This window comes from Diabrotica undecimpunctata, chromosome 5, assembly GCF_040954645.1.
Source record: "Diabrotica undecimpunctata isolate CICGRU chromosome 5, icDiaUnde3, whole genome shotgun sequence".
NCBI classification, from domain to species: Eukaryota; Metazoa; Arthropoda; class Insecta; order Coleoptera; family Chrysomelidae; genus Diabrotica; species Diabrotica undecimpunctata.
The window spans coordinates 65169131-65457488 of NC_092807.1; the positions used below are offsets into that span (position 1 = coordinate 65169131).

The following is a 288358-nucleotide window of genomic DNA, read 5'->3' on the forward strand; positions in this document are numbered from 1 at the left end:
AATCAGCATATTGCAGCCTTACTACTATGGGCTGTTCAAAACATAGACCACTTAAATATTATTTAAACACAAATTTTTAGAGTCTGGACATTCCATATGGAATGTCCAGACTAATGGAGTCTATATGGAAGTTGACTCTATGCATAGTAGTATAGAAACCGCTAAAAAACACAGATCTATCTATGGGATAGATTATTTGTCTGTTTTTCAAAATGCAAGAGGGACTAAAAATATCCAGGTTGATGATAAAAAAGTATGCATAGAACCATACAAATGTAAAGAATTTAAATATTACGACTTTTATGATTTAACACTAGAAGCACCAGAGCGGTCATTTTGACTGCTTTTCATTTTTGACACTCTGTATTACCTATTCATAAATGTTTTAGAAACTTGATAATTCATGACTTTTCCTAGATCTATTTGAAGATTATAATTTCTCTTTTACAGGTACTTAGCGTAATTACTTTATAAGATATGGTAACGTATACCTAGAACTACCATATAGCAGTCATTTTGACTGCTTTCTATTTTCGACCCTCATTAGTCTAGAGTAATACTCATTCATATTTATTTTACAAAATTTATGATTTGGGACTTTAATATTTACTTGAGGATTATAATTTCTCTTTTACAGGTACTTAGTATAATTACATTTTGAATATATTTATGTTAATGTTTACCTAGAAAAATGCGGTCCTAATGACGAGGTAGTCTAATTTTTGTTCTACTTTTCTGGGAAGTTTTTACTTATTTTATGTATAAAATACATCGAAAATATTTGTTATTATGTAGTTTGAGTATACTCTTTGCAATTGCATGTTCAATCTGTATGTTGATTAATTTTACATTGTGATTTTTATTATTTCTGCTGTTATCATGTCTCGCCGATATTTGACTCAGCAGGAGCTATTAGAGTGTCTACAGAATTTGTCAGAAGATGAATCTGTAGCAGAGTTATCTGATGAAGATGTATCCGATAATGAAGTTGACGAGTATGTGCCTAATACAGTTGATCAAGGACATTCATCGGGCAGTGATTCTGAAGGTGAAGTTGAGATTGAGGTGATGTCCAGTACTTCTGCTTCAACTTCGAATGCAGACTTCAATACATCTTCAGAAATGATTACCAACCAGGTAAGAGGAATTCGCAGAAGCAATTTAGAGAATTCTTCCATAGATACCATAGGATGGGAGTTACTTGACAACAATGCTAGTACACCAGGTAAGCAACTATATTATATTAGTAGCTTCTATTTATGTATTCACTTAGGTGTATAATATTTTTGAGCATATTCTTCTTGATGTCACGAATATTGGCGATAATCATGGCAATATTTACCTTATCTCCAGGATGTTCTTCTTCCTGGACCCCGTTTTCCAAATATTTTTCCTTGCAGGATGGCTTGTAGAAGGGCGCATCTAGATTCATTTCGCACAATGTTTTCGAACTATTGTAACTTTCGAGATTTGATAGTGGCCCACGGGATTTGAAGTGTTCTCCGATTTAGCCACAGCTCGAATGCTTCCAATTTTCTGCATATATCTTCGTCAAGGTCAACTGGCCCCCATCTGGTTGAATGTGGATCTAGCTTTTCCGATGTGCGAAAATATAACTATCGACGAACAGCTTTTTTCCACAAAGGCAAGATGCCGCTTTACCCAGTACATGGCGAATAAACCCGATAAGTTTGGAATTAAATTCTGGCTTGCAGCTGATGTCGAGTCCAAATATTTGTTGAACGGATTTCCTTACCTAGGGAAAGATGAACAACGACCAGCCAATCAACTTCTGGGGGAACATGTTGTTAGCCGTCTAATGAAACCATTTATAAATAAAGGAAGAAATGTCACGACGAATAATTTCTTTACGTCCATAAAGTTGGCAAAAGAATTACGAAAGAAGGCTACCAGCATTGTTGGAACAATCAACCGAACAAGAAAGGATATTCCACCGTCAGTAAAAAATGAAAAGATGGAATTGTACAAAACAAAAATTTTCAACAAAGACTTGACGCTTACGGCGTACCAGGGAAAAGTCAACAAAAATCTTCTAGTGCTGAGTTCTTTACACTCGAATGATATTAAAATGGGCACAGATAAAAAGAAAAAACCGGAAACCATCATCTTCTACAACCAGACAAAATACGGAGTAGACGTTGTAGATCAGATGGCTAGACTATATTCAACCAAATCTTCTTCAAGAAGATAGCCGTTGCAAGTACGGGCAGTCAAATATCTAGGCAGGATTTACTACTTCAGTTAGCAGAAGAATTGCGAGAAGATCACATGACTAAGGGCAGGACAACATCAACGGATACAAATTCAAGAGGTACAAAAAAACCACCAAATAATAAACGTAAGCAGTGTCAAACAGGGAATTGCAACAAAAATAAAACATTTGAAATTTGTCATATATGTAAAAAAATTGTGTGTGGGTCATGTACAAGCAAAATTGAAAAATTTTGCTACTGCATAAATTGTACTTAAATATTTAAATAATTTATTTAAATATATTAAATATGTCTTTTATTATTAGTTATTAACTCAATATAGGTTTTTATCAAATAAAAAAGAATACAAAAACGGCTGGCAATAGAAAATTCTAATATCCGTCATTTTGACCGCCGGTGGTGCTTCTAGGTATGCACAAATGCTGGTGCTTCTAGTGTTAAAATATTTATCACACACTTTAATTAAAAACCGGACAAAAGACCAAAACGGCGAAAAAATAATGTGGTTGAAAATAAAAAAGAATGAGATTCCTGAAAGGAGAGACAAACGGAATCTATTTTAATTAGGACATATCAACAAGCTTCAATTATTTCCTTACTGATACTGCACGGCAGTCAACAAGAAAAAAGCACGCCAAGTTATCAACTAATACAAGCAATCTTGAAGAACTTAAGCGACTTTATGATGCGCATTTGCCAATTAGCATAGCAAAATAGAGAGATTTGGTACAGCTATGTGATAAGGGAGTGATACCGGAGGAATATCACGGGTGGTATCTTAATTTGAAAACGGGAAATGATGTAACAGACATCTTGCCAGAGCCTGCGTTCAGTGACGAATCGGACGAAGAAGCATCATAATAATAATATTGTTATTATTATAATATATGATATTGTTATTATTATATTTAAAATAAAATGCCTATCAACTGCCTATCATTCACATAAATAATAACTATAACTACAAACAGCTGTTAATAAAATTTTCAGGGAAAACCAGTTAAATGTCATAAATATCTACTAATACCTTAAAACATTGCTATTACCTAGTAAAAGCCTCATATCTCGATCACAAAACTGAAAAATATTATACTTGGTTTATTATATTTGTGTTAAATATGTTATTTAAAGAATAATTGATTTATTTAGATTTACAGGTAAAACCAGATAAGTGATAGCATTTCCAACTTAAATTTAGTATTAGTCAGATAGGTTTCTCAACTTTTTCAAACTAATGATAGAATATCATTTCATATATATGCATCTTTCACTAGAATACCTAATATCAAAAACAAGCTGACTGCTTAATTCACAATAAAAAACTAAACTTTAAAAACGTTTTTTCTCGATTTCGGTATTCCGACATTTACCTGGTTTTCGCAGTATACCGACGATTTCTTAAGAAACTCCAGATTAAGGGTATGTTCCCTAGTTACTCGTATATAACAGAACATTGATCCTGACTCCAAAATACATATAAATAAACAAAAATGAGTTCCCAGGAAAGCTGATGCTCAAACACAATATTCAATTGTTGAATACAAAAGATATATTCTAATAAGGCTGAGATCTAAGAGGTTATCATTTGTATCAGCACAACTAGACCATAAAGCTAAAAAGGAGTAGACAATAAACAAAAGACAATAAATGTATAATAGAAGTGAGAATACAATTAAGACTATGTTTCAACAGAATAATATTTCTGAAATGGAATACTAGAATGTTTAGTACATCCTTCAATATTGATGATTATTAAACATTCTATCATAAAGATTTGTCCTCCGGAGGCGTGACAGCCGTGCCGGAGGAATCAAGGAATTTGGATATCGGTCAAAATACTTGGGAATTCCAAGGTTGGCCAAATCCAAATTTCTAATTGATTCGATGCAGGGAAATTCCACTTTCGCTACGTAAAACAAAGGATTTGTTTTACATAAAAGCAGGTAGATTTTCTCTCATCGATCAGTCGAGCTTGCCTCTTCTACTGTAGACCTAGTCGGTGCTATTATTGTTCCTACTAAGTTATTGTTTTATTTCTGATTTTTTTTATATACCATTTTATTTTAGCATTATTGTATATTCAGACCTTTTCAGGTTAGAATAATACATTGATCTATATTTGTTCATGTACGGATTGTTTGATGTTTTATTTGATTATTTTGATTGTTTATTTTTCTTGTATTTTGTGTCTAAGTTATTCTTCCGTAAGTTAAGAACACTTAGAAATATTTATCTTGCTTTTTCTATTTTATATTTTGATTTGTACTTTGTCTAAGTAGTTCTTTCCGGTAAGTCAAAGAACTCTTAGAAATATTTCTCTGAATATTTGACTTGTTATTTTAATTGTGCGTCTAAGCCATTCTTTTCCGGTAAGTCAAAAGAACACTTAGAAATATTTTCATAATCATTGTTGCATTATTATTTCCGGTATTTTATTTAATATATTTTCTTCCTTAAGTTAAGAAAATACTTAATACATTTGTCTCTTTCATTTTCTATTTTATGCTAAGTTGTTTCTTCCGTAAGTCAAGAAACACTTAGCAATATTTCCACATCTTTTCTGTATTTGATTTTTCGTATTTGTAAGTCGTTTCTTCCGTAAGTCAAGAAACACTTAGAAATATTTCCATACCTTGTTTCATATTTACATATTTCATTTATCTGTATTTCTGTCCTAAGTTGTTTCTTCCGTCAGACAAGAAACACTTAGGAATATTTCTGCATTTTTCTATTCTTTTATCTTGTGTATTTTACTTTTCATTCTAAGTTGTTTCTTCCGTAAGTCAAGAAACACTTAGAAACATTTTCTTTGCATTGTACTTTTATACCATTTTATTTTTCTTGTTTACTAAGTTATTCCTTCCGTAAGTCAAGGAATACTTAGACTATTTTACCTGTTCTGTTTTCTATTTTTGATCTGTTATTTTGTAACTACTCCTTGGAACTGTTTCCTATAACAGATACTTGTCACGGTAACCGTTATTTTATACCAGTAGAAGTATTAAACCATTTTATCAGTGACAAGCAAAGATAGTTAACACCCGGTCTAATTCCGAGGACAGGAAGAAGTCCGCAGAGCCGGCGATGGGTCCTACAGGCCCAAATGCCCCCTCTCGGCAACAGATTCATCATTTAAATTGATTAAGGTCTGATGATTAAGTATCCACGTATTTGCATAGCCATGCCAGGCAAACCACTTTCCTAAGAAATGTTAAATACAAAAAATAACGAAATGTTACATAGTCATTCATCATAAATTTTATCTCAACTAACTTCATTGAATATTTAACGAATGAAGCATAACTTAGAAATCACACTGTATACTAAAATTGTATTTCCCAAAACAAATTACATGATAACTTCTTTAGACCAAATGAAAACTAATGTATCAAAGAATAATACTAAGTGTTTTAATAATTTTCCCGTAGAAACTATAAAAACAACCTCAGGATCAAATGAACCAAAACTAAACATATACATGTATATACATATGTATACCGATATACAGCAATGACACATATAAACATAATAAGGTACGAAGGGTTGACAGTTTCATACCAGTTTAATTTACCAAAGAAAATTGGCTGTACCTACTTCAATATTATAACTAATAAGAACACAGCTGAATTTAGTATGGGAAGCTAAAACTATTATGTAATAGATAAACCATATTGTCTATCTGGCGACTGAAATCAAATCATTTACCTATTCATTAACAAATCAAGTACTACCAAAATTTAGAAAAAGGAATTAACCTAATCAATCCTGTTAGGTTAACCTTCTTCTGACGATGAAGAGTCTAACTCATTGACAGTATTATTCCTGTGACTTAAGGTATAAAGTTTTTAATTTCTTCCTGATGTCTGCAAATATCGGAGGTAGAGTCTGGAGATCATCTAAACGATGAAGTTTATCTGATATTTGAGGGAGATTTGTGGAATTGCCTGAAACTAAACCAAAATAATCACCAGATAAGGAAACATTTCGACCAAAATTTAAATAAGCTGGGAAACACTGCTTAACTTCATGGACAGAAGTTCTTATGGCTTGAGCTATGGAGTGGATATATTGATCCCAAGCTCTGTGGTCTTGGTATGTATATGATCTTAGGGCTGTAACAATACTGCGGTTTACACGCTCACTATGATTAGCTTGCGGATGGTACGCAGCATTATAAAAGATCTTTTGAACTTTGTAATTAGTTAAAAGGTCTTTAAAAGCCTTAAATACAAATTGAGGACCATTGTCACAAGAGACAATTTGGGGAACACCAAATAACAAAAAGAGTAGCTCCTCCAAATATTTCACAATGGCAGGGACCGTGGCATTACGAAGAGGAAAAACTAATGGAAATTTAGTAAAGTAATCCACGACCACCATACAATAGGTATTGCCATTATAACTACGAGGGTATGGTCCAATCAAATCCATAGATACCATCTGCCATGGGAAGTCAATGTTCCTAAAAGAACCCATTAAACCAGCTTGTGGCTTATTACTTGGCTTGCATGTAGCGCAAACTTTACATCTAGAAATATATTTCTTAATACAGTTGCGCATACCAGGCCAATAATATATGCCCCGCTATCCTACTAAATGTTTTAAAGGAACCAAAGTGACCAGATGTCACGTTATCATGAAAAGTACGAAGAATTTCATCCCTATTTGCGGTTGGGACGACAATTTTCCAATCCGACATATTAGACAAGGGTTCGATTGGACTAACAACATGTTTATAAAGGATATTATGTTCCACTTTAAAATCAGGGTACTGACCAGGTTCTTCAGTAACCTTCTCCAACATTTTCTGGTACCACGCATCTGGAACCAAAGTGGATAAATCAAGAAGATTGACATTAAATGTTCGAGACAAAGCATCAGCTACTACAACACCATTTGCCTTACGGAGGACAATGTTATAGTCAAACGCTGATAACTTACAAATCCAGCGGGACAATCGTTGGGATGGGTTACGCATAGAATGCATCCACAACAACGAACTATGGTCAGTGATCAAAGTGCACTTACGACCTTCTAAATAATACCTGAAAGCATGAATTATAGCAAGGAGTTCCCGCTCAGTAGTGGAGTAATTTTTCTGGGCCTTATTGAGCTTCTTACTAGTGTACGCTATGGGACCATCTTTCATCTGAAAGAGTACACCACCTGAAGCAGTCCACCAGAACCAGAAGAACCACTAGAACAATCTGTCATAAGGTAAAAGTGTTCACTGAAATCAGGAGAGGTCATGACAGAAGCACTGGTAAGAGCTTCTTTAATACGATGAAAAGCCTCATCAGCCTCAGGAGTCCAGAAAATAGTCTGGCCCTTTTTCCTATTCCTAAAAAGGTTAGTAAGAGGTGATTACAAACCGTCGATAGTACCCACACATACCCAAGATCCTACGTAACTGAGTAGTGGTTTTAGGTATGGGGAAGTCCTTGATAGCGGTTACTTTGTCAGGATCTGTCTTCAAACCTTGACTATCAACAACATATCCAAGGAATTTAAGATTAGGACGACAAAAATTACATTTATCTAAGTTAACAGTAAGATTATCCTCTTTAAGGCGTGAAAATAACTTCTCTAATATTTCAATATGCGAAGTAAAATCAGGAGTTACAACTAAAATATCATCTAAATAATAAAATACAAATGGTTCAAGTTGTGGACCAATAACCGAGTCCATTAAACGACACATCGTCTGAGGAGCTGAAACTAGACCGAAAGGCATCGTGACAAATTGAAAAAGTCCTTTACCACTAACAGCGAAAGCAGTATATTTCTTACTCTCTTCACTCAAAGGAATTTGTAAGAAAGCCTTGGATAAGTCGATGGAAGAGATGTAGTTGACATTCTGAAGTTTGCTTAAAATAACATCTATTCGAGGGATAGGATAAGCGTCCCTATTCGACGTAATACTGTTTAATTTACGACCATCAAAACAAACTCTGAATGATCCATCCTTCTTCTTTGTAAGCCACAGAGGACTACAATATGAAGAGGTAGAAGGTTCGATAATGTTTAAGGATAGCATTGAATCGATTTCTTTACCTAAATCTGCTTGCCATGCTTGAGGTATGGGATATTGATACTGTCTGAAAGGAGTTGAAGTTTTCACTTTAATAGTGTGAGACATTAAATGTGTACGGCCTAATTTATTTTTAGACGAAATATATGAAAATTTAGAGATAATATCCTCTAACTGTTTTTGTTCCATTACAGACAAACTAGAAAACTCACGAATATCACTTACGGTTAATAAATTGAAGGAATAAATAGAAAACGAAAAGTCCGAACAATTTAATGTGCTATTAAATGCATTTAAAAAATCCATGCCAAGAATTATAGAATTTTGCACAGAATGTATAATATTAAAGGTAATAGTTTTGCGAATAATCATAATATTCATCATAATCATAATATTCACTCATCATAATATTATTATTAGTGTTTTTTAATACCTGAAATGAATAGGAACCTATTAAAGAAATGTTAGAGCCACTATCTAATAGAGCCAAACAAGAATGTCCTAATATCTCAATTTCAAGATAAGGTCGGTTATAATTATGTTTCCTGACTAATAAAGAATTAACATCAAAATCTAGAATAACAGATTGGTCATCCAAATTATAAAATGGTACTAACTTAGACATATTATCATTACTAACAAATTTACAAACTGGTGTAGAAAATGGAACTGTTTTCCTGTGCTGATCATGTTCATTTCTAAAACTATAACTTAAGACTGGTGGAGATAATCTATGGTCAAGCAAAAAGTCCAAGTTAAGCGCAGTGTGGTTGACAGTTACTTTTTTGCTGGCTTTGGTTTTTGTTTGTTGTGCTTTGGTTGGTGAGTGTTTTTCATTTCTTGAATGAGTGATTTCGAAGTGCTGAGCAGTATTGGACCTGTGGCTTCGTTTACCGTTGTGGTTGTATTCCCTGATGAGTTTGTAGACTGAGGAACGCTCATGGGACGAGCCTCTGTCCGCTCGTTTCCCGAACACTTAAAACAGTTACGTTTGAGTGTGTTGTCTCTACCACAACCGTGACAGAAAACACGTGTACGAGGTGTCATGCACTCATAAAATGCATGGCCAGGCTCACGACAATTCCAACAAGTCAAAGACGAATTCACTACAGATACATTCGGTGTATGAATTTTTAGGTTGCCAAGAACGATTTCTAGAGAAATTTCAGTTAAATGAAGGACCAGAAGTAGGTCGAGATGTCGTTGCAGAAGAAGAAGACCAAGATAGAGTTTCCTCTAAACGTTTACATATCGAGGATATCACTATCCTCGATACTTTGAATGTCCATTAAATCTAATTGCTGATGGTAAAAAGGCAACAGACATTTGAGAATGATCTTTATTTTGGCAAAGTCGGATAGAGGGGTCTCAAGTCGACTACACATGCCCAAAATGGTGTTAATAAACACAGTGACAGGTTCGTTTGGGTTTTGTTTACGGTTTTTAATTTCATCTAAGAGATCATCTTGGAACGAATAAGGCAGAAAATCATATTTTAATTTCTGAGCCAACTCAGACCAAGTGGAAAAGCTATGACGGTTGTTCATAAACCAAGTAAACGCAAGACTTGTAAATAATTTAGCAGAAGCTGCAAAAAGATCGTCCTCACTGACACCTCCTGAAATACGAAGACATTCCACTCTCTCCAAAAAGGTAATGACTTCATCATGATGACCTTGACCAGAAAATAAAATTCCCCACTTATGTATCTGAATTGGATTGGGGTGTGAAAACGAATTAGCTGTATGAACAGAAGAAATATGAGTGAAAGTGGCTGCCGGATTTACTCGAGAATCGAGTTCACCTTCTAAACTAAGAATTCTAATGGAAATAGAGCGCTTGAACATTTGTTGCTCCTCATCTGAGCAAGATAGTAAATGGGCGCGACCAGAGATATGAGCAAAACGTAAAATTAACCTGGAATACATGCTATCATGGATAGTCCCTCTAAAATCGGATATCCCCTGAGCCAGGTCCTCCATCGTCTGGTTTATCTCCTGTTGGTGTTCCAGAAAAGAAATATATACAGAAGAAATTTGTCGAAAGCTCCTATTTCCTTGTTTCAGAGTACCGCGCAATAATTGGTGTTTTTTCTCAAAGTTGGTAGATTCTTCAAAAGGAATTCCCCTTATCCTCAGCTCATAATCCACTTCCTTGACTAATAAATGCTCAGCCTTAAAGGTACACATGATGAAAGAGAGGAAGAAAAAAAAATCATCAACAATGTGCTAAACCAAATGTACCTTAATAAAGGTATACCTACACCTTCTTCTTCTTCTTTTGGCATCATAACCCTGGATGGGTCTTTGCCTGTCTGGCTATGTCCTTCCATTCAGATTTCTCTTGTGCCCTTCTTCTCCATTGTCTTATATTCATTGTTTTCAGGTCGTCTTCCACGTCATCTAACCATCTCGTTCTGGGCCTTCCTTTTTTTCGCCTTCCTATGGGCTTCCATTGTAACATTTTCTTTGTTGTTTTTGCATCGTTTTGTCTCTGCATATGTCCCAGCCATGACAGTCTTTGACTTTTCACAAATCTTACAATGTCATAACCTTCATTTAACTTATTAGCCTCGTCGTTTCTCCTGATTCTCCATGTGCCATCTTCCTCTTGTACCGGGCCATATACTTTCCTCAGTATTTTTCTCTCGAATGTCCTGAGTTGGGCTTCACATCTTTTTTCGTCATTACCCAAGTTTCACATCCATAGGTTACTACGGGTCTAATCAGTGTTCTATAGATAGTCATTTTGGTTCTTTTGTCTCATAATTTCGATGTCATCAATCTTCTATTAGCATAGTATGTACGATTCCCGCTGGAAATACGTGCATTAATTTCGCTATTTATGGAGTTCTTCTGATTGATTTCTGTGCCGAGATATGTAAAGGCATCCACTCGTTCGATAGTATAGTTGTCTATTGTGATATTATTTTTATTGTCAGTTATTCTTTTGACTGTCATATACTTCGTTTTTGCTTCGTTTATTTTGAGACCTCTTTTTCTTGCTTCAGGATCAATTTGTTTGAACACTTCCATTAGTGGCTTATTCCTACTAATGATGGCTACATCGTCTGCATATGCAGTAATTTGTACTGATTTGGTGTTTATATGGCCGGTTATATTGGTTTTTCTGATGACTGCCTCAAGAACTAGGTTGAATAGCATGGTATCTCCCTGTCTTACTCCCATGTTGATGTTAAACAGGGAAGTCAGTTCTCCATATACTCTGACTGCGGCTTTTGAACCCTGCAACGTCATTTTTATGAGGCTGATATATTTCTTAGGTATACCTAGATTACAAAGGTCCTCCAGCATTCTGTCTCTTTTCACACTATCAAAAGCTTGTTTAAAGTCTATATACATATTATATAGGTCTATGTCGTATTCATAAGCTTTTTCTTGTATCGTTCTTAGTATGAATATGTTATCTGTAGTGGCTCTATTTGGTCTGAATCCATTTTGATAATCACCAATAATATTTTCGGAGTATTCTAATAATCTATTGTAGATTATACCAGAAAGAATTTTGTATATTACATTTAGCAATGTAATTGGCCTATAATTTTGGCATTCCCTCTTATCTCCTTTTTTATATATTGGCTGTATGAGGAAAACTGTCCATTCCTCTGGCATTTGCTCCTTCGTCCATATTAATGTTATTAGGTAATGGATTCTTTCCCAGAGTTCGGATCCTCCATGCTTTAATAATTCTGCCGAAATTCCGTCCGTTCCTGGTGCTTAATTGTTTTTTAGTTTATTTATTATCTGAACTACTTCTTCATAACTCGGATTTTTGATATGCAGCTCCGCCGTATAATATATTGTCTCGTTCTGATCATTTTCGTTGTCTGCATTTAGATTTTCTTCGAAATATTGTTTCCATCTCATTATAATTTTTTGCTTTTCTGTTAGTAGTTCTCCGTCCTTGTCTTTGCATATCGTTAGTGTTGGTCTAAATGACTGTGTGCTTTCTTTTATGCATTTATAGAATTTTCTGCTTTCGCGTCTGTTGTTATGCTTTACGATTTCTTGTACTTGTTTTTTCATACCTACACCTTTAAATATAAATATATTTAAAATAATTTAAAGTTGGTTTTAGAGATCAAATGACAAATTGAACTTATTTTTAAATATAGTATGCAATAATTGAGCAAAATAAATATATATATATATATATATATATATATATATATATATATATATATATATATATATATATATACAAACAACACAGTTTATTAGGGTTGCAGTCAGAAAATTGGCCGGGATGTTAATGAAACACTCTTATGACTTTTTGTCTAGCTTTCGGAATGGTTTTATTTCTTTTTCAAGACACTGTAATAAGAAAAAAAAGTAAATATTTATAAAATATCACAAATCTTCAGTGCAACTTACTAGTCGTTGAGATTATTTATAAAAGCATAGACACTCAACATTATTAACACATATATAAAATATAAAATAGTGGACAAAATACATTTTAAAATTCTTTAAAATCTAGGTACAGATTGTAAAAATTTTTTTGTCATCTTTTACTGGTGTGTTTTAACTCTGACACATAGAGAACAAAAAGAAAAAATCCTATGATTAAAAAGTAATTAGGTGTACTTAATATTATATTTCTTTTTAAGAAATACTAGAGGCCCATCTTAGGTGAATTTAATTTTTAAACCTGTCTTAATGGTATGCAACATGTTATGCATATAAGTGTAATTTGTGTGGGTACAGATAGATATTAATTTTATTTTGGATGTTTTTCCAGTAAGTAACAATAAATGTTGCTCAGTTTATCTATGTCTGACTTTCTATTGATGCAAGATGTACTAGATTTTATGGAACACATTTCCAAGAAAACACGTTTTGAATGGTTCTTTTCTTTTGCCAAAATACAGAAATCCTCGAAATTAAATTCATGTTTCAACGTTAATGCATGTTCTGTCAATGCACATGCATTTATTTTTTTGGTTTTTATATCGCTACGATGTAAGATCACCCTACTGTGAAAATTACGAGATGATTCTCCTATATATATTTTGTTACAATTATTACATGGTATAGAATAAACAACATTCGATGACTCCTGTATTGTGAAAGAATCTTTTGTTTTTGTGCATAACTTCGATATTGTTTTCACATTTTTGGTTGTAATTTTTAAACCAATAACATTTTTGAAGATGTTCATTAGCTTCGGTGTCAAAACTGGAATGTAGGGTAGGCAACCATAAGTTATTTTAGATGGTATCACTGATGTGTTCTGTGTCGATGTCAATTATCGGACCTCATTGTTATGAAAATTTTGGTTGTCAGAAAAATGCGAAGGAAAAAGAGAACCGAAAATGAGTTTATTTAACAGCCCTATAGGATAGGAGTTCTCTTGTAATATAGATCTCAGCTTTTTTAGTCCCTTGTCTCTGAACTCGATGTTTGACAAGTTGATTACCCTAGTTTTTAGGGCCAAAACCAAATTTGTTTTCATCTTAGATGGATGTTGAGAATGAAAGTTTATAAAACGGTTACTAAAACAAGGTTTACGATACCACTCCGTTCTTAGCATGCCATCATTGCCACGATGGATTAGCATGTCTAAAAAAGGAATCATATTATCAGCCTCTCTCTCAACCGTAAACTTTAGGTGTTCACATTGGGCGTTAAAGGTGTTTAACACATCAGTTACTTTGTTTTCAGGGACCGATAAAATCACGTTTAGTAACTTCATTAACAATGTTAAAGTTCCGAATAATTATATACTGATTAGTTTAGATGTTGTGTCACTGTTTACAAACTTACCACTGGATGCTATTCTTAACAGCATCAAAAATAACTGTAACAGCATCTCTCCGCATACCAAGATTAGTTTAGATGATTTCATAAGAGTTTTAACATTTATATTTGACTCTAACATCTTTTTATTCAATGGTAATTTCTTTAAACAAATCTTTGGCACGCCAATGGGCAGCAAAATATCCCCCATACTATGTAACTTTGTTTTGGATGAACTTATAACAACGTGTAAAGAAAAGATACCTTTTCACATACCTTTTATTAAACGATATGTTGATGATTTGATTTTATCGGTCCCTGAAAACAAAGTAACTGATGTGTTAAACACCTTTAACTTTATATATATATATATATATATATATATATATATATATATATATATATATATATATATATATATATATATATATATATATATATATATATTGTTATGTTTCTTCTTTTCCAACCAAAGAAAAATAAATAAAAAAATCCATCGAAATAAAATTTCAAGATATCAATATAATCAAATTGTATATAGTAATTTAAGATAAGATTTAGTGTAGATAAGAATAGAAATTTGTTTGGCAAACGACCTTTTTCCGTTTCAAACAAAATTATCAAGAAACCTTTGTTTAGAATTAGAAGACATTTTACCTGTAAGTTAATCTTTTCATTGTTTGTATAGTCGAGTATTAAATGACCATATTCTAATCTTTTGAAATATGTATAAATTATGTATTGACAAAACCAATTTTAAAATAAGCTATTTAGTTTTTCTCTGAAACCGAAATTAGGCTTTTCCAAAATCATGGTAAACACAATTTGAGCTTTTGATTGGACGGTCGTTTTTAAATGGGAATTTGTGAGCCGATCATGAGACGGGAGGAGTTAGTTATAATTTGGTCATCGAAAGGAAACAGTCGTTTGTCTCAAGATAGGGTGTGATTCGTGAGTTGGATACCGGCGTTGTGAAAAGAAGTGAATAGTTTGCAGAAGGAGATAACAAGTAGATTAAAAGAGGTCCTTGTATCTACCGTGGGCATTTTGTAAAGTATATGTGAAAGTATTCTTACGGCATCAAGTTGACAAAAGGAGGTCCTTGTGTCATAAATAAGTAGCTGAGTTTGGAGAAGTAAATCAGGTGCTTTTGTGTAGTCTGCAGGAGGTTTGCAGAGACGTTAGGAAGGAGCCGGGGTGCCAAAGAGGAGAGATCACATCGTTGAGGAGACTGGACTTTTCTGGGTATGTTCCAACATACAACTCAACAAGAAAATAAGCTGTAAGTGTTTGTACAATTGAATTTTATATCTGTGAAGGATCGTTTTGACATCATGGTCATTAGCATTCAATTTTAAGAACTAAGGTTTTGGTAGGCTAATCAAAAGTTTAAAGTTTTGTTGTTTCTTTTTTTTCAAGTAAAGAAAAATTTAAGTAAAATTGGTTTTCACGTAATATAAATGTATGTAGATTTAAAATCTTATTATTATAAAAATTTGAGTTATTTTCTTGTATGCTGATTGATAAGATAACGACAGAATTTGATAATTGTTTATTCTTTCATATAAAATAAAGAAACGTAAATATTTGTAATATAATATTTTTTTTATTCTTATCCTTTCTTCTCTATCCCGCTAAAAGACAACTAGAAAATCTTTGAATCCATCGAACACAGGTAATATAAGGAGTTTATTTTACTTTTGATAACAAATAAGTTATATGTTTTTATTGGCTCAATAAACTAAGATTAAAGTCAAAATAAACAATCATAACAAATGGCCCCCAACGTGTAAGGCGTAGAAAGTATTTCTAGTTAAAATTTAAACGGATGGAGAAAGAAAGCAGATTGATTGAAAATTTATTTGCCGATGGTTAAAGTTTATAATATTTGCTTTTATGACATTACATTTCAAATTTCTCTAGGTACAAATTTTTACAGGATATAATTTATGATATTTGATTGATTTTTACAACTGACAAAAGTTTTAAAATTTTATTGCATTTATTTGAATTTATTGCATTTGGGATAAGAGGAAAAGTTTTCGTCTTTGCAACATTACTCGAATTTCATATTTGGCGGGGATATTATTGCACAAATTTCAAAGCTTCATATTTGGCGGGGATAAATATTCTAACAAACATGTCGACCACAAGGAGTCAAAGTAAAACGCAAGAAAGGAAAGAGGATAAGATAGAAGAGGAAACAATTATTAATGAAGGATCGGATAATGAAGGAAATGCTACAATAATGGAGGAAAGAAAAGAAACAGGGATGCTGGAAAAATTATTAGCAATGATGCAAATACAGACACAAACAATAGAGAAAAACCAAATTGAAACATCAAAGAAAATGGATAGAAATAACAGAAATATAGAGCAGCGTCTGGAAAACTATGAACAGGAAATTAAAGGATGTGTTGAGGGGGTAAAGAAAGAACTGATACAACAGATAGAAGAAATAACCCTAACGAATGCAAAACAAGAGACAGAGATTAAAGATATCCAAAACACAATGAAGGAGATACGAAATTGTCAGAAAAAGGAATTAGAACAGTTAGAAGAAAAATTTGAAATGGCGCTACAAGAAGACAGGAAAGAAGTAGAAAGGAGATTAAAGCAAAATGAAAAACAAATGGCAGAAATTGAACTAAGAGGAGTAGAGAGAAAAAAAGTTATCATCCATGGAACAAGTGAAGCGAAATTACAGTTTGGCGGGGATGTAAGAAAACTGCACCCCGTACCGTTCATGAATAATCTAAAGAAGAAGATACAATACATGGGAAACTTTGAGACAGCTAAGGAAATGATCAGAAATCATCTCAAAGATGAGGGGTGTCTATGGTTCGACAGCAAAGTGGAGAAATTTGAAAATTGGCAAGAATTTGAAAATAAATTTCTGAATTTTTTCTGGGGAAAGACAGAGCAATTACAGATAAACAAGGAATTGCAAAATGGGAAATACCATGAGAGGATGGGTATATCAGAAAAAACATACGCATTGCAAATGTACAATAACGCAAAACATCTGCAATACAATTATTCATCCGAGCAATTAGTAGAGTTGATTGCAAGACACTTTGATGACACAATTGAAGATCAAATCAATCTACAAAACTACAAAGACATCGATAGTTTATGCCAATTCCTACAAATAAGGGCATTACGGATACAGGAAAAAAGAGCAAGAAGGTCACAAGAAAATTACAGACACCGAGAAACTCAGGAATACAGAGAGAGAGGACAAAATTTTAGGAGGGATTACACTAGACGAGAATTTATTCCCAGGAGGGAAAACGAAAATAGGGAAAACAGAAGAGGAAATGATGATTTCAGAAATCGGCTATGGAATGAGGACAGATATCGAGAAAACCACAACAGAAATAACACACGCGCATATCCCGAAAACAGAAATTACAATAGACGAAATGAACAGGAATATCGTGGAAACCGGAACGGATATGACAGACCAAAAGAAAACAGAAGAGAGGTAAATAATACACAAATAGAGGAAAATGAGAATGAAAGACACAGCGATGAAAGAAGAAATACGGAAGAACAACAGACGGTTTTTCACGAAAGCACCCACTAAAACCAAAAAACCAGGCAGGAATTTTTTGTCACCCGAAGGAATTCATTAAATTAGCAGGAAATAATGAAGAAAGAAGAGGAGTTAATTTAAAATTTGTAGATGGTTTCATAAAAAATAGACCAATTAAAATTTTGATAGACACCGGTTCAGAAATAACATTGGTAAACAGAAAATTAATAGAAGAAGTGAGTTTGACAAATTTAATTTACAAAATACCAAGGGTAAATTTGGTGGGTGCAAATAAACGGACATTGGCAACGATAAATGAAGGAATACGAGTGAGGGTACGATTGGATGAGAAAATGTATGCACTACAATGTGTAATAATGCCAAACATGTCGCATGACATGATTGTAGGAGTGGACGAACTGGCAGAAAAACATGTAGTCATAGATTTCAAAAATAATACGATGAAACTAACAGAAGAAAAAAGAAGGAGAACAGGAAAATGAACATGGGAAAAAGAAAATTGATAATTCGGAAAAAGAACAAACAGTGGAAATGAATTTGGCAACGAAGCGAGGACAAAGAAGAAAAGGAAGAAAACTTAAGAAAAGGAAGTCAATACCGGAGATTCCTCAAAAGAAGGGATGAACCCCGAAGAAGAAGAAGAAATAGTGCCAACAAAGGAAAATGAAAAGGATATGATTGAAACAGTGGTATTTGAGGAAGAGATTGATGAAAAAGAGGAGTAAAAATGTGCGATAAATATGTGTCAAGAATCTGAGGAAAAAGAAAGAAAATTGATGTGGAGAAGAAAAAGAAAATGAGGTGCGTCTGATGTTAAAAGAACACGAAACTTTAATAAATGGGGAAAACAGAGTGGCAAAAAAGTACCAACATTCTTTTGAGGTTAAAAACTTGGGAAACTTTCAATCGAAGACGTACACGATCCCATATAAATATCGACAACAGGTGAAAGAAGAAATTAATAAAATGTTGAAAGACTATTCTTTATTGTTTTTGCATAGAGAAAAATCCCTAAATAATTCAGTAATTTGTATCGTATGCAAAGGCGGGGATTTGTTATGTTTCTTCTTTCCCAACCAAAGAAAAATAAATAAAAAAATCCATCGAAATAAAATTTCAAGATATCAATATAATCAAATTGTATATAGTAATTTAAGATAAGATTTAGTGTAGATAACAATAGAAATTTGTTTGGCAAACGACCTTTTTCCGTTTCAAACAAAATTATCAAAAAACCTTTGTTTAGAATTAGTAGACATTTTACCTGTAAGTTAATCTTTTCATTGTTTGTATAGTCGAGTATTAAATGACCATATTCTAATCTTTTGAAATATGTATAAATTATGTATTGACAAAACCAATTTTAAAGTAAGCTATTTAGTTTTTCTCTGAAACCGAAATTAGGCTTTTCCAAAATCATGGTAAACACAATTTGAGCTTTTGATTGGACGGTCGTTTTTAAATGGGAATTTGTGAGCCGATCATGAGACGGGAGGAGTTAGTTATAATTTGGTCATCGAAAGGAAACAGTCGTTTGTCTCAAGATAGGGTGTGATTCGTGAGTTGGATACCGGCGTTGTGAAAAGAAGTGAATAGTTTGCAGAAGGAGATAACAAGTAGATTAAAAGAGGTCCTTGTATCTACCGTGGGCATTTTGTAAAGTATATGTGAAAGTATTCTTACGGCATCAAGTTGACAAAAGGAGGTCCTTGTGTCATAAATAAGTAGCTGAGTTTGGAGAAGTGAATCAGGTGTTTTTGTGTAGTCTGCAGGAGGTTTGCAGAGACGTTAGGAAGGAGCCGGGGTGCCAAAGAGGAGAGATCACATCGTTGAGGAGACTGGACTTTTCTGGATATGTTCCAACATACAACTCAACAAGAAAATAAGCTGTAAGTGTTTGTACAATTGAATTTTATATCTGTAAAGAAACAACATGTCGACCACAAGGAGTCAAAGCAAAATGCACGAAAGGAAGGAAGATAACAGAGAAGAGGAAACAATTGTTGAAGAAGGATCGGATAATGAAGGAAATGTTACAATAGTTGAGGAGAAAAAAGAATTATCAGGAATAGAGAAAATATTACAACTAATGCAAATACAGACACAAACAATAGAGAAAAACCAAATGAAACATCAAAGAAAATGGATAAAATGGATAGAAATCAACAAGAAACATCACTAAAAATGGAAAAAAATAACAGGAATATAGAGCAGCGTTTGGAAAACTATGAACAAGAAATTAAAGGATGTGTTGAGGGGATAAAGAAAGAACTGATACAACAGATAGAAGAAATAACCATAAAGAATGCAAAACAAGAGACAGAGATAAAAGATATCCAAAATACGATGAAGGAAATAAAGATTGTCCAGAAAAAGGAATTAGGACAGTTAGAAGAAAAATTTGAAATGGCGCTACAAGAAGACAGGAAGGAAGTAGAAAGAAGATTAAAGCAAAATGAAAAACAAATGGCAGAAATTGAACTAAGAGGGGTAGAGAGAAAAGAAGTTATCACCCATGGAACAAGCGAGGCGAAAATACAATTTGGCGGGGATATTCGGAAAACACACCCAGTACCGTTTGTTAAAAATTTGAAAACCAAATTACAACATATTAGATATTTTGACGATTGCAAAGAAACAATTAGAAACCATTTGAAAGAAGGAGCAGCGTTATGGTATGAAAGCAAGGAAGATGAGTTTGAAAATTGGACAGATTTTGAAAATAAATTTCTCAACTATTTCTGGGGGAAAAATAAACAGAGAGAAATCCACCAAGAGCTACAGAATGGAAAATATCACGAAAAAATGGGAATATCTGAAGAAAGATATGCTTTGCAGATATATAACAATTCAAAATATCTAGAATACAAATATTCTACCGAACAGCTGGTAGAAATGATCAGCAGACATTTTGAGGAAACGTTGGAAGATCACGTGATTTTGAGAAGCTATCAAGATATTGATAGTTTGTGCCAATTCCTTCAATTAAAAGAAGCAAAAAGAAAAGAAATGAGAAATAGAAGACAACATGACCAATATAATGAACCGGAAAGAAGGTATTCATCAAATTATGACCAGAGAAACCGACATCCCAGATCAACAAACGAATATAGGCCGAGAAATTACAATAATTACAATAGACAACAAAATTACGATAACCGGAATGATACACAAAATAGAACAAATGAAAATCACAACAGGAATAGAGATGCACAAGATCCTCCGAATAGGAATACGAACGAACAAAGGGACGATAGAAATAATCAGAGATTCCAACGACAAAACAGAAGAGAGATGAATCATGTGGCAATAGAAAAGGAGGAAGAAGAAGTATTCAATGAATCCAGACAGGATTTTCAATAAGGCATCCACTAAACAAAAGTAAAAAACTCTCCGGTATATTTTGTCACCCGAGAGAGTTTATACAGTTGGCGGGAAACGAAAAACAAAATTCTAATTCCAGTCTAATTTTTTTAGATGCATTTATAAAACATAAAGCGATTATGATTGATTCTGGATCGGAAATTTCGTTAATCAATAAAAAACTAGTAAAAGAATTAAATATGGACAGATTTGTGTATAAGATTCCGAGGGTTGCTTTAGTGGGTGCAAATAATAAAAAATTGACGACAGTAAACGAAGGTTTAGGAGTACGGATCAGAGTGGGAGACCAATTCTATATTATGCAATGTGTGGTGATCGAAGATCTAAATCATGATATGATAGCGGGAATTGATGAATTGAGTGAAAAACATATCACCATCAATTTTTCGGAAAATCAACTGGAAATCAGAGCAGAACCAGACAACATAGAAGAAGAAAAGGAAACAGATAGGAGAAAATTTTCTGAAAGGATAAATGGACAAGAAAAACATAAAGAAATCAATATGACGGTAGAGGATAAATCGAAAGCTCAAGAAAAAAATCAATATGAAGAGGAAAAGAGAATAAAAAAAAAGAAGAAGAGTTCGAAAAGAAAGCAGGAAAAAAAGGAAGTTATAAGCAGAAAAATGGAAGGAGCCGAAACATGGTGCTCGGAATACCAGATAGAAATTAAAGATAAAGAAAAAATAGAAGAAGAAATAACGGAAGAGGACAGAGAAGAAATGGCAATTATGGACGAGAATCCAGAATTTTGTGAAGAAGTAATACGGACAGTGAACACATGTGAACAAACTGAGGATGAAAGAAAAATAATATGTGGAGAAAACATGGAGAAGGAAATAGAGAAGATTTTAGAAAATTATGGAGATCTTATTAATGAAGAAAGCCGAGTGGCTAAAAATTATGAACATTCTTTTAAAGTTAAAAACTTAGAAAATTTTAAATCGAAAACATATCCAATCCCGTATAAATACAGGCAAAGCGTCGGACAGGAAATTGAAAATATGATCAAAGACAAGGTGATCGAAAGATGTGACTCTCCATATATCAACCCGATAGTATGCGTAAAAAAATCAAATGGTGATTTGCGATTATGTTTAGATGCAAGAAACATTAATTCGCACACAATCGCGCAATACGAAGCGCCTTTGAACATAGAAGCCATTTTTGGACGAATCACAGGATCACACATTTTCTCCAAAATCGATTTGAAACACAGTTTTTGGTTAATACCTTTGGCAGAAAAGTGTCGAAATTATACCGCTTTTTCTATCGACGGAGTGGTGTACCGATTTAGGGTAGTACCATTTGGACTACAAAGTGCATGCGCTGCTTTGGTTCGCGCATTACACACAATTTTAAATAGGCATGGAGAATTTGTTGTACATTACATAGATGATTTATTAATTTTCTCACCGGATATAACAAGCCATCTACGACATATTCATACTGTTCTCGAAGAACTTGATCAAGCCGGATTAAAATTAAATATTCAAAAGTGTCAGTTTTTCCAAAAAGAGGTATTGTATTTAGGATTCAAATTAGACACAAAAGGGATTAGTCTTGCAGAAGATAGAATCGAAGTCATAAACAACTACCCTAGGCCAACCAATTTAAAAACTTTGCGGGGATTTTTAGGAATGGTAAACTATTTCAAAAAGCTGATACCAGACCTCAGTACAAAAGAAATACCGCTAATAGCATTACTTAAGAAAAATGTCAGATGGAAATGGGGAACTGAACAAGAAATCGCTTTCAAAAATTTAAAAGGAGCGTTTTCCACAGCTGTAAGAGTGCACCACCCAAGATATGAGCAACCTTTCATTCTCAGGACCGATGCTTCCATAAAAAAATTTGCAGGGGTGTTATCACAGATACAAGACGATATAGAGGTGCCAATATGTTTTGTTTCCCGTGTAACCAAAACGTATGAGAGAAAATACAGCGTTACTGAATTAGAGTTTGCCAGTGTGTTATTTTGTGTAAACAAATAACGTTTTTACCTACTTGGGGCAAGATTCACCATTGAAACGGACCATGCAGCGTTGGTACACATAATGAAAAATAGGTTGGTAAATAATAGAATTCATAGGGGCATTCTTTTACTCCAAGAATATGATTTTGAATTTAAATATATCAAAGGAACGGACAATATTTTGGCTGATGCGTTGACGAGAGATGAACAATTCCGCAAAGAGGATCACAAAACTCTCCACGTAGGCATGAACATAATGAGAGAAGAAGCAGGATTATTTTCTTTGGCCAAAATCAGGGAAAATCAGGAAGAATTGAATGAAAGAGAAAAGCAAAGGGCTGAACAAGAAAATAACCTATATTTTAAGAGGGTCGATGGTAAAGAACTCTATGTAATCACGGAGCAAATGGCAAAAGAAGTTTTTTTAAAGTTACACTGTGACAACGGACATATTGGAAGTAGAAAGGTGTGGCTTATGTTCAGGGAGAACTACATTTGTCGACAGGACTATACAATAGCCAAAGAGGTGACTCGAAATTGTGTGACATGCCAAAAGTGTAAAAGTAGGAACTTTAAAAATGAAAACGTCACAAAAAACGTCGTAGCTCGGAAGAAACTGGATATTGTTGCTATTGATATGTTGAGCGATTTGATACCAACAACTCAAAGGAATAAACACATATTAGTTATGGTGGATCTTTTCTCAAAATATGTTAAATTGTACGCATGCAGAACCACAAAAGGAATTGAAATACTTAGGAAGATAGACAATTTTATAGAAACGGTGGGAAGACCAGACAATGTTTTATTGGACAATGCGACATATTTTAGGAACGAACGTTTTAAAAGGGAATTAAGAGAGAGGGGCATCGATACAAAATTTATAAGCATCCGTCATCCACAGAGCAACCCATCGGAGCGTTTTATACAAGAAGTCACAAAATTTCTACGAATTGCCGCGGAAGAACATCATCGACATTGGGACAGAAAAGTGTTTGAGATCGAGACCTATTTGAATTGCGCTCCAAATACGGTTACCAAAGAGACGCCTTTATATATAATGAAAGGAACAATGCCTACAAGACCGTGGGAAGACACCGCCTCCAGACAATACGAAGAAGTGATCGAGTTGGTTCAAAGAAGATTGAGACGAAGTGGAGAGAAATATCTCCAAAGACAAGAGAGAACCCGAAGAAGAAGGCCGATCAAATTCCAGAAAGGAGATAAAGTCTTAGTGAAGGCACTGAGGGTGTCGAATTTACAAAATGGTATTTGTGCTAAATTGATGCCGATATTTGAAGGTCCATATAGGGTCAATACGGAAAATGGGGTAAATAGTTATGAATTAGCGCACATAGAGACAGGAAATATACGGGGTATTTTTAACATTCACGACATCTATCAATATCATGAATAGATTTTAATAACATAGTGAAATAATTTGATCCTAGAAAACTTTTGTCATTTTTAAAATTTAACAAAGAGTTTTCGGCAGATCAAATGGCGGGGATTTGTTATGATATGTAAAATCGAGAAAAATATTGGTTTGTTTAAAAATATTTCAAAGTTCAAAAACATTAAAATAATTCAGATAAGTAGGATAATAACCAACAAACATTTCGAAGAAGGAAAGTTATTAAATTCTTGGATTACCTGTACTAAACAAAATGTAAGCTTTGCATAAATTATTTCTTTTTTATACTTGAGTGACCCGCATAAGTTTAAGTGAAATCCAAAGACAATTGAACCGGGTTTTCCGAATACATTAATGCAGTGATTAAAGACAATAGAAGAGATTTTAGAAAGAGGTTTTTGTTAGTTTTTAAGAATTATAGAAAAATAATATTTGTAAATAAGTTTTAGGAAATTTTATAATTATAGGTAAAAATTTGTTTGTTATCGAAATGAAAAAATGGGGGAATTGTGACGAGTTTTGATTGGCGGAGATTGAAAAAGGTGGGATAGGTATGTAGGAATGAAAGTTTAGCTAGATTTAGGAGAGAGAAAAAATAATCAGTTGGTTTCCAAGTCTGTAAGACGAACAGTGATTGTTCTCTGGCGGTTCCCGAGATGTAGCAAGCAGTAGTGTTGAATGTTAGTGAGTTTTTTGTGGAGTTAGTGTATCTGACAGAAGCTGAAGCAGCAAAATATTGTAAGTCATATTTTTCTACTTATATTCCAAGAGTCACTGTTCAGGCCAACGAGAGATTCAGTTTATCGTAAAGAGAAGATATTCCAAGAGTCATTTTTCACTCGGGCCAACGAGAGATTCAGTTTATCGAGAGGAGAAAGGCTATCATAATTTGAATGATTTGTGCTTTTGAAGGAGATCATTAAGGACGATATACTTGCAACAATCTGTTGTAAGATTGCTGATTACATAGGGAGCGGTTGAGAGGAGATAATATAGTCTACAAGGAACAAGGATTTGGACCACTCATCATCAGAGAGAGATGTTTTTGTTTTCTGCAGTTTTTTCTTTTATTGATAACACAATTTTTACACTTAATTTAGAAAGGATATAAATATTTTGATTAGGAGAGTTAGAATAGTTTGGGATTTTGAGATTTCAATTAATATTGTTTGTACCATTAATTTTGATTGTTCACGTACGGAGAACAAAATTTTGAGAATCATTATATGAGATTTGTTTATTGAAAACTTTTGAGTGTGAATTATTTCATTATTTTTATTTCAATATATAGTGTTAGATCATATGTGTTTTTTATTATTCCGGTATTCTCTGGACCTTACCTTTCACATGTAATAGCATAGATATTGAAGCACGAATTTAACCCTGAGATAAAAGAATTAAAAATTGTGATAGAGTCATAATCATATCATTTAAATAATTTTAATTAATCAAAAAAAATTAATTAGCTAATTATTGCTTGGCGCACCAAGACTTTAAATATCACAATAATATATATATATTTATATATATATATATATATATATATATATATATATATATATATGTAAAAGTAAACCTATGTTTATTTTAAGTGAAACAGCAGGGCTTAGTTATTTTTAGTTATTTAAAGTTTTAGGTTGTATGACTGTTTTAGTTTTATTGACATTGACATATTGTAAATTGTATGGTACAATTGTCAAATTACTTAATGGCGTAAGAAATAGCATTGTTCTTGATTCTCTTTTTAGGTTTGTATATTTGTTAAGTTATTTTAGTTATGTTATTATTGTTAATAATTTATATTGTAGAATTTTAACGATAATAAACTCTTTTTAGACGAATTCAAACTGCTATCTCTTCACATGAATAAGGGTATGATATTACACTTATAAATCAAGAACTTAAGCTGATAAAAAAAAATATAGTGATAACTATAAATTTCCAAGTCGTTATTTGGATAAAACGATATTTAAGAATGAATTTTACATCAATGAGAATTTGCATGGCTATAGAAGCAAACAGTAGTGATAGTAAGAAAAATGTATATAAATTTAAGTGGCTGCAGCCAACAGTCCCGTTTTTATTATGAAATCCCCTTTGAAAAACAACTTCAAATTGATCATTCTGAACTATTTCATCTGAAAAAAGTGAAGAATATGTTAGCATCTATGAAAACAAGAGGATCCTTTAGAACATGTACTATAGCATTAGAAGACAATTTGAAGGAGATTTATTTTGATTCAGATGGTGATGTGGTTTATCAAAGTGAGTACTTACAACAGACCTTATTACCAGTGTATGAGAAGATAGAAACAGCTGAACAATTTCCATCATTTGCTGAGTTGCTCCAGAAATTTAATGACACAAATTTACCTAAAGTTGAAAAGAAAAATTTTAAAAAAATAAAAGATGATTTTGTACTTCGAAATTTTGATGGAAATAATGTTCCAATGAATTCATGGCTCAAGACCTTCGAATCAGAATGTTTGCGATGTGAGGTGGTTGCTGATGAAGACAAGATTTTGATTCTACGTTTGTTTCTTAATGGAATAGCAAAAGAATGGTTTGAATCAAAAATAATAACATTAGGCTTAGATAACAGTTTTGAGGTATGGAAAATTAATTTTTTAGATAGTTTTTGTGAAACAGGTTGGCATAATCATAGGCAAGCTTATTCTTTTAGGTATATAGGTGGTAGTATTGTTGATTATGCGTTTCGTAAAGAAAATTTATTGCTAAATATAAAGAATGATTTTCCGATTGATATACTAATTGATTTAATTGTAACAAATTTGCCAATTTATATACAAGATAATATTAATAGAGCTGACGTTACAACAATGGAAAAATTGGTAGGTGAATTACGAAAATTGGAAAGTTTAGTTATAAAAAAGAAGAATAAATTGGAGACAAAACCAAATTTTTATCAAAAATCTACTATAATACCAGAAGAACAGAAAACTACTTGTCAATATTGTGATAAAAAAGGATTCCCTGGGAGGTTTCATCCAGAGGCAATATGCCGTTTAAAGCAAAAAGATAAAAAGGTAACAAAAGAAAACAAATCAAATGATATTAAATATATTAATAATATTGCTATACAGGAGACATTAAATGAAACAGTAACTGAACAAAAAAACTAGATTTGCTGCCATTGATCAAATTAAAAGTATTCCTAAATAATAAAGAATTATGTGGAGTTTATGACCCAGGCTCAAATGTTACTCTTCTGAATTCGAAGGTGGCAAGAAAGTTAGGATTAGATATTCAAGAAGATAGGAATATGTTTAAAACGATAAATGGCAGAACAAATTTTACAGGAAAACTAATTGCAAAACTGAAAATTAATAAAATTGAGAAAAATATTAATCTTTTTGTAATTAATGATGAATATTTTGAGTACGATATTCTACTCGGATTAGATTCTATTTTAAATTTTCAAATGTAACAAGATTTTGATTTAGAGATTTATCAAAGATTATACGGAAAAATTGAAGAAAAAATCGAAAAATTTAATTATAATATTAATATTACAGAATACTCCATAAACTTTAATGAGGGAATTCCCACAAAACTTTTTGAAGCAAAATTACAACATTTATTGCCATATCAGAAAAATAAAATAGAAATATTACTAAATAAATATGACAATATTTTTGCAAAACATAAATTTGACATTGGGCAGGTTCAAAATAATGAAGCTCAAATTAAACTTTTAGAACATAAATTTGTTGCAAAAAGACCCTATAGATGCTCGATAGAAGACCAAAAAGAGATAGAATTTCAAATAGGACAATTATTAAAAGCAAATTTAATAGAAGAATCATCTTCACCTTTTGCAGCACCTGTTACATTGGCTTTTAAAAAAGATGAAGGATCTAAAACAAGATTGTGCATTGACTTTCGTGAGTTAAACAAATTAATTATTCCTGAACCCCAACCTTTAATTGACGAGATTTTGACCAAAACAAGGAATGCTAGGTTCTTTACTACTTTAGATATAAATTCTGCTTTTTGGTGTATTCCAGTTCGGATAAAAGATAAATACAAGACAGCCTTCGTTACCCAAAGTGGTCATTGGCAATGGAAATGCTTACCTTTTGGGCTTAAAACATCTCCCGCAATATTTCAAAGAATTTTAAGTAATATTATCAGGAAGCATAATTTAAATTCATTTTGTATAAACTACATAGATGACATTTTAATATTCTCATTATCATTTGAAGAACACTTAGACCATATAGAAAGACTTATGAAAGCAATTATTGAAGAGGGATTTAGGCTCAAACTTCTAAAATGTAATTTTGCAAGAGAAGAGGTTAAATATTTGGGACACATTGTGGGACACAATTCAGTTCGTCCGTTACATGATAATTTAATATCGATCAGAGATTTTCCAGCACCAGACACGAGAAAAAAAGTACGACAGTTTTTGGGAAAAGTAAATTTTTACCACAAATATATAAAAGATTCAGCTAGGTTATTAGAGCCACTACATAATTTACTTAGAAAAGATATCAAATTCCACTGGTCTTTAAGCTGCCAAACAGCTTTTGATAGGGCAAAGAATATCCTCTGTTCTGAACCTATACTAGCCATTTTTAACCCAAATGCTCCTGCAACTATATATACAGATGCTAGTGTTCTAGGAATTGGTGCGGTTCTGAAACAAAAACAAAGAGATGGAGAAATGAAACCCGTAGCATACTTTTCAAAAAAATTGAACAAATATCAAAAAAATAAAAAGGCTATTTTTTTAGAATGCCTGGCAATTAAAGAAGCAATAAAATTTTGGCAATACTGGCTAATGGGAAGAAAATTTCTCGTTATTACTGATCATAAACCCCTTGAGGGAAGAGAACTTCGTACAAGACCAGATGAAGAATTAGGAGATATGACACATTTTCTTTCACAATTTGACTTCGACATTAAATATGAACCTGGAAAAGAAAATGTAGAAGCAGACTGCCTTTCTAGAAACCCAGTGTTGGAAAATATGAAAAATGCAGAAACATTCATAAGAACAGTAAACCTAGTCACATTAACTGAGATAAAACAAGACCAAAATAATAATCGACAAGTTATAGATACAATGAGAGGAACAATTTTGAACCAAGATATATTTTATAAATTAAGGAAGAATGAAAAAAGAATAATTTTATCCAAAGATTTTGGAAAAGAGTTAATAACAAAAGTTCACAAATTTTATGGTCATATTTGTGCTGGTAAAGTAACAAACAAAATTAGAAATTTTTACTACATTAAGAATATAGATTCACTAGCAAAGGATATCTGTCAAAAATGCGAGATCTGCTGTAAAAATAAAACAAGAATCGGTCCAAAATATGGTCTTCTGTCACAATTGGGTCCAGCAAAAGAACCTTTTCAGATAATGTCCTTAGATACAATAGGAGGATTTGGTGGCAATCGTTCGACAAAAAAATACCTCCACTTACTTGTAGATCACTTCACCAGATATGCGTTTGCAGTTACTTCTAAAAATCAGACCACAGATGATTTCATAAAATTAATCGCCAAAATTCAAGATAAACACCACATAAAAACATTATTAACAGATCAGTATCCAGGAATTAATTCCAAAATATTTAGAAATCATATGAAACATTTAAATATTCAATTAATTTTTACAGCAGTAGACTGTCCATTCTCGAATGGATTAAATGAAAGACTTAATCAGACATTAGTTAACAGAATAAGATGCAAACAAAATGAAACTAGAATTCGAGCATGGACAAAAATAGCTGAAGAATGTATAGAGGAATACAATAAAACAGATCATTCTGTAACCGGATATAGCCCAGAATATTTGCTTTTTGGAAAAGCAGATCCGATTGTTCCCGAAGAACTGTGTGAGACAACAAATGTATCAAAAGATAAAGAAATAGCCTATAAAAATTCGGTACGACATCATGAATATAATAAAAACCTGTATGAAAAAAATAGAAAATCCTATGAATTCAAAGAGGGAGATTGGGCATATGTAGAAAATAAATCAAAACTAAATAGAAAAAAACTTGACGAAGTAAGAGTAGGTCCATTTCAAATAAAAAAAAAACAAATTTCAAATACATTATATGAAGTAGATATTGGATACAAAAGTTCGACTCGAGCAGCCGAACAGTACGGACGTGAGAGAGAAGCGTGCTTAGGTGGGGGCGACTGACCTATTGTCAACGGAGCTTTTCAGCTCCCGGTGGGTAAGACACCGAGTGTGGCATAGGCACTTGTCCTACATATTAGCGAAAAGCGGATGCGAGGTTGTTACTAGTTAAACCGTCGAGAAGCTGTTTTTATAGGCTCCTCGCGGAGGCTATAATAGCTTCGCGTTTGCGAAGAATTCGGGATCACCTCAGTGTGTCGTCAGGGATGACACTGTAAGGCCTTGACATTTGACAAGGTCGGACAGAAACGGCCCCTGCTCCTGAGGTGTGAGAAACAGGAAGAGGATCCCTCACTGTGAATACAGGGAGTGAACTACCGCGAGGTACCTGGGACGGCACCCAGTAAGCCGTACTGACAGCGGTCAGTCGGTGGAAAAAAAAACAGAGTCGTCTAAGTAGAATTTTCTTATATCTTATGAACTATTTGTTCACTGCCTTACGGCAATATGAGTGATATTCCCCCCCCCCCCAGAAAGTGTTGTCACGCAGGTGACAACACAAGAAGAAGAAGAGAATGATTTAGCCGAATCATCAAACCCCTCTGTTGACAGCTCGATCGAGCTATATAATAAATTTATTAAATCGACTAATCCCGCGATCGACGACATAGAAATCGTAATATCTGACGATGACTCCTATCTGCCGGAGTCGGAGGAAGAAAAAAGCGAAATCGACACCGATGACGATATCAATACGATGGACGCCATCGACGAAGAGCCGAGCCCAGCTGCAGAATCGCGCGAAGCCCCACCCCCAACTGTAGTAGAGACACAACCCGCCGTGGACAACGTCTCCAAAAATGAAGCCGAGCCCGAAATCGGCAAGAAAATGAAAAGGCTAAGGCCCAAAGAAGACTCTTCGGAAGACGAAGAAGTAAAGAAAAAGGCCAGAGAAATGGCGGAAAGGGAAAAGGCCAATGAGCTTTTAAGGTCGGTCAATGTACTGACGGAACAGATCAAATCCCTTAAAGAAGAAAGCCGTATCCGCGAGGAAAAGGCAAATAAACAAATCCAAGACCTTCTCGCTCAGATGACTGAGCTGAGAAACGAAAACAAAGAAAAGGACAAGGAGATACAAAAACTTGTACAACATATAATGGCATTAACAGCAGCCAAGGAGAAAGAAGAGTCAATAATGGAAATCGACCCGTGGAAAGCCTCCCTCGATAATGACGTTGTAAAGCTAGTGGAACTAGGAATCGGTTCACCTCCCCCCGTAAAGCCATCCGGTAGCAAAGACAAGCCTAAAGAGCCGGAAAGAATCATAACAACAAAAGAACCTGCAGGTTGGACACAAGTCCAAAACAAAAAAGGAAAAAAGACAGGCACCACTACTGAGAAATCAGACAGTAGTGTGAAAACAAAAATAAGCGTCGCCGAAAAGCAGACGCAGATAATAAATCAGCGGAAAGAAATCGAATTTAACAAGGCTGCGAAAGAGGCTCATGAAAGAAGCCAGAAAAAGAAAACTGCCCAAAATAACTTGAGCAAAAATAGCCAAGTTGAAAAAGAAAACGACGTACCAAAAGACTCACCGCAAACAAGCGAGGAGCCTATAGTAAAAGAGCCGAAACCACCGGCGATAATCCTAAAAACTGTAGGAGAACACCAAAAAATCCTGCAGAGAGCAGCCAACCAAGGCATAATATCAGTCAATAAGTTTGCACGATCAGGCAGATCGATTGTTATTAACACAAAAACCAGAAAAGATTACCTAGGAATGGTACACATCCTAGAAGAACACAGTCCAAAAGTAGAATTCATCGCATATCCCATAGATAGCGATAAACTAAAAAGAGTCATTATAAAAGGGCTATCTGCTACTACTAGCACAGTAGCAATTAAAGACGAACTATACAATAAAGGAATAGAAGCAACAAGGGTGATCAATATGATCTCCAAAAAAGCTGATAAAAAAGTACTGCCACATTTCATCGTCACCCTCAAAGAGGAAGACGTTGCAAAAATTAAAAAAATATCTGATATATGCTACATGCGCATCTATGTGGAGGATGAATTCAAAATCACAAAAGACACCCTACAGTGTTATAACTGTCAAGGGTTCTATCACAGCTCAAAGGCTTGCCATTGCGGATCCAGATGTGTAAAATGCGGAGAAAACCACATCAGTAACGACTGTGAGAAAAGCCGGGAAACCGACCCCAAATGTGCAAACTGTGGTGAAGCGCACACAGCAAATTATAGAGGATGCTCTAAGGCCCCCAAAAAGAAAACACCTGCCCCAACAAGAACGGTAGGAAGACCCATAAGCAGCGCTCCAATCAACAAAGGAGTCAGCTACGCACAGGCAGCGAAAAAATCCGCTGAAACCACCTCAGAATCTCCAGCACAACCACAAGAAGTGTCGGTACAGGACGCAGCTACCCTCATCGCAAACTTCCATACAGAGTATAATAACAAAATGATGGAAATGATGTTTATGATGGACAAAGCAACAAAAATGATGACTGCATTTGGAGAAGCCGTCCGAAAATGTTAGCAAACCAAAACGAAGATCTACGCATTGAGTCATGGAATTCCGGCGGAATATTCAAAAAGATCAACCTTCTGGATGAAATAATAAACAGATTAGAGCTCGATATCGTAGCCCTTCAAGAAACCAAACTAGTGGAAAGGAAAAAAACAAAATTTCTAGGCTACGATATCTATAGAACGGATCATAGAGCATTATCAGGAGGAACAGCTATATTAGTCAAAAGGGGACTCGAACACGAGCACATCCCAACACCAGACGGACTGGTGACAATGGAAGCCACAATTATTCGACTTAAGGCCAACAACGAAACACTAAAAATAGTGTCAGCTTACGTTAGACCACATGATCCGATTTTCAACGAAGATTTGAGCCTAATACTGAACTCAGAAGAGTCAACTATAATTATTGGAGACCTAAATGCTAGATCTCCCAATTGGTTTGACAGGACGACCAACCGAAACGGAAGATATCTCTGCAACCATCTCGAGAACAGACCGAACACATATGTCATCGGACCAACAGAACCGACATGTTTCCACGGAGAACTCCCTACGTATCTCGACATTGCAATCCTACACAACGTGGGTCAACAATACGAGATACACTCTCTAAATGAAGGCGATTCGACACATAACCTAATCGTCCTGACCCTGGGCGCAACAGAATTGAACTATTTGCAGCCCCACAACAGAAAGAAAACAAGTTGGCCAAACTTTAGAAGAATTGTGAGCGAGAACATCGGTAACATCCCAACAATTAATAATATTACAGAACTAGAAGACAGTGTAATAAAACTAGAACAAGCAGTAAACAATGCTATCGATGCCAGCTCCAAAACCGAAACAATCACAAGACAAAAAGGAAGATTCAGGGATATAAGTATAGAACTTCAAAACCTAATCAAAGAGAAAAACCGGAAAAGAAGAAGAGCCTACCGCACAAGAATGGTAGAAGACAAAAGGATTGCAAATGAGCTAGACAGGGAAGTGAAAAAACAACTTCAAAATCATAGAAATGAAAGCTGGGACTCCTATATCGATGAGCTAAATCCTAACAAATCCGCCTTCTGGAAGTTATCTAAAATCCTTCGAAAGGACAAGAAACCCATACCTCCCCTACACGGAGTAAACGGGATTGTCCATACGGAAATCGACAAAGCCGAAGTCATGAAGGACGAACTAGAAAGGGCGTGTAGAAACAACGAAGACCCCGACGATGACATAGACTTTGAAGAAGAGGTAGAAAGAACAGCGAGAAGACTTAGAAGGAAAAAGGGCAGAATAGGTATTACACATACATCTCCCGAAGAAATAAAGGAACTTATAAAAATGACAAATGCCAAAAAAGCCCCAGGACCCGACAACATCACAAATAGGGCGCTGAAAAATCTACCAACAAAAGCTATTGTTTATATCACTAACATAATAAACAACATGCTAAAACTACGATATTTCCCAGATAGGTGGAAAGAGGCACACGTAATAATGATTGCAAAACCTGGTAAAAACGGCACATTTCTGCAAAATTACAGACCTATCAGCTTATTATCATCTATAAGCAAGATAGCGGAAAGAGTTATACTAAAAAGACTCAATGAAGAATCACAAATGCTAGGAACCATACCAGAGGCTCAATTCGGGTTCAGAAGCGAACACTCCTGTGAATTACAGGTACTACGACTTACAGAATTCATCACCAAAGGATTTAATGAAAAAATGTACACAGCTACAGCTTTTCTGGACGTCAGCAAAGCCTTCGACAGAGTCTGGCACCATGGACTCATCTATAAAATGAATGAATTTGGTTACAGTGAGGCGATGACATGCCTCCTTGCGTCATATCTTGCCAACAGAAGGTTCAGAGTTCGAATAGGGGCAACCCTATCCGAAGTCGGGACCCTGGAGGCGGGTGTGCCTCAGGGAGCGGTGCTGTCGCCGTACCTGTACACCATCTATACGGCCGACACGCCAAAAGAGCCAGGCTCTCTGTTGAGTCTTTACGCTGACGACACAGCAATAGCTGTTAGCTGGAGAAACCCGGATCATGCAGCTAATCATCTGCAAAGAGCACTAAACAGATTCCAAAGATGGTGCATAAAATGGAAAATAGCCCTAAATCCAGATAAAACACAGGCTGTAATGTTTAGTCACAGAAGAAGTGTACCAAATCGCGAAATTACAATCGAAAACACCCCAGTAGACTGGACCAACCAGGCTAAATACCTAGGGGTACATCTAGATAAGAAGCTAACGTTCACTGAGCACATCAATCAGCAAATACGCAAAGCCAAAGCGTTGAAAAGTCAGCTCTCAACACTTATTGGAAGGAAAAGTAAACTACGATTTAAAACCAAAATCAGGGTTGCGAATAGTATTATCCTGCCAGTCCTAACATATGCATCCGCTGCGTGGGGACACACCTGTAAAACAAACAGGAAAAAGATACAGACTACTCAAAATCAAATAGTCAGAGATGCCCTTAAGATACCAAGGTACGTACCCTTGAGATATGTATATAGAGACTCAGGACAAACAAGAATCCTACGCACGCTAGACGAGAGAGCATATGAAATTTTTAACGGACTAAGAAACCACCCCAGCAGAATGTTAAGAGAGCTGACTAACTACAATGAAAACACAAGGACGGTACACAGAAGACCAAAACAACAGATAGCTCGATATAGGGAGAACCCGAACGAATAAATAAAGAATGAGATGGTTGCAAGAAGAACGAACAAAGAAATGCAGTCAATCAGAAAACACACCAAAAAAAAAACTCTGGCGAACGGGTACGCTTTTCTTTTTTAGGTTTTTAGGTTTTTAGGTAATTATAAGTCCAATATACACCGGGGTGTGTGAGAGCATTATACACTTGGGAATGCACACCCCAATACACGCACACAAATAGAATTAAGGAAAAAAGGAAAGAATTGTTGCCCAGGCATTTTATAGTCCCGACGCCACAAGGAAGTCCACAAAAAAAAAACAAAAAAAAAACAAAAAAAAAACAAAAAAAAAAACAAAAAAAAAAGTGTTTTCTGATTAAATAACGTAAATTCATATTGATACATTCATACTTTTCATTAAACCGTTTAACGTAAATTTACCTTATAAAGCAAATATAGAAGGGGCCCGCCAGGCCTTCTATATACCGCTCCGCGGACTAGGCCCTTAAGGCAGATCGAAATGAAAGATCTACTCGCGAAATCCGAGCACTGAGGTCATGTGCGGCATGCATGGGCTTGGTGGCCGGACCCCTCTCGGGTGCTCAGCCGGCGAGGAGAACAAAATTTATTTTGCCAAATCGGCGGCTGAGTGACCGAGCACACACTCTTTTCCGGACATAGAGTCATCAGCTCAGGCTGATGGCTCTATGGTCGGAACACACGCTCTTTTTTCTTTTTTTAGGGACTCAAGTCCCGACGTAAAGCTAGAGTAAAATCAATTGAGTCAGTAAAGTAAATAGGGAGAAAAGCCTAGATGTGGCTACCCCTACAGTTAGGTGGCATAACCACATTCACTAAAAACCGAGGATGTCCTATTACCCAGGGCATCTTAAGTAAATTTCAGATCATAAGCCTCCTCACGTAAGTCACACGATGAGGAGGGGTGGTGGAAAAGCCTGGGGGTCAGATAGGTACCACTTCGACTAGCGAGGTGTGACCGGTTTGATCCTCGGACATGTGGATCTCATTCTTACATTGGTATACACATGTTCCTAGGGGCAGGGTTGATCACTGCGTGTGTGTGTGTGTGTGTATTGGATACAAAAAGAATGATATGAATATATATATATATATATATATATATATATATATATATATATATATATATATATATATATATATATACATATATATATATATATAAATATATATATATATATATATATATGAATATATATATATATATATATATATATTCATATATATATATATATATATATATATATTTATATATATATACATATATATATATATATATATATATATATATATATATATATATATATATATATATATATATATACATGTCGAAAAGTTTGGAATACGTACAAATAATATATCTACGCCTATGGTGGTTTTAAACCTGTTGTTGATATTCATTCTAGAGCGTTTTTAAATGAAAATGATAAAACATTTTAATCGTTTTTGTATGATTTTGGTCACACTCAACTGATTAGCGTATTTACACATTATTTCAGTCTTTGTTTAAATTTGAATTGAGCCGTTTAAAAATGCCTAGAAACGTGATATCTCATTTTGACAGATCTAGAGTAATTGCTTTGTTACATCAGGGCTTTAGTCAAAGTTATATCGCGAATATTGTTGATGTTACTCAGAGTGCTGTATCAAAAATTAAAAAAAAATTCCAAGATACAAATGACGTCAAGGATCGACCCAGAAGTGGTAGAAGTCGATGTACAACAGCAGCACAAGACCGGCAAATATCATTGATAGCTAGTAGAAATCGTCTGGAATCTACAAGTGGTATATCCAGAGAAATTTCTAGGCTTCAAGGACTGAATATTTCACGTCAAACAATAACACGTAGACTAAATGCGGTAAATTTGTATCGTAGAAGACCGCTACGTGTTTCTAAACTAACCTACCAACACAAAATGGTAAGGTTGCAATGGGCTAGAGAAATGGTACATCATGGTCCTAACTGGAAAAACGTGATGTTCTCTGATGAGTCAAAAATTGGCTTGGTATCTGATTCGCGAAGAACACTGGTTTGGAGGGCCCCAGGACGACAAGCCCGACTAGAAACAGCACAACTGCGTATCCCATTTGAAGGTGGCAGTATTATGGTTTGGGGTGGTATTATGAGTGGTACATGGACGCCATTGCTGGTTCTGGAGAGAAGAGTCACTGGTGCTGTGTACATCGAGAAAGTTTTAAATCCTGTCGTACGTCTATTCCGAGGAGCAGTAGGTGATGAATTTGTGTTTATGCATGACAACGCACCTCCTTATCGAACAGCAGCAGTACAAAATTTTCTGGAAGAAGAAGGAATATCTACATTACAGTGGCCTTCGAATTTCCCCGACATGAACGTTATTGAACATGCTTGGGACATTCTCAAAACACGCATCAAGAAGCGAAACAATCCTCCTATTACACTTCGAGAACTAAAAGATGCTGCTCGTGAAGAATTTGAGAGAATTCCGCAAGCCCAGCTCGACCAGTTAATGGGCAGCATGCCAAATCACCTACAGGCATGCATACAGGCCAATGGAGGAAATACTAATTATTAGTTTTATTAAAAATTATTTTTTTCTATACTAATTTATTTTTAAATGTAAGTTGTACATTGTAAGTTTTTCACTCCAATAGAATAAAGAATTTTTTTGCATATCGTTTATCTGGTTTTGAGATTTATTTAGTATTGTTGAGTATTAAAACAAAATAATGTTTAACTATTCAGAAGATTTTATATATAAAAATCAATAAAAAGCTGAAATATTCCAATATTTCAAACTTTTGGACATATGTGTATATTTATATATATATATATATATATATATATATATATTGATATATATATATATATATATATATATATATATATTTATATATATAATACATATATATATATATATATATATATATATATATATATATATATATATATATATATATATATATATATATATATATATAGTAAACTCTTAAATATTGGGGAAATCTGCAAGAAAGACTCTAATGAGTATCAATTGTTTCGCCGAACGTTTTCGCCAAAGAGAATTAATTTGGCTTCTTCAGGGCTGAAAGAGAATAAATTATAATTAGCTACCATATATTATCTATTAAAACATTATTGATCTTACCGTAACTTAGAATTGTAGAGTTAGAATATTAAAAAACTTTGCTAGTAACATAGTGGTGTTTTTTGTTACTATGTGCAAAAAAAGTTTTTTTTAAGGTTTGAAATGTATGGTAGCTTTGAACTTAACACGCAAAGGTTTACCCAAGGTTAATCGAAAAACCCAATGTAACTACATTTAAAAGGAGGTAATTCTTTGAATTGTCGGCAATAACTAAATTTTTGATTTTTAGAAAGTTTAAAAGTGAGGTTCTGTTTTAGCTAGAACGCAAGCGCTGACAAATTCAGTAGTTCTTATGAATCTTTATGTCGTTAAGGTTCATTGGTAAAAACGAATGAAATTAAATCCCAGTATAGGGAAATAATATTTTGATGTTCTTTATTTAATTACATTCTATTGTTCATGTATTATTATATCTTATTGAGATGTATCTAAGAAAAGCAAGGGAATGTTATTTTTTTTAGTTAATGAAAATTAATTATAAAGGTAGGTTGGTTGTTAATGGATATATCAACAAAAACAAAAGAATACCAAAAGAATACCAACAGCTACCTTTGCACTTTTAAAAGTGATAAGCATAGTGTATTCTTTATTTCTGATCATTTATGGAATTTGTTTTCGGATAAGCGCTTAATTTTATTCGAAATTACTTAAAATAGTTTGTTTCATTTGTATTTACATTATTATAATAATAAAAGGTTACAGAGAATTAAAATTTTAAGTTTTTATTTTTAAAAATGCAAGTGTTCCGTTTTTCGTGCCGGTGAGTGTAGAAGAAAATGTATATAAAAACTTAATCAACTTTTTAATCCATTGAACTGTTGTTATTTTTAGATCATGAAATCAACGTATTCCTATCCAACACTTATGAATAACACAACCTAGACCAGTTGAATTGGTAGACATAAGGAGAACTAGACACGAAAACTAGCTTAGACTACAAAAAACACAATAAATATCATATTCACTGTAGTACTAGTTGTTTATTTATCTAATATTATTACATTGATTTTTTAAACCAATGTATAAGTATAATTATTATTTAATATTTCTCTAATAAACGATGTTTTGTGAGAGTATTTCCTTGTGTTATTTAACTCTTACCCCGAAATACATCAATTGCATGTATGTATATCAAATAATGTACGGAAAATGCAACAGAGAGCATAAAAATAAAAATAAAAATGAGACATAAAGTTATGGAATTTAAACTCATCAGTGAAAGAATATCATACATAAGAGTAAACAGCAAACGGAACAAGTTGTTCATAATAAAAATGTCTATGCACCCAAAGAAAACAGTGATGACTTGAAAACAGAGTTCTATAAAACACTTGAAGAAAACGCCGAGAAATTCCCGGTAGAATATATATTAATCCTTATAGGAGATTTCAACTACCAAATAGGCACAGAAAATTGATTCAGAGAGTTTGCAGGTGAAAACTCAATACATGACGACAAAAAATAATGGAGAAAAACTATGTAATTTAACAGCGGCATTTAATATGGACATAAGTTGCACGAGATATAAACACAAAGTCTGAAGGGAACTCAAATATACCATGTACTAATTAAAAAGACACCCAAACAACCAAGATAAATGACATTAGACCTCACACAGGGACCAACATCGATTTGGACCATATGCTAGTGATTACAAAATATAAAATAAAAACAACGAAGCATGAACGAAGAAAGAAAAATTAAAAAATTGAAATTGAAATTGAAACAAGATAAAGAAGTTGTAATAAGCTTTGTGCAAGAAGTAAATAGAGATATGCAGAAAGACTAACAAATGGAGGAACAGTAAAAAAATCAAACAAGGAATAAACAATGCAGTAATGACAGTGGTTGGCAAAATGCAAAATAAAAGAAGAAATAATTAGTTTCACGATGAATGCAAACTAGCAGTGGAAGAAAATAATTAAACAAATGGTTAAGCACAAGCAAAGAAGAGGAATGAGAAAAATACAAAAACTAATCAAAGGCAAAGAAATTATTTAAATTAAAAGAAAAATCAAAAAGTAGAAGAAATTATGAACGAGATAGAAATAGAAAATAAAAGACACAACTTTAAACTATTGTACTAATACTTAAAACTAGGTAACCGAAAACGGTCAGCTAATATAGCTATAGTAGCAGAAAAATGGCAGAAGTATTTCGAAAAAATATATCAAAAAACGAATAGAGAAGAAGAGACACAATAACAAACACGGAACAAGATGATGAATAAGAAGAATTGACCTATACAGAAGTGAAAGAGAAAATATGCAAACTTAAAAACGGGAAAACAGCTGGAGAAGACCGACTATGTGCAGAACTTATAAAATACGGTGGGTAGGCACTATACAGAAAGATTTATAAACTATCACAGAATATATGGAGTAAATTCAATGAAAGAAGGGAATTATAGTGACAATCCCAAAACAAGGAGACAGAGAGAAAATATTTTATCACTCAGGACCGTACCTTCCATATATATTCTGGTTAAAAAAATGTTTCTCACTAGAAATCCTTAGGGTAAAAGCTCAATTCGGCACATTATAGATTTTAAAGGTGATAAATACTACCTAAAACTAAATAAAAAAAAAATAGACACGTGGGGTCACAAAATTTTACTGAAAACATGTTTATGACTAGACTAATAACGTTTTTTTTAAATGTGACATAACAAAAAATTTTAAAATTTGTAAATGTTTCTCATGGATGAAAATGTCAGCATTGAAGGGTTATAGAAGTTATGCTTTTTGTAGATTGTAAATTCTAGATTTCAAAAGTGTCATTTGGGTTCATAGATCTTCCTAAACTACGACTTATATCTATCGTGCATACCTACAGTACGTCTATGTTTAAACCCTAAAATATTCGAAAACAAACCCTGAAATTCCTCATAAAAATATAAACAGACATCGTATAAGCTAGTCGAGTATTAACAGCATACCGTATTATTTAGTAGTCATTGTACGCGGAAGAATTGACTATAACTATGTTGGCCCACTGTTGTATTGGTGATAATGTTTTAGCGAGGGCGTGCGTCAGGAAATGGTATTACTTGAATTTATTCATTTATATTTTATGATCAGAAGAATAACAAAAAATTAAATCAAATTAATAAATATTAGAATGAGGTTTTCCAACAACATAATAATGTAGATTCGTTATTATACTTAATAAAATTAAATTAAATGTGTAAAAATGTTTTAAAACTAAATGTAATATCTAAGAGCTTCCTGTTTAAATGGGGTTGCCAGTCGTGAACTGAGCACTGAGTCTCTATCTCACCATTCGTTTTTTGAGGAAAACGAAGTTTCAAACAAAACCTATGGAAAGATTAGTAAAAAAATCATTAGTCAAAAATAAAATTATTCTAATATGTGACTAATAATTAAAACAAAAAAAGTGTAAAATAACGATTTTTTTTTTAGCCATTTCATCTACAATATACTAAGTTTATTCTTTTTTACATTTAGTTATAATAGCTATTCAATGGACCGATATCACTATAAGACAAATTTTGATTTATTGAGTTGAAGAAGACGTCTGGCTCAGTATAACATAAACAACTAATTGAATTCTAACATGCAACATAGCAAATGAAAGGGGAGGATATAACGAATATATTATTAAGATAGAAAAAACAAACAAGGCGACTACTAAAAGGGCACTACACAGTATCTTTGTTATTAATTAATGTATACTTACATAAGAGATATAATACGGCACTATGGATGAAAATAGATTTACTATAAGATAAAATAGATAAAACAAATAAGGCGACTACCAAAAGAGCACTAGTTTATTCAAAATAAAGATGCACTTGGTATAAAAAATCATAGTGTCCTATAATATCTCGTATGTAACTACGTTCATTAATAACGAAGATACTGTGTAGTGCCCTTTTAGTAGTCGCCTTGTTTGTTTTTTCTATCTTAATATACTCGTTATATCCTCCTATTATACAGCTACTCGATAATAACAAAGTAAAACAGAACGCCTATGTTAGTTACTAGTTAGTCATTTTGTTTTGTCAAGATTTTATGTTTGCTACAATACAAGTTTGTATTTGTTTTAGCAAGATGTGGTTTCAGTTTGTTGCGTGTCAAAATTAGTGAATTTTGCTTGTTAATCGTTTTATTTACTTTTTACTTTTAATTACTAAATTGGTTCTTAGTTTTTAAATAACTATTGGGTTAGTATTAATATTTGTATTTTAATTTTGTTTTGTTCTGTCAAGTAAGCATGGTTTTTTATGGATAAATGTTTATATAATTATTTTTAAATATCGGCAGGTTCAATTAATAATTAGTATACCAAACAAAACAAATATGTCCAGCACACATACAGCTGACGAGGTTACCGAAATAACCCTCAGTCGTCTAAGAAAACGAACAAAAAAATGCCATTTCGATATCAAAACCGAAAGAAATCAGACGTATGCAGGTGAGTTGCAAATAAATCAGACGTATGCAGGCGAAGTATTTATAATATACTCAGAGAACATAAAAATACACACACATTTTCAGATCCCAAAGTTAATCGGATTCGCAACAAAATAATCGATTGAGTAGACAGAGCTGATCGTAATGCCATAAGAAAAAAGGTGCATGCATTTTATTTTAAAAACGAGATGCCTACTGTAGACAAAGTTTTATAAGACGTTAATGCGGATAATGATCTGCGCAATTTTAAAAGGCCCCGCTTATTTTAAATCTAACTGATGAAATATCACCTACTGTATTGAATTTTCTTGAAAATAATACTAACATTGCATATTTTATCTTCGTTATCCATAGTAAACAAATTTGTAATTGTACATATTGTTTTAATAATTTAATAGGAAAGCAAAACCGCACGCCTATGGCTGCTTACGTGTCTTTGCGTTTCTTTGTTTATTGCCAGTGCATCTGTAATTTGAATTTAGTATAGTATATGTTTCGGAACTACGTCTATTACCTGATCAGGATCAAAAACGACCTGTTTCAGGTGTTTATGATATTGTCAGAAAATTACCGTTTTGAATTTTCATGACGCTTTTGCCAATTGGCAATTTTACAGATATGATATCTGGGTTAACAGTGTCCAGTGAGATGATTTAACATTTCTTTATACCCATAAAAGTATGGCTATTCTGACGAGAAGGAAATAAAAAAATCTTTCTTGATTGTCTTTAATCGTGAATATTTCTGTGTGGGTAGCCTTAAGTTTCTTTTTCTTCCTTTGGTGCATCGTCACCGCTGAAGTTTTAGTGGGGTACGATATTATGATTGTGATACAGTAAAAGTACTAGCTCCTTTTTTAGCAAGACTCTCAGCAATCTCGTAACCAACACTTTTATGTTCTGGCACACATAACAAAGTTATTTTGTTATGCTTCGCCAGTTGTTTCAGGGACCGTTCGATATTTTAAGCTAGTACGGATAGTTAAGTGGTAAACTTCAGAAATTTTAATCCAGCTTAGCTGTAAAGTCAATAAATATTTTTGCAGAATTAGGACCTCTTTCTCTACAACTTAATACAACATAAAAGAGATATAAAGATATTGTGGAAATAAGTTTGTTTTTTAAATCCTTCTTCTATATTTTTTTCAGGGGATCAACTATGGTACATTTATATTTTGTGAAAATATGTAATAAAGTACAGCAAGTAAATATTATTAATTATTTTGGTTATATTATTTGATCATTTTTATAAGTAGGCCTTTTTTTAATATTTATATATACACACATTGGAAAAGTCTAGGGATATTTTGAGAAAGGCACATAACTACTTGCTTGTCCATTTTCCTATTAGACGCTGGCGGAAACGAAACGGCTTGTATATTTTACCCATAATGTGGAGTGATTCTTCGCTGAAGTATGTCGCATACATGCTCGATAGAGTTCAGGTTGGAGAATTGTAATGACCAAGGCAACACATCAATACCTTCGTTTACAAGCCAGTCTGTCACTAGGCATGAGACATGTGACATGAGTTGGAAGTTTTGACCAATACCACCAGCAAAAGGACGAATGATAAGTCGAAGAATGGTGTCGAGGTACTACTAAGCTGTAAGGAAGCGGTCTGGAAAAATGAGGACTGTTCTCCCAACGAATATTATTCCACCCTTACTGTATAAAATGTACTGTAATAAATATATAGCCCAATAATTTTTTTTCCAGTTTTGATATTCTTGTCCCCACTCTAAATTTAAAGCATGATTGCCTCTGGAGATAGGTGGACGTCCCAATAACCTTTGACTGTGGAAATTGGCTTTATGAAGATGATTTCTTACAGTATCACGGCCTATGACTACCTGGTGTGCCCACTGTAAGTCGCTAACCAATTCAGGTGCTGTACTTGTCGGTTGTCTTCTAGCAGTTAATACTAAAAATCGATTTTGAGCTGTAGTTGTAGCGCGCTTACGTATTGGATGACGTGTGGCTGGACAGCCACAATCGAGTTATAATATTTTGGGAGACTCCTATGCGCTCAGCTGTAGTAGTTTGCCGCTTGCTACCTTGAAATAGGCCTACCGTCCTACTCATCTCATGCAAAGTTAAATGACGTCGTTGCATGATAAAAACAATATTTTCATTGCCTTTACTAAACAAGAGCTTTATAGCACAAACAAAATCAAAACTAGCAGAATATTTACAGCAGTATAAAAACTATAGTTTTTCCTCTTCTACTAAATTGTTTTTCAAATATTTGTTATCACGTATACCTTTTTGTTTTATTCACAAAAACTACAGGATAAGCAGCTGTACAAAATTAACCGAAATTAAACGTTCACAGGAATTTATTTTTATTAATTTTATTATGTTATAAAAATGTTATATTTTAATAAAATTACCAGTAAATAATTAAAGAGATCAATAATAGTATATTACTATACAGTAAGATTAACAATCGTTTTCTGTTTCTTTCATAGTTATTATCTTTTGCTGATTCTTCATAGTGTAAAGGCTTCGGGCACATTTCTCCGTAACCATAAAACAAACTGGGTAGAATTTGGGGAACACTTAGATGCACAAATTAATTTGGAAATTAAAATAAAAACGCCACAAGTAATAAAAGATGCAGCAAAAGAATTCACAATAGCTATACAGAAAGCAGCGTGGACAGCAACCCTGACTATTGACTACACTAAACTCGGAAAAAATCTTGCACCTACAGTTAAACAAAAAATACTAGAGAAAAGGCAGCTATGAAAAAAATGGCAGATATCGAGATGCGCAAGCAGTAGAGGAAAACTAAAAAGATTTAATGAAGTTACTAAATACTATCAAAAAGAAAGGTAACGAGGATGACCTAAATTATCTTGCAGCCTTTGAAGGTACAGACTATTCACTTCGGAAGGAAACAAAAAAAGCTAAAACAACCACAACAATATTGTCATTCAATAAGAGACATGCAGGGTAAATGGGCCAGAGATAACTAAGAAAAATCGCAGCCTTTGCTGAACACCTAGGAAAAGTATTTGAACAAAACGAATCAGCAGCCTTTCTAGACGTCAGTTAAGCCTTTGATAAGGTTTGGCGTGAATGTCTAATTTATAAGATAAAGTGAAAATTGCCATATCATTTTTTTCTACTCCTAAAATTCTACCTATCAGATAGACATTTCCTGCTAAAGCAGCACGATGAGTACACCGAGCATTGATTCCTTATGTTTACTGCAGATCTCCCAATCACCAGTAACAAAGTAGCTGCTACTTTTGCAGACGACACCGCAATACTGGCCATGGACAAATTCCACAAAAGCATCAGAAAATTAACAAAAAAACCTAAACAAAATAGAAAATTGGCTAATAAAGTGGCAAATTAGAGTAAATTAGATTAAGTCAGCAGGTGTAACGTGCACGAGTAAATTAGATTAAGTCAACAGTCAACACGTGTAACCTACACAATGAAATAGGGTGAATGCCATCCAGTCACACTCAATGGCAAGCAATTAAGTAAGGCAAGCGACACAAACTACTTAGGTATCTATCTTGACAAACGACTAATCTGGCAGAAACACATCTTTACCAAAAGAAAATAACTGAGCATTAAATTTGAGCATATGTACTGGTTGATTGGTCGAGACTCTAAAGTTATATTGAATAACAAACTGCTTATATACAAGGCGATCCTCAAGCCCATATAGATATATGGTATTCAGCTATAAGGCAGCGCTAGCAATTCCTATTTTTTTCAATTATTTAGAAGTGTTAGGGTCTATAGTAAATGCACCATGATATGCTTCATTCTCATCTTCAAAAAAAGATCTCAAAGTACCTTCGGTAAAAGCAATTGTAACAAGTTACAGTGTCAAATATAATGAACAGGTAAAAGTGCATCCCAATCCCAATGTACTCGCGAAACGGTTATTCAATGACAATAATGAAGTGCATAGGCTGAAATGTTTTAAACCAAATGATCTACCCAACATATTTAATGTTTAAGCAAAATTAACTGTATTTTAAATGCTACCTTAATTATGTGATATGTAGTTGTGATTGTATTTTATTATTTTATTTATACATACTTTGTCATATCTGTAAATATCATTAAAATTTAATACGGATTTAGTTGGGTTGTACATTTTTGTACAACCTTGTATGTTGGGTTTCTGATTCATTAGTAGCTATTTTTTCTTGATTTCAGAAATTGAACAACCCTTACAGTACTGTAATATATTTTGAAAAGTATCAGTTGGTACTTTCCTGACGCATATACATTCATTAGAGCAACTTCCTGACTACATTATTCATATTTTTATCAATTTATACATTTTTATCTATTTTACACATTTATTCTTGTTTAACTATCTCTGAAGGGCATGCTAATTAGCCGAATCCTTGCTTGAGTGTCAAGTGGTCATTCTTCGACATAGCTTGGTATCCAACCTTTAATTTGTTACATTTCTGTATTACTATTTTGTTAAATTTACACAATTCAATTACATCGCTCTATTCCATTACCTTCATAGTTTCCATTTCTTGTTACATTGGTACACGTTCAGAGTGCTACACATCCCCATTTTTTGCTACATTACACCTTTTATATTACAATATGATGACATGTGTTAGAATATCGTCTGGTAAATAATTGTTTGGGTTTTGAGCTCGTAAGCTCCTAAATTTTTTAATGAGAGTAGAATGAAAAGGTTCTGCTGGGAAGTTCAAACAAAAAATTTTAACTGTCGTAAAATGAATTTTGATTTTATCTAAAGTCAGAAATTCTTTATTTACTACTAAATTGAATTTAGAAGCGTTATCACATAATAAAAATCTTTTCTGGATACTTATGATCTGAAAAATAATTCCCTAATTTACTTAGTATCGAAATAGAAATTTTATCAAGTAGCTTATAGCATTGACCATATTAAAAAAAATTAAGATTGTTACGTAGATATACATTTTTATTACTGTACAAATAAAACGAGCGGTTCTTATTTATATAAATATATTTATTTATAAGTCTACAGCACGAAAATATCTTATCAACTAACTTAACTTATAACAGCGTTACATAAATATACCAAAAGTATTATTCTAGAATCATCTAGAGTAGTCCAACTCTACACTTCCCGTTGAAAGCGCCTCGAAAGCAGGCGCTATTGAGAATGCCATCGATTGTATATTCGAGATTCATCCTTCTAAGAATTGTGACACGTACCCCGCATCGGAGATGGGCTATTTCGTTACACTGCTCCCTTCTTAGATCCAAACGCCCCGATCAGCAACTTTACATAAAGGCCCAGTATGGCGGAATCTACAGGACTCTTCAGCTCTGCATGAATCCCTCAGAAAGAAATAAAAGTCTACTGTCTTTGAAGACTACTGACACGATCTCTTTGGATTAATGCAACACACAGTAATTCGTACGCCGGTTTCTCGGAAGATCACTTCAAACATGCTTCGGACAATCTACCAATCTAGATTTTCTACTGCATGGCTTATCTTGGGTAAGGCCAAATTCTTAATGTTATAATTGCACACGATTTTCTTCAAATTAGTTAGAGCGCGTCATATATCCTCGTAGCTTGCCCTGTCTGTATACAACTTCCTGGTCACCATATACAGCAAAGATCGAAGATCATCTTCTAATCTCAGTACTCTTCGAACTTTAGGCTGCTGGAACTTGTCCAAACGACCGAACAACTTATAAAATACGGATGAGATTCCTTTAGTCGTCTCAAGATCTTGGGCAACACAGTGGGCTAGAGAGACGTTATGTGGAACACTAAAAAGATCCTGCTAAACTTCTGTGGTCACGCCGAATCTAGCACTCTTTCTCGCTGCGTAATTTGACATAAATTCAATAAAGCTTGGTAGCCGGTCATCTTTGATCTCATGTTGAAGGGTTCGTGCTTCTTCTGTTTTATTTGAGCCAGCATAAGGTGCAAGACGATTTATGTGAACTACTTTTGGTATACCTTTCGGCAACTTCTTAATTCGGTATATTACGTCATTTATTCTCTTTTTAATTTCATACGGACCTTTCCATTGTCTTTGCAGTTTAGGAGACAAGCCTCGACGTCGTTGTGGATTATAAACCCAAACAAGATCACCTACTTCATAGCTTTCATTCTTGCATCGAGAATCATATTGATCCTTCATTCTGTCACGGGCTAACTGGATGTGTTGTCGTGCAAGTTCATGAATGTTGTCATTCTCAACTTTAGGCGGTCGATATAGCATACATCATAATCATAATCTTCGCTTGCAACACGTTCTTCGGAAGGTCTGCAGCCAAACTATAGGTTGCAGGGCAAACGAACTTCACGACATAACATCAAGCAGCTTGGAGTCTGGCCTGTAGTTTCATTCACGGCCGAACGGTAGGCCATTAAGAATAAATGAATGTGCTGGTCCCAATCTCTTTGATGTTCTGATACAACTTGGACAGGTGTTTACCCATCGTTTGGGTCGTCCTCTCGACCATTCTATCTGATTGAGGATGCAGGGGTGTCATTCTGGTATTGACACCAATAAATTAACAAACGTTTTGGAAAAGGGTTGACTCGAAGTTTCGCCCTTGGTCGGAGTGGATCTCCAAGAGAACACCAAATTGGCTAAAGAATTCTCTAACAAGTACCTTTGCAACAGTAGCAGCTTCTTGATTTGGTATCGCATAGGCCTTAGTCCATTTAGTAAAACAATCCATTGCTACCAGGATATATTTATTTCCATTATTCGTCTCTGAAAGTGGACCTGCAATGTCGATTGCTACTCTTTCCATAGGACTACTAACATTGTACTGTTTCATGGGTACTTTCTTTTTACCAACTGGACCATTACTGGTTGCATACAGTTCCCATTTTCGGCACCATCTTCTTACATCATCTTTACAGTTCACCCAATAGAACCGTCCTTTTGCAGAGTCTTCGTAATACCAAAGTGTCCACCTGATACACCGTCATGCAACTGACGCAATACTTCTGACACTTTACTTTTAGGTACAATCAACTGAAGCTTAGATTATGTACCATCATCGTCTTCAAAGGTTCTATACAGAAGATCATTTTTTAGTATTAGGCAATTCCATTGGCTCCAGTAACACTTGACTTCTGGACTACATGCGCAAAGGTCTTGCCAAGAAGGTCTTTTACTTCGACGCATCCAATCCAATACTCTTTTTATACATGGATCATCTGCTTGAGCGTCTCGTAGCTGTTAACGCTGCCATTGATCATTAATGACGGTGGTTCGTCTCACGGGGTAAAGTCGATATTCTAATTTAAGACAGTGATTACAATTTGCACTGCACGGTCGTCTCGAAAGAGCATCATCATTTAAGTGAACTCTTCCAGCCATGTGTTCGATCTCGTAATTATATTCTTATAATCGTTATAACCATCTTGCCATCTGGCCCTCTGGATTACGGAATTGTAGAAGCCATTTTAGGGAGACGTGATCCGTATGAAGAAGAAACTTTCTGCCATAAAAGTATTTATGGAAATGCTCGCAAGCCTTCACTACGCCTAGCAATTCTCTCCTGGTAACGCAATAGTTTCTTTCTGGTTTCGACAAGACTTTGCTAAAGTAAGCGATGACTTTCTCCTGTCCATCTTGGATTTGGAAGGAGAGAACAGCTCCTATTGTACTGTTGCTAGCATCGGTGTTCAACACAAATTTTCCTGCCTGTCTAGGGTAGCTTAAAATCGGTGCACTGCTCAGAGCCATTTGTAAGTGTTTGAAAGCTCTGTGACACTCTTCGCCCCATGTATATTCTCTGCCTTCTTCTGTCAACTTTGTTAATGGCTTGGAGAATTTGGCAAATCCTTTGACAAAACGTCGGTAATATGTGCATAGACTTCTATTCTATTCTAGTAAGTTCGCCGCTCAGCTGAAAAACCTGTTTGCCTTCCATCCTTTTCGAGAGGGTACCGTCTGAATTCAAAGGGACTCTCGATTAACGGTTTTTTATATTTAAAGAGGGAATTTTGTTAAAAACAGTTAGTTCTAGTTCTAGTTTTGAATATCGAGTTTAAATTATAAGCCGGAAATAAATATAAATAAATATTGTGAAATAAATTAGTGAATATTGTAATAAAGACTTTAATAAACTTGTAATTGTTATAAATGTAGAACCTTTGATAATAAATTAAGACAATAAATTAAATTAATAAAAATACTACAGTGTTCTTCCTAACTACGTCAAGGCTCTTTCTTTCCAGGATGTGGAATCAGTTGCAGACCTTACAAAGTATTGTAAGGGCTTTGAAGCTGCTCTTATTATTTCGTCTCGCAGCAAATTTTCTATTGAGTGTCTTTCTTCTTCTGCTACATGTTTGTAACTGCAACATGACAGGCCATACTTTTCAAGTGTGTAATAAAACTAAGAGAAAGTTGTGTCATCGTTGAGGATTTAAAAATATCATCACAGATGAATGTAGGAGATGTTCAAAACACGGTTTGCGAGGTCAAGCTTCGGCAGACAACATGCATCAAAGCAGCCAAACGTCTGTCCCAGAAACATCGAGCAAAGGCAAGAACATCACAGGAAAAACTTTTCGAAAACTTTCAAAAAACCAACGTCAGTAAGTGTTTCTAAACAACTTATACCTAAAATTGCTTCTTCTTTTATATCTAATGATAATTTATGCACTTTTTCTTCAGTACAATCTGAAACTTTATCTTCTTCTAGTACTTCTGTTTCTTCTGGTAATTTTTTAAATTCTAAGGTACATTTCAATTCTGATCCATTACTAAATGTTCATACTAATGATAATAGACCATATATTTCTATTTCTGCAGGTAATGAAAAAATCTCTACACTTCTTGATAGTGGCAGTAATGTTAGTATTATTGATATTTCAGTTTAACTCACTACACTGATGAAAACATTTAGAGTACTTTAGGATATGTTTGATTACCTGCTATACTTTATTAAGTATAACTCAATCACTTAAAGTGTTAATAGTTCCTTCTATTTCAGATAAAACGATATTAGTTATGGATTTTATTCATTTATTTCAACTTTCTTTGGATTTCCCAAATTTTTAATTTAAGGCTACAGATTTATCTGCTTGTGTAGTAAATACTATTCAACTCTGTTATTAAGTTGTTTAAAGAAAAATGTCCTATAGATTCCATTGGTAGAACTCATCTATATACACATCATATAGATACTGCCAATGCTAAACCTATTAAAGAGAGACATTATCCATTACCTCCTGCTATGCAAAAGGTTTTAAATGGTGGAGTGGATAAAATGCTTAAACTTAAAGTTATAGAACCCTTAACCACCAGTACACCGTGGTCTTCTCCTTTATGGCTTGTGCCAAAGAAAGATGGTTCAAACCGAGTTTGTTTTCGATGGTAAGAAACTTAATTCTGTTACAGTTCCTAATAGTTATTATATGCCTTTATTTGATACAATTATTTCTAAAGTGAGAGATGCTAAGTTCACATCTTCTATTGATCTTAAACAGGCTTTTTATCAAATTCCTTTAGATAACGAATCTAAATTAAAAACTGCTTTTTTTATTTTTCTGGCTTCTTCGTTTTGCTACATTTTTCTGATGTTTAAGGCCTTAAAGATAGATATCTTGTTCATCCTTGTTTTGCATTTTGTAGAAATTCTCAAATACTATTTGCTTTCGCTAATCATTTAGCTTAGTAAAACAGTGCATTTTACATCTTAAAAATAACACATCTATACACCTAGGCTATTAAATATATAACTTTATTTAACTTACTTGCAAGCACCTCGATTTGCTGGCAGCAACCATCTTGCCTTTATAATCTGTATACGCAGTAGCACTGACTTTAGCTTTTTTTGATTCAATTTCTAATTTATGATTTCTCACACCTTGCCGTCTTTTTCTAAGATTATCTGATTCAGGTGGCTCCCCTTTATTTTCAGTGCTTCTATTTTCTTCTGAACTAGACATATTGCCAAAAAAATGTGATTATATTAAAAAAGGTAAAAGAAATAATAAATTAAACTTACTCACTATCAATTTAATTTAACTATCCAGACAACCGGTTTCGCTTTCTACAATATGCAAAGCATCTTCAGGTCTCGATACAAAGTTAAATAAATTCTGAAATAATAAACCCATATTAGGGTGCTGTCTAATAAAGATAAACAAAGATAGATGAAATAAATTACAGTAATTATGCCAATATTACACGTCTGTGGTTTTTTAAAGTGAATAAAATGTTTAAGCAGACAAGGTAAGACCCACAAATTGGTAAAATAGTCTATTAAACTGTAATAAATTAATAAATGAACAAATAAATAAAACATTACTTACATGCCGGTACTCTATTAATTGATGGTTGAAAGAACATGGTTCAAACTATCCTGTATTGTTGATTGGAGAACTTAAGTCTGCTATTGTAATTATTTGACAGTAAACGGGGAAGTTCTTGAGGAGACAGATTTTATCCAATGAAGTAGAGATAGGTGTAATGTGATTGTTTGTTTGATGAAAGTAATGTTCTATACCATGGAGTTATTTAAGTTATTTATATTTATTCTAGAGATATATTTATGAAATGTGTGTTATTTATTGAGATTTTATTTTATAAAGGTGATAGTTTTAAGACAATGAATGAGATTAGATGTGTTACATCTTCGAACCACGTTCTTTCAACCATCAGTTAATAGAGTACCGGCATGTAAGTAATGTTTTATTTAATTGTTCATTTATTAATTTATTACAGTTTAATAGACTAGTTTACCAATTTGTGGGTCTTACCTTGTCTGCTTAAACATTTTATTCATTTTGAAAAACCACAGACATGTAATATTGGCATAATTACTGTAATTTATTTCATCTATCTTTGTTTATCTTTATTAGACAACAATATGGGTTTATTATTTTAGCATTTATTTAACTTTGTATCGACAGCTGAAGATGCTTTGCATATTGTAGAAAGCGAAACCGGTCGTCTGGATAGTTAAATTAAATTGATTGTGAGTAAGTCTAATTTATTATTTCTTTTACCTTTTGGAATGGACTCACATAAGCAACACATTCATGATTATATTACTCTTAACTTCACACAGAATCGAAGCCGGTAAATCACTGAAAATACTTCGTGACACGAGGCTTGCATTTTAAACCAAAACAGAGCGCAAGGTCAAATACAGCATGACACAAATTTAAATATTTATTTCTTAAAGGGACTAAGTTAGTTTACTTAGGTCCTTTCTGCACGAAACCATTATTTCCTCGCACAGAAATGCACGTAAGGAATAATCGAATTTAGTTCATTTCTGTAATAAACGGTACGTTTTGGGTCAATAATTAATTTCACATATTAAAAGAAAAAATGGCCGAAATACCACTTAAGCTTTTTCAGGAATAATTGATTAAATTATAAATTATTTCGGTACTGTACGATAGGACCTGATTTTAAGGAAAACCTATAATTTTTTTTTAAATAAAATAAAAGATTATTGATAATAAATGCTTGTTCTTCAATCCTTTATTTTGATTTAAGAGATGTTTTGTATTGTTTAATAGAGTAATGAGTTCTCTGACTTTTTACTACTTTCACATACATATATATTAGAACGTCAATAAATAAATGCTATTCCGGATAACCACAATATTTTTATTAAAGAAGTGCCATTTATTCTGATATCCCAAATCAAAACCAATGTATCCTTATTTTTTGTCCTATATTTTCTGTTCTCTAGTTATACTTATATACACATATTTGTCTAATATTTTAGAATCAACCGCTTGGTGCAATGATGCATCTTATTGGATGTATTTGTTCCCTTATTAATATTTAACCATGTAAAATATATTCAATGAAGTGACCAAAGATTAAACGTGAATTACTCTTGCAATTCTCTTGTGCTATTTTAAATTTTAATTAACATACAGTCATTTAAGCTTACGCAGAATAAACTTACGCTACGGTAGTAATGAATATTCAAGACTACAAAGCAATAATAAACGACATCCTAAATGATACAACATATGAAAGAATCTCGTCGGACCCTATAACATATTTAGAAAAAGTAACAAAATCCAAGATCAAAGCCTCAGACATCTAGAAAGAACATCAGTTACATCTCATACCTATAGTGAAGTCATCAAGAGGTTCAAAACTTTACGGTATACCAAAGGTACATAAGGCAGGGTAATATTGCGGCCAATAGTTAGTTCTAATGGATTTCCTTTACAACCACTGGCAAAATTTCTGGCAAAACAGCTACAGCCATACACAGAAGAAGCAGATTCTTACGTCAAGAACGCAAGCCACTTTATCGAGCGTATAAAAGATGTGACTTTGAAGTCGTGATATTTATTAGTCAGCTTTGATGTGGTCTCACTTTTCACGAATATTCCTATAGATAAATTATTAGCAATTATAAGCAAAATGTATCCAATATACAGTATACTCTAAATCCAACAAAACACTGCTTAAATAGCACATATTTTATCTATAAAGAGGAAAGATATAAACCAGTTGAAGGAGCACCGATAAGTTCACCACTGTTTCTGGTAATAGCAAACCTGTTTATGCAAAAAATAAAACAGCGAGCAATAGGAACAGCCAAAAAAACTTAAACTTTGGCTTAGGTACGTGCATAATACTTTTATCATCTGGACACATGTAGAAGAAAAACTAAGAGTATTTTTAGAACACATTAATAATACTAACCATAAAATTCAGTTTACTATGGAACTGGAAGAAAACAAACAACTACAATTTTTAGAAGTAATTATAATAAAGAAGAAAGTCGTTAACATGGGACATATATAGTATACCGAACCCACACATATTAACAGATATCTGCACGCATTCTACACAATTACATTCAGTCATTAAAACTCTGATGACAAGATCCGAAAGAATAACAAACAAAGAACATTAAAACAAAGAAATGCATAATATGAAAACGGCGTTAAGAAAAAAACGGCATCTCAACATATACCATTAAAAAGGCTCAGAATGCTTAAGAACGAATTAAGAACACAACAGAAGACGCAAAACCTATAGCAAAAGCCATTCTACCATATGCAAACGGTACAACAAAGAAAATAGAGTGGTAAGAAAACACAAAACAGGAACGATATATTTAACACCGATAGAAAAATCTCAACTATTTTACCATCAGTCGAAACAAAAATATCGTTAGAGAATAAAGGAGTAGACGAGATGTGGGGACTGTGACAAATCGTACATCGGATAGACCAACCATCAAAGAATCAGTGCTAGAGAGAAAAAACGTCACTTTCACGATATGTCTTAAGTACAGGACGTACAATAATCCTGAACCTAACATTCCAAAAGGAAAAAATCCAAATAGTCTAAATCAATTAATATTTAAATGGGAATAAGCTACAATTTAAGGTTAAAGTTCTTAATCGTTCTTAAAATTCAAATCTAAATACAAGTCTAAATCAATGGGATGATGCTAAAATGCTTCCAACAACATGAAAAACAATATTAAAGAAGAAGTCGAAAATAAATCAGATAGGCACGCAAATCTATTACCGTAATTTCCGGTGACTTTTTTTTTGACTACAAAAATTACACTAAAACGCAAAGAGGCGCTTACTTATTATAAAAAAAACAATATGTGGTGTGCAAAGACACCTGCTAGTGTCAAGTGACTTTGTCTCAAGGTACATTTTACATTTATTCTCTGTGATTATTATTGTTTCAGCTAAAGTCACCCTACAAGATGAATCAGAAATAAACATTTTGTTAGGTATAAAAAATATTTATTTAAATTTCAAACAAAAAAAACTAAAACTTAAATGAAACTCTACATAGTGACCTAAGTTCACAAAAAACATAATTTCTTAATAAAAAATAAACAATAAAACGAATTACAATCTTTTTTTTTTAATCTGAAAAGAAATATCGGTTATCTATAAGTTCCAGTGTCTCTGTGAAATCAACATTACCCAAGTGGTAGGATTTTCTTACGGCGACTTCGGGCCATTGCCATAAACTTCTTTCACCCAGTACCATTACTTGCACCCAACCGTAACAGTTATTACTACCTCTTACAAATCCATCGAATTTTCCTGAAAAGCTGTCCAAATAGTCGGATACAATTACGAAGTCTCTAACTCGAATGGAAAACTCTTGTAGATCTGCAATATTCCTATAGCTCTAATTAGATGCAGAATTAGACGTAGTATCTGCAGTGTTTCCAAAATCTTGTATTTTATTGAACGTTTTTTTTTTTACCATCTTATGTTTGGGCAATTCACTAGAGCCAGCTGCAGTAATGGTCGCCTGTTCAGAGATTTCTTGATCTAGCTAGGACCTCACTTTGTAGATTTGCTTTCTCTGTTTCGCAAATCTGATTATTGGCTTGATTGCTCGCCTGTTCAGTTTTTCTTCCAATGTTACGTTTTGTTGCCATTGCAGTTTTCGTTTTTGATTGTCTTGTAGTGCCATTTTCTTTTACTGGCTTCTTCTTAGCCGCTTTTTTTGCAACTGCAGCATCTTGTTGGCTTTTAACATCTTCAGCATAGATACTTTTTCCTGCTGCAATTTATATTTTTTTTTCTCCTAACAACTCCATCAGCTGTGGACTATAATCTCCCTTTTTCTGCAAGAAAATTTAGAACAGCGTCACTTACTCTCGAAAGTACTTGCGCAGCATCAGTTTTATAGTTTGGAATTCTGGTTAGTACTTGCTCTGCGTTTAGGGGAAAAATGCCACAATTTCTAAATTTTTTTTACCATTTACACTAATTATTTCAACCAGTTTTTCAAAAGGGTGGTAAAGGTGCTTTTTAGGATTAAGTTGGTGTTAACGTTCAGTATTTTGTATTCTACCAAAATATTTCGCCAAGCTATTTTCATCGGTCGAAAGTAGGCGACATCTAATGGCTGTGTTAGGTGCGTAGAATTTGCAGGAAAACACACGATTTTAATGTTTTCTGCTTTACAAAGCTGTAAAACTTTTAATGATATATGGGACGATGAATCGTCATCAATTAACAATTTAACGTCAGAAATGTGTTTTAACGTTGTTAATAAAAGAGAAGAGAACCAGTCTTCAAAACAAGCTGTGTCGAACCATTCGCTTTTCGATCTGTTGTACCGTGCCCATTTGGGCTATTTTCTACCCAAGTCGACCACAGTTTATTGGATTTATATACGACGTATGGAGGTAGCATTTCTCCATCCTCATTTTCACAAAACATTATTGATGTTGGCGATTTACTAAAATTCATCATTGTTTCAAGATATTTAGTTCCACGTTTTGTTAAAATGTTCTTTTTGCCGAGGTCGCAACTTAAATTTGTTTTATCGTAGTTCCAAATGTTACTAGCTGGGACATCGACGAGTTCATTCTGAAATTTGTTAAACTACTCTCTTGTATTGGTTTCACTGATTTCTGCTCTCGATCGTTTGATGTTGCTTGTAAAACGTTGAGTTAACAACGGATTTTGTTTAAAGAAAGCATTTAACCAGTCTTTCCTGGTAAGTTATTTTTAAATTGCTTAATAATTCGACCATCTCGATCTAAATAAACTTCGTAAATCTGTCTGATCCAATGGAAATCCGTGTAAAGATAAGCTACAAATATGAGACGTGAAGGCGTCCTCTTCAGCTTTCGTAAAAATTGTCTCACCACTATATTGTTTTATATGCCTATTTTTTAATCTATTTTCTAAAGTACTTACTGGCACTCAAAATTTTATTGCAGCTTTTCTCTGAGATAGAACTCCATTTCTGATAGCTTTTAGAGCTCTTTCGACTGTGTCGAATAACGATGTCAAGATTAAGTGTAATATAAATAAAGTAAGAACTACGTATGAATAAATCTTAAATTTCTCATGCCAGTGAGAGTTGTCTACATGACATACAGGGTATGTCGTGTAGAGTTATTAAAGGATTTTTCAAAGAGGAGGAAATACAGAAGAATGTGTATATAAAAACTTAATAAACTTTTCAATGCACTCACCTACTTTTATTTTTAGATCTGAAAAACATCGTATTCCTATCACTAACACTTTTGAATAACACGACCTAGACCAGTCAAATAGATAAATATAAGGAGAACTAGACACGAAAACTTGCTTAGGCTACAACAAACACAACAAGTACCTTATTACTAACTCTTTAATTATCGAATATTATTGCTAATATTGCTATTTCAAATATGTAATTATATTTAATTTTATCTAATAAAGATTGTTTTTGAGAATATTTTCTTTTGTTATTTAACCTTTATTCCGAAATATATTAATTTAAACAATTACTAGAAGTATGTGACTGTCACGCCTAAAATGTATGGAAAATGCAACAAGTGGCATAAAAGTAAACGGTGAGTTAACAAAGAAAATAAAAATGCCGAGGGAGCGGTGGTTATTTCTCGTAAATAGAAACGAAATAGATATCGTAGTAATACAGGAAACTAAACTAACAAACACTATGAAACTTAAGTATTTTAGCTATGATACCTACAGGAACGACAAAACAGAAAGAGAAAAGAAATAATCCATACTTGAATCTTAACCCCACAACTAACTATAGTTACACAAGTGTAAGTATGTCGTGGACAGGACTAGGACACTTCTACGTTTTTTCAGAACGTAGTATAAACAAGTAGTGCAAACGGTTTTTGTGTGGTAAACATTCCTAAAAAACAAACCTCTTATTTTTTCACTGTGCCTACCAAAGTATATATTCTTTATTGCCACATCATAAAAACAAAAATAAAAAATTTTATATAAAAAACAATAATTGCGATAAACTACTCTTACCCCTTAGGAGTATAAAAAATAGATTAAAATAGATTACAATTTATTCTTAGACTTACCGAATATAAATGTAAAATTTCATAAAAATCGGTCCAGAGACTTCGTAGAAGTATGTGACAGAATATGTATAGCTTAAGAACCATACTTCGTAGGAGTATGGCAACTAACTCTGTGAGACCAATATGGGTATTCAAAATTAGTTAGTAATAGAGGGGTAAAAATTTGTTAAAAAAATTTAAAAAATGTTTGAACCACTCTTATCCGTCATGGGTATGAAAAATAGATAACAGTCTAACAGAAAAATAAAAACTTCTAGTTTATACTGGTGTATTATTTAAAAATTTTCCAACAGAATTACAATTTTTCCAAAAAGTTTTCGGTCCAGTCGCACCATCTGTAACAAAAACAAATGTGGATGGACTTTTAGGTTTAGGTCGCCAATGTAATAAAAGTGTGTAATAAAACACAAGTATTTGGGGTAATGTATAAAATAACGTATACTTTAAAGCTGGCTAGCAGAAGGTACCGGAGAGTGACTACTTGACACTCAAAGGAGGATTCAGCCAATTTGCATGCCCTACAGAGACCGTAGAATAAGAAAATGAATGACAAGGTAATAAACAATCCATAGGTATATAACTAAGGTAAATAAAAGTGATTATAGAAGTTGCTCCAAAATGTGAGTGGGCGCCAGGAAAGTATTAACATAAACTTTCCAAGGTATCTTGTAAAGCTATTTGCTGAAATACAAAAAGAGGATACAGGTATGAATTGAAATATTTAGTTTTCACCAAAAATTTAATCCATATCCAATTATACAATCTAAATTTAACCTAAAACACCCACCACCAATTATGTACAGTCAACTTAGTTAATTATATACAAAAAAATAAATGCCCTGGTTATACGCAACTGATTCTTGATGATCTAAATTTACCAATAATAAGATATAGGAAAAATTGTAATGATTCACCTAAAAAGGTAATTTACTTGCCTCAGAGATGCAACTCTGTACTTTGGCTTTCAATTGAAGGTTGTAATAAAGTAATGAGGACAATATCCTGAAGGGATAATTGTCCAAAAGTTTGAAAATATAATAATAATAAAATCTTAATAAATAACTCTCTGATTAGATGTGTACACATAAAATCATACAAACTGAGTTAAATGGGAGGATTTAAAACCTCGACCTGAACGTGACAATTTTAATGCTTATGTATTTTATAATTATTTAGAAAAAATGACGGGTCTTTATTATTAAATGAAATAGTATGATTTAAGATTGGAAAAAAAATATTATAAACAAAATTATTAACAATTAATGAATAAAAAAAATATATAAAAAATGAACAATGTTCCACATTCTAAATAAGGGAGGTCTTTCGGACTGGTATCCTGAAGTGGTCCGAGAGTAGTCTGAGAGAGCTCTGGACCTCTGATGGAACAGACGGGCAAATGGGCAAATTCAAAAACGTAAATTCTTTTCCTCCTTGTAAAAAAAAAATCCCCAAAAATAAATGAAAAAAAAAAATCCTCGATCCTGGATTTAACTTCTTGGGGTAGGCTAAAAAGAACAATTGTGTTACAGTTCGTCCTTACGCTTAATAAAAAGAAGGGAAAATTACAAGGTTTATTAACAAATGAAATAACTTGAAAAATATTACAAAAAGTTGCTGGGAAGCTTGTATCAAAGAAAAAAGCTGTAATGATTTTGTAGATAATGTGACCTTTGCATGGTCTTACAATATTTGATGTAAAATAAATTGATCAAATAGATAATTTTTAACGAAAAGCTTGCTACGGTTATATTTTTGAATGTAAAAGAACGATATGAGGCAGAATATTTTTACAGATAGTCTTAGTAGATAATAGCATTGTTTAAATAGGACTAGTTAGACAATCCTTATGGAACAAGCGTTTGATTTTTATTCTGCCCGCACGTGGCGGCCTCTAGTCATAAATTTAAAAAACTATTAACAGAAACTTAATTCTCTGCAGGATTCTATTCGAGTATATTTTTACCTGTCTAATAATTAATGCAAACCTGTACACGGGTGCCTGATTGTGAAGAAAATATAAGACTTTATAATAAAATGCTTATTGCTATTATCGTTGTATGCGTCTTGTGAAAGATAACTTGACTATTTCGAGCGAATATTTCAAATTGTTTTTATACTTTGAGACTTGCTAAATCTAAATCGGTTAGTAATCTATTTAAATGAAGTAGGTAATTGCTCCTTTTTTTTAATTTTTATTAGTTTACCACATATTTAATTTGGTTACTTATATGATTTGTTAGAAAAGGATTAAATATTTAATTGAAATAGACTCGATTGCTATCGTCTTAGAACACTCATGCGGAGGTTTATTTTTTAGTCAAGACTTAAGTTAAAAAAAATTCTTTTTAAACAATGGTTTTATGTATGTTTTGAGAAAATTAAATTTTTAATCTTTTAATCTTTAAAATGACGTTTGAAAATATAGTAAATTTATGGGTATGGTTTTTTGATAATGGTCTTGAAACAAATAAACAGATCGATATGCCACAACAAGAGGCAACACATATTTAGGGACAAATTAATCTATGTGTTGGGATAAAAGGAATAATAATTAACAAAACTTTAATAAATAGTACCCTTTATTTTATTTATTTATGTACTTTATAATATACACACCATTTTTGTATTTCTGTTTACATAAATGAGAATATTTTTTTTTAATCAATTCGCCCGATCTGAACTGTTTATTAATGAAATAATTTTAAATTACAAAGTGATATATATTGCAAAAATTAAATTCGCATTATTTTAATAGTTATATAACACTTATCAAAATTATAATATCTACACCATAGACAATATTAACAAAATAATAATTCAAGGTAAAAAAAAAACAAAACAAAATTGTTTACATTAATAGTTATAGAAATTGATTGTAACATTGTTTTCATGAACTAAAATAAGCAATGTATGAGTTGGATATATGTATGAACCAGCAATACTAGTTTAAAAATATTAGATCGACTACAATGGTATCAAGTCCAACAAACGTTATGCTAGCAAAGTGTTCAAGAAAAACTGCAGCAGAAAACTGAGTTTGTGGCTTTGGTGCAGTTTGTACAGATTTTGTCCTAATCTTAACCAGTCTCTTTTTTAGTGCTGTTATGCGAGTTTTCATAAGATTAATCCGTATTCGAGATGCATGTAATCTCCTTTAAAGTGTGTGATAATTATGAAATCTTTTTTTCTTGACCAATGGTGATAACGGCATATCTATAAGCTCATCAACAAAATCGTCAAGTTCAGAATTATCACTGTGCGAAACAGTATTGGAATAATGGTATTGGCACTGGTTGATGGTTGTTTTGCTATCGAATACGTATGAAAAACGCGTGGTGTCGTTAAAGAACCTTCCTCTTCTAACTCACTATATTTTTTTGGTATAGCAGTACTGGGTAAATATTTAGCATTTAGATATTTTTGTTCAAAATGCTTACTGCATAGAAATTTTTTTTTAAATCGGGTAGTTCCAGACTTTCCAATGCAGCATTACCTACAACAATATTATTATTATTAACACAACTGAAAAAAACAGCAACTTTCTGCACAATAAAGTAAAAAAACAATTTAAGTTCTGTATTTAAAATATAGATAACTTTGCAGTTATGCCAATATATGTATATATATATATATATATATATATATATATATATATATATATATATATATATATATATATATGTGTATTATATAAGAGTAAGAAAAAAGAATGGGAAACAAATTTTGCACTTTTTTCATTCGTTTTATTAAAAGATATGTAGATGATTTAGTTTTGGCACTTCCTAAACACAAAATTAATGAAATAGTCAACATTTTCAACAATCATAATCAACATATACAATTTACAGTTGAGGAAGAGGTAGATAATTTTCTAGTTCCTTAGAGTAGGTTTAAAGTCCAGTGCTTTATACAGGTTGGTGAATTGTTTGCAGTCGGTAAGTTTGGTATGGTTGATTCGTAGTCTTCTAATAGTCGATGCTTCTCTTCTAGTTATGAAGTCTAGGGAGAGATGACCAATAAAAGATTGAAGTTTATGAAAAGTTGTTTTGCTCTTTTGCTATAAGTTTTGTCAAGTATCCTCTACTGACTTTTTAAAAACGAATTTCGAGATTCGTTAGCTAGTTGAATTGGGGTGACTTCAGTCACCCCATGGTTGGTAGCTTCTTTGGCAAAATTATCTGCTGTTTTATTCCTAGTAATTCCGGTGTGAGAAGGCAGCCATATGAGAGAGACTTACATCGTAAGCAGAGAGATTTTGGTATATGTCATGAATGTTTTGAACTAATATGTGGTCAGTGAAAATTGTATTGACTAAATGGATATATGAAAGTTAATCTGAATAAATGGCAATATGTTTGTTTTGATAGGAGATGCATTTAAAAGCCAACAGAATACTATATAGTTCATCTGTGCAAACGTTGCATATTAAGGGTAACCGAGATGATCTTACAAGTTCATGTTTAGTGGTTACTGCACAACCAATACCAGTGGTAGTTTTAGAAGCATCTGTATAAAGAATTAAATTCTAAAAATGCTTTCTTTATAAGAAGGTTAGAAGATTTAAGTTTGTTAAAAATGGTGAGTGAGGTATATATTGAAGGGAGATCTTTAGCCCAGAGGGGAAGTAAAGTTAGAGGAAATGAACTATTCAGAAAAAGGTCAATATTTTTAAGTAGTGGACAAATTAATTGAGGTATAGGTTTTATGATAAGGTGTTGGTTATTGTTAGTGAAAGAAGACGCCATTGTGGCAATTAGGGAATGAACGGGATTAATTGTGGATGTTGATGCAGCATACGAAAGTAGAAGTGATTATCGTCTTAGGGTAGGAGAAAGTTCATTAGATTCACGGTATACACTCTCAATAGGACTAATGCGAAAAGGGTTTTAAAAATGTTCAACCTTTTAAAACAATTGATTTTAAGTTCAGAGATTTGATTCTTTCAATTTAATCTGGAGTCAAACATAAAACCGAGAATTTTACATTAATTAACAACAGAAAGTAGAGAATTGTTAAACAAAATTTGGGGTAAGGGAGTGGAAATCCTTCTGGAAAATTTTACTAATTTGGTTTTGCTCTCAGTGAGTGATAATCCTAGTTCGTTAGATCTCTCTTGAAGTAGATTTATTACACTTTGTATAAGTTTATATGATGTTGGGACAGATTTAACATGGCAGTAAATGATTAGGTCATCAGCGTATTAAACATATTTGATGGGAGGCAAATTTCGTTGATTGCAAGAATGAATAGAGTTAAACTTAATGCAGATTCTAAAGGGACACCTTAATTTTGAGGAAGAGATTGAAAAAGTTTACCCTTGGCAAGGACTTTAAAGATTCTTACAATTAGATAGTTGAAGTTAAATGTGTCGATAGCAATTAAAGTAAATTGTATACTCACGCTTAATCAAGCCATTAAGAGCGATGCTGGGAATATTTATATTCCACTAAGCATCAACAATTTACCCATGTAAATTACTATCTTTCTTGTACTCATTGCGTCGAGTAAGGACGATAAATATGCGAAAATGGTTGCGTTTCGATTTAATTTGAGCTTCTTACCACTCCCTGACACGTGTTTCTGGGTCTTCCCGTCATCAGAGAGAGCTTGTAAGAAAACTCAAACTAAACCAAAACGCACCGGGAGTGGTAAGAAGCTCAAATTAAATCGAAACGCAACCATTTTCGCAATTAGATAGTTTTTTACAAATGAGAAAATATTACCATTTAAATTAAAGTGGGAGATTTTGTCAATGATTGCTTTTCTGGAGATTGAATAAAATGCCTCTTCAACGTTAAATATAGTTGCTATGACATCTTGTTGATTATAAATTGCTCAAGAAATGTGTGTTTGAAAAATAAAAAGGTTATCAATAGTAGACCGATTACGTCGGAAACCGGATTGAGCGTCGGGAATAATATTATACTGTTTAACAAACTAAGTGAGTATTTTATTGATCATTGTTTCAAGAAGTTTGCACGTAATACAAGTAAGAGAAATCAGTCGAAAGATATTGGAGTTATAGAGGGTTGGTCAGGTTTTTTAATTGAAATGATTATAGAATTGCGCCAAGCATCTGGGAATTTTTATGTGTTCCAGATAAGGTTATAAATTTTGAGAAGTTTGGAGAGAGATGTATTAGAGAGATTTTTAAAAAATATATAAGGGATATCATCGGGATCATCAGCAGATTTTGTACATGAAAACAAGGTAAATTTTAGTTTATTTAGGGTAAACGAGGCGTTCATAAACGTGACATCGTGTGGAGTTGACGAGATGGTAGAGAAAGATTGAGCGCGTAAAGAACTGGGAGTAAAGGCGATATTACTTTTATTGAATCTGTCTTCAACCCAATTAGCGAGTGTGTCGAAAATGAATTGAATGTCAGAGATAACTGTGTTGTTGAAGATAATAAGAGAAATAGTTAGGACATAGGAATGAAGGATGAATAAATTCATAGGATGAAGGTTAGTTTTATTGCCTGGGATTTGTGAAACAGTTTTTTTTAAAATGAGTGGAGTTTGCATTGTGTGTTAGGGTGGAAGTGTAATTTTGCCAAGAGGATGTTTTGCTTTGCTTAATCAGGAATTTGGCTTTAGCTTTAAGTTGTTTATGTATTAGAAGATTTTCCTGGGTTTTGTTTTACCGATATTTATTTAAAGCAATCTTGGATAAACGGATGGCATTATTTCAATCATAGTTCCACCATAGTACCATTTTGTGAGTAGCAGAGATGGTTTTTTTTACCGATAAGTGATTTGGCAGCAGTAAGTAAGCATTCGTATAACAAATTTAGAATAATGTTAATATCCTCTGAAATAGCTAAGGAAGATAATAATATTTCAATTTTAGAATTAAATTTTAACCAATCAGTGTTTTTAAAGTTCCAGAAACTTCTAGTAGTGGTTTGCTTATTGGAGGAGCTGGATATGATGATAGAAAAGTGGTTGCTATCATGTAGGCCATCAAAAACTTCTTAGGAGAGGGAAGGTGAAATTTTGGAGTTAGAAAGGCTAAGATCAATGGCTGAAAATTATCCTGAGGAGACGTTAAAATGGTTATAAGTCCAGTAGTTAACAGAAATGTGTCTGAACAATTTAAGATGTTTTTAATAACTTTTCCTTTACCAAAGATACGGAATGAGTCCCAAATTCTGTTATGGGCATTAAAGTCACCAACAAGAATATACGGGACGGGAAGTTGAAATATTAAATTGACTATCTCTTCTACATAGAGGGTATGGTTATGAGGGATCTATATGGTGTCTTAACAAATGGTAAGTTTGTTAGGACACCAAGCAGTAACCACTAATGTATCGCAGTACTGTATAGCAGTAACCGTATCCTCTGAAGTTTTTAAGTTTCGCTTAATGGTTGATTTTAAAATTTGTTTCCTAAAGACAAAAGATATCGGAATTATGAGAGGAAATAATCTTTTGAATTCTTTCTAGGCGATGATAAATTCCATCGCAATTCGATTGTATCAAACTGAAAGTTATTAAATTTTAAAGAAGATATGGGAGAAAGGAGAGAAAAACTATTGAGAAGGAACAGAGGCGTCACTTGTGTAACCATCGTTAGTGAGCAGTTGTTCTGTGAGATCTTTTTGATCGGGATAAAGAATTTTATTTACTAGACGTGTTATATGATTTTGTAATGATCCACAAGGAAACTAAGTTCCTGTAGCTGGCTGTATACCATATATCACAAAAAATTTTTGTTAAAATCCTTTATAAAAGGTATATAAATTAAAAAATAGGGGCCTGCGTAGCGCAAGCGGTAGGATGCTTGCCTCGCAAGCCGGTGGTTCGGGGTTCGAATCCCACCGCCGGCAAGAACATCTAGACATTTTAAAAATGTCTATAGGCCCCAGGTCGACTCAGCCTGAATAAAAATGAGTACCTTGGGTAAAACCAGGGGTAATAATAGACGGTTGAAGCGTAGCACTGGCCATGTTACCTTCCCTGTATACCGTAGGCCCTAGATATAGCAGACTACCCTGCTATACTCCCAAAGCCGCGACAGCGGTATAAAACGGGAGACTATTATATTATATAAATTAAAAAACCCAAACGGGCTATGTCATAAAGACAAAACGTGTTCGGAATCCATATTCCATTATCAGTGTCTAGGTGTACATGTTTTCAGCCACTAAATATCTGGGTAAAAACCCGTTAAAAGTTATATGTTACAATTTTGTTTACATTATTTAGTCTTATATATTAGGATGTTAAAGTTACCAGTGGATATGATATGATAGAATTGCCATGTTATCATATCCACTGGTAACTTTAACATCCTAATATATAAGACTAAATAATGTAAACTAAATTGTAACATATAACTTTTAACGGGTTTTTACCCAGATATATAGTGGCTCAAAATATGTTCACCTAGACACTGATAATGGAATATGGATTCCGAAAACCTTTTGTCTTCATGACATAGCCCGTTTGGGTTTTTTAATTTATATACCTTTTATAAAGGATTTTAACAAAAATTTTTTTTGTAATGATCTTTCTTTTATCTTAGTATAGATTAGGGCAAGATCTTTCATTAACGATTGTCAGCGGTATCTCAGTGGTAAATTTACTGGCTTCATTTAGAGGGTCGTTGGTGCCTAAGGAATTTTCGAAAAAATTTTCAAGATAATTCTAGAAAACCCTAATTTTTGTGTTTTTATAGGATTTGAGTGCAGCTTTTAGTCCGAAATAGTTTATAGGAGAGTTTGGATAATTGATATCTTGTGAAACTGAGGATAAATAAGGAAAGGGTGAAGGAAGAAAAGAGTATATATGGTTAGGTCCGGATTTGTTGCAAAACTTTTATTTTATCAAGTATACCCTTTTGATTAAAAAAGGGATTGGATATTTTAAGGTTATTTTTTATTAACAATTTTTTTTTTCAAACTAGACTTGGGCTAGTATTTGAAGTACATAAAGTTTTCTTACTTAATTAAATATCGTGTCTAAATTTGGCAAAAGATGAAGTAAAAATATACATAGAGCAGAAAAAATGAATAAATGCGAGAGAAAGAGAGAAATTCTATTCATCATGTATGCTGTGATTAGATTTGACATCAGAAGATTTATCAGAGCATGCACTTATATATACTCTTGGTAGGAGGTAGGGCTGTTCTTTTAACTTTTTTAAGATTCTAGTGATACGGTTTTTTAGTGATCTTTTCCTTGTACCTATGTAGAGCTGCAATAAGTTCTTTTGAATACCATCTATGTTGGAGGATTTTTAAGCTTCTTGTAGTGGGGTGATACATACAAAAGAGTTCTCAAGAAATGCAATAAGTTGCATGGAATTGAGTGTAAAATTAGTCGGATTATCTTTGTAAATCGTTTCTATAGCGGAAATATAATTAGGTTTCATCGAGTAATCCAATCAAAGATTAGATTTGGACATTTTTTGGCTGGTTTGGGTGGCATTGAGAATGTCGAAGGAGAAAAAGAACTTAATAGAGCAAGAATACCGGATGAAGATAGAATGGCAGGAGTATCAGGAGGACTGTCATTGAAGTGTCCTTTTTTTTGTCCTACTGCCAACATGAGCTTTGAATTAGTACGACGAGGGATGGATAAATCCATAGTGGCAGCCAGGATTGGTGTGTAGTTAACGGAGATGGACTCAATTTCCGAAGATAGAAGTTCTTTTGATGAAGTAAAGGATTCAGGATTAAGGACTCCTTAGAGTCAGCTAAAAATAAAGAAGAGGGAGGAGCATTAGCTGCAATGAGTGTGTGATCTGTTCAACTGGAGACTTTGCGATCAAACTCCACGGTACGACCCGTAAGCTTACAAAGAAAACACTATAGTCTGTCAGAGAATAAAAATATGTTAAAGGATGTATTTTCATGGTTAATTAACAGAGAAGATTGCACTTCGAAGTCCTCCTTGTCAGGGATTACAAATGTTACCCTAGAAAAACTCATGATACTTATATGCCTATTGATCATCTGATGTTCCGTATTTTTTAGGGACTGTTCGATTAGTGAATGCGGGATGGAAGGAGATACATTTGAAATAAGGATTCTTTTGGTCGCAGAAAGAAATCGGCAGATAAAGATGACTGTGGAATTAATTATGACGTTCGGTGTATTAGTTGATCAACGATGTCGGTAGAAGTAAGGAAAATGCAGATTCGATTATTCGAAATGCGAGATGTAAAAGTAATATTTTTTGGATAAACTATTTCACCAATTTCTTTAATATATTCAAATAAAACAGTATTCAAAATGGAGTGCATGACAATAACTTGTTCCCTTTCAGAAAACGAACGGGAAAGAGGTCTAGAGACTGCGGCAACGACATATGATTTTGGGTTGGAACTGGAGTTGTTTTGTGTAAATGTAAATATTTAATTGCTATTCATGATGTGTAGTCCTGGTTACCCAGACCGTAATACAATACCTAAACGTGAGTACCTAATGGATTCTCTTCCAAACTGGACAGAAAGAAAAAAGGAATCTCACCTATTTCTTGGGATTTTCACTGGTTTTATTTAATTACACCAATATAGCCACAATTAAATTCGACTATTGAAATAGTTATAAAACCAAATTTGATACTCGTTTTCTTATCACATTGTGATTAAAGAACTTCGCTTCGTATTGTTAACTCGTCGATGAATTAATTTATCTGTTTAACACTGTTTAAATCTTTAAAATCCATGAGGAACTTTAAAAAGGGTGTTTAACTTTTGACAGTTATTTGATGTTTTTTGAATCGATTATTTGAAGCTTTATTTATAAACTTCAATATTTTATTAAACTTATTATTAAAAAAAAAACAGTTTGCAAAAGTGCTTTTTAGCTTCTAAACATTTATACTACTTTTGATATTTTTCATGTCATACGGCTGTACGTAGGCTCAATGAAAAGCTGGTGTAAAAGCACAATTAAAAAAAAACAGAACTTTCCATAACCAATAACAAGAGATATTGCAGCGGACAGATCTCCCTTGCATTTTTCTGTGGCCATATTTTACGAGTACCATTATTTTAATGTTTCAAAACTAATTTACTTCTTCACTGTGTATGCCATTTATAAATCGAATTATAAAGTTTAGATATTCTTTTACAATGTGTTCAATTTTCAGCTCTTAATGTTAATAAACAATGAAAATATTTGCAATTTCTTAAACAAAAAAAAAATGCTATTTGATTTCCTCTGGGCCATAGAAGGTTTTGGTTTTTTTTTTAAATCCAAAGTTATTAGAAATTTTTATATGCTAAAAATTTGTTATTCTTCTAACTGATTTTTAAAAACAAATTTAATATAATCTTGATGTTTTTTTTAATAATTTAAAACGAAGCCATAAAAAATCGATTGCTATTTACAAAATATCTCTAGAGTGACTGTTTGGACAAGTACAGTTGTTTAAATAATCGGTCTCCTGGATAAACAAATTGAATAACTCATAAACTGTATGGTCGTTCTGTATGACATTTAGTACACTTTAAAAACTCATTAACTGCCATAATTTTAAATAGTTGTATTACATATCGTTATGCAAAAAGAAAGTTATTTTTATAAACATTTATAAATTATACTTTGAAAATAAGGGTTTTTAAATTATCTCGGTCAATTCTTTATGTATTTTAATTATAAAAATCTCAATATAAGAGAACATTTTATGATCTGTAACTTTTATTTTAACCATATATCTCTAAAATGTATAAGAAACGTTTTATGCGCATAAACTTTTTTCACTTTTTACGATTGTTTAATAAAAATGCAAAGCAAAATTAGCTGAAGTCTTCAGATAATTGTCATCACTACCCCTCATATACCTTTTAGAGACTTTAAATATCTGTTTAAGATTTTTTCAGCTTTTTTATAATTGTAAATCATAAAAAGTTATGTAACTTTTGAGAGTATCCAAATTAAAATACATGAAACTATTAATCGAAATAGTTGCAAAAAAACCTTATTTTTGCAGTTATTTATAAATTAAAATAACTCTTTTTTGCGCAAAGACATGTAAAATAGCTCCTTGAAATTATGGAAATTAATAAGTTATTAAAGTGCGCTAAATATCAATCAGAGCAAATAGTTTATAGGTTATTTAATCTGTTTATAAACATTTATATTAACTTTGATATCGTTTATGCCACAAACTTATATAGAGGCTTAATGAAAAACTGATGAAAAACACACTTTCTAAAAAAAAATCTTTCATCTTCTATGACCATTACGAGCCAAGAGAGCATTTTATATTTAAAACCAAAGCATTTTATTCTTAAAATCATACTTCCATTGTGTATTAACAGTAGGAGCTGAAAATTGAAGGGATTCTAAATGAAGATCTGAGTTGTACGATCCAACTTACACATGGCATATGCGGTAAAGAAATAAAAATTGATAACCCGTTAAAATGATGGTATTCGTAAAATACCGCTTCGGAAAAGTAGAATGGAGAACCATCTGAGCTCCGTTTTTTTTTACATTTGAACTTTTTTAAAATGAATCGCGCTTGCAAAATTTGCAATATCTTGCAACAAAACATAAATTTTTTTTAACTGGGGTAGCTCAACAAAAAGTTGTTTAAATAATCGCTTTCCATGATAAACAAATCATCACTATTTTTATTAGTTACATTACATACCATTATGCAAAAACAAAGTTATTAAAATTTATAAAGTTCTGCAAAATCAAGGGTTTTTTGCAACTATTTTGGTGAATTCTTTATATATTTTAATTTAGAAACTCACAAATGGAAGAATTTTTGGAGATATACAATTTTTATTTTAACTATTTTTCTCTAAACTGGATAAAAAAACGTTTTATAGGCAAAAGAATGACCTCTCACTTTTTAAAATTGTTTAAACAAAAACAAACCAAAATCATCTGTATATCTTCACAGATTTATTATTAACTAACCCTCATATATCTTTTAGGACCTTCAAATATCTTTATAAGATTTTTACATGAAATCAATGATTTTTTCCCAGATGGACTGGTGTATAAACTAGTTCTCCGATAAAGATGAACTTATTTCTACTTTTCAATACAATAACTAAAAATAGCTAAAGAAATACATATTCAAATATCTAATACTTTGTTTATGTTTATTAACTTGATATTTATTCACTAATTTGTTTTTTCCGAAATTTATTATATCGTAATTATAGTACCAACGAAAAGGTAAAATTCGAATTAATGCATCTCGAATATGACTCATGCACCCTGGCGATAATAAAAAATGATGAATGAAAAAAAAAACATTTTTTTTAAGTTATTTACGTAACCGAAACGGTGTAAAATAAAAGAATATAAAAAAAGTTTCTATTTACTTACCAAAGTGTAATATCCATGTTTGACAAGCCGAAGGATTTTTTGTCGGAAATCTGAACATTCTAATCCATGAATTTTGTATGGTGATAAACCACATTTGTAATAACAACAAATATTTCCAGCCATCTGTAAAAAACCATTTATTTATTATGGAAGTAACATTACTTTAATTTAAAATCACTTTTTTCAAATATTATCGAATGTATGTATTATCCGGTAAAATTTATTTCTAAATACCTAATTTGTTCATTTCTCATACAAATGTTTTTTGTTTTAAACACATAGAATTAAAATGTTTTACTTACCTCGGACCAAATTTTTGTAATACACTTCCAAATAAAATAAAATATTTAAATTCTTTAAACTTATTTAGATATAGGAAAATTTAGAAGCCACAGCACGTTTATGTAGGTACAATTTTAGTTGACACGATATTTACTAGTTGATAGTAATAACTCTATTTTAAATAAATACCTGTGATTCATGGTCTGTTTTTTGTAACATTTTTATTTGTAAGCAAATCTGTTGCTACTATGTCAGTGAAATATTGCAACGCTGGTGAATTTAAGTCAGGGGATCAAAAATGGACGTTTAGTTTAGTCTTTAACTTTTTCACATAGCACCATCTAGTATAACGTATATCAAACAAACAATGGTATATTAAAATCTATTGAGACAGAAAGAGTGGTGACATCTAGTGACTGTCTCAATTAGAATCAAACAAATTTATACATTGCGTTGGCTAACTATTCCTATTTAAACAATGATAATAGATAGTTTTAAAAATGGATAATTATATGTTTTTAAGGCCGGGAAGTAAAATAGAAAATTGATATGATTTTATAACATTACTATATCTAAATCCAGAATGTTTCTTAATGAAATAATGTGATAAATGACAGATAGATATATCACTAACGAAGGGAAAAATGACGATATTATAGAAGTTAAAATGGCTGATGGTTTTTACACTTTTATTTATAATTGAATTAACTTACCGACTAGAAGTGGCTTATAAATCAACGGGTATACACTACGAAACAACTAAAAACTGTATATATTCTTCCTTCCCAACGAAATTAATATTCTTTAAAACAAATTTAGCCTTCTTCTGTCGCTTACCCTTTTTTTTAAACGATGTTGTCTACCAAAAGGTTAAAACCAGAATGAGCGCTAATTGCTAGCCGGATGATCATGTTGCCCTACATCATCGTAGGTGTCGCTGTTTAAGCCAACTTAGAAATTCAAAATTCAGAAAAGCATTAAGAGGATTGGGATTTTAAAATTGTATTTAAATAGGTTTACGGATTATTAAAGTAACGGACTCGTTACAATCCCCTCTTACTCAGAGAAAAGAAAAATTTTTTAAACGAAAAATTTTTTTTTTATTGCATACCTAACAAAAATCATAGGATAGGTATGAACCGTGCGTCATGGCAATAGCTCAAACAGACGCTTAGCTATTGGTTAGCCAAGGTTTCCGTCATTGTAGTACAAGCAAAGGATACAAGCCAATCTAAAATTTAAATTTTTAGCCATGACACTTGTTTGCCAAATGTAGATAAAATACACTAACTTAAAATTAACTTCCGAACAATCTTCATCGATTCGCAAGATTACAAGTAACCACAGATTATGAATAATGTAGAAAGAATGAGACATCTTAAGATATCCAAATATTACTAAGTGACTTACAAGTCATATCCTATCAATAGTACATAAACTACATTAAGCTTCCATGTAGCCTAAAATAGTCGTAAAGACAAGTACTCATATATCTCAAAATAATGTGAAATCGGACACTGATTCCAAAATTGACTATTCGGTGGACAACAGATTTATAGAAGAATATCCAAAGATAATCAATCAGGCAGAGGTGTGGACCGATTCACAATTTATAAGTAACAATAAAAAAAATCACAACATGTATACTAATTATTTAAGTATTGAATTGGGCACTAAATCCGAAATTGATCAACCAGTGGACAACAGATTTATAGAATGGCATATCCAAAGATATAATCAACCAGGCAAATGAGTCACCAATCTCTTACTCTAACCAAATAATCCAAAAAGTAACAATAAGAAAAATGCCAAATATATATGGACCAGTTTAAGTGTTGAATTGGGAACTAAATCCAAAATTGATCAACCAGTGGAGAACAGATTTATAGAATAGCATATCCAAAGGTATAATCGACCAGGTAAATAAGTAACCAATTCACACTATAATCAAATAATCTAAATAAATTAGGTCAACATACACCCACATCCGGTAATATGTGCCTAGACCACAATATTCATAGACTAAATCATTGAATCTAAATCAACATCAAACAAATTAACTCATGCTGATATTCACTAACTAAAGCAGGTAGCTACCACAGATTTATAAGAATATCAGACATAAGTGAGTTACAAGGCATTTAGTAAGCCAATAATAACTACTCAACATATCCAAAAAGTAATAGTTAAAGAAGTAAGTAATCAAGTAAATAATAAGTAAGTAATCAACAAACAAAATATCAAGAACGAACAGGCCAATTTCTGTAGAAACTGCAAATTACTGATTCGTTCTGACATTACTAAGAAAGAACAAGATATGTTTTAATTCTAAATCCAAAATCAATAAGTGAATGCCTAAGGAAAGAAGTAAATGTAACTGTAAACGGTCATTTGTTGACTAAAATATAAATTACTAATTTCAGAAAGCAATCTAACTATGCTAGCCATAAAGGTAGCAATGTCAAGAATATTTTAACATAAGTGAGACTAAGAAATCAGCTAAAAGAAATCTTTTGTAATTACAATTGAACATAGTCTGGAAAGACTCAAGATTAAAACTAAAATCATCAAATTAGAATTCAAATTGAAGATGGTTAACTAATTATGAACGAAACATCTTACTGCCCAGTTATATACAAAACCTGTCATGAAAATGGTGAATTCCGAAACTCATCGAACAACTGAGGCCTCTAATTGAACAACAACTTCGAACCAACGTATTCAATCAAGCATGCATAGGCAGAATAGTCCATATGATATAAGAGTATACAAAAACCTACAAATTAAGTATATAAATAATTCCTAGTAACTTATTTTAGAATCCTTTCATATAGTACATGAAGATATTAATTAAAATAAAGCATGACTATGACCAATAAAGTGACTAAATCTATACACAAAAAAAATCACAACATTCTTTCCAATATGGCAAACCAAATAACAAAAGATGATAATCAAATTAACAAACAAAATATATAATAGTAGTATTTAATATAGTTCCATACCAGTATAAAGTAAACAAAGAAAAGTGTACCTAATAATAAGAATGAAAAGGGTTAATAATTTAACTTATATAACCAAATAATAAGCAAGGAATAAGCTGTACATATACAATGTCTGGTGATTGGTAATAAAGTTCCAAGCAAATACCAAATCGTAATCAAAACCGAGCCAAAACAATAATAGTCACAATGGTAGATTAACTTTATTAGACAAACTTAAGTTAATTTTCATCTGAGGAAGAGGATGCTATGTCATCCACTGTATTATCTGGAAGTAAATCCTTTATATGAAATTGACCAATTCGTCTATTTGTCGAATTGTCTTTTAATTCATATACTAAAGGAGAAATTACTCGAACGACAGTACAGGGAATATATTTCTGGCAGAACTTAGCAGAAATGGCATCACCCTTACTTGATTTTACAAAATTTCGCTTCAATACTCGATCGCCAATAAAGAATCGCATGTCTCGTTTGCTCAAATTATACTGACTCTGATTTCTAAGGTATGAAGCTTTCAACTTCTTCCTAATGTCAGCGAAGATTGGAGGTAAATTTTGGAGATCATCCATACGATGAAGTTTCTCCGAAACTTAAGGAAGGGTTGCTGAATTCTCAGAAATTAATCCAAAATAATCACCTGACAAAGGAACATGCCTACCAAAATTAACATAAGCTGGAGAACATTGAGTAACTTCATGAACAGAAGTTCGAATGGCTTGAGCGACTGAATGAATATACTGATCCCAAGCTCTATGATCAGTGTAGGTATAAGATCGAAGAGCAGTAACAATGCTGCGATTTACCCCTTCAGTATGATTAGCTTGCGGATGATAAGATGCATTATAGAAAATCTTTTGGACCTTATATTTATTCAAAAGATCTTTAAAGGCCTTTGAAATGAATTGTGGATCATTGTCACACGAAACTATTTGCGGAGTACCAAAAAGCAAGAAAACTTGTTCCTCTAAGAATTTCAAAATGGCTGGAGTTGTAGCTTTTCGAAGAGGACAAACTAAAGGAAATTTGGTGAAGTAATCTACAACAACCAAACAATACGTATTACCTGAATAACTACGTGGATACGGTCCAATACGATCTAAAGATATCATTTGCCAAGGAAAATTAATGTTCCTAAATGAACCCATTAATCCAGCTTGAGGTAGGTTACTCGGCTTGCATGTTGCACAAACTCTACATCTCGAAATGTATTTCTTAACTGAGTTGCGCAAACCAGGCCAGTAATATAGCTCAGCTATCTTACTAAAAGTTTTGTAGAAACTAAAGTGACCTGATGTCACATCATCGTGAAAGGTTTTCAACACTTCATCCCTATTAGCTGTTGGGACTACTATTTTCCAATCAGACATATTTGATAAAGATTCGACAGGACTGATAACGTGTTTATAAAGGATATTATTTTCCACCTTGAAATCAGGATATCTACTAGGTTCTTGGGTGACATTATGAATCATCTTTCGATACCAATTATCTGGAAATAAAGTGGACAGATCTAAAAGATTGATATCGAACGTTCGTGACAACGCGTCTGCAACCACAACACCATTGGCTTTGCGATGCACAATTCTATAATCAAAAACAGAAAGCCTACAAATCCAACGGGACAAACGCTGTGACGGATTTTTCATAGAATGTAACCATAATAAAGAATTATGATCTGTAATGATAGTAAACTTACGACCTTCAAGATAGTAGCGAAAGGCATCAAGACCATGAATAATTGCAAGAAGTTCTCTTTCTGTAGTGAAATAATTTTTCTGTGCTTTATTAAGCTTTTTGCTGGTATAAGCTATTGGGTGTTCCGAACCATCCTTTATCTGAAATAGTACACCACCTGAAGCAGTGTTGGAACAATCTGTCATTAGGTAAAAATGCTCTTTAAAATTCGGAGACGTCATGACAGGAGCACTAGTAAGAGCTTCTTTTATACGCCGGAAAGCATCATCGGCTTCTTAAGTCCATGTAATGGTTTGGCCTTTTTTCCTATTTTTAAGCAAATCTGTAAGGGGGGACAACAAAGTAGAATAAGACGGAACAAACCGACGATAATATCCACACATTCCCAATATCCTACGGACTTGGGTGGTAGTCTTAGGTATAGGAAAATCCTTAATGGCTGTAACTTTATCAGGATCTGTCCTTAAACCTTTACTATCGACTACATATCCTAAAAATTTAAGACTAGGACGACAAAACTGACACTTATCTAAATTAATAGTCAAGTTAGCCTCATTAAGACGTAAAAACAACTTATCTGAAATTTCCATATGAAGTAAAAAATCAGGAGTGACAACCAAAATGTCATCCAAATAATAAAAAACATAGGGCTTTAATTGAGGACCAATGACTAAATCCATCAAACGACACATTGTCTGAGGAGCTGAAACAAGACCGAAAGGCATAGTGACAAACTGGAATAATCCTTTCCCACTGACTGCAAAAGCTGTATACTTTTTACTTTCTTCACTTAAAGGTATTTGAAGAAAAGCTTTAGATAGGTCGATAGAAGAAATGTACTTAGAATTCTGAAGTTTACTTAAAATGACATCTATTCGGGGAATAGGATAAGCATCCCGATTTGAAGTAATACTATTCAACTTTCGACCATCGAAGCAGACCCTAAAAGATCCATCTTTTTTTTTTGTTAACCACAATGGACTACAGTAAGAAGACGTGGAGGGTTCAATGATTTTCAACTCTAACATGGAATCGATTTCCTTCTCCAAGTCAACTTGCCATGCCTGAGGAATAGGATACTGATATTGTCTAAAAGGTGTGGTATCTCCCACCTTAATAGTATAAGATATTAAGGAGGTACGACCTAACTTGTCTTTTGATGAAAGAGATACAAATTTAGAGATCATATTCTCTAATTGTCTTTGTTCGAGACTAGATAAACTCGAAAAGTCCTGAATAATACTAAGTACAGACAGATTAAATTGAGAAACAGAAAAAGAAAAATTAGAACAATTTAGTGTGCTATTAAATGCATTTAAGAAATCCATACCTAAAATTATAGAATTCTGGACTGAGGGAATAATATAGAACGTAATTTGCTTACATAAATCTACTACTGTGATTTCAGTTTCAAATTTGCCTGTAATAGACTGAACTGTACCATCTGCAGTAGATACTTGCAGAGAAGAAATGGGCATAATAGAAATTTCAGCATTTTTCAGTAAAGCTAATGAATGTGAACCTATCACAGAAATGTTTGAGCCACTATCTAAAAGAGCTAAATAAGATTGTCCTAAAATCTTAATAGGAAGATAAGGTCTATTATCATTATGTTTCTTCACTAATAATGAATTCAAATCAAAACAACCATTATCTGATTGGTCAAAAATTTTAAATGGTACCAAACTAAATTTATTATCTCTACCAACACAATCAGAGGATGCAATAGGCAAACAAGAAGAATCAGAAATATAAGAATCCTCCTGGCCTATTGTAGACTCTGGTATACATACTGGAACTACTACACTACTACTATCATATTTAACACTAAAATTTGGGGAAGATAATCTATGCGAATCAAATGCTTTAGATTGGGAAGTTACTTTTTTGAGTGATCTTGTGTGGTGTGTGTTGGTTTTTTCGTGTAAACCCCTTTTCCTTTTCGACTGGAAGATGGGTTTGAATGATTGGACGTGGTTGGAATAGTTGCTTTGTCTGATGGATTGGTTTGGCTCCCTAATGGGGGTGTGGATGGAGAAACGCTCAGGCGACGGACCTCCGATTGTTCGTTTCCCGAACACTTAACGCAATTACGTTTAAGAGTATTTTCTTCACCACAACCATGGCAGAAGATACGGGTACGAGAGATACCGCAATCATAAAAAGTATGACCAGACTCACGACAATTCCAACAAACTACAGAACTCAATGCGGAAATATTACGTTAATGGCTTTTGGATTTCCAAGAACGGTGTTTGGAAGTATCTAGGTGACGTGAAGAGTTAAAAGAAGAGGGTCGAGAAGTAGAAGGAAGGTGAGAAGACCAAGATAAAGTTTCTTCTAAACGTTTACACTTCTCCGTAATATCAGCTATACTATTGATCTCTACAAGGGCCAACTGCTGATGATAGAATGGCAATAGACATTTCAGGATGATCTTAATCTTTGCAGAATCTGTCAGAGGTGTTTCAAGGCGACTACACATACCTAAAATAGTATTAATGAACATCGTAACAGACTCGCCTGGCTTCTGTTTACGATTTTTAATTTGATCTAAAAGGTCGTCTTGAAAAGAATAAGGTAGAAAATCAGACTTAAGTTTCTGAGCTAAATCAGACCAATTTGAAAAATTATTGCGGTTATTCATAAACCACGTAAAAGCTGCACCTGAAAACAATTCTGCAGACGCTGCGAAGAGATCATCTTCACTCACTCCTCTCGATACACGAAGACATTCCACTCGATCCAAAAAGGAAATAACCTGGTCATAATGACCTTCACCAGAAAATGTAATGCCCCATTTATGAACCTGAACAGGTTTGGGTTGTAGAAATGCATTTGCTGCCTGGACAGAAGAGATTGGAGTTGATGTTGCTATTAGACTCACTCGAGAATCAAATTCGCCCTCTAGACTTAAGATTCGGACAGAAACAGAGCGTTGGAAGATTTGTTGTGCATCATCTGAGCAAGATAATAAATGCACACGACCTGAGATGTGAGCTAGGCGTGATATTAGCCTGGAATATAGGCTATCTTGGACAGTCCCTCTAAAATCGGCTATCCTTTTCGCCAAATCATCCACAGTCTCTTCAATCTCCTGTTGTTGGACCTCAAAAGGAATATTTGAGGCGGAAATATGTCGGAAACTCCTGTTTCCTTCTTCCTGCCTTAAAGCTCCACGCAATATTTGGCGTTTCAGATCAACATTGGAAGACTCATCAATATTGATGTCCCTAATCCTTAACTCGTAATCCAATTCCTTCACTAACAAATGTTCTACCTTAAATGCAACATGCATTATAAAAACAAAAAAAAAATTAATGACTAGATAGGATAGACAAAAGAAATAATATACTAACGCACCACAAAGTCAATCAAAGAATAATCTAAAGTTTTGAAAAAAAAAAATATGAATATATATGTACCAACACACCACAAAATCAATCAAAGAATTAAAGTTATTCAAAAAAATATATATGTATAATTAAGTATTTAAAAAAAATTAAGTAAAGTTAAACAAAATATTTAAAGTTGGATCCAGAAAGTAACATACAATGATTTCAACAAATATATGGTCAACCAGCAATTAAATACAAAGAATACACCAAGATTGGCTAATATATATCAAAATAGCATTGTCTAAATTATAAAATTTTTTTATCACACAAAAATATTAAATAACTCGTTAACTGTACACAATGATATCAAAATAGGTGAGGGTTTAAATATAAATGTAACTACAGCAATACAAGTACCTTAAAATAGTAAATCAAATAAAGAAAGAAAAATTAATAAATAAGTTACAAAGAGCAACAAGACAGAATCAAAAATAGTAAGGAATGTTATGCAATGACAAGAAAATAACTATATAAGTTACGGTCTTATCTGAGAATAGGCACCACGTTGGGACCGCCAATGTAACAAAAACAAATGTGGATGGACTTTTAGGTTTAGGTCGCCAATGTAATAAAAGTGTGTAATGAAACACAAGTATTTGGGGTAATGTATAAAATAACGTATACTTTAAAGCTGGCTAGCAGAAGGTGCCGGAGAGTGACTACTTGACACTCGAAGGAGGATTCAGAAAAATTTGCATGCCCTACAGAGACCGTAGAATAAGAAAATGAATGACAAGGTAATAAACAATCTATAGGTATATAACTAAGGTAAATAAAAGTGATTATAGAAGTTGCTCCAAAATGTGAGTGGGCGCCAGGAAAGTATTAACATAAACTTTCCAAGGTATCTTGTAAAGCTATTTGCTGAAATACAAAAAGAGGATACAGGTATGAATTGAAATATTTAGTTTTCACCAAAAATTTAATCCCTATCCAATTATACAATCTAAATTTAACCTAAAACACCCACCACCAATTATGTACAGTCAACTTAGTTAATTATATACAAAAAAATAAATGCCCTGGTTATACGCAACTGATTCTTGATGATCTAAATTTACCAATAATAAGATATAGGAAAAATTGTAATGATTCACCTAAAAAGGTAATTTACTTGCCTCAGAGATGCAACTCTGTACTTTGGCTTTCAATTGAAGGTTGTAATAAAGTAATGAGGACAATATCCTGAAGGGATAATTGTCCAAAAGTTTGAAAATAAATTAATAATAAAATCTTAATAAATAACTCTCTGATTAGATGTGTACACATAAAATCATACAAACTGAGTTAAATGTGAGGATTTAAAACCTCGACCTGAACGTGACAATTTTAATGCTTATGTATTTTATAATTATTTAGAAAAAATGACGGGTCTTTATTATTAAATGAAATAGTATGATTTAAGATTGGAAAAAAAATATTATAAACAAAATTATTAACAATTAATGAATAAAAAAAAACATATATAAAAAATGAACAATGTTCCACACTCTAAATAAGGGAGGTCTTTCGGACTGGTATCCTGAAGTGGTTCGAGAGTAGTCTGAGAGAGCTCTGGACCTCTGATGGAATAGACGGGCAAATGGGCAAATTCAAAAACGTAAATTCTTTTCCTCCTTGTAAAAAAAAAACCCCAAAAATAAATGAAAAAAAAAATCCTCGATCCTGGATTTAACTTCTTGGGGTAGGCTAAAAAGAACAATTGTGTTACAGTTCCTCCTTACGCTTAATAAAAAGAAGGGAAAAATACAAGGTTTATTAACAAATGAAATAACTTGAAAAATATTACAAAAAGTTGCTGGGAAGCTTGTATCAAAGAAAAAAGCTGTAATGATTTTGTAGATAATGTGACCTTCGCATGGTCTGACAATATTTGATGTAAAATAAATTGATCAAATAGATAATTTTTAACGAAAAGCTTGCTACGGATATATTTTTGAATATAAAAGAATTATATGAGGCAGAATATTTTTACAGATAGTCTTAGTAGATAATAGATAGTTTTAAAAATGGATAATTATATGTTTTTAAGGCCGGGAAGTAAAATAGAAAATTGATATGATTTTATAACATTACTATATCTAAATCCAGAATGTTTCTTAATGAAATAATGTGATAAATGACAGATAGATATATCACTAACGAAGGGAAAAATGACGATATTATAGAAGTTAAAATGGCTGATGGTTTTTACACTTTTATTTATAATTGAATCAACTTACCGACTAGAAGTGGCTTATAAATCAACGGGTATACACTACGAAACAACTAAAAACTGTATATATTCTTCCTTCCCAACGAAATTAATATTCTTTAAAACAAATTTAGCCTTCTTCTGTCGCCTACCCTTTTTTTTTAAGTAGTTTTTAATAAGTAGTTAAAACTAGCTACTGAAATAGGTTTAAAAACCTTTAAATAAGATGACAATCATGGTTAAATTTAGTAAAGTAATGACAAGTGGTCGATGTTATACGATTTCACTTCAAGGGAACATTATTTTTCCCTGTTCGAAAAAGGAGAACTACTTTATATACCGGATAGTGCAGGCCAATTGACTTAGGTGGCTTAAAAACATTAAAAAATCAACGGAAAATTCGAAAAGAATTTTTACCGTTAAAATATCGAGAAGAAATATCTGCATTTTATGAATTTACGACAGATATACTTCTACTTAGTTACATACCCAAGTAAAACAAAGCTGTATTATTTATGTCAAGTATGCATCCCGCTAAAAGTACTGACGAAAAAAATTAATAAACCAGAAATAATATGCTTTTATATTAAAAAAAATTGAGATGTAGATACTATGGATAAAAGTGCAAACTTTTCAATTAGCAGAAGAAGTAAACGTGTACCGTCATCAGTATTTTAGAAGACGCTAAAGAATTTTTCTTCTAGCAGACATATTTAATATCTCTGATTCCAACGTGTACCACCCAATATCAAAAGATTTTAAGAATCTCATCTCAATCAAAGTCTTTTGACTCCTAGTAAAGGACAGGACCTAAAAAATCATAGAGGCAGTAATAAATAAAGGTAAAACCTCAAACGCAAAAACAAGTACACAAGTTGACAAAACTAATAAATTAGAAAAAACGTGAATGTAGCACTTGCCCTTATACGAACTCGGCATACCAATGTATACAACGTGAAAAACCTTTGAATTGAAAAAATTTTTAAATTCATTTTGTATCAAGATACTGATGTTGGTTTGGTTCCTCGGGACTTTCTTGTTGTTCTTAGACTTCTTCTACAAAGTCTATATCTTCGTCCGGGTGATAATTTAGTGTGCACTTTCTCTCGAGAGTTATCCTCATGTATTGTTCAATTTTTTGTAGTATTTAATATTTATAATTTTGTACTTTTGACTTGCTATAAACCTTGTTCTAACTTATAGTGAAATTAACTATCTATCTATCTATCTATCATTACCTCGGCTTTTCCTCAATGGAGTAGACAATTCCATTCTCGCCGTGTATTGGAGAGATAAGTTTTCTATTATTTTGTAATATTTTTTGTAGCTTCCAAATATTTTGCATATTTGGGCCTTGTTCCTTCATATCTTGGACTTGGTTGTTCTAGTTTCGGCTACGGTGTTCTTGTAGTACCGTATTAACTTCTTTGTTTAGTGTGTTTGCCCTATTTTTGTCTACCTGGTTCGTTCTCCTTGTGGCTCTTTGTTTGTCTTTGTTATTTTCTTTTATTTTGTCCTTAATCGATGAATATTTATGTCACTTAACCTTCCCATATGTAGTGCTGTATAATGTTATCAAACTCTAAGACCCTTTTCTATATTTCCTATGGGTTGTTTAACACTGGAACGTTATGTATTCCAGTGCTCACAAGTCTTTTGTAGTCATTTCACTTTGTTTTTTTTTTTCTTGTCCGTTTTTCAGTGGTACTTTAATCCCATTTTCCTAACTTTAGTAGTATAAGATTGTGACCTGCTGTTCCTTCATTTAGTGTTTGAATTTGTGTTTGCAGTCCTAGATTGCTAGCCAATATAATGTTGATATCGGTGGAAAGTTCGTTTCCTGGGAAGTGTGTTAGTTCGATGGGTCCCATTGCCTTGATTTCGTCGTTGTTATCTATGTAATTTTTTAGTAGTCTTTCGTTTCTGTTCGTAGCTCTATACTTATAATTTGGGGATCTTGCATTTAGTTTTTATATATTTATTGATGATTCGGCTATATTTAGAAACGCGTTCAGGTCATCGTCTATCAATGGATCCGATAGTCTTACGTAGGTATCCATAAAGTTTCCTTGCCTCATTTGCACTGTAATTGTTGTTGCTCAGATAGTATTGTGTATTAGATCAGATAGTGTTAATAAACTAGACCAAATGGTTATTAAGGATGTGTGAAAAAGACGGATGTAGCATCATTTAGTACTTAGGGAAGACTTATTACAGAAGAACACACTGAATATTCCTCCTCCTTCTGATGTCGAACAGAGAAAAAATCTGCCAAACGTATTTGTAGCGTGCCTTTGCTTTAAGATCCGACATGTTAAAACTATTTGCGTAAAGTAATCTAAACAGCATAGAGAAGAACATTTATAATTACAGATTAAGTAGAGCTCGTCGTATTATTGAAAATACATTTGGGATTCTAGCAGCCCGTTTTCGTAATTTTCACACAGCCATCAATTTGGAGGTAAAAATATTGAGTCAGTGGTGATGCCAAGTTGTTAATTACATAACTTTTTATTGTCAAGATTATCAATGAAATGTCAAAATCGAGATTTTGATCTCGAAAGGACAGAAATCGACTACAGTCGCCAGTGGATTTACAACGTAAAATTTAAATTTACAAGCTTTACAATGAACTCATCCTTGTAATGTGCCAGTATCAGCCAAAGATATACGAAACGAATTTATGTAATACTTTGCAAGTGAGATGTCTTGGCAGACCGATTTTATTATCTAAATGAACACGTACGGAAAAATATTTTAATTTTTTCAAATACGAAATAACACCCTTTGTTAATAATATACAAAATATACAAATATTTTATACTTACACCTTTTTTTTTCAAGTTTGAGGACGAATGCCTGGAAATATCTTGGTCTCCCAAAAATTCGAACAAACCAAAGTGCCATAAACTGGGCCGTGCCATATTTCGTCGGTGCCGGCTCCAGACTTTATTGAAGTGTCTACTTTTTTTCTCCTTATTGTAATTTGTTCGGAAGGAGTTAATTTTCTTAAACAACTGCATCACAATCTGCTTTTGGGTCGATTTCCTTCAATTTTTGTATCAGTTTTGTATATGCCGTCTCTCTTTTTCCCCTATCGTGGTACTCTTTGTGTTTACGGACCACAGACGTGGCTCCTGTTCGTAAATCAAAGTAAATTCTTCAAAACATCCTCGATATTCATTTTTCATGTTACTCGTTATAACCAAATTCGTATTGCACCAGTCTAGCGGAAACAACAATATCGTCCATCTACACGAATGTTCAAAACTCAACTGTTTCAAACTTGTACAAGTTCTTTTGTCAAACGCTCAATAATACTTCCGCAAGTCTGACATGCACAAGCAAAAATTCCAAATTTCCGCAAGTCTCATGTCGCTTGTACAGTTAACATACTTGTGCAATTATTGACAAAGACACGTTCCAGTACACTTGTGCAATAAACTTGTGCATGTATACTGTTCAAGTATGCATAAATGGGTATAGGAGTCTTAACAACGAGTACAAAACAACTAGTGTTGCCTTAAATTTGAGAAGAAAATCAAGGGGACTAAATCGGGATACAAAACATTGTATTGAAAAATACATACTTACAGAAAGTTGATCCACAATAAAAAGCCAAAAATAGAAAAACCTCCAGTTTTAACGAAGAAAATGTGTCAGATGTGCCAAAAAAAAGGACAGAAATCAGAAACAAATTTGCTAAATATGCAGTAGAAATTTGTGTAACGATCGCTGTATAATTAAAAATGTTTGTGAATATTGTAATAAAAAAAATAATTGATTTATGTATTGTTTTTTTTTAATTTAGATAACTAACCTCAATAAAAAATCAAAAAGAATATTAGACATACAGTGTGTCCGTAAAGTATGGAATAAATTCGATATTTAATAAATAAAAAGTCTTTTAAAAAAAAACTAAAACACGTCGATTTTTAAGTTTAATGTTCTACATTCTGCAACAAAATTTTATTATAAAAGGTGATACACATTAAGCTGATGCCGTCATCGGCTCTTTTTTAAATGTAACACCCTGTATTTTTATGACATTTTTAGATCGATAAAAATGAGCTAATTCCATAAAAGTATAATACTCGGGGTCTAATGAATATAATTTAAAAGATATACGCTTAGAAAATAAATTATTTATGATCAATTGCAAAAAAGTAGCCTACTACTAGTTTTTAGTGAAATGTAATTATTTTTATTAACGTTTAATAACAATTAAGTAGTACAATAATTGTGTATTAATTGGTGAATGTTCTATATTATTGCTTAGAAATAATATAGATATCTTCATGGGAGGGAGAGAAGGGAAAAAGGAAGACTTAAATTGTGAGGTCTGTAAGTGGTAAAGGCTATAGTTTTAAAAAGGGTGGACAAATTTGAATACCTGGGTGTAGTTTTCGATGAAAATGGAAAAGAGAAATGGGAGCTCGAAGCCAGAATAGCAAAAGGGAATAAAAAATTAGGTAGTTTAAGAGGCCTACTGAACTCAAAATACGTTTTTAGACAAGGTAAACTCAGAATTTTTTATATAAAACAGTTATTCGACCCACAGTAACATATGCCGGTGCGACATGGACATTAAATAAGAAGGAAGAGGATACTCTGAAAAGATGGGAAAGGAAAAATATTGAGACGCATATTCGGAGGGCGGAAGGCAGAAGATGGTTGGGAGAGAAAAACCAACAATGAATTAATGGCTTTATACAAAAGAACCTACCATTACCAAGTTCGTCAAAGCACAAAGAATCAGATGGTTAGGACATGTGGAAAGAATGGCAACAAACAGAATGCCTAAACTAGTAATAACCAGAAAATTCGGCCCCAAAAGAAGAGGTAGACCAGAACGAGGTGGATTAGTTAAGTGGAGGAAGACCTTAAACACGTGAAGGTGAGGGACTGAAAAAGAAAAGCACAAAATAGAAGCGAATGCAGAAATATTGTACACCACGTCCTTCAGATTAGTTAAGAATATTGTGTATACATATTTAAGTTAAAGTTTTGTTTAAAATAATTATAATTAGTTAATATTAGGCTCGTGTTTAAAAAAAAATGCACTAGGTCTTAACGGCCTGTTGTGCGTAAAAATTAAAATAGCGCAGTCAGCAATAAGTGAGATTGAAAAGAAATTTCGAGAAACTGGTACTGTTGAGAATGCACGCTAATCAGGTTGTCCCTTTGTAAATTATAATACATCAGATGTTCTACTTGCTTTTGAAGATGCGCACACTTCTGTTACGTGTTAACGAACAGCTGTTAGAAGAAATTAAAATAAGATGTGGAGTGAAACAGGGATGCGTATTGTCGCCATTTATTTTTAATGCCTACTTCGAAGAGATCCTGAAAAACGCTCTTGAGGGTTAAACAGCTGAATAAAGGTAAATGGAGTTCCCATTAACAACATTAGATATGCGGACGACACTGTGATCTTAGCCGAAAATATTGAAGATCTTCAGAGACTGGTGACCAGAATACCGAGGCATGGAAAAGAGTATGGTCTAACAATGCAAGTCAAGAAGACGAAATTTATGAGAATATCGAAAACTCAAAGAAATAACGAGAATCTTCTAATAAACGGAACCAACGTCGAACAAGTGGACAAATATGCATATCTGAATATGCTTGATATCAAAATCAGAATAGAAAAGGCTAGAGCCAATTTCAACAAAATGAGAAAAGTGCTATGTACAAGGGATTTAAAATTGGAACTAAAAGTTAGGTTGGCGAGGTGCTATGTTTTTTAAACTTTATTTTATGGAATGGAATCTTGGACCTTGAATGAGACATTAATGAAAAAACTGGAATCATTCGAGCTGTGGATGTATAGAAGAATTCTAAAAATTACGTGGACAGAACACATCACAAACAAAGAGGTCAAAGAAAATTGAAATATCTCGGACATATTACACGTGGAGAGAAATACACCTTGCTCCAACTGATTATGCAGGGAAAGATCCAAGGAAAGAGAAGCATAGGGAGGCGTAGAATGTCATGGCTGCGCAACCTGAGAGAGTGGTACGGATGTACATCAAATGAACTTTTCAGAGCAGCCATCTCAAAAGTCCGAATAGCTATGATGATTGCCGACCTCCGCCGCTGAGATGGCACTTGAAGAAGACACTTTTGTTCGTAAGGTTAGTTGTGATCTCGATGTTTGCAAAACAACGGTACACAAAGTAATAAAACTTCTCTTTTGGTTCAAAATATTATTTTTTCTGATGAGGCTACATTCACATTAAATGGCGAGGTTAACCATCAGAATTGTAGGTACTGGGCAAAAAAAACCTCACCTGGTTGGGGGAACATCACACAATACCCGCAAAAGGTAAACGTATGGGCTGGCATTAAAAGAAATATAATCATCGGATCCTACTTTTTCGAAGGTAATTTAAACGGGCCAGCATACCTTCAGTTTTTTAGGGGGTATCTCGTACCTACTTTAGTTAATTTATTTCCCAGAAGACATTAATCCTGGACGTTTTGATGAAAGTTTATGGTTTCGATAGGATGGTGTGCCTCCGCATTATGCTGTAGATGTTCTAAGGTGCCTAAACGAAATTTTTCCGAACAAATGGATTGGAAGACGTGGACATATTGAATGGCCAGCGAGGTCGCCAGACCTAAATCCTTCGGATTATTTTATGTAGGGTCATTTAAAAAATATGGTTTATAAAACGAAATCTGCAAATATTGAAGACTTAAAAACAAGAATTCGTAAAGAAATAAACAATATTTCTCAAGAAACCATAAACAAGGTTCTACAATAATTTGTACAACGAACGATTCTATTAAAGCCTCGTATTTGTTTGGATATACGTCTATTACCTGATCAGGATCCACAACGATCTGTTTCAGGTGTTATAGCATTGCCAGACAATTACCGTGTTGAATTTTCGTATTGCTTTCTGAAGTTCACCAATATTGCAGATATCATACCTGGGTTAGTAGTATTCAGTGGGAAAATTTGAATTACTTATACCCATAATAGTCCTTTAACCATGCAAGCAGAAAGTAAAAATAACTTTCTTGCTTGCCTTTAATCATGAATATTTATCTGTAGGCAGCATTAAGTTTCTTTTCCTATTTTCTTACGTCGTCCCCGCTTAAGCTTTACGGGATACCGCATAATGATTGTGGGTACGAGAAGATCACTAGGTTATTTTTTAGCAAGACTCTCAGCAATCTAGTTACCAACAAATTCTTTATGCTCTGGCACACCTAATAAAGTTACTTTGTTGTGCTTCGCCAATTATTTAAGAGATAGTTTATTATTTTAAGCTGTTACGGATGTATAACTGGTAAACTTAAGTATTTTTATTCCAGCGTGGCTGTCAGAGTTAATAAATATTTTCGGAGAGTTAGGATCTCTTTTTAGACAAGCAACAAAAACTATTGCTGCTAATTGAGCATAATTTCAGTACCAAACAATTTTCTTTTTAAATTGAAAGAAACATAAAGATAACTCTATGCTTCATTTCATTTAAATTTTATGAATCATCCATGTTGTGTTAAGTTCAATTATGCAATATGAGAAATTTTGCAATCCTCGCTGAGTCATAAATTTTAAAATGTTTGTCTTTGGCACTTACATATTACAACATTAAAAATGAACTAATTTTTGTATTTTTAGTAGAAAAGATTTCGTTACCATTTTATTATCACCATATCCTTTATTTTCAGTAAGAGTTGCTCAACAATATGTTTAGAAATAAGCTGCATCAAGCATTTGGTGTAAACTTTCAAGTATTAAAGCTTTTCATGTTTTATATTCCACAAGACACGGAAGTAGAAAAAAAAAGATATAAATATATTTTGGCAACAAGCTTGTTTTTAAAATTATTTTTTTTTCTTTCTACCGGGGGATCTACTATGGTACATTTATATTTTGTGAAAAGAGGTAATAAAATACAGTAACTAAATATCATTAATTATTCTCGTTAAATTTATATTTTTAAATTCTGGATATAGAAGTTTTAGCATGCTTAATTTTAAAAAAATTTTAATATTTTTTATAGGTAAGCTATTTCTTTAATCTTCACTGTTATCTGATAATAAGTTCCACTCTAAAAACTAAATAGTAGGGGCTTGTCTCACTGAACTCACTCCCAACTAAATATTAAATTTAGTATAATCGCACGTTCTTGTGAATAATATTAATTATCATCCACACATAACCACGATTGGCCAGTTTGAGGTTGTGAGCTCATATTTATATTTGGGATCATTAATCACAAACACAGGGTCACTACAGAAGAAATAAAACGTAGATGTGATCTAGCAAAAGTCGCCCTAGGTAAGTTGGCCAGAATATGGAAGGACTCAAATTTCACAAAGTCTTAAAATAAGATTGATCAACTGCTTAATATTCCTAATAACATACGGATGTGAATCTCGGACACTACGACAAGCGACAAGAAAGAAGATAGACGCCACTGAGAAATGTTATGTTGGAGAAATTTGTTATGAATTCCGTGGACCGACCACAGGACAAATATTTTATTTTTTTTTTTTTACTGAAATTAACGCGTTTCGACATCTAAGGCCATTGACACGGGTACAAGAACGTCTGGCGTATTACATTATACATATAAGATTATTACATTATATAAGATAAATACAGTAAGTTACAAATAGTTATACATTGTTACATGTAGTGTTAAAAAACAAACTTTGTTATTTTTAAAAAACAATGTTGCAATATTTGTTATATACGATAATATATTCTGCAATCTTTTAAAAAGTCAATTAGAGCACTGTACACATTTGGCGAACTAAGTATCTGTTTCAGGTTATCGGTTATATTATGCGCTAGTCTATATAGTCTATAATAACTGCACTCAACGAGTAAGTGTTATACTGTAAGGCGGTGAGAATCACAATGTTCACAAGCAGGTGGGTTTTCGGAAGTCATCAGGTATCAGTGGGATTGATTATGTATAGTTTTGTGTTTTGTCCATTCCAATGATTTTCCATGTTTTATGAGTGTTTTGTTTTATGGTTGCTGCTAGATCTTGATGAAGTTGAATTTTTTCTAGGCTTAGGTCAGAATAAATTGCTTTTCTTGCTGCGATATCTGCAGACTCATTTACAGTGATCCCTACATGAGATGGGGTCCAAAGAATGGTTATTGATGTTCCTCTGTTGTGGTTTTGATGACAGATGTGTTGGATTTTTTGGGACTATCGGATTTAACGAGTATATGTTGGCAATGGACTGAATTGAAGAAAGAGAATCAGTGCATATAGCTAGAGATTTCATATTGGAAGAAGTTATTTCAAGAGCTTTAAGGATACCATATAATTCTGCAGTGTGAATACTACAAGTGATTGGTAGTCGGTGTAGAGCTAAGGTTATGTTTTCGGTACAGACAGCACGGCCAGTATTCTTTTCAACTTTAGATGCGTCGTATAAAGAACTTGATTGTACTGTTTTGCATTTATTGCTTCTTGAAATAATTGTCTAAGGAGGTGGTTAGGAGTGTCTTCTTTTTTATATCGAGTTAGACTAGTATTGAAAGCAGGTAGCTTGTTGGTCCATGGAGGATTATCGGAGTACTGATAGGGGTAGTTATATTCAGGTCTATACCTGCTAGCAAAGAATTTACTAATTGTGGTAGGGGGTAAACAGACCTGTCTATATTTTCAGGAGCGTGGTGGATGTTAATGAGCTTAAGTACTGGGTTTTTTGGGTTGGCTGAAAGTCTAGTGAAATAGGAACAGAGTAAAAGCTGACGTCGTATGAAAAGAGGAGGTTCCAAAGCTTTAACGCACATACTTTTGGCCGGACTAGATCGAAATACACCTAGACATATACGTAAGGAGGTCGTTTGTATTGAATTTAGGGATTTAAGATGAGTATTACAGGCGGTCATGTAGGGCATGCATCCATAATCTAATCTAGAGCGAATAAGAGCTGTATAGATTCTCAATAACATATTTTCTTCAGCTCCCCATTGATGATGTGCAAGTGTTTTCAATATATTTAGTTTACCAGCACAGTTGTCCTTTAGATTTTTTAAGTGTATTTTCCAGTTTAACTTCTGTTCAAATATTAGCCCCAAGATTTTATGATTATTTACTGTAGGTAAAGAAACACCGTTTAGATATATTTCCGGGTTTGGAACGCTTTGCTTTATGGTAAATCTAAGTATCATAGATTTTGAGCTGGAAAGTTTGATGCCGTGTTTTGTGGACCAAGAATATACGTTGTTTACAGCATTTTGAACAAGATTTGATGTACTGGATATATATATATATATATATATATATATATATATATATATATATATATATACATATATATATATATATATATATATATATATATATATATATATATATATATTTATATATATATATATATAAGTAAAACATTACATTTCATTTCAATTTGAATTTCACCATTGTTCTACACGTGTTTCTAGTTATTCAACTCCTCATTAGGAACACTTAGAAGTTCAAATTGAAATGAAATGCAGTCTAGTATTTGGCTATTATAATTAAAATAACAGCCTCGTACGTTAGCAGCGGCATCTATATGAAGTAACAAGAAGTCAGAGGACCTCTCATTGATAGCAAATTAGGTGAACCGCAAATTCAAAGCCTCTTACTAGAGGCTGTTAAACAACGCTAGGAAAATCTTTTATTCCGACATGCATCTACGGTCCACCCTTGAACACTTCCACAAATGTTTCTAATAAGGAGTTGACTAACTCGAAACACGTGTAGACCAATGGTGGAATTCGAATTGAAATGAAATGGATTCTTTTACTTTCATTTTAACGTCTTTTCTGTACGTAAAAAGCGAAACGATAGTGTTTTTTTTTAATTTTTTTTTGACCAGTCAAACTTAACGATCTTATAAACAATACATAAATAAAGTAAATTTTAGAGCAGTAACTATTAAAAGACTCCACTGCTTTATGTGTTGGCTACCGAATAGTTGGCGACTACCAAAAGGTATGTTTCTCTGTTTTGTGCTGCATGTATTGGTGGCAGCTTCTGGTATTTGGAACCATTCCTTTAAGTTTTTCCAGGACTTTTTTTTCTGTCCCAACTGTGGACAAATACTTATCATTTACTGTGTATCCCAGATATTTAAATAAATATATTTCAATATATTCTGTTTTACTAGGTAGGTCGATGTTATGAATGTTCTTTTTATCAGCCAATCCAAGTTAATGCCATCGAATAACTTTTTCGGATTCGAGTTAATTATATAAACGACAAATACAAATGCCTTAGGTGACGATCTAGCGACAGCTAACCTCCACACAGTTACTAAAGACAGCTCAAACAGTTCTGATAGGAATCGTTTTTGACGGATGCGTATTGGAATTTTTCTGTACGTTCCTGTATTTTTCAACATCCTGCGTTGCTAGGCGTATGATAGTTATCCTTTTATACGACAATTTTAATAATGCAGGACAGTTATATAGAATAACTGTCCTGCATTTTATATCTGTGTCCACGCACGAATGTTTTTAACCAAGAAACCTTCTATCTTCTTACACCTCTAAGGCCTTTTATTGTGCCTGTAAAGATTAGTTGTAATAATCTATAGTAATTGTAATTTTTCGTATTATTTCTATGTCAAGATCTAGTTGTTTCCGTTATGACAGTTCCCAAAAATGTAAAATAAAATGTTTAAAAGACTAAAGACTTAAAATTTGTTTTTGTTTAAGTTTAGTTTAATGATCATTTTCTCTCCTATTTGTAAATACGATTAAGTACAATTTGGAAACCTTCAATATTTTCTCTCAAGTGCTTTTTCAAATAACTAGCCCGAGTAAACATTAAACAATGTTGATAACAAAATACAACCTTGTCTAACTCCTCGTTGTATAGAGATTTTGTCAGTTTAATTGTCTCCAATTTTTACAATAACAGTTTAATTCCAGTATAGTATTTTAATGACACGAATATCTTTTTCATCTATTCCTATAATTTTAAGTTAATTTTATTAATTTTACATGCTGTATTTTATCGAATTTCTTTTCAAAGTCAACGAAGCGTGCAAATTAATCTTTAATTTAATCACATCATCACCACAAATTGGTGCCTCCCTAGTTCCCATTTCTTGTATTTCTCTAAATTGTGTATCTTCGAGATCATCGCATTTTAGTCCAATTCTGTTGTAGAGTATTCTTAGAAAAATCTTGAGAGTGTGGCTCATTAGTCTAATTAATCAATATTCTGAGCATTTCTTAGCATTGTGTGTTTTAGATATTGTAACGAAGACGGATTTGAGTCAGTCTGCGGGAATCATTTCAGTATTATATATTGCATTAAAAAGTTTTACTACTATTTTTATGTTATCTGTATCTCTTAGCTTCAGCAACTCAGTTGGTGTATCATTTGGACCGCAAGCTTTCCTAATTTTAGCATCTTTTAAAGCGTGTTCTACCTCTTATTTTATAATTTCTGGGGCGTCAGTACAATAAGTTTTGTTAGGATTCGGTAATATTATTTCTGTCATTTTCAAACAACTGTGATATATACAGTGGCCACTCTTTTCTCATTTCGTTCTCATTTACAATCATTTTGTTACTATTGTCAACTAGTAAAGAGGGAATTTGTGTTTTATTTGTGTTGCTTATTTCTTTAACTGTACATTAAAAAAGTCGTGCTTAGATATCACATCCTAAATTTCCTCTTACCTTTCTCATATTCCTTTTTCTTTGGCACATTTTATCTCCCTTTTATCCATTGATTTTTTTTTATTAAGTTATTTCTTAATTATTGTTTGTAGTTATTTTATTAATTTGGTTTTTAAAACCCATTTCATAGTTCCTCTGGATCTTCTAGTTGTTCTCCGTTGTTTTTTATTCTATTGATAAATTCTTTTTTAATGTTATCTTTTATGTTTATATCGTCAAAATTAATTATATTGGTTTTTCGTTTTTGTCGTTCGATTCGTTTTAACCTTAGTTTAATATCTGCCACAAGGGGTTGGTGAACCGATGTTATATCTGCTCCTGAAAATGTAGTGACTTTTTTGACGGCATTTCTTAAGTACTCACTTACAAGTATGTAATCTATTTGATTTTTTTAAGACCCGGGGCTGCTGCCATCATCAAGTGGAGCTTTCCAAATATATATTCGTCACTTGGGTAGTAATATATACTATAGGGGAGTAATATATACGTAATAGTAAAATATACGATAGTTTCAGTTGATGCTATGATCATCTTTTTTAAATTTGTATCTAAAGTATCACGTGTAAATTACACAAACGAAAACAAACATTTCTCGGTCGCGAAATTTTAAAATCTTAACGCAACGTAATTAAATAATAATAAAACTAGTGGATGGATTGCAATAAAAACTCTTTTACCTATTTTTAAAATGGGTTTTACCAAAATTTGTGGAATTAAATAAATTTTCTCAAAGCGGTAAAATAATTATCGCAAATTTGGAAAGCTAAATTATATTGTATAAAGATATATTGCTTACTTACATGGACCCACAATATGTAAGACAAGCTAATGTTGAAACAATTGATCCTCAAGATACTACACAATTTGTTAACATTAATAACTTTAATCTAGGAATTGGAGTGACGCAAAATAATAATGATTTGGATGATAAATTGATACACGATTTTCAAGAAAGTTTGAGGCGTTGCTTGATTACAGCTTGTATAGAAGTACAAAAGAAATGATTGTGCAGATCCACATTTGATGACGAATGATAACATTAAAAAAGAATTTATCAATAGAATAAAAAACAACGGAGAACAAGTAGAAGATCCAGAGGAACTATGAAATGGGTTTTAAAAACCAAATTAATAAAATAACTACAAAAAATAATTAAGAAATAACTTAATAAAAAAAAATCAATGGATAAAAGAGAGATAAAATGTGCCAAAGAAAAAGGAATATGAGAAAGGTAAGAGGAAATTTAGGATGTGATATCTAAGCACGACTTTTTTAATGTACAGTTAAAGAAATAAGCAACACAAATAAAACACAAATTCCCTCTTTACTAGTTGACAATAGTAACAAAATGATTGTAATTGAGAACGAAATAAGAAAAGAGTGGCCACTGTATATATCACAGTTGTTTGAAAATGACAGAAATAATATTACCGAATCCTAACAAAACTTATTGTACTGACGCCCCAGAAATTATAAAATAAGAGGTAGAACACGCTTTAAAAGATGCTAAAATTAGGAAAGCTTGCGGTCCAAATGATACACCAACTGAGTTGCTGAAGCTAAGAGATACAGATAACATAAAAATAGTAGTAAAACTTTTTAATGCAATATATAACACTGAAATGATTCCCGCAGACTGACTCAAATCCGTCTTCGTTACAATATCTAAAACACACAATGCTAAGAAATGCTCAGAATATTGATTAATTAGACTAATGAGCCACACTCTCAAGATTTTTCTAAGAATACTCTACAACAGAATTGGACTAAAATGCGATGATCTCGAAGATACACAATTTAGAGAAATACAAGAAATGGGAACTAGGGAGGCACCAATTTGTGGTGATGATGTGATTAAATTAAAGATTAATTTGCACGCTTCGTTGACTTTGAAAAGAAATTCGATAAAATACAGCATGTAAAATTAATAAAATTAACTTAAAATTATAGGAATAGATGAAAAAGATATTCGTGTCATTAAAATACTGTACTGGAATTAAACTGTTATTGTAAAAATTGGAGACAATTAAACTGACAAAATCTCTATACAACGAGGAGTTAGACAAGGTTGTATTTTGTTATCAACATTGTTTAATGTTTACTCGGGCTAGTTATTTGAAAGAGCACTTGAGAGAAAATATTGAAGGTTTCCAAATTGTGCTTAATCGTATTTACAAATAGGAGAGAAAATGATCATTAAACTAAACTTAAACAAAAACAAATTTTAAGTCTTTAGTCTTTTAAACATTTTATTTTACATTTTTGGGAACTGTCATAACGGAAACAACTAGATCTTGACATAGAAATAATACGAAAAATTACAATTACTATAGATTATTACAACTAATCCTTACAGGCAAAATAAAAGGCCTTAGAGGTGTAAGAAGATAGAAGGTTTCTTTGTTAAAAACATTCGTGAGTGGACACAGATATAAAATGCAGGACAGTTATTCTATATAACTGTCCTGCATTATTAAAATTGTCGTATAAAAGGATAACTATCATACGCCTAGCAACGCAGGATGTTGAAAAATACAGGAACGTACAGAAAAATTCCAATACGCATCCGTCAAAAACGATTCCTATCAGAACTGTTTGAGCTGTCTTTAGTAACTGTGTGGAGGTTAGCTGTCGCTAGATCGTCACCTAAGGCATTTGTATCTGTCGTTTATATAATTAACTCGAATCCGAAAGGGTTATTCGATGGCATTAACTTGGATTGGCTGATAAAAAGAACATTCACAACATCGACCTACCTAGTAAAACAGAATATATTGAAATATATTTATTTAAATATCTGGGATACACAGTAAATGATAAGTATTTGTCCACAGTTGGGACAGAAAAAAAAGTCCTGGAAAAACTTAAAGGAATGGTTCCAAATACCAGAAGCTGCCACCAATACATGCAGCACAAAACAGAGAAACATACCTTTTGGTAGTCGCCAACTATTCGGTAGCCAACATATAAAGCAGTGGAGTCTTTTAATAGTTACTGCTCTAAAATTTACTTTATTTATGTATTGTTTATAAGATCGTTAAGTTTGACTGGTCAAAAAAAATTTAAAAAAAAAAACACTATCGTTTCGCTTTTTACGTACAGAAAAGACGTTAAAATTAAAGTAAAAGAATCCATTTCCAAAATAATTGGTATTATTTATTTCGTAAACCTCCGAATTCACTAGTTGAATATATATATATTGAAATGATTTCAATATGTTAAAAAGGATACAACTTAAATGGATTTTTATATGAGTTTGTTGTTCATGAATTTCATGAAGCCATCACAATGTGGGTTCGACTCTGAAATAAAAGAGAGAAAAAGATTAGTAAATTGTTAAATAAATTAATTTTGACTTACCTGGTATAGTGTTAATAATTTCTGAATAGTATAGTTGCCTAGTGTATAGGTGAATCGTCTAAACCTTAAAAAGAACAAAAAAAAAGAAAAATTCTTAAAAAATATTTAAACATAGAAATTTTAAAAAACGTCCGAAAATAAACTGTCAAGCAAGTCTGTGGGAGCTAAATTAATAGGGGTTTTGTTAAATAAGAAATTACAATGATGTGGAGATGAAAAGAATAAATTGTATTAGCATTGTAATAGAATAAGTTTTATATCTGAACATTTTTTTTTTATAAATTCCCAAATTAGATGTGATTAAAGTGATTATGAGAAATTAATGTGGATTGACAAATGTGTCAGAACAGGACAGTTTTATGGTTTAAAAAAAATAGAAGACGAAAAGAAAAAAAGAACGTTGGTTGCTGTTAGCAACGGATAAGAGGTTTTTTTGGGGAGGCCGACGAGGATTTTTCGACGAAGGGGAGCCCTGAAACTGTGGAATAGGTCGGGAGTGTTTTTTAACTCGTCTTATTAGAATTTTAGTTTTCCCACAGTTTCCACAGCAGAGATATCCAGAATTTGTTCCAGAGAGTAAGAGAAACAATTTGACTTATAAATTATTATTGGAGTACAGAAATGTCATTTAAATTGAGAAAATTAAAATTCATGAATTAACACAATTGCGATAGGCCTTAAAAAATGGAAAATATTCATGATCATTAAATTAAAAATAGAATAGTACGTACCTTAACTTCCGAAGAGAGGATTGATATTCCAGTTTCACCGATCATTTTGCGAGTAGTTAGTTTTCTTTAAATAAATCAGAACTGTTTTAAAGTGAGGTTGGATAATAATTTTGGGGATCATTTGAAATTTTGATTATATTTGAATGCAAGTTAAAAGTCAGCGGAATAAAGTGTTCATTTTCTTTTTCTTTATAGTTCATTTAAACACTTTATAAAGTTGTAATATTTATTTAGTTTTTAGGTACTTGTAGAGAGTCTCCACATTTTGTAATAAATTTTTATTGTCACGACACTAAACCACATTAAGATTTATACGATTCCTATTTTTGTAAATTTTTAAAGGCAACCCAAGTTGCAGACGAATTTTATTGTTTATATTAAATTTGTTCAATATTAATAAATAACGTGCTTCATTTGGGTTAATTTATCAAAAGTCTAAAGTAAATTTTGGTTTAATTTCTTTTGAACTCTACCAGGAGACTACAGAGTCGACGTCACACAGTGACAGATTGCTTAGAACACATAATTGAGCTAGCTGAGGTATATATTAAATTAAACAACGAACCACATATTTTAAAAATTACAACATTTATTATAAATAAAAATAAAATTAATAAAATACAACTTTTTCAATATATATATATATATATATATATATATATATATATATATATATATATATATATATATATATATATATATATATATATGGGCGATTCCTGGTGAAATGTAACTTTTACGTACCTAGGCAAATAAAGGATATTTCTTAATTCTATGATTTAAAGTTTTACAAAAATAAACTTTCTAACATTATTTATCTAAATAAGTGATAAAGTATATGAATAGTTTAGTAAATAGTGCACAAAAATATTTTTAATCTCTTAATATTTCAAGACCGTCCCTGTCCCGATCGTCTATTTTTGACTTTGTACTGTTGAAAAACTAACAACATGTACCCGGAACAATAAATTATTATTTTTTTTTAATCTTTATTAGTACTTAATATGTCCATTACTTTATTATAATTTTAATTTTAAAAGAAAGTTAAATATTTTCTATAATATCTTGTCCCGACGTTCTAATTCAAGACCGTCACACAGATATATTTTACACAATACGACTGCATATTTTCCACCAATCTGAAAGTTACTATCACGTGATATACGTCGGATCTAGACCGCATTCGATAAGACGTGTCTCGAAGTGAGTTTGTTTAGGGTTTTTTTACTGCAACGTTTTAATTACATTGATAACTTAGCGTGGTTTTTCTAGTATCAAGACCGTCCACATATCTTCATAAAATACGGTAAGTTATAAAAATAAGTTTTTGCGTTTTTATAAATTATAGTTATTGATTCTGGGTTAAAATATAACATCAACCCATTGGCCACGCATTTTAAGGTTATGATGCATACATTTTGTAAAAATTTCCAGACCGTCACGTTCAAGACCGTCGCATAGTGTCACGATATTTCTTTGTGACGGTCTTGAACTCTACGGGACGATCTTGAATAATAAGTGTATTAACAACTTGTTTTGTTTTAGTAGATATAAATATTATTTCCAAATAATGCATGAAAAGCTAACAATTCTTAAGGCAAAATTAAAAGAAGACAGAGAGAGGGCATACGAAAAAAACTTACAGAAAAAAAATAGAAAAAAGAAATGCATGCGTACTGAAAAAACACAAATAAACATAAATAAGGGTATAATACACGACAATAATTTAGCACCACCTGAGAAACAGGTGAAATCGTTAACACAGACCTCAAAAGCATGTCCGAAAACGTTTTGCAACACGTTGTGGTTGAACCTCAAATGAAATTAGTTCCTAATTGTGCTAGTTCTACCTGTTATGATACTTTAAATGAGCAAAGTCATTCTACTCTTAAGATACCAAATACAATTAAAACTATATTAAAGACTAATACAGGGTGTATGGATGCTAAATTAAAAAGTCATTTTAAGGATTCAAAATCAAAAACACCTGAAAAACAAAAGGTGGAAACAGTGACTAATCGGGTGACAGAAGGTGTAACATCCAAACGTTCTTTCAAGGGTAAGTCTGCAATTAGCGAAAAAAATTTAAAAGAAATTAGAAAACAGGCCGCAGAAAGAAAGAGAAAACAAAGACAGAAAATTAAAGAAGATCCTGAACGATTGGCAAAGGAAAGAGAAAAGGAGCGACTTAGAAGTGTCCAAAGACGGGCAACGGGAAAAATTAAATCAATTGGGGTAATGAAACCTAGAGAAGCCAAGTACCAAAGAAAAAAGTGGAGGGAAGCGAAAGATCGTAAAAAAAGAACCGAAGCAAGGAGGTGAAGGCACAGAAATTTTTAGCCGAAAATACACCACCAAGTTCACCTATTTCGCCGAAGAAATACCAAGACCACTTGAAATCAGTAAAAGAGCTAAAGGACGCAAAAAGGTGAAACTAAATAGATCTAAGATGTCCAGAGAACTGAAAAAGATTAAAATGGAAAACCTACGATTAAAACGATTGGCTGAGAAGTGGAAGAAGAAATTTAACAGAATTAATAAGAAACCACCTGTTGGTGTTCCTTCCCCAACAAAGCTTGCGGAAGAATACCTGAAACATAATGTAACTACAAAAAAAAAAAGATTGGTTTTCGGAGAAATCGAAATGAAGGAAATAAAAACTCAATCGGCATCCCCCAACATCGACATTAGAAGAAGTGCAAAGAGATGTCTAAATGTGGAAAAACTAAAACGGTATAGATGTTTGAAACAAGCAAAAGAAATTGTCGGAGTTCGTAATTTAATTTCAAGAGATACCAACCCAAGGAGCCGGAGGAATCTTAAGCAATACACCCACGATGTGAAGAGAGTAAAAAAATTTCTTGAAGATGATAGTAACTCTTGCATTTTACCAGGAAAGAAAGATACAATTACTCGTGGAAAAATTAAAAAACAAAAACGTTATCTACTTGACACTTTGTATAACCTCTATAAAAAATTTAAGGCTTCAACGAACATAAGTACTAAAACCTTTTCATACTCATATTTCTGTAGTATTAAACCGTTTTGGTTTGTTAAGCAAAATGTGAACAAACGAGATACGTGTCAGTGCAAAAAATGTGCCAACTTCCGATTTCTTTTACACAAACTGCATCTTTATAAGTTAATCCCTTCCTATCATCCTTCCGAAATAATAAAAATATTAAGATGTCACGAAAATACCTATGATTGTATGTATGGATTATGTACAGGTTGCAATTTTAAATGTTTTTCTAAAAGTGGCCTTAACACTGATAACTTATCACAAACCTTCTACTGGCAATGTTTTTAAAACATGCTTTTAATATACAACACCAAAATGCCACATTTAAAGAACATCAGTTAAATCTTCTACCAAATGAAATAATCCTTGTAGTTGACTTTGCCGAGAATTATGTGACTAAGTACAGCAGTGAAATTCAGAGTGCACACTACGGTGCATCAAAACAACAGCTTAGTCTTCACACATCTGTCCTCTACTTTATCAATAAAGATACAATGTCAGCCGATATGCAATCATTTTGCACGGTTTCAAGCTTCTTAGACCATTCGCCTTGTGCAATATGGGCACATATAGATCCAATTTTAAAATTTTTAAAAAGAGAATTACCCTTAGTTGATACGTTACACTTCAGATAGGATGGCCCTATTACACAGTATAGAAACAAGAAAAATTTTATTCTACTTTCCAAAGTTGTTTATGACTATGGATTCAAAACTGTTTCTTGGTCGTTTTCGGAAGCAGGACAAGGAAAAAGTCAGGCTGACGGTGTGGGCAGTACCGTAAAACGTACAGCAGATCACTTTGTCAGTTATGGAAATGATGTTATAGACTGTGAAACAATCTTAGAGGCCACAAAGAATCTAAAAGTACTTATGTTCGAAATTAAAGAAAGTGATGTTCGAGTTAAAGAAGGTATGCTACCGATAAATGAAATAATTAAACCAATGAAGAACACAATGTCAATACACGAAATAATTTGGAATAGAGAAAAACCAGATGAATTCGGCATTAGAAGCTTAAAATGCATGATTTGCAAATGTTCTAAATACATTTGCCCACATTTTGATAATGCAAGTTCGGTTTGGAAAGTTCCTTTTGAAAAAGTTAGAGAACCATTACAACAGCCAGCGGTCAATGATGAGTACATTCAAATCCTAACCTACGATGACTTAGAAAAAGAAAAAGTGCCATTGCATTCAACAGTAGAAGACGAAAACCAAGCAGAGCAGCTTCAAATTGACGATTATGTAGCAGTTGCGTTCGAAGACAACTGGTATCCTGGCAAGTATTTGTCAACATTGCCAGCAATATTAGTAAAATAGATTGTTTAATATTTCAGGTCGTATTACACGCATCGACAGTAAACTTTTAGACATCACTTTTATGTCGAGAAAAGGACAAAACCGTTTTGCTTGGCCTACAAAACTTGACCATGTAAATATTGAAACAGATAATATATTGTGTCCAGTACAGTTTCCTCCAAAAGCTATATCTAGCAGAGTCTACACACTTAATGTCGATGAATATGATAGAATAAATTAATTATTCAATGAAAATTCATATTATTATCATAAGTTATTTTTTTTTTTATTAGAATAGCATTTAGTTTTTAATTTTTTAATTGAAATGTACAATTTTTTTATATTTTTCAATAATATGTTTACCAGTTGGTATCTCATAATAAACAATAAAGATAATTTCGTTTTAATATAAATACATTTTTTATTTATGTCATTTGTCCAATACTAAGATAAACTGAATTCATAAACTCCTCATTATATCCTGACAATCGTGGAATCGTGCTGACTGTCGCACTAATTTCAAAACCGTCACATTAATTTCAAGACCGTCACATATCTTTTATGGTGTTTATATAATAGTCACAAGTAAATCTAAGTTTTAAAAAGTCCAAACTATTACAAGAGTGTATACCCTCTCAAAAGAAAGTGTTTAGTGACACAATATCATGTACTAGGAAGTAATAAACCTAAAAAAATTGGAAGAAAAGATGAAATTTTTGCTTTTTGCATTTTAATACGTGCAAATTGGTAAAAATTTAATCCACATCTTGGATTTTCCTTACAAATAATAAATAAGTACAACAAAAATAGATATATTTAGCCCCAAGAAATCCAAAACCTATGTAAATATACTATTAACTGTGTATTGTTGTAATGTGACGGTCTTGAAAGTAGAAGAGTACTTAAGGCATTCATTCTCAAATATTTTTAATAATTTATAAAGTTGTGCTCGCCCAATTCAAAACTAGTGTCTATATGATATGTAGAAACAAAAAAATGCTTTTTAAGATGTATAAATAAATATAATTTTTATTTTTATTTTACTTCTAATTTACCACTTTACTGAGGAATGGCCCATATATATAAAATATATATATATATATATATATATATATATATATATATATATATATATATATATATATATATATATTAAAAAAATTAAAATTCAAATTATAGTGCTGATTTTACATCACTTTACGTACTTTACAATAAAATCTAATTTCAAATTTAATATTACTTATTGAACCTATATATGTATATATATATATATATATATATATATATATATATATATATAGGTTCAATAAGTAATATTAAATTTGAAACTAGATTTTATTGTAAAGTACGTAAAGTGATGTAAAATCAGTACTGTAATTTGAATTTTAATTTTTTTTAATAACTTGGGACAGACAGCTTTACCTCTTAACACTAATAAAACTAATAAAAATAACTTCAGCTTAAAACAATATTTTATTAGCAACTCCTGGTAGGAAGGGTGGTATGAACTGGATTAGATCCGCCTTTTCTTTTTTTTTTTCTATTGGCACTCATTTTAAGTGAGGCAGAGTACAGCAGTGTAAGTTCTATATTTTTCATTAATTTAGGGGCACCTTTTTTATTATTTTGTGGAAAAATTGTGACTGTTTCAAGACTGCAGTCTTTATTCAAAGTGCTATTATAAAATATTTTGTACGGTTGATCTTTCTCAAAATGCAGCCACTGAATGTTCAACCAAGATACTGTACAATCATCTTCATTTTTCTTGCGGCGAGTTACGGAGTTTTCCACCACTGCTATTGAGAGAATATTCATAGCAGTGGTGGAAAACTTTTTTTATTGTTGAATATCAGTTTTCAGGCGTATATTTTAAGCGATTTTTAGTTAAATACTGTTTTGATACTGTTTAATTTGACTGAAATCTCGATCATTTGGTAAAAATAAATGGCCCGACACCATAAACTTATGATCTATTACTTTAATATCTGTATCTGTCATTAATTTTAACCAGAACAAACAACAAACAAACCAGAACAAACACATTTGAAGTTGCGGTTTTGACCGACACAAGGATCACTGTAAGCAATAGTATGCTTTGCTGCATTTGTATTTGTCATAATATGCTTCATATGTGATTTCATCCCAAAAATACATAAAAGACTTTTCTTTTTCGACCAACTCGTATATCCCTAAATTGCGTACGTACATGTTTCTTTTATAATATGCAATCGAACATATTATTCTCGGAAAAGGCAAAGCTTTTTCTAGCTCGAACGTAAAACAATTCCTTGTCATTAGCTTGACTCGTTCTTGCTTTTTCTGCCTTTAACAGATGCAACGCATGCTGTCTTTTTAGATCAGTCTTTTCCTGTTCCTGTTTATTGGTGATATACGCTATTTTGCCTTAAATGGATCACACTTCACACATGTGTCTTTAAATAGACTATCACAGTGTAGATTAAAATCACGATAGAATATATTTCGGTACATTGCTTCCGATTCTGGACTTATATTTGAGCCGTCTAGTTTCAAAACCAGGTAAGTCACTTTTTACAAATTGTTCAGGAAGAAGAAAAAACATAACAAGCTAAAAATTATATTTATTTATTTTTTAAATATTTTATATAAATTGGTCATAGATGATTACATCCGTGACTGTGTTTTCACTTTTGACCAATAAATAATTAGTTTTTGAAAAAAAAATAAAATTTTGGATCTAACTGGTTTTGAAACCAACTTTAGTAATGTATCTGGTTATGCAAACAATGTTGTGGATCTATCTTGTTTTGAAATAAAGTGTAACTGATTTATATGAATTTGAAACTAAGTATTAACAAAAGAAGTTTTTTGCATAAGTTTGAGCTATTTATAATATTAAATTATTATATTATTAAATTATTAATTTATAAAAAAAAAATAAAATAAAAAATAAAAGTGCGATTTTTATATTTTTCATTTTGTTTATTCAAATGCAACAAAATCGACTGGTTAGATTAGTAAGCCGTCTTCTTCAGTGACGTGCTGGCAAATGTCATCGTTTTGGTTGTCTTCAGCTGTCAACTGATCACCTTCTACGATCCTTTTGTAATATTCAAAAGTATTTAAAGACCTCTAATCTTCCCCGAAATGTTTTTCCAGTAACCTTCTCACATCTGTGGCTTTTAGCTCAGAAACTGTCCCTGTTTTTGTAGCAATGAGCTAAGAATCATTTATACCTTGAAAATTACTTTCTCTCTTACAAAATTACTTGTATTGGCAAAAATTTGATCTGTAGTTAACCTCTCCTTTGATAAGAACATCCTTGCCCTTGGAACTTTGTTTGAAATGGAACCTTTTCGAAGGATTGAAGTGGAAGTGCCACTGTGCAGGAAGTCGCATCACGTCGAAGTTTGATTTCCAATTATAGTTTAAGCCATACAGTGGAATTACAGTTTCATAGGGAGAAAAAACTTCAACGTATTCAGCTGGTTTAGTGATCACTAGTTTTCTTCTGGTCTCCTTCTCGATTCTACCAAATACCCAATCGGACGGAAGAAAAGAATGGCCCACTATGAAATACACAAAACTCGGCTCTTTCCACAGTTGCAGGAGCTTTTTCAACAGCCAAAACGCTACCATACTCATCATAAAATAATTTTTATTTTACCTTTCATTTCCGTCGGAGGCAAGGCGGATAGTGTTCACAGTTTCAGGAATGTTCAATCACATTAGGCAATCAAAAACAATCACATTAGGCAATCATTTTTTTCCGTATTGGTCTTCTGTCCAGTAGTATATGAATAAATTTTCTTTGGTTCGGTTGCATTTTGGTCACCATGGTTAAATTTGAGATGTAGAATTGTCTTGAGTAATAAGCGCTTTGGTCTCGAACTTTGGGTAGAACTAGATTTTTTTGACAATCGAACGATACCGTCAATAAATCCTCCCGTTTTTCTTTTAGAAGCTGGTAGAAAGCCTTTGTTTTTAACTTGTGCACTCTCTTTTGCTTCATCAAGTTTGTTTTTATTTGTACGTCATCACAATGCTTAATTCTTTCATCCAAGGAAAGGCATGTGGAGCGTTTATCAGTTCTTAAGCTACCAACTCCCAAGTTAAAATTTGTATTAAAAACATATCTAAAATACGATTCTTTTACCCGGTCTTCCTCTTGGCTCTCAGCGTTGTAAAGGCGCCACATTTTCTTAATGTTCAGATCTGAAGTCAGATACTGGCGAGAAGTAGTTTTGGATCTACAATAGTGGCTTTCAAGTACATTAAACTTTTTAACAAAAGTGGTAACTGATTTTCTTTTTTTCTAAAAATAAAATGTGCTTCCGATTCCCGCCCCTTTTTTCTTGTGGTAGATCACCGGTGTTAAAGTTTCTGGTTAGAACACCCAGCAAACGATTGGGCTTGATTCTCAATGTATCTAAAAACGCCTTTTTACACACATTGACTCGTTTGATTTTTTTACTGGTTTATAAAATTGGCTACGAAAATATGTTTGGTCAGTGTATGTAAGTTCTTGGCAGTGATATGCATTTCCTTTGTTTCCGTGATTTCAAGTAATTTTCTTCGGCAATCCATCTGAACAATGTAAAAAATACCTTGTAGTAGTCATACACAAAAAAAAATTATAAACCCTAAAAATCAATGAAGCCTCTTGTTTTCGCATTGACTTCAGACCACGACATTAATCCGCCACTGCATATGTAAAAACACAAAGTTTTCAAATAAAATAAATAGTTCAGTCTTCAATACCCTTACCTTTTCCTCTTTTCTCGTGTACTTTTCCAACTTTCAGGTTCTTTTCTCTTCTTCCTAGCCAAGTCAGGACACTCTACAGGTTGAGTTTCCATCAAAGAATCGAACAAAATAAAACAAAAACTACAAAACAAATCAATATAATACGAAAACGCGTCTTGTCTCAATAACAGCAATAAAGCAACAATAACCACACAACGGAAAGCTACGCGACGTTCGCACACGATCTCTACGCTGCGGCTGAAAGCCCTCCCCTGAGCGGATCTATCTGGTTTTGTTGCAAATTTTGAAACTTACCTGGTTTTGAAACCAACCTTGACTTAAGCTTATTAATTCGAATAGGATGTACATTGTTTTGAACATTCTTACTTTTCACATATTTTAACTCAATAAAAATAACAAAAAAATAAAATCTAAAAAAATGGATGCACCTCGTTTTGAAACTAGACGGCTCATTTTATTTATTTTTTTTTAACATCCAATTTATTTACAATCTGTAATAAGGATTACAATAAGTAAATTGTTTAATTAGATTACAAGAGACATGCAGGAGACTGTCCAGTGACAATAACCTATTAAATCATAATTTTAGTAACAAAATTATTTGTGACTCTAATATTCATGTGCTCATTTTCTGTTGAGAATTTTCCCCTATAAAGATTGTACATAATTCTTATGTTCAGACTGGCATCGAGGTATTTTCTATTCGGATTAGGACATCGAGTATATGGGGAACTGCCAATAGGTTCACGTACATATTGAACATGTTCTTTAGGAGTTTTATTTCTTGGTTTATGCCTACCTCGCAAATCTTCTCCAGGCGATGAAACACGTAAACGTTAAATTGGTCTTTTAAGTCGAGCATTCGAAATTTGAAACGTTTGCAAAAAGTAGTAATACAAACATTGTGTGAAATACTTAAATTATTAATAAAATACATACTTGTGGTACTTCTAATATTATGGTCTGACTAACTAACATGACTTTGGTCATGAGTACGTCGATGTTTAATGGCACTTTGTTTAACTAAACCAGAAACAAATGCATTTTTTCCATAAAACTTGCCCATTTTCCAAAAGTTTTCAAATACTGTTTTTCTGTCCTGCTCATTAATTCGGTTAAAACATTTTTTTCTGCAATTACAATTTGTATTGAAAAATGCTTTTTGTGGCACCTTTGTGCCAGATGTACTGTAATATTCACGTCCTGTATTCCTCATTCTCTTGTGATTTACCTTGATATATGGTTCGGGTTCTCTAAAGCGCTTTTTTCCATTTTACTACCAGTTTCATGCTGACTTTGCGAAACTAAAGCCTTATTAGATAAAATATTTTGCTCCTCATCTAAAATAATTTAGAAGTTATGTATTTTGTTAAATGTAAACAATAACAATTTGTACGTGAAGATAATGATAATTTCGAATTATCCAATCTGTTCCGTTCATATTCACTCTCACTATCAGGGAAAGGTTATATTTCAGATTTACTTGAACTCATGTTTAAGATCTTGTCGCTCTCAAAATAAACCGATTTCAAACACGCTACTAAAGTCTGTTAAATGCCACAGTAGTATATGTCACGCGTCTGCTGACTTGTACCAAAACATAAAACGGGACACTGACATTAATGAATTAACTGAAATAAAATTGATATCTGATATATCATGGTTGTCATTAGTAAATATTTATTTTTATGTGGACGTATCGTTGGTGTTTTCGAAAAAGGTAAGGTGGAGATATGTTATGGTAAAAGGTAAAACTCTTAAAGTCAAAACATATCTCCACTTTATCTTTTGCGAAAACACCAACGATACGCCCATATAAAAATAATTAGTTACTAATGACAGTCAACCATGAGATATCAGATATCAATTTTGTTTCAGTCAATTTATTAATGTCAGTGTCCCGTTTTACGTTTTTAAGTTTTTTTTTATATATTTTACAATAACTTTTTTTTATAATCTTGTACATTTTATAATCTTGAGAAAGGCAAGGGTTTCCTACCGAAACGTTGATTGCAATGGCCACTAAAATCTAGTTCCAAATTTAATATTACTTATTGAACCTAAACCCAAGAAATACTTATTTTATATTAAATATAGTACGGTTCAAGAAACTCATAAAACTATATATATATATATATATATATATATATATATATATATATATATATATATATATATATATATATATGTATATATATATATATATACATATATATATATATATATATATATATATATATATACATATATATATATATATATATATATTGTGATGATAATAAATATAGGAGAAACAAAGGTAGTGTTTAAAGAAATAATTTATAAGTTATATACTAGAGAATATTATAAAAAGTATTTATATGACGGCATTCTTAAGAAATTAAGAATTATGTATTTGGTTATTTTAATAAATATGATATTGTAAATATGTTTGAGTGAGCCATCTTTATAGGCAACCAAATATACACTCAAGTAAATTTAGTCGTAGGAAATTTTATAAATAACTATATGATGTGATTTGGATTCAAAATAGTCAGTAAGTTCAGTATAGGGGTCTGTATGTTCAGTATGGTCAGTTAAGATAGTAATCAGTGATTGGGAAGTATAGAATTAAAAGAGTATTAATTAAAGATTAAAAATTATATTATGTATATGGTGATTGGAGATTGGAAGAGAAAAAAGATTATTAGAAAGGAGAATAAACAAAAAAGCAATATATAGAAGGAAGAATATTTATCGATTTATAAATACTATTAAGAAGAAAATATTTTAAAATGGTGGAAGCTGATAATTAAAACATTGTGGTGTATTTGACAATGCAAGTTTACAAAAAGAAGGATAACTGAGGCTGACAACGAAGACATTGAGTGGTGATTAAAATCTTTATTTTGGAAAACAGTTTCATTTAGGCATTCAGTGACAGAAAGGTACCAAATTTTGTTTATATAATTTAATTAATTAGTGTCATAAGAATTTCAATTTAAAGATAGATTATTTAAAAATTTTCATTGTCTATATTAGATATATATATATATATATATATATATATATATATATATATATATATATATATATATATATATATATATATATATTATTTAAAAACATTCATTGCTCATAAAACTATACACAAACAAAACATCATAACAATATAGGTATATATATATATATATATATATATATATAACTATACATCCTGCTATGATTTTGGCATCGATATACATTATGCTTTTACCATCAATTTAGCATCGTCTTGCAAAGTAGCATCTGTATATCGACGCTACTTTACAAGACCTTAATAACTTTTTTCCTGTATTTGTTACAAGAAGTTTAAGTATCCCAAAAGCTAGAGATTTGATGCCGTGTTGGGACTTTAAAATATCCGCTTTCTTTTTTTATCCCTTACTGAGTTATAGTTATTTCAGATTATTACAGTTATTATAGTTTATTCCAGAAAATGTTTGAGTCTAAAATGATGGTGCCGTGAAAATATTATATATATTATTTAGTTCAGTGTTTTACCGTTTACTTGCTGCCGCAAAATACATGAAAATGTATATATCACTTTCATTATCAATCATTTCAGCATCAGAAATTTGGCATCGCTGTTGAATATAATATTACCCATAACGGAAAAATCAATGTGAGAATATATATATATATATATATATATATATATATATATATATATATATATACATATATATATATATGTATATATACATCTAGCGGTTAATGTAAGCTCCGTTCTAAAACGATATTATACTAACTTCAGTAGAATATACACCATGTATATTATTATCTGCGTAGCGCTTTATGTAGACTCCGACCAACACGTAGACCACCAATAAGTGGACTCTGTAATAGGTTAAAACAATTTTGGGGTCCGTATATATTTTTTCGCGTACACAACTAAACTCTTGCGATGTTGCCAATAATTTGATTTGTCGTAGACTTTTAAATTTTACAGCAAGTACGTTTTAGAACTTGAAATTTATTTAAATATCAATCAATTTAGTCATCAAGAAATTTCACAAATACTTAGTTAATGTAGTTAAATATTTTACGGTGGCAATTTATATTACTTGCTTTAACTATTTTTAAACTTAAGTTAGTGTCTATTATAAACTTGGAAAAGGCAAGAGTCCATTTTTATTTATTAGTATTTTTTTTTAAATGCGTTGGCACTGAAATATTTATTATATAAATGTACGTTTCGATGTTTTGATTGCTACAGTTTATGACGTATAATATTTGTTTCATAAAGTAGTAAAATTTAATTTATAATAATTTATAAATCAATCTTAAAATTATAATTTTTTACTGTCTAATTTCAATATTTCGATTTTTAAATGTAGGGAATTCAATATCCTACTATATTCACATACACATGGATACATTTATGGCAGATACTAAAAGAAGAAATATTTCGGTAACATATGGTAACTAGATTTTCGCCAACATATCTATTACAATTACATATAATATGTTCGGTCTTATTGTTTTAAATACTTTGTCGCTTGTACAAGCTATCATTATTTTCAACTTTAAACATTTGTGTATTTGTACCTATCTTTCGTTGTCAGGCATATCAAAATTTAATTTTTAATTTAGAAGTAAATGTGTATATAATATTCTTTTTTCTGTCACTTGGTTTAAATATAGTTCACTTATATTCTTCTTGCTTATTTATTTTTATTCCTAATACTTATTAACGCACGTAATAACGTACCCGTTGTTGCAAAAAGCAACAACGGGTACGGAATATATCGGGTATCAGGGGTGGTATAATCTAAATGCCACTTACGACATATTAAATTAGAGGACATTGCTCCAAAAACTGTATGACATCCCTGTTTATTGTTGTAGTGGACTGTATTCATTGAAATTAATTAATAGTCTAAAATACTGCATTTATTTATGAATTTGCACAAAAATATGAAAACAATAACAAATAGTTCTATGCTTCTCAACGGCTGGTGATGGAATGAATTCTGTCATCTGTCGTCTGTACCGACTAGCTGGCTGGCTGGGCTGCAGTGGCGGACCGTTCAAATACAAAATGGGTTGTCGTCGACATACTCCCGGCCTTGAAAGATCCTGAATCTTTCAATTTAATGGAAGGAGAGGACATATTTTGGAGAATGACCTCGTGATGATACCTTCTTGAGTCTTTATTTTTGCAACTCTAGCGGTATTCTGCGATCCGTCATGTATGTGAGTTATTCTGCCTAGTTTCCACTTTGCTGGTGGCAGACAGTCATCTTTGATAAGGACTAAAGTTCCTTCTACTAATTCTCCCTTGGATATTTGCCACGTAGAACGTCTCTGTAGCTCGACGACGTATTCGGAAGACCATCTCTTCCAGAAACTTTGAAAAAATTTGTTGGATGCGTTGAAATCTATTGAGTCGTTGTGGAATCTCTTGGAGTAGATCTGGTTCTGGAGCTAGCGTTGGCATTCTACCGATGAGGAAATGAGCGGGACAGGTTGGTGTTAAATCATTAGGATCAGGACTAATAGGACACAAAGGTCTGGAGTTGAGTACTGCTTCTATTTGTGATAGTATTGTTGCAAACTCCTCAAATGTAAGATTTGTATTTTTAAGTGAACGTTTTAAGTGAAATTTACAAGATTTTACTCCGGATTCCCAGAGTCCCCCGAAATGTGGAGAATATGGCGGAATTAAATGCCATTCAATACCCTCATGTGTACATGAATCTTGTATGTGTGCATTGTTAATTTTTAAAAATCTTTTAAGTTCAGACATGGCACCTACGAAGTTTCTACCATTATCTGAGTACAATTTGGCTGGCTTTCCTCTACGAGCGATAAAGCGGCGCAAGGCAAGCATGAATGTTTGAGTGCTCAAATCGGTTACGAGCTCAAGATGAATCGCCTTTGTAGCAAAACATATGAATAATGAAATATAGCATTTATTTAATTTGGCACCTCTGCCCTTATTTTTATACAAAAACGGACCGGCGTAGTCAATACCAGTGATGGCAAAGGGAAATGTGTACAGTAATCGGTCACGTGGTAAATCACCCATGATTGGTTGTATAGGTTTAGGATTAAATCGTAAACAAGTAGTACATTGTTTAACAGTCAACCTAGATAGGTTTCTGCCTGATATAGGCCAATATGTCCCCCGAATAGTAGATAGAAGCAGCTGAGGGCCTGCATGATATAGACGCAGGTGTTCATGACGGAAAAATAATATCGTGAAATGATGTTTTGAATCCAAGACAATGGGATGTTTTTTGTCATATAGAAAATCCGAGTTAGCCAATCGACCACCAACACGTATTAAACCATCCTGGTCAATAAATGGGTTTAAAGAGAAGAGCTTGCTGTTGGAACTAACGCTTTTTTGTTTTGACAGCTGATCATACTCTTCGCGAAAAGAGTGTAGTTGTATGATCTTCAATAAATAACGACGAGCGTCATTAATATTGGTTAATGTTAGAGAGCCACACTCTCTAAGAATTTTGGGTGTTAATAAATTATTTTTAAATCTAAGGATGTATGCAAATGCGCGCAGTAAACGCGAATATTGTGAAAAGGCCTTGAATGGAAACCATTGTTCTTGCTGAGAATAGGAAACAAAATTGAGAATAGTTTGAGATTTTATTTCGGGTAGAATGTCTACCTTTGGATTTAAAAGGGGCCAAAATTCTTCCCTTAAAGACAACCATGACGGACCGTCCCACCATAGTGAAGAATTTAGTATTTGAGAAGGAGATAATCCCCTTGATAGATGGTCTGCAGGATTATCTTGTGTGGGTACATACTTCCATGTATAGGACTTTGTTAAGACCTGAATTTCGGAGACTCTGTTAGCTACGAAGGTTTGAAGATTGTTAGGAGAAGTATTGATCCAAGCAAGGGTTATTGTGGAATCTGACCATAAATAACATTTATTGAGGTCTATATTAATGGATTCAATTACCTTAGTTAAAATACGTGAAAGTAATACAGCTGCGCAAAGCTCTAGGCGTGGAATGCTTAGAGTTTTGATAGGGGCAACCTTTGATTTAGCACATAGAATTTTAACCGAGATATTTCCCTTGTCATCAGTACTTCTTAAATAGATACAAGCACCGTAGGCTTGTTGTGATGCGTCCGAAAAACCGTGTATTTCTATATCTTTAGCATTATTGCACACTGCATGACGTGGTATACTTAATTGTTTCAGATTGGCAAGATCATTTTTCAATCTATTCCAAGTATTTAGTGATGAACCGCTTAATTTTTCATCCCAATTCAGTTTTTCAGTTCATAGCCTTTGCATTAGAATCTTCGCAAGTATGATACAAGGACCTACTAAGCCTAGTGGATCGTATATTCTTGCAATTAAAGAAAGAACATCTCTTTTGGTACAAGTTTCCTTGTAATTGTTATATTGTACATTGTATAATAGTGAATCACGTTGGGATGACCAAATAAGTCCTAAAGTTTTTGTGACTCCATCTTTAGAGAGGTTTAGAATTCCAAAGGAATCATCTTGATTATTTACCCTTTCTAAAACTCTTGGGTCATTTGAAATCCATTTTCTGAGTGGAAAGCAACCTGTAAGTAAAATACGTGAGACTTCACGGCAAATGTTCGAAGCTTCAGTAATAGTATCCGCACCGGTTAACAAGTCATCTACGTAGAAATCCTGACGTAATATCTTCGCGATTTCTGGTTGCGACAATTGGCATTCGTTAGCTAACTCGAAAAGGCATCGGATAGCAAGAAAACTAGCTGATGCTTGGCCATAAGTAACCGTATTTAAAGCAAAATGTTGTAATGGATCTGAAGGACTTTCCCTCCAGACTATTTTTTGAAGACTGCGTTGGCTGGGATGAATTAACACCTGCCTGTACATTTTGGTTACGTCTGAGCTTATGATGAATTTGTGTTTTCTGAATCGGATGAGAATTGAGAATAGATCTTGTTGTATACTGGGTCCGACGCATTGAATATTGTTTAATGATAACCCGTTGCTTGTTGGTGAAGATGCGTCAAACACGACACGAAGTTTTGTTGTAAGACTGTCCTCCTTTAGGACACCATGATGTGGCATGTAGTAGTCGACAGTAGAGTTTTCAGAGATATCTGCTAACGACATGTGGTTTAGCTCCTGATATTCGCGCATGAATTGTATATATTGTTCGCGAAGAGGATTGTTTTGTGCTAATCTTTTTTCTAGATGATGAAATCTTCTTTCAGCTTGTATCCTTGAATCACCCAACACATGCGGATATTGTTTTAATGGCATCATAACTATGAATCTACCATTTGGATCACGTGTAGTAGTTTTTTGAAAATTGTCCTCGCACAATTGCTCTTCTTCAGATAGATGAGGAATATTTGGCAATTCCTCTACTTCCCAAAATTGCTGAAGAAGTTTAGGTAGTTCCAGATTTGTGCTAAGATTGCAAGATATTATATTGTGGGGAACCGATCCCAGCGGGCCAGAAATTATCCAACCAAATATTGTTTCTGTTAAAATAGGACCTTGATCTAAAGATATGCGACCTTTACAAATCAAATGCCAAAAAATATCTGCGCCGATAAGAATGTCAATAGATCCAGCATTGCCAAAATTAGGATCTGCTAACCGAATTGTATTAGGAATGTTTATAGCGCTTACATCAATGTTTGTATGAGGAAGAATATTTGTTATTTTTGGCAATACAAAACAGTTGATTATTTTTACAAATTTATTATTAGATGTGCAAATCTCTAACTGACATTGACCTGTAATAGTTGATAGTTTGTTGCCTATGCCCAAAAGATTTAAGCTGACATCTTGTGGTTTGATTCCTAGTTTGTTACACATGTTTGTTGTGATAAATGAAGATTGAGACCCGCAATCCAATAGTGCACGAGCCCTTTGCATTTTACCATTCATATCTTTAACACTTAAGATTGCTGTTGAGAGAAAAACATAGCCTGTATCAGAACAAGAAAGCATGCTGTTACCACAAAATGTATTGTTACTTGTTCCTGGATTTATTGGCTCACTTGTACTTTGTGATGGATTTGTATTAATACTGCTATTGGATATATTCGAATTTCTATTGAACGTGCCCGAATTATTTTGGCTTATAATGATGCTCCTATCATTTGTATTATTGTGTAAAAGTGAGTTGTGACGTGCTTTGCACTTGCGACATGGCCCGAGTTTGCACTGTTTATTGGAGTGATCCGATCGCAAGCAGTTTGTACACAATGATTTTGATCTAATAAAATTCCACCTTTCGTTTATTGGATAATTTAAAAATGTTTCGCAAGTGTAAATGCTATGGTCGCCTTGACAAGAGACGCATGTATAGTTTGTTTTTGTTGCTAAGAATCCCCTAGTCGTCCTGTTCTCCTTACTTTTATTTTTTGTTTCAATGTTCATTTCAATTGCCTCTAGAAAATCTGCTCTTGATTTTAAAAATCCTTTTAGATCGGATAAAGTTGGTAGTTCCGTTTGAGTAGCAATATGCTTTTCCCATTCCCTAATAGTAGTTTCGTCTAGTTTTGATGTTATAATGAATATAAGTAAGGCATCCCATTGTTCACACGGCTGATTTAATTGTTGAAGTGACTTTAAATGTTTTGAAAAATCATCTACTAATTTACGAAATTTTACAAAAGATTCTTTGTGAATAGATTCCAATGAAAATAAAGCTTTAATATGATTGTGTATTAAGAGTTTTTTATTATTGTATCGATCACATACAGAGTCCCATGCCAAATTGTACCCGTTTGCGGAAAATTCGATAGGTTTTATGACTGCGGCGGCATTTCCTTGTAATGATGCCCGAAGATAATGATACTTCTGAATATTTGTAATACTATCATTTGTATGAATGAGTGACTCAAAAGTGTCTCGAAATTCTAGCCAAAATTCGTATGTGCCGTCGAACTTTGGAATTTGTATTGTTGGCAGTTTTACACCTTGTAAACGATAAGCCCCGTCAGAAATAGAAGTGTTATTGTTTGTATGCTCGCTTGTCACCGACTTTTTATCATCAATATCTGAAATGAATTTATTTAACAATGCTTTGGCATTAGCCGATAGTGAATAAAAATTGTTTTCAAGTTCTTCCCTTATCACAAAGTGTGGTTCGGGATCGTCTGCCAATTCTTCTATTTCTGATTGGATAATTTTAATTTCTAAAAATGTATTTTCTAGTTTATTTATTCTGTCGCTTAGTTCGATTTTTTCAACATCATGTAATTCTAATTTGCATTTAATAGACTCTAGAAATTTGGAGAAAATTGTAAATGAAGCTTTATGACCAGCACGTTTTCTAATTAATCTTTTTAAGTGTTCGTCCGACATTGTTTATTAATCAAATAGATTCGAATTGAATTTAAATAGATATATAGATTGTAAATAGTTTTATGCAACTTACACAAACAAAAACAGTATAAATAGGTATAGGAATCAGATGGGAACTCACCGGTATTTTTGGCTGTATATTGTTCGGCAATCCCACGTGTTCTTTCACTTGACCGTTAACTGTGAATCACTTTTAGCACTGATTTTATCACAAATATCGGATCGAATCGAAATTCTGTCATCTGTCGTCTGTACCGACTAGCTGGCTGGCTGGGCTGCAGTGGCGGACCGTTCAAATACAAAATGGGTTGTCGTCGACAATCCCCTTAGATAAAAACATCACTTGTTTTATCCGCATATATCTACAGAACAGAAGATTTTTTCGTATTATTCAATGGTAAGATGGAGAACGCAGACGAAGGGACTCGCTTGGGGTAGCGTAATGGCACCTACACTGTATTACATTTACATAAATAATCAACCGATACCAGTAGATACTAGGACTTTCATGTAGACGATACATCGCATAACTAAAACATTTGTTGCTGAAGTGAAAAAAAATCTAAATGATGCCCTAAATATAATAAAAATAAACTACGAATTAATTTTAAGCGAAACCCCAAAAAATCTTGGGAGTGCTTCTTCAATTTGCCTAAGGCAGGCGCTTTCACAAAACTGAACATCCAATAGTGTAATAAAATCCTTGAACTTTAAATTTTCTATAAATAGAATTGAAGAAACCACGGGTAATATCAAAACGTTTTTGGTTAGCGCTAAGTGCAAGGTTGCTCCATTAAAGACTCAGTCTATTGCTCGTTTGGAGCTTCTGGCAGCAGTTCTTCTGGCTAACTTAATTAATTTTGTTCAAAAGAGTTATGAAGGCTTAATAATGTTTGACGCTGTATAAGCATGGTCAGATTACATGATAACTTTGGCTTGATTGTCTTCATCACCAAGTCGATGGAAAACTTTTATAGCTAACAGGGTGAGTCACATACAAGAAACTGTCCCTAGTCCCTAGTTGGCATCATGTGGTGTCTTCACAGAATCCTGCCTATTATGCAAGTCGCGGTCAAAGTCCGCTTCAGCTTCTAAATACTTCTATGTGGTGGTCAGACCCACCTTTTCTTTTTCTGCCTAGAACCACTTGGCCTTATCAACCTACAATTGAATCTTATTCTGATTTATCAATGGAGGTCCAAAAAGAGGAAAAACAAGTTGTTCTTACAATTACAGTCACTAATGACAATTTTCTATCGAATTTACTCCACCGATGGTCTTCTTTGACTCAAATTCAAAGAATTTTAGCTTATGTGTTAAGGTTTATAAAAAACTCTAGGTCTAAACAAAGACTTAACGAAAACAGAATCCTTACTTCACAAGAAATAAATTCTTTACTTATACAGATTATTCGATATGTTTAGCTGGATGTTTTTCTGGTATTTTCCTTAAGATTGATCAAAATCAGTTACTGCCAAAACCTTTTCGTAAATTAGCACCATTTGTGGATCCAGATCATTTACTTAGAGTTGGGGGTCGCCTTAAAAGATCTTCTTTTAGTTATGATATTAAACATCCTCTCCTTTTACCGAAAAACCACAGACTTACAGAATTGATAATAGAATCAGTTCACAGCTCACATTTTCATCCTGGTTAAAAACCTTACAATATTTGGTACTTCAACAATATTGGATATTATCCCCTAAAGCTGCAATTTATAAATGCTTGTCAAGATGTGTTACATGTTTTTGTTCTTAACCCAAGCCTATAATCCGTATATGGTCGATTTACCCTCGTTCCGCGTTTCTCAGTTAAAAGCATTCTCATCAGTTTGCATTTATTTTGCTGGTCCATTTTCGCTTTTGATGAGCAAACATAGAGGGGCGAAAACCTTTAAGGGTTATGTCTGTTTATTCGTTTGTACCGCTACTAAGGCTATTCTTCTGGAGTCCACATCTGATCTTAGTTCAGAGTCCTTCTTAGCAGCTTTTAGGCGCTTCATTGCTCGAAGGGGCATGTGCAATCATATTGTTAGTGATCAGGGCATTAATTTTAAGGGTGCTTATAACCAATTAATAGAACTTGCTCAAAATACAGCACAAAAATTAGACATTTTTTGGAATTTTAATGCTCCCGCTTCTCCTTATTTGAATGGATAGGCCGAGGCTGGAGTCAAGTCATTTAAATCATATTTTTACCGAGTTATGGGAAATCAAATCCCAACATTTAAAGAATTCTATACAGTTTTAACACAATTTGAGGCTATCCTTAATTCTCGTCCCTTGTGTCCCATTAGCACAGATCCGAATGATCTGCAGGCACTTACGCCTGGACATTTTTTGGTTTTCGAGTCGTTAAATAATCCGATTCCTGAACCCAATTTAGATTATTTATGACATAACAAATTAAGTCGTTGGCAGCTACTGCAATGTATCCAAAGCGATTTCTGGAAACGTTGGTCTTTAGAGTATATTAACACTCTTCAACAAAGACACAAGTGGACAAAACAGTCTCCTCCAGTTTCTAAAGGGGATCTGGTAATTATTAAGAATGATCAGCAAGCTCTTTTGCAATGGAAATTTGGTCGTATTGTTAACGTCTTTCCGGGACCAGATGATGTAATTCGCGTTGTTGTTGTAAGTCAAAACTTCTCGCGGCACGATGAAAAGACCGGTGGTCAAGATTTGCCCTCTTCTCGGCAATTAGGGTAACTACCTTTTTTTAATTAGGTTTAAATTTTGTTTGTTTTATTTTTTTTTTCTTTTTCTTTTACTTTGAAAACATTCGTTTTGGCGGGGTGAATGGTCGGGAATCCTTATTTCTTTATTTTATATTGAATATTATTATAATACTTAATTTATTTCGGGTAGAATAAGTTTTAGATCTTTAATAATTATATTTCCTTGAAATGATGCAGAATAACCTTATGTGCTTATTGGTCGCATTTCATTCACAAGCGCGATATAATATGATTTTACTTCGACGCACACACTCGCTCATATATCCAAATGGGCATGCTCCAATGAGTTGATTTTAACCGACAAGGTACGACTTCGCTTCCAACCTTCAACGAAAACGGTAAGAATTCAGAATCTTACGTATCTGGCGGTACCGTCTGGCGTCCAACAGGAATTTCATGGAAGGAATCCATTGAAGTGATTGAGCAGTGGGTCTGCATAATTAACCAAATCCTAAAGAACACCAATTTAAGGTAAGCGATTTTGTGCATAACTTGTAGAACCATATTATTTGAAATTCAATCTTAAATTTACCAATTCGTTTTCCTATTTTCTACAATTACTATTCAATGATGTGGGACATTATATTCAATGATATGGGATATTCAACGGCATTCTGTGGGACCAAACAATATCTAAAGCGAACAAACAACTCATATACAACACCATACTTAAAAGTGTAATCACATATGGCAGTGAAGTTTGACCAATGAAACAAAGAACAGAGAAACTGTTACTAGCAACAGAAATGAACTTCTGGAGAAGAGCAGCAGGCAAATCAAGAAGAGATCGGATACCAAATGAGAGAATAAGAGAAATGATGGGAGTCAAGCATACAATAGTTGATGACATAAAAACAAAACAGTTAATATGTTACGGCCATGTACAGAGAATGCCAGATAACAGGATTCCGAAACAGATTTTGACGTGGACACCACAAGTAAGAAGAAAAAGAGGAAGACCGAGAAGAAACTGGAGAGAGGAAATTGAAAAAGAACTAGAGGAAAGAGAAATCCCTCCAGGCCTATGGTTAAATAGAGAAGAATGGCGGTAAGAAGTCGGAAGGCGTCGGAGAACGCTGTAAACCGATAGTAGTAGTACTATTCTAATTATGTCTATAAATATTAAGGGCATATCTAGAGGTAAAGACACTTTACTTTACTTAACCTTATCAGACATATGCTCTTAGAATAATCTAGTTAAAATATTCTATATGTCATATTTCATCAGTTAATTTCCTATAGTAGTGTCAGTTGTACCTTTGGTCAATGCTTAGTTACATAGAATTTTGAAATGCGCAGATCACATCTACATGATTGTGACTGCTCATCCAAGTTGTCATATGTCACATGTCACCTTAACATTTCCGATAATACCAGTAGCCATTCTCTCTCCTGTTACCGACCAGAATGTAGCTTCGACTGTAGCTTCGACTTTTTTAAATAATTTTAAACTGTTTGTCCTTGTCTAGTGTAGTGTTATGTTCAACTTTATGTTTAATTTTATGTTTATGACTTTCTGCAATTATTGTTGGATAGCCCAAAATTGACGAAGTAAGTCTAAAACGTTAAGCACAAAAAACTTTTATCATCCATTAACTCACTTCGAGTTTTTATCGAGGTTAATCAATTTCTTCATAAAAAAAACGTTTCTTGGCTTATTTCAGATGCCTCTGAAGATGCTCTAGGGAGCGAAAGTACTTGAGCAAGATTTAATTAATAAAACTGTGCTCGATATCTGCCTTTATTTTATCAAAGTACAATAAAAATACACTATGAATCAATTTTAAGCCAAACTCCGGAAAGAGTCAGGTGTGCTCCTTCAATGTCCCTAACAAATACGATTTAACAAATCTGAACATCTAATTATGTCATTAAATTCTTAAACTCTGGACTTGCTATTAATACCAATGTGTATCACACTTTGTTATTCACAGAACTTTGTTTAAAACTAAATGGCAAACAACAACCAAAAAAATAATATTCTTCGCAAACTTTTTAGCTAAAAATGGGAAGCACATCCTTCCACCCTTAAAACGTAGACGCTTGCACTCTACGCTTTTGCTGCCGAATATACCTTGCCAGTATGGATGACATCAACACATACTTAACACGTAGATTTAGCTATAAATTAGTCAGCCAAATTCAGCGGATGTTAAGACTCACATCCATACATAAGCTCTACAATATCGTAGCTATCAATCCACCTAATATCCAAAGATAAGTAGCTAGAGAACGAAAGAAACAAAGTCTAGATTCGCAACATCAACACATATACACCCTGCAAGATATACCAAAAAAAAAGAATAAGCTGCTCCTTGCCATCTGAACCCTCGAGAGGAATTTCCTTATGGTAGTTATCTTCCTAAAATCTTCCAGGAGGACTCTTATATGCAAACACCGCTTAACCTGTGCGAATGTGGGGTGGTACAATATTCATCACACCTTATTAGATGACTTTGCCCTTCAAATCGCTCTTTTCTGAAGTGACAATGTTTAATTATTTGAACTGAACATATAAAGTACAGTCAGTAAGCTATTGCTTATAAAAATCATTACAAATTTGACACTAACTCTACTTATATTGATTACATATTATTCCTAAATAGAAGATAAATCATTTAAAAGTATGTGATATTGGTGAAGTGGTATATTCTTGTTAGATAAATTATGCATTCTTCCCTTTTTTTGTTCCCTACTACCAATTTTTACACAAAAATATCTATTTTAGCACTTAAATATTTATTTTAAGATAATCTATCTAGAATTATATGTAGTACACAGATAAAACCAGAAATAAAATAAAGAAGCTGTATACAAGATATTGTAAAACAATGGATGAAATAAAAGAAGTTCTTATTAATCGGATTCTTAAATAAAACGTATAAAGACATACTGACCTTACCAAAATACATTAGGAAATTTCCGTATATGAAAAAACACATCCAATTTGGTAATGAAATCCTTTCGTATCTGTAAAGCTATTTTTAATAAAGCACGTACCTACCAAAAACAGGTATTTGGTAGTACATATCTATTACATACTGTAATGAGTATGAATGATAAGAAAAATAAGGAGTCCGTATGAACCGTTTAGAACATAAGCTGGAAATATACGACTTAATCGCATAGTTGTCAAACAATCAGAGCTTACTTAAACCGATATACTTATGGTTCCAATATACAGTGAAAAAGATCTGAACGACCCCTATAATATATACACGTGAACTAAGCGATATACATTTATGATACAGGGCTACTTATGGGCTCCACAAAATTTTTAAAAATTATGAAACTATACATGTTAACGAATCGACAGAGCCAATATTATGGAATGGTCAAGTGAGCTCCGTATATGGGTGTCCACGGAGCTCTCTTGAACCTGAATTTTAACATGGGCGGAGTTCACTTTATGCCGTAGATATATATATATATATATATATATATATATATATATATATATATATATATATATATATATATGTATATATATATAAATATACATATATATATATATATATATATATATATATATATATATATATATATATATATATATATAAATATACATATATATATATATATATATATATATATATATATATATATATATATGTATATATATATAAATATACATATATATATATATATATATATATATATATATATATATATATATATATATATATATATATATATATATAGATCTAGCGGTTAATGGGGGCTCCGTACTAAAACGGTATTATACTAACTCCAGGCGAATATACATCGTGTATATTATTATCTGGGTAGCGCTTTATGTGGACTCCGACCAACACGTCGGATTAAGTGGACTCCGTAATAGGTTAAAACACTTTTGGGATCCGTATACATTTCTTTTCGTACACAACTAAACTCCTCCGATGTTGCCAATAATTTGATTAGTCGTAGATTTTTAAATTTTACAGCAGGTACGTTTTGGAACTTCAAATTTATTTAAATATCAATCAATTTAGTCATCGAGAAATTTGACAAATAGGTACTCGGTTAATGTAGTTAAATATTTTATGGTGGTTATTTATATTACTTGCTTTAATTATTTTCAAACTTAAAAAAGTATTTATTATAAGCTTGGAAATGGCTAGTTTTCGTTTTATTTATTATTATTTTTTGTTAAAATGAATATGCACTTAAACATTTAGTCTCTAAATGTACTAACATCGAGTAGAGTAGTCGTGTAACAGTTTAAGAAAGTAGAAGCCCTTCGGTAGGATTATAATAAACTACATAAAATTAAAAGAAACTCTGTAAACAGGAGATCTTTGTAATTTTTCAATTCCTGCAATTTATGACGTGCAATATTTGTTTCATAAAGTAGTTAAATTTAAACTATAATAATTTATGGGGAGCGTTTAAAGAAGTAATCGCTAACCTTAATTAGAATACGGCACAATAAGAAGATGAAACTTACTGTATTTTTACTTATTATATTCACAAAAAGAATATCCAAAGTAAAATTTAACACGTTTTAATGGAGTTGCAGTGAAATTTGACTTCTTATTACGATACCGGATCCTGTAAAATTTTAAATACATTAAATCTCCCGTAAATTATTAAACTTATTCTTAGAATAAAATAACAAACTTCTTAGTAATTAGGTACAATATACCGTTCACAATTATGTGATAATGTGTAGGTGTCAAGATTGCACGGTCATGTGCCATAAGGTTTCATCTTTCATATAAACATCGATAGTTTTTAACTTTGGGTGTATTTGATTCCACCGTGGTGTAACCGATCCAACTTGAAAAGTGTTATTTTATATAAAATTAGCACGTTGGCTTTAATAATGACCTATAAATATACATTGTTAAAAATTGTATACATTTATCAATTTAAAACATTTTTTGTCGTCTTCTGATCTTCATCTCCATTTGGTCCTAATTAAGCACATGTTATCCACAGGATACCTCTCTCATTTTTAAATCATTACTCTTTTTGCCTTTTGCCATGGATTTCTTTATTTTGTTTATTCATATCGTTTTTACTCATAACAAATATTGGGTAGATTATTGTATCATTAAACTTTCTCCTTATATGTCCGTATCATATAAGTTGTCTAGTTATTTTAGCGTATATAATGTCGTATGTTAATTCCATTTTGTTTAACAATAAAACAGCAAAACTTCTACAAAATTATTTCTATCTTATCACTACAGCTGTTTCGGAGAGTACCTTTCTCAAGTCTCAAGTTTCTCGAATCCATCAATCATCCATTGTGTTTCTTATACTTTCATTTAAATCCTCTCCAATCAAAGATTTTGAAGCAGCTTTGCTCCATAGTCCATTTTTGTTGCTTTTTGTCACTGTTTCTCCTTTCTCTTTATCATTATCAATACGTAGCGCTACAACACTGGGTAGGTCTTCGCTGACTACAACTTATCTCCAAGTTGATCGATTTTCCACGAATCTGCAATCAAATGAAATGTTCATTTTTTGAGATATGATTGGATGTTTTCTCTCCATTGTATACTGACATGCCCAAGTGGCATTCTTCTGTGCTAACTTCATTCCACACCAGTTCTACAAGTTTGACATCTTGGCGTCTATGCACGTGTCCGATATACCTTAAGGGATTTATTTTCCTGAACAATATCGTTATGCGAGCTTTCTTTATTCAGTATGTTTTCTTATTCTATACGGATTTGTAGCGATATGATAATGAGTTCTGAAGCTATTTTCTTGTGGCATTTTAAAGTAATTACTATTTAAATGGGAATAAGCCACAATTAAAGCTTGAAGTTAGTTTATTGAAGTTTCAATTTCCACTTCGGAAATCGTTCTCAAAATACAAACATTAGTGAGAAATTGAAACGTCAATAAACTAACTTTAACCTCTAATTGTGGCTTATTCCCATTTAAATAGTAGTTATGATAATGGGGTTAAATAAAAATTTCTGATTATTTTCCTTTCAAATATTCGGAGTGCTTCCTTATTTGTTTTAGTCATTCTCCATGACTCACATCCATGTATTAAAATAGGTCTGAAGTTTGAATTATGCTCTGTATTTCTTTAGTGGCATTATTACTAACCGTGATTAGTGATGTAAGATATTTAAAGTGTTCCATACTTTCGAAATTGTAGTTGTTGACTTTAATGTTTTTTCTAAATTTATTGAATTGGTTGATTGGTTTTCTGTTGATTCGCTTGTATTTGGTTTTCATTTCGTTGATTTTAAGTCAAACATTTTTTGTGCTCTCTTCACTTTATTGAAGTTTGTGGACGAAAGAGTTTCTCATTAGAGTTATGAGTTCTATATCATTAGCATATGCTAGGAGTGCTTTGTCCCTTGGGCCGTTAATGGATTACATCTTAAATAGGCGTTATTTCTATTTTATTAAGCTGTTCATTAATTTTTTGATTATTGGAATCGAGAATCTGTATTTTATTCGACTGTTTTATAACACAGAGTTTCTTGGAGCATATTTTCATCTTTGGTTTCCAGTATCATTATTACAAGGATTTTGCTAGATATGGACATAGTGAACCCGGTGGTATGTACATGATGTTTTCATAACCAACGTTCAAAAATTTTTCTTACTGTAAATTTATGATTATTTTACTAGGAAATATAGTGTTGTTTAATAATAATAAAGTTCAAGCAATAATTCCTATATGCATTAACTCGGTAATGATAATTCTGCTCCCCGATACCAGGTAGCAGTCCCGAAAGCATTAAAACTGCTACACTCATGCTTCTCATTATCCCACAATTAGCCAGTCCAGAACTATACGCCTTATTATGGTACTGATATTGCTGCTGCTCCTCATAAGTGAATAGAATATGCAAGGAAGGTTTTGACAATTTAATAGGATTTTGTGTGTTAGAATATTATTTCTCCGAGAAAGTGAAGAATATCTATTTGCTATCCGGATTTAATCCATAAATTAAATAATAGAATGCTCTAAAATAATGCTAGTAGCAGCAAAAAAAGCGGTCTAATAGTCATCATCATCATCATCAATCAGCCCTGAGTTGTCCATTTTTGAACATAGGCCTCCTCTAGACTTTTCCATCTGCTTCTGTTCTGCGCCTCTGGTATCCAATTGGTCACGATTCTTTTGAGGTCGTTGGTCCATCGCTTTGGGGGTCTTCCTCGGCTTCGCTTGTCAGCCCGTGGTCTCCACTCAAGCAATTTTTTGTCCAACTGTTTTCTTTCATTCTTGCAACATGTCCTGCCCATCTTCATTTTTTTTTGTAATATGTTCGATATGTTTTGGTTGTAATATGTTCGAGTATGTCCGGTCCGATGACCGGAATATGACTCCGGTTCGTCTACGAACTTCCTCGTTTCTTATTTTATTGCTTAAGTTTATTCCAAGCATTGATCTCTCCATCTTTCGTTGTGTCCTTCTCAATTTTTCGGCTGATGTTTTTGTGAGAGTTAAGGTTTCTGCTCCGTATGTGAGGACTGGTAGAACGCACTGGTTAAAAGCTTTTCTTTTTAAATGGATCGGTATATTTGTTTTAAATACGTCTCTCATTTTTCCGAATTCAGCCTAACCCAGACTTATTCTTTTGAGTAGCTCGCATGTTTGGTTATCTCGCGTTAACCTTATTTCGTGACCCAAATACACATATTTTTCTACAAGTTCTATGGGCGACTTTTTGATTTCTATTAGCTCATTGGGGACGAGATTGGTCATCATTTTTGTTTTTCCATAGTTTATTTTTAAACCGACTTTCTGGGTTACTTACTGTAGTTGTTGTAGCATAACTCTGGCTTCTCCTAAATTGTCTGTTATGAGAACAATATCATCGGCATGTCTGAGATGATTGAATATCTTTCCATCGATTCTAATACCCTTTGATTCCCACTCTAGCCTTTTAAATGCGTACTCCATAACTGTTATAAATAGTTTTGGCGACAAGGTATCTCCCTGCCGCACCCCTCTGCCAATTTTTATCTTCTCAGTGCAATGGAGGTTAACGGTTGTTGTCGCATTTTCGTATATATTTCGAATAATATTTGCATACCTTTGATATATTCTGCATTCTGATAGTGCTTTTAAGATAGCAACTGTTTCGACTGTGTCAAATGCTTTGTGGAAGTCGACAAAGATAAGAGCAAGGGGTCTGTTATATTCGATAGACTTTTCAACTAGAGTTTTAAGGCATTGCAAATGGTCGTTTGTTCCGTGTCCCGCTCGAAATCCTGCCTGTTCTTCTGATTGATAGAAATCGAGTTTTGCTTCTAATCTGTTTGTCAGTATTCGAGTAAAGAGCTTGTATAGGTAGTTAAGCAAACTAATTGGCCTATAGTTTTCGAGATCTGCTTTATCCCCTTTTTTGTGGAGGATGATTGTAACCGAATTTTTCCATTTACTTGGAATGTTTTCACTATGCAGACATAGATTAAAAAGTGTTTGGATTCGGGACATCAAAAGTGGACCTCCTAGTTTAATTGTCTCAATGACTACACCATCTTCCCCCGGACCTCTATTATTTTTCAAATTTTGAGGGCATGTTGAATTTCCTCTCGTGATATATCTGGTATATCCTCCGATCCTACATTATGTACCTTTTGTTTTGGTTGTTCGATGAGCTCTGGAATAAGTTGACTTTTATATAATGTTTCATAGAAACTTTCCACTATTTCCATTTTTGTCTTTAAGTTGGAAGATTTCTTTTTTGTCATTTTCTATTTTTCTCCTCAATGCTTTCATGCTTTTGTTGTCTTCTATAATTTTTATAATTTTCTCGTTGTTGTATTTTCTAATATCCCGTCTGATGGCTTTAGAGATTTCTTTATTTATGTTGTTTATATCTTGTGAGTCAACATTTCCTTGACTTCTCAGTATTCTACGATCTTCCATTTTTTGTTTCGTTTCTTTACTATTTTTTTTTGTTCTTTTCCATGTTTAGGGCCAAATTTTTCCTGAGCTTGTGTTAATGTATCTACTATTTCTTTGTTTAGGTTATTTATGTCTTCTCTTGTTGTATTTCTGAGTAAGTTACTGGTGATATATTTTTCAAACTCAAGTTCATTCGTTGGGCGCATCCAAGGTTTGAATTTTTTACTTTTTATCATCTTCAGTCTTTCTTGCTTAATATTGACTTCTACAGTTGCTCGGACCATTCTATGATCGCTTGCAACCGAAAATTGATTTAAGACTGTAACATCTTTGACTATATGTTTTTTGTCAGTGATGATGAAGTCGATCTCATTTTTTGTCTTACCATAGGGGCTCTTCCAAATCCATCTTCTATGGATCTTCTTATAGAAGAAGCTATTCATTAAATATAGATTGTTTTCTAATAGGAAATTTAAGAGTATTTCGCCCCTTTCGTTTCTACCTGGTGTGCCAATATTTCCGAGGGCATTTTCAGCTGGGTCAGTGCTTATTCCTATTTTGTCATTAAAGTCGCCACATATTACCGTAAAATGTTCTTGGTCTTCTGAAACAGCTGTGTACAAGTCATCGTAGAACTGTTCTATTTCTTCGTCAGCGTGACTCGATGTTGGTGCATAGACTTGAATGATCTTTATGGAGTAACGGGTGTTTAGTTGTAATTTTGCAAGTATAACTCTTGTGGAAACTGCTTTTACTGATATGATATTCTCAGCTAGTTTTTTATTAATAAAGAGCCCAATGCCTCCATTCCCATAGTTCTCCGACATGATAGAAAATGTGACCGGATTTTAAAGTGGTTAGGCTTTCTTCTTTCCTTCTGACCTCAGCGACTTCAACAATGTCCCAATTGATTTTATCAATTTCAGATTCCATTTCTATGAATTTTTCTTCTGATAGCAGGGTTCTTGCATTGAAAGTTGCAATTTTTAGAGATATATATCTGTTAGATGGTTTTCTAAATTTTCTAAAATATGTCAGAATTTTGCCCCCCCCCCCCCATAATCCGTGGGATTGACTGATAGTCTGACTGATGGTCTAATAGTCACTAATGAGAAAAGCAAATAAATGTTCTTTAAAAGACAAAAGAGAGGATCGAGAGTAGGGCATAACGGAACAATAAAGCCATATAATTTTGAAAGATTGCAGCGTCTTAGATGCGGTAGGTAATGTTGTTACATAAAAAATAAAAGGGAATATTTAGGTAGCTAACTGATGTTTATGTATATATAACCCTCTTTTAAATCCAGAAGTCTAATTCGAATCTCTAAAATCAGGATATATAAAATAGTGATCAAACCAGTGCTAATGTGTGGATACGTGACGAGAACGTATTAATTAGACCAGGATTGCTAGAAAAGCCATCAGAGGTATTTTCCGACTTACAGAGGTCCGAGTACTAACCAATACCGAACAGAGCTAATTCCAAGATCAAACACATATATAAAGATAGCAACGTCGTACAAGAAACTAAATCTCAGTGCTAAAGTTGCGCTGGCTTTATCCAAAGACTCTATAAGAACTGCATTGCCAAGTTAAATTGGGAGGATGCCCCAAGAGAAAAAATGCCTTTAAGACTTCCACAAATGAAGGAGGAGGTAACATATGGTCAGATTTAGGAATAATGAGACTATCTACCGACCCATTATATTTATCAACACCTGCTATCCTACCTACAATCAATACTTATCTGTTGTGGAATATCAAATAAATTACATGTAATCAAACGAACTGGGCTTAAAAAAAATTATCCAAGGAAAGGCACTTCAGAAATATTGACATAAATTTTAAAAACGTCATTTACCTGGCTGTATTTTCAATAGGAAAGGGAAGACAAAAAGAAGAAAAGGCAATAGAATCTTGTTCCGTTCTGACTATACGATGACGATGATCTTTATATAACATATAGGGAGAAAGAGAGAATAATGTTTATGTTTAATTTAGAACTCGCTGGTTTTCTCCCTTTTGAATTGGGTATGTATATGTATTACCATAGAAAATAAAAGCAAGAGAACTATAATTATAAAACGAAAAGATTACGAAATGAAAAGATTATATAAATCCCTTATATTTACACAGACTGTTTTACAAAAGGTGAACGAATGAGCATAAACGGACAGCTGTTTTACAAACTTAATATTATTAGACGCATTTAGGATCAATTTCACGCTAAAATATGATACGACACGAAAAAGACAATGACTTTTACACCTGATTGCCACATAAATATCAATGTAACCCAAGTATGATGATTTTTGCCACAGCAAATTTAAAGTGTTCCATACTTTCGAAATTGTAGTTGTTGACTTTAATGTTTTTTCTAAATTTATTAAATTGGTCTCTTCTGTTGATTCGCTTGTATTCGGTTTTCATTTCGTTGCGGTTGAGGAAAGATGTTTGCGGACCGGAGAGAGTTTCTTATGAGATCCATAACATTAGCATATGCCAGGAGTGCTTTGTACCTTGGCCCGTTAATGGATTACATCTTAAATAGGCGTTATTTCTATTTTACTAAGCTGTTTATTGATTTTTTGACTATTTGAATCAAGAATCTGTAGTTTATTCGACTGTTGAATAAAACAGACTTTCTTGGTGCATATTTTTATCTCTGGATTTTTGTTTGCCGTCTCCTTATTACAACGATTTTGCAGGATATCAACATAGGGAACCTGGTGGTATGTACATGATGTTTCCATAACCAACTTTCGAAAATTTGTCTTACTGTAAAGTCATGATGATTTTACTAGAAAATATAGTGTTGTTTAATAATAATAAAGTTCAAGCAACAATTACTATATGCATTAACTTGGTACTAATATCTCTGCTCTCCGCTAACAGATGGCAGTCCCGAAAACATTAAAACTCATGCTTCCCATTATCCAACGATTAGCCAGTCCAGTACTATACGCCTTATTATGGTACTGATATTGCTGCTGCCCCTCATGAGTGAATAGAATATGCAAGGAAGGTTTTGGCAATTTAATAGGATTTTGTGTGTTAGAATATTATTTTTCCGAGAAAGTGAAGAATATCAATTTGCTATCCGGATTTAATCCATAAATTATTAGAATACTATAAAATAATGATATTAGCATAAAAAAAACGGTCTAATAGTCAGTAATAAAGCATATAAATGTTATTTAACATACAAAAGAGATGACGTAGAGTAGGGCATAACGTAACTATAGACCCATATAATTTTAAAGGATTGCAACATTTTAGATATCGTAGATAACGTTGTAACATAAGAAATAAAAGGGAATATTCAGGTAGCTAACTGATGTATACATAACTCTTATAATACTTTTAAATTCAGAGGTCTAATACGACTTTCTTAAATCAGGATATATAAAACAGTGATTAAACCAGTGCTAATGTGTGGATATGTGGCCAGAACGCTAACAAAACAATGTACGTAAAACTCAGGTATTAATTAGATCAGGATTGCTAGAAAAGCCATCAGAAGTATTTTCCGACTTACAATGGTCCGCGTACTAACCAATACCGAACGGAACTAATGCCAAGGCCAAACACATATATAAAGACAACAACGTCGTGTAAGAAGCTAAATCTCAATGCTAAAGTTGCGCTGGCTATATCCAAAGGCTCTATAATAACTACATTGCCAAGTTAAATTGGGAGGATGCCCCAAGAGAAAAAATGCCTTTAGGACTTCCACAAATGAAGGGGGAAGGTAACATGAGGTCAGATTTAGGAATAATGAGACTATCTACCGACCCATCATATTTATCAACACATGCCTGTTCAACTACCTGCTATCCTACCTATAGTCAATACTCATCTGTTGGGGACTATCAAATCAATTACATGTAATCAAACAAACCAGGCTTAAAAAAAGTTATCTCAGGAAAGGCACTTTTAAAACGTTATTTACGTGACTTATTAAAATTTAAATTTTTAATGAAAAGTAAAAGATTAGCCATTTGTTATGGGGTTCAGAGAAGAACCTTCACGATGTTAATTTTTTGAGATATGATTGGATGTTTTCTCTTCATTGCATACTGAGACGCCCAAGTGGTATTCTTATGTGCTAACTTCCTTCCATACCAGTTTTACAAGTTTGACATCTTGGCGTCTATGCATGTGTACGATCTACCTTAAGCAATTTATTTGCCTAAACAATATCGTTATAAGAGCTTTCTTTATTAAGTATGTGTTCTTCTTCTATACGGATTTGTAGCGATATGATAATGAGGTTAAAACAATTTTCCTATTATTTTCCTTTCAAATATTCGTAGTTCTTCCTTATTCGTTTTAGTCATTGTCCATGATTAGCATCTATGTATTAAAATAGGTAAAAAGTTTAAATTATGATCTGTATTTCTTTAGTGGCATTATTATTAACCGTGATTATTTATCTAAGATATTTAAAGTGTTCCATATTTACGAAATTGTAGTTGTTAACTTTAATATTTTATCAAGATCTATTAAATTGGTCTCTTCTGTTGATTCGCTTGTATTTCTTCTTAGCTTGACGAATTCTTCTTTTTTCATTCTGTGAACTACTAGTGGGTTCTTTTTACGGAATTTTTTCATCACGTTTAGGTAATCATCAACGGTATATAAACGTTGTTGAAATTTTAGGGCATTTTCAAAATCTCCAATATCACTACCATTGTCCTCGACGCATCAAGGAATTTGGATATCGGTTAAAATACTTGGGAATTCCAAGGTTGGCCAAATCCAAATTTCTAATTGATTCGATGCAGGGAAATTCCACTTTCGCTACGTAAAACAAAGGATTTGTTTTACATAAAAGCAGGTGGATTTTCTCTCATCGGTCAGTCGAGCTTGCATCTTCTACTGTAGACCTAGTCGGTGCTATTATTGTTCCTACTAAGTTATTGTTTTATTTCTGATTTTTTTTTATACCATTTTATTTTAGCATTATTGTATATTCAGACCTTTTCAGGTTAGAATAATATATTGATCTATATTTGTTTTGATTGTTTATTTTTCTTGTATTTTGTGTCTAAGTTGTTCTTCCGTAAGTTAAGAACACTTAGAAATATTTATCTTGCTTTTTCTATTTTATATTTTGATTTGTACTTTGTCTAAGTAGTTCTTTCCGGTAAGTCAAAGAACTCTTAGAAATATTTCTCTGAATATTTGACTTGTTATTTTTATTGTGCGTTTAAGTCGTTCTTTTCCGGTAAGTCAAAAGAACACTTAGAAATATTTTCATAATCATTGTTGCATTATTATTTCCGATATTTTATCTAAGATATTTTCTTCCTTAAGTTAAGAAAATACTTAATACATTTGTCTCTTTCATTTTCTATTTTATGCTAAGTTGTTTCTTCCGTAAGTCAAGAAACACTTAGCAATATTTCCACATCTTTTCTGTATTTGATTTTTCGTATTTGTAAGTCGCTTCTTCCGTAAGTCAAGAAACACTTATAAGTATTTGTATTCTTATTTTTCCATATTTGATTCTCTTGTTTGTTTTCACTCTAAGTTGTTTCTTCCGTAAGTCGAGAAACACTTAGAAATATTTCCATACCTTGTTTCATATTTACATATTTCATTTATCTGTATTTCTGTCCTAAGTTGTTTCTTCCGTAAGACAAGAAACACTTAGGAATATTTCTGCACTTTTCTATTCTTTTATCTTGTGTATTTTACTTTTCATTCTAAGTTGTTTCTTACGTAAGTCAAGAAACACTTAGAAACATTTTCTTTGCATTGTACTTTTATACCATTTTATTTTTCTTGTTTACTAAGTTATTCCTTCCGTAAGTCAAGGAATACTTAGACTATTTTACCTGTTCTGTTTTCTATTTTTGATCTGTTATTTTGTAACTGCTCCTTGGAACTGTTACCTATAACAGATACTTGTCACGGTAACCGTTATTTTATACCAGTAGAAGTATTAAACCATTTTATCAGTGACAAGCAAAGATGGTCAACACCCGGTCTAATCCCGAGGACAGGAAGAAGTCCGCAGAGCCGGCGATGGGTCCTACAGGCCCAAATGCCCCCTCTCGGCAACACCATTGGGTAAAAGCTATGACTAGGAAAGAAATGGCGTAATGTAATTTTTTCAATGGTAGGATGAGTTTCCAAAATCATTTTCAGAATCAAAACTTTTTTAATGCTGCGGTTTTGGCCGCCACAAGAGTCTGACCACAAAATTACATGTTTTGCAGAAGTAACATTTTCTTCAATGTGTTTCTTAAGACAAATACCTACGTCCTGGGCTTCCCGACCAGCTTCACCTTCTATCAAAATATAACAATGACTTTTTTATCCTTGGCGCTATGGATACCAAGGTTGTAAATACATAATTGACGCTTATAATATACAATATTTATTAGAATTCTCGAAAGGGGAAGAATTTTTCTTTAAATCAAAACAAAAGGTTTCCACTTCTGGTTGATCGTTGCTTATCTTCATGTCTAGCTTTATTTCTTCTAAGTGCACAATTCGAAACAATCACATCTACTACAAGTATCTTTTTTCAACTTTTTTCTTTGAAGATTAAATCGTGTTAAAAACATTTTTTTGTAAAACGAAAATTTATCAAGGTCATTGTCTGCTTCTTCAATATACAATTCATACATTTTACTTAATGTTATGTCTTTTGTTAAGTATTCTCTTTCTGTGTTAGATCTTCTGTAATGTGACTATTATAGAAAAATTTAAGCAATAACTGCCACTACTTCTTAACCTAAACGCCTCAACAAGTTGCCAACGTCACCATTGTTAACCACGTTTATGTACATATGTTGCCAAATATTCGATTTACAATCATTAAAACGCTCGCAAGAGGCGCTTGGTCCAAAACTAATACACAAAAATTAGTCGCTTGCTCTAGTTATGCAAAATTCAAAATCCAAAATAAAAAGAAAGGTACTTAATCTTTTTAAATATATCTGGTTATCCGTTACTAACAGGTTAATGGGATTTATTACGTAGATAGTTTATGCCTTTTTCTATCTTCTTCTTTAAGTTCCATCTTCTATCGAAGGTTGGAAATCATCATGGCTATACGGACTCTGTTAACTGCCGCTCTATAAAGTTCTGCACTACTGCATTCAAACCATTCCCTTAAGTTTTTAAGCCAGAATATTCTTCGTCTTCCCACATTTCGCTTTCCTCGGATTTTGCCTTGCATAATAAGTTGTAATAATGCATATTTAAATGGGAATAAGCCACAATTAAAGGTTAAAATACGTTTATTGACGTTTCAATTTCCACTTCGGAAATCGTTCTCAAAATACAAACATTAGTAAATTAAACAAATTTTGTTTTTTGTTACTTAGTGAAAAAATTCTTCTAATAATTTAATTTTATCTGACTCATCTATATTGACAATTCAGACATACGTTATACATTTTAAAGTAGAAGACTTTAAAATGATATTGCCAATATTGTTGAGTTGCGTTCCTGGGACGACTTTACTTATAAGATAGTTCATTCGATTACATGAAATCAACTTTAACTTGAGAACATCCGTCAGAAAAGATCATAACATGTAATTCGTCTTTAAAAAGACAAATACATGCCATGATGACAGTAAAATTCTCCTGTTAGTGATTCCATAGTAAATTATGAGGGAAAAACCAGGAAAAAAACCTCATAATACTATCCCGACATGGTAAGTATTTGATCGTGCATTTAGTTTACCTTCAATAAACACCAAATTCCGATTTTATATGTTTGTTATTTAAAAAACATAAATGATGTATTCTCTATATGTTACTGACTTACCAATACTGGTATTTTCCTTTTAATAACTTCCTCTTTCAATATGGGTAACCAGATCCTACTACATTCTGCCGAGGAATTCGCGACACAATTGGTCTCATTTAGCATAATTAGAGCCGCTTCTTTGATTTTTCTCTTTTTACCATCAGTTTCTTTTAGGACTATATTTGAATCATTCCATTGAACCCTATGTTCATTATCCCATGCGTGTTTACAGATTTGAGATTTGTACTTTGTCTAAGTAGTTCTTTCCGGTAAGTCAAAGAACTCTTAGAAATATTTCTCTGAATATTTGACTTGTTATTTTAATTGTGCGTTTAAGTCGTTCTTTTCCGGTAAGTCAAAAGAACACTTAGAAATATTTTCATAATCATTGTTGCATTATTATTTCCGATATTTTATCTAAGATATTTTCTTCCTTAAGTTAAGAAAATACTTAATACATTTGTCTCTTTCATTTTCTATTTTATGCTAAGTTGTTTCTTCCGTAAGTCAAGAAACACTTAGCAATATTTCCACATCTTTTCTGTATTTGATTTTTCGTATTTGTAAGTCGCTTCTTCCGTAAGTCAAGAAACACTTATAAGTATTTGTATTCTTATTTTTCCATATTTGATTCTCTTGTTTGTTTTCACTCTAAGTTGTTTCTTCCGTAAGTCAAGAAACACTTAGAAATATTTCCATACCTTGTTTCATATTTACATATTTCATTTATCTGTATTTCTGTCCTAAGTTGTTTCTTCCGTAAGACAAGAAACACTTAGGAATATTTCTGCACTTTTCTATTCTTTTATCTTGTGTATTTTACTTTTCATTCTAAGTTGTTTCTTCCGTAAGTCAAGAAACACTTAGAAACATTTTCTTTGCATTGTACTTTTATACCATTTTATTTTTCTTGTTTACTAAGTTATTCCTTCCGTAAGTCAAGGAATACTTAGACTATTTTACCTGTTCTGTTTTCTATTTTTGATCTGTTATTTTGTAACTGCTCCTTGGAACTGTTACCTATAACAGATACTTGTCACGGTAACCGTTATTTTATACCAGTAGAAGTATTAAACCATTTTATCAGTGACAAGCAAAGATGGTCAACACCCGGTCTAATCCCGAGGACAGGAAGAAGTCCGCAGAGCCGGCGATGGGTCCTACAGGCCCAAATGCCCCCTCTCGGCAACATGGCGCCCAACCCACTAAAACCGAATCCACGAAGCCCAGGACCGTCTTCGAGCCAGCCTTCCACAGCTGACTTCATCTCTGCCCTTATGCAAGCGATGACGGCCCTATCGACCACTCAAGGCACCACACCCCAGATGCCTCATCCTGAGCCACCGAAGCCCAGGATTTCATATATGAAGCCCCCTCAGTTCTCAGGCCGGGACACTGAAAACCCTCTCAGCTTTCTAACCAAAGCAGAGACCTTCTTGACAAAATACGACGTGGACGAGGACAATTGGATAGATTACCTCATCGACAACGCACACCACGGCGACGCGAAGAAATGGGCCCAGAAGTTTTCCCACACAGACCTACCGTACGACACCTTCCGAGACCGTCTCCTGAGGAAGTACAACGACCCCGCTTTGCTCTCAGCCCTCACGTCGAAACTTCATGGAGAACATCAACGGAAGGATGAACCCACGGAGGACTTTATCAACGGTAAAGCAGCCTTATTCAGACGTCTCGCACCATACACCCCTGAGGACCAGAGGTGTATCACCATCGTAAACCAACTGAGACCCGACATCGCGATCTGCCTACGAGTGAACATTCCAAAGACCAAGGAGGACCTCCTAACAATAGCCCAAGGAATGGAAGCTGATACCCGCCGGAACACCGTCGCTAACAAACCCCAACATCAATCCCAGCAACAATCCCGACAGCGACAGCACTACCGTCCCCCACGTCAAAACAACACACCACGCCACCCTGAAGCGATCGAGGAATGGAGGAACCCCAACAGACAGTCCAGGATGCCACCGATGAGCCAACCACCACCTCCACTACCTCAGAACCAGGGAAACGCCAACAGGGGCGCCAACTAAACCCTGTTGTGAAGATGGTGCCCCAACTGAACCCGATTCAGACACGACCCTCGACGACAGGCCTCCCCCAACTCCATGGAAGGATCAACGGACAACGTGTGAAGATCTTAGTCGACACCGGTGCATCTGGGAACTTCATTCACCAGAGATTGATCCAGATACGGGACCTGCAACGAGGATCAGGATTGGTTCAGCTGGCGTGCACGGGCAGCACGTCCCGCACCCTAGGGACTGCTGAAGTCAAGATTAACATCGAGACTCTGGATTCAACCGTCAACTGCGTGGTTATGGAGGACTTGAACCACGACGTTGTGTTAGGGATGCCTTGGTTTTAACAGGAAGAGGCCAATGTAGACATACCACGTAAATGTCTACACGTCGGTACCACCTGCAGAACCACCATTTACTGGAAGAACCCAGCAAAAAGGCAATCCAGGACGCAGCGGCTGGAACCCCATCAAGCTCCATCCTTCGCTTTGCAACAAGTTGAAAAGTTGATTCAAGAGTACGATGACGTTTTCGACGACCGTCTACGTCAGCCGACCACCAAGGCCACCGAAATGAAAATCGAAGTGACCGACGCCACGCCTATCAACGTTAAGCCCTATAAATATTCTACGGAGAAGAAGCAGATAATGGCCAAGGAGGTGAGAGAGATGCTAGCCGCAGGAGTCATCCGCCCCAGCAAATCTCCTTACAATAGCCCGGTGGTTATTGTAACCAAGAAGGATGGCACCCCCCGTTTCTGCGTAGACTATAGGAAGCTTAACAACGTGACCATCGACGAAGCCTCCAGCATGCCACCAATCCACGACTCCATCAAAGAGATTGGCACGGCTCAGATCTTCACCACCTTAGATCTGAAGAGTGGATTTTGGCAAGTCCCATTGCACAAGGACTCCAGCCCGAAGACAGCGTTCAGCCTGCCTGACGGGTCCTCATACGAATTTACGGTGATGCCCTTCGGCCTCAAGAACGGACCAGCTGTGTTCCAGAAGCTCGTGACTTCAGTCTTCGCAGGATACATCGATATTTTCATCAAGGTATACATGGATGATATTATCATCTATTCAGAAGACTGGACCCAACACCAGAACCACCTCCGCCTGGTTCTAGAGAGACTTCGGACACACGGACTATGGGCATCCCTAAAAAAGTGTAAATTCGCAGCAGACGAACTGGAGTACCTAGGACACAAAATCACCTCTGCCAACACCCAACCTCTGGAGAAGCATGTGGAGAAAATCAAAGGCTTCGACACTCCACGGACGATGAAGCAACTGCGAAGCTTCATCGGGACAGCCAACTGGTTAAGGGATTTCATCCCTCGATTTTCGGACATCATAACACCCTTGACGGACCTCACCAAGGGTAATAAGAGACGGATGCACTGGAACGACGCCGCAGAAGCCGTCTTCCAACGTCTCAAGATCGAAATCGAGGGAGATCTCCTACTCCACCGACCAGACGCGTCCAAACCCTTCTGCCTCCAGACGGATGCCTCCGATGTCGGCATGGGCGCAGTCCTGTTCCAAGGAACCCAAGACGACAAGAGAGTCATCGCATATGCCTCCACGAAGTTAAAACCAGCAGAAACCCGTTACCATATTAACGAGAAAGAGTGCCTCGCATTAGTTTGGGCACTCAAGAGGTACAAGCACTTCCTCCAGGATCAGCACTTCACGCTGTACACCGACAGTCAGGCTCTCCTGTGGCTCCATCGGTTCAAGGAAGACAAGGCCAAACTATCCCGATGGGCCTTGCTACTTCAGGAGTTCAACTTCACCGTGATACATATCCCAGGGAAGGAGAACGAACTCCCTGACCACTTGTCCAGGAACCCAACCACGGAGAGAGAAGAAGAAGCTGACCAAGACGAGGAAGTGGTGCGACTTAGCTGGCCTACAACGGACGTGGAGGAAGACGAGTCCTTTCCTCTACTATGTATGATGGAGGACGTCGACGAGGATGAAGACACCAACCCCATCCTAGATGATCTGGTTGACCTACCACTCCAGGATAAAATCCGGAGAAGCCACCAGACACACCACGGTATGCAGCGGTTTCGGAGACGCTACCTAGAGATCTCCGGACGTGGACCACGGAACGAAGTCGAAGAAAACCTTCTCCGTGAATTCACACTAGTCGATAACGCCGCTTACTACAACGCTGGACCAGACCACAGGACGCTGATAGTACCCCCATCCCTCCGGAAGGACGTGATGAAGGTCAATCACGACTCAGAGGAGGCCAACCACCCAGGACAAGACGAGACCATCCGGGCCATTAAAAATATCTATTACTGGCCCACATTATCAAAGGATGTTCGCGCCTACGTCAAGTCCTGCCTGACCTGCTTGAGGACCAAAGCTGCTCCACGACAACCAGCAGCTCCTGTGATGCCCAGGGAACCCGCCAACCCCTGGGAGAGAGTGTCCTTCGACATTTTGGGACCATATCCACCAGCCAGAGGAACACGCAACCGCTACATCCTCTTGGCGACAGATTGCTTGAGCAACTGGGTGGAATATCGATGCGTCCAATCTACAAAAAGCCGGGACATCATCCAGTTCCTCCAGGAGGAAATCTGCGGCCGCTGGGGGAAACCTACCACCCTCATCACGGACAACGCAGCCCAATTTCGGACAGATGCATGGGAGAGATTCTTGAGACGGCACAACATCAAAGCCGAATTTAGCCCTATCTTCCACCAGAGGGCCAACCCGGTTGAACGCCGAGCTCAGGAGCTCAAAAAGGGACTCCGCGCCCGATGCAAAACTGCAAATGATCCGAAATGGGAATCCTACCTGGCTGACATCATGTTCAGCCTAAGGACACGGAGGAACGAGGCCACCCAGGAAACACCCGCTGAACTTCTGCTAGGCTATCTGCCACGGCGCGCAGAAGAAACACAGCGTGAGCATCGTCTGGCAAACACCGCAGCCAGACGAGACGAAAGGGTTGCCAGAGCGGTTCAAAAGGCCACTGTATATGCGAGGAACATGTTTCCTGACAACCCTAACGCTCCACCCGCCAGGAGGTTCATCGAAGGAGAGCAGGTCATGGTGAGGAACCACGTCCGAGGGAACTTCGGACCGACATGGACGGGACCACACACGATCCTGAAGGTGCTAGGCGATCATACCTATGAGATACACCGCGACCGGGACGTGAATAGGACCATCCATGTAGATGACATCCGCGCTGCTCCTCCACCTAGGGACGAACCTCCAGAGCAGGATTAAGGTTTATTACGACAGGTGTAGATATCAAGGTGAACTGAGTAATCTTATATCTTCACGACGTCGTAAGACCTTCCTCAGGGTGAATTAAGTAGCCCTGCCAGAACAGCTGAGGATAACGGGGCCCTGTTACGAAACGTTACAGACACCAGGGTGAATCGAGTAACTCTACGTGTTCTGAAACGTCGTAAGGCCCCAGCCGGGTGAATTAAGTAGCCTGGCCGAAACACCTGGACCACCTGGACCACCGGGACCACCTGGGCCATCTGGATATTATAATAGTTAAGTGTAACATATCTTAGTCGCTAGCGTAAGTTTGAATTGCATTTCTTTGTATTTCTTTGTATTGTATTTCTTTTTTTTAGGTTAAGGACTTTTTGTATTATTGTATTGTTTGATTTTTTTTTATTAATAAATTTTTTTAGCACCGTTAGGTCTTTCAGAGGAGCGGGGATGTCCTCGACGCATCAAGGAATTTGGATATCGGTTAAAATACTTGGGAATTCCAAGGTTGGCCAAATCCAAATTTCTAATTGATTCGATGCAGGGAAATTCCACTTTCGCTACGTAAAACAAAGGATTTGTTTTACATAAAAGCAGGTGGATTTTCTCTCATCGGTCAGTCGAGCTTGCCTCTTCTACTGTAGACCTAGTCGGTGCTATTATTGTTCCTACTAAGTTATTGTTTTATTTCTGATTTTTTTTTATACCATTTTATTTTAGCATTATTGTATATTCAGACCTTTTCAGGTTAGAATAATATATTGATCTATATTTGTTTTGATTGTTTATTTTTCTTGTATTTTGTGTCTAAGTTGTTCTTCCGTAAGTTAAGAACACTTAGAAATATTTATCTTGCTTTTTCTATTTTATATTTTGATTTGTACTTTGTCTAAGTAGTTCTTTCCGGTAAGTCAAAGAACTCTTAGAAATATTTCTCTGAATATTTGACTTGTTATTTTTATTGTGCGTTTAAGTCGTTCTTTTCCGGTAAGTCAAAAGAACACTTAGAAATATTTTCATAATCATTGTTGCATTATTATTTCCGATATTTTATCTAAGATATTTTCTTCCTTAAGTTAAGAAAATACTTAATACATTTGTCTCTTTCATTTTCTATTTTATGCTAAGTTGTTTCTTCCGTAAGTCAAGAAACACTTAGCAATATTTCCACATCTTTTCTGTATTTGATTTTTCGTATTTGTAAGTCGCTTCTTCCGTAAGTCAAGAAACACTTATAAGTATTTGTATTCTTATTTTTCCATATTTGATTCTCTTGTTTGTTTTCACTCTAAGTTGTTTCTTCCGTAAGTCAAGAAACACTTAGAAATATTTCCATACCTTGTTTCATATTTACATATTTCATTTATCTGTATTTCTGTCCTAAGTTGTTTCTTCCGTAAGACAAGAAACACTTAGGAATATTTCTGCACTTTTCTATTCTTTTATCTTGTGTATTTTACTTTTCATTCTAAGTTGTTTCTTACGTAAGTCAAGAAACACTTAGAAACATTTTCTTTGCATTGTACTTTTATACCATTTTATTTTTCTTGTTTACTAAGTTATTCCTTCCGTAAGTCAAGGAATACTTAGACTATTTTACCTGTTCTGTTTTCTATTTTTGATCTGTTATTTTGTAACTGCTCCTTGGAACTGTTACCTATAACAGATACTTGTCACGGTAACCGTTATTTTATACCAGTAGAAGTATTAAACCATTTTATCAGTGACAAGCAAAGATGGTCAACACCCGGTCTAATCCCGAGGACAGGAAGAAGTCCGCAGAGCCGGCGATGGGTCCTACAGGCCCAAATGCCCCCTCTCGGCAACACCATTGGGTAAAAGCTATGACTAGGAAAGAAATGGCGTAATGTAATTTTTTCAATGGTAGGATGAGTTTCCAAAATCATTTTCAGAATCAAAACTTTTTTAATGCTGCGGTTTTGGCCGCCACAAGAGTCTGACCACAAAATTACATGTTTTGCAGAAGTAACATTTTCTTCAATGTGTTTCTTAAGACAAATACCTACGTCCTGGGCTTCCCGACCAGCTTCACCTTCTATCAAAATATAACAATGACTTTTTTATCCTTGGCGCTATGGATACCAAGGTTGTAAATACATAATTGACGCTTATAATATACAATATTTATTAGAATTCTCGAAAGGGGAAGAATTTTTCTTTAAATCAAAACAAAAGGTTTCCACTTCTGGTTGATCGTTGCTTATCTTCATGTCTAGCTTTATTTCTTCTAAGTGCACAATTCGAAACAATCACATCTACTACAAGTATCTTTTTTCAACTTTTTTCTTTGAAGATTAAATCGTGTTAAAAACATTTTTTTGTAAAACGAAAATTTATCAAGGTCATTGTCTGCTTCTTCAATATACAATTCATACATTTTACTTAATGTTATGTCTTTTGTTAAGTATTCTCTTTCTGTGTTAGATCTTCTGTAATGTGACTATTATAGAAAAATTTAAGCAATAACTGCCACTACTTCTTAACCTAAACGCCTCAACAAGTTGCCAACGTCACCATTGTTAACCACGTTTATGTACATATGTTGCCAAATATTCGATTTACAATCATTAAAACGCTCGCAAGAGGCGCTTGGTCCAAAACTAATACACAAAAATTAGTCGCTTGCTCTAGTTATGCAAAATTCAAAATCCAAAATAAAAAGAAAGGTACTTAATCTTTTTAAATATATCTGGTTATCCGTTACTAACAGGTTAATGGGATTTATTACGTAGATAGTTTATGCCTTTTTCTATCTTCTTCTTTAAGTTCCATCTTCTATCGAAGGTTGGAAATCATCATGGCTATACGGACTCTGTTAACTGCCGCTCTATAAAGTTCTGCACTACTGCATTCAAACCATTCCCTTAAGTTTTTAAGCCAGAATATTCTTCGTCTTCCCACATTTCGCTTTCCTCGGATTTTGCCTTGCATAATAAGTTGTAATAATGCATATTTAAATGGGAATAAGCCACAATTAAAGGTTAAAATACGTTTATTGACGTTTCAATTTCCACTTCGGAAATCGTTCTCAAAATACAAACATTAGTAAATTAAACAAATTTTGTTTTTTGTTACTTAGTGAAAAAATTCTTCTAATAATTTAATTTTATCTGACTCATCTATATTGACAATTCAGACATACGTTATACATTTTAAAGTAGAAGACTTTAAAATGATATTGCCAATATTGTTGAGTTGCGTTCCTGGGACGACTTTACTTATAAGATAGTTCATTCGATTACATGAAATCAACTTTAACTTGAGAACATCCGTCAGAAAAGATCATAACATGTAATTCGTCTTTAAAAAGACAAATACATGCCATGATGACAGTAAAATTCTCCTGTTAGTGATTCCATAGTAAATTATGAGGGAAAAACCAGGAAAAAAACCTCATAATACTATCCCGACATGGTAAGTATTTGATCGTGCATTTAGTTTACCTTCAATAAACACCAAATTCCGATTTTATATGTTTGTTATTTAAAAAACATAAATGATGTATTCTCTATATGTTACTGACTTACCAATACTGGTATTTTCCTTTTAATAACTTCCTCTTTCAATATGGGTAACCAGATCCTACTACATTCTGCCGAGGAATTCGCGACACAATTGGTCTCATTTAGCATAATTAGAGCCGCTTCTTTGATTTTTCTCTTTTTACCATCAGTTTCTTTTAGGACTATATTTGAATCATTCCATTGAACCCTATGTTCATTATCCCATGCGTGTTTACAGATTTGAGATCTATCAAATTCTCTATTTTTAATATAGGATTGATGTTCACTTATTCTAACATTTAATGGTCTTGATGTTTCACCTAAATAAAACTGATCGCATTCACAAGGTATTTTATAAATGCAATTCTTTGTCCTTTCTTGTTCATTGTTAGGTTTGGTTTTGGACAAGATAGATCTCAACTTGTTTGTTGTTTTGAATGTTGTTGAAATGTTGAATTTATTTCCTATCCTTTTAAGCTTTTCCGATAATCCTTTTATGTATGGTATTGTTATTGTTCTCGTATTATTCCTTGCATATGCTGTAGGATCTCGTTCTAAGTTGTTTTTTTTCTATTCGATCGATTGTTGAAAATTCCTTATTTATAAACGATAAAGGATAATCATTTTTTAATAAAACAGATGTTAACAAATGTTTTTCCTCCAAGAACGAATTTTCGTTAGAACAAGTAATTTTGGCTCTATCGTATAAGGATTTAATAATTCCCTTTTTAATATTAATATTGTGATTTGATTTGAAATTTAAATATCTGTTAGTGTGTGTTGGTTTTCTATACACCTGAGTTTCGTATCCAGTATCGTTATTAGAGATTACAACATCCAGAAAAGGTAATGTGTTATTATATTCCTTTTCCATGGTAAATGTTATTGTCTCTTCTTTATCGTTTATATCATTTAGGAATGTGTCCAACAACTCTGATCCATGAGGCCATATTGAGAATACATCATCTACATAGCTCCACCATACTGATGGTTGTAAATTTTGTTTCGAAACAATATTTGTTTCAAAATCTTCCATAAATATATCGGCTAATAATGGAGATAAACTAGAGCCCATTGTTAGTCCAAAACTTTGTTTATAGAATTCATTATTTAGTTGAAAGTATGTATTATCAGTACATAATGTTATTAACTCCATTATAGCTGATATATTTAGTCTTGTTCTAGTTGCCAATGTATCATCACTTTCTAATTTTATCTTGACTATATTTAAAGTCTTATCTAATGGCACATTCGTAAATAAACTATTTATGTCAAAACTTACTAAAGTATTATTTGGATTAAATTCAATATTTGATAATTTATTTAAAAAATGTTGTGTATTTTTTATAAATGTGTCATTTTTATTTGCAATTGGTTTTAAAATATTTAATAAAAATTTTGATAGTTCACTACAAGGAGAATTCATGGTACTACAAATGGGTCTAAGTGGTATATTCGTTTTATGAATTTTCGGTACTCCATAAAAATGAGGGGTCTTACTGTAATGAGGTGTAATTAATCTTCTCTGATAACTGGGTAAACAATCTTTAAACTTGAATAAAGTTCTATATATTTTGTTTTCCAAAGGCTTTGTTGGATCCTTTGTTAATTTTGTATAAGGTCCGTTTATTATTAGATCTTTAATTTTGTTTTCATATTGAATTCTATCCATTACCACAGTTGCATTCCCCTTGTCTGCTGGTAGGATGATTATGGAGTCGTCATTTTTTAAAGTTCTTATAGACTTTAGTTCCTCTTTGCTTATGTTTTGTTCAATTTTAATAGACTTTTCTAATTCAAGTTTACATAATACTCTGTATTCTTCCTTTTCATGGGTTGGTAAACATTGAGATATTTTTTCCACTGAGCTTATTATGTCTAATTTTGGAATTGATGGCTGAGTAACAGCAAAGTTTAGACCCTTTGACAGTATTAAATTCTCCGTTGCATTTAAATGTCTATTTGATAGATTGACAACTGTCGCTAAAATGTCATTATTTCTATTTAGGTTATCTAAAGTGTGTATACTGTTTTGTTCTAATAGAATATTAAATTTATTTAAATGTATATCTCTTTGTTTAATATATGAATTTTCATATACTATATGTAAACTAAAAATAATTTGATCAAAATCAGAATTTGATATCATATCGAAAAGTAAATGTTCAATACTTACAATATCTTGTTCAACAAAAAATAAATTACATCTATGATATTGTAACCTTTCGCGGATCATGGACAAGCTGGCTCTATGTAGAATGTTGTTCAACCTTCTGCTTGAATATGCTGGACGTAACTTCAAGCCCTTTGGTATTAGATTGTTGTCTCTACATCTTCGTAAAAATTTGATTGAATTTTGACAATGTGCCAGTTTCTTGTATAGAATTTCCAATCTCCGAAAATTTTGAATAACGCTGGGCCCATAACGATTTCTTAATATTGTTCTGAAGCTATTTTCTTGTGGCATTTTAAATTAATTTATATTTAAATGGGAATAAGCCACAATTAAAGGTTAAAATACGATTATTGACGTTTCAATTTCCACTTCGGAAATCGTTCTCAAAATACAAACATTAGTAAATTAAACAAATTTTGTTTTTTGTTGCTTAGTGAAAAAATTCTTCTAATAATTTAATTTTATCTGACTTATCTATATTGACAATTCAGACATACGTTATACATTTTAAAGTAGAAGACTTTAAAATTATATTGCCAATATTGTTGAGTTGCGTTCCTGGGACGACTTTACTTATAAGATAGTTCATTCGATTACATGAAATTAACCTTAACTTGAGAATATCCGTCAAAAAAGATCATAACATGTAATTCGTCTTTAAAAAGACAAATACATGCCATGATGACAGTAAAATTCTCCTGTTAGTGATTCCATGTATGTAGATGATGTATTCTCAATATGGCCTCATGGATCAGAGTTGTTGGACACATTCCTAAATTATATAAACGATAAAGAAGAGACAATAACATTTACCATGGAAAAGGAATATAATAACACATTACCTTTTCTGGATGTTTTAATCTCTAAGAACGATACTGGATACGAAACTCAGGTGTATAGAAAACCAACACACACCAACAGATATTTAAATTTCAAATCAAATCACAATATTAATATTAAAAAGGGAATTATTAAATCCTTATACGATAGAGCCAAAATTACTTGTTCTAACGAAAATTCGTTCTTGGAGGAAAAACATTTGTTAACATCTGTTTTATTAAAAAATGATTATCCTTTATCGTTTATAAATAAGGAATTTTCAACAATCGATCGAATAGAACAAAACAACTTAGAACGAGATCCTACAGCATATGCAAGGAATAATACGAGAACAATAACAATACCATACATAAAAGGATTATCGGAAAAGCTTAAAAGGATAGGAAATAAATTCAACATTTCAACAACATTCAAAACAACAAACACGTTGAGATCTATCTTGTCCAAAACCAAACCTAACAATGAACAAGAAAGGACAAAGAATTGCATTTATAAAATACCTTGTGAATGCGATCAGTTTTATTTAGGTGAAACATCAAGACCATTAAATGTTAGAATAAGTGAACATCAATCCTACATTAAAAATAGAGAATTTGATAGATCTTAAATCTGTAAACACGCATGGGATAATGAACATAGGGTTCAATGGAATGATTCAAATATAGTCCTAAAAGAAACTGATGGTAAAAAGAGAAAAATCAAAGAAGCGGCTCTAATTATGCTAAATGAGACCAATTGTGTCGCGAATTCCTCGGCAGAATGTAGTAGGATCTGGTTACCCATATTGAAAGAGGAAGTTATTAAAAGGAAAATACCAGTATTGGTAAGTCAGTAATATATAGAGAATACATCATTTATGTTTTTTAAATAACAAACATATAAAATCGGAATTTGGTGTTTATTGAAGGTAAACTAAATGCACGATCAAATACTTACCATGTCGGGATAGTATTATGAGGTTTTTTTCCTGGTTTTTCCCTCATAATTTACTATGGAATCACTAACAGGAGATATTTACTGTCATCATGGCATGTATTTGTCTTTTTAAAGACGAATTACATGTTATGATCTTTTCTGACGGATATTCTCAAGTTAAAGTTGATTTCATGTAATCGAATGAACTATCTTATAAGTAAAGTCGTCCCAGGAACGCAACTCAACAATATTGGCAATATCATTTTAAAGTCTTCTACTTTAAAATGTATAACGTATGTCTGAATTGTCAATATAGATGAGTCAGATAAAATTAAATTATTAGAAGAATTTTTTCACTAAGTAACAAAAAACAAAATTTGTTTAATTTACTAATGTTTGTATTTTGAGAACGATTTCCGAAGTGGAAATTGAAACGTCAATAAACGTATTTTAACCTTTAATTGTGGCTTATTCCCATTTAAATATAAATTAATTTAAAATGCCACAAGAAAATAGCTTCAGAACAATATTTTAATAATGCGTATTTTTGCCCTCTCATCACATGTCCTAAGTACTCAAGTTTTCGTCTTTTGATAGTTAATAATATTTCCGCCCCATTTCCTATCATTCTAGTTACTTCCACGTTTGACATTCTTTGAATCCATGATATTCGTAGGATTCTTCTGTAACACCAAAATTCAAAGGCGGCCAACTTATTCAGATGGACTTGTTTTAGTGTTCACGCTTCCAAGCCATAAAGAAAAGTAGAGAACACGTAACATCGAAGCATTCTCAGGCTCTAACTTTATATCCCGAAAACAAAGAAACTTTTAAAGTTTAAAAAATATTGCACGTGCTATTTCAATGCGTGTCCTAATTTCTTTTGTTTGGTCTACATCTGATGTTATCCTGTTGTTCCTCTTTTCCACCAGAAAGCGCCATAATCCACAATTTAAGAAATTGGGGCTGGGTCTAGTGATGCATAACGCCGTTCATATAGCAATTTGTTGTCACATGTTTATAGTTTTTTAAAAAATGAACTCCGATTTAATATTCTTAATAAATGTATAATCTAATATTGAAGCATGTTTATGTTTTACAGACTTAGAAAGCACTGAGCACACAAGTATTTATTTTTTTATGTACTAGGTCGTAAAATAAGTATACTCAAATCAAATAAATATTATCTACCAAGTATTCTACTCCACTTTAATATCAATGCATCAGATATATTATAAATATTTCGTCGTAGTTGTAAATTAATAGGAGATAAAGCCAAATGTAGAGCATATAGTGAAATCTGAATATCTTAGAATAACTATATCGAGCGGGAACATTATTGATGAGCAAAAGGGAGACCCATCGCTGAGAAAGTGACAAAGCAATTGGCAAAAGCAAAGGGTACTTTGTACTAAAGTACCCATACTCTAAGGCATAAGCAGGTCTTTTCGTACTCTTTTAGTAAGTGATAGATTCGACCGTTACTTGATGGAAATTCATTTTATCTAACAATTAAACAGGTATGCGTTTACACATCATATTTTGTAACTGAATAAGTTGAGGAGGGTATAACTGTTTGTCTCAAGTTGGTCATTCAGAATTATGTCTGTATTTTTTAATTTGCTAATTTCCAGAGATTCTAATATTCATGGAATCTACAGATAGCTTAAGGTCTTTATTTAAATACACTTTTTTAGTAATAAAAATATATAAATAGAACCTAGAATACGCCTGTAAAAGTATGTAACCTTTGATCTCTGGGATAAACCCATCTCCTGAACAATGGTGCCGATATATGTAGGTAAAATTTTCTACACCTATTTTAACCTGTTTATTTCCTCATTATCAATATGTATGAGTTGTAACCGATACCACAAACTCATTTACTTATAGAGACTATATATTGACTATAGTTATTACTATACAAATCTGACTCGAAATATCGTCTTAAAATAACAGTAACAGAAAAGTGAAAGATTAGTCATTTTTTATGAAGTTTAAAGTAGAAGCGTTCACGAAAATTGAAGTACTAATAAGACCACCGCAATCGGGCGTACCCTGGGTAATGAATAATTAAGTAATCGTTAATTCTTAAATCACCCGTTCAATATGTTTTATGTCAAATCGGTCCTTTTTAGGACCAACTATTCTAATTATGTGTATAAATATTAAGAGTATATCTAGAGATAAAGACACTCCACTTTACATATGCGCTTAACAAAATGCAGGAAGCACGTAGATGGCCAATCCTATGGTATTTGCTATTAAGCTAATCGCTGAAAATTACATATTAAATGCAGGCAAAGAAGCAAAGAAAAACTTATAATGAGAGAAAACAAAACCAGTCAGCTGAGAGAACCTTTCAACGATATTGAGCTTGGATCCGCTATCCACGTATATAATGAACAATATTACGGCTCCTGGCTGAGGATCTGAGCACAAAACTAACTATAAAATTTGAACTAAAAATACAACAATGGCTAATATTCAATGTTAGTTATTTAAATAACTTATAAAATATTTAGTTATAAATTAGTCAGCCAAATTCAGGGAATATTAAGACTCACATCCATACATAAGCTCTACAATATCATAGCTATCAATCCACCTAATATCCGAAGATAAGTAGCTAGAGAGCAAAAAAAACAAAGTCCATATTCGTGACATCCACTCCACGAATACCAGCCCATTTTATGACTAGAATCAAAGAAAAACTGGCTATATCAACACATCTGCAAGATATACAAACAAAAATAAGCTGCTCCTCTCCATCTGATCCCTCGAACGGAACTTCCTTATGGTAGTTATCTTCCTTAAATCTGCCAGGAGGACTCTTGCCTGCAAACACCGGTTAACTTGTGTGCATGTGGGGTGGTACAAGACTTATCGCACTTTCTTAGTTAACTTTACCGTTCAAATCGCTCTTTTTTAAGGGACAAGGTTTATTTATGTGAACTGAACATGTAAAGTACAGTCAGTAAGCTATTACTTATAAAGATCATTGCAAATTTGACACTAACTCCACTTATATTGATTACATATTACTCCTAAATACGAGATAAAACATTCAGAAATATGTAATATTGGTGAAGTGGTATAATTCATGTTAGAAAAATTAATCATTCTTCCCTTTTTTGTGCACTACTACCCATTTTAACAAAAAAATATCTATTTTAGCACTTAAATATTTATTTTGAGATAACCTTCTATCCAGAATTAAAAAATAGAATAATAAGAAATAGAATCCAGAAAAAAATAAAATAATAAAATAGAAGAAATAAAATAATAAAAAAGCTGTATATAAGATATCATGAAACAATGGATAAAATAAAAGAAGTTCTTATTAACCGGATTCTTAAATAAAACGTATAAAGACATACTCACGTTAACAAAATACATTAGGAAATTTTCGCATATGAAAAAACACATCCAACTTGGTAATGAAATCGTTTTGTATCTATAAATCTATTTTTAGAAAAGCACGTACCTACCAAAAACAGGTATTTGGTAGTACACATATCTGTTACATACTGTAATGCGTATGAATGATAACAAAAGTAAGGAGTCTATATGAACCGTTTAGAATATACGCTGGAAATAAACGGCTTAATCCCATAGTTGCCAAACTATCAGAGCTTACTTAAACCGATATACGTATGGTTCCAATCTACACGGAACAAGATCTGAACGACCCCTATAATATATACACGTGAACTAAGCGATATACATTCATGATACAGGGGTACTTAGGGGCTCCACAAAATTTTTAAAAATTGTGAAACTATACATGTTGACGAATCGACAGAGCCAATATTATGGAATGGTCAAGTGAGCTCCGTATATCGGTGGCCACTTGACCACGGAGCTCACTTGAACCTGAATTTTAACATGGGCGGAGTCCACTTTATGCCGTAGATATATATATATATATATATATATATATATATATATATATATATATATATATATATATATATATATATACATATATATATATATATATATATATATATATATATATATATATATATTTATATATATATATATATTATATATATATATATATATATATATATATATATATCTACGGCATAAAGTGGACTCCGCCCATGTTAAAATTCAGGTTCAAGTGAGCTCCGTGGTCAAGTGGCCACCGATATACGGAGCTCACTTGACCATTCCATAATATTGGCTCTGTCGATTCGTCAACATGTATAGTTTCACAATTTTTAAAAATTTTGTGGAGCCCCTAAGTACCCCTGTATCATGAATGTATATCGCTTAGTTCACGTGTATATATTATAGGGGTCGTTCAGATCTTGTTCCGTGTAGATTGGAACCATACGTATATCGGTTTAAGTAAGCTCTGATAGTTTGGCAACTATGGGATTAAGCCGTTTATTTCCAGCGTATATTCTAAACGGTTCATATAGACTCCTTACTTTTGTTATCATTCATACGCATTACAGTATGTAACAGATATGTGTACTACCAAATACCTGTTTTTGGTAGGTACGTGCTTTTCTAAAAATAGATTTATAGATACAAAACGATTTCATTACCAAGTTGGATGTGTTTTTTCATATGCGAAAATTTCCTAATGTATTTTGTTAACGTGAGTATGTCTTTATACGTTTTATTTAAGAATCCGGTTAATAAGAACTTCTTTTATTGTTTCATCATATCTTATATACAGCTTTTTTATTATTTTATTTCTTCTATTTTATTATTTTATTTTTTTCTGGATTCTATTTCTTATTATTCTATTTTTTAATTCTGGATAGAAGGTTATCTCAAAATAAATATTTAAGTGCTAAAATAGATATTTTTTTGTTAAAATGGGCAGTAGTGCACAAAAAAGGGAAGAATGATTAATTTTTCTAACATGAATTATACCACTTCACCAATATTACATATTTCTGAATGTTTTATCTCGTATTTAGGAGTAATATGTAATCAATATAAGTGGAGTTAGTGTCAAATTTGCAATAATCTTTATAAGTAATAGCTTACTGACTATACTTTACATGTTCAGTTCACATAAATAAACCTTGTCCCTTAAAAAAGAGCGATTTGAACGGTAAAGTTAACTAAGAAAGTGTGATAAGTCTTGTACCACCCCACATGCACATAAGTTAACCGGTGTTTGCAGGCAAGAGTCCTCCTGGCAGATTTAAGGAAGATAACTACCATAAGGAAGTTCCGTTCGAGGGATCAGATGGAGAGGAGCAGCTTATTTTTGTTTGTATATCTTGCAGATGTGTTGATATAGCCAGTTTTTCCTTGATTATAGTCATAAAATAGGCTAGTATTCGTGGAGTGGATGTCACGAATCTGGACTTTGTTTTTTTTGCTCTGTAGCTACCTATCTTCGGATATTAGGTGGATTGATAGCTACGATATTGTAGAGCTTATGTATGGATGTGAGTCTTAATATTCCCTGAATTTGGCTGACTAATTTATAAATAAATATTTATAACTAAATAAGTTATTTAAATAACTATTTATAAACGGCATTTAGATTAACAAATACCACTCCTCATACCTGATATTTTTCGTACTTCTCTTCGCTGTGTTGGGCAAGATTTAGTATTTGTGACATATATGATCTAACCTGTATATAGCCACTTTTGTCTTTTAATTTGAGTTTTTCTTCTATTATCGGTTTATATTAAGGATCATGTACAGAAGTATTCTGTATAGCTGACAAAATAAATAGATATATTGGCCGATAGCTTTTGTGGTCGTTGGAGTTTTTGCCAGGTTTAAGCAAGGCAACAACTTTGCTTGCAAGCAACAACTTTGCTTGTCTAAAGACTTTGGATATTAGCCATTGTTGTATTTTTAGTTCAAATTTTATAGTTTTGTGCTCAGATCCTCAGCCAGGAGCCGTAATATTGTTCATTATATTCGTGGATAGCGGATCCAAGCTCAACATCGTTAAAAGGTTCTCTCAGCTGACTGGTTTTGTTTTCTCTCATTATAAGTTTTTATGTAAAGTGGAGTGTCTTTATCTCTAGATATACTCTTAATATTTATACACATAATTAGAATAGTTGGTCCTAAAAAGCACCGATTTAACAAAAAACATATTGAACGGGTGATTTAAGAATTAACGATTACTTAATTATTCATTACCCAGGGTACGCCCGATTGCGGTGGTCTTATTAGTACTTCAATTTTCGTGAACGCTTCTACTTTAAACTTCATAAAAAATGACTAATCTTTCACTTTGCTGTTACTGTTATTTTTAGACGATATTTCGAGTCAGATTTGTATAGTAATAACTATAGTCAATATATAGTCTCTATAAGTAAATGAGTTTGTGGTATCGGTTACAACTCATATATATTGATAATGAGGAAATAAACAGGTTAAAATAGGTGTAGAAAATTTTACCTACATATATCGGCACCATTGTTCAGGAGATGGGTTTATCCCAGAGATCAAAGGTTACATACTTTTACAGGCGTATTCTAGGTTCTATTTATATATTTTTATTACTAAAAAAGTGTATTTATAATAAAGGCCTTAAGCTATCTGTAGATTCCATGAATATTAGAATCTATGGAAATTAGCAAATTAAAAAATACAGACATAATTCTGAATGACCAACTTGAGACAAACAGTTATCGCCTTCTCAACTTATTCAGTTACAAAATATGACGTGTAAACGCATACCTGTTTAATTGTTAGATAAAATGAATTTCCATCAAGTAACGGTCGAATCTATCACTTACTAAAAGAGTACGAAAAGACCTGCTTATGCTTTAGAGTATGGGTACTTTAGTACAAAGTACCCTTTGCTTTTGCCAATTGCTTTGTCACTTTCTCAGCGATGGGTCTCCCTTTTGCTCATCAATAATGTTCCCGCTCGATATAGTTATTCTAAGATATTCAGATTTCACTATATGCTCTACATTTGGCTTTATCTTCTATTAATTTACAACTACGACGAAATCTTTATAATATATCTGATGCATTGATATTAAAGTGGAGTAGAATACTTGTTAGATAATATTTATTTGTTTTGAGTATACTTATTTTACGACCTAGTACATAAAAAACTAAATACTTGTGTGCTCAGTGCTTTCTAAGTCTGTAAAACATAAACATGCTTCCATATTAGATTATACATTTATTAAGAATGTCCACTCTCTGAATTGAAGTTTTTATCTTAAAATATGACTGTGTCCCACAATCTTTCACAAAAGTTATTCTTTTCTGAAATTTTCTGAATAAGGTTCAATAGGTTTTTATATTTTGTTTTACGTTTTAATCTTTAAATCGGAGTTCATTTTTTGAAAAACTAAACTAAACATGTGACAACAAATTGCTATATGAACGGCGTTATGCATCACTAGACCCAGCCCCAATTTCATAAATTGTCGATTATGGCGCTTTCTGGTGGAAAAGAGGAACAACAGGATAACATCAGATGTAGACCAAACAAAAGAAATTAGGATACGCATTGAAATAGCACGTGCATTATTTTTTAAACTTTAAAAGTTTCTTTGTTTTCGGGATATAAAGTTAGAGCCTGAGAATGCTTCGATATTACGTGTTCCCTACTTTTCTTTATGGCTTGGAAGCGCGAACACTAAAACAAGTCCATCTGAATAAGTTGGCCGCCTTTGAATTTTGGTGTTACAGAAGAATTTTACGAATATCATGGATTCAAAGAATGTCAAACGTGGAAGTAACTAGAATGATAGGAAATGGGGCGGAAATATTATTAACTATCAAAAGACGAAAACTTGAGTACTTAGGACATGTGAAGAGAGGGCAAACATACGCATTATTACAACTTATTATGCAAGGCAAAATCCGAGGAAAGCGAAATGTGGGAAGACGAAGAATATTCTGGCTTAAAAACTTAAATGAATGGTTTGAATGCAGTAGTGTAGAACTTTATAGAGCGGCAGTCAACAGAGTCCGTATAGCCATGATGATTTCCAACCTTCGATAGAAGATGGAACTTAAAGAAGAAGATACAAAAAGGCATAAACTATCTACGTAATAAATCCCATTAACCTGTTAGTAACGGATAACCAGATATATTTAAAAAGATTAAGTACCTTTCTTTTTATTTTGTATTTTGAATTTTGCATAACTAGAGCAAGCGACTAATTTTTGTGTATTAGTTTTGGACGAAGCGCCTCTTGCGAGCGTTTTAATGATTGTAAATCGAATATTTGGCAACATATGTACATAAACGTGGTTAACAATGGTGACGTTGGCAACTTGTTGAAGCGTTTAGGTTAAGAAGTAGTGGCAGTTATTGCTTAAATTTTTCTATAATAGTCACATTACAGAAGAGCTAACACAGAAAGAGAATACTTAACAAAAGACATAACATTAAGTAAAATGTATGAATTGTATATTGAAGAAGCAGACAATGACCTTGTTAAATTTTCGTTTTACAAAAAAAATGTTTTTAACACGATTTAATCTTCAAAGAAAAAAGTTGAAAAAAGATACTTGTAGTAGATGTGATTGTTTCGAATTAGAAATTAAAAATTGCGCAGATAACGAACAATTAAGCGTTAAAAAAAGAAAAAATGTGCACTTAGAAGAAAGAAAGCTAGACATGAAGATAAGCAACGATCAACCAGAAGTGGAAACCTTTTGTTTTGATTTAAAGAAAAACTCTTCCCCTTTCGAGAATTCTAATAAATATTGTATATTATAAGCGTCAATTATGTATTTACAACCTTGGTATCCATAGCGCCAAGGATAAAAAAGGTCATTGTAATATTTGGATAGAAGGTGAAGCTGGTCGGGGAGCCCAGGACGTAGGCATTGGTCTTAAGAAACACATTGAAGAAAATGTTACTTCTGCAAAACATGTAATTTTGTGGTCAGACTCTTGTGGCGGCCAAAACCGCAGCATTAAAATAGTTGATTCTAAAAATGATTTTGGAAACTCATCCTACCATTGAAAAAATTACATTACGCTATTTCTTTCCTAGTCATAGCTTTTACCCAATGGTAGTGATTTTGGAGATTTTGAAAATGCCCTAAAATTTCAACAACGTTTATATACCGTTGATGATTACCTAAACGTGATGAAAAAATTCCGTAAAAAGAACCCACTAGTAGTTCACAGAATGAAAAAAGAAGAATTCGTCAAGCTAAGAAGAAATACAAGCGAATCAACAGAAGAGACCAATTTAATAGATCTTGATAAAATAGTAAAGTTAACAACTACAATTTCGTAAATATGGAACACTTTAAATATCTTAGATAAATAATCACGGTTAATAATAATGCCACTAAAGAAATACAGATCATAATTTAAACTTTTTACCTATTTTAATACATAGATGCTAATCATGGACAATGACTAAAACGGATAAGGAAGAACTACGAATATTTGAAAGGAAAATAATAGGAAAATTGTTTTAACCTCATTATCATATCGCTACAAATCCGTATAGAAGAAGAACACATACTTAATAAAGAAAGCTCTTATAACGATATTGTTTAGGCAAATAAATTGCTTAAGGTAGATCGTACACATGCATAGACGCCAAGATGTCAAACTTGTAAAACTGTTATGGAAGGAAGTTAGCACAGAAGAATACCACTTGGGCGTCTCAGTATGCAATGAAGAGAAAACATCCAATCATATCTCAAAAAATTAACATCGTGAAGGTTCTTCTCTGAACCCCATAACAAATGGCTAATCTTTTACTTTTCATTAAAAATTAAAATTTTAATAAGTCACGTAAATAACGTTTTAAAAGTGCCTTTCCTGAAATAACTTTTTTTAAGCCTGGTTTGTTTGATTACATGTAATTGATTTGATAGTCCCCAACAGATGAGTATTGACTATAGGTAGGATAGCAGGTAGTTGAACAGGCATGTGTTGATAAATATGATGGGTCAGTAGATAGTCTCATTATTCCTAAATCTGACCTCATGTTACCTTCCCCCTTCATTTGTGGAAGTCCTAAAGGCATTTTTTCTCTTGGGTCATCCTCCCAATTTAACTTGGCAATGTAGTTATTATAGAGCCTTTGGATATAGCCAGCGCAACTTTAGCATTGAGATTTAGCTTCTTACACGACGTTGTTGTCTTTATATATGTGTTTGGCCTTGGCATTCGTTCCGTTCGGTATTGGTTAGTACGCGGACCTTTGTAAGTCGGAAAATACTTCTAATTTCTTTTCTAGCGATCCTGATCTAATTAATACCTGAGTTTTACGTACATTGTTTTGTTAGCGTTCTGGCCACATATCCACACATTAGCACTGGTTTAATCACTGTTTTATATATCCTGATTTAAGAAAGTCGTATTAGACCTCTGAATTTAAAAGTATTATAAGAGTTATATATACATCAGTTAGCTACCTGAATATTCCCTTTTATTTCTTATGTTACAACGTTATCTACGATATCTAAAATGTTGCAATCCTTTAAAATTATATGGGTCTATTGTTACGTTATGCCCTACTCTACGTCACCTCTTTTGTATGTTAAAGAACATTTATATGCTTTATTACTGACAATTAGACCGTTTTTTTTATGCTAATATCATTATTTTATAGTATTCTAATAATTTATGGATTAAATCCGGATAGCAAATTGATATTCTTCACTTTCTCGGAAAAATAATATTCTAACACACAAAATCCTATTAAATTGCCAAAACCTTCCTTGCATATTCTGTTCACTCATGAGGGGCACCAGCAATATCAGTACCATAATAAGGCGTATAGTACTGGACTGGCTAATCGTTGGAAAATGGGAAGCATGAGTTTTAATGTTTTCGGGACTGCCATCTGTTAGCGGAGAGCAGAGATATTAGTACCAAGTTAATGCATATAGTAATCGTTGCTGGAACTTTATTATTATTAAACAACAGTATATTTTCTAGTAAAATCATCATGACTTTACAGTAAGACAAATTTTCGAACGTTGGTTATGGAAACATCATGTACATACCACCAGGTTCCCTATGTCGATATCCAGCAAAATCGTTGTAATAAGAAGACGGCAAACAAAAATCCAGAGATAAAAATATGCACCAAGAAAGTCTGTTTTATTCAACAGTCGAATAAACTACAGATTCTTGATTCAAATAGTCAAAAAATCAATAAACAGCTTAGAAAAATAGAAATAACGCATATTTAAGATGTAATCCATTAACGGGCCAAGGTACAAAGCACTCCTGGCATATGCTAATGATATGGATCTCATAAGAAACTCTCTCCGGTCCGCAAACATCTTTAACAAAGTGCACGAAAAATGTTTCACTTAAAATCAACGAAATGAAAACCGAATACAAGCGAATCAACAGAAGAGACCAATTTAATAAATTTAGAACAAACATTAAAGTCAACAACTACAATACATTGATATTTATGTGGCAATCAGCTGTAAAAGTCATTGCCTTTTTCGTGTCGTATCGTATTTTAGCATATCATATTTTGAGTGAAATTGATCCTAAATGAGTCTAATAATATTAAGTTTGTAAAACAGCTGTCCGTTTATGCTCATTTGTTCACCTTTTGTAAAACAGTCTGTGTAAATATAAGGGATTTATATAATCTTTTCATTTCGTAATCTTTTCGTTTTATAATTATAGTTCTCTTGCTTTTATTTTCTATGGTAATACATATACATACCCAATTCAAAAGGGAGAAAACCTGAGAGTTCTAAATTAAACATAAACATTATTCTCTCTTTCTCCTTATATGTTATATAAAGATCATCGTCATCGTATAGTCAAAACGGAACAAGATTCTATTGCCTTTTCTTCTTTTTGTCTTCCCTTTCCTATTGAAAATACAGCCAGGTAAATGACGTTTTTAAAATTTATGTCAATATTTCTGAAGTGCCTTTCCTTGGATATTTTTTTTAAGCCCAGTTCGTTTAATTACATGTAATTGATTTGATATTCCACAACAGATAAGTATTGATTGTAGGTCTCATTATTCCTAAATCTGACCATATGTTACCTCCTCCTTCATTTGTGGAAGTCTTAAAGGCATTTTTTCTCTTGGGGCATCCTCCCAATTTAACTTGGCAATGCAGTTATTATAGAGTCTTTGGATAAAGCCAGCGCAACTTTAGCACTGAGATTTAGTTTCTTGTACGACGTTGCTATCTTTATATATGTGTTTGATCTTGGAATCAGCTCTGTTCGGTATTGGTTAGTACTCGGACCTCTGTAAGTCGGAAAATACCTCTGATGGCTTTTCTAGCAATCCTGGTCTAATAAAGAGGGTTATATATACATAAACATCAGTTAGCTACCTAAATATTCCCTTTTATTTTTTATGTAACAACATTACCTACGGCATCTAAGACGCTGCAATCTTTCAAAATTATATGGCTTTATTGTTCCGTTATGCCCTACTCTCGATCCTCTCTTTTGTATGTTAAAGAACATTTATTTGCTTTTCTCATTAGTGACTATTAGACCATCAGTCAGACTATCAGTCAGTCCACGGATTCTGGGGGGGGCAAAATTCTGACATATTTTAGAAAACCATCTAACAGATATATATCTCTAAAAATTGCAACTTTCAATGCAAGAACCCTGCTATCAGAAGAAAAATTCATAGAAATGGAATCTGAACTTGATAAAATCAATTGGGACATTGTTGGAGTCGCTGAGGTCAGAAGGAAAGAAGAAAGCCTAACCACTTTAAAATCCGGTCACATTTTCTATCATGTCGGAGAAAACTATGGGAATGGAGGCATTGGGCTCTTTATTAATAAAAAACTAACTGAGAATATCATATCAGTAAAAGCAGTTTCCACAAGAGTTATACTTGCAAAATTACAACTAAACACCCGTTACTCCATAAAGATCATTCAAGTCTATGCATCAACATCGAGTCACGCTGACGAAGAAATAGAACAGTTCTATGATGACTTGTACACAGCTGTTTCAGAAGACCAAGAACATTTTACGGTAATATGTGGCGACTATAATGACAAAATAGGAATAAGCACTGACCCAGCTGAAAATGCCCTCGGAAATTTTGGCACACCAGGTAGAAACGAAAGGGGCGAAATACTCTTAAATTTCCTATAAGAAAACAATCTATATTTAATGAATAGCTTCTTCTATAAGAAGATTCATAGAAGATGGACTTGGAAGAGCCCCTATGGTAAGACAAAAAATGAGATCGACTTCATCATCACTGACAAAAAACATATAGTCAAAGATGTTACAGTCTTAAATCAATTTTCGGTTGCAAGCGATCATAGAATGGTCCGAGCAACTGTAGAAGTCAATATTAAGCAAGAAAGACTGAAGATGATAAAAAGTAAAAAATTCAAACCTTGGATGCGCCCAACGAATGAACTTGAGTTTGAAAAATATATCACCAGTAACTTACTCAGAAATACAACAAGAGAAGACATAAATAACCTAAACGAAGAAATAGTAGATACATTAACACAAGCTCAGGAAAAATTTGGCCCTAAACATGGAAAAGAACAAAAAAGTAGTAATGAAACGAAACAAAAAATGGAAGATCGTAGAATACTGAGAAGTGAAGGAAATGTTGACTCACAAGATATAAACAACATAAATAAAGAAATCTCTAAAGCCATCAGACGGGATATTAGATAATACAACAACGAGAAAATTATAAAAACTATAGAAGACAACAAAAGCATGAGAGCATTGAGGAGAAAAATAGAAAATGACAAAAAAGAAATCTTCCAACTTAAAGACAAAAATGGAAATATTATCTCAGATAGACCAAGCATATTACATATAGTGGAAAGTTTCTATGAAACATTATATAAAAGTCAACTTATTCCAGAGCTCATCGAACAACCAATACAAAAGGTACATAATGTAGGATCGGAGGATATACCAGATATATCACAAGAGGAAATTCAACATGCCCTCAAAAATATGAAAAATAATAGAGGTCCGGGGGAAGATGGTGTAGTCATTGAAACAATTAAACTAGGAGGTCCACTTTTGATGTCCCGAATCCAAACACTTTTTAATCTATGTCTGCATAGTGAAAATATTCCAAGTAAATGGAAAAATTCGGTTACAATCATCCTCCACAAAAAAGGGGATAAAGCAGATCTCGAAAACTATAGGCCAATTAGTTTGCTTAACTACCTATACAAGCTCTTTACTCGAATACTGACAAACAGATTAGAAGCAAAACTCGATTTCTATCAATCAGAAGAACAGGCAGGATTTCGAGCGGGACACGGAACAAACGACCATTTGCAATGCCTTAAAACTCTAGTTGAAGCAAAATACAAACATTAGTGAGAATGATTTCCGAAGTGGAAATTGAAACGTCAATAAACTAACTTTAACCTCTAATTGTGGCTTATTCCCATTTAAATAGTAGTTATGATAATGGGGTTAAATAAAAATTTCTGATTATTTTTTTTTCAAATATTCGGAGTGCTTCCTTATTTGTTTTAGTCATTCTCCATGACTCACATCCATGTATTAAAATAGGTCTGAAGTTTGAATTATGCTCTGTATTTCTTTAGTGGCATTATTACTAACCGTGATTAGTGACCTAAGATATTTAAAGTGTTCCATACTTTCGAACTTGTAGTTGTTGACTTTAATGTTTTTTCTAAATTGATTGAATTGGTTGATTGGTTTTCTGTTGATTCGCTTGTATTTGGTTTTCATTTCGTTGATTTTAAGTCAAACATTTTTTGTGCTCTCTTCACTTTATTGCTACTTCAAAATCTTTGATTGGAGAGGATTTAAATGAAAGTATAAGAAATACAATGGATGATTGATGGATTCGAGAAACTTGAGACTTGAGAAAGGCACTCTCCGAAACAGCTGTAGTGATAAGATAGAAATAATTTTGTAGAAGTTTTGCTGTTTTATTGTTAAACAAAATGGAATTAACATACGACATTATATACGCTAAAATAACTAGACAACTTATATGATACGGACATATAAGGAGAAAGTTTAATGATACAATAATCTACCCAATATTTGTTATGAGTAAAAACGATATGAATAAACAAAATAAAGAAATCCATGGCAAAAGGCAAAAAGAGTAATGATTTAAAAATGAGAGAGGTATCCTGTGGATAACATGTGTTTAATTAGGAACGAATGGAGATGAAGATCAGAAGACGACAAAGAATGTTTTAAATTTATAAATGTATACAATTTTTAACAATGTATATTTATAGGTCATTATTAGGGCCAACGTGCTAATTTTATGTAAAATAACACTTTTCAAGTCGGATCGGTTACAGCACGGTGGAATCAAATACACCCAAAGTTAAAAACTATCGATGTTTATATGAAAGATGAAACCTTATGGCACATGACCGTGCAATCTTGACACCTACACATTATCACATAATTGTGAACGGTATATTGTACCTAATTACTAAGAAGTTTGTTATTTTATTCTAAGAATAAGTTTAATAATTTACGGGAGATTTAATATATTTAAAATTTTACAGGATCCGGTATCGTAATAAGAAGTCAAATTTCACTACAACTCCATAAAAACGTGTTAAATTTTACTTTGGATATTCTTTTTGTGAATATAATAAGTAAAAATACAGTAAGTTTCATCTTCTTATTGTGCCGTATTCTAATTAAGGTTAGCGATTACTTCTTTAAACGCTTCCCATAAATTATTATAGTTTAAATTTAACTACTTTATGAAACAAATATTGCACGTCATAAATTGCAGGAATTGAAAAATTACAAAGATCTCCTGTTTACAGAGTTTCTTTTAATTTTATGTAGTTTATTATAATCCTACCGAAGGGCTTCTACTTTCTTAAACTGTTACACGACTACTCTACTCGATGTTAGTACATTTAGAGACTAAATGTTTAAGTGCATATTCAGTTTAACAAAAAATAATAATAAATAAAACGAAAACTAGCCATTTCCAAGCTTATAATAAATACTTTTTTAAGTTTGAAAATAATTAAAGCAAGTAATATAAATAACCACCATAAAATATTTAACTACATTAACCGAGTACCTATTTGTGAAATTTCTCGATGACTAAATTGATTGATATTTAAATAAATTTGAAGTTCCAAAACGTACCTGCTGTAAAATTTAAAAATCTACGACTAATCAAATTATTGGCAACATCGGAGGAGTTTAGTTGTATACGCAAAGAAATGTATACGGATCCCAAAAGTGTTTTAACCTATTACGGAGTCCACTTAATCCGACGTGTTGGTCGGAGTCCACATAAAGCGCTACCCAGATAATAATATACACGATGTATATTCGCCTGGAGTTAGTATAATACCGTTTTAGTACGGAGCCCCCATTAATCGCTAGATCTATATATATATATTTATATATATATTTATATATATATATATATATAAATATATATATATATATATATATATATATATATATATATATATATATATATATATATATATATATATATATATATATATATATATATACAGTGTGGTCCTTAAGTAATTTTACAAACAGAAACCGTGAATTCTACACTTTAAAATATTACGATTTAAGCCAACTTGATTTGATAAAATGTTGATATTAAGAAAGATACAGGGTGTTAAAGTGGAAATTTAAAATGTTATTTTTTGCTATAACTTTTACGTTTGTAAATATTTTTGGACAAAAATTTATAATGGGATGCTTTTAAGTAGGATAAATTATAATTTTATATACACTTTAATGTAACCGATAGAGGGCGCCACATATGCTACATATGTGGCATAGATTTGCGACTAACTTTTTTGCTCTTCAAGTTATTTTTCTAAAGAAAAGGTATACTTGTTAGTAACCTCAAAATTTAACCGTTTTCGAGATAATCGCATTTTATAAGTCAGCTGCATAATAATTCGTAGTTGTGGTATTTGTGTGGTATAGCACTGAATACCTGTAGATAAGGATAATTCATAGTTTATTCTTATTAAAACAACTCAAAAATGATAACGTAACATTACAAAATTTATGTTATGGCTGCTAAATATCTTATTGGAGAAAATATCCTTCATCTTCTTCTTTAGGTGCCGTGTCCGTATTTAGACGTTGATCGTCATAATGTTGAACATGATGCCACAATGATTTATGGATAATATATATACATATATATATATATATATATATATATATATATATATATATATATATATATATATATATATATATATATATATATATATCTACGCCATTAAGTGAACTCCGCCCATGTTAAAATTCAGGTTCAATTGAGCTCCGTGGTCAAGTGGATACCGATATACGGAGCTCACTTGACAATTCCGTAATATTGGTTCAGTTGATTCATCAACATGTAGAGTTTAATAATTTATAAAAATTTTTTGGAGCCCGTAAATACCCCTGTATCATAAATGTATATCGCTTAGTTCACGTGTATATATTATAGGGGTCGTTCAGATCTTCTTCATTGTATATTTGAACCATACGTTTATCGGTTTAAGTAAGCTCTGAGAGTTTGGCAACTGTGCGATTATACCGTATATTTTCAACATATACCCTGAACGGTTTATATGGGCTCCTTATTTTTATCTACTGTTTGTAGACAGTGGAATGTCATACGCATTACACTGTGTAACAGAGGATATCATATTACCTGGTATAACTAAGTACTAAAATGTAACTGGTTCTTTAAAAAACAGGTATGTAGATACAAAAGGATTTTGAGCTTATTATTAAATGGAATGTTCGCTTGCATAGAAAATTTTATTTTTTCTGTATTTTTAAAGATGTTGTTTTTTTATTTAATATAATTTTATTAGTTCAATGCCGAACTTGATGTTTTTTTTAATTACAGAAATTTCGTAATAAATTTTGTTTACGTGAGTATGTCTTTGTACATTTTATGTAAGCATCTGATTAATAAAAACTACTTTTATTTTATCCAATCTTCTGCGATATATTGTATAAAGCTTTTTTAATATTTTAGTTCTGGTCTTATTTGTGTACTACATATGATATCTCGATAAAAGGCTATCTCAAAATAAATATGGTTAAGTGCTACAATAGATATTTTTGTGTTAAAATGGGTAGTAGTGTGCACAAAAAGAAAGAATGGTTAATTTGTCTAACAAGGTATATTCGGCAGCAGAAGCATATAGTACAAGCGTCTATGTTTTAAGGGCGGAAGGACGTGCGCCTCATTTTTAGCTGACAAGCTTGCGAAGAATATTATTTCTGGTCCTCAATTTACCTTTTAGTTTTAAACAATAATCTGTGACTGACCCGGTGTGATACAAACTATTTTCAAGGAATTTATAGGAAGTCTACAGTTCAATGATTTTATGACAAGATTGGATGTTCAGTTTTGTGAAAACGTCTATGTTGAGGAAATTGAAGGAACACCCAGGAGTTTTTCAGGGGTTTTGGCTGAAAATTGATTCATAGTTTATTTTTATTGTGCAATATTAGGTGTCTCGTCTATATAATAGAAGTCCTAGTATCTACCGGTATGGATCGTTTGTTTGTGTAAATGTTATACAGTGTAGGTGCCTTTATGCTACCCCAAGCGAGACCGTTCTTCATCTGCTATTCTTACCAGTGAGTGATACAAAAAATATTCTCTTATGTTGGCATACGCAGACAATGTAAGTGAGCTTGTTATCTAAGGGGATATCATATAGTTTTTGGAGAAATATTCTGTAATTTAAGGTGTCGTAAGCGGCATTTAGATTGAAAAATACCACCCCTGATACCGGATATTTTTCGTACCCGGTCTTTTTTTTGCCAGGTTTAAGCAAGGTAACAACTTTGGCTTGTCTCTAAATTTTGGGTATCTCCATAATTTGAATACAGTTGTTCATCATCCGGATAAGCCATTGTAGAGTGTTTTTGGTCCAGGTTTCGTAATAAGCTTTGTGCTCGAATCCTCAATGTCGGTGGTTGTATTATTTTTCATTAAATATGTAGATGGTGGATCCAAGCTCAACATCGTTAAAAGGTTCTCTCGGCTGACTGGTTTTGTCCTTTCTTACTTTAAGTTATTCTTTGCTTCTTTTCCGACAGAAATAGCATGTCTATATCTATGATGTGGTTTTCAGCGATCAGCTATATACCAAATACCCTAGGTTAGGCCCTATATGTGTTTCCTGCACTAGAAGTAAGTTACATTCGTGTTAAGCTCATATGTCTGATAAGTTTAAGTAAAGTAAAGTTTCTTGATCTCTAGATATACCCTTAACAGTTATAGACATATGTTGTTAGAATATTTGGTCCTAAAAAGGACCAATTTGACAAAATCATATTAAAGGGGTGACTGAAGAATTAGCCGATTAATTAATTCATCATTACCCGGGGTATGCCCGATTGCGGTGATCTTATTAGTACTTCAATCTTCCTTAACGCTCGTTCTTTGAATCCCATAAGTAATGCCTAATCTTTTACTTTTTATTAAAAATTTAAATTTTACATGCCGTGATTATTAACGTATTAACCACTACAGCACATTCTCGAATTTAAAAGCCTCCATTGCTGAGAGAGTAATCAGAACAATAAAATCGATGTTGTGGAGGCAGTTCAGCTTGCAGGGGACTTACAAATGGGTGAATAATCTTTCTGATATAGTAAAAAAATACAATAATACCAAACATTCGACTACAGGTGCCATTCCTAGCAAAGTTAATGAAAAGAATGCCAAGAATATAACTGCATATAATTACCTTAAAATCATTGACCCCAGGAAACATAAATTTAAAGTTGGTGATCACGTCCGAATTTCGAGATATAGAAATTTGTTTACTAAGGGTTATTTGCCCAACTGGACAAATGAGATTTTTAAAATAAGAAAAGTCAAGCAGACAAATCCAGTGACTTACTTATTAGAAGATTCACGCAAAGAAGAAATTCAAGGAGCGTTTTACAGCGAAGAATTAAGGAAAACCCAGTACCCTGATGTCTACTTGGTGGAGAAGGTATTGAAAAAAAAGGGCAATAAGGTGTTTGTGAAATGGTTAGGGATGGATTTTACACATAATTCATGGATTAATAAAAATAATGTATTATAGTATTAAAATAAAAACTGTTTTTTACAAAAAAAATGTTTTATTTTTTTTTTATATAATAGGCTAAATAATTAAACATGCACATAGTTTTGTTTACATCTAAATATTGGTTTAAATTTTACATTCTTTTTTACTTATGTAAATACTCAATAACAAAAAGACAAAATGCATCAAACTGAGAAGCACATTTAGATATAAATTTGTATTTCCTGTTAGTTGACTCTTTTTGGTTTTTATGTCTTTACTAATCTGATACTTAGGAAATTTGTTTTCGATTTTCATGTCTGGTGTTGATTTATAATTTTTTCTGTCACTTGGAAAATTTGGAGTAAATTGTTTGTGCAAAACTACAGTTTGGACTGAATTTGATGTGTTCTTTATAAACATCATCAGTAAATAACCAATTATAAATTTCTACATGACACCAAAAGCACCTTACAATATCTTCTTTTTGTAGATAATAAAATCCATATACTGCTAACTCAACCGAAGGAACCAATCCCCTCCAGTTTTTAAATGTGGATAACCTTCCATAAAAATTATTCAGTTTGTCTGACTTATCTTCTAGACACATAGTGACTATTAGTTTTTAAAAGATATTCTGCTACATAACTTAAATAATTTATTTCTGTAGTGGAAGGGGAAAGTGTGGTAAATTAATATATTCAATTTTTTACATGTATTTATTTCTATGGCTTACGTCTAATACAGGATTAATAATTTTAGCAAGTTCTTTTATCCTACGTTGAAATCTAACTCTGTCAGCAGCCACAAACTCCCAGTACCTCGCTCTGCACGAACAAGTTGCTTCAATGTAGTAAATACAAACATTTTCATTAAATTTGATCATTAAGTAGCTCTGGATATCTATGAATTAACTCTAGCGCCATACCATAAGTTGCTCTATTTATATTCTTTATTGGTTCCATTATTTTCAGCCCAGTTTCAATTGCATTATTTGAATCAATTCCCGTCTTTAGTATTTTAAAGGAACTGATAAAGTTTTCCTTTTTCAAAGTTTCCAAATGGTAGTTAATTATTGGAAGTGTTATCCACAGCGATGCAATGGAGTTTGCACCCAAAATTATCTGTGACTCGCCATTGGTAACTTTCACAACTGACATGTGGGGTAGTTGCATGAACTCTAGTTGTATTTTACCATCGTGAATCAATTGTTGGGGATTCCCTGCCATAAAACTGTCAATTGCACATTTATGTGATAAAAAGTTCAACCACTCAGGTTCACTAAATAAAACCCGATCTTGTTTGTTACCACTGATAACAACTACCGGTTCAAAATTTAATTCATGTGCTAGACAAACAGAAACAAATTTTGAGTTCGATGGGTTCAGGTAAAACCGGCGTTCACCCAAAAATACGTTTCGAAATGTAGCACTCATTTTGAAATTATGATCCATGTGTGCAAGTCTCGGGTTCTTATACACGTTTTTCTACCCTCCCTACTCTGTCCACTATTACCACACTGCTAGATGTTCCTCCTCATTTTGCACACAATATATCATATATTCCCCCCACCCTATTACTAAATGTTATCTGGACTAACAGGTCATTGACCTCCTCCTCATTTTATAACGTATATATCAAACCGGATGTTCACTACCAGATGTCCAGGTCTTTAACCTTGAGTTATTTTTAGACCGGATATTGTCTAGACACACCAGATGGTCAGGTCGCTGACCTTCAGCTATTTTTAGATATTGTTCATTAACCTTGAGTTATTTTTAGACAGGATACTGTCTAGACTAACGGATATCCAGTTAATTGACCCTTGAGCTATTTTTAGATGTAAAGAGCAGATGGCACTAACCCCCCTCTTTATACTACTTGAAAATATATAAACTGATGCATTTATAATCTTTGTGATAATATCAAAATGGTGCTAGAAAATGAAAATCAAGAAATGGTTGAAGCAGACGTAAATCTTTTGGATCCCATAGCGCCATATGAAGCTGAAGATAGTGACAATGTCTCCACTAATGGAAGTTTTGATTTTTCGGTATCTACTGAGAATTTATCAGACATGGAAGACAACAGGTAGAGAACAAAATATTCAAAATGGACAATGTGAACAACGTGCGATTTCTGTCATATGAAAGCGGTTTCCCAGTATGTATAACACAATATTATTATGTGATTGACAACACAAGTCTTTGTCCTTCTTGTTTTTTCGAGACTGTAAGCGGAGTGCCATCATATGTCCCCACTACTCATATTACAGAACATTCAAGTGGAAAGGTCAGTGATTTGAGTGCACATATTTGTATGTGCTGCAATAAAAACTTGTATATTTACTGTTTATCCAAATATTGTATTGTTTGTAATAATATAAATCTACAACAATAAAAAGGTTTTAATTTTATTCCCTGTTAATTAATAAAAAAAATAATAACCCCCTTGTATTGAATTTTAAACAAATAAGTTATACATTTTCGAATTTGTTATTTTTTTCCCTATTGATTGATATGCAACATTGTATTGTTTTGATGCAAGTTTTATGGATGGGGTTAACTACCCCCGGTAAAAATTATTACTTAAAATTTTTTTTTGTGAATGGTGAATGTATGCAGATATAGCAAGCACGGGACAGGGGCGTCCTAAGATATATTTTGATTTAATAAACCTTTTAAGCAATCAATTTATGTATTTATATTTTTTAGGACAAAATTGTTTAAAATAACAATATATAATAAGGTCAACCTTCGCATACGTTGTTTCTGTCTTTTAAATCAAACTTATTGAAAAATTATTCAATACAATTTTTTAGCTACATTTTTATTATAATCGCTTGCATGCATTTTTCAATTATTTGGGTATGCTTAAAAAATAATCTCTATGACTCAGATATTTATAAAGTGTCCATTAATACATATTTTCAAATAATTGTCAAAAATACTAAAACTAGGCAAAACTGTTTTTTCCTTAATAACAAATGAGATAAAACAAAAAGAGTAACACATGATATTGAATAGTGTGGGAATTCATTTCTTTGATGCAAATTGCTAAAAAACAGTTGTCGTAAAACATAAAAGACGTGGGACATAATTAAAAATTTTAACTGAACCCCACACATACTGTGAGAAAATAACAAACACAGTTGGTGGTATTTTTTTTGTAAAAAATTAAGAGACTATGCAGAAACATAAAACGCATAGACTGTGAGAAGAAAAGACATATGGATAATGTTTTTGCAAAAAACATAGATATGGATTCAATTCCCACAGTTTCTTAAAACGAAGCTTTATTTCCATGGTGGGGTACAAAGCTTACAAACCAAAAGAAACGCAATATGGGCGTGGTGTAGCTATCCCATTGGTTGGTTCCCCTGGGTGGTTGTACTAAGAAGCGGGTGGGATTTTAAACATTTATAAGACTGATTATCTCCACTCTTTCTCAGTTAACTATTAGTTTTATTAAAATTAGTTCGTACAAGTTGTGTCTATATTTCAAAATGAAAGTCAAATTTCCAGTACCTGAATGTTCGAAATCAAGTGCAAAAATTATTTCCCATTTTAAAAAGTCCCCAAGTGGAAAAAAATTTACCGAAGTGAAGTTAACCAGTGACAATCGGGGAAAATTTAACGGGATTAACCTAAATTCCAGCGTAGAACTTACAGAAGGAGACTTTAGTTGTCACCGACCCATGGAATATAAGCAATTTGAGCAGCAAGTTATGGTTTCATCCACCCCAATAATCGACCCAAAATACGATACTGTATCGTCAGAAGATGAAGAAGACCAAGAAGAAGAACAAAAACAAATAGGTAATGTGTCAAATCTTATTCAAAGTGAGGATTTTATTGAAAGTATGGAAGAACAACAACTCCAAGCTGAAAAAACAGAAGACAACCTAAATGTTACCACAAATTATGATAATATTGAGAAAACCGCTAAAACTATAGATGAAGAGTATGAGAGACTACTACAAACATTTGTAACTGAAAATACTCGTTATTTGGAAGAAAACCAGACTCAACGACAATTGCTACTTAAGAAAATTAGTGATTACGAGAAAAAACGCGACATTGCGCAAAAAAGTTTGGACAGAGTAAATAAAAACATTGGCGTATGTAATCAAATTTTGACATCGATCTTAACCTGTAAACCGATGGAGAAATAGTGTGGCTATTAGTTTCATTAAAATTAGTTCGTACAAGTTCTGTCAAGTGTAAAAGTGAAAGTAAAATTTTCAGTACCTGAATGTTCGAAATCAAGTGCAAAAATTATTTCACATTTTAAAAAGTCCCCAAGTGGAAAAAAATGTACCGAAGTGAAGTTAACCAGTGACAATCGGGGGAAAATTTAACGGGATTAACCTATATTCCAGTGTAGAACTTACCGAAGGAGATTTTAGTTGTCACCGACCCATGGAATATAAGCAATTTGAGCAGCAAGTTATGGTTTCATCCACCCCAATAATCGACCCAAAATACGATACTGTATCATCAGAAGAAGAAAAACAAATAGGTAATGTGTCAAATCTTATTCAAAGTGACGATTTTATTGAAAGCATGGAAGAACAACAACTCCAAGCTGAAAAAACAGAAGACGACCTAAATATTACCACAAATTATGATAATACTGAGAAAACCGCTAAAACTATAGATGAAGAGTATGAGAGACTAATTCAAACATGTGTAACTGAAAATACTCGTTATTTAGAAGAACACCAGAGTCAAAGTGCAACTTAAGAAGATTAGTGATTACAAGAAAAACGCGATAAAGTGCAAAAAAGTTTGGACAGAGTAAATAAAAACATTGGCATATGTAATCAAATTCTGACATCGATCTTAACTTGTAAACCTATGGAGGAATAGTGTGGATTGCAGTGATAAGAACAATATACAGTTTTATTTTTATATTTGATTGTAAATTGTTTGTTTAACTATGTAAATTAATTGTTTGTTTAACTATGTAAATTAATAACATTCTGCTTATTGGTTTATTTAGTTAAAGAAACATATTCTAAAATGAAAATTTTACTTTTATTTTAAAATATAGACAGAACTTGTATGAACTAATTTTAATAAAATAACATTTTAAATATATTTTTTTGTTTTTTTTCAACAGACTTCGTTTCTTTGCTTTCTAGCAGACAAATTACAAAATAAAGCCAACATTTTTGTTAACTTTATTTTGTATTTTATAGGAAACAGATTTGCAAATAATGACCTAATAAAACTCTAATGATATCTAAAGTACTTACCTTAGAATTACATATATATATTCCAATAGATAATCCATCACAGAAAACACAAATCAAATTATTTATATAGGTACACTAAACAATCACTAAACTTTGCCAGACGCGAAAATTATGTCTTTTAACCGACATTCAAACAAAGACTGCATTTAAAAATAGATTTGATGAACGATGCTGTGCTGCTTGGTAAAGACACATGAAATTAAAAATAGCATTTTAACACCATAAACGGGCTAAAAATTTTTTTAGCTAAATTAATAATTGATTTGAAAATTATTTCTCATTGTATTGATGAAAGTTAAGAGAAGATATTTTGAAATCATAAGGTACAAGTATAGGTTTAGTTAAAACTTGGAAAAAAAATTTTAAGTAATAATTTTTAACATGGTAGTTCACCCCTATCCATAAAACTTGCATCAAAACAATACAATGTTGCATATCAATCAATAGGGAAAGAAATAACAAATTCGAAAATGTGTAACGTTTTTGTTTAAAATTTAATACAAGGGGGTTAATTTGTTTTTTTTATTTGCACCTAAATAAATTATTTTACACTTTATTTATGAAAACTAAGAGAAGATATTTTGAAATCGTATTGTACAGGTACAGGTCTAGTTAAAACTTGAAAAAAAAATTTTAAGTAATAATTTTTACCGGGGGTAGTTAACCCTATCCATAAAACTTGCATCAAAACAATACAATGTTGCATATCAATCAATAGGGAAAAAAATAACAAATTTGAAAATGTGTAACGTTTTTGTTTAAAATTTAATACAAGGGGGTTAATTTGTTTTTTTTATTTGCACCTAAATAAATTATTTTACACTTTATTTACGAAAACTAAGAGAAGATATTTTGAAATCGTATTGTACAAGTACAGGTCTAGTTAAAACTTGAAAAAAAATTTTAAGTAATAATTTTTACCGGGGGTAGTTAACCCCATCCATAAAACTTGCATCAAAACAATACAATGTTGCATATCAATCAATAGGGAAAAAAATAACAAATTCGAAAATGTATAACTTATTTGTTTAAAATTCAATACAAGGGGGTTATTATTTTTTTTATTAATTAACAGGGAATAAAATTAAAACCTTTTTATTGTTGTAGATTTATATTATTACAAACAATACAATATTTGGATAAACAGTAAATATACAAGTTTTTATTGCAGCACATACAAATATGTGCACTCAAATCACTGACCTTTCCACTTGAATGTTCTGTAATATGAGTAGTGGGGACATATGATGGCACTCCGCTTACAGTCTCGAAAAAACAAGAAGGACAAAGACTTGTGTTGTCAATCACATAATAATATTGTGTTATACATACTGGGAAACCGCTTTCATATGACAGAAATCGCACGTTGTTCACATTGTCCATTTTGAATATTTTGTTCTCTACCTGTTGTCTTCCATGTCTGATAAATTCTCAGTAGATACCGAAAAATCAAAACTTCCATTAGTGGAGACATTGTCACTATCTTCAGCTTCATATGGCGCTATGGGATCCAAAAGATTTACGTCTGCTTCAACCATTTCTTGATTTTCATTTTCTAGCACCATTTTGATATTATCACAAAGATTATAAATGCATCAGTTTATATATTTTCAAGTAGTATAAAGAGGGGGGTTAGTGCCATCTGCTCTTTACATCTAAAAATAGCTCAAGGGTCAATTAACTGGATATCCGTTAGTCTAGACAGTATCCTGTCTAAAAATAACTCAAGGTTAATGAACAATATCTAAAAATAGCTGAAGGTCAGCGACCTGACCATCTGGTGTGTCTAGACAATATCCGGTCTAAAAATAACTCAAGGTTAAAGACCTGGACATCTGGTAGTGAACATCCGGTTTGATATATACGTTATAAAATGAGGAGGAGGTCAATGACCTGTTAGTCCAGATAACATTTAGTAATAGGGTGGGGGGAATATATGATATATTGTGTGCAAAATGAGGAGGAACATCTGGCAGTGTGGTAATAGTGGACAGAGTAGGGAGGGTAGAAAAACGTGTATAAGAACCCGAGACTTGCACACATGGATCATAACTTCAAAATGAGTGCTACATTTCGAAACGTATTTTTGGGTGAACGCCGGTTTTACCTGAACCCATCGAACTCAAAATTTGTTTCTGTTTGTCTAGCACATGAATTAAATTTTGAACCGGTAGTTGTTATCAGTGGTAACAAACAAGATCGGGTTTTATTTAGTGAACCTGAGTGGTTGAACTTTTTATCACATAAATGTGCAATTGACAGTTTTATGGCAGGGAATCCCCAACAATTGATTCACGATGGTAAAATACAACTAGAGTTCATGCAACTACCCCACATGTCAGTTGTGAAAGTTACCAATGGCGAGTCACAGATAATTTTGGGTGCAAACTCCATTGCATCGCTGTGGATAACACTTCCAATAATTAACTACCATTTGGAAACTTTGAAAAAGGAAAATTTTATCAGTTCCTTTAAAATACTAAAGACGGGAATTGATTCAAATAATGCAATTGAAACTGGGCTGAAAATAATGGAACCAGTAAAGAATATAAATAGAGCAACTTATGGTATGGCGCTAGAGTTAATTCATAGATATCCAGAGCTACTTAATGGTCAAATTTAATGAAAATGTTTGTATTCACTACATTGAAGCAACTTGTTCGTGCAGAGCGAGGTACTGGGAGTTTGTGGCTGCTGACAGAGTTAGATTTCAACGTAGGATAAAAGAACTTGCTAAAATTATTAATCCTGTATTAGACGTAAGCCATAGAAATAAATACATGTAAAAAATTGAATATAATAATTTACCACACTTTCCCCTTCCACTACAGAAATAAATTATTTAAGTTATGTAGCAGAATATCTTTTAAAAACTAATAGTCACTATGTGTCTAGAAGATAAGTCAGACAAACTGAATAATTTTTATGGAAGGTTATCCACATTTAAAAACTGGAGGGGATTGGTTCCTTCGGTTGAGTTAGCAGTATATGGATTTTATTATCTACAAAAAGAAGATATTGTAAGGTGCTTTTGGTGTCATGTAGAAATTTATAATTGGTTATTTACTGATGATGTTTATAAAGAACACATCAAATTCAGTCCAAACTGTAGTTTTGCACAAACATTTTACTCCAAATTTTCCAAGTGCCAGAAAAATTATAAATTAACACCAGACATGAAAATCGAAAACAAATTTCCTAAGTATCAGATTAGTAAAGACATAAAAACCAAAAAGAGTCAACTAACAGGAAATACAAATTTATATCTAAATGTGCTTCTCAGTTTGATGCATTTTGTCTTTTTGTTATTGAGTATTTACATAAGTAAAAAAGAATGTAAAATTTAAACCAATATTTAGATGTAAACAAAACTGTGTGCATGTTTAATTATTTAGCCTATTATATAAAAAAAAATAAAACATTTTTTTTGTAAAAAACAGTTTTTATTTTAATACTATAATACATTATTTTTATTAATCCATGAATTATGTGTAAAATCCATCCCTAACCATTTCACAAACACCTTATTGCCCTTTTTTTTCAATACCTTCTCCACCAAGTAGACGTCAGGGTACTGGGTTTTCCTTAATTCTTCGCTGTAAAACGCTCCTTGAATTTCTTCTTTGCGTGAATCTTCTAATAAGTAAGTCACTGGATTTGTCTGCTTAACTTTTCTTATTTTAAAAATCTCATTTGTCCAGTTGGGCAAATAACCCTTAGTAAACAAATTTCTATATCTCGAAATTCGGACGTGATCACCAACTTTAAATTTATGTTTCCTGGGGTCAATGATTTTAAGGTAATTATATGCAGTTATATTCTTGGCATTCTTTTCATTAACTTTGCTAGGAATGGCACCTGTAGTCGAATGTTTGGTATTATTGTATTTTTTTACTATATCAGAAAGATTATTCACCCATTTGTAAGTCCCCTGCAAGCTGAACTGCCTCCACAACATCGATTTTATTGTTCTGATTACTCTCTCAGCAATGGAGGCTTTTAAATTCGAGAATGTGCTGTAGTGGTTAATACCATGTGACTTCATAAGTTCATGAAACTGAGAATTGTAAAACTCTTTACCCAAATCTGTTTGAAGGTTTTTTGGTGGCTTCTTCATTTGATTTAAAATTTTTTTCATGGCTTTAGTAATTTCAGTCCCTGTTTTTCTTTTAACAGGTTCGGCCCACACAAATTTACTAAACGCATTAATTACAATGAGAATATATTGGTATCCATTATTAACTTTGGCATAAGGAATCATTATAGCTAAATCTGCTTGAATCAGATCGTTTAATCCTTTGATGATTACATGTCTCCGTCTAAAATTTTTTTTTTGCCGGTTTATGCAGTTCATGTACGACTTGTGATTTAATGTTTGACATCTTTTTCTAAAGGACAACGAAGGGTCATATATACCACAAAATTCGAATCTTTATCTAATTTAAAAGAAATTATATCACCTTGAAAAATCTTTACTCCTGGTAGCTGCTCATATTTATACTCTGTATTTACTGATTTCGAGGTTATCATTACTTCTCCACTTGAAACATTAATTTGCACATTATCAATAGTACCACTTAGTGTAAATTGATATGAAAATAAACCACTATCCAATATATAATATTCTTTGTTCAGATTTGTTGCTTTTGTTCCTTTGAAAGTTAATACACATTTACTATAAAAATAAGAAGGATCACACACAAAATATAATGGATGGGAAGATGAATCAGGAGTTTGACAATTGTTTAAAAAATGACTTCCAAAGTCATTTTTTGGGGTTTCGGGTAACAGGGCCTTTTGCTAAATTTCCGGGGAGTGAACTTAAACGACTTCTAAATGGTTGGGGTCTCGTTTCCAAAGCTGGTTTAATAATAAAATTATATTTATCCTTTATTTTTGATGGAATACTTTTTATAGGCAATTCTGGGTTGTGGTTTCTATAAATTGCATTTGTTCTACGTAAAATATCAATATACTCATTAACATCTGTTTTTTTAAACGATTGGGGGTTTACTTTAAATAGTAACTCATAAAGACCTGGCGTTCCCTTGTATCTTATATTATTAATAATTAAATCAGCTCCATCAAAATCAATTAAGGAATTTCCAATAGAAAATTTTTCAGTTTCCAAGTCATGATAAACTCCTAAGTCATGATCGAAATCACCTTTTGTGTCTTCGATGTTAGCTTTAATATATTTCTTTGGCAATGGTGAAGCATAATTCTCATAAAATTGATTCATTATATCTGGATTAGTGATCATCTGATTAAATTCTCTAAGCGTATCCTCAAAATATCGATTAATATTCTCATCCGTGGTATTCGTTTGTTCTTCTGACTCAAAAGTTTCTTCTGGTTGTGGTGTGAATACTTCTTCCGTTGGAATAATAGATTCATCTCCAAAATTAGTAGGTGTTTTTGACCCCTCAGGGAGTATACTTGTATTTGGGGAAGAAAAGGCTAAACGATAATTAGATTTTCGCATTTTATACCTTTTTGGTGAGCCTAATTTCAATGGCTTTTGAAACGAATACTCTGGTTCTTGTAGTATATTTATGCAAAATGCTTATAGTATAGTTTATGCAAAAGTTCATTAAGTGGTTGAGTAATTGGTTTATAATTTTTTTCTAAAGCAGACTGAGACTGAGCTATGTCATGTTTTAAACTACGATACTTTTTCTTTAAAGCTTGTCGTGATAAAAGCAGTTTTCGCGTAACTTTGGGATCCATTGTGTATTCTAAACCCCGTTTTTACAGCCTTATATACTTATCGAACCCACAGCGATATCGACCCATTGATTTGGAAGAGTCTTTATCAATGACTATAAATCCATATCTGTCTTTCCAGCAAAATGAGCATAAATCTTTAAACTGTGGGAAAGTCATATCAATGTTTACGTGGTCATCAAAGATATGTTTTAAATTTGTAAAGTCCTGTTGAAAAACTACGAGTAAATTAGAATTATCTCTAATTAATTGTTTTGAAATTGCACTATATGTTTGACATAAATAAAAGCAATCTAAGTGTTTGTGTCTTGCGTAACAATAATAATTCTGTATAATTTGTTGATCACGGGATGGAATATCATCAAAAATAACTACCGAATTCTCTTTAATATCATCTGGAGGTGGTACATTGGATGAGTCATTATATTCTTTATAGCCAATTTCCTTTATAGGTTCAATTAAGCTTCGTAAGTACGTATACTTTGGTTGATACAACGATTTGGAATATAAATAAATATTTTCAAATCTAAGACCATTTGGATGTTCAATTAAAGACAATAGTACGTTAGTCTTGCCGCAACCACTTGGTCCAACAATTAAAACCCTTTTGACTCCATTAAAAAGATAACTATGTTTTACTTGAAGTTCTTTGGTAATATCATCGTGGTTTGTAATGGGAAGAGAGAGTTTTTGTGGTTCAATTTTCATTGTGAAAAATGAGTTAAAAATTTCGGGTATATATAGCCCCAACACCTATATATATAAGAGGCAGAGTATGAAAATAAAACAAACTACTAAAAGAAAAGGCTGTGGGTTATTAAACTCACTCATTAACAAACTTCCTCTAGAGCTACATCTTCCAGGATATTCATATTGCGGACCAGGAACTCGTTTACAACAAAGATTAAAGCAAGGGGATAAGGGAATCAATAAACTAGACGAAGCTTGTAAACAGCACGATATTAAATACTCTAAAAATACTGATTTATTAACCAGACACGAAGCGGATAAGATTTTAGAAAACAAAGCTTGGGATATTGTAAAATCGAAAGAGACCCCATTTGGAGAAAAAGCAGCCGCTTGGTTTGTTACAACAGCTATGAAAGGAAAACGTAAATTGGGAATGGGCCTTAAACGCAAAAAAGGCGGTTCCCTTCGTAAAAAGACAAATAAAAAAAAACGAGTGATTAAAACACCTAAAAAAGGAGGATTTTTACTACTACTTTTACCTTTATTAAGCGCGCTTGGAACTGTTGGGGGGATGGGGGCGGGAATTTACAAGGCTATTGGAGATGCAAAAGCTAATCGAATGAGTCTTGAAGAACAAAAACGCCATAATCTTGCCATGGAACAGAAAGGCAAAGGATTGTATTTAAGACCGTATAAAGGGTATGGATTATATTTAAAACCTTACTCAAAAAACTAAACCTTCCTCATCACGCTTTAACAAATACAGATATAATAAAGTATGGTAAAACATTACCATATTTTAGAGGTGTATTCATGAGAGATACGTTACCTAAAAATATTCATAAAAACGAATGTGGTGTTATAAATTTAGATTCAAGGAGTGGTGAGGGAACACACTGGGTAGCTTATGTAAAATCTAAATCTCAAGTAATTTACTTTGATTCATATGGAGATTTACCCCCACCACAGAATGTAATAAAATATTTTTTAAGTAAAGGTAATGTACAGATATATTACAACTACGACAAAATCCAAAACGATTCATACAAGTGCGGTCATTACTCACTAGATTTTCTATTCAACTACTATAAATAGCTACCAATGTAATATGTTTACGTAAAATGTCTTTAAACTTTACGCTTACTGGAAGCTCTTCAAATCTGAGCTATAATTTTAATCCTCCGATTTATCTTGAAGATGAATTTGACTATGAAATTGGTCTAACCAGTTTCTATAGTTTTAATACTATTCCAAATGTCGATGAAAGCAATAACGTTTTTCTCTGGAATTTCAAAAATTTTACCCATACCTACAAGCTACCTAAGGGGTCTTATGAATTGGATGATATTACAAAGCTTATTCAAGAAAACATGAAAAAGATTGATAATGATGCGACTTTAGAAATTACTCCACAGGTATCAACTTCCAAAGTTGTTATTAAGAGTAATCGAGAAATTTCATTCCTCCCCAGAAATTCCATTGGGAAATTGTTTGGTTTTAAATCACGACAACTAGTTCCAAACCAAACACATATTTCAGATAAACCGGTGGAAATATGGGGAGCAAACACCCTGTGTGTTGATTGTAACATCGCTTCAGGATGCTATTTAAATGGAAACCCTGTCCACTTGATTCACCAATTTTTTCCAATCGTTCCGATTGGGTATAAAATAGTGGATGCTCCTCAAAATATTTTGTATTATCCAGTTGGTATCAAGACAATCACCAACCTTACAGTAAAAATTATTAACCAAGCAGGTAAACTAATTGACTTTGGAGGAGAAGAAGTTACGGTTAATCTACATCTTAGAAAACGTATATAATGGTTCTAGTTTTTTCTCACATACCAAAAACATATATAAGGAGATTACCTTCTAAAATAATAACATCATCTAATCGTCGCTTCTTACAATCGTTAGGATTTAAAGTCCTAGTATAATGGAAATTCTTCATGTTACTGGTCAACCTTTTAATGACAACACCATTGAAGAATATCAGTTTCACACATATCAACCATACATTCCTGGAAAGTTGGGTTATAACGATGAAATACGTATTCCTATTCAAGATCTAGATGCATTTACATACCCCGGAAATAGTTATCTTTATATCGAAGGACGTTTACTCACGCATGATAATAACATACCAAAAAAATTAAAATTTATTAATAATAGTATAGCTTTCATGTTTCGCGAACTACGCTACGAACTAAATGGGGTAGTAGTTGACTCAGTACGTGATGTAGGATTAGTATCCAGTATTAAAAACTATCTTAGTCTTAACGAAAACCAAAGCTTGCAATTAGAAAACGCTGGTTGGTTTCCAAAAATGAGTAGAATGGAAACCAATAATGAAGTTCCCAAAAACAGTGTGTTGGTGGATTCAAATGGAAACTTTAACGTATGCATACCTTTAAGACTCCTATCAGGATTCTTTGAAGATTTCAGGAAAATTATTATGAACATGAAACAAGAATTAATACTAATTAGATCAAATGATGATATTGATGCTGTAGTCAGCATAGATGAAAGCGAACGACCAAAAATTGATATTAGTAAATTATATTGGGAGGTTCCACATATAACACCGAGTATACGAGAACAGATACGACTTAACAAGATTTCACATACAAATCAAGAATTACCTATCAAATTTCGCTCTTATCAAATGATTGAATATCCTGCTCTAAACAACTCTACCCGCCATACGTGGTCTGTGCGCACTAGTACGAAAATAGAAACACCTCGTCACATCATTGTTGCTTTCCAAAATAACAGAAAATCGAAATTAACAAAAGATATGAGTAAATTTGATCATTGCACTTTAAAAAATATTAAAGTATTTTTAAATTCTGAAAGATATCCCTATAATGATCTACAATTAGATTTTAAAACAAATAGATTTGCGAAACTTTATGAAATGTTTGGCAATTTCCAAGAAAGTTATTATCATATGGTGCTGAATCAACCAATATTTAATCCTTATGACTTTAAAATGATTGCACCACTGATACATATTGACTGCTCTCGACAAAAAGAAGTAATTCAATCAGGATCTGTGGTGTTACGTATAGAATTTGAGAAAGATGAGCCAACAACCTCTGATATCTCCGCTTATTGTCTGATATTACACGAGAAAGAATTTACATATAATCCCTTAACTAAAATAGTAAAACAATTATAAAAAATATTGATATTATTAGATGGACAGGTTGGCTTTTTAATATATTTTTATAATGAGATAGGTATTAAGATTTAATTGCATCTAATGAGAGACTTTTCCGTATGAGGTCAGATGTACATTATGTATGAAGATGGGTTGCCGCTATAGCATTATATGTGAACCTCTCACATGCGCATGACTGAAATTGTTTTATAAATGCAAGTTAGATACCATACAAAGACAGACTTTAACATGTGCTTAATAATAGACGTACAAGGTTTTAACACCGAGAAAAATAAATTTATCGTGAAAGAGTTGGCGACTTATGATGGCGAAAAAATTAGTCATTATTTTTTCAAACCTCCATATCCATTGAGGTTGCTGAATCCAGAGTTTCATAAACAAGCTGTTTGGTTAATGCATAATCACCATGGTCTTAACTGGAATAACGGATTTACCCCGGTACATCAAGTTCATGATATTATTCGATACTTGACAAGTAATGTCGATATCGTTTATGTCAAAGGAAGAGAAAAGGCTCAATATATAAGAAAGTATAGTTTAGTACCAGTTATAGAGTTTGATGAACAACCAGCCTTGGAGATAATGGAGCCAAAATGCCCATACCATTTAAATAATAATAGTGTATGTGCTTTATCTAATGTATTTTACTTATACAATAATTTTATTATGCAATAAAAATTTTTTTCTTACATAATGTTTTATTTAAGCAATAAAAATACCTTATTAAAAAATAATACTTTATTAATAATTACTACATTCAAACAATATAATTGTTATCTAAATTTTCCAATGCAAACCTACATAAACGACAACTGGATTGAACAGGGGCGAATCCTTCTAGCTCTGTTCTCCATTCGGGGCGATTGAAGTGTATAAAACACGGAATTCTAATCTGTACTTCAAAATCCTGAACCACTTCGACGGGTAATTTATCCCAGGACCGAAGAATTTCATATGGTGACACATATTTACTAATGTACGGTATGGTAAAGTTTTCCAACTCTGTTTTTGTAAACATGTACAACGGTTTTTGTGGGTGTTGATTCATTACAATTTTTTTCTGACAACATTCCATTATTGTTAAAACGGTTAATGTTTTTAAACACCAAGTCTATCCACTTTTGCTCCTCGACTTTAGAAACAAAAAATAGTCTATTTTCTTCTTCCGGTGAATAAACTCTTCCACTACGCAAGCGCATCACTTATACTAAGTCGTGAAAAGTTTTTAAACATACGAAGTTTATTTTGATATTCACTTTTTAATTGGTTAATACTTTTCTGTAACTCTTTAACATTCCTTGATTTTTCGTAAAATAAAATATCGCGTTTTATTCTTTTTATATCTGTATAAAACTGCTCAACTCGTTCACGTAACCTTCTTGAGTGCATACTGTTTACAATAATGAGCTTTCAGTACTCTTATATTCTCTCTACTCTCATTGACACCGGATGCAGATGTGTTGAGATGCACTCCCCCCACTCCTAACGGTATAGTAACACTAGACTGTTCCGCGTCAGGTCTAGTAAACTTTATTAGCTGAAAGTCCTCCACTCAAACTAATTCGCATACTTATAGTACAATTTGTGTTCAAATACAAGATACGAGAGGAACATGTCATATAAATATTGTGATAATCTGAATGATCAACTTAGTGGTGACGAGTGGAAAACATTTTCGAGACCTCCTTTTTATATTGTACGACAAAAAATTTGTCTTATTTGCCGTAAAATGTCTGGAACTAGACTTATTCCAATAAACTTAATATTTAAAGGGTGGAAATTGGTGTTTGAATTTTGTAAATTTTGTAGTGAGACTAGACCTATGGGATTATCTCTTCGAAGAGTAGGTTATCGTGATGGATTAATGGAATCCCCACCACATAAATGGGACTCCCCACTCCCTTTGTTAGATTTACTATAAATAGATGCTCAAAATCTGTATAGAGATTATTAAGATGATATTATTAGACTTTATTGTTTTACAAGCAATTGTAAGAAATCTGCTTTTAATCCAACAACCCATCAATGTCAGGGAAGTTTTTGTATGCTTTGACAGTAATGGCACACTAAATGAAACATGGCCTCAGACATGGTCAAGAATGAAATCATATCCAGGAAACAATTTTTTACCAACTTTACAAGCTGAAATACCATTAAACAGCACTAAATATAAATTGCGTTTTAGACATATGAGTGGTAGAAGCAGTGACTCCAAATGGTTGGAACTTTATAATGAAAGACCTAAGAAGGATACAGTCATATCTCCAATATTTTATTATATAGCTTTATGTTCGACTTTTTCAATAATTACGGTATTAATAGAATTTTTTAAGGTTTTAAATAAAAAAATTTGTTTATATAGATGCGTTTTATTATTACAAATAAATATACAATTATTTTACACAATTTACAAGTATGAATCATATTGAAAAGAATCAACCTGAAAAAATTCTTCAAGGGGGATCTTTTCTAAATCGGCTAATTCCGGGGTATGTAGCAGCTCATTCCCAAACATAATAAGATCACCTATAGTACCATTATGTGATTTAATTAAAAAATGCCCCCACGCAAGAGTTTTTACGTCACCGTTTATTACATAGCGTTTGTCATCCTTCGAAGATAGTGCCACTTTATTTCTAAGTTCCGTATATATGGTATGTAAATTAGACACAAATACATACATTTTTCTAAAGATTACACCACCTTTTTTTACTAATAGTACATAATCACTCATTTGCAACTGTGTTTTGGTTACGTGTTTTGAAATGCCTTTTGCTTTTTGTATTATTTTATTTGCTTCTATGCAATAAGCTTTAGCACCTGTACCATAAAAACTTTTAATGGGTGTAGATGCAAATTCATCTTTCATTTTTCCTAGTATTGAAGGTGTTTTCGGTATCCCGTGAATATTATCAGTTGGATAGTTGGAGGTGTCGAAATGTTCTATATTTCTTTTCATGTCCTCATAGAAATTAGAGGTATATATTTCCATAATCAGGGAGTCTGTGTCTGTGTATAACAAGCTTGCAGTTTCCCCATACTTCTTTTTTATATATCCATAATAAAAATCATATATCACTGTTTTTGATAAATCTAAAATTGTAAATCCAACATAGAGAGGCTTATCGTAAACTATTTTGGTTTTACCCAAATGAACCGCAACCAAATTTTCATTAAACACAGAACAAGACTTGAATTCTGGTTTCGAGATAAGTGCCCTGGCTCCCAACGAATTTGTTTTTGTTTCCCAGCGAGTACAGAGGCGGATATCCTTCCTTTTTTCAACATTCTCCAAAGTTTGCCCGAATATCGCATTATTCAGCAATTTAAAGAGACCCCGCTCAAACTCGTTTTTGGCTTTGTTTCTAAGTGATGTATTTAGGTCAATATATTTTTTTAGCCATGGTGATTGCGAAAACTCTAGTATACGATGAATCCTTTTTAGTACCAGACAATACTTAAGACACTGTTTAAGATTGCGATAATGGATAATGTATTTAGTTTTATTGTTGAGATTTGGTATAAGTTTAGGATATTTGCTTCCTGGTGGTACCATGCTTTCGGGGCAGAATGGTATATCATCATGTGCAGAATGTAAATGAGCTGGATATTCCAAATCCACTTCCAACACATACCCTTTATTCGCATCATCCTCCACCGAAAAACAGTTAAAATTTTCAACATCGGTTACCCATTTAAAATTTCCATATGGAAGATATTGACACATGGCCGCACCATATAAATTTGTAGCATCTAGATATATGATGTAAGACTCGGGTTGTTGTGGATCATAATTGGGTAGATGTCGATTATTTGCCACGGCTTCTCTTTTGCTACATTGTGCCACTCCTCCTCTTACTCCTTTCTTTAAAAAGTGTACCATGTCGACATCGGTAAGAAGCTCTAGTTCAATTTTGGTGTATCTTAACATTGCGTCCCAACTTAATGCAGGAGCAGTTATGTAGTGACAAGGATCCAAATTGTATTCTTTGTGACATACTTTTCTAAAATTTTTGAAACACATCAGCCAATAATAAGACATCTGATATTAGGTACAACATAGCATAGTCACTCATAGATTTACAATCAAATGTGTTCCATACATCAATTGCTCTCGCATAATCTTCATCAGAAATGTGTTTGTTAGTTAGATTATTGTAGAAATTTTCTTTAGGTGGTAGTGTTTTTTCTTTAAGTTTGTCAAATCCATCCATATATGAATAAGGAAACACACCCTTGTGTCTCACAAGTTCAAAGTGTTTAGTATCTGGGAAATACTTTTTAATTTCTTTACACTGCTCCGAGTCTAAAGTTGTGCTCAGAATATCCAGAGATTTTGCCAAAAATCTAAATGAATCAACAAATCTCAGAGTTATGTATTTATGTGGACCCCTTTTCGACTCTTCTACGAGTATTTTTTTAGAAATTGTGATATATTTTTCTTTGGTCTGTGCAATTACTGACACTTGTTCACCAGTTGTTGAAAGCTCTTTAACAAAAAGATGACAATCATAATTACTCATATTGTGAAAAAACACAGGTATTGTATTTGAGAGTTTGTAATTGATATTACATGAATTATGAGCGGGTCCAAGATATTTTGAAGGTAAATGATGATGATCTCTTACCTTATGATTAAAAGGATTAAATGGCTTCCCACACAAGTAACACTCGGTAGCGCTTTCATGTTCTTTAATTTCTTCTTTTGTTAACGGTGACATTGGTTTAATATGTTTAAGGTGATTGTTATATAGTTCATGTACTAAATCATCCAATTTCTGGATAAACACCTTTGGGGCATCCTTTCCTTCATAATTTATTAGTCTTGAGAGTGAATCGTCATAGCTGCATTTAAGATAAAATGCAAATGAATATGCTTGGTGTTCAGCTGTTTTAACAAAATATAAATTTCCATTAAAAGGTTCGGTGCAGTCTATGGGCTTCAGCAAACTTTCAAAGTCCGCATATATAACAAATGGCACTGGTAACATTTTTTGAAAATTGATAAATTTCAGTATATTTTCTGGTCCTATTTCACCAAGCTTATTAATTTTAGGTTGTGTTGTGGGAAGTTTTGTGTAAATATGTGAACCATCGCTCTTTTGGTGATTATTTAGGTTTTCTTCGCTAACAAAGAATTGTAGACATCCATCACATAAGTATTCTTTGCGATGGTTTTTTGTTTTTTGACTTCTTACAAGTCTCGACATGTCTAAAATCAGACAATAATGACTTTGTGTATCATTTGTGATAAGCAAAAGGTTCACATGAGTGGCATGGCGATTACTTGTAAAATACAGTGGCCCAACTATTTCATATTGCCGTTTATTAGTTACGAAATTAGATTCTAGCCCATAAACATTTACTGAAATATTATTAAGAGTCTCAAACTTTTTAATGCCTTTTAGTTTTATCGGAAAGTCAATACCTTCAAAATTCAACAAAGTATCGTATGGTGGATAGGATTCTGGTTTGGTTGGGTTACCAGAGGCAGGAAAAACAGCTGCAATAACACTCCACGCAAAACACTTATTATCTTTGTTTTCTATATTTAAAATAGCGTGTTTTCTTGCTAAAGGTGTTGGGAGACGAATATACGTTGATGCAGAAATACTACTAAATTTGTTGATGTTAACATCTAAAAACATTATTTCCTGTAATACCCAATTTGAATCTTTCTCTTGAAATTCTGAGGCTTGTGTCATCAGTGCTTCCTTAAAATCAGCAAATGCTTCATCCAGTTCAGTGCTGATAGATATAATTTTATTGCGTGTGTTCATGGACTTGATATCTGATAGATTGGTGTCAGGTTTTAGATAAATAGCAAATATTTCAAAATTTACTTTAATCGTATTGTGCTGATGTAGATATTCACTCAAGATGCTTAAAACTTTGGGTTTAACATCTTCTAAAAATCTATAATAATCCAGTTTCTTATCACTATTAAAACGATAAGATGCAATTCTGTTTTTAAACGCATGTGTCAATTTTGAAACAGTGCCATCTATTACTTCCAAATTAAGCGGTCTTAATCTTTTTTTGGGAATATAATAATCCCCATTATGGTCATTATGACCATTCACATTTCTGTATTTACATGTTTTCATATGTCGCGACAAGTTATCCGAGCGCGAAAACGATTTATTGCACATACTACACGTATTCATGATTCCTGATAAACTACTGAGGAGCCCCCACCAATTTGCCTTAAATATGTTATGTGAATATTAACCCCTCCATGTTATTTTAGACGATGTTAATCGAATGCTATTTTTAGACCGGATATTGTCTAGACACACCAGATGCCCAGGTCGCTGACCTTCAGCTATTTTTAGATATTGGTCATTAACCTTGAGTTATTTTTAGACAGGATACTGTCTAGACACGCAAGATGGCTAGGTCACTGACCTTCAGCTATTTTTAGATATTGGCCATTACCCTTGAGTTATTTTTAGATCGGATATTGTCTAGACACACCAGATGCCCAGGTCGCTGACCTCCATTTATTTTAAGATATTGGTCATTAACCTTGAGTTATTTTTAGACCGGATATTGTCTAGACACACCAGATGGTCAGGTCACTGACCTTCAGCTATTTTTAGATATTGGTCATTAACCTTGAGTTATTTTTAGACCGGATATTGTCTAGACACACCAGATGGTCAGGTCACTGACCTTCAGCTATTTTTAGATATTGGTCATTAACCTTGAGTTATTTTTAGACCGGATATTGTCTAGACACACCAGATAGTCAGGTCACTGACCTTCAGCTATTTTTAGATATTGGCCATTAACCTTGAGTTATTTTTAAACCGGATATTGTCAATTAACCTCCTTATATTTTGCACACTGGATATCAAACCGGATGTTGTTTAGACTGCCAGGTGTCTCTCCTCCTCATTTTGGGGGTACAATATACATCTACTGATTCTGTAAGTTGTCCCTCTATTCTGACTTCAATTTTGTTGTTTTGGTCGATGTTTTCGATAGTTTTTATAATATTTAGGGGAGCTTCTCTATTATACAGAAGATGGATTACATCTTTTAGTCTTACTCTGTAAAACGCTTTCTTTAGGTCAATCAGACACAGGAATGCTGGTCTATTATACTTCAGTGATTTCTCAGTAATTTGCTTTATCATGAATTTTGCATCTGTACACGATCTACTACTAAAAAAACCCGGTTGTTCATCTGCTAAACTTATATTGTGATTAATTAGCACTTGTAAAATTTTAGTTGTAAGTTTTAGCGTAGTATTTAACAAGTTTATACCTCTGTAGTTTTTTGTCTGTTTTTATCTCCTTTTTTAAATAGTAGAGTTAGTTCGCTCCTTCTCCATTCTTCCGGCATTTTATTGTGTTTTATAATTTTATTAATTAATGTTGTTAATTTTTCATTCATTTGTCATTGCTGCTCCACAATATTTCAGTATTCGTTTGGTATCCCGTCTTTACCTGCTGCTTTTCTGTTCCTCAGGTTTTCAAGTATTTTCCGAACTTCCTGTACATTTTAATTAAGTTCTTTATATGTTGTAATTTCTGATGTTTCCGGTTCTAGCGTCGTTTGTTTTTCTCCTGTATATAGCTTTTTTAGGTAGTCAATCCACGTATCATTTTCTATGTATTTTAGTTCTATTAGTTACTTACCTCCGTTCTTTGACGTCTGATGAAGCGCTATATTTCCTTTTGCAGACGAGAAAAATTATGTTCCATTTCTTTCGAAAAACGTTCCCAGTGACCATTTTTTATTTTTCTTATAAGTGCATGTGTTTCGTTTCTAATTGTCTTGTAATTATGTTATGCCTCTTGTGTTTTGGTTGACATGTATTTCAGGTAAGCTTTTTTGTTTTCTTTACATTTTTCCTTCACTTTATTTATATTTCTTTTACCAAGAACTTTCTTGGCCGAGGCTAAGATATTAGACTTAACTTTTGCCCAGCTTTCTTCGACTCCATCACTTTCTGTGATATATGTTTTTCTGTTTTTTTCGGTTCTTCTTTTCTGGAATAGGTATCTTGTGGAGTCATCCTGTAAGCTTTCGACTTTTATCTTTGTGGTGTATTTCGGTGTTTTGTTATCACATATATGTGTTTTCATTCGGCACAATACCAATTTGTGATCGCTTTCTATTTCTGCTGATGTTAGTGCTCTCTATTCAACAGAATATAGTCTATAATAGATCTTTGTCCTCTACTGTTTTCAAAAATGTACTTGTATTGTTCTTTGTGAGGGAAAAATGTATTATTATTACGTATCTGGTTTTTGCTGCAGAGGTCCGTTAGAAGGTTTCCGTTTTCATTTCTGATATTTTCGTTATATCGCTGTTTTATCCCTGGAACTAAATCATTGCCAACACGGGCGTTAAAATCACCCATAATGATTTTATATTTATCATTTGGGGTCTCGTTTATTACAGTCTGAAGGTGTTCGTAGAAGTTTTCCCTTGTGGTGGTATCTTTGTTGTTCTCTGGTGCATGAATTGCTATCACATTCAGAGGTTTGACATCCAGTTTAATTTTTACACTTACTATTTTTATACTTGGTGTAAAAAATTTTTGTGTACTAACAGAGCGACTCCTTCTTTGGCTCTGGTTTCTTTGGAAACACCACTGTAAATCATGAGATGGTCATCTATAATAATTTGACCCTTTTCCTTTTTTCTTTGTATCTTTTAGCGCACACATGTCTATATTTTTTTCTACAAGCTCTTTTGTAATTTTCTGCTCTCTTGTAGAGACTTTACGTTCAAAGCACCGATGCGAAGTGTATTTCTCGTTTACCACAAATTCGTTGTCCTCTTTCTCCCGTTAGTCGTCGTAATGAAATCATTCCTGTCCCGAAGCATAATTCTGTTTCTATGAGCTGTATGGTTTTAAAGTCTATCAGTAGAGTGCTAAACGGGCTGTAGACCCCCTCCTCCTTTATTTGGGCTTGGGACCGGCAACAGTTCTGTCGAGCTACTCGATCTACCCAACAAAACTGCAGGCGGATTTGAGATATGTTACTTAAGGATGTACTTAATCTGTATTAATTCTTTGATCTGTTTTTTGTTCTCTTTCAGATCTGTTTTATATTAGGTAAATTCTTATTTCATTCCTTAGGTAAATTCTTATTTCAAACCCTCCGGCGCACTTTCAGGTCTACATATTATATAAGTGTTTTATTTTTCTTTTCATTTTACTTTTACCTCTTTTTATACTTACTTTACTTTCCGTGTCCGGAACACCAACAGCTTTAAATTTTGTATTTCCAATGGTTGGCTACATAGATGGCCCTGTCATTTGCTAAAAATAGATCTTCTTCTGTGTAGGTCTCTCTCATCTCTGTGCATGCTAGTAGATTTTTTGTGGTAACAAACTTTATAATCTTACCGAAGGGGCTTCTAATTTCAGAAACTGTTACACGATTACTCTATTTGATATACGTACATTTATGTACTAAATGTTTTAATGCCAATGCATTTTAATAAAAAATACTAATTAATAAAAACGGAAATTTTCGCTTTTCCAAGTTTATAATACACACTTTCTTATGTTTGAAAATATATAAAGCAAGTAATATAAATTACCGCCTTGCTTATTAAAACTAAAAAGTAAAATAAAGGTATATGTCGGTTAACAATTTATATTTAACTACATAAATTAGCCAAATAGTCCTCAAATTCCTCCATGATTAAATTGATGGATATTGAAATAAATTTCAAGTTCCAGAATGTACCTGCTGTAAAATTTGAAAATCTACTACTAATACAATTATTGGCAACATCGCAGGAGTTTAGAAGTATATGCAATATCGTAAATACGGATCCCAAAAATGGTTTATCCTTTTGTGGAGTCCACTTCAATCCTTGTGGAATCCTACGTGTTGGTCGGAGTCTACATAAAGCGCTACACAGATAATAAAATACACGGTGTATATTCTACTGGAGTTAGTATAATACCGTTTTAGAACGGAGCTTACATTAACCGCTAGATGTATATATATATATATATATATATATATATATATATATATATATATATTGTTGTGATCTGCTTTATGATGTCTTATTATTGATTAAGACTAATTTAATTAATCCAATTATTTAATTAATTAGTTCACTAATTTATGCAGAGTCATACAATTCAATTACTATTAAAAATTCTCAGGGTGCCTTTTTAATTTTACTTTAATCAGTTTACTTTATATATCTCTTCTAGTGGGTTCAGTATCTGCTAGTTGCTCATAATCGGGATAAAACAGGAAACGGAACTAACATTAAAACAACATAAATATGCACACAAATTATTATTTATTTCAATAAGAAATACGGTGAATGTTAATAAATAACTTTTTGTGGGCAATTTTTTTTTTCCCAACAAACTCCTATACTCTAAATTTAATTTTAATTAACAAACTATCTATTGATCTGCTTTATAATAATATCTACTAAAAAATTTACCATATAAAAATTATAATTTATTCACAAAAAAAATAACTCTTTAAAACTTGGAATCTTAGTTCGTATGCTTATATTTGATTTTATCTTTAGAATGTCTTAAAGTTTTCTTTCATTCAAATTATTTGACTGACCTTTAAATTTTTTACACCAATGATGTCTCCTCTCGATCAAACCACAGTTCCTTCCTTGATTGATTATGTCCGGCTACCATCAAATCTTTGCCGTTCTCAGCATCGCTCCAAAACCGCATACCAGCAAACTACTCCTCCGAAAACACAAGCCCAAGCCTCTTTTGACCGGTACTCTTTATTCACAAATTCTCCTTTCTTTCTCAATTAGATCTCGTGGACTATGCAGACTCAAAAGAGGTATTAATCTTCTCGTTTTTGATCTGCTCTCAGCTTCCACCTTTTTCACTAACAAACGAAAAACACTCCTACTCCGATTGACTACACGAAAAAACACGTCTTCTCTTCTGGTCTGCCGGTAACATAATAATCTTTTCAATCTCCCCAGACAACCTTCTCAAACTCTCTCATCCCCCATCATTCCTTTTTAACCAATCATAAGCATTCATCTATCCCACTAATTTTCGATTCAGAAAATTTCCAACATAATATTTAAAACAAATAAACTAATTTCACTCAAATTACTTTTCAGAAACCATTAACAATTTTGCCTTTTTCAACCGAAATAAGCTTCCAAATTCTTGTTATCTCATATCTAAATCTAATTCCTATTTACTTTCGAAAAATGTCCACCGCAAAATACAATTACAAAGTTTATTCCTTAAATATATAATTACACGAATTCCATTGTCCTTTCACTATTCACTTAGTCCTTCAAGGAAAAACTAGTCCGTCACGGAAACAATGTCTTTTCTTATTCTAACGATTACAAATAAGTACAGGGTTGTATTTTAACTTATATGCCCGCGGTATAATTAAAATAATAAAAAAAACTCTTTATTCTATTTCTGATCGATAAACTGATCCATAACAAATCCCCGCCTTGTTTTGAGATACAAATATTCCTTTTTTTTTAAGTGTAACCAAAAAAAAATATTATTTTCTCTCAACACAAAATTTTTCTTTTGTAGTCATTTTATCCTATCCTAAATTTTTATTACTCCATCTTAAAATCTATACTATTCTTATTCATGGTATTTGTACACATCCTGGATATTGTAAACTCCTCGTATCTTTTCTGATTCTACATGTCTAAGAACATAGCTGTTTATTCCATTTTCATTTTGTATGATGTATGGACCCTCGAAAATAGGCATTAGCTTTGCACACACGTCCCCCGTGAGATTTGATACTCGTAACGCCCTTACAAGCACCTTTTCTCCCTTCTGGAAAGTCACTGGTCTTCGTTTTCTATTCTAGATTTGCCTTTGGAGATATTTTTCATTACTGCGCTGCAGCCTCCTTCGAACAGTTTCCAATACTATTTGATACTCTCTCTGCTCCGGTTCTTCCCATGGCCGTACTGGCATAATACCCTTCATGACATATTCCGGCGTCTCTTTTGTCACTGTACTTGGAGTGGTGTTCAAGCAGTTTTCGATTTCTGCCACTTTTCTATCCCATCGTCGATGTTGTCCAATGGCAGCAATGCGGAGGAATTTTGTAGTCTCTTGTATAAAACGTTCTGACGGATTACTTTTAGGATGTCGGATACTGACAAAATTTGTCCCTATTCCCCTGTCTTGCAACTGTCTCTTGAATCGGTCACTCCGGAAATACGTAGCATTGTCTAAAAGAATTTTCCTTGGTGTTCCTACGGTGGCTATAAAATTGTCTATTTTTCTCATAATTTCTTCCTCCTTTGTCGTACGGCACGTGTATAGCTTTACATATTTCGAAAAAATATCTACCATCACCAAAATATGTTTGTTCCTCTGCGTGGTCATTATCAGATCACTTAACATATCTATTGCTACAATGTCTAATTTTTGGTGGGATACAATATTTTTAGCCACATTTTCATTTCGGAAATTTCTGCTTTTATATTTTTGACATGTTGCACATCTTTGGGTAACTTCTTTTGCAATCCGGTAATCTTTTCGGCATATATAGTTTTCGCGAAAAACCAGCCAAACCTTCCTGCTGCCGATATGTCCATTGTCCTCGTGTAATTTCTGTATGATCCTTTCTGCCAATGTCTGTGTTATCACGTATAGTTCCTTTCCATCAATTCGTTTGAAAAATATACCGTTTTCCCTCTCCGCTCTTCTTTTTTCTCTTTCTTCCAGGTCTTCTTGATTTGTTCTAATTTCGTTTAACGAAAATACACCTTCCTCGTGTGTCAAAATGTTCAGTCCTACATGAAAAGCAATTACTTCCTTTTTCCCCGAGTCTTCATCCCTTGTGAGAGCGTCAGCTATAATGTTGTCTTTTCCTTTTATATATCGAAACTCAAAGTCATACTCCTGTAGTAACAAAATGCCTCTATGTATACGATTGTTAACCAGACGATTTTTTATTATATGTACCAAAGCTGCATGATCAGTTTCGATTGTGAATTTTGCTCCCAACAGATAAAATCTTAACTTATTTACGCAGAAAAGTACGCTAGCAAACTCTAGTTCAGTCACACTGTATTTTCTTTCGTGTGTTTTTGTCACCCGGGAAATAAAACAAATCGGCACTTCTTGATTGTTTTGTATTTGCGACAAAACTCCCGCAAATTTTTGTATGGATGCATCAGTTCGTAGTATGAAAGGCAAATTGTACATGGGATGATATATTTTCGTTCCTCTCGAGACTTCCTCTTTTAAAATTTGAAAAGCTTTCTCTTGTTCTTCTTTCCAATTCCATTTAACACCCTTCTTCAATAATTTGATCAGAGGAATTTCCTTCTGGCTTAAATCAGGAATTAGTTTTTTAAAATAGTTGATCGTCCCGAGAAAACCTCTCAATGTTTTTAAATTCGTTGGTCTTGGGTATTCATCTATGAGTTTTACCCGGTCCTCGGCTAAACTAACTGTTTGTGTGTCCAATTTAAATCCCAAATATATCACTTCTTTTTGAAAAAATTGACATTTTTCAATATTCAGTTTTAATCCGGCCTTGTCCAATTCTCCTAAAATAATCTTTATGTGTTCCAAATGACTTGATGTATCTGGTGAAAAAATGAGTAAGTCGTCGATGTAGTGCACTATGAAATCTTCATATTTATTTAATATTGTATGGAGAGCTCTTACTAATGCTGCACACGCACTTTGTAATCCAAAAGGTACTACTTTAAAACGGTATACAATACCATCGATTGAGAAAGCGGTGTAATTTCTACATCTCTCTGCTAACGGTATTAACCAAAAACTATGTTTCAAATCAATTTTAGAAAACATGTGTGTTCCCGTAATTCTCCCAAAAATAGCTTCGATGTTGAGAGGTGATTCATATTGAGATACCGTGTGTTGATTTATATTCCGGGCATCCAAACAGAGCCTCAATTCTCCACTGCTTTTTTTCACAATCACGATTGGGTTGATGTACGGCGAGTCACATCTCTCTATGATTTGATCTTCTAACATTTTTTTAATTTCTCCTTTCACCTCCTGTCGGTATTTATATGGGCTCGGATAAGTTTTCGATCGAAAATTTCCTAAGTCTTTAACCTCAAATGAATGTTCATACTTTTTGGCTACTCTGTTTTCTTCATTTATTAAATCTTCATACTTTCTCAATATTACACGCAATTCCTTTTCCTTTTCTTCTCCACATATCAATTTTCTTTCTTTTTCCTCAATTTCTTTGCACATATTTATCTTGTATTCTGCCTCCTCCATTTCGCATACTTCTTCAAATACCACTGTTTCAATTGTACCTTTTTCGTCTTCTTTTGTTAATCTTTCTTCTTTTTCTTCTTTAGGGCTCATCTCTTCTTTTGAGGAAACCCACTTTTCACTTTCTTTTGCCAATCTCCTCTTTCTTCTCTGTCCTTGCTTCATTGCCAAATTCATTTCCACCGTTTGTTCTTTATCTAAATCCATTTTCCGTTTCTCATTTTCCTTTTCCATTTCCTTACTGTCCTGTTCTTCTTCTTTTTCCTCTGTGTCTTTTTCGTCTTCTTTAGTTAATCTTTCTTCTTTTTCTTCTTCTGGGCTCATCTCTTCTTTTGAGGAAACCCACTTTTCACTTTCTTTTGCCAATCTCCTCTTTCTTCTCTGTCCTTGCTTCATTGCCAAATTCATTTCCACCGTTTGTTCTTTATCTAAATCAATTTTCCGTTTCTCATTTTCCTTTTCCATTTCCTTACTGTCCTGTTCTTCTTCTTTTTCCTCTGTGATTTTCATCGTGTTATTTTTGAAATCTATCACCACATGTTTTTCTGCCAATTCATCCACTCCTACGATCATATCATGCGACATGTTTGGCATCACAACACATTGTAGTGCATAAAATTTCTTATCCAATCGTACTTTTATTCGTATTCCTTCATTTATCGTTGCCAAAGTCCGTTTATTTGCGCCCACTAAATTTACCTTGGGAATTTTATAAATCAAATTCGTTAAATTAACTTCCTCTATTAGTTTTCTGTTGATCAGTGTAATTTCCGATCCAGTATCAATCATAATTTTAATCGGTGTCTCGTTGATAAAACCATCTACAAATTTCAGATTTGCTCCACTTGTTTTGTCCTTATTTTCTACCAATTTAATAAATTCCTTCGGGTGACAAAAAATTCCTGTTTGTTTCTTTGTCTTTAGTGAGCGCCTTCGTGAAAAGACGCTTGCTGTTCTTTGTTCGCTTCTACTTCTGTCGCTTTGTCTCTCATCCTTACATTCCTCTATGTGTGTGTTGTTGACCGCTCTTCTATTTTCTCTTGGTCTCTCGGACCCGTATCGGTTTCCGCGATTTTCCGGTTCATTCGTTCTATTATTATTTCGGTTTTCCTGATATGTGCGAGTGTTGTTTCTATTCTGGTTCTCTCGATATCTGTTTTCGTTCCATTGCCGATTTCTTTGTTCATAGTTTACTCTTCCGTTGTCTCTACTTTCGTTTTCCCTCCTCGAGACAAATTCTCTTCTTGTGTACTCTCTCCTAAAGTTTTGTCCTCTATCTCTATAGTCTTGATTTTCTCGTTGTCTATAATTTTCTTGCGTTCTACTCATTTTTCTTTCTCTTAATTTTGCTTCTCGTATTTGTAAGAATTGACATAAACTGTCAATATCTTTGTAGTTTTGTAGAGTTATGTGATCTTCTAAGGTATCTTCAAAATGTCTGGCTATAAGTTCCACTAGCTGTTCGGACGAATAGTTGTAATGTAAGTGTCTTGCATTGTTGTATAGTTGTAGGGCATATGTTTTTTCTGATATACCCATACTATCCTGGTATCTCCCATTTTGTAATTCCTTGTTTATCTCTATCTGTTGTATTTTCCCCCAGAAATAATTCAGAAATTTTTGTTCAAATGTTTGCCAATTTTGTAATTCTTCTTCTTTGCTATCAAACCATAAACTTGCCTCATCTTTAAGATGGTTCCTTATCGTTTCCTTTGCTGTTTCGAAATTACCGATATGTCGTAATTTCTTTTTTAAATTGTTGATGAAAATTACCGGGTGTAATTTTTTTACGTCCCCGCCAAACTGTATTTTTATGTCACCCGGACTTTGGATGAGTACTTCTCTCCTGTCTCCCATCTCTCGTTGTTTTCTGATATCCTCAATTTGTTTTTCTATTTCTTTCTTGTCTTCTTGTAAAGCCATTTCAAATTTTGTTTCTAACTGTTCTAATTCCTTTTTCTGTACAGTCTTAATATCTTTCATTTTAGTTTCTATTTCTTCTCTCTGCATCTCTAGTTTCCTCTCTGTTTCTTCCCTGACTTTTTCTAAACAGACTTTTACCTCATTTTCATATTTGTCCAAACGCTTTTCCATTTTTGTATCATTTTCTTCTAATTTTTGTTCATAGTTTTCCAAACGCTGCTCTATATTTCTATTATTTAGTTCTATTGCTAGCCTTGTTTCCCGTTGGTTTTCTTCCATTGTTTGTGATGTTTCTTGCTGATTTCTATCCATTTTATCCATTTTCTTTGTTGTTTCATTCATTGTTTGTGTCTGTATTTGCATCATTGCTAATAATTTTTCCAGCATCCCTGTTTCTTTTCTTTCCTCCATTATTGTCGCATTTCCTTCATTATCCGATCCTTCATCAATAATTGTTTCCTCTTCTATCTTATCCTCTTTCCTTTCTTGCGTTTTGCTTTGACTCCTTGTGGTCGACATGTTGTTTCTTTTTGTTACTGTTTTTTGTCCCCGCCCAATGTGAAATTTTACAACACTCTCTATGTTGCAGAACACGACAAATATTTCTCCCCCAAATATTATCAATTTATCACATAAATTTTAAATTCATCAAAAAATTATATCAATCAAAAATAGAATAAATGTAAAATTGTACCTAGATAAAATAACTCAAATAATTTCATAAATTTTCAAATAAATATATCAAATTCTTTCCGACGGGCAAATAAATTCCCTCAATCACCTGTTTTCCGTTTCTGGTCCTTCAAATTCACAACTAGAGATACTTTTAAGCCCCACGTTGGCTCGCCATGTTGTTGTGATCTGCTTTATGATGTCTTATTATTGATTAAGACTAATTTAATTAATCCAATTATTTAATTAATTAGTTCACTAATTTATGCAGAGTCATACAATTCAATTACTATTAAAAATTCTCAGGGTGCCTTTTTAATTTTACTTTAATCAGTTTACTTTATATATCTCTTCTAGTGGGTTCAGTATCTGCTAGTTGCTCATAATCGGGATAAAACAGGAAACGGAACTAACATTAAAACAACATAAATATGCACACAAATTATTATTTATTTCAATAAGAAATACGGTGAATGTTAATAAATAACTTTTTGTGGGCAATTTTTTTTTCCCAACAAACTCCTATACTCTAAATTTAATTTTAATTAACAAACTATCTATTGATCTGCTTTATAATAATATCTACTAAAAAATTTACCATATAAAAATTATAATTTATTCACAAAAAAAATAACTCTTTAAAACTTGGAATCTTAGTTCGTATGCTTATATTTGATTTTATCTTTAGAATGTCTTAAAGTTTTCTTTCATTCAAATTATTTGACTGACCTTTAAATTTTTTACACCAATGATGTCTCCTCTCGATCAAACCACAGTTCCTTCCTTGATTGATTATGTCCGGCTACCATCAAATCTTTGCCGTTCTCAGCATCGCTCCAAAACCGCATACCAGCAAACTACTCCTCCGAAAACACAAGCCCAAGCCTCTTTTGACCGGTACTCTTTATTCACAAATTCTCCTTTCTTTCTCAATTAGATCTCGTGGACTATGCAGACTCAAAAGAGGTATTAATCTTCTCGTTTTTGATCTGCTCTCAGCTTCCACCTTTTTCACTAACAAACGAAAAACACTCCTACTCCGATTGACTACACGAAAAAACACGTCTCCTATTCTGGTCTGCCGGTAACATAATAATCTTTTCAATCTCCCCAGACAACCTTCTCAAACTCTCTCATCCCCCATCATTCCTTTTTAACCAATCATAAGCATTGATCTATCCCACTAATTTTCGATTCAGAAAATTTCCAACATAATATTTAAAACAAATAAACTAATTTCACTCAAATTACTTTTCAGAAACCATTAACAATTTTGCCTTTTTCAACCGAAATAAGCTTCCAAATTCTTGTTATCTCATATCTAAATCTAATTCTTATTTACTTTCGAATAATGTCCACCGCAAAATACAATTACAAAGTTTATTCCTTAAATATATAATTACACGAATTCCATTGTCCTTTCACTATTCACTTAGTCCTTCAAGGAAAAACTAGTCCGTCACGGAAACAATGTCTTTTCTTATTCTAACGATTACAAATAAGTACAGGGTTGTATTTTAACTTATATGCCCGCGGTATAATTAAAATAATAAAAAAAACTCTTTATTCTATTTCTGATCGATAAACTGATCCATAACAATATATATATATATATATATATATATATATATATATATATATATATATATATATATATATATATATATATATATATATATAGTTCGTCTAGAAAGTATCCGGAATTTTATATTTTTCCTAATTTTAATACATTTCCTTTTTGTAACATTTTAACACAAAAGTAATGCATCAAGTAGGTTGTGCCGATAGTAGGTTATGGACAATATCGTATGACAACACCATCTGTCAAATATTGTTGTTTGTAAACAGACTTAAGATTTGTGAAATAATGTCACAAGTAGAAAAAAGGAAAGTGGTGGAATATTTGTATAGAAAGGGTGTCCAAAACGTTAAAAAATTAGTGCAATTGACTGAACTCGCAATAAGGGCAGTGTATGAGACAATAAAGAGGATAAAAAATGTCATAGATATGAGACATATACCAGTTTCGGGTAGACCGCGTAAGATTCGCGGAAACACTTTAAATGCTTTCCTACAATGACCCCTCTGCAAAGGAAACGAAGAATAGATTTTTGTCAACGTTTTCGAGAAGATAATTTTAATAATGTCTTTATATCTGATGAAATTTGCTTCCAGCTTGGTGCAAAGCATCTAAAAGTCCTATCAAGAGAAAATGTAAACGTTAAAATTTCCAAATTTCCCACTAAAATAATGGTTTGGGGAAAAATATCTCAGCGTGGTGCTAGACCTCTCTGCATAGTTAATGGTACTGTTGATAGTGCGAAATATTGTGACATCCTAAATGGTTTTCTTTTTGAAAAGTCTCATGTTTTATATCCAGAGGTATCGTTTTTAGCAAGATAATGCAAGATGCCATACTTCTGTTTATACTCAATCTTGGATGCAAGAACACGAATTTGCAACAATTCCGTGGCCAGCAGCATCTCCAGATCTTAGCCCCATTGAAAACATATGAGGACTAATGAAGATTGAAGTGGAACGAGCAGCGCCACGAGATAAAAAAGGTTTGATTCGGTCAGTTCTACAGGCCTGGAACACCATTACCGAAAATTATGGCCTTGACCTAGTTTCGGGTGTATCTGGACGTTTAGTTAAGTGTTTAGATTTAAATGGAGATTGTATAAGTAAATGAGATGAATTATTTGTTGAAATTTTATATGTCAAATGATAGAAACAAATACCGTAAAATTATAATTCCGCTTTCTTTTTTCCGGATACTTTCTAGACGGACTATATATATATATATATATATATATATATATATATATATATATATATATATATATATAAATATATATATATTGAAATAATAAAATTTAGTACAAAGCATAATTCATAATTTTTTTTTTTTAGAAAAACTGGGCATAGATATTAGCGAGCATTTAGCCGTAATAGTTTCCGCAATAGGAATGTTAATTGTCTCCTTTGCATATACAATATACACAAAAGATTGGTCGAAACTTCTTCAATCGCTTACAGATTACAGGTTTGGTAAACCTCCTAAAACCGACGAGACAACTAAATTCTGTAATAGGATTGCGACTATAAGCATTATATTGCTTGGTCAATTCGCATTTATATACGAACTTACTAGTCTGTATGAAAGTAAAAGTTGTTTTAACTTAGCTGAAAGAAAAGGTTTACACATGAATTGCTTAACAATGTTTCCAGTGTGGCTATCTTTTGAGATTGATGCTTCGACTCAATTAATAATATCGCTTGTTCAATTTTTGATGGTAGCATATATTTTATTACCTGGTAAGTATTGTAAAATTCAATTAGATAGTATTAGTTTCGAAAAAAATATTTAAATTATTATATCAATACCGCTACCGTGTTAATGAAAAACGACTTTCAATAAATTTTTTATTGATAACAACCATATTATTTCTGTTACTAAAGATGTTATTATTATTATATGGCTCTTATCATTTGTTATAATCTGTTTGTCATGTTTAACTGCTAGTTTTTCATTTGCATCTTCTCTGTTCACGTTTGAGTAGGTCTCCTATTATTAGTTTTGTATCCTGGTGTTTTTGTTTGGTGTTTTTTTTCTTATTCTTTTAGTTGTTCGTAAAAGATTTTTGACAGCCTCTTCCTCATCTTCTATATGTGCAAGAACATTTATAATGATTATATTTATTTCTATTTCTTTTATTATTTAGGAACATAATCTCTCTGATAATAAGTTAAACGTTTTCATACCTTGTATTAGCATTTCTTATCGTATAATATTTCTAATTCTGCCCATTTCACTTTTTCATTTTTTATATCCCTAACTAATACTGTAATGTTTCCCGAAGTACCAATGGTAATTGTTTGTATATTCTTTTGATACAACTTTTTGGATACCTTTAATATTTCCAAATGCCTTAATTTTTTTGAGTTGCTCAATTTTGCAATTCTACAAACTTAAGATTTATTCTAAAAAACTAAAATTCTCACAAGATAGAGGTATTATATTGATACTTTAAAAAATTATACAAATCCGAACTTACAGAAATTTGAAATGAAATATCTACTTTGAACACAAATTTATAGTTTACCTATTTTTAGGGCGAATTTTTTAAATAAAAAACAAGTTATCTTTTGCTATGCATAAAATAAATTTGTATGTGATTTTTTATTTAAAAGCTTTATGCGAACGATAAAGTTGACAGGCATTATGAACAGCCATGCTAATATATTGCCATAATATAACGTTTGACATGGCTTTGATATACGACATTCTTAACACACTGAGATATTAGGACGTCAAAGGTAACATGCTATATTTGATTCAAAATTTTCATATCAAGAGACAATTTAAAGTTATGATAAATGGTGCAGTATCCAGCACCAAAGACCAAATAAATGGAACACCCTATGGATCTCTTATTAGTTTAACACTATTCTTAGTAGCGATAAATAAAATCTTAGAAAACTTTCCAGAAATTGTTAAGGCGGTATTATTCGCTGATGATTTAGTTATATATTCAAGAGGAAAAATATTCTTTCTATACAAAAAAACTCAATGTGCATTTAATCACCTTGAAAAGTGGACGAAAGCTATGAGATTGCAATTCCCTACAGCCAAAACCAAATGTACTGCATTTTCAAAAAACCGCACTCTACAAATCCAGATCTTTAGTTATATGGAAACAACTTAACATATGTGGAACACTTAAAATTTTTAGGAATGATCTTTGATTGGAAACTATCTTTATATTAATTATGAAAATTAATCAATCTTGTCAATCTGGTTTCAATTTAATGCAACCACTGGGCCATCGTAATTGGAGGTCTGATTTTAAAAGTTTAAATCATAGTTACAAATCACTAGTACAATAAAAACTAGAATATGGATCAGTTACAATATAAGGTATAAAAAACTGTTTACGTATAGATTATATCAGACTAACTCACAACCACCTAACCTCCAAATCAAATCGCCTACTTATGACTTATATAACTGCTACATTAATATAACACATATCTTAATAGTGTCCTAAATATAACATTGAAAGACAAAAACACTTAATATCTAACAATATAAAAGCAGTCTTAGGAGTACATTGTAAATTTACAAATACGTTTAATTCCTTGAAAGATATTAATATTTAAAAAAAAACTGTAACTGTTAATGTTTTGTAAACCCTATTTACAAATTGTAAAATATGACATTCTCACCAAATTGTTTACCCAATAAGTAATCAAAAATACTATTTAGATTTAAATGTCTATAGTCCTACCAGAGATCTAAGAGAGTCATTAATATTTATTATCGATAAATGTCTACCGCAAGGCAGCAGGGGATCGCCTCTGGACAGGATCGTACTTTTATTTTCCATTTGCAATACTTATGCGATTGTTAGGTGTGTTTAAAAGCCGGTCTTTATCATTGTCTACTAAAGTTATAATAGTTGCAAAAATATTTACATACACTACATTCACATATTTACACAACTTTATCATTTCTAAATAGAGTTCAAAAAGAACAGAGGCAACATTTACTTACAAAAAAAAATTACATGGACAAGTCAATTTCACTATCAATGTCGTTATCTAGATCTATAATAATTGTTTCTTTGAGCAACCTATCTGTATTTTTCCAGCTGTCATTGGTTATTTTCTCCATTTCTAATTCAATTTGATGAACCACAGATGAATTTAGGGTAAGCAAAACATTACTTCTACTTACCGATGCTTTTAGCTCATGCCATATGTGTTCCATAGGATTGAACATGCAATAGTAAGGAGGAAGTCTTAATATTGTTGTGAATTTATTTAACTGCTATGTCTTTATTTAATTTATAATGTCTTTATTAATTTATTATATTGTTCTTATTTTAATTTATTAAAAAGCACGATAATTTATATCAGTTTATTTAACCACTAATAATACATAATTTATTTTATACGAACGCTACAATTAAAATCGCGGGCGCGGGTCTTCAGATATTAACTAACTGTTTTCAAAATGAAAGTTCCCTCATATTTATACGAAAGCAGCTGCTCTAGAACCCCATGGATGTTGACCTCAATTGACCTGGTTTCGCCTCGAATGGACAGGCCTAATTCCGGAAGATTCGAATGGAACCAGTTTTTTTATTACTTGGAGTTTATGCCAGCTGGTCAAAGGGTCTCGTACAATCTAAAACATATTAGTGAATAAACAAGATGTTTACAGGTTTTTAATATGACTCATATTTTTACGTAACATTGCCCCCCTCTTAAAAGATGGTTCCTCCTGGAACCTTGTCGGGACTGGAACTGGAACGGTATGCTGGTATCGGCAACTAGACCCTCTTTTACAACTTCCAGTTGTATAAAAATGACAAGGGACGGTTTTCTCTCCGCACCAGTAACTATGCGGATTGCAACAGATTAACACCTGGACTTCGGTGTCTTTAAAGATCTCCTCCATCATATTTCGGATAACCCTCCAATCTAATTGGCGGCACTCCAACTTTGGCATGGCTAACTTCTGCACGTCGGACTCTAGTACGTGCTCTCTCAATTGAAGTAAGGCTTCCCATACATCTCGGTAGGTAGGTTGGTCACGGGCAGTGTCTTTTGTTACCAGGTAGAAAAGGTAACGTGATGCATCTTGGAGTTTCAAGGTTTTACCGGGAGCTGGCACTTGGCATTGAAGTTCTGCAACTCGACCAAACTTCCTTCGAAAGACGGATGCCAACCCTGGTGCGTCTTTGATACTGGCCGGGATGGTAAGGGCCAGCGAGTAGTCATCGGGGAGCGTGAGTAGATCTTGCTTTTCTTCAGTGGTAACACCATGTCTTGCTTTACCGGTACCTCCATAGGCACCCATGAATTCCTCAAACGTGAGGTCAGACACATCTTGGACTTGGTTTACTTCCACTTCTTCATCTACGTCGTGGTCACCTTCGAAAGACGCCAGCCGGTTATGGTGTACTATCATCGGCTTTCCCCTCGGAATCTTGCTTATTCGGTAGATGACATCGTTGATCTTCTCCATAATTAAGTATGGGCCTTCCCAAAACTGCTGCAATTTGGGAGAACAACCTTTTCGTTTCTTGGGATTATACAGCCATACTTTGTCGTTCTTCTTAAAGCAACCCTTTTCGGCTTATGTATCGTACCGTTTCTTCATTCGGTCTGAAGGTGGGAACGGACCAACTCATGTACATTGTCCATTCTTCTTCGTAATTCGATCACATAATCTTCACCTGCTACATCTTCTCCAGGTCAACACCCAAACTCTAGATCACAAGGTAGTCGCATTTCGAGTCCGAATAGGACTCTGGCTGGTGTCTGGCCTGTTGATTCGTTAACAGCAGATCTGTAGGCCATTGTGAAAAACGAAAGGTATTGGTCCCAGTCTCGCTGATGATCGGACACCATCTTTGTCAAATACTTGCCAACTGTCCTATTCATTCGTTCTACCATACCATCAGATTGCGGATGATATGCTGCAGTTCTTGTTTTCTTCATGCCTAGTCTATCACATATTCCTTGGAATAGATCGCTTTCAAAGTTCCTGCCTTGGTCTCTATGTATCTCCAAAGGCACCCCAAATCGGCTGATATATTCTTGGATCAACTTATCTGCAACGGTGGCGGCCTTCTGGTCTGGAAGTGCGTAAATCTCGACCCACTTAGTAAAGTAATCCATTACTACCAACATGTACTTGCCTCCATTTTCACTTTCTGGAAATGGCCCAGCGATATCCAAAGCTATTCTTTCAAACGGGCTTCCAACATTATATTGTCTCATAGGAGCTCTCCTTTTTCGGTAAGGCCCGTTACTCGTAGCACAAATAGTACATTTCTTACACCAGTCTTTTACGTCGTCGGAACTGTTCATCCAATAAAACCGTTCCCGAATTCGCTGAAGGGTTTTCTTTACACCAAAATGCCCTCCTGATGGACTGTCGTGTAACTGACGAAGTACTTCGGCTATTCTGCTCTTTGGGATCACCAACTGTCTTCTCTTCTCTGAACCGTCATCATTTTCCAGGACTCGTTTGAGCAAGCCATCTTCCATGATAAATGAGTCCCACTGGGCCCAATACGTCTTAACTACTGAGCATAGGTTTGATATTTCTTGCCAAGGTGGTCGACGGTTTTCCTCTTTCCATTTTCGAATTTTGTGTATAACTGGATCTCTTTCTTGTTCTTCTCTGATCTTAGTAGGCGTCCAGTCGTCGTTGACCATCGTTGTTCTTAGCACTGCTGCTTCCATGGATTCCGTTTTATAGCAGTGGGAACACTCTGCTGGGCATGGCCTTCTGGAAAGAGAATCAGCGTTTCTGTGGCTAACTCCGGCCCGGTGCTCAATCTTAAAATCGTATTCTTGGAGTCGTTCGATCCACCTGGCTATCTGACCCTCTGGATTCTTAAACTGCATCAACCACTTAAGAGCGGCATGGTCGGTTCGGATTAAAAACTTTCTTCCGTAAAGGTATTGATAAAAGTGCTCTACTGATTTCACTACTGCTAGAAGTTCTCTTCTCGTGACACAATAATTCCGCTCAGGTTTTGAAAGAACTTTACTAAAATATCCGAGGACTCGTTCCTGTCCTCCTTGAATCTGAGACAGCACTCCTCCAATTACCACATTACTTGCATCTGTATCTAAGATGAACTCTCCTTCTGGCAGTGGATACCCTAAAATTGGTGCTGTTATTAAATGGTTTTTCAAGGTCTTAAAGGCATTTTGGCAGTCTGTATCCCAGCGGTAATCTCTTGCTTCCTCCGTAAGTCGCGTTAATGGCTTAGCGATATCTGCAAACTTCTTAATAAACCTTCGGTAGTAAGTATATAGTCCAAGAAAACTTCTCACTTGGTGTTTGTCAGTTGGTTTTGGCCATTTCTTAATGGAATCGATTTTTCCCTTATCCACGGCCACTCCTTCTTTACTGACTATATGACCCAGATAATTGACTTTACCTTGAAATAGCTGGCACTTCTTGGAGTTTAGCATCAATTGGGCAGCTTTAAGTCGATTAAAAACGTTTTCTAAATTCCTCAAATGATCTTCGAATGTCTCCCCCAAGACTATTATGTCATCTAAATAAACCAGGCATGTTTTCCAAGATAACCCTCTCAACACATTTTCCATAAGCCTCTCAAATGTCGCAGGAGCATTACAGAGTCCAAATGGCATAACGTTGAATGGCCACAATCCAGATCCTGTGGTGAAGGCTGTCTTTTCTTTATCTACTGGGTCCATTTCTACCTGCCAGTATCCAGACTTCAAATCCAAAGTAGAAAACAATTTACTTCCAGCCAATGTGTCATCGATCCGAGGCAGAGGATAACTATCTTTCTTGGTAACGTTGTTCAGCAAACGGTAATCCACACAGAACCTCGTCGTTCCGTCTTTCTTCTTAACCAGGACCACCGGAGAGACCCATGGGCTCGTAGAAGGTTCTATCACCCCGTCTTTCTTCATTTCCTGAACAATCGTTTCAGCTTCCTCTCTTTTTGCCTGTGGTAATCGTCGAGCTGTTTGACGAATTGGCTTAGCATTACCAGTATCAATTTTATGCTTAACAACGTTAGTTCTTCCCGTCTTTCCTCCTTTCGGTACGAAAATATCACGATACTGCCGAAGAAATTCCCTTAATTTCCTTTTCTCAATCTGATTCAGAGACTGTCCTGCAACTGCAACCATTTGGTCGAATTTGTCGTTGGTATTATCAGATGTTGTCGCCTGACGGATTATGGATGTCACAGGTACACAAGTTCCTACTTTTGTCTTTTTCTTGATGGTCACTGGGTAGTCGTTAACATTGATAAGTCTCACAGGAATTTCCTTAGCCGAAGTCACCAATTCCTTTCCAATTATGATTCCACGGCCAACCTCATCGTCGTGGTTCCAAGGCTCCATCATAACAGGTCTCCCTTCTTCCACAATTCCCTGTAGCCGTGCTACTATGATCGTTTCGCTTCTCGCAGGTATGACTGTATCTTCTTTAATGGCTGCTTGCACAGTGTTGTCATTATGTGGATGGAGAAATACCTCCTCTTTGCCAACTTTGATTACCTTATTCTTAAAATCCAATTGGAATCCATGCATATTCATTACGTCCATTCCTAATATAACATCCTCTTCGATGTCAGCAACTATAACAGTATGGACAAACTTTTCTGCTCCAATTCCCAATTGTACCTGGATTTCTCCATGAATGTTGGCATTTTCACCTGTAGCGGTCCGAAGTCGCAACCTCGTTGGTATCAGTTTCTTACTGCTGTTTATAACTGTCGGGCGTATAATGGTTCTGGTCGCTCCGGTATCCACCAACAACGTATGCTTTTTACTATTTATTTCTCCATCTACATATACACTATCCTCACGACATTTCAAAGAAGCTATTAGTATGAGAGGGTCTTTGGAAAAGTTCCGGGTCAAAGCTGCCCCCCTAAGGCTGACCCGTTCTAGTTTTCCTGGTGGTGAGTTTCTTGATTTGCGTCGTACCTAGGGTGCTTACATGAACTTCGTACGTGTCCTATTTCGCCACAATTCCAGCATCTTATGGTCTTCGTTTTCTTGTATGTCATACTCTTAATCATATTAACAAGCTGGTCAAGTTTATCTTCATCTCATTCTTCTTTTACAGTCCTAACTTTGAACGGCCAATTTTTCCATCATGTGTTCGTGAGCTGTTGGATAAGCATATCGTACTAATCTGACAATATCTACCTCATATTCTTGAAGAGCCTCATCTTTCTTCTGTCTACGATTTTTAAGCTGCGACTGATATACATGCTCCAAATGTTTGTGGCCATATCGCATATTTAACCTCTTCTTGAGTTGTTCGAAATCATCGGTCTCCTCTACGGCTATGGTCTGAAGCACATCTAAGGCATCTCCTCGAAGAGCGATAGTCAGGTTTACCGCCTTTTCTTTTTCAGACCATCCATTTGCTCTTGCGGCTGATTCGAACTGTTTCATGTAGTTGTTCCATGACGATTTTCCATCGAAAGTTGGGACTTTCACATGGACAGAACCTCCACTTCCTTCAAATTTCGGCCTTTTTTTTTAACTTACATTTCGTCTCTTCTTCTTTTGTCTTCACTGTAATTGGATTGTTTCCTCTCTCTGCTGCCCCTGTTTCCTTCATCTTCCTTTCCATCTCTTTAATCTTTTCTTCGAAGGCCGACATATCGGCAGCAACTTGGTTTTTTAACGAAGATATTCTATCGTCGAGGGCAGACATCTCAGAAGTTACTTTAGAGATTTCCAAAGAGATATTAGCAGAGACTTTGCTTTCCAGCGAAGAAATCTCGTTAGAAACTTTGTCTTCCAAAGAAGCGATGTCGCCGGAAACTTTGTTCTCTAATGATGCGATGTCACCAGAAACTTTCGAAATATCGCCAGAAACTTTGTTCTCTAATGATGCGATGTCACCAGAAACTTTCGAAATCGACGAGAGGACAGCATCTTCAAATATATAAGTCTCTGGATCTAGTCCTACTTCTAGCAAAGCGTTCTTTATTCGTTGGACTAACTCAGCCTTTTTTCCGGTAGAAGCTAATTCTCTGTCTTCGAGATGTCTTCTTAAATTCGTCACTGTTAGCTCATAAATCGTAGTCATTTTCACAATTTATTTTATATCCCACTTCTGACACCAATGTTGTGAATTTATTTAACTGCTATGTCTTTATTTAATTTATAATGTCTTTATTAATTTATTATATTGTTCTTATTTTAATTTATTAAAAAGCACGATAATTTATATCAGTTTATTTAACCACTAATAATACATAATTTATTTTATACGAAAGCTACAATTAAAATCGCGGGCGCGGGTCTTCAGAAATTAACTAACTGTTTTCAAAATGAAAGTTCCCTCATATTTATACGAAAACAGCTGCTCTAGAACCCCATGGATGTTGACCTCAATTGACCTGGTTTCGCCTCGAATGGACAGGCCTAATTCCGGAAGATTCGAATGGAACCAGTTTTTTTATTACTTGGAGTTTATGCCAGCTGGTCGAAGGGTCTCGTACAATCTAAAACATATTAGTGAATAAACAAGATGTTTACAGGTTTTTAATATGACTCATATTTTTAAGTAACAATATTGTATGACTCATTTCTTCCGCCAAACTGTCCCAATAATATTGTTTTCTGATGGAAAATGATTTTAAAGTTTCAAGTAATTGTTTTTTAAACTAATTATCTTCATAATATATATCATTTTCCAGCATATATTCCTGAATAATAAGTTTGGTGTCATTAGAACATGGAACTTTATTCGCTCTACGACTGTGGTAGCTGGAATTGTCTATCACAAATTACATTGTTTGGTGCTATATTTGGCAATAACTTGGTTGAAAATCAGTTTTCAAATAATTCTGACGTGGTGTCATCGTGATAGTCAACACGGGAGTCCTTAATGTTTTTGCACGACAAGGCTAAAGCATTAGGTATAAAACAATTTTTTTCCTGCATGGATTATTGTTATACGTTTTCCTTTATTTGATGAAGCTTCTGTTATACAGCGACAAGAAGAATCTGCCCAACGACATTTTGGAACGTCATGGGTGTCAAACCACGTCTAATCCAGATAAACAATTTCTCTTCCACTCTCTCTGTATTTATGAATTTGAATGAAAAATTCCGTCCTCCATATTTGTAGACAAGCAGATTCCATAAGCACTTGGCATTTATTGATCGTTTTTATTTTAAAGCTTTTTTTTAGAAGACATTGCCTTACTGTCTCACTGCAGAACTTGATTCCTGTGTCATCTTTCTTCAACTTTTGAATGATGGTTTTCAAGATAAAAATATAGGAGCTATATGAGTATATATATATATATATATATATATATATATATATATATATATATATATATATATATATATATTGCCTTATATTGCTAAATTCCAGTAATATCCTCAAAAGGTTTGCATAATGGACGTATAGCTGACAGACGGTCGGGGAAATCTTTTCTTGGTTGCTTGAAGAGCAGCCACGGAAGAAGACACACCGACGCCCTACGGGCGTCTGGGTAGTGCCGGATTAACCGCATTCCGGCTAAAACTTACCCCCGTTACTTAGATACAAATCTAATTTATTGTACCCACCCACACCAAATCTAACCTAACCTAAATAATACTATTTAAAAAGAAAATGTATTAGTGGGTGTCTTTCACGGCCTTTGGTGCCTTTCAGGTCATCTCACGGCCCAGGAAGGGAACCTAACCGAACCTAACTTAACCCAACCTAACATAACCCAACCTAACCTAACCCAACCTAAGCTAACCCAGCCCAACCTAAACTAACCCAACCCACCCTAACCAAACCTAAACAAAAAACGAATTAAAATAATATATGATAGGGTGCCTTGCTCCTATGGAGCAGGGCTAATCGACGCTCTACGGGAGTCAGTAGGATATCTAGCGACTTATGAAGAAAAATCAACATAACTAATTAACTAACTAAATCAATCTAACCTAAGCTTTTTTTGGAATGAGGTGGAAAGGTTCGAAACCAACTAGGGAAGGTCTCCCTAGTACTGTTAAGGCAGGACCACACAAGAACGGTACAGAGTTCATACGAAATCCGGGCCCCCATCGTGCGGCCCTGTCAGGTCGCCTACCAACTAAAACCACCCCCTCTTCGACGCTGAATATCCCCGGACGAGTTCATTAGAGAACGAAACATGGAAACATCCTGCGCAGTCTGAAAGGGTGTTCTTGTAGAAGGTCTTAGAGCTTGTCCTACGATGTATACCTAATAACGGCCACACCTAGGGGAGGGTCTGATTCCTTTTCGGAAGGAAAAGGGGAAAGGGGTTCGGAAAACTGATCTTATTATAGAATGAAGAAGAAGAGGAAGATGAAACAAAGAGAAAAGTCTCTGGTTAATGTCTCTGGTTACCTGTCGATATGGAAGCTATTTTCTACTGGAACAAGATTAGGACAGATTAGTTTTCCACTGTAGTTTTCGCACTAAAGGAGTTCTTGTCGCTGAGTACTAAGAATTGGGGGAAAGTACATTAAAAGTTGTATGGGGTAGATATGCGTAAGTAATTTTTTTACTATTGTTGTCTATTTAATTATTATTCTAATATGTGTGACGTATGTATCCGGTATAGCTCCTCTGTGTACATTAAGTCGAACAGAATTAGGAAAAAAGGTTGTTTGTAGGTAACAGGTGTACCTGCTATAGGTATATTCAAAGCAGAAAAAAATGAGATAAAGATAAATTTATTTATAGGTATCCCCTTTTGTGGTGCGAGAAAAACCTCTCTCACCTGGCTTGTTCAGCCCTTTCAAGTATGGTCTTTCTTTTCATGATCTCCGTTATGTGGTCTATTATGATTTTGAACTTCTCCTTGTTGATCATAGCTACCTGTATAATGTTGTTGGACGTTGTCAACTCTATCCTGTTACGAAGCCTATTTTGTTCGGGGGCGAAAACATTACAGCAGAAGATGCAATGCTTAGCGTCGTCCCTTTCGCCGCATATAGAGCATATGTCATCGTTGGTTTTCTTAATAGCGCTTGTGTAAGACCTAAAAGATCCATGTCCGGTCAGAAATTGTGTAAAATAATAATTCACTCGTTTAAACTTACAGCTGTACCACGCCACCACATCAGGGATTAGCGTTTTGGTCCATTGAGCTTTTATAGTCTGTGCCTCCCATTCCCTCTGCCATTGTGCTAGTAATTGCTCTCGTACGGCCGCTCTTATTTGGGGTAAGTGACCGTTCCGGTTATCATATAACATCTGCCGTTCTTTGGCTAAGAGGTGAATGGGGAGCGTTTCAGCGTTTGTCTGTAGGGCCAGGGTAGACATGGTTCGGTACGTACTCGTCATTTTGAGAAGACGTTTCCTCTGTGCTCTATTGATCATATCATTGTACTTATGATATCTCAATACATCTATCCAGACGAGGGTTCCATATGGGAGGGTCGATTGTACAACGTGTAGGTACAATCGTCTCTTGTTGCTGCTAGGCCCACCTATATTGGGTGTTATTGTCTGGATGGCTGCTGTCTGTTCGTAAGCCTTCTTAACCACTCTCGAAAGATGTTTCATCAAGCCTAGGCCTCTGTCTAAATCAATGCCTAGATATTTAGCACAGTTCGTTGATTTTAGCTCAATACTACTTAGTTAGAATATCAAATCTGGCTCGGCTCTCGAGGCTTTTAGGGTGACCGCTTGGGTCTTGTTGCCTGCAACTTCCAGATCGTTATTCGTCGTCCACTTACTTACTTTACTAAAGCACTTATTTACAGTGTCTACGATTTCCCAATACATGTCACTTGTTACTAATATAGCTAGGTCGTCGGCATAGGCTATTGCCATCCTATTTCTACCGTAATCGATGTCTAGTACATCATTCTATAGTACATTCCATAATGTCGGGCCTAATATAATCCATAAATGCCTTGCGGTACGCCAGCTGTTAATCTGATCTTTGTTTTTCTAGCCACTAAAAGATATCTATTACTTAAGTATCTCTTTATGATGTTTATTAAATATCCCGACATTTTGGCAGATTCTAATTTGCTTATGATGTGCTTCCAGTTGGGAGAGTTAAAGGTATTCTTCACATCAAACATTACTAAAACGGCCCATGTTTTACTTGTAGTCCTGACAGTATCTGTAATATGTTTAACCGCATCTACAGCTGATTTTGGGTTTCTGTATCCTTATTGTCTAGTTGAAATGATGTCTTTTTCCTACAACTCGTCTTCAAGGCGATTTTTGACAAGATTCTCGTAGAGTTTCCCTAAACAGTCAAGTAGGCAAATCGGCCGATATGCGCTGGCTTCGTCCAAATCTTTGCCGGGTTTAGGTGTTAGTGTAAGTGTCGCGAGCTTAAGCTGATCGGGGAGTTCTTGTCTTGTCAGCAGCTGATTTAGGATATCTCTTACTGGTTCTGGTTGTAATGTAGTTAATAGTTTTATCGCCTCTGGTGGCACACTATCTAGTCCAGGAAATTTACCTACTTTAAGGAATCTGCGGCTCTCTCTAGCGCCTTGCACAAGTTCTGCCAATATGTGCGCTTAGCTCTCTTGATTAAATTATTTAGCTCTTGTTTGGCGCGTTTGTATTCGTCCTTTGTCTGCTATGTCCTATTCCTCTGTGCGGTTCACCTGATTTTAAGGCATTCTGTCCGTTTTTGTTGTATTTCATCATTTCACCAGTGTAGTACGGTATATGCGACATGTTTATTCATACTGCTCAGGTTGTGTGCTTTTATGATTGCGTTTCTACAGATGAGAAAGTCGGTAGTTTCTTCTTGTAAGTTGCTTATTTGTTCAGCAAATCTTGCTTTGTTGAATTGGAATGTCTTTCTGCCGTTCTTAATTGTGACCTTTATGCCAACTTCGAATACGATGTATTTATGAAGATGCTCTCTTCTAGAACATCCCAGTTTATGATTTTCTTGGCAAAGTTGTTTTATGCTAGGGTAATGTCTATGTAACTTCGCGGTTCACCTCTTCCAAAGGTATGTTTAATATTATTTAACACTACCAGGTCGGTCGATGAAATCCATTCATTCCATATTTCCCTCTTGTCATTTTTTGGGGACAAAATAGAATAGATTTAGCATTTACATCACCAACGATTATAACGTGTTTTTCTGTAAGTGACGCCTCGAAGATATTATCTACCTTGTCTTGGTATTGTGTAATGTTTATATTCGGTGATATATAACAGGCTAATATTGCCACATCGTTCATATTGATTTTGATGAATCCTTCTTTCTTGGTAATCTTTTTTATGTACACACTTTTGTTTAACAGGAAGATTGCAACATCTGACCGTGTGTTGGTGATCCAATCAAACTTTCTGGCGACATTTTTGTTTGGTTTTGGACTATGATAAGATCTGCTAAGATTCAAGGCTTTCGCGTGTATTAGGTTGTGTGCCACCTTGGCCCTTCCGATGTTTACCTGCAGTATTTTAAGTCTTTTTAACCCGTTCGAAGCCATTGTAAGTCTATACCACTAGCTATTTGGTCACATGGTGAGAGGGGGTTTCTTAATCTAATCTAAAAGGTCAATGTTGACACTACCCTGAGGGGATAGTGCCTGAGAGGTAGGGGCCGATGTTAGTTTTCCATTCAGATTGGGGGGGGGGGCAAGGTGGGTGTACAGCCGGGTGGTTTAACCAGAGCAAGGTCTGTTGAGGCGCTTTCGCAAAGTGACGTGAATTGGTTCATCAAGATCGAATGGGTCAATCCATTAAAGACCTGAGCGTCCGCTCTTCTTAACTCCTCGGCGAAGGTGGGTGGGTCCGTGAGCCTTATTTTCTGGTTTGAGTATCCTTGTTCTTGATCCGTTTCCATTCTCAAACCCTCCGTTTTTGGGGAAGGCTGGTACTGCTGTGGGGGGCAGGGGCCTCGTTGTTCCGTGGGTGTTTGGCCTGTCTACCTCTCTGAAGAGCTTTCCAGAAAGCTGGGCACTTACCACTGCCGATAGGGTGTCCCTCTTTACATATGACACAGTGCTCCGGTTCCTTACATGCCTCGAAGGTGTGACCCTTCTTTCCGCACCTATGACAGTGTCCGGTGCGGTCGGGACCATCACACCTCGAGGCATCGTACTGGTAGCTCCAGCAGCGTTGGAATCTCTTTCCAGTGTACGCAGATACTATGTATCTGCGTACCACCTCGCAGCGTAAGAGTCCCACCTACAGATGCCCGAGGTCTAAAATCCTCCTTGCTGCTGGTGCGGTAAGGACGACCGTGGCTGCTTTAGTGTTGTTCCGCATCGGGCGTATCTGTTTAATGGCGAAACTAGGGTCTCACCTGCCGATTTCTTGCGTTATAGCCCGCTTTATTTCCTCCTCTTGTGTACTCTCCGTCATTGCTCTTGAGTGAATGGTTGCCTGCTTTTCGGCTCCCACCAATTTCGACGTGAAACCACTTTCTTTATCTGAGAAAGCCTTTTTTAATATCGAGGCCGCCCCCTGGTCCTTGCCCATGGTTAATAAGAGGTTTCCGTCCCTGTTACTACGCAAGCTGCAGATAGCCCCTTTTGCCTCCGTCTTTCTTACGGCCTTCTCCACTCCCTCCAAAAGTTGGAAGTAGGTCGTGTCTTTTTTGGATACGATGAAACCGTACGTTGGCTTTTTTCGACGCGTAGCCGTAGTAAATATCTGAACGGTAGTTCCTGTGGTGGAAGCAAAGACCGCTTCTGCCATCTTGCGCAACTATATTACCGGCATATAGCTCAAATGATGGAGAGCCACGGAGTCCTCGGAATTCGTTTCTTCTCTCACACGCTCAAGAGCGCGCCAGAGTTGTTTGGGTGTGCCGGCTCGTAATTTGATGACTTTCTCTGTCTTTGTTTTTCTTTTCCCGTCTCGTTTAACAGTCGTGGAATGTTCCAACACCTTCAACTCTCCTTCGAGGGTGGGGAGGTCAGGGTAGCGGTATAATCTTTGTATTGAGTGGGTTATTGTTGGATCATTTGGTTTCAGAGCTACGACCTTACCGCCGCACTTGGAGTCCCGCGGGTTCGATAGTTCAATGGTTGTCTTTCTGAAGATTCTTTGAGGCCAGTTGTAGCGAGCGTTCCTCTGAAAGTCGGCGAAAGTATCGACTCCTTCGAGGCTCGTCACCTTGACTGCCCCGTAAGGGCCGTGACAAGCGTCCGTTTGTATTCCACATTCCGCCGTAGCGAGTTTGGGTACTGTCATGGTTTCAACCGTGCCCACCTGTTTTTCCGTATCCACTGTCATGCGCTCCACAGGCTCAGTGTATCTAGAGCCATTTCCTAAAATGCTCCATCTTCTGTAACGTGTGTCTTTTTGTAAGGTGCCTATGGAGCTCCTTTATCAGCCTTGCTGTATTCGGGAATTCCGAGATAAGTCCGGTGAATTTTAACAATTGTTTGATAACATCCTCTAAATAGTCGAGCAGCTCAACCGCCTCGCTACAGGTCATCCTCTTATATATCTCCCTTTCAAAATTTTCTTGGGAAGCCTTCCGTTTAAACATATTTTCATCTGGTAGAGAACTGGTTCTCCTCCTGAAGTAATCTGTTTGTCTTCCCGATTTACCGCTCGGGTCGCCCGCGGTTTTTAAGTTTTTTGGAATTGGTATCATTTTAATCCCACGAGTAGGTAGGGAAATAGTTTTCCGCCACCACAGAGCCCCGCATGTAATGGTAAGGCTATATACAACGGGGGTTCGCCAGGTACCCCGAGGGAACCGTTCATGGCCACGTGTCGTGTGGTCATTCATCCTTCGGCACGGTGTCTAACACCTTAGATTCCGGATTTTTTCCAGCTAGTTTACTCCGTCGGATTTTTGGTTTTCTTCTGTGGAAAGGGGGGAAAGGGGAGAGAAGAAACTAAAAGGTGCGAGATGGAAGGCGTCGCAATTGGAAGTGATTGCGGTGCCTTTCAGCGTCCTGAGACGAAATCCGGCGGCCACTCAGTGTAAAGGCGCAGGAGGCTAGGTGGACTGTACTTGGTTTCACTGGTCGTGCTGCCCTCACAAACTTACCTCAGACCAAGACCAATTACTCGGCCCTCCCACCGGCGACGAGGTAAAAACGCAGTCCTCGGAGGGAATCTAACCTAAGCTAATTTAATATAATTCAGCTTAATCTAAAAAAAAAACATACTATCTTATACTTTGTATATATATATATATATATTATATGTATATATATATATATATATTTATATATATACACACACACACATATATATATATATATATATATATATATATATATATATATATATATATATATATATATATATATATCTATTGATTTTAATTATATATTGATGTTTTGATGTTCTTTGTTGATATTTTTATATTGTCAATAACCTTTAGTATTTGTATTAATTTAGGTGTTAATGATGGTATAAAAGGTAGTGAATGATAATAGATGTTCTGATTGTTGGATATAATGTTCTGAGATTTAACAAAAAATGGTGTTGTTATTTATATTAACAATGTTAGAAAAAAGCATCCTATGTAGCATATCTGGAGGATAAGAGTTCTCAATTAAAATATTTTTTAACAATTGAAGATCTTCTTGTAGATAATCTGGATGAGAAAGCCTTAAAACACGATTTTTTAATTCTGTTATAAGGTTCATTTTCATCTTGTTTGGGTGATGTGAGTAATAGCTTATAAATCTATTAGTACATATGAGTTTTCTGAACCATCTGGTTTTCAACACATTATCTGTAGTTCTTACAATTCTTACGTCAAGGAATGGTAGAGAATTAGCTACCTCTTCCTCAACTTTAAACTGTATATATTAATTATAATTGGTGAAAATGTTAACTGTTTCATAAATTTTGTGTTTAGGAAGTGCCAAAACTAAATCATCTACATATCTTTTAATAAAAGAAATGAAAAAAGTGCAATTGTTGATACAATTACTGATAACATCATCCATGACATAGCTACTTAGAATGGGTGAAAGACTAGATCCCATAGGACTAACAAAAATTTGTTTATTAAAGACACCATTAAATATAAAAATATTAGAGTGTTTTGTATCAAGACAAGTTTAATATACTACTTCCATTAATATAATAGCAAGAACTCCTAATTACTTTTTAATCATACTATTTTTGTTTTTTTTTTCTGTTCTCTATGGATCAGTCAAAACACACCATTAAAAGATGTCACTAACAGAATTTTAACTATCCAACTAAATTTTAAAATGTATTTTGTCCATTATTTTACATGTTATATTTTATATGTGTGTTTTTAATGTTGAGTGTCATAGCTTTACACAAATAATCTCAACTACTAGTAAGTTGCAATGACAATTTGTGATATGTTGTAAATATTTACTCTTCTAATTACAGTGTCTCGAAGAAGGAATAAAAGAATTCCGAAAGCTCGACCAACAGTCAAAAGAGTGTTTCTATAACATCCCGGCCAAACCTACTGACTGCAGCCCTAATAAACTGTGTTGCTTGTTTATATCGACAGTCAATAATATCCAGTATTTCTTATATATATATATATATATATATATATATATATATATATATATATATATATATAAATCACTTATACTTTTATCTAATGCATTCTACTATGCTCTTAAACCTATCATGAGCATTGCGTCATTATAACGAATCCCACATAAATTGGTTGATATATTCAGGTAGAAATGGAGAGCTCATCACTCCAAGTCTTCTTAGGTATTGTTTAAGACGAGACCAATACCCTTCTACCTAATTTGTACAGACACCTGTTAGTGGATCTTTAAAATATTTAGTACCCTAAATTTTTTAAGTTCATGGAATATCACTTCCACTGGTCTGTCCATATTTCGGTACCTTCCCGGACGTGTTTTTTAATAATTCCCACTAATACCTCTGCTTTCCTACTTTGTAAATATGTTATATACCTATCCCTATTTTAAGACTATATCGTACATTCTCAAAACCCATTGTTCTTTAGTTATTCTACCTCGGTTATACTTTATTTTTGTTAAAACACTTTCATCTATTTGAACTGCGTGTCCTTCTCCACATGTAATAATAAAAATGTGAAAAGTAACTAAATGTTAATATTTTTATTGTTATTTTACCTAATAAAAATGGTTCTTCCTCTTGTAAAAGTTTCCAATAAACCACATCTCGCAAATACCGATATACCTGTATGACAGCCTGTATTTCCAAATTTATTAATTCTGCGCCACTTTTAACTGGTATCTGACCTGCCCAAAACCACATTACATAGAATAAAGTTCTGACTGGTACTCTCAATCCTTCAAAAAATGTACCTGTACATATGCAATAGATTTTTTTGCATTTACCGCACTAAAAACCATTTTTTAATTTATATCCATTTTTTTGTCACTACACATAGACGTCGACATTGTCTAACTTTACGTTTAAATTGTTCTTTAATAAATCCAATATTTTGCAAATATTGAATTAATTCCGTATCGCTTTTTTGTGTAATATTCATTATATCAATAACAGAATGCACTTCCATTTTTAAGGATTAAAAGCAAAACATAAATTAAACTTGTTTTGACAATTTATAAATTTCATCAAAAGATACTTTGAATTGTTTAATTACATACCATTTAAAACTGAAACAAACCTACCACAAAAATTGGCAACCTCGCACAGTCGCTGTCAAACTTCAATGCAAAAAATCGTAATAAGGCTTATTTTGATACATTTTTATTTTTCTTTTTACATATTATTGTTTATGATAAAATTGGCTCTGACTGGCTTTTCGGATTTTGAATAACGAAGAGGCGGGTACGTCCCCCCATAAGCCAGCTGATAACAGAATTTAGATTCCACATTAAATATAAATAATAAACTCCATTCGCTTAGCTCGGGCTTATTTTGACAGATTCATTGTCGGAAACCTACAACACAACAATTCCTACTTCTCAGTATTAATAGCTAAAGTATCCTACTATTGCATACTACTTTGTTTAAAAAAAGAAGAATTATTCTAAATAGTGGAAGTGTATACTAAACACATCAAATTTTGGGTAGTATATATTTAAAAAATATATTTTAGTTGTTATAATCTAACATAAATATTTATTATATGGTGCAGAAAAATAAATATTTATTGTCGGTAATTCGCAAAGTTCTATTTTATTTACTATTTAGTTTGTTTACTATTAATATTGGCTATGAGTACGTGTGCTTGGTTGTACAGTAATTTCCAGCCACATTTAGTCTGTCAAAAAGTAACTAACTTCGCAAAAAAATAATTACTAAATTCACTAGACAGTTCGGACTGGGAATAGCGAACCGAGTATAATATATCTAAGGTCCACTGTCCTTCTCAGAATGATAAAACACAGGAACAAAAAATTATCAATGTTTACTCTAAAAAAGACAATGGCCCTTTTTTGTATAGCTAGAATCGACAAATATACCTGATACCAAAGTAGATTCTTTTAATGGAATTAGAATTGCTCGTGATATCTTTAACTTAAATTTAAAGGACATTAAACAAATAATATATTGTAAAGTCTTTTATTTATTTATAATTATTTATATTTTGTTCGATTTTATTTATGAATTCTTTACTAATTTATTATCTTGTTCTTATTTTAATTTATTAAAAAGCACGATAATTTATATCAATTTATTTAACTAATCATACATAATATATATAGACGAACGTAACAATTAAAATCGCGACCGCGAATCTTCTTCAAAATTAACTGACTGTTCCCTTCCATGAAAGCTCCTGTTTTATATGCCAGTACCGTTAAGCTAGAAACATCGACAGCCCTCTCGACTAGCGGTAAACTGGTATTTTCACATCGGCTCGTCCAGAAGGTAAATCCGGGTCATCGTCTCGACCGGTTCAGGTAAATTTCTGCCAGCTAATCGAAGGGTCTCGTAAAATCTAAAACATAAGTGAACAAGATGTTTACAGGTTTTTAATATGACTCATATTTTTACGTAACAATATATTATGGGCTTAAATAGGATTGCGATGAATAAATGAATTTAATAATTTCACATCAGCAAACGAATTTTTAAATAATAAAACTCTACTAGACAAGGGATATAAGATTTATATTCCTTTTAATTTTATAACTACATACTTGTAAAGGCATAGAGATACAAATAGACATAGAGATTGGTGATAAGGAATTATTAGAATGTTGTAGTACGGGTACTGATTTTGAAATATTAAATGTTAAAAGACTTAATAGAAAAGTATACAAAAATGACACAGTTACTTATTAACCAACAGGCACAGCGCTTTTCATTTTTAAAGGTGTGATAATGATTAAAATAGTTAACTTTCACGGCATGCCTAAATTAGTTAATGTTTATATTGCACCAGTTACACAGTGTTTTAACTGTCTAAGATTCGGTCATACGAAAACAAATTGTTAAAGTAAATATCGCTGCATTAACTGCGGTGAACTTGCACATTCCCAAGTATGTGAAGGGACCACATAAAGCCACAGACAAGAATTGCCCAGAAGTCTTGTCTTTGCCAGGCAAAAAAATGTCAAAGAGTTAATGGCTTTAAAAAACATGACTTTTTACGATGCAAATGAAGCTATTCCAAAAATATACGTAGAAAAAGATAAATTTGTCATGTATGCAAGTGACTTCCCAGCTCTTAGGAACAGAAAGTTCAATGACAATCAAAACACTAATGCTAGCATTAACGACTCTGTCATGCCCTCCCAAAGAAGAACTCATAACTTTAAATCCTCCACTACAAATAGTTCATTTCAACAGGTGGTCTCTAATTCGAACAGCAAAAGAAGAGTCATTCAAAAAGAATACAACAAAAAAGCGCATGAAGAAAACCTTCTTTTCCCCAATTCACGACCTAAAAAATTGTCATACTCTCTCTCTCTCTCTCTCTCTCTCTCTCAACAACAACCCTCAATATCCCATAACACAAACATACCAGAAAAATCTTCTTTTAACTCTCAACAAATCTTAGCCTGCCATTCCAGTTCATTGCAACATATCCAAAATTCTGATTCAGATCCTTTATATAATACCAGAAACGCTTGTCTACATTTTATCAATAATGCAACAATAGATAATTTAAATATTCTTAAAAGCATATTATCCCACACAAACTTGGACTATATGGACCAAGATTCAATCTCAGGCTTTGACACGTACTAACTTCCCACACACCACAATGTCTCAATCCAAAGCTAAAAATAATACAATGGAATATCAGAAGTATTAATGCTAATAGGGATAACCTGATTAATCTAATATCCGAAATAGATCCAGATATCATTTTCATCAATGAAACATAGCTTAAGCATGATGCCAGATTTTCTTTAAATTTCTACCGACTATCGGATACCTTCTATCCGACAAGACCGGGATGATGGTTTTGGTGGGGTGGCAACATGTATTACGAAATCCATAAGGTTTTCGACAATCAAAAAGTTCAGCTTTAGTGCAATATGTAATAATTAGTATCTGTAACCTATACCTTATATATTCCAGCTCTAATAACGCAATCACTGCTACTTTACTGACTGATATGGTAGAAGTTATACCCTTAAATAATCTAATCATTATGGGGGATTTAAGGTCACACCATCCTGCATGGGATAAAGGGGTATGCAATAAAGGTGGTAAAATAATTTTTGATTTTTCCTTTGATACTGACTTTACAGTGTTGAATGATGGCTCAGAAACATTATTTCAAGACTCTAATAAGAATATCAGGGCAATAGATCTAGCAATTGTGAGCAACAGTGTGTCTTTGTCTTCTGAGGGGGGAGTTATCCAAGACTGCGGTTACAGTAACCACTTTTCTACCTACCTTAATTTAAATATAGCAAATGTTAACAAAACAGAAAGGATCCTACAGAATCCATACAAAACAAGAAATACTAAAAACGCTGATTGGAACACCTATTACAAGCGCATACTTTTAAACAAGCAAAACCTGTCAGAAATCAAAAACTATAAAGATTTCCTTACAGTCATAAACACAGCTGCAGATAAAGCAATTCCTTTTAAAAATTATGGGGTACAGGGCAATCCCAGTAATCCATGGTGGGACGAACAGTTTTCCTTATGGATCAAAACACGAAAATAAGCAATCTCTCATTTTAATAAATCCCCCTCTATAGAAAATTTCATCGAAACAAAACGCATAATCGCTATGACGAGGAGGAACTTAAAAGCAAAAAAGAAATACAAATTTAAAAATTTTTGTGAATCTTTAAACAGATGATCCAATATTACTTACGTTTGGAATAAAATTAAAAAAAAATTCAATTATCGCAATAATCCAGTTTTTTATAGCCCCCCAGATAACATTAAACTAGAAATATTAGACAAGATGTCTTCAGTAAACATAGACCCTAATTTTAACATGTCGTACGATAACCAAGAAGTTGCTCCCTTTTAAATTCATGAATATAATTTGGCATTAAATAATAAAAAAGATTCTGCGCCAGGTATCGATGACATATCCTATTTAATGCTAAGAAACCTCCCACTTGCAGCCAAGGACAAACTGTTAAGAATATACAACATTTGTTTGAATAGGGGTCCTATTCCGTTGGAATGGAGAAAATTTAACATAATTAATATCATAAAGCTATCAAAAATATCCTATTTTGTCTGAAAGCTTTAGACCAATAGTCTTATCATCCTGTGTACTTAAAACTTTCGAAATGATAATAAAAAATCGTCTGGATTCGTTTATGGAACACAATTCAATATTTAAAATTATTCAATTTAATGTTTCAGGAAAGGTAGAGGAACATATGATAACTTAGCTCTTTTACACTCTACGATTTTAGAAGCCTTTGAATATTCTCAAACGGTATTAGCCATTTTTCTAGATATTAAATCAGCCTATGACAATGTAGAAATATACAGCCCTTATAATAAACTCAAAAATCTAAACATTCCCATGGCTCTAAACAACATTATCCTTAAAATCCTACAAAACAGACTCTTATATTCGAGATCTGATGACGGAAATTTCTTGAGATCATATTAAGCTTCCAAGGGGCTCCCTCAAGGTTCTCCCTTAAGCACTACTCTTTTTAACATATACATTCATGACCTTTTCTACTTATTCTCTAACGAAGTGAAAATATGTGGGTATGCAGATAATTTATTTTTGTACATTAGAGGTCAAGACATTCATGATATGATAAGATCATCGTCTATTTTAATTGATAAATGTGAAGCAGTGTGTGGTTCACAAAAGGACAATACAAAACAAACCTTCCGTTAATCTTTCTTAATAATAACAATAACATTCCCTTTTAAAATTAGGCTAAATTCTTGGGCATCAATTTTCATAAAAACTTGAAATGGGACTCTCACTTTGATAAAATTGTACTTAAAGCAAAGAAAAACATCAACATATTGAGAGCATTATGTGGAGTTTGGTGGGGTGCAGATCCTAAAACCCTAATTATGATCTTTAATGCTTTAATTAGGTCTCATATGGATTACGGTTCATTTTTATTCAGCCCAATAACGCAGAAATGCAGCAATTGCCTAAATAAAGTATTTTTCGAAGGGCCCAGAATCTGCCTGGGGTGCATGAAGTCTACTCTGCGCATGGCAATCTTAGCTGAATCTGCTCAGATTGACCTAGAACATAGAAGCCTAATACTAGTCGCTAAACATATCTAAAATTATTAAAGTCAACAGTCATCCAGTAATAGTGACACTTCTTAATATACGTAGAACAATCATAAATAAATCAATTTTTCACAAGAAAAACCTCGTACCTCTCCTTGTTACGGCTTTTGAACATTTTCTCCCTTATCAAAATAAAATTTCCTTGTTATGACTAAGATTTTAACATACTCATCAACCCAATGCAGACTTAAACTGTAATATTAAGAAAAATGAATCAGCAACCAATCAAAAATTTTCAATAATCACCCAAAAATACAATAGGGATTTCTCCTTTGTATATACTAACAACGAGCTCTATCAACTGTATAAGGAAACACCCCTGTCAGACTTCATTAGAATACAAAGATTGCAATGGGCCGGACATGTGATACGAATGGGAGAGGATAGGCTACCAAAACGAGCACTGAACGCCAGAATGCAGGGAAAGAGACCAGTTGGAAAGCCAAGAAAGCGCTGGGAAGACACAGTAAGCAGCGACGCACAAGCACTTTTAGGAGTCCGTGTATGGAGAAGAGCAGCCACAGACAGACAAGGGTGGAGGCAAAAAATAAAGGAGGCCAAGGCTCATTTTGGGCTGTAGTGCCGTAGAAGAGAGATATACTGACGCTTCAAAAAATAAGGGGAGAATAGGATTTGGAATCAATATATCCAACATTAACTTCAAGTTTTCTTCTAGGCTTCCTGGTGAGATATCTATAACAAAAAACGAAAATGTGGCAATTTTTCCAAGCAATTAAAATTTTAATATCTTGTTAATGTTCTTGTCTTCTCTCATTCTCTAAATGCAATAACTAAAATTAAAAATCCTATAATCTCAGCCTCTGATGACTTAATCTCCCTCAAAACAAAAAATCTCATCTCATCAGCAATTAAGAAGGGTTTTGACATTTTATTCTCATGGATTCCAGGTCATTCTGATATTCCTGGTAATGTAGAAGCTGACTTACTAGCCAAAATATAAACAAAATTGAATATTCCCTTAGCTATGTTATCAGATTCCCAAGATATTCTAAACACCATAAAGGAAAAAATTATTGATAAATTTAAAATCAATTGGGGAGCAATACTGCGGAAGGAAAACTATGAATATACGAGAATCCAAACCTCTTTCTTCTTTAAGGTATGGTTCTCAACCCTAACATTTAAAAACAGAAGATATATCACCACAATAATAAGAATGAGAACAGGTCATTGCTTAACTAAACAATATCTTTTTAAAATAAAATAATAGACAGTCCGGCATGTGAATGCCGGACTGTTTATTATTTTAATTTTAATTATTCATATTCAATTTTTATTTTAATGAAATTCCAAACACCAATGTCAATAGACACAATTTTAATATCCCCTAATGAAAAATCAGTCAGTGAAATTTTACAGTTTGTTGACTATAATAAAATTAATTTGTAATTTACGATGCTCAACTTTAATTCAATGTTTTTGCCTTTCAGTTTCTCCTTCGTGGCGTCCTGTTTATTGTGTAATATGTAACCCTTCAATTACCATTTGTTTACAATATATGTTTATAACTACCTAACCTCAAATTTAAAAATTCAGAAAAAACTACTACCAACTTACGCAAATGTCAGCGGTCCTTATATGGTTTAGAACCAGATTACATCACGGTCGCCAACAAATTGCGCTGGCGAATCGCCTCGCAGCGAAGCCATAAAAAACAGAAGAAGAAGAATATCAACCACTATTTCATTATAATCCAGTGTTCTAATAAAAATAAATTATTACACACTAATATGATATATTTAAAAGGTTAGTAGTAATATATAAGTTTGTTTTATAAACATATGTCTCAAATTGGCGTGGCTAATAAACGGACCATCACCGGAAAACGTACTATCCATACAGGAACAAAAAATGGTTTTATACCTAATGCTTTAGCCTTGTCATGCAAAAACATTAAGGACTCTTTTGTCAACTATCATAATGACACCACGTTAGAATTATTTGAAAACTGGTTTTCAACGAAGTTATTGCCAAATATACCAAAAAACAGTCTAACTCATTGTTATGGACAATTCCAGCTACCACAGTCGTAGGCTAAATAAAGTTCCATGTTCTAATGACGCCAAACTTAGAATCCAGGAATAGATGCTGGAAAATGATATGTATTATGAAGATAATTTTCCTAAAAACAATTACTTGAAACTTTAAAATCATTTTCCATTTGAAAACAATATTATTGCAACAGTTTGGCGGTAGAAATGGGTCATACAGTATGAAGACTTCCTCCTTACTATTGCATGTTCAATGCGATTGAACACATTATATGGCATGAGCTAAAAGCATCGTTAAGGAGAAGTAATGTTTCGCACTCCCTAAATTCATGTGTGGTTCGTCTATTGAATTAGAAATGTTGAAAATAGCCAATGACAGCTGAAAAAATAGTGTTGCCCATGTTCTAAAGATGAAAAGATCTTATTTAAATACAGATAGGTTGCTCAAATAAACAATTATTATAGATCTAGATAACGGCAGTAATAGTGTAACTGACTTTTCCATGTAATTTTTTTTAAATGTAAGTACTTTTTAAATTGTATTTATAAATGGTAAAGTTTTTATGTATACGTTATTAAAACCAGCATTTAGACACACTTTAATTTTGAAAATAATTTTCTAAAATATTTTTGCCGCTGTTCTTTTTGTACTCTATTTAGAAATAATAAAGTTTTGTAAATATATGAATTTAGTGTATGTAAATATTTTTGCAACTATTATAACTTTAGTAGACAATGATAAGGACCGGTTTTTAAACACACCTAACAATCGAATAAGTAAGGCAAATCGAAAATAAAAGTACGATCCTGTCCAGAGTCGATCCCCCGCTGCCTTGCGGTAGACACTTATCGATAACAGTCGATAATAAATATTAATGACTCTCTTAGATCTCTGGTAGGACTTTATTTATTAATTTTAGTACAGCTAATAACTCAACGTGGTTCATGCTATTATTAGTAAAAAAATCTATATATTTTGTAGACTACGCTTATGTTTAAATCTGGGTATAGGTATTGTCTTTGAATATTTACACGGAACAAATAGGAAGCCTTCACTGGAAACTTTTCCGTGTGATTTCCTAATGGTTATTTTTTTGACATGTTTTTTGTGTTATCAGTGCAATTAACATTTCCTTCTCTCCTTTTCTTCATAGTAATATGCACCACACTTTTGAATCGGCCAAAAGTATTGATAAACATTTTTTTGCAAACTTGAAGTTTGCCATCACTTCTGGTCAAAAAAATAAAATTGCGCTAATCCGTTTTAAATTTTGTACAGAGGTACATTTTTTCCAAATATTTTTCGGTGTTACTATTAATTAAGCAGCTTTGCTTTTTAAAAGAATCCAAGTTAAAGTAATTTTGAACTATTTTAAGCCTTTCTTTATGTGAACTTTGATCGCTTCACCGTCTACGAGTTAGTTGATAAGGATTTTTTAAAATTTTCTTTTTGATGCAATGTGGTCTCTCTACCCATTCTCTTTTTTTGTTACATTTTGACTGCAAATATTTGTATTCGTTTTTCTTTTCATAGGCTTCCTAGTTCTAGTAGGAAATTCCTTCATATCATCTATGTAATCCTGTGTTATTTACTATTCTCCTAGCAATTTTTTCTGGTTGCTTAGATGTTCTAAATTTATTTTCATATATCATGTTTTTATGACAAACTTTCTTTAAAATTATTTGTATTTTCATGTCCGATTCACTTGATGAAATAAAAGTTTATTGATGTGCTGACTAGGGATCGATGTAATCCTTTACTAGTTCCTTTTATATAAGCAAAGAATATTAACTTCTGACAAATGGATATCGCAACTATTCTGCACAGAAGTTTATGCGATTGCTATCACCGTATATGGTTAGACCAACGAGTATCTCCAAGCTGAAAATCATAAAAATTAAACAATTTTAAACTTTAACTTCCATATAACGGATGAGGCATGTCTTACGTAATCCATATGAAAGTACAATCCAAACTTTGTAATTTTTTATTGATTGATAACATTGAAACTTTCTATACCTTTTCTACTTATCAAAAGATAATTTTTCTGCAAATTTTGAATAAAAAGATACACCGAACTCGAAATATATCGGCACTAGTAGGCCTCATACGACCGAATGTGTAATTTTTTTAATAATTGTATTTGTCATAATATATTATGTACAACAATATTCATAGAAAATTACCTGTGTAGGTGCCATAAATTTAGTACAGTATGTCAAATCGTATATTATCGTTTAGATGTGAGGTTGGAAAAATTGTTTTTATACAAAATGAACTATTAGACATTAGTGCATACAATTGATTTTATTATTTATACCTAGTCGTTTGAAACAAGTATCTACATCTCTTTCATTATTATTTCAGTAAGTTAAAAATAAATTTCATTTAAATAAATTACCAGGATACATTCTAACAGCATGCTGTACGATTTGTGCTGACCGAAATTAACTACTGATATTTTCTGAATGGACTTGTTTTTTAAAAAAATTTTTTGTGCTGCTTGCTACAATGCTATTCTTACTTTAAAATGAAATATTTACTTTTGGGTTAACTTTTCGTATTTCGTTGTAAACTAAAAATAAAATCAAAATGCGAAAAATGTTTGTTGAGCATTTTGATATGCTTGTTACTGAAAAATCTTGAATATTGCAATTGTATAGAAAGAGTAAACGCCACTATTATAGAAATGCATAACGGATAAATAGTTTAAAAACATTTATTTCATTTTTTTTCGAAATTTTTTATTTGGTACGCGGAGCTAGTACCAAAGGCCCCACCCATGTGTTTGTGTAATTTTATTCTTAACAATATTTTAACAGTCCACAATTTGTGAACTTCTAGGCCAACCAATCGCAGGTTATTCACACAAGTATATTAATTTTAAAATGGTAACATATTGTTAGCATGAAAACAGAAATATTAGACATAATTTATTTGAATTTTTATATAAATCAAATATTGGTTTAAAGTTTCGAAAATTATTTTGTACAAACACGATTTTTAATTTTCTATTACAGATGATGCGCAATATTTTCTTTACATAATCCCTAGATTGATCATCGATTTCGAAGAAACGAGACCATTCATTCCAGATATTTTTAAGAATTTTAAAATAGTGTTTCTATTTTGGTTTAGAAAAAAATCTCTAATGATAGAACATCCAGTAGGGCTTCCGGCAGAACAAATGTCTTATTTTGTCCTTCTGGTAGTACGCCTTTAAAAAAGTATGCTGATAATGTGACCCAAGGTAACATTATTTTTGACAATAACAGAGTAACTGCCCACGATACGACTTGGAATTTGTGGAATGCAAAAAGAATAGATCAGTATAATAACACTAAATATAAGCTAAAATTAAATACTAACAAACAAGTTCAGAACATAACAGAATTAGATTTTTTTCTGTTAAGTTTTTCCCATAGAAAATATGTCCACACTGTTCGCACTGGAAGCAACAAATAAAAATTTAGATCCAACCAAAAAGCAATGTCCCAAAAGTGACTTTTTTAAAATGCCTGTATGACTTACGCTATGATTACTAATATACTACATGGTAGAAGATATACTGGTCTGTGAAAGATGAGGAACCTGCTCCAGCCTTTGGCAAAAGATTTGATATGGGTTACATGGATTTTCCGTAGAAAATATTGAAAATAAGAACAAGTGGAATCCCATCAAATCTTTTGTGGACATGCTTCATATTAAATGGAATGATATAAATCATGTGTAGATAAATCAATTTTTTTCTAGTATGGAAGGGGCAATTATGATCCTTACGATATCCTTTACACTGATTGATATCCACAACCCTATAAGGCAGTTAGGTTTAGCATTGATACAAGTTTGGATCACACAGAATTGGAAACATCAAATGTACGCCTCACGGCTTGGTATTATAGAGATTAATTCTTTTTTATCCCATAAATACTTAAGTAAAAAAGTTCTTTTTCAAAGAAGTTAGGATTACAGCTAACAACCCTAATTTAAAAAGTCATTATCAAAAATACGAAAAACTTACTCCAATACCTAATAACAATGAAAATCGCCTAAACTATGTATTAAAAGAATTTAGCAGCAAAAGTGATCAACAAAAATTACAAAGAAAATCCCATCCAAAAGAAAGTGGTTTTCATTATAAAAGAAGTTTAGTCCATCCGCAATATTTACTCTATCCGTAATATTTATTCTACTTAACAACTTTTACGTTTGTTTAAATTTTCATTTTATTTCCGTATATTCTTTTTAACTGACCATTTTGTCTAACATCAAGTACATATACCTTTTATTTTTTAAATAGATTTTACATAATTTAGTAAATGTTTATAAATGTTCGTAAAAAACCTCAAAAATTACCTTAAAACTGATATGCACGCAACTGATAAATGTCTTTGAACTGCCGGAATCATATAAACAGATCATTTCAAAATCGATGAGTTTTTATCGCAGGACCACCTAACCCCTGTCGCAGGACCACCTAACTATTTGACGTCCTATCATTAAGCTTAAGTTATTTCTTAAACAAGACACTAATGAATGATAACAGCATTAATTAAACTCAACTATTAAACTAATTTTTAAAATACTTTGTTTTAGTTGAATCAGGAAATATATTAGTTTGGGAAGTTTCCCAACACCTAACCAACCATATTCAGCAATTAATAAGTATGTTTAACAATATTTTCGAGACAGATGATAAAGAAGAGCAACGAAGAAGATTAAATAAATGGATTAAATATCATACATGTATCATTAGGCAAGTATAAGATTTGTTGTTACAAATATTAATTTTTAGGACAACCTAATAGCACAAATTTGAATAAGTTTTGATTCTCGCTAGCTACATTCCTGAACAAATTTTAGTTATCTAAAAATATTAGACTGTGTTTTAAATAGTCTAATCTCTCTCACCTATGGCGCTACAGACCAAATCAAGCCCTGCCGTTACCATGAGCTCTCACCAAGCATTTTTTTTCTTTGCAGCACTCCTCCAGTTATATATATATATATATATATATATATATATATATATATATATATATATATATATATATATATATATATATATATATATATATATATATATATATATATATATTATATATATATATATATATATATATATATATATATATATATATATATATATATATATATAGGCTTTTAATTATAACGTATTATAATATTATTACGTTTTAGAATGCTCTATCAAATAAACAGACTTGCAAAGGGATGCATTGGTATAGTGTCTCTAATAGTAAGCATAATGTGTGCCCTAACCATAAATCAGCTAATTAACTGGGTACGTATGATAATTTTTATTAACATTAAAAAAATAACTATTTAATTCTTCCGTTCTCTTAAGACTTCTCTTTTAATTTTCATTTTATCCCTAATCTGGGTAATTTTAAAAATCGAGATTTGAAAAAACAAGTCTATCACACAAATTAATAAATATTAAAATATTCAGAGGCAATTGAAATATACATTCACATTGAGTTCTAAACTTTGGTAACGCAAAATAATAAAATTTTGCAAAAGAGCGAAAAGAAAATATACCTATATTTAAATTATTTCCAAATGCATTTTGGAATGCATATTTGTCTTATTTTTAATAATAATTCTTGTTATAAACGTAAACTAATAAATAAATTTTAATGATTTTTATTCAAAATAGGATTTCACCAACATGTAAACCTAAACAAATCTAAAGAGAAATTAAACAAAAATTACAAACTTAGTAAGTACTTATAGTAATTTTTTTAAAAATACGGGGCGTTTCAAAAAGGTATGTCACGCATTCCGGGGACAAAAATAAATTGATTGAATCCAACTTACCTTAGTACAAAAGTGTACACAAAAAAAGTTACAGCCCTTTGAAGTTACAAAATAAAAATTGTTTTTATTTGCATTATCTGCTAAACTACTTGACATTTTGTAATAAAAATGGACACGTTACTTTCTTGTTCTGAAAGCATTTTTCATACAAAAAAAAAACAACAAAATCTAAGCGCACAGAAAATTTTAAGGGGTTGTGCGGCTCTAAAACCCCCAAACTTTTGAGTACGTTCAAAGCAAATGAATTTTGTGGCATCATTAGTTTAACACATTATTGTTAAAACTTTTTGTTGGCTATAAAATTACAATAAGTTTCTACGGATAAAATAATTACAAACAGTTCCATAAATAAGAGTCAATAATTTGAAGCTATCATTTATTGTGTGAATAAGATTAATATTAAAAATTTTGATATTACAGTAGCCTACACATTTCAGAAAATGGCAGATATGCATTTAACTTTGGGTAAGTTGGATCAGATTAAATTATGATTTCAATAAACTATCGGGAATATCGTAGGTGAATGTCAAGGAAATAGTGCAGCAGCCGCAAGGCGTTATGCAGTAAAATACCCCAATCGAAATACACCCGATAGACGATTATTTCTGATCATTGATCGTCGTTTACGGCAAACGGGTACTTTCCAACCGCAAGTTGCTGGTAATAATGGCTTAAATGAATTAGCAAGTACAAAAAATGTCTATAACCTCTATAAATATGATATTACAATAAATGTTCAAAATGACCCCCATTCAATTGTTCTAACCCTCAATTGTTGTTCGTCCTCTATTGTTACACAATACATTTTCTCTTTCATAAACCGCCAAAAAGCAAAAGTCCATGGGGTTAAGACCTGGACTTCTGGGTGGCCAAGAAATAGGTGTGTCACGACCCCTTTCAATCCACCGACCAGGATACTGCCTGCAAAGGTATTCCCGGACTTCATTACTGTAATGCGGTGGAGCGCCATCTTGTAGAAACTACATATTTTGTCTTATTGCAATATTCACTTCTTCCAAATACTTTTGTAAATCGTTTGCCAAGAACTGCAAATAATTATCACCATTAAAATTGTTGGGAAGAAATACTGGGCCTCTTAGATTGTTATCCACAATTGCTGCCCAAACATTAACTTTGAAAGTCCTTTGGTGATGAGTCGTTTTTTTGGCGTGAGGATGTTTGTCGGCCCAAAGGTGCTCGTTATGATGGTTTGTTATTCCATTTCTACTGAAGGTAGCCACGTCGCTAAACAAAATATTTCTAATAAAATTAACATTTCGAGTGTTTCCATTAACAACCAATCGCAAAATCCAATCCTTTTAGGATAATCTTCAACCAATAACTCTTGAACCGTTGTTAAGTGATAGGGTTTAAGCAGTTGATCCTTCAAACGCCTCCAGATCCTTACGTGAGGAACATTTAGTTGAGCAGCTATTACCCTTGTACTTATTTCAGGGACTTCTTCAATTATTTTTAAAATGTCTTCATCAGATGCATCCATTATTGGACGCTCACTATTGCCAGCAATTTGCGGTTGGAATGTACCCGTTTCCTGTAAACGACGATCAATGGTCAGAAATAATCGTCTATCGGGTGTATTTCGATTGGGGTATTTTACTGCATAACGCCTTGCGGCTGCTGCACTATTTCCTTGACATTCACCTACAATATTCCCGATAGTTTATTGAAATCATAATTTAATCTGATCCAACTTACCCAAAGTTAAATGCATATCTGCCATTTTCTGAAATGTGTAGGCCACTGTAATATCAAAATTTTTAATATTAATCTTATTCACACAATAAATGATAGCTTCAAATTATTGACTCTTATTTATGGAACTGTTTGTAATTATTGTATCCGTAGAAACTAATTGTAATTTTATGGCCAACTAGGAAAAAACTAGTTTTTCTAAAAAGTGATAAGAGGCAAAAAAGTTAAAAATAATGTGTTAAACTAATGATACCACAAAATTCCTTTGATTTGAACGCACTCAAAAGTTTGGGGGGATTTAGTGCTGCACACTCCCCTTAAAATTTTTCTGTGCGCTTAGATTTTGTTGTTTTTAGTTAGTTTAGTTTTAGTTTTTAGTTTAATAAAGTAGTTTAGGAGATAATGCAATAAAACAATTTTTATTTTGTAACTTCAAAGGACTGTAACTTTTTTTGTGTACACTTTTGTACTAAGGTAAGTTTTTTTTTCTGAAAAATGGCTTTGGCAGCGCCAATTAGCCAGACTTGTTTGTGTTTATTGTTAAAATAGACTGAATTTTAATTACTATTGGTTGCAGATTCATAGTCAAAATTTTCTTGATATCAGTTATCAATGTTAGTACTACATATATCTAATATTTTTATGGATACATAAATTTTGTTTTGATATATTTTTATTTTGTTTTTTATTCTTTTATTATTTTCTTGTTTTTTTTGTTTTGTTGCTTTTTTGTTTTTTTGTTTTTTTTGTTTTTTGCTTTTTTTTTTGTTCTTTTTTGGATTTATTTTTTTATTCTTTGTTCTATTTCTATTTTCTTAATTCTTTTATGTTTTCTTTTTAATTTGTGGTATACTTTTTGGTTTTTTTTTTCAAACCATATTAACAGATTATGCCTATATACTATTTACAACTTATATTTACATAGTTTAACATGTTTGTAAATGCAATTAAGAATTTCCATATTATTTGAAAATATTAAAAGATTAAGGTTTGTTGGAAAACAACACTTAAAATTTATTAATTCTTTATAAAGTTCGTTTATATTAATAATTTGTAAATCACATTCTAATATAATATGTGTTAGATCGCCTATTTTGCCACAAGTACAATTGGGAGTATTTGATAAGCCGATTCCAAGTTGGATTCAATCAATTTATTTTTGTCCCCGAATGCGTGATTTAATTTATGACATACCTTTTTGAAACAAACTGTATATGACGTAGAATCTTCTTCAAGTGCCATCTCCGCGGCGGAGGTCGGCAATCATCATAGCTATTCGGACTTTTGAGACGGCTGCTCTGAAAAGTTCATTTGATGTACATCCGTACCACTCTCTCAGGTTGCGCAGCCATGACATTCTACGCCTTCCTATGCTTCTCTTTCCTTGGATCTTTCCCTGCATAATCAGTTGGAGCAAGGTGTATTTCTCTCCACGTGTAATATGTCCGAGATATTCCAATTTTCTTGTTTTTATTGAATTTAAAATTTCCATTTCTTTGTTTATCCTTCCCAGAACCTCTTTGTTTGTGACGTGTTCTGTCCATGATATTTTCAGAATTCTTCTGTACACCCACAGCTCAAATGATTCCAGTTTTTTCATTGATGTCGCATTCAAGGTCCAGGATTCCATTCCATAAAATAAAGTCGAAAAAACATAGCACCTCGCCAACCTAACTCTTAGTTCCAGTTTTAAATCCCTGGTACATAGAACTCTTCTCATTTTGTTGAAATTTGCTCTAGCCTTTTCTATTTTTATTTTTATCTCCTGATTGTAATCATTTGTGGAGTTAATCATTGTTCCCAAGTATGCATATTTGTCCACTTGTTCGACGTTGGTTTCGTTTATTAGAAGATTCTCGTTATTTCTTTGAGTTTTCGATATTCTCATAAATTTCGTCTTCTTGACATTCATTGTTAGACCATACTCTTTTCCATACTCTGCTATTCTGGTCACCAGTCTCTGAAGATCTTCAATGTTTTCGGCTAAGATCACAGTGTCGTCCGCATATCTAATGTTGTTAATGGGAACTCCATTTACCTTTATTCGAGCTGTTTCACCCTCAAGAGCTTTTTTCAGGACCTCTTCGGAGTAGGCATTGAAAAGAATTGGCGACAATACGCATCCCTGTCTTACTCCACATCTAATTTCAATTTCTTCTGACAGCTGTTCGTTAACACGTACTTTTGCTCGCTGTTTATAGTATAAATTTGATATGATCCTGAGGTCGTTGTAGTCAATCTTCTTTGATTTCAGGACATTCATTAAATGTTCATGTCGTACTTTATCGAATGCTTTATTATAGTCAATAAAACATGCGTATATATCTTGATTGACGTCCAGGCATCTTTGTATTAGTATATTAAGTGAAAAAAGAGCTTCACGTGTTCCTAGGCCTTTGCGAAAACCAAATTGTGTATTATTAACGTCTATGTCCAGTTTGTGATATATTCGGTTATGGATGACTTTAAGTAGTAACTTTAGCATATGAGACATAAATTTGGTTCAAGAGTGTCACTAAAACATCAATGTGCTTCTCATCTAGAATTTTTAGGATTTCTATAGGAAGCATATCAGGTCCAGGGCTTTCCCGCTCTTCATTGTTTTTAATGCGTGCAATATTTCTTCTTTTGTAATATATGGACCTATTTCTTCTGACGTAAGTTCTATGTGCTCCAGATCTCCTCTTTCATCATCGAACAATTCATCGATATATTCTGCCCATCTTTGTATTTTCTCGTCCGTATGTGTTATAGCAGTACCGTGTCTATCCAGAATTGCACAAGTGGGATTTTGTTTTCTTAGTCCTGCCAGTTCTTTGACTTTCTTGTGTAGGTTAAACACATCATATTTATTTTGAGGTCTTCGATCTCTTTGCATTGCTCTTCAAAGTATTTTTCTTTTGCCTGCTTTATCGTCTTTCTAATCTCGTGGTTTATCTCTCTGTATTTATTGTTATCCTTGTTTTTAAATTGTCTCCGTTGTTCCATCATGATGTAGAATAGCGACTCGTAAAAATGCCGGTTGTAATAGGAATTATAATTTTTATCTAAAAGAAACTTAAAACCTTTTTGCTTATTGCCGTCTATTTTTTTGTTATTAAAATTAACGTGCATGTGACATCTATGGTCATTAGTAATACCTACGGTATTACTAATGGTCATATCTATGGTCATTGGTAATATCATATAGGTACATTACAAAATAATGTAATTAACATTTTACATAAAGAGAAAATAATAAAAACATGTAACATAACATAAAACCATGTAAGTTAATTTGAACATAAGTTATGTTATATATACATATCGGATTATCATTCTAAAATGGTAATTGTTGTAGATAAAACATAGTATGCAACAAAATGATATCGTATATCGTATATCAATAATCATATTGGTGACTTGCGTATAGTAGTTACCGTTCGGAGAATACTTGTAATGACTGCTCAGATGAGATTTATATATTTATGTATAGTAGTTGAGGACCTGCATTTCCCGCGTATTTCCTGTGGTGTCCAATATAATACTTTTCGTTATTCTGTTGTTGCCCATTCTTTGGACGTGTCGATACCATCGTAGTTGTGATGTCCTTCGTTATTCTGTGTTTAACGCACATAATTTCTTACGATTCTTTCATTTCTTACACTGACAAATTTTGTTTTTTTCGACAGATTTTCTTTAGCGATTGTTCTGTCTCAGCTTGCATCTAGTATAGGTCCACTATACGTCTGATATGAGTTAGATCGCGACTGCTATACGTCTGATATCATGTAATAAATAATGCTTCACTTATCGTCTCGTATGGTAGATTTATTTAGAACACACTAGATACTCATGATTTAGTTTATTAGTTATCTAAGTACAATACTAGATAGTACTCAGTTGACGTTGACAATACTAACTTAGACCGTTCTCTTGATTCTTCATTCTTAACAATAATGATAATGCCCTAATCCCGTGATTTCCAGCTATTTAACTCACGTGGGTTTGTTGATATATTATTGTTTTTTACTTGTTTCATTTGTACACATTATTTAATAAGCTTTTGATTACATTGCAAATTTCACTAGGTCAGAGTGTGTCCTCGTTACAACGATATTTTCAATGTCGTAACCAAATAATATATTTTCGCAAATGTGTGTCACGTTATTAAAAAGATTACTTAAATCTGATGCTTAATTAAATCCCGTTACATCCCTATCCCTCAGAAGAAAATTTTTCTGAGTGCTGTTCGTTTTCAATCAATTACATGAACTGTTTTTACTCTTCCCTTCCGAAAGAAGAAAATTTTTCGTGTCATCATCAACTGATTACTGTACATATATACATTATTTACATTCAGTATTTACATATACATATTTATAGAATTATATACAAATTTTTGGTACATATTTCCTTATATCTAAAAATTTTTTTTTCAATTTAGTAACCTCGCCTAACCTAACATCAGCATATTATAAAGTTACCATGATTGTTCCCTTGTAATATGCTGTTTATTATCCTTTATTATGCCTTAGATTAGCTTAATATTTTACCTACGTTTTTTTTAACGTTAAATCATTTAGATTATACTACATATTACCCCCTATTATGTTATTATGTGGTTGATTACATATTATATCTTACCCCCTATTATCTTATTATGTGCACATAATATTTACAATAATATTTACATATTAAATCAAAATTACAATAATAAAATCTTATATTAATTCTTGTATTAATTCTTGCATTAATTCTTGGTACCAAGTAATAGTTCTGTTTTCACTTTTCATATACACTATTAATAACTTTGACATCTTACAATAAAGTTTTGTCGTTTTATTCATTTATTCATTTATCCCTATTTCTTTTGTTTAACTACTACTAGACAGTCTAACATTTTTCTTTTTGTTATACACATTTTAAATATATATTGTACGAACTTAAAACTATATTTACACATTATATTCATTTAAATATATTTTTATATATTATTTGCATTCAAAAGTACATGTATATATTACGAGTATATTCATTGACTCTAATTGTAGCAAAGTATTGTTTCCTTAATTATTCTAGCTATAAACTCTGTGCCTTGGTCTGCTATTATTTTTCTGGGTACTCCATACCTCAAGATAAATTTTTCTACCAATGATTTGGCTACTGTTTTGGCTTATTTTATTTTCTATTACATATTCTTCTACGTAGTTGCTTAATTCGCATTGTACGTCAATATATCTGTTTCCATTTTCATCCTTGTACATTTTCATGGGTTCCTTGTTTATGATTTAGTGCTTATGCCTTTGGCAGTCGTCGCATCTCTTCACGTTTCACATATTTCTCAACATTTCTTCGTAATTCGTTCCACAACTAGTATTAACTTATATTTCTGTACTTAATATATCATATTTATTCTTCCATATCCTTCCTCTAACATGTGGAAGTCATTAATTATAACTCTTCTTGATCTGCTTATCTTGTACTATATTATGTATTGATTGTATTATGTTTATCTTGTACTATACAAGCTTTTATACTTTCCTTAAAAAATATATTATTTTTCTCTTCGTATTTCATTAAGAATTGGTTGATTCTTATTTTTCATCTCTTCTTATTCTCATTTTTCATTATTATCATTTTCTTTATAATCTTCTGCACTCACATTTGTGAGCCAAAATCCCAACAAGTCTCCTAATGCTATTTCTGAAGCATAAATCCTTAAAATAAATTTGTTTTTTTTCGATAAATCGGGGAATTCCATAACCGGGGCTTATTAGATATATCTTGGGCTTATTAAATTTTTCTTGCATTCTGCGTAGGTGTAGGATACTGTTTATTCGAAAATTTATGTCCTAAGATTTCCTCTTTTAGAAAACATGAACATATATCTGTTCATCGATTTTTCTTCTCTGTCAAAAAAAAATCCATACTTGTTAGTTCTTCTTGCATCGTGAATAAAATTTTAAACATACGGATCTTAATAATAAAATAATTAACCTGGTCAGTTATATTACACTTATTTCAAGTTTATGGACTTGCTTACTACGTACATTCCAACTGTATCAAATATCATACTATTAACCTAATGTCATTATGTAATGTTTTTATAACGAATACTGTGTTTGCTATCGTAATAAAATATTAAAGGTATGGTTTTTTGTTTGGTTTCTCGTCTTTTACAAATAAAACATCTGCATATTTTGCATTTTTTTTCGATGGGCCTTTTTCTTCCAATATTGATAGTTTTTACTGTGCTTAATAGTTGTTCGACTCTTTTTTACTCTTTGCCGTGTTTCTTCCATATAAAATTTTTTCCTGGTTTTGTATCTTCGGAATTAAACATCTAATTTATATTTCTCGATTATTTACATTTATGATTCCTATAGGTAACATAATTTTAATCGGTTTATCTATTAATCCTACTGTAAATTCCTTCTCAACTTCTGGTTTCTCTATTACTGTAACTTTTTCTTCTGTTTTTCGGTTCGATCTCGAAATTAATTTCTCCAAATATGTAATAATACTGACATATACTTTTCAAAATAATCTGTTCATTATTTTTCGCCTTCGTGCGTACTTAATTTACTCAACATCTTTTCTTCTCTTGCATATAAATACAATAATTGTAGGGAATCGTCTTTCATTGTGACAAACTTCCTTTTCAATAATTTTTCCATTTACTTCATTAAAAAAAATCATTATTCAAAATTCGTTCCGCAATTTTAATCCATTCTGTAGTTACTGTATTGTCGTGCTGGAGCCGGAGGACTTTTAGCGGGTTGGGATTCAAGTACCACCCTAGCTTATCCTCTTAGCAGCCTCTTGCTCGACGTAGGTTTCAACCATTAAGGTCGAACCATATGCAGTTTGGATACATTCCTGTCAAAAATCTACTTCTGTCACTGTATTCGTATTCGCATGCGGTGCGTAATATGATCTTGCTGTGCCTCTATTTCTGTGGCATCTCACCTGTGCCCATTAATTATTCTTTGTTCTTCGTTATGATTGCCAATCTCCTCTGTTTCTATTACGATATATCCTCGTATTATGTCTTTCATATTCACTTATATTTCTATAATTTTTGTTTCTATATTATTTTCTTTCTTCGAATTTATTTTTATAATATCCATATATTGTATTCTTACTTTCTTTTCTCATATCAAAATCGTATTTGTTCCTGTAATTTAACACTTTTCCTTGTGTGCTATCTTCTGTCTCGTCGATCGATAAAAATTTGTACATTACCTCTTCTGTGGTTGAAAAGTTAGATGCTTCCAAAATGAATTTAGCTTTTTCTGTGTTGACGTTGCGTTTCATTGTAGCTACTACTTCCTCTGATGTGTATTTTTTCAATAGTTCCAATGACATTCCTTCCGCTACGTATGCAACTTTTAGCTGTTCCGCTAATTTTTCAACTTCAGATGCGTAGACCTCTGCATCTTTATGTCCTTGTCTTTTCTTCGCCAATTTAGCTATTACCGTCTTTGGACTGTCGCCTCTCAATTCTCTCTTCAGTACCTCTGCTATTCTTGCGATTGTATCCTCTGTAGTTATAACGTTTCTGGCCTTATTGGTTAATCTTGTCTTTATTAATGTTGTCGCTGTCTCCTCGTGTCCTATCGCTATTTTCTCAAGGAGTTCTAGCGCATCTAAAAATGACTGCAGTTTACCTGCTTTTCCATCAAACTCGCTGGGTAACACCTTGCTTGCGATATTTAAAAATTCGTTGATTGTAAGAGCCATACTTATTTCTCGCTCTGTGTCGCTATGTTCTTCCTTCTTTATAGGTTGTTGTTTCTTTGTCACAGGTAGAGAAACTGGTTTAAAATCTTTTACATTTTCAGTATATTCTCTATCCGAAATTTCCATAATGTTATTATCATTTAAAACTTTTCTATCTCCAGTGAGTCCTTGTATTTGCAATGATTCGGCCGTTTCAATGAAGGTATTTAAATCTTCTTGTCTAATTTGTACTTCTCCATGGTATATAAATTGTAGTAAGTCTCTTAGTGCTTCGTAAGTCACGTTTGTCAAAATTACTATAGGATGTTGACAGTGATTTGACATAAGAATTTCTTTAAAATATGGGCTACAAACCGAAAGAACCATTTTATGCGCTTTTATGCATTTTCCTTGTGCTGAAAGCGTTACGTCTACAAAATCTTGACTCTTCCATAATGAATTTATTCCTGAACTCATATTTTCTTGGAAATTGTTCCAACATAATGAAAATTTTTCTGACGCCATGGTCAATTGTCTTTAAAAGTTCTTTTAAATTCGTTTTTCTTCCTTATAAATGTAACAATAATTCTAAATATCCTAATTTATTTTAGCTAAATAGATAAATAAAGCCATATCCAATATCTTCGTCTATATTATTTTAAGAATTTGTCATCCAAGCAAATTCAAAATATAAATACTATGGTAAATAACGTCGTAATTTAATATTTCCGATCTGTCGGTGTATTTTCATGATCAAATATAAATATTTTTAAAAATATACCTTTAGTAAATAAAATTATATGGCACATTTCTTTCATTAAAAAATAGAATTTGATATATAAACAGTTATTTGCGATAATTTAAAAATTATTTTCTGTACTTTTAAAATCAATAAAAAATTATGTACTCAACATTCTGAACTTGACTTAGTTAAATTCTTATATTCAAATACTAAGTAATAATTTCTGTTAGACTGCATAATTTATATAAGGGATAAAAAATAAAATTTACTTACATAATATATTTCATATATGGTTTTTGTTAATTCACTTTTGTCCATTTATCCATTTTTTCCATTTATTGTCCATTATTATGAACTGGGCTGCTGTCGCGGGGCTCCTGGCGAGTTTGGTCCGGAATTTGGAGGGAATTTTCTTACCTGCTGATGCATTTTCTATTTCGAAACTGGTACAGTGGCTTTCATATATCATCTATTATGGTGATGGATACTTTACCCCATTTGCCATTTTTATTTGTTTCTTCGGATCAGAAGACTTCTAATTCAAAAGGTAGGATCGCCATGTAATAAATAATGCTTCACTTATCGTCTCGTATGGTAGATTTATTTAAAACACACTAGATACTCATGATTTAGTTTATTAGTTATCTAAGTACAATACTAGATAGTACTCAATTGACGTTGACAATACTAACTTAGACCGTTCTCTTGATTCTTCATTCTTAACAATAATGATAATGCCCTAATCCCGTGATTTCCAGCTATTTAACTCACGCGGGTTTGTTGATATAGTATTGTTTTTTTACTTGTGTCATTTGTACACATTATTTAATAAGCTTTTGATTACATTGCAAATTTCACTAGGTCAGAGTGTGTCCTCGTTACAACGATATTTTCAATGTCGTAACCAAATAATATATTTTCGCAAATGTGTGTCACGTTATTAAAAAGATTACTTAAATCTGATGCTTAATTAAATCCCGTTACAATCAGTTAGATTGCTTCTGCTATACGTCTGCTATGCGTCTGCTGTACGTCTGCTATACATCTGATGTACGTCTGATATACGTCTGATATATGTCTGCTATACGTCTGATATGCGTTAGATAGCGTCAGGTATACGTCTGCTATATGTTAGATCGCGTTAGATATCTGTTAGCTGATGTTTAAGAGTTAAAACTATGTTTTAAGTATATTAATATAGCGTCGTTGTTGTTTAGGCAATGTCTTTGTGTCTGTTTTTGTTTTGACGTATTCATTATCCTCTCACCTTTAGTTTGACGCCTCATACGTTGCAATCGGATCACTATCAACGAAGATACGATATAGTACTGTTTTGGCACTGTCTTTGCGTTTGTTTTTTGTCTTAACATATTCGTTACCTCCCATTTCCATCGACACGTTGCACGTTGTTGTGCGTTGAGCCGTTTAGACGTTACAAACTTAGTGTCCTTTTGGCGATGCGCCGCCATGTTTTTTCTGTGTCTACGTATACATCCTGTATTATATTATAAGAATTGTCAAACGAAACGAAGAAGAATTGAGAGACGAAAAGAAGAAGAAATGACAGGCGAAAAAGAAGAAGAAGAGCGCTAACTTCAGACTGCTTAACAAAAAGAAGAAGAATTGTCAGTTGACAGCTGTCATCCGCCACCTTGTGACGTCAGTGGTTCGTTCCCTTTGGAGGGGCGGGGTGGCGGAAAAACATCAAAGGACGCCGCCGATAAGAAAATTCCCACGCTCATGAAGATACGTATTGGTTCGAGAACATGTGTTACGTAAGCTTAATAGACGAAAGAAGAAGAAATGACGCCTTCTTCACGTTTGAGGGATGACAGACGAAAAAGAAGAACTGACGCCATCTTCACGTTTGAGGGATGACAGACGAAAAAGAAGAAGAATTAACGCCTTTTTCACGTTTGAGGGATGACAGATGAAAAGAAGAAGAAGTTACGCCATCTTCACGTTTGGGAGACGACAGACGAAAGAAGAAGAATTGACGCCATATTCACGTTTGGGAGACGACATTGACATGACAGTTGACATGACAGTTGACATGACAGTTGACAGCTGTCAGCCGCAATCTTGTGACTTCACACGTCAAAATTTTCCCATGCTGTCAAAATTTTCCCAGCTCCAACTACCGCAACTCCTGATTATATTTTGTTTAGCAGTTGACGTTTCTCGAAGAATTTGATAACCTTGTTGATTTGGTGTGTGCTGTTTAGGACCTCTTTGAAGATAGTACTGATATCGTGCTGTTGGCGTATTTTTACATAAAAATGGCATTCGATAAGTATATGTCTGATTCGGAGAGTCGTATTGCAGTGCTGACATTTTGGTTGTGGAAATGATGTCATCAGGTAGCCATGAGTTTAAACGGGTATGTCCTATACGCAATCTCCGTATGATTGACATATTTTATCAAAATAAATTGGGATAGGTAAGTAGGTTCACTGAAGGTTTAATTTCATGCAGCGCTGAAGTAACTCTATTCCAGTGAATCTGCAAGGTTTTTTTTTTGGACTGAGGTGGAAAGGTTCTAAACCGACTAGGGAAGATGTCCCTAGTACTGTTGGATTCGATCCGGAAAGGAGCACATGCTAGGACATAGCATCCAAAGTATGGATTATATGCGCCACGTGCACTCCTGACCAGTCGCCTACCAACTAAAAACCACCCCTTCTTCGGACAAGGCACCCCCGGACGAGTTCAATCGGTGAACGAAACATTGAGATGCCTTGTGCAGTCTGAAAATTGGGAGAAAATTGTAAAAGGGTTCTTACCTAACAACGATAAGAACCACTTAAAATGATATGCAGAGACGGTATTGTGGGGAAAAAAATAATGGGTTCATAAAAAGTGCAGGTGTGTTCAGCCTGACAAGGAAGGAATGTGAATTAAAAGAGGCATGAGGTCGTGAAAACTACGTACGTAATATAATTACAGATCTGGCTGTAAAGGTGCCGTCTATTCCGTCGTGCAGCCGAGCTGTAAAGAACTCATGACAGCGTATTATGTAATTTGTTACCTCAACCACCCTGTTCCTGTCTTGCTCTTTCTAGCGTCTCCTTTTTCTTTATAATTTGCGTAATTATGTCGATAGTAACATCGTAGGATTCTTTGTTTTGCGTCGCTTTCTGTATCAGATTGTTGGGCGTTATCGCTCCTAGCCTTGATATTAGATTATTCCGTTCTCTTTGGAAAGTAGTGCAAGCAAAAATGCAGTGTTCTGCGTCGTCTATGACACCACAATCTATACACAAATCATTTGTTGTCTTCTTTACTCTATACATGTACGACCTAAAGGAGCCATGGCCGGTGAGAAATTGTGTAAAAAAATAATTTAACCTTCTGAACCTACATTTAGACCAAGTTACCACATCAGGGATTAACATGTTGGTCCATTGTGCCTTCTCCGTTTGTGCCTCCCATTCATTTTGCCATATTTGGAGCATATGTGATCTTACTTCGGATTTTATTTCCGGTAAATGACCGTTTTCTCTGTTATATAAAGTGTCTCTTTCTTTAGCTAGGAGGTGAATGGGGAGCTTACCTGTTATGACCTGTAGGGCAATCGTAGAAGTAGTCCGGTATGCGCTTGCTACCTTTAGTAGAGGCTTCATTTGTGCCTTTGCAAGCAGTTCTTTATACTTAGCCATTCTCAAGGCTTCGTACCATACGGGAGCGCCGTATAAGAGGGTAGAATGCACAATCTGAAGGTACATTCTTCTTTTGAGGGCACTTGGACCGCCGATATTTGGCATAATTTTTATTAATGCCGCGGTTCTCTCTTCTGCTCTTTGGACTACTTTCATCAGGTGCTTTGTAAATCTTAGACCTGTGTCTAGTTGGATGCCCAGATATTTAGCACAGTACGTAGGCTCTATACTTGTACTACCTACTACAAAAGCCAGGTTTGGGCGGGCTCTAGGGCCTTTCAAGATCAGAATTTCTGTTTTTTCTGTTGCCAACTCTAGATCTTGTTTCACCATCCATCTTTTGACTTTTCTACAGCTTCTGTTGACTAACATTTCTAACTCCAAGTTATTGTTACACTGAATGAGTAGAGCTAAATCGTCTGCGTATGCAATAGCTTTGGTCGCTGCTCCATAGTCGATTTCTAGGATTTCATTATATAAAATGTTCCAAAGCATTGGTCCTAGTACGGATCCTTGCGGTACACCTGCTGATGTTTTCAGGTCTTTATGTTTTGCCACTTGTACATACCTTTCATTGAGGTAGTCCTTAATTATATTGATCAAATAATCTGACACATTTGCTTTTTCCAGTGAGGTGATAATGTGACCCCAGTTAGCTGAGTTGAAAGCGTTTCTCACATCAAACATCACGAGGGCGGCCCATTTCTTGCTCGTCTTTTTTACAGTGTCAACTATTTCTTTTACCGCATCGATGGATGATCTAGATTTCCTGAATCCGTACTGTTTGTCAGATATACTTCCATTTATCTGTAATTCGTCTTCTAGGCGATTTTTAATAAGATTTTCATAAAATTTCCCCAGGCTGTCTAGAAGGCAGATCGGCCTGTATGAGTTGGCAATCTCGGGATCCCTGCCCGGTTTAAGTATTAACGTCAGTCTTGCCTGTTTAATCATTATGGGAAACATTTGCTTCTGGAGGAGTTCATTGAAGATCCTCCGAACCATCTCAGGATTTTTCTCTATGATGATCTTTATCGCCTCAGGAGGCACACCATCAGGACCAGCTACATCATTCCACCAGTATGGCACTGTATATGTGACGTTCTCGGTGGAGCTACTTGAAGTGTATGCATTAATAATTTTCTGTTCGAAATCTTGTAATTCGGTAGTGTCGTCTTCTTGTAGGTTACTTATCTGCCTCGTATAGGCTTCTTTATTAAAGGTTACTTTTTTCCGGCCGATCTTCGAGACCTTGATGCCAGTTTCAAAGACTATGTATCTGTGAAAAGTGTAGAGATTATCCTCCAACACCTCCCAGCCCGCAATCTTTCTGGCATAACTTTCATTCACAAGGGTAATATCTATGTGACTTCGACTCTCTCCTCTCACAAATGTTGGTTTTCCATTGTTTAGCACTACTAGGTCATTTGCGAATATCCAATCATTCCACATCTCCCCTCTATGGTCATTTCTGGGAGACCCCCATATGATTGATTTGGCGTTCACGTCGCCAGCAAGTATAAAATCCAGATATGTTTGTGATGTCATTATGATATTCTCGACCTGTTCTTTGTAGCGCATCAGGCTGATATTCGGAGAGATATAGCAGGCAATAATAGCCAGGCTTCCTATTTTAATTAACACGTGCCCCTCTTTCTTGACAATCTTATTTATGCATACTTTCTTATTCATTATGTATATAGCGACATCTGCGTTTATATCCGCTATCCAGCCTTTGTTTTTAGTAATGTTTTTGTTGGGCTCAGGGACAACAAGTAGGTCTGCTCCAATCTCGAGGGCTTTTGCATATATCAGTTGGTGTGCCATTTTGGCCCTCCCGATGTTTACTTGGAGTATCTTTAGTCTTTTTGTCCCTTGTGCAGCCATTTCAAAATCCTACCCTTGTCTTATTTTTTTTTAGGTCTTAGGAACTAGGGGGCTTCCGTAACTGGGCCCGGCGATTGCTCCACCGCTCATGGTGCTTGGACTTGATTCTTCTCAGAATTCCGAACTGTTTGAAGTGCAGTCTTAGGGCAGTTCGTGGTGCCACATCTGTGAGGTGCATCACAAAGGACGCAACTAGCCGTCGACTGACATGATTTAGATTCATGTCCCGTTTTACCGCAGTTAAAACAGGACCCACTCTGTCTTGGACAAAATTACTGAAGCTGCCTGCGTATCGCCTCTGAAAGGTCTCATTTCTGAGACCTTCCAGGATTCATCCCATGAACCAGACTGCGCCATAATAGCTTCTTTTAGCTGATCTTCTGTGGTGTCTAGCTTCATTCCTTTGACATGGATAGTCACCAGCCTCTCCACACCCAGCTGCAGGGTGGTCATGCCCTTATTTTTGTACGTTAGAGCAGCTTTAATTTGCTTCAGAGCACCCTGGTCCTTATCCATGGTGATGAGCAGTTTTCCATCCTTTGTGCTCCTAAGGGTACGGATGACGTCTGTGGCACCCGCCACTTTCACAGCAGTCTTGACTGTGGTGAGAAGATCTTTATATGTTGTGTCCTTTTTAGATACAATCATGCCGTATGTAGGCCGACTAATAGATGTAGCAGTGGTATAAATGTACGCTGTTGTGTTTGTATGTTGGAAGATGCACTCACACATCTTCCTCAGGTCTTGGACCGAAAGAAAGCTCACATGATGGAGCGCCACTTTGCCTGCATTACCTATCTCATCCTTAATTTGGACCATCCTGTCCCAGAGTGTCTGTTCATCTGCCGCGTTCTTAACCTTGATTACCTTCCTGACCAAGTCCGCTCAGACCTTGGACCGGAAGGAAGTCCTAGTTTCGAGGACGTCAAAATCTTCGTCCAGTTGCTCTAGTTCAGGGTACCGATCTCTATATAAACGTTGAACACTCCTCTCCATCTTTGGATCGGAGGGCTCAACCAGGACCACCTTAGTGAGGGTATCTGGGGCATTAACAGGGTTTCCAACTACGATAGTGGATCTCTTGAAAAGGCTCTCTGGCCATTCCCAGTCTTTATATTTATTCCACGTTTCGGGAGAATCTATATGATCTATTGATTTCGAAACAGACTTGACCCCTGGTCCATGCCAAGGGTCAGTCTGCGTTGAAATCTCAACGGTTGGGGGTTTACTTGTAGTGATCCCCTCAGCCAGGCTTGGGTCTGTCTGTATTATTTTGCTAGTCATTTGACACGTCGTGTGGACCGCGCATGGTTCAGTCTGTACGTCCGCATCAATGAGCATATTTTCTGTCGCTTCGAATCTGTAGTTTTCCAACCACTTTCTAATAGGTTCCCTTTTAAAGGTTGCTACATTCTTCTTTAGTCTTTGGGCAACATCTTTTATTTTATTAGTAGTATTAGGCACCTCCCCAATTAATTTGTAGAGGTCTTCGGTCAGTTTTTCTTGCATCTCTATGCTTTCGATTAAGGATAAGTATTCCGAACTCTCCTTTTTTTTATATAGTTTGGAATCTAGGTTCGGCGAGCTAAGTTTCCGCTTAGCCCCCGAAGTCTTAGGTAAATCAAGGCTATCAGGAAGAGAGTACGTCCTTTCCCTGCCACCTTTTTCCCTACTGAATCTTCCCGTTATACCGGACGGGTCGCCACCTGTTTTTTGCAGTAAGGAAGTTTTTTTCATACTGTTCCCACGAGTAGCTAGGGAAGGGACCTGTCCGCTGTCGCAGAGCCCCGCTTGCGGCAGTAAGGCTATTTATAATGGGGTGTCGCCAGATGCCCCAAGGGAACCATTCTCGACCACGTGTCGTGTGGCCATTCATCCTTCAGCACGGTGTCTCACACCTTGGATTCCGGGTTTTTTCCGCTGGTTTTCTCCGTCGGTTTTTTTTTTCTGCGACAGGTTGTCTCCTGAGGTTGGATTAAAGATTTGGGAGCAGGGAAGGGGGAGGGAATCCCTCGCTTTGTAAATGTTAGATGAGAGAGAGGGGGAAGAGGAAGAGAGGAGATGAGAGGGAAAAGGATATGGCGGAGCAGCTGGGATTGACTGCTCCCCCCTAGGGAGCTTTGCAGACTACCTGGAATTTTCGCGCAGTTGCTGCCTCCCCTGCTGTGCGGGAAAAAAGGAATCGGTAGGGGTGGTAAAAAGAGGTGTGGAAGGCGTCGCAATTTGGGAGTAGTTGCGGCGCCTTTTAGCGTCCGGTGGCGAAGTCCGGCGACCACCCGGTGCGACGACACCGGACGCTGGACTGTTCTTGGTTTCACCGGTCGTGCTCCCCTCACAATATTAGGGACCAAGACCAGTTACTCGGCCCTCCCACCGTCGTCGAGGTAAAATCATAGTCCAGAGAGAGGAATCTGCAAGGTGGATAGATTAAACTTCTTCAGTCTAGCTTTGAGATCGTTGCAAATTTGTACATTGATAATGGTGTCCGTGGATGATGCGGTTTTTTTGCCAAGGCAATCAGCTTTTTCGTTTCAACTAATACCGACATGGGATGGTACCCATATCAGAGTGACAGTGATATTTTAGTTTATAAGAAGCGATATGTGTCATGAATATCTTGGACGATAGGATGGTTGGTGGATATAGCATTAATGGAGTGTATAGAGAAAAGTGAATAGAGCATATGGCATATTGTTGGGCATATTTAAAAGCATGTGAGATAGCTAGCAGTTCACCAGTGTGGATACTACACCAAGGATAAATTTTAGAGAGTTCGATAGGCTGTTGTACAGTAATTACAGAATATCCAACAGTATCCAACAGTATCTGTCCAGAAGGGACAGATACTGGTGTTAGAGACTGTTCATTTGGGATTGTTATGTCAGTAGGTGAGTTATTTGAATGGATTTCTTCTTTTGAGGAGGGTGAAAGAGGAGATATACTAGAAGTAGGATCAAGTGTGATTTGGCTATAAGTTGTATTTGGAGAGAGATTGCTAAATATTTCTTGAGGGTTAGGACAGTAGTCTGAAGTGTTTCCAGATTGCTTACATAAAAAGCATTCAAGTTTTTCCGAAGTAATAAAGATCCTATAATTTGTATTTTCATATGAGATTACAATTGAAGTATTTAACTCAAAGTATTCTTTATCTGGTATCACAAAGACTGAGCTTCGAAAACAGAAGATGTGAGCATATTCGTCTTCCGGTGAACTACATCGGATAAACGAGATAGGGGAAGCAAGTTGTAATCCAAGTTTATTTTTAAGTGCTTGCTCTATGAATGCATTCGGGATCGAAGGATACACGTTAGAAAGTAGTAGCCTCTTTGCAGGTGTAATAAGTCTGCGAATAGATATTATTTGATTTCTAACAGAAATAGTGGGATTATTTTTTAGAAGATTATCTACAACAGATACGGAAGAAAGATAGATGCATATATACGCTGGTTAGAAATACGTGAAGCAAAGGTTATTTCTTTAGCGGTAACAATTTCGCCAATTGCCTTAATGTAATCAAATAGCACTACATCTGGGATAGCGTTCATAACAATGGCTTGAGTTCTGCTGGGACATGATATTGCTGTTATAGATTTTTTCTGTGTGATTTTGGTTACTGCAGGAAGGTAGATTGAGCTGTTTGCAATGATGCCATAATTTGATTTTAATATTTTGGATGCCAAAATATTAAGTATGGCCAGAAATGACTAGCCTAATTTTAGTTGTCGAAAGTATTTAAGTGATATCGACTTACCAATATTTACTTGATAAACAATCACATTAAACTGACAAGTTTTTATTAAAAATACTATTAGTAGAAGCCAGGTGTTTACTCGTTGGCTTCTGAAATAGGAATGGCCATCGAATTGTAATTTTGAGGTATCAGCCTGTCGGAGATTTGGTGGAGCTGAATTAGGAATTATCGATCCTGATGATATTGTGGCCTTTTTGAGCTTAAGGTTTTTTAACTTTGACAATTTTTTAGTCGATATTTGTATAAAAGACAGTATATAGGCAAATATAAAGGGTTGTCCCTTTTTCAGCTATTTGGCAAGCTGCTTGGATAGTTTTAACCATTTGGACACTATTCACATAATCTTAAATCTCCCAAAAAATGTGTTTGAATTTCTAGTCTCACTAATTAATGATTCTTTTAAAAAAGGTATATGTAAAGAGTACCTAAAGACAGCTAATATTATTTTATGTCATAAGTCATTTTGCACTACATATTTTAATACAAAAATGTCGCTATCAAAAAAAATATGTATTTGCATGCTTTGTGGACTTCGAAAAGGCATTCGATAAAGTAGAGCATGTAGAATTAACCCAGATGCTAAAAAATATAGGAACAGATGACAAAGATATTAGTATCATGAAAAATCTGTACTGGAATCAAACTGTTATCGTAAACTTTTGAGAAAATTACACTAACAAAAACGAGGAGTCAGGCAAGATTGAATGTTGAGGCTTAGATAAAACGGATGGACCTGGTGTTGTATCGATGTGGTGCTTGGTTTGATGTTGAATGTCTTTCAGAATACCGGCGGGTCGCGTGATTTCCGGAAACTAAGCTAACAGCATATGGTAACGCGACACTTCCGCGTTGTCTTTACGCTGCTATCGGAACAATATTTAACGAGTCCCTTCGTTCGAAGAGTTGTAGTGCTGTCTATTAAGCACTGGTTAGCAATGTCTACTAGGAGAGCGAAATGTGATAAAAAATGAGCTCCTATAATAGGCGTTGAAATGTCCGCTACTACGAAACGCCACGTAAAATCACGCCTTAATCCGATATTTAATGTCAAGTTAACATAACCGTATGTTGCGATCACAGTGTCATTGGCCATGTATAGTTCATATGTAGTCTTTTCGCGCGCACCCCGTAGATATTTTCTGGGAAACACGCACAAATCTGCCCCGGTGTCGATTAAAAATTGTTTTTTAGTTTCAAAGTCTATTACGAAAAGACGGCGAGACTTTGGGCTTGGATCGGATGCCGCACTTACGGATTGCCCGTGGTGTTTTTCTGGTGCTTGTACGAAGGTGTGCACTTTTGAGCCCTATCACGAAAACGGTAGTGATACCAACATATGTCACTATTATGTTCCCTGCTGTGGCTTCTGTTTCTATGGTATGGTCTTCGTCTTGAGGTGCTGCGGTTACGACGGTATGTATTAGTTTGTGGTTGAGCAGTGGCGATGTTAGCTAGCTGAATTTTCATTTCATCTAATTCGTCTGTTAATTTTCCGATGGTGCTTTCAAGAGCAATTTGTGTTCTAGGAGCTACGGCTTCGAAAACTGTATCTGCTAGCTCGGCAACTGTGTCTAAATCAGCGTTTGATTGGGTAGCTAAAATAGCCTGTGTAGAGGATGGCAGTCTACCTAACCACAGATATCTTATAATATTATCTGGTACCGTTGTGTCTGCTAAAGACTGTAAATGTCGTAAGCATTGAGAAGGTCTTCGATCGCCTAATTTTTCATGCTCGAGTAGTCTTAATTTTTTGTTGTTGTGATGCACTGAGTCTCTTAATTAATTCTGTTTTTAACTTTACATACCTGTCTGTAGCTGGTGGTGATACAATGATGTCTCTCACTTCGGATATGTATGCCGTTTCTAGATTAGCAACTGTATAATTGAATTTTCTTGCGTCACTTGTAATGTTTGCTAGTGCAAATTGGTTTTCTACTTGTATGAACCATATTTCTGGATCGCTGGCCCAGAACGGTGGAATTTTCACTGATACGCGATCCACTCATGCAGTACTATTATTGGCACTATCTTGCGTTTTCACTGTTCTGGCAAAAGTATATTATCGACACTATTCTTTTTAAACGTTCACGGGGTCACCAATATTCCGTGGTTGTGTGGATGCGTGCGATAAACTTATTTACCACCTCGGAAACAAAAATAAAAATAATAGTATTGAATAAAACGTAGGAAAAAGTGTTAATAATATTTATTATCGTAAGGCGTAATTAATTCTCGAACGGATTTTATGTATCGCGACCCGATCCAAATTGTGTCTCAATGATGACTGAAAACTAAAACTCAACACAGAACACGCGTTCTTTGTTTTTAAAAGCCAGGCGATAAAATTTTATTATCGGGCTGGCCGTTATAGTAATTTCCTTTGCCATAAATGCAACGCCCTCAAAATGTATTAAAGTGTCGAGCATATCTATTACCTCTGTAGTAAATAAACATATTGAAAAACACATTTCTATATCTTATGTATATAAACCATTGGCGAAAATGTAAATTTTAATCTGAGATTGTTTTATTTAATTTTTGAATGCAAAAATTTAATTGGTAATTAGCTTGTCGCTATACTTATATTGTACTAAAGATCGAAAATACACTTGAAAAATAGCACTTTGAGCCACAAACACAAAGACTAGGTCGCCAAGCACAACGAAATGTTTTGCATATATAAGGAGGACATACAAGACGTGCTAAACTAAACAACACAATTTTCAGTAGTTTTAGCCTATTTTTTAGAGATGATATTGTATTGAATAGTTCAATGGGCTTATGCAGAAAATCAATTAAAGCAGGGAGATTGATGGAAAAATATGGATACTAAGGAGTTTTTAAGTTTTGTTGGCTTGTTAATATTAGCCTGAGTTTACAATTATAACGAAGAAATAACGAATTTGTGGAATATAGAAAATGGACGTCATAAGAAGAAATCTAGATTTAGATAAATTATCACCGATTAGAATTTTTTTTTAATTATGGTATTCCCATTACAAGATTCATACAAGGACAAGCTTATCCGAATGTACATAGTCAAAAGGCAAACAGTTTTTTAATAGTGGCGTATTAAACTCTAATATTATATGGTGCCATCTAAACGAAGAATGGAAAACACAAAAAAAGGTTACAAATGACCCAAATTTTTTAAGCAGTTAGAATAAGAGTTAGTTACTACTGAAACAGGTGCAGATGAAGTTTCTACATCACAATGTCATCCGCAAAAACCTGGAGAATTAAAACGTGGTAGATGTTGGAAATGCCCTAGAAATTTGGAAAGAAATTATTTTCAGATATGTAAGAAGTGCAATCGATTTGTTTTTAAGGATCATCACATAATTAATTGCCTTGAATGAACAACAAACAATTTGTAAAACTATTAATTTTTTATTATAATTTACTCAAAATGTTAAGTATTTTAAAATTTATTTATTTATTAAATTTTGTGATTTATACAATTTCTATTTTTTTTACAAATACTATTACACTGTTTAATGGAAAGCTTTAGAGCCACTACTGACCCCATTGGTATTACGTGTTACAAATTACGTTTTAGGTTACGTTACGTATGACATCTAAATACTCACTACGATGTAAAATCAAAATTGATGAGAAAATAATAAAGCAGGAAGCAATTTTTAGATATCTGGTAATAGATATAACTAGTTACGTAGATGTTGAAGCAGAAGTACGACAACAAAGCTTAAAAGCAAGTAAAGCGGAGGGATCTCCTAATGACACAATCTGGAAGAACAAACACCTAAGACAAGATACAAAAACAAGAATCTATAAAGCAGCATGTAGTCCTATACTAACATACACGGCGGAGACAAGATCTGACACATCTAAAACGAGACTACTACTAGAAACAACAGAGATGAAAATACTCCGACGAATATCAGGAAAAAGTCTGTTGGATAGGGAAAGAAGCGAAAACATTAGAAGAGCATGCAATATAGAAGAAGTATTACCAGACCTAGAAAAAGATGGTGCGATAATTTAAATAATTTAGGAGGCTAATATTGAAGAAGAAACAGGCTTTATAGCCTACATACAAGAAGGAAGAAGAAGAAGAAGAAATTACGTTTTATCTGGTATTAAGAGAGCTAGACTAAAGCTAGACTATTTACGAAGATTAGAAAATCTGCATGAATCGTTCTCTATTAAAAGAATGGACACTTCTTTTCCTTTACAGATAACTAATAAGTTTTTTGATACTCCTACTTCATTTAAATATATAGTAGAACGTCAATTAATCAAAATAAGGAATATTCCAGAAAACCAAAATATTTCTATTAAAAAAGCTCCAATTATTCTAAGGACCCAAAACAATAGCCATGTATAATTATATTTTTTCCTTTATTTGTCTAGTCATATTTATATACACATTTTTGTCTTATCTTTTAGAATAAACCGCTTGGTGCACTTGTGCATCTTCTTGGATGGCTTTGGACCTTTGCTGTAAATTGTATTACTGGCCAACAGATAATTAACCAGGTAAAATATACTCAATAAAGTGATCAAAGATAAAACGGAGTCTGCTCTTGCTATTTTCTTGTAATTTTTACATTTTGATTAATATACAGTGTGTTTTACGCAAAATAGGCAAATATTTTAATGTCCTTATTATGAGTCTTATCAGAACAGTCAACAAGTAAGCACGTTAAATTCTAATTATTCGTTTTTCGTTTATTTGCAAAAGTTAAAATTGCGTTTTGTAAATGTGTTGTATTTTACCGATTAACATTGGTTAGGTGACTTTATTTAAATATATATCAAAAACTTAATAAACAGTCAAGTATTTTCTGGCCACAATTATTAAATATTTTGGCATACAAAATATTAATAACCACATCATGGCATCCTCATCTATGCCAACTCAACCTAGTTCTGCACCAGACCAACAATCTCTACAATCTAAAAGTTACTCTTTCGTACATAGACAACCAACCACTAATGCTTTTTAATCCAGAAATCAAGAAACCGTATTTGATGCAATTGACAACACCAAAATTGAAGATTACCTTAACAGTTTATGCCTAATAATTTGACCAATCAATATTATTTTCTGTTCGAGGCTATCCAACAAGAGAATATGCATTTACGTAGCACATAAAAAATTAGTGGATGATTTTATTACCAATCACCAAAGAATTAAAATTAATCAACAACTCTTACAAGCACGTCGACTAACCATTCCCAGCCAACGACTAGTACTCTCTAATGTATGTCCGCCTATTCCTCACTTAATCTCACAACCTGGATTACAAGCAGTTAATGTTAACCTTTTGTCACCCTTATCGTTTCTATTAATAGGGATTTTAAGTCCTGAATTCCAGAATATATTAAGCTTTAATCAACCGTACCTTTTCCGATTCTTTCGTTATCACTTATAAGGAGACATCTTATAGAATATACATAGCTTTAGATAACCAGACTTCTCCAGAACCTCACGATACAGAAACAGACGAGAACTCTATTGAAAATAGTAACAATCCAACAGAAGCAAACCCAACTGAACAAACAAGCTGTGCAAGATGAAACACTAAGCACAAAACTCCCAACTAACCAAATAGAAACACATTTAGTACCACAAAAGTACTAAAGACTAAAAAACCACTAAAGGAAATGGTAAGACCAACAGAAGAATTATTTAGAGACGAAAATTCCAGTTGTCCCTGGAACTATGACCAACTAATAGATTTTTTCGAAAACTGTGCAGGATCTTCAGATCCACTTAACGTTGAAGTCTCAGATCTACTGACAAAAATATACCCTAAACTAAATGACTGAAAAATTAAAAGGAGATGCACCCGAATAAGAAATAAAATTCTTCGATAAATTAATCGAAGGCAGACAGCGACAACTCTATATATTAAAATAATAATAATATTGACTAGTTTAATTCAATGGAATCTAAATATTTAGAAATGCTACAAATACTAATTTCAAAATACAGACCAATAATGCTGTGTTTACAAGAAATTAATTTTAAAAACAACACTGCAGATAAACTAAAAAACTGTCATTGTTTCTTTAAAAATCGACAACATGCTAAAATAGCCAGTAGAGGAGTAGCTATATACATAAAGAACGATATTAATAGCACAGTAATACCACTAGAAACAAACATCGAGGCAATTGCAGTCAAAATCAAAGACGTAACTAGCTTTTCCGTATGCAAAATATATATGTCTCCCAACCAAGAACTTACCCATAATGAAATATCGGATCTCTTAGAGTTAGACCAAATACCTACTCCGCGAGTAATTTTCGGAGACTTTAACCCACATAATCGTTGGTGTGATTCAAGAAAATTAACACCCCTTGGTAGAAACATAGAATCACTTCTGGAAAAATTTAACCTAAATCTACTTAATGATAGACAATATACCTGTTTCGACATAAGAACGGGCGAAGGTTCTGCTATTGACCTAGCTATATGCGAATCATCAATATCGCATATGCTTTCATGGGGTGTAGCCATACGATAGTGATCACTATATTATTATAATTCATAACGAAGAAGCATCGACAGATATACCAGAAGCAAAATGGAACTTAAAAAATGCGGATTGTACGAAATTTTAAAACGATATTCAACACAACTTGCTTGTCTTAAATAAAAACAGTAATGTGAATGAAGAAGCAGATTTTATTAAAAAACTAGTAATAGATTCAGCTGATAAAAATATTGAGAAAAATAACTTCACCAATAAATTCTAACCAGCTCTTTGGTAGAACCCTGAATGTTAAGTCAATACAACAATCCAAAAAAGGATTTAATAAATTTAAACGACAGAAAAATGAACAAAACTCTCTGGAATTTAAACGATTAAGAGTATAGCCAGATTGACTATCAAAAAAGCAAAGCGCGAATCTTGGATAACATACGTTTCAACAATTGACAGTTCTACTTCAATGTCAACTGTATGGAAAAAAGTACACAAACCAATAAATCTATTAGAGCAAAATAATATAATATATAAATATCAAAAGGAAATATCAAATATATCGGCAAATTGGTTTAAAGATAAATAAATAATAAAAGAAATAAAGATATATATATATATATATATATATATATATATATATATATATATATATATATATATATATATATATATATATATATATATATATATATATATATATACCATAGATTATAAAGATCAAAATAACAGTGAAATAAACTTTCCAATATCTATGGATGAATTCAAAGCGGTAATGAAAAACTGTAAGAACTCATACCCTGGACCAGATAATATACCCATTATTTTTCTAAAAAACCTCACCTACCCATCCAAAAAACACTTATTTATCATCTACAACCTAATAATATAATACTTGTAGAATGGGCAAAATGCTAGCAAAAATAATAAATAACAGACTCATGTGGTATCTAAAATGAAAGAAATTAATAATTATACTAGAATTGTGGCTATACGTGACTAATATACGTGGCTTCCGAAAATATTGTTCTACTCTATACAACATCATTGATATAGAATCGGAAATACATGAGGCTTTAGCAATTAAACAACACTGTATCGGAATATTTTTCGACATTTGTAAAGGCTACGAGTCAGTATGGAAATACTCAATTTTAAAAACCCTTAGCGAATGAAGAATTAGAGGTAATATACTTGAATACATATTATCACATCTATTAAAAAATAGACCGTTTTAAGTCAGAGTAGACGACGTATATTCCTCAACAAGAAATCAAGAAAATGATATACCACAAGGCTCAAACTTTAGTGCAACTCTGTGTGTTATATCTATGAACTCTATTACCACACATATTAAACATCCTGTAAAAGCTAGGCTATATATGCAGACGATTTATTTATACTTTGTAGAGAAAAAAACGTAACAAATATCCATAACTATATCCAAAAAGCCATAAATCATATTGAAGAATGGTCATTCACAAGTGGACTCCAGTTCAATACCCTTAAAACCAAAGCAGTGTATTTTACGAAAAGTCACCAAATGCAACCGAAGAACTTACACACATAAATGGATAATAGCTTAAATATGTAGACGAAGTTAAATTCCTTGATACGAAATTTAACCAAAAAGTAACTTGGAAGATACATTTAGAATATGAAAAAAGGACATGTCAGCCTGAAATAAATTTGTTACGATCACTTGCAAACAAAAAATAAGGCGCCGACTCTTCTACATTACTACATATTTATAAGGCCCTAGTACATTCCAAACTTGACTACGGCTTATCAGGTTAACTCCTTTAAAAAACATACTTAAAAACAATAGAGGTAATTCAAAATACAGGTCCTTAAATTTCCTTAGGAGCACCCCACACAAGTCCAATACAAACCATATACTGGAAGAGTGGAGAGATCTCACTCACGTTTAAAAGACAATTGTAAGTCTTTCTTATGCTGTGGTAGCACCATCTGGTCAAGATAATCCAGTTATATACAATGCATTCGCTGGCCGCTTTAGAAGTTATTTCCAAACTGTAAATCGAACTGATCACCCTTTCTATTACCGCATACAAACCTACTTGTTAAAAATTGATAGATAAAAATTTTAGATACCTTCGATGTTTTTTCAATCCAAGCTCCTCCTTCTTGAACAATTCGCCTTCGCTCTACTGATACCAGCTTATTGCGCCTAAACAAATCAGAAACTAGCAGAAGAATCATTCTCTCTCCTGATGTCACCCAATAGGTAGCTTCTTCGAATTTATAATAATTTTTAAACTGTTTGTCCTTTGTCTCGTGTTGTGTAAATGTATCAGTTAATGTTTATGACATTCATCATATTGTTGGACAGCTTTATTTTTTTAAGGAATGCCCCTGAAGATGATCTTGGGCAAGATTTAAATCATCATGTGCAGCTTTATCAACCGTTTCCAATTACGGTGCAGCCTCCCTTATTTTAATATTATTCTATGTTCTTATTTATTATTCGACGATGTCTTAGTTATTCGTTGTTCTTATAATTTGCGCTCATTTGCGCCCATATTTTTCTATCTTGTGCTATTCGAGACCACGTTGTTCCTGTTAATTTTCTTATATCATAATCCCATCTGAGATTTGGGCGCCTCTTTGGTCTCTTAGCGTTCCTGGGGTACCACATAGTTGTTCTAGTGGTCCATCTGTTGTCTGTTCTTCTTGCTATATGTCCTGCCCATTGCCATTTCAGGGATTTTATTCTGTGGATTACATCAGTCACCTGGGTTTGCCTCCGTATCCATTCAATTCTTTTACGATCCCTCTTTATTATCCCTAGCATACATCTTTCCATTGCTCTTTGAGTTACTTGGAGTTTCGACGTTATTTCTCTCTTTAATATCCAAGTTTCACATCCATATGTCAAGACGGGTAATATGCATTGATCAAATACTCTCTTCTTGAGGTATAGTGGCATTTTGGACTTGAAGACTATGGAATTTCGTCCGAATGCTGACCACGCTTGTTTTATTCGTCTGTTGATTTCCGGAAGCAGTGATCCCGATTTATGTATGAGCTGTCCCAGGTATATGTATTCGTCTACTACTTCTAGCGAGGTTTCATTAATTTTTATTTCCACGTTGGCGATCAGATCATTGCACATTATTTTAGTCTTTGCTAGGTTCATTTTTAGGCCTACCTCATTGCTGGCTGTATTAAGTTCATTAATTTGTAGTTGTAATTCTTCAGGACTTCTAGCAATTAGAATGATGTCATCAGCGAATCTAAGATGGTTTAGTTATTCTCCATCTATACATAGACCTTGGTTGTTCCAGTCTAATTTCCGGAAGATATTTTCTAATTATATATTATATTATATTATATATATATATATATATATATATATATATATATATATATATATATATATATATATATATATAATAACGGATTTATTACGGCTGTCGCCGCTTCTCCGCCCTAAATTTCCATCTTTTTCTGTCATATCCAGTTGCCTCTTCTAAGTCTCTTGCCGCCATTGCTTCATCAATATCGTTGCGCCAACTTCTCCGTGGTCATCCTCTCTTTCTTCTTTCAGGAGAGATCCATTCCAGTACTCTTCTAGGCCATCTGTACTCTGGCATTCTTTTAACATGTCCGAACCAGATTAATTGTTTTCTTTCTATGTCATCATTGATATTTCACTACATTTTCATTTCGTGTCTTATTGTTCGTTTCTAACTCTCTTTAGCTTCGATCTACCGCAGCTTCGTCTCAGATAATCCATTTCTGTCGTCATAAGTTTGTTTCTATTAGCTTTAATGACGTCCCATACTTCCGAACCGTAAAGTGTAATACTTTGGACTATACTACCGTGAAAGTGTTTTTTGGTTTCTCGTCGAATTGTTTTTTGCCAGAGAAGAGAGTTTAAGGCGCGGGTCGCTGCTCTGCCCTTGTTTATTCTTTCCCTAAATTCATCTGCGCTATTTGTTGAAAATGACCCACAAATATTTGCAGGATTGCACGTCTTTGATTTTGTCGTCTTCCAAGACTAGATCACATATTTCATCTGTTCCCACTGAGAGATATATGTAGTCTATATATGTAGACTAAATGTCGACAATGTAGACAAAATGTATAAATATACAGGGCTTTCCGTAAGAAGGGATTGTTTCATCTTGTCACTACGGTTGGCCCTGTATATAGTCTTGTTATATGCGTATGTCTAGAGTATAGTCTTATATATACTTCAACTTTTTCTTTAATATTTTTTTTCATATCTCTTACGAGAAATGAGTAATTGAACTTTCTTCCACTAATGCCACACCCTGCATATGCCTCTGGTTCTAAGAGCATTAAAACTATTTTATTCAATTGTATAGGGTTGGATTAAAAGAGGTTTGTCAAACTATCTCGTATAACTCTAGTTATTAGAGAGTTAATCATAGACAAAGTTAAATTGTTTTTTTACAATTCTTGAACAGACTAAATGACGTTTTTCCGCAAAGTTTTTGTTAAAAAAATCCAATCATGAAATTTTTTTTTGGCTTAGACTTATCGTCATACAGCCAGACACAAAAGGACTAATACAGTCATCATTATAATTATTTACCTAAATGCCCTATCAAAATAAAAGATTACATCGATATTAGGAGAACAGGGACACACTCTTATCGCCTAGGGACCTATCAAGGCATTGATTTATATAATACACAACAACACTAGGACACGGAGAGGAGGAAGTTATACACATGGTTTAAAACAAGATTAACTAAATAATTTTTAGAGAATTATAATGATAATGTGCTGTCTTTTAAAAATTTAATTAAAGAGTTGTAAATATCTACAGAGCCAAGTGATAATAAATATAGTATATTCCAAGGAGCTGCTATTTTATATTTTAATAAATCATTTATAAGTTTGGATGAGTAGACTCTGTTTTTAGAACAACCAAAAAATATATGATCTAAATCACTTTCCTCTCCACAATGCTCACATTTGTCATCATCCAAAACCTTTATTTTAAATAAGTGCTTTGGATAACATGCGTGTCCGAAACGTATTCTAATAATGGAAGTTATGTGTCTCCTGGAAGCTCTAAAAGACTCGTACCAAGGAAATTTGGAAATATCTGGCTGAATTATCGAGTATCTATTTTGGTTCAAAAAAGAGTATTCCTTCCACTGGTAGCTCCACTCTCGAAGCAATGTTGACTTGCAAGAAACAATACTGTCAGAAAGCGTTACTTTATGTAGAATACCAGTATCGGTTGAAATGCTTTCTTTGGCTATCCTGCATGTGCTTTAATCCAGAGAAAATGTACATTGATTCCTTTGGTTAAAAGAGTTTGAATAATATGTTTAATTCTATAAATGTATGGGCAGGCTTGTAAGTTTGTTGGTCCATATTTACCAATGGATTTTAACACTGCTAAAGAGTCCGACAAAATTATAATATTGGCAAAATCAACTTCAGCTACATATAATAAAGCTTCATATATTGCAAAAGCCTCTGCTGTATAAATCAAAGTTTCCGGGTTCAGTTTGAATTTCTTTTCTATATGTTCCGATGGTATAAAAAAAAGCGCATCCGGTTCCATCTGGAGATTTAGACGCATCTGTATATAGAGCTATTGCCTCTTTGTATTTGCTTGTTATAGATAGAAAAATATTTGTATTTAAATATATATTTTCACTATAATTTGGTACAATATTATCTGTATGTAAAAAGAAAGAAGAGTAATTTTTGAATATGTAGTTCGTTCTATCTATATTTTTTAAAAGTTCTATATTTTGATTATACGCTTCGCAATGTACGGGAGATTTCTTTTTCCGCCAATATTTATTTGTGAGGTCATGGCAATTCAAAGTGACTATCTTTTCGTACAGAGATGAGTTCAGTAAGTATACTTTCATTAAATATTTTTTGGACAAAAACCTTCGTCTTATATTTAAAGGAGGTTCCAAGGCTTCCAAATATAAAGCTTGTACTGGAGTAGATCTCATGGCTCCTAAACATATTCGTAAGGCTGAGTTCTGTAAAATGTTGATTTTGTTTAGTAGTACATTACTTGCTGATCCATACAAAACACTTCCGTAATCCAAAATAGATGGTATGTAAGCTTTGTAAAATAATAAACTTACTTCAACATCCGATCCCCACCAAGTTTTATTAATTGATTTAAGAAAGTTTAATCCCTTATTGCATCTGTTCAACATGTCATCAATATGTAACTTCCAGGTCAGTTTCTGGTCGAGTATCATTCCCAGATATTTAATTGTGTTTTTAAGGGAAAATTGGTGCCCACCTAAATTGATTGTATTGGCATTAGGAAAGTTATGTCTGGTAAATAAACAAACTTATGATTTACTGCAGGATAATTCGAAACCATTTTCTATAAACCATTTTTGATGGAATCCGTACACTTCATTCAGGTTTTCAATGGATTGCTGATATTTTTTGTGTCCTGTATACAAACAGAAATCGTCAGCATATTGTACAATATTAAATGCAATATTAGTAATAGAGATGTTGTGTAGATCTGCTGTGTAAATGTTAAACAAAATAGGACTCAAAACGGAGCCCTGAGGTAATCCTTTGTTATTAAGTCTAGGTCTTATAAGAGTATGATTGTCTTTTAAATAAATTATCCTATTTGTGTACAGGTTCACAACGTTACAAGCACACTGTTCTGGAATATGAAAAAATTTTTTTCATATTCATTTTTTCTTGGAGAATTGTAAGAGATACCGAGTCGTAAGCACCTACGATGTCTAAAAATAAAGCAGGTACAGTTCGTCAAAGTTAGCTCTGTCTTTCAGTTTAAACTCTAGCGATGCGAAAAATAAACAGAGAACGCATTCGGAGTAAAGAAGATAGCAAATGCGTTCGGATTTTAAAATTATTTTTTTATGGAACTACGACTGGGGGAGGGTCAATTGAACTCAATAGTTATTGAAATTTAAATAATTAGGAGTAATTATTCCACGTAATATTATGCGATAATGAAATTTATCGATTTTTATTGTTTTTAAAGATGAAATATATTATAAAAGATTGATATTTAGAAATTTTTATTAATAAAATCATTTCAAATTTTGTTTGTACAGAAGAATAGATTTAAATTTATTTTATTTCATTACGTTACACACATATAAAATACACGTTTGTAGCAAGTCAAAATAATATATATATATATATATATATATATATATATATATATATATATATATATAAAGATAATTTAACAACTTGAAAACTAAAGTTCATCTGACTATGGTAATCACCAGTTTTTAAATTTGATTTAAATTTTAAGTAGGAATTTTTTATGAACCCCATTTCTCCTCCTGCATGAACTATTATTAACCTCTGTCCTTTAGATATATATATATATATATATATATATATATATATATATATATATATATATATATATATATAAAGATAATTTAACAACTTGAAAACTAAAGTTCATCTGACTATGGTAATCACCAGTTTTTAAATTTGATTTAAATTTTAAGTAGGAATTTTTTATGAACCCCATTTCTCCTCCTGCATGAACTATTATTAACCTCTGTCCTTTAGAGATAGGCTTACGCAAACGATCGTGAATGTGTGACAAGAGTGGATGTATGTTTCGTCCATGTATACTATAGGACGATTTTCGTTTCTGTACCTGTTAATACTTCGCAAAAAAGCTATCCTTTTTTGTTGGATGTCAGGTTTTTCCATAAGCAATTTTTCTTTGTCTGAGTTTTTCGCCAACGGAAACCAATTTTATGTAATACTCTTCGTAAACTTTCATACGATCCTGTGTAATTAATTTCATTGACAAATTTTCTGTGTATGCCTCTCAACGTAGGAACTTTGTTTTCGTGGACGTGAAAATTTATTACAAATCTCCGAAGAATTTCCTTATCCATATTATCCAAGTTAGTTTTGGTCGCACTTTTTTGTCTTTTAATATTAGGTGTATGAAACGAATCACTTTCACCATCTTCAACTGATCTCGTTTCCTTTGAAATTTGCTTTACAGAACCAACACTAACACCCGTTGCGCGCGAAACACGTTCTTGAATTTTCGTTAGTTCTATTATCGGATGTTTAGCCTCCGCTTCTCGTTTCATAAAATATATCACATTTGCTATAATTTCACGAGATTGACCACTCAAAACTTTACGATGAACTTTTGATTTAAATTCCATTGTAACGGAACCGGATTAATAAGTCCTACACCAGTGTAATTGATATGCGTCTGATCTGTTTGCTTCTGCTAACAAAAAGGAACTGAGTATATTCGGGCTACTGACGGATCCTCCCCTCCAAATTTATATTCTTGTCAAAACTCAGAGACATTGCAATTCTTGACGAGCTGTACATAACTGTTCCTGGAAAAACTATTCTGAATGTCTACAACAAGAGTTGTTAAGGAATCTAAAGTTCCATAACCTTTCTTAAAGCCATGTTGGTTAGCGGGTACGGGACTTTGATCCCTTAGCCACCAATCTAACCTAATTTTAATCATCCGTTCAAGAGTCTTCAATATACATGATAATAATGATATAGGTCGGTAAGCTTCAGCTAATTTAGGGTTTTTTCCCGGTTTGGGAATAGGGACAACTATAATACGATTAAAATCGATTATGCCGTTACCCTCAATAATTATCTGGTTAAATATATTTAAAAGTAATTCTTTTGCGTTATCTGGCAAATTTTGTATCATAGGATATTTGACTGCATCATATCCTGGTGAGATACTAACGCGATTATCAAGGCAAACTCTAATTCAGCTCTTGAAAAAGGTGTTAAGAGAAAATGATTCTGATCAGATGAGAGAGTTTCAGATGGCATTACATCTATTTGCTTATTTACGTAAGGTGGAGCTATTTGATCAAAAAAGTCGTCTACCCATGAGTTACTTAGAGGCATTGAAAAGTTAACTTTTTTCCTGTTCATTTTCCTTGCTTGGTTCCAAATAAAACTAGATGGAGTTTGTTTATTTAATTTTGAACACCATTCAACCCAACTTTGTTTGGCCTTTAATTTCAGGAATTTTTTGACACGGGCATTCACTTCTTTGCATTTACAAAAATTTTCAGGAGAAGGATTTTTTTTGTAGTTTACTAATGCTTTCTTTCTTTCCGCAACGGATTCATTACATTCCGAATCCCACCATGGAGGGGGAGTACGTTTACATTTAAATGATTTATATTGACAAATTGATTATTTAGAAGCTTCATTAATACAGTCAATAAGGAAATTATATTTTTCTTGCGTGTCTGAGTAGGCGTGAGGGTTGTTAGTTAATAAGGTTTCAATAAATTGAGAGTATAATGACCAATTGGCTTTTTTAATGTTCCACTTACTACTGGGATAAATGATATTCGCATTAGTTCCCAAGATATCGATTACAACCCTTATAACGAAGTGATTTGATCCCAAAGTATCAGTATCTACAGACCACGAAATTTTATCAAAGGGAGAAGGTGAGCAAAATGTGACATCAATCATGGAATCTGTGTTTCCTGGTCTCGTTTGGCAAGTTGGTTGTCCATTATTCATTACCACATAATCTAGATTCTGAATTGTCTCCACAATTTGATGGCCTGTTTTATCATTTTTAGATGAGCCCCACAGAGAATTATGTGCGTTCATATCTCCTCCAATGATACAAGGGTGTTTTAATTGAGAAAATAACTTATCCCAATCTTCGGTGTTAGTTTTAGCTTTCGGGCACCTATATACAGAGAGTAATTAAAATAGCAACTCCGGAATAGCCGTCATCCCGATCTTCGCGTATTACATTATAACCTCTATAACTATAAACAACATTCCGTTTAAACCAGGTTTCACTTATTAAAGCTATATCAATATCTTCGGTTATTAAAAAGTTGAGAAGGCTGTTTTTGTTAGCAACAGATGATCGAGCATTCCATTGTATTATTTTAAGTTTAGCTTTGAAAGTAATTTGACTAGTTATTTTTTTAAAATATTATCTAAAACATTATTAATACCTTTGGCTAACATATTGATATCAAGTGATTTTGCCTCTTCTAAACAATTAATATTTTGAATAAAATCTGAGAAAAGAATTACTAAAGAATCTACTAATTTATTTTTATCATTGCCTACATTTGAAAAACTTTCCTTGTTTAAGCGTGGTAAAGGTTGAGATTGTCCAAATCTGAAAGGGATGTGAGGAGATGTAGGATATTCGGAAGTTGGAGATGATACTTTTCTTTTTTTATTTTCCCTATAATCAGTGCTTGATTTACTACAACTTGGTTGACTAATAGTTTTGGTTTTCTGTAAATGAGGCCTCAATAGATTGGAATAAGCAGGTATGTTAACTTCAGATGTGTTAGTTAATTTTGGAAATATCTGAATTTGACAATATTTCAAATCTGTTATTACAAATAAGACCAGAAAAAGAAGAATCGTTAAAATTTTTGGCCTCCAAATATGAAATTTTATGTTCAATCATGATATTTTTTATTTTTTTTTGATGTTCGAAAAAAGGACAATTTTTAGAGATCGATATATGCTTATCACTTTTACAGTGTATGCAATACATTTTTTTTTCATCACATGTATGTGTATCAGTTTTAATTTCTCCACATCGTATGCAGTATTCCTGTGTACCTTTACATTGTCTAGAAATGTTTCCAAATTTGAGGCATTTATAACATTGTGTAACTTTACCTAACAATTTTTCAACTTGAAAATATACATAATTAATTACAACATAATTTGGCAAACAATTGCCTTCAAATGTAATTATAACATTACGTCTAGGTACATATTCTGTATTTCCATCCTTTTCTATTTTCCTGTGCATTCTTTTAATGTCAATAATTTGTGAACTAAAGGTCATATATTTTTTCAAATATTCAGTGTTATATTTGGTATCAACATCACGTATCAGCCCTTTGATTTCTAAGAGGTGATTGGGAATGTACGCCTTTAAATTATCGTCTTTTAAATGACTATTACTGACTAATTTATTTGCATCCAAAATAGATTTGAGGATTACTTTAGCACCGTTTCTTCCTATACTTTTAATTTCCTTAATATTGTTGATCTTTAATTTTTGATGTAAAATATCACCCACAACCATAGGGTGCAATCGGCCTATATTCTGATCATTGGTCTTTTCAACATATACACAACAATTTTGAAAGTCGTAATTACTAGAATTAATATTAAAAAGTTTTACTTCCCTTGTAACAGGAGAAACGGTGGTATTAATTCCTGTATCCATATCTTGTTCACTAACACTAACAACTTCAGAAGTATTTAGTTCGCGCATTGGCGTCTTATTGGTATTCTCCTTCATCAGGGGAGAATATTTTCACTTTTTTATCACTATTTTACTACAATATGTAAATATTTTTAAACACGACGAAATTAAAATATTCTAATTGTCACAAAAACTGGGAGCTTAATGACTTTATCGATAAACACGTCTACCCGATATCAATGTATCGCTTTGACTGTTGAATCATGAAATTAGTTATATACATTTCGAATAATATATGTCGTTTTATCACTGATAATTCATTTTCATCAAAATATTCCAAAATTGAATTATTTGATAGTTTGTTTTCTCAACGTACTCTCTTCTGGTAAGGATTTATTAGAATATCTAAAACTAGAATAATTTCTTAAAAAGACCTTAAAACTAAGGTGAATAACTTTATGTAGAAAAATGATAGATGCAATTATCATCTGGCATAAATAATCATATTTAAATGAGTCCCTCTCCTTTTTTTGAACTACTCGCAGCAGAGACATTTGGATTAACATAGAGTAATTTAATTTTTACGATCACAATGCTGGCAAATAAAATACTTTGTACTACTAGAATTCTGAGAATTTAAAAGATTAAAAATTAATACCACTTTGGAGTTTAGTTTATTACGCCAGTAAATGACATTTTTAAAGTGCAATTTTCTTCGTCATGACGGATTTGCTTTGACGGAAAATTTGGATTCAAATTTCACTTACACTCTACTCCACTTTTGAACTTGAGTTTACAGTTATTTTTACTTGGGAGATAAAAGCCACCCCTTCTCGGGATTGAAAAAATATACGTTTTAAATAAGCCCGAAAATATGACTAATTATAAGCAACTTTTGTTTTAGAGTTTTTTTCACTTAGTCAATACTTTTCGAGTTATTTGCGAGTGATTATGTTTATTTTTCAAAACAAAAACCTTATTTTCAGAAGTATTTTAATGAAACAAAAATATTCTAAGTAAAAATATAACTTATAAAACATCAAAAATGATGTACTTATGAAATCCTTATACCCAGTAGAAGCAGAGTTGTAGCTCATGAAAATTAGGTTCTCATTTGTCAAATTCCAAATCAAATATTTCAACGCGAAATGAACAACCATAAAGCACTTATTAGTCAAAAAATTAAATCTTGTTTAAGAAAGCTTTATTTGTATATTTTTAAAAAATTTCTAGCATCAAAACTAGCAACTTACGCTTAAAATAAAGTGGATCCCTTTTTTTGGTAAATATGGCTATACAGCTTACTTTATTGATATATTGTTTATATGATCTGTACGTTTGAGCGGTTCAAAGTGCTTATTTTAGAAAAGATTTAGTTTTAAAAAAAATTTGAAATTTCGAAAAAAGTGTCTCCATTCAAAATAACTTAAAAAATATTATGATAAAAGACTATAAGTTTTGGTTTTCTAAAAATTTTTGTTGTTTTTCTGTTTGTCCGTAAGACAAAAATTGGTTAAGATATGGCTCTTCAAAGTTTGCGTACACTCGTGATTAGTGACTCGTTCAAGCCCTTTCAACTACAATCCTTTCAAAACATGGGTTAAAAAAAATTTCAACTCGAAATGAACAACAATAAAGCACTTATCAGTCAAAAAATTAAATCTTGTTTAAGAAAGCTTTATTTTTATATTTTTAAAAAATTTCTAGCATCAAAACTAGCAACTTACGCTCAAAATAAAGTTGGTACCTATTTTTGGTAAATATGGCTATACAGCTTACTTTATTGATAAATTGTTTATATGATCTGTACCTTTGAGTGGTTCAAAGTGCTTGTTTTAAAAAAGATAATCAAAATAAACTGCTGTTAAAAAAAAGCTACAAAAAGTACTTTATAGCTTAAAATCTAACCGAGTTATGGGTAAAAAACCAATCACATATTTTCGGGGATAGCAGAACGCGTATACTGGAGCATTGTAAGATAAAAACAATGTGCTATTAAGGCACAGACATACTTTTACCCATCCTTACAAATTCATGTTACAAACTAATAACGGTTGTTTAAGTTAAAATAAAATAAATTTATAACATTTTAATTAAAAAATTATTGTATTTATAGTTTCATGGAAAAAAATACAACTATTCGATTTTTTTCGTAAGTGGGGGATTTTATAAGGATAGATATTATGCGGTAAAAAATTAAAATAGTAAAGAAATCTAAATTTAATGTCGCTGTATCAATTGCTTGAATTTGCAATTATTACATGATTTTCTTGTCATAGGGATCGTTATCACCCCTACAAAAATAAAAAGCATCCAAGCGCAAAAAGAACAATTGTGAAGTTTAAGATAATGTAGCGTGATTAAATAAAACGAGCGGTTCGAATTTAAATACATATATTTATTTATAACTTTACAGTTCGGTACTCTCTTAACAACTAAACTCACTCCCAACAACGTTACATATATATAATAAAGTTACTTTTCGAGAACATTCTGGCGTTGTCCCACCTCTAATTGTCTCCTGTCCGAAGGACGGGCGCTATTGACATGCCGATTCTTACGTATTCTAGATTCGTCCTTCTAAGAATTATGACGTATCGGAGATGGGCTATTTCGTTACACTGCTCCCCTCTTAAATCTGGTCGTCCCGATCAGCAACTCTATATGTAGGCACAGGATGGCGGAATCTACAGGACTCTCCAGCTCTGCATGAACCCTTTAGAAAGAAATAACAGTCTACTGACTTTGAAGGATACGATCTCATCGGGTTAATGCAACACACAGTAATTCGTACGCCGGTTCCTCGGAAGATCACTTCAAGCATGCTTCTGACAATCTTCCAGTTCAGATTATTTAGTGCATGGCCTATCTTGGGTAAGGCCAAATTCTTGATATCGTAGTTGCACACAATTTTCTTCAAATTAGTTAGAGTACGCCATATATCCTCGTAGCTTGCCCTGTCTGTATACGACTTCCTGGTCACCATATACAGCAAAGATCGAGAACCATCTTCTAATCTCAGTACTCTTCCAACTTTAGGTTGCTGGTTTTTTAACTCGTCCAAACGACCGAATTTCTTATAAAATACGGATGAGATTCCTTTAGTCATCTCAAGATCTTGGGCAACACAGTGGGCTAGAGAGACGCTATGTGGAACATTAAAAAGATCTTGCTGAACTTCTTTGGTCACGCCGAATCTAGCACTCTTTCTCTCTGCGTAATTTGACATAAATTCATTAAAGCTTGGTCGCCGGTCATCTTTGATCTCATGTTGAAGAGTTCGTGCTTCTTCTGTTTCATTTGAGCCAGCATATGGTGCAAGACGATTTATGTGAACTACTTTTGGTTTACCTTTCGGCAACTTCTTAATTCGGAATATTACGTCATTTATTTTCTTTTTAATTTCATATGGACCTTCCCATTGTCTTTGCAGTTTGGGAGACAAGCCTCGACGACGTTGTGGATTATAAAGAGAAACAAGATCACCTACTTCATAGCTTTCACTCTTGCATCGAGAATCATATTGATCTTTCATTCTGTCACTGGCTATCTGGATGTGTTGTCGGGCAAGTTCATGAATGTTGTTCATTCTTAACTTCAGGCGGTCGAAATAATCTTCGCTTGCAACATGTTCTTCGGAAGGTCTGCAGCCAAACTCTAGGTCGCAGGGTAAACGAACTTCACGACCTAACATCAGGCAGGTTGGAGTCTGGCCTGTAGTTTCATTCACGGCCGAGCGGTAGGCCATTAGGAATAAATGAATGTGCTGGTCCCAATCTCTTTGGTGTTCTGATACAACCTTGGATAGGTGTTTACCCATTGTTCGGTTCATTCTCTCGACCATTCCATCTGATTGAGGATGCAAGGGTGTCGTTCTGGTCTTATTGACACCAATCAATTTACAAACGTTTTGGAAAAGAGTTGACTCGAAGTTTCGCCCTTGGTCGGAGTGGATCTCCAAGGGAACACCAAATCGGCTAAAGAATTCTTTAACGTACCTCTGCAACGGTAGCAGCTTCTTGATTTGGTATCGCATAGGCCTCAGTCCATTTCGTAAAATAATCCATGGCTACCAGGATATATTTATTTCCATCATTTGTCTCTGGAAGTGGACCTGCAATGTCGATTGCTACTCTTTCCATAGGACTACCAACATTGTACTGTCTCATGGTTTTTACCAACTGGACCATTACTGGTTGCACACAGTTCACATTTCCGGCACCACCTTCTTACATCATCTTTACAGTTCACCCAATAGAACCGTTCTCGAACCTTTTGCAGAGTCTTCGTGATACCAAAGTGTCCACCTGATGCACCGTCATGTAACTGACGCAATACGTCTGACACTTTACTTTTAGGTACAATCAACTGAAGCTTAGTTTCTGTACCATCATCGTTCTCAAAGGTTCTATACAGAAGATCATCTTTCAGCACTAGGCAATTCCATTGGCTCCAGTAACACTTGACTTCTGGACTACATGCACTAATGTCATGCCAAGAAGGTCTTTCACTTCGACGCATCCAATCCAATACTCTTTTTATACATGGATCATCTGCTTGAGCGTCTTGTAGCTGTTGAGGCTGCCATTGCTCATTAATGACGGTGGTTCGTCTCACGGGGCAAAGTCGTTCTTCCAATTTAAGACAGTGATTACAATTTGCACTGCACGGCCGTCTCGAAAGGGCATCAGCATTTGAATGACTCTTTCCAGCCCTGTGTTCCATTTGTTCTAGCTTTCTGACTGTTGTATTATTTTCTTGCAATTTACGGCGAATGTGACCTACGTCGTTACCATACCAACATCTGGGTTCACATCTCTTCAGCATCATGTCACGAACTACTTTCCGTACTATCTCCTCCAGACGTTTCTCGTTTTGTTCGTCGCTCTCTTCAGAGGTTCGTACTCGATAGCTCCGTGAAACTTGACTAGCTGTTTCATGTTCTAAGGCAATAGCGAGCGCTTCATCTAAAACTTTCGGTCTTGCTAGTCGTAAAGCTTTCTGTAGTTCAATGTCTCTTAACCCATTGACGAAGGCATCTACAGCGATTTCTTCCAAAATGTTGTCTGGTGCCTCTGGATAGGCCAACAGCGCTATACGAGCAATATTTGCTTCAAATTCTTGCAAACTCTCACTTGCTCGTTGGATTCTACTTCTTATTTGTACTTTGTAGACTGGTTGTAGATGGGCATCTCCGTAACGTTTATCTAGTCGAGTGAACAAGGTCTGGTAACATTTTTCCTGACCCTTAGGAATTGATCTTAGGATATCCGCAGCATCACCTTGTAAAGCAGCAGTCAAGGACACAGCTTTTTCTTGTTCTGTCCAATGATTGGCTGTCGCAATAGCTTCAAATTGTCTAAGGTATATGGACCAAGAGGACTTCGCATCAAATGGTGGCAATTTGAATCTCATATGATGTGTCATTTCGTCTCTCGGTGATTCTTCTTTCACTACCGGATCTAAGGCTACCGTATTAACTGGTGGTAGCACTTTTGTGTTACTTATCATGGTCTCTAATTGTTTGATTTTCTCTTCTACTTTATCGAATGTTCTTGAGACTTCTTCAAATTTCTCATTGTTTTGGATACATATTTCTTTAATTATTTGTGAAGTCTCGTCGAATCTTCTAAATACATTTTCAAATGTTTCATCGAATCTTTTGGGAACATTCTCTAATTTATTATCATCCCTTTTAGAGGATTCTTCTGTCATTTGAGAAACGTTTTCAAATGTCTTATCGTTTTTTCTGAAACTCTCTTTGATCTTCATTAAAACTGCTTCTTCTGCTGACTGAAAATGGAATGTCTCTGGGTCATCTCCATTCTTGTTAAGAACATTCTTCAGTCGTTCTTGGAGGATCTTCTTGGACCCGCTGCAATCTGCATCGCGTTCTTCTAGCTGCTCACGCAACTGTTTTACTGAGAGTTGTACTAGCAGCATCTTTGGTCAGGCACGCGTACTTTTTTAAAATGTTCAAAAGTCTTTTTCAAAAGTCACTGCTGAATTTATTTTTAAATAAATTAATTATCCTTACACCGTGACACCAACTGTAGCGTGATTAAATAAAACGAGCGGTTCGAATTTATATACATATATTTATTTATAACTTTACAGTTCGGTACTCTCTTAACAACTAAACTCACTCCCAACAACGTTACATATATATAATAAAGTTACTTTTCGAGAACATTCTGGCGTTGTCCCACCTCTAATTGTCTCCTGTCCGAAGGACGGGCGCTATTGACATGCCGATTCTTACGTATTCTAGATTCGTCCTTCTAAGAATTATGACGTATCGGAGATGGGCTATTTCGTTACAATAAACTAAATCCAAATTTCCATGCAAATCAGTGAAGACAAGGTATTTAGTAATATTGTTTTAATTATAGCTAATCTAGGAGGTGAGATTTAGGGGTTAAACTGTTATTAAATCTTAAATTATGTTATGATATTTTCTAAAGAAAGTTTCGAATAGAGTATGGTCCGATCCATCTACTTTAATAAAACCTTTTTAAATGTGTGTTCTTTGGTTTTCGCCACACGCAACAACACTAAACTTTGTTAGGCAAGGCGCTCACCAACGTGGCAACCAAATGGCGTGGCAATGGCGAACAAGTGGTATCCCAGTGGCAGGTAAAATATATAAACATATGTAGTCGCACGTGCGACCTTTCGATACGTGCGACTACATTATGTTTATAAAGGTTTAACAATTCTATCTGCCACTGGGACACCACAGCACTCGCTCGCCATTGCCACGCCATTTGGTTGCCACGTTGGTGAGCGCCTTGCCTTAGAGTAACTGACTGTAAAACTAATAATTATGTATTAAATAAAGGAAAAAGGTTAGGAATTAAAAAATTACATATAAAATGATAAAAAATTATTTTTTTTGTTTTTATTTTTAAGAAAAAAATTAAATAAATTATTGAAAATGTGCCATTATTGCCATTTATATTTTCTTTAAAATAGTTATTAAAATAAGTAACAAATTGAAGACGAAGAATATAAAAATAAATAAAAAATGCTTTTATTGGGATTTTTATTCGACAAAATATTACAAAATATTACTTGTTTCTGTAATAATACACTATTTCTAGAAAAATGAAAAGAAACAAACTCTAACAATAAAAAACCTAAATATTTTGAAAAAAATGACTGCATAAGTTTCTATTAGTATAGTAAATAAAAAACAAAAAGCTACAACTATAGCCATAAAAGAAAAATACTACCTAAAAATATTTTTGTATAACAACTAAATCAACCCTTTAAAATATGTTTTTAACTTATTTTGAACACACTGTTACAGCTTTTAAGTGTGCGACAATACATTAAAATTATAGTTTGCAAAAAAGGTAATAAAACAAACACAATATAAAAATAGTGCATTCTTGTTCTGTTTAAATAGGAAAAATCTCAACACAACAACGCAAAGTTTGTTGCGGTTGATTATTATTCTTTACAGGGTTTGAGACTGTTGTAAAAATGTGCATGGCACTTTTTAATAGCATTGGTCCGCAATAATTCGATTAGGTCTTCATATTTTTTTTTGGGTATCTCTAGAGGCGCTTTGTAAGCACATTCTAATTTTATGTTTCTAAAATTCAGAGAGGCAGTGTTGTTTGTTTGCACATTTTTTCTTGGTTTAATACTAACAGCTCTATATTCAGACTGACCGAATGATGTCTTATAGTAAAATTGATCCAAATTATCTCTTTCAACTTTAAACACGCATGCTTCACTAAACTTCACAGTATCATTTAAAGAGTCTTTAGTAAAATTAATCCAAATTATCTCTTTCAACTTTAAACACGCATGCTTCACTAAACTTCACAGTATCATTTAAAGAGTCATTAGTAAAATTATATATAAGCCTCAAGATAAGCCTCATAGATAAGCCTCAAGGCTTGATCAGGTACATTGTTCTAGAAATCTATTATGAACAAACCATGGATATTTTATTATTAACCAAAATTTTTTTAAAGAAAGGTTTAGTAATAGTATTATTAATAATATCATGGGTGGTAGATTACAATTTTAAAAAAGGCACCACAGTTTACTAAAAAAAAAACAAAATGTGCAGAAAACACCTACAATAGGCAAAAGTAGGCAAAAATGTCTTTATGCCCATTATCGGAGCTATACTTATAAAGTACATTTTTATTTCAGACTGAGAGCATTACAGAAAATATAGTTTGCTCTAAATGGTACATGTCTGATACACGTGTTCAAAAGGATATCCTCTTCGTATTATTAAGTAGTCAAAGATCGTTTACGCTTAATGCATTACCACTTGGAATTTTAAACATGCAACTATTATTACTGGTACGTATGCACTATATATACAAGTTAAGTAGTTGGAAGAGGTAAGTTTTTTTAAACAAAAAGTGAAGTTTCAGTATTTTGGGTTAACTGAGATTAAAGCTGAGAAGAGGCTAGAAAGAAGGTGTTGATAGTTCTATCTGAATAAACTCTTACAGAAAAATGTTTTGCAAGGCGTTAGATGACAGACTCGTAAGGGATTGGACTAGATAAATTTTTGAGGGGTTTCATAATAAAAGAATTTATTAGCTTTATAGATACTTGTAATTTATCGATATCGTGCTACCAGTGCTAAAAAATTATTCCTGCAATTCTTATATTATATTTATATTTTTTATAAATGTCTTTGATTTTTACATCGTTGTTTCAGTATGTCTTAGGCTTTTTTAGAAAAAAAATCTAAAACCTTCTCCATCCTTATCATTAAATTTGCCGTTATGCGTAGTCGGTTTCCCTAACTATATTTCTCCATAAGTTTCCTGGCTAAGCGTCTTCATCCAAATATTCTTTGGGCTTTGTCTTCTATTCCGTTCAGGAACGTAGAAATCAGGAAACCGTCTCATTGGGTAATTAGCGTCGCAACGTTTGACATAACAAAACTATTTTAACGTATGCTTTTCCATTCAGGCATCAAAGAATGCCTCCCATAAATTTCCGGTAATATACTCATTCTTAATTTGATCCTTTTTTTGTCACTACACTCATCCATCTAAGTATTCTCATTTCCACTATAGTCATTCGTTAGTTCTATTTACTTTTATCTGCCCAACATTTAATTCTAACATGATAGCTAGTCTAATGGCAGTATTATAGAAAGTTTTATTGAAATCTTTCTGTTGCATAACATACCCCTTGCTTCCTTTTACTTTATTCATACCGTACTAACTGTACTGGATGCATTTTCATCTCTATTTTCTTATTACTCTGTAACACCAATCGTAGATACTTAATACTTAGACTTTTTAAAATAGTTTAGTTGTCCAAAGTTATCATTTTATTTATAGTATTGACTCCATCTTTAGTAAAAAAAATCATTACAAATACTTTGTTTTTTTCTCAGTGTAATTTAAAACTATTTCTCATAAGCTCGTTTTAGTTTTTATTTGTTTCGGTAGTTTCCACTAATACTATATCATTAGCAAATGATAGCAAAACATATTGTCCTGTAATGTCCTTATTACCTGATCCAACACTAATGATAGTAAATAAGGAAAAAGCACTGGGATCTGATGCAATCCAATTTTTAGATGAAATAAATCAGTGCTTCCCAGATCTGTCCCAACACTATATTCTCATGATCAGAATTATGATCATGACGCATATCATCTAGTGAATAAAGATGTAACTTTTCTCTGATACTAGACACATTTCGTTGGGCTGTTTGATTTAATGGTCTTTCTACAGTATAAATTTGTCGAGTTCATAAAATATTTGCTCACAAAACAGTATCAACTTGATCTATTCAAAATGCTGTGGATGCATTTTATGATGTAGAAGTTGGAAGTTAGTTACGGCCATGTTACTCAGATGAAAAATATTTCGTAACATGTGATTTTTAGTCTTTAGTCGAATGTGATATATGATAGACCGTCCATAAAATAAACATTACACATATGAAGGTTATGTTATTTAATGATCTGTAACAGTCCACGTGAATGTAGCGGTTTTTGCTGTCGAGTTGCCTTTTTGATTATTGTTGTTCCAGTACTCGTGTTCTCGTGTACCTTTGTATCTTTCCAGAGCACAGTACTTAGCTCAATACCATAATGCAATTTTCATATATCTCACGGTATATCCCCTTTCATTACAGTAGCAATTAAATCGAAGAAACACAGTGTAAAAATTAACAAAGTAGATAAAGTATGTGCCATTATGATAACATTGTCATCAGCTCCATGTAAATATCATACCTGTAGAAATATCCGTACGAATTGCATAGCACAAATAATTTTATTCACCAGTTATATGGGTATTATTAGACATGTATTTAGGCAAATGATGTTGCATTTTTGTTGCACACATTTACTCATCCACGTGAAAACGTGGTTGTCTTTCGACACCCGGAATAAAACCATACGGAGTCAAAATATTCATTTTTTTTTCTCTGAGATGTGAAAAAGCGTATATACCATTTGATATTCTTAATTTTCATTACAAAAAACACAGGAAGCTCCCAATACTATCAATTGATGTATATGTCGTAGCCAGATTGATAAATTAGCCGTTCGATTAAAAGCTATAATAGCTCTTTTATTGAATAACGCCATTCAATCACACGACTAGTTATTTTGTCGAATTTTTAAGCAATTAAAAAGTTCAACTCCATGGCTAATTGAAAAGCCGCCATATCATTGACGTAATTTGTTTCTTGACTACCGCGTCGCTAGTAGCACCAGTTAACTGGTTGAAAAATAATCGTTTGATTGGAACGACGTCATTCAACCGAACGTCTAGCTATTAAGTCGAATCTTTATGACAACATTCAAAAGTGATTCAACACATTGTTTACAATATGGTAACAACCACTGTTGGTCTTGTTTAACGGTTGGGAGTTAAAATGATAAAAAAGGAATCATAATAATTATGTTCTATTGTCCACGACCTATTGTTTCTCAAGATTTTAATATTCGAGGGCAGGTTGACTTAATTGATTTTCAATCTTGTCCTGATGGCGAATATAAATGGCTGCTCAGTTACTAAAATAATGCTATAGAATTTGTGAACCTCCGTCCACTGAAAACGAAAATGGCGAGTGAGGTAGCAATGAAGCTTATGGCAATATTTTTGATTTTTGGTGCTCCATATATTTTACATTCTGGCAATGGACGAGAGTTTACGGTAAAAGTGATAGAACTGGTTGCACTCTGGTCTGATTGCAAAATTGTACATAATAGCCCAAGGCGCCCTTAAACTTAGGGCAGCGTTTATCGTAGCAACCAGGACGTGGAAAATAGGATACGTTCTTGGATGACAGACAAAAATTCGACCAAGTGGTCTATTGGTTGTTTGTTTTGTCAGTACTAAAAAAATTCTTCATTTCATCGAATCATTGGGAGGTCTCCTTATTAAGCATTGTTTGGTAGTAATCCTAAAGCTGATTTAAAAGGTACTTATATACCCTTCCAATTGTTGATGAACATTGAAACAGAAGAACAGTTACAAAAATTTAAAAATGGGAAATGTGACGATAGTACTGAGATACAGCATCAGAGTTTAAACACCGAGAGATCGAATGTAGCATAGAATAATGAAACTCAAATCACAGAGAGATTACTCGAACAACCCGAAAATCCTGGGAATTGTGAAATAATTAAGACTGATAAAAATCTAATAAGTAATAATGTTCATTTACAAATTATAGTGGCTGAACCTAGTTCCTCAAATCAAGGTAAATATTACTTTATAAATGTTGATACTAATACATTGACGAAGAATCTAGTCAGTCAAAGAGGACTGAGTACATTGAACTATTCTGTGTCACATGTCAGAATCCTACCACTAGTGCCCATAGCTGTAAGTCTTACAATAATCCTGTTCATGTCACATGTGAGTTGTCTGTAATAGGAGACGAAGATTTTTGTTCCAAAGTGCTGTGTTTTGGATGAAAAATGGAAGAAAACATACTATTTCAGAGAAATGAAGCCCACAAAAGTTAAAAATTTGCAGCTGAAAAATGGTTAAGTACACAGCAAAAAAACTGACACCTCTAATTATTGGCAATAGTGTCCTGATAAGTGTCACGAGAGTGGATCGCGAATCTTTGGACACCAAAAATATAAAAGAAAAATTTGTGGAATTTAGAAATTAAGTTTATAGAATCAGTACAAAAACATAAACTATTAAAAATTGGTTAGTGCTACAAGAATTGCATTCGTCAACGGAAAGCTATAATGATGAAGTTTTAGATACTTCGATATCTTTACAAGAAGCTGTGAGATGTGCTTGCTTCAAGAAAAACATTTTTGGTGGATCTAAATGTTAAAGCAGTTTAAGTTATGTCAATAAATGATTTAAATGTAACATGAAAATTATTATTAACCTCATCTGTGAA

The 288358-nt window shown here is 33.4% G+C and overlaps 2 protein-coding genes across 2 annotated transcripts; one reads left to right on the plus strand and one right to left on the minus strand.

Moving 5' to 3' along the window:
• The first annotated feature begins 185796 nt into the window (after positions 1-185796).
• LOC140442229 (uncharacterized) lies at positions 185797-187041 on the plus strand. Its single transcript, XM_072533306.1, has one exon. It carries the CDS (start codon positions 185797-185799, stop codon positions 187039-187041), a length of 1245 nt encoding a protein of 414 aa, XP_072389407.1.
• A 4007-nt stretch (positions 187042-191048) lies between these two features.
• Positions 191049-193151, minus strand: LOC140442230 (uncharacterized). Its single transcript, XM_072533307.1, has one exon. It carries the CDS (start codon positions 193149-193151, stop codon positions 191049-191051), a length of 2103 nt encoding a protein of 700 aa, XP_072389408.1.
• Between the last annotated feature and the right edge of the window lie 95207 nt (positions 193152-288358).

Coding starts and splice junctions, on each gene's coding strand:
- LOC140442229 (XM_072533306.1), top strand. CDS start 185,797: ATGGAAATTCTTCATGTTACTGGTCAACCTTTTAATGACAACACCATT.
- LOC140442230 (XM_072533307.1), bottom strand. CDS start 193,151: ATGAAAACATGTAAATACAGAAATGTGAATGGTCATAATGACCATAAT.